Source organism: Moschus berezovskii, chromosome 1, assembly GCF_049115385.1.
Source record: "Moschus berezovskii isolate FMDL1 chromosome 1, NW_MosBer_1.0, whole genome shotgun sequence".
Lineage (NCBI taxonomy): Eukaryota > Metazoa > Chordata > Mammalia > Artiodactyla > Moschidae > Moschus > Moschus berezovskii.
The window spans coordinates 127922459-128210816 of NC_142460.1; positions in this window are offsets into that span (position 1 = coordinate 127922459).

Below are 288358 nucleotides of genomic sequence, written 5' to 3' on the forward strand. Positions count from 1 at the left end.
TCAGCTCTAATAAGCTGGATGAACCTAGAGCCTATTATACAGACTGAAGTATGTCAGAAAGAGAAAGACAAATATCATATATTAATGAATATATATGGAATCTAGAAAGACAGTACTGACAATACTACTTGCAGGGTACCAAAGGAGACACAAACATAAAGAACAGAATTTTGGACACAGTGAGGGAAGAAGAGGGTGGGATGATTTGGGAGAATAGCATTGAAACATATACATTACCATATGTACAAGTGATAGCCAGTGGGAGTTTGATTTATAATGCAGGGAACCCAAAGCTGGTGCCCTGTTACAACCTACAGAATAGGATGGGAAGGGATGAGGAAGGGGAAAGAGGGAGGAGACATATGTATACCTATGGCTGATTCATGTTGATGTATGGCAGAAAACATCACAATATTGTTAAGTAATTATCCTCTAATTAAAAAGAAAAAAAAATGTCTGCAAACAACAAATGCTGAAAAGGGTATAGAGAAAAGAGAACCCTCCTATACTGTTTATGGGAATGTGAATTGGTTCAGACACTATGGAGAACAGTATGGAGGTTCCTTAGAAAACTAAAAATAGAGCTACCATGTTATCCAGCAGTCCCACTCTTAGGCATATATCTGGAAGCCTGGCGTGCTGTGATTCATGGGGTCGCGGAGAGTCGGACACGACTGAGTGACTGAACTGAACTGAAAGAAGACTCTAATTTGAAAACATCCAGGCACTTCAATGTTAACAGTAGCACTATATGCAATAGCCAAGACGTGGAAGCAATCTAAATGATCATCAATAGATAAAGAATGAAGATTACATGGTACATATATACTATGGAATATTTATCAGCCACAAAAAGAATGAAATAATGACATTTACAGAAACATGGATAGACTTAGGGATTATCATAGTAAGCAAAGGTTAATAGGTAAACAGCAAAGGTAAATAGGTAAAGGTAAGCAGTCAGATAAAGGTAAATATCATATGGTATCACTTATACAAATGAAATTATTTACCAAAAAATAAATAGTCTTACAAGCATAGAGAATAAACTTCTAGTTACAAAGGGGAGAGGTCAGGGGGAAGGCTAAATTAGGAATTTGGAATTAATAGATACATACCCCTATATATAAGATGGATAAACAACAAGAACCTACTGTGTAACTCAGGAACTTATATTCCAAATATTATAATAACCTAGACTAGAAAGCAATCTGAAAAAGAATAAATATATATGCATAACAATCATTATGCTGTATAACTGAAACTAACATAATGTAAATCGACTATAATTAAAAAAAAAACACAGTGGTCTTTCAATGAAAGGAAAAAAATATATATGCAAAAAGAAACCAAAGAAAGTAGAAAATTAAAATAAAAAAGGAACTAAAAGTAATGAAATATAAAATAAAATATTAAAAGATAAAGCTGCTTATATTCCATTGATTGCTTTTATTTTATCTAGATTATTTCATATATTTGATTTTATGTTATCATCTCAAAATAGATAGATATGAAAACAAAGAATCCAAGAAAGCAGTGTTCAAAATTAGAAATGGGAAAGAAGACTCGGCAACAATACATAATACATTCCAAGAGACTAACATCACATTATTTGTTTTTGTTTAATTACATTTATTTATTTTTAATGGAAGGATAATTGTTTTACAGTATTGTGATGGTTTCTGCCACATATCAACATGAATCAACCATAGGTATAATGACAGTTTTCTCAGGACTGAATTTTAGGGCTTATAATCATGCTAACCTTTCTCTGTTGACTTCACTATAGGGGATTAATGGGGCACAGAGGAGACCCAGAGTCAAGGAAGGAGCCCTGCATTTTAGACTTTTAGGGGTTTTCACTGAATTCCACAAGCTTAGAAATCATTTAACCAACTGAAAACTGGATAACTGTATAAGGTCTTAAATTTAATTTTGAGAATGAGCACTTTACCTTTCTAATACCTTGTGATATGACAAGTACACTGCCTTTAAAAAAGTTGCTACTAATACCTTAATATGTCAAAATGTATGAGTTTTCTGAAATGTTTTCACAAGTACTATCTCCCTTCATCTTGAAACAGACCTCTGTGCCAGGCAACAGACTTAGAACCCTGATTCCTATTTTGTACAAGAAGAAAACAGAGACCCACTAGAAACTTAAATCTGGAGACTTTTTCCACATCCCACACTTTACCTCACTTTCTTTTTCTCCCTTACATCAATCATCATTATAAATAACTCTACACCATTTCAGGTTTCCCTGGTGAATTAGATGGTAAAAATCTGCCTGCAATGCGAGATACCTGTGTTCAACCCCTGGAGAAGGGAATGGCTACCAACTCCAGCATTCTTGCCTGGAGAATCCCATGGACATAGGAGTCCATGGGGTCACAAAGAGTTGGATACAACTGAGCGACTAACATTTTCACCCTGAAATATATGACTCCTATTGGCAACCATCCAGGCCACTTATACCATGACCGATAATTATGCTGTATGTATCTGACCATTTGTGTTCTGTATAGGTTATTTTGTTCTGTAAATGCAAGTTGCTTCCAAAATCACATTTTCATAACAGTGATAAATTTAATGTTTCTTCCATCCTTCTAATGAAACCACAACCTCTATTTTAACTTCATCTTTGTTTCACATTCTTCACTGTATACAGATACCTAGTATCTCTTGTTACTGATTTATCACTTGAATTATTTCTTGCAAGCCAATTTATCACTTTTTTAGGCCATAATCTCTGTTTATCCACACTGTTCTCAGTTCTTCATTACAATGAAAACATATAAGAGAGGATAAAATAGAGACAGAGAGAGAAGAAAGAACAAAAGAAAGAAGGAAATGATACCCTAGATTAAAGCTTTTTCTCAGTCTTGCAGGTAGAAATAATTGCTCTATCCTATGATTTTAAAACATTTTTTAAAATATCTTTGCAATAGGACACATACTTCATAATTTTCATCTTCAGAGTTCTCTAAATATTTTATTAAAAACATAGTCACAACCCCAACCCAGGAAAGTCACAAAGTTTACAAGCTTTTGAACCATTATCCATATGTAATGAAGGTGGGTTTTTCTAGAATCCTGGCAGGGAGGAAATCGTGAGCTAATTCAGATTCATATCAACTCACACCAAACACTGGTGAAAGGAAAGATCCCCCTCTGGGTATGGGGACATCCCCCTCTATCATGTCCTCACGGAATGACATGGAGGTGTTTAAAAATGCCCTGAAGTCTGAAAATGAAAGACAATCCACAGTAAACAGCTTGAATAGAATGAGCATACCTCTGAGATCACTTCTGTGGGATAATCCGTGGATAACCAACGGCAGCTGAAGATGTGTTGCACCCACAGAAGTACATAAACACAGACTTCAGTTTCACATACAAGTTTCTGATTAAGCACTGCTTAGGTGGGACTGTAAACTGAAGAATATGTGAAGAGTGCAGGAAAAAAGCTTAGAAGATATAAAATAACAGGTAATTTAAGGGAATATAAAAATATTCTAACTGCATAGAAAAAAAAGATATTTAATGAGAAATAATTTCTACTTGATAGGCAAAATGATGGATCATGAAGGACCCTGAATTCTATGAAATAACACATCAGTGGGAAAGCTGACAAAATTGGAGTCATCCTTTATGAAGATTACATGAAAATCAGTGTATATCATAGATTGGGGGGGATAAGATGGATAAGAAGGATAATTATGAAGTTATTGTAACAAAGCTGCCAAAAGCAGCTAAGAAAGTTATGACCAACCTTGATAGCATATTAAAAAGCATAGACATTACTTTGCCAACAAAGGTCCGTCTAGTCAAGGCAATGGTTTTTCCCGTGGTCATGTATGGATGTGAGAGTTGGACTGTGAAGAAAGCTGATTGCCGAAGAATTGATGCTTTTGAACTGTGGTGTTGGAGAAGACTCTTGAGAGTCCCTTGTACCGCAAGGAGATCCAACCAGTCCATTCTAAGGGAGATCGATCCTGGGTGTTCATTGGAAGGACTGATGCTGAAGCTGAAACTCCAATACTTTGGCCACCTCATGCGATGAGTTGACTCACTGGAAAAGACTCTGATTCTGGGAAAGGTTGGGGGCAGGAGGAGAAAGGGATGACCGAGAATGAGATGGCTGAATGGCATCACCGACTCTGTGGACATGAATTTGAGTGAACTCCGGGAGTTGGTGATGGACAGGGAGACCTGGCTGTTGTGATTCATGGGGTCGCGGAGAGTCGGACATGACTGAGCGACTGAACTGAACTGAACTGAACCAGAAGACTGGGGGCTTCCCTGGTGACTAGGATGGTAAAGAATATGCCTGCAATACAGGAGACCTGAGTTGGATTTCTGGGTTGGGAAGATCCCCTGGAGAAGGGAATGGCAACCCACTTCAGTATTCTTGCCTGGAGAATCCCCATGGACAGAGGAGCCTGACGGACTATAGTCCATGGGGTTGCAAAGAATCAGACATGACTGAGTCACTAAGCACAGCACCAGAAGACTGCAAAGACAAAGAGAATGTAAGAAATTTCCAGATGTGGATCCCTGTGGTTCTGCGGCAACTCCGTTCAATTACAATCAAACTTCTGGTATTGCAGGAGAAATTCCAGAAGACTGAGGAGTCTACCTTTGGATACAAAGATGCTTGTAACTGAATATCCTTATTGAGAAATCTATCACTATAGGAAAGCTGTCCCTATTAGTGATATGCTCTCTAAATTTTTAAGCTTAGTAAAAGTCATGTGTTTATAGCTATAACCACTTATTTAAGAATATTTTCATTAACAATAAATATTTAGAAAACAGTTAACAAGTGCTACACATTCCCCTATGCTCTGCTGACATAGCAGCAGTGAACAAAACAAAATTTGTGCCCTCATGCAGCTTATCATCTATAAGAGGAAAAACTATATATACACACATACATATGTAAAATATATTAGGAACATATATATCACATTGAATATCTGGTAAATGTTTATTATACATTATAATACATACAATGTAAATAATAAATATTTATTCAAAAAAGACAAAATGTCCTTAATATATAAATAAAATATCAAATGATGATAAGAACAATATAAAAAATAAATCAGGGAAAGAGAATAGTAAGGGTTGGAGGAAAGCTGTAATTTAAACAGACTGACCAGGGAAGGCTTCTGAAACATGACCTTTGAGTGAGGTCTTAAAGGAGAGGGATAAATGAACCATGTGGATACAGGGCTCAAAAGAGTTACAACAGAGGGAACAGCCAGTACAAAGAGCCTGAGACAGAAGTGGGTCTAGCATGTTCAAGAAAGTGCAGAGGGGAGAATAAAGCCGAAGGAAGGAAGGCAGGAAAAATATTAGTTGGAGTCATGGTTACAGACGTCTTGGGTCCAAACTATATATAGGACACTGTAGGTCATTGTTAAGGATTCGGGTTCAGCTTTAACTCTGATAAAGAATCTCATGCAGGGTTTTGAGCAGAAGAGTAACAGGATCTGACAAGTTTTAAAAGAGTGAGTCCATCTGCTACAGATATTGGACTGTTGGGAGTGGGGTACAGAGCAGGATGATCAGTTGGGAGGCTACCACACAGACAGGATAAAAAATAGAAGGCCACAGTTTAGACCAAGGTAGTAGTAGAGGACAGGCTCAGTCTGGTCAAGTTCTGTAACTATGTTGAATAATAGAAAAAAGACAAATAACTTTGCTCCAGTTATTCACGAACAAAACTCTTACAGTAATTCAAGTATAAAGATGAATATTTGGGCCTTAAAGATAATTTAAATTTTAAAAGTCATTTAAGCCAAATTGTTCAGACACTCCATCTTTCCCAGGTCCTGGTCAATAGTCCATAGTTTCCAAATTTTTTGAGCTGCTCCTAAAGCAAACACTAAGACTGACTAACCTGGACAGACTGATATGTACATACCAATCAGTTAAACATCACCTTTACCCAGGAATATGCCAGCATTCATGTGCATATTCAAAGACTTTCCAGCTAGTTCATCCTGGACCCTTAGAATTCTCTTTAACTCGTTTTTCATATTTAGTACAGGTTCATTTAATTTAATCATGTAAAGAAGATGACAACCTATCTGACATCTAGAGGAATAGTGTCTGCTCTAAAGTATTTTAAAATGCAAAACCAAATTTTAAATTTAAAATGAAGCTTGACGATGTCATTGATATGAACTGCACATCATGATTAATGAATTGTGAGAAAGCATAACTAAACAGACTAGCTCTGGAACACTTCCTAGGTTAACTAAGGAAAAGTTTGAGAAAATTGATATGCATGGGCTAAAATTAAAGTATAATATCAATATGTATATATTCTTATGTAAAGTAAGAATCTAACAATATGTACAATAAAAAACAGTCAATGATTTATTGACTTCAATTGTATACTTTACTCAAATGAACAAGACACACACACTAGTGATAGCAGCAAGGATTTCCAATAAAGTCACTATTTGTAATATTATTAAATTGATATTAATAGAAGTTTATACACTATATTAAATTGCTATAAATGTGTTATTATTATTATTAATCACTGTTTTTCAATAAATTAAAAAGCAGTTGTTCGGTTGCAGTTCCAGTTGGAATAAGCAACTCCACCATGCCTTTTCTTCTCAATGCTATTATAAAATATGGGGAGGCTGCATGGAGTTATTATTTGAGGACTCTGAATATTATATAGTAGCAGGCAGGCTGGTGAAGAAGACAGCAATTTGAAATATCAAGGAGCCTGTGGTGAGCTTACCATTTTCCTTTTTCTCCAGTGTTCCAGCCTAAAGTCAGATAGTTCCAAACCTGGGTGTGGGCATGAGGGTACAGACAGAGAACTCTAGCAGAGTTTCCCTAGTCCTGGTAGGAAGGAATTCCATAGCTGGGGCAGTAACACCTCCAAGAGGACCCCATCAGTTCAGTTCAGTCGCTCAGTCGTGTCTGACTCTTTGCGACCCCATGAATCACAGCACGCCAGGCCTCCCTGTCTATCACCAACTCCCGGAGTTCACTCAAACTCATGTCCATCGAGTTGGCGATGCCATCCAGCCATCTCATTCTCTGTCATCCCCTTCTCCTCCTGCACCAATCCCTCCCAGCATCATAGTCTTTTCCAGTGAGTCAACTCTTAGCATGAGGCGACCAAAGTATTGGAGTTTCAGCTTTAGCATCAGTCCTTCCAATGAACACCCAGGACTGACCTCCTTTAGAATGGACTGGTTGGATCTCCTTGCAGTCCAAGGGACTCTCAAGAGTCTTCTCCAACACCACATATTAGGACCCCATAGAAACCAAAAATTATTAGAGAATAGAATCTTCCTCTCCAATCAGTGCAGCAGTGGTCCCAAGCATGGACTGAATTACCTTTGCAAATCTCCTCTTACAATTCTGTCTCGGCCCCAGGTATTGGCACAACCATGGAAGTATATACCAGACTAGGGTTAACTAAAATCTTAGCAAAATTAGCTAAAAGGGAAGCCACAGGAATCAGAAAGTACCCAGGGAATCACAGAGGGCTCAGAAAAGCAGGCCCATAAAGCTATTTATAAAACTCCTGGGCTCCTTTCCCAGAGCTGTGCATGCATAAATCTGATCCTAGTCAGCAAACTAAGACTTTGAGAACTGAACTCAGAAAGCCTCTGGGCCACTACTCACTGAGTGAATAACACTACATGGGCTGTAACTGAACTGACGTTGAAACCACAGCCAAACTGAAGCTGACTGAGCTATTATTTTTTACCCCACAACTATACAGTCAACACTGCTGCATACTCTGCTAAAATGAAAATGCTTTCTTACTGATGAATACCATAATCTAACAGTGTAGTTATTCTATGACAACATATTCTATAACATTTATCTTTAATAATATAAATCTGATATTGTTCGATATGCTTTACTCTGTGAATACAGTAATTAACGTTGTTCTCTTAATTGTGAAAATGTTCACTTTTGCTTATTTTTTAAATAAAGGTTCATATTTATTAAAGAAATGCTAGAAAATGGATATATGGCAAATAAAAATAAAAAATGGTCAAGATTTCTCATCCATTTGATTCCAGTCTTTTTCTGTACAAAATTTTGCTTAGTTTGTTTGTAATTTTAAAAATTGCTTTTACATCAAAGGTAATTTATAGGTATTTTCTGGCTGATGTTATTTTTAATTCAGACATAATACATGCAGAGGATTGCTTATATATTGTTGTCATTTTAGTGATTCAGGAAAAGAGTTTTGGAAATATTTTTCACATTTGTTCATCTTTCTCTGTTTCCTCGTTTCTCTCCACAGATATATCAAAGTGTAATTGATATGCAATGAGTTGCACAAAAAGTCTAAAACTTGCTAAGTTTTGACCTATGCATACACCCTACAAACCATTACCACAATTAGGATAGTGAACATATACATCAGCCCCTAAATTTGCCCCTTTGTAAAACTAACCCCCTGTCCCTCAGACTCTGCCCTAGGTATTTAGTCATGTGCTTTTGTACACTGAAGATTAGTTTTCACTTTCTGGAGTACAGGTATATTTCAAGATAAATTTAAAATATATATAATTTACTGTGACGTATATTCTCAAATTTGCAAATTATGACAGACATCATCAAATTACTATAGAACTCATCTTCAGCAGCAGGTACAAGAAAGTTTGTTTTTGTACATCCTTTCCAAAACTGGATTTTATTGAACTTGTTGATCTTTTCTGTTGATCTTGCTATTTTTTTCACTTATTTTCATTGAATTAAGAGTGAAGATAAATTTTGTTTCATATTTATTGGTAACGGAAATCTCCTGTTTATATCAATTGCTTAGCTTTGTATTGGGTTACACATTTTTTGATTAATAAGAGAAATTTTTATTTTCAAAAATTAAGCTTTTTCTCTTATAATTTAATTGCATTTTAAAAACCATTTTTTATAACAGAATAAAAATATTAATATATAATAAAGCCATCATGGGCTTCCCTGATGGGATGGCTCAGCAGGTAAAGAAATTGCCTGCAAGCAGGTGACACAGGAGTCGTGGGGTCCAATCCCTGGTGTGGGAAGTTCCCCTGGAGAAAGAAATGGTGACCCACTCCAATATTCTTGCCTGAAAAATTCCATGGACAGAGGAGCCTGGTGGATTATAGTCCATGGGGTCACAAAGAGGCAGATGCAACTGCGAGACTGAGCAGAGCACAAAGGTATCATATCAATTTAGTGCAAACAAAAGATCAAATTGTTTTATGAGTAGTCTGACAGTATTGATTGGCATTCTGTAAACAAATGAACACAAAAAATTCATTCCATAAATTCATGTGTGTGTGTGCTAATTTGCCTCAGTCTTGTCTGACTCTTTGCGACCCTGCGGACAGCAGCCCGCCAGGCTTCTCTGTCCAAGAGATCCTCCAGACAAGAACACCATAGTTGGTTGTCATGCCCTCATCCAGAGGATCTTCTTGACTGAGGGATTGAACCCATGTCTCTTATGTCTCCTGTATTGGCAGGCAAGTTCTTTATCAATAGAGCAATAAAGTCAACATGCACTAAGAAATGCAAAAAGAGAAATTACAAGTATACCAGAAAAACATTGGTGAATGTGCTTGTAATCATAAAGAAGAAAGCTTACCTAAGATAATTCAAAATACAAATCATACATAAAGTATGTTTACATAAATACTGAACATTTCTCTTTATAAAAATTCTTATTGTTTTCAGTGGTCAAAACTTCATTGTTTATAAATTTGACTAGACCCAATTATACAAAAATTTATACCCACAAGCACACAATTTTCCATAAATTTTATATTCTCTTTATTCTGTTTATATATTTAAATGCTGTCTTAACAATGATGCAATAATTTTTGTGATTAAATTAATGCTTGCAAAATGAAGATATCACTCTAAGAATAAATTATACACTCAGAAACAAATTATAATTTTAACCAGAATAATTCTTACAAAGCTTTTTTACTGCTTTATTAGAACACTCTAACAAAGGTGATGATATTTGGCAAATTAAGAAGTGAGAAGGGTCAGCTCATATTTAAAGTGGAGGTAATGGATGAGCAGAGGCAGCAGAGATCAAATTGCCAACATCTGCTGGGCCACAGAAAAAGCAAGGGAATTGCAAAAAATCTACTTCTGCTTCATTGACTACGACAAAGCCTCTGAGTGTATAGATCACAACAAGCTGTGAAATATTCTTGAAGAGGCGGGAATACCAAACCACCTTACCTGCCTCCTGAGATACCTGTGTGCAGGTCAAGAAACAACAGTTAAAAATGGACATGGAACAAAGGACTGGTTCAAAATTGGGAAAGAAGTACTTCAAGGCTGTACATTGTCACTCTCCTTATCTAACTTATATGCAGAGTACATCATATGAAATGCTGAACTGGATGACTTAAAAGCTGGAATCAAGATTGCTGGAAAAAATATCAACAACCTCAGATATAAAGATGATACCATTCTAACAGCAGCAAGTGAAGAGGAACTAAAGAGCCTCATGATGAAGTTGAAAGAGGAGCATGAAAAAGGTGGCTCAAAATTCAACATTCAAAACACTAACATCATGGCATCTGGTCCCATCACTTCATGTCAAATAGAATGGGAAAAAGTGGAAACAGTGTCAGATATCATTTTCTTGGGCTCCAAAATCTCTGTGGATGGTGACTACAGTCACAAAATTAAAAGATGCTTGCTCCTTGGAAGAAAAGCTATGACAAACCTAGACAGTGTATTAAAAAACAGAGACATCACTTTGCTGGAAAAGGTCCATATAGTCAAAGTTATAGTTTTGCCAGTAGTCATGTGTGGATCTGAGAGTTGTACCACAGAGAAGGCTGAGTGCAGAAGAATTGATGCTTTTGAAGTGCGAAAGAGAAGAACTGCAGTAGAGAAGACTCTTGAGAATCCCTTGGACAGCAAGGGGTAACAAAGGAAATCAACCCTGATTATTCATTGGAAAGACTGCTGCTGAAGCTGAAGCTCCAATACTTTGGCTACCTGATGGGAAGAGTCGACTCATTGGAAATGTCCCTGATGTTGGGAAAGACTAAAGGCAGGAGAAGCAGGGAGCAACAGAGGATGAGATGGTTGGATGGCATCACTGACTCAATGTACATGAGTTTGAGCAAACTCTGGGAGATAGTCAAGGACAGGGAAATTTAGTGTGTTGCAGTCCATAGAGTTGCAAATAGCTGGACACGACTGAGCTACTGCAACAATGGATGAGCAAATATATGCAATCTGTTTTAAATTTCCCAACAGTAAGTTTACAATGTGGGACTTTTTATCTCAATTATATTTTCATAAGCAAATTAGAATATTACATTAAAATTTCATTTGTCATTTTCAAAAAAGTGTACCTAGCAGTACTAAATTAATTTTAAAAAAAAAGTCAGTGTCTGAAACACCTGGCTGAGAAAAACTTATGAATATTTCAGTATTTTCTATTAATCACATATCTATTTTCATTATGTATTTCCTAAAAATAGTATTTCAAATGAACACAACTTGATACATTTGGCATGAAAAGTCTAGCTAATCAAACTCTGTAAATTCACTTTCATTACTTTTTTAAAAATGCCAACAATTCCTTTAGTGTGTAGTTAACACTTTTCACTTTCATGCATTGGAGAAGGAAATGGCAACCCACTCCAGTGTTCTTGCCTGGAGAGTCCCAGGGATGGGGGAACCTGGTGGGCTTCCGTCTATGGGGTCATACAGTCGGACATGACTGAAGTGACTTAGCAGCAGCAGCAACAGGTGTTAAAATGTCTGAATTACTGTAACAATTAACATTATAACCTTTGGTCCTAATTTAATTAATATTGAAGCCAACATAGTCAGGAAATATCTTCAATAATTATTTTGGGCCAGTAAATGTAGAAAGACTAAGAGGTGATGTTCTTAAAATCGCTTGAGAGAGACAGGAGAAACTTCATGACAAAAGTGTGAGAGGCATCACATGTTCTAGGGAGTTTGATTCTTCATAGTGTTTCAGGTTATGAGTGGAAGAAGGGAGAGTGCATGTAGGTGGTGTGGGAACTAAGGACCGAACTGATGGCCTTGGATACAAAGCATTTTTCAATACTAAGATCAGTATTTCTCAATTAAAAAAAAAAAATCATGTTCCCCGTTTTTAAGGGCTGAATAGTATTCCAACATATGTATATGACACATTTTCTTTATCCATTCATCTCTTGATGGACAGTTAGGTCATCTCTACATCTTTGCTATTGTAAACAGTGCTGTATTTAACCTGGAAGTGCTAATATCATATTGAGATTATGATTTCAATTCTTTTGGATAAATATCCAAAACAATGGGATTACTAGATCATACAGTAAGTCTACTTTTAATATTTTGAGGAACCTTAGTTCAGTTCAGTTCAGTCATTCAGTCGTGTCTGACTTTTTGTGACCCCATGCATTTGTGACAGCATGCCAGGCCTCCCTGTCCATCACCAACTCCCGGAGTTCACTCAAACTCATGTCCACAGAGTCAGTGATGCCATCCAGCCATCTCATTCTCTGTCGTCACCTTCTCTTCCCACCCACAATCCCTCCCAGCATCAGAGTCTTTTCCAGTGAGTCAAATCTTCACATGAGGTGGCCAAAGTATTGGAGTTTCAGCTTTAGCATCAGTCCTTCCAATGAACACCCAGGACTGATCTCCTTTAGAACGGACTGGTTGGATCTCCTTGCAGTCCAAGGGACTCTCAAGAGTCTTCTCCAGCACCACAGTTCAAAGCCATCAATTCTTCAACGATCAGCTTTCTTCACAGTCCAACTCTCACATCAATACATGACCACGGGAAAAACCATAGCCTTGGCTAGGCGGACCTTTTAGGTTTATTTGGTAATGTACCATCTTAAGTGCATGAAAATTTATCTGTGACCCTATCCTTCTCAACACTTACTTCACAGTGCTAAAACTCAGCAATGACATGAAAAGGGAGTCTAAGGGGAAGGATGGAGAGGGCTTCACCAGTTGATTGTAGGAAAGGCCTTAGATTCAGATGTAAGTTATCATTTCCCCAGTCTTCCATCTACTTAAAGAATGCCAATCTCTACAGCTATTCCTTGAGACTCTACGATTTTCTTTATTGTCTTTTTGTCTTTATGGATGACTCTGACGTATGAAACCATCTGACCTCCAAGTGATAGACTGAGGTGATGAGAAGTTCAGTACCTTGTCTGAACATGTTACTTTTTTCACAGCTTAGGAATTTACTGGGAAAATGTTTGGTTTATGGACTAGAGTTTGGTTTATGTTAGCATTTCCATTATAAACCCTTTGAGAGGCATTTAAAATGGCTATCAACTTTCTTAAAGTTTGAAGCAAGCAAAGGCTCTGTATAGTTTTTGGTTTGTATGTTGGAAAAAAAGTCTTCTCCTTTCATATCATCTTAATTAGGTTGATCAATATTTCTTTTAAATTGCTTATTCACACAGGGAAAATACTATGCTTTGAGGTGTTCAGTTCAGTTCAGTTCAGTCGCTCAGTCGTGTCCGACTCTCCGCGACCCCATGAATCACAGCACGCCAGGCCTCCCTGTCCATCACCAACTCCCGGAGTTCACTCAAACTCATGTCCGTCGAGTCGCTGATGCCATCCAGCCATCTCATTCTCCGTCGTCCCCTTCTCCTCCCGTCCCCAACCTTTCCCAGCATCAGAGTCTTTTCCAGTGAGTCAACTCGTCGCATGAGGTGGCCAAAGTATTGCAGTTTGAGGTATACATGGAAATAAAATATATCAGGGAAATATTACAAATGTGTATGTTAAGTGTGAATGACGTCCCATTTTTAATTTCCCATAAACTCATACTAAAGTCATTTAAGGTATACTCCACTGACAGGTTTGCTTAAAATAAAGATGGATGTATATACAGGAAAGTATTTTTCTAGCTAAGTTATTTACCCTAATTTCAGTGATTCTATATAATATGATATATTTATTGGTAGAAATATACCTTAAAAAGAAACTTGGAGATCTGTCTTAACCCCTGTTGACCTTGGTACGAGAGTGTACAAAATAGGATAAGAATGCTACTTCATCAAAGAGCAATGCTATTATTTGATTTTACACAAGTTTTTTTGTTTTTGTTATACAAACAAAAAATGTATAAAAGTGATAACTGAAAAGCAGTGAACTGGATCTAGGTAAAATGTTCCGATATTGGAAATCTGGAAATTGTAGGAATATACTGAATTTAGTGTATGTACATAATCTGATACAATGTTTTTCTCTTTCTCAATCACTAACAGATAATATATTATTAACAGGTATTTTAAAGAGATTTAATATGGAGGAAATAAATCTCTTCTTTTTAGTAATGCATGTCTATATTTTAGCTTGTGTAATTTCTTCAGGAAGATATTTCTTCTATTGTGGGTATGTGTGTTCTCAGTCATGTCCAACTAATAGGAACTTTCAAATGTCCTGGGAAAATAAGATCATCAAATTTTGAGAACAGTTTGTATTCATCTTTTTAATTGATACTTATTGTGAAACACCAAAAGGATTTCATAGCTGCCATGACAACCATGGGTTTTTTAATTCAGTTTCTGGTTTTAAGCAACTTAAAGCTTTCAATTTGGTTTAGAAAAAAACCACTTTATTATGGTCCAGTCAGATATATTAGCATGGTCATAGAGCTCTCAGTTCAGTTAAGTTCAGTTGCTCAGTCGTGTCTGACTCTTTGTGACCCCATGAATCACAGCACGCCAGGCCTCCCTGTCCATCACCAACTCCCGGATTTCACTCAAACTCATGTCCATTGAGTCAGTGATGCCATCAAGCCATCTAATTCTCTGTCGTCCCCGTCTCCTCCCGCCCCCAATTATTCCCAGCATCAGAATCTTTTCCAGTGAGTCAACTCGTCACATGAGGTGGCCAAGTATTGCAGTTTCAGCTTTAGCATCAGTCCTTCCAATGAACACCCAGGATTGATCTCCTTTAGAATGGACTGGTTGGATCTCCTTGCAGTCCAAGGGACTCTCAAGAGTCTTCTCCAACACCACAGTTCAAAAGCATCAATTCTTCGGTGATCAGCTTTCTTCACAGTCCAACTCTCACATCCATACATGACCATGAGAAAAACCATAGCCTTGACTAGACGGACCTTGGTTGGCAAAGTAATGTCTCTGCTTTTTAATATGCTATCTAGGTTGGTCATAACTTTCCTTCCTAGGAGTAAGTGTCTTTTAATTTCATGGCTGCAATCAGCATCCACAGTGATTTTGGAGCCCCCCCAAATTAAAGTCTGACACTGTTTCCACTGTTTCCTCATCTATTTCCCATGAAGTGATGGGACCAGATGCCATGATCTTCGTTTTCTGAATGTTGAGCTTCAAGCCAACCTTTTCACTCTTCTCTTTCACTTTCATCAAGAGGCTTTTGAGTTCCTCTTCACTTTCTGCCATAAGGGTGGTGTCATCTGCATATCTGAGGTTATTGATATTTTTCCCGGCAATCTTGATTCCAGCTTGTGCTTCTTCCAGCCCAGCGTTCCTCATGATGTACTCTGCATATAAGTTAAATAAGCAGGGTGACAATATACAATCTTGACCTACTCCTTTTCCTATTTGGAACCAGTCTGTTGTTCCATGTCCAGTTCTAACTGTTGCTTCCTGACTTGCATACAGGTTTCTCAAGAGGCAGGTCAGGTGGTCTGGTATTCCCATCTCTTTCAGAATGTTCCACAGTTTATTGTGATCCACACAGTCAAGACTTTGGCATAGTCAATGAAGCTGAAATTGATGTTTTTATGGAACTCTCTTGCTTCCTCCATGATCCAGAAGATGTTGGCAATTTGATCTCTGGTGCCTCTGCCTTTTCTAAAACCTGCTTGAACATCTGGAAGTTCATGGTTCACACATTGCTGAAGGCTGGTTTGGAGAATTTTGAGTATGACTTTAATAGCGTGTGAGATGAGTGCAATTGTGCGGTAGTTTGAGCATTCTTTCGCATTGCCTTTCTTTGGGATTGGAATGAAGACTGACCTTTTCCAACCTGTGGCCACTATTGAGTTTTCCAAATTTGCTGGCATATTGAGTGCAGCACTTTTACAGCATCATCTTTCAGAATTTGAAATAGCTCAATTGGAATTCTATTGCCTCCACTAGCTTTGTTCGTAGTGATGCTTTTAAGGCCCACTTGACTTCACATTCCAAGATGTCTGGCTCCAGGTTAGTGATCACACCATCATGATTATCTTGGTCGTGAAGATCTTTTTTGTACAGTTCTTCTATGTATTCTTGCCACCTCTTCTTAATATCTTCTACTTCTGTTAGGTCCATACCATTTCTGTCCTTTATCAAGCCCATCGTTTCATGAAATGTTCCCTTGATATCTCTAATTTTCTTGAAGAGATCTCTTGTTTTTCCTATTCTGTTGTTTTCCTCTATTTCTTTGCATTGATCGCTGAGGAAGGCTTTCTTATCTCTCCTTTCTATTCTTTGGAACTCTACATTCAGATGCCTATATCTTTCCTTTTCTCCTTTGCTTTTTGCCTCTCTTTTTTCACGCTATTTGTAAGGCCTCCTCAGACAGCCATTTTGCTTTTTTGAATTTCTTTACCATGGGGATGGTCTTGGTCCCTGTCTCCTGTACAATGTCACAAACCTCCTTCCAGAGTTCATCAGGCACTCTGTCTATCAAATCTAGTCCCTTAAATCTATTTCTCACTTCCAATGTATAATCATAAGGGATTTGATTTAGGTCATATCTGAATGGTCTAGTGGTTTTCCCTACTTTCTTCAATTTCAGTCTGAATTTGGCAATAAGAAGTTCATGATCTGAGCCCCAGTCTGCTCCCGGTCTTGTTTTTGCTGACTGTATACAGCTTCTCCATCTTTGGCTGCAAAGAATATAATCAATCTGATTTCGGTGTTGACCATCTGGTGATGTCCATGTGTAGAGTCTTCTCTTGTGTTGTTGGAAGAGGGTGTTTGCTATGACCAGTGCGTTCTCTTGGCAAAACTCTTTTAGTCTTTGCCCTGCTTCATTCCGTGCTCCAAGGCCAAATTTGCCTGTTATTTCAGGTGTTTCTTGACTTCCTACTTTTGCATTTGAGTCCCCTATAATGAAAAGGACATCTTTTTTGGGTGTTAGTTCTAAAATGTCTTGTAGGTTTTCATAAAAGCATTCAACTTCGGCTTCTTCAGCATTACTGCCTGGAGCATAGGCTTGGATTACTATACTATTGAATTAAAAGACAAGCTAGAATTTTGTGAAATATGAAATAGAGTTCCACACAATGTTACTATATTTAAAAATAAGGTAAATCTGAATAAAATATGAAATATATTTACAGAATATATTAGCATCTAGTCTATATTCTCTGATGTCTTATTCAAGTTTCCTTGTAAATTCATAATTTTCTTTTAAGGCATTTAAACAATTCCTAATAAAAAAAGGCTTAAAGCACAAAAAAGGACATGCATTGTAAACCATATTTATGTGAGATAAATATTTTAGAAACTGAACTGTAAGAATTTTCACATTGCATTGCAGAGATGAGTAACCTGTGGTATCTGCAGTTACTTTGAGTGGCTTTATGGTGTATTTCCAAATTATAGCACATAAAAAGGTTGAGGCACAAATTCAAGGACTGCTCAAGTCTCTTATCCTCATAAAGAGAGAGAAACAACAGTTTCTTGGTTTGTACTTAAGCTGGGGGCAGTATGATGAGAAAGGAAAAAGAGAAACAACAAAAACGTTGAGAACAACAACAAAGCTTCACTGATCTTTGAGCCCAAGGTCATTGCCCCAAGACTTCTTTCCGGGTATTGCTCTGATTCTCAAACATTTCTAAATCTCTCCCAGCTCTGTCTCTTGGAACACTGTTAAGATGAGAGTGATAAGGAACGTTCCTTCCCATTTCCAGTTCCCCTGCTTTTCTCAAGATAAGCCTTAGTTACAGCTACAAAAAATCAGGCATGATTCTTAGTAAGCTGTTTGTTGCTTAGTCATGTCTGATTCTTTGCGACACCAGGACTGTAGTCTTTCAAGCTCCTCTGTCCATGGAATTCTCCAGGCAAGAATATTGGAGTGAGTTGCCATGCCCTTCTCCAGGGGATCTTCCCAAACCAAGGATAAAACCCTGGTCTCCTTCACTGCAGGCAGATTCTTAACTGTCTGAGCCAACAGGGCAGCCCTTCTTTGTAAGTTGCATGGATCTGTATTCAGTGGTGAGAGGGTGGAGACAAGCACTGAATCACCTTTATTTCAAGCAATATATGTGAAAACCACTGTCTGACCAAGTTGTTTCCAGAACTGACAGTTTGCCTTCCTCAAGGGATGGATGTGAAAATGAAAAAGCATTCTTCTTAGATAGTCACCAAAATTTAAATACATTTGTGGGATTTGTGGTCCTAAAATTCAAAACAGTTGGGTAGTAACAATGTAAGAGTTGGACCAAATCTTGAATATGTAGCATTGATTAGTTAGGATGATGAAGAATGGAAAATATCTAGGTACATCTTATTGTATTTAAGAATCACAGCTATTCATAAATAAAACAAAATACTATGCTTTATCTTTGGAATAGTTTTTAGCATGATTGCTTTTTGTTTGTTCTGATGCTTCTTCCACAGAAGTAAGTATCATTTCTCTTCTGACCAGAGGAAGATGCTCTGTGTTCTACAGGATTCATTTTACCCAAAGGTGCATCTTCTATCCTTACTCTCAGTTAGTATGTGCCAACCTCATATCTGACATCAGCTAAGGGTCTCCCCTGCACTGGATTTTCCATTTATCTCCCACTTTGACTTCCTTATGCCAGTGAAAGGAAAAATAGACATTTGTGCATAGGTACTCTAGTCTTGTATACAAACATAGGACAAGGTCTTCAGAGAATCCAATGTCCACAATAAAAAAGCAAATTAATGATATATGACCATATTTCTTATGTCAAGACTAGTCTTATTAAGATAATCACTAGCCTAGATTATTTTTTGATCATTTTTGTTATCATTTTTATCTCTGAGTTGAATAGTTCTAAGGGCTAAATCAGTGTTTCAGGTGATAAAAAGATCATCTAATCATAATCATATATTAAAAACACTCGTTCCCCTTGCTTTAGGATTTTTTCTTTATTTATAAAATAATAAGATATATCAAGGTCCGTCTAGTCAAGGCTATGGTTTTTCCCGTGGTCATGTATGGATGTAAGAGTTGGACTCTGAAGAAAGCTGATCACCGAAGAATTGATGCTTTTGAACTGTGGTGCTGGAGAAGACTCTTGAGAGTCCCTTGGACTGCAAGGAGATCCAACCAGTCCATTCTAAAGGAGATCAATCCTGGGTGTTCATTGGAAGGACTGATGCTAAAGCTGAAACTGCAATACTTTGGCCACCTCATGTGACGAGTTGACTCACTGGAAAAGAGTCTGATGCTAGGAGGGATTGGGGGCGGGAGGAGACGGGGACGACAGAGAATGAGATGGCTGGATGGCATCATCGACTCGATGGACATGAGTTTGAGTGAACTCCGGGAGTTGGTGATGGACAGGGAGGCCTGGCGTGCTATGATTCATGGGGTCGCAAAGAGTCGGACACGACTGAGCAACTGAACTGAACTGAACTGATCCATCCTACATGTAATTACTTCCAAAGAAAATAAGCCTGTCAGCAAATTAGCCACCTTATCTTCATATTCTGCATTTTAACATTCACTGAACCACCTCACATAACGAGGGTGGAGAGAGTCGGACTGTGACTTGCATGTGTGAATGTGTTTGTATATGTTCTGTGTCAGTCTTGCCACATTGAAATAAAAATGGCTTTCTCTTTCTATCTCTAATTTTTACCTCTGGCTAATAAGGGAAAATTAAAAACAAATAAAATAACAAGGAAGAGGAAAGTCATGAAGGTGTTAATTATCCTCAAGGAAGAAATTATGACTTTAGGTTCTACTACCCATAATCAAGAAGTAGCCAAGGAATCATGTACAGTTACTAATCAACTTAGCAACTTGGTTTTTAAAAACAAAAGGTAAACCTTTTTGTCAAAGATTTCCCCTCGCAAATCTCTCCCAAAGACTTGCACTGTTCCTTCAGTACTTATAGTTTCCCTGGTGTAAGTAATAGCCAGAGAGGAAGAGAATATTCTGACTTCCATTTCCTTGGTAGATGTTACTGACAGCACGGGGCGCCCCAGCTACCTGGTAGGAGGCAAAGCCTCGAGCCCATCTGAAGGAAATAAGAATTCATTAAGCTTTATGTAACCTACTTCCCATTCCACCAACATTTTCAGCTACTTCCTATTCCACCTCTCTTCTTCCACAGCCTGATATAAACAATTGTTGTTTGCCATTCCGTCGCTAAGCCATGTTGGACTCTCTGCGACCCCATGGACTGCAACACACCAGGCTTCCCTGTCCTTCACTAATTCCTAGAGTTTGTTCAGATTCACATCACTGAGTCAGTGATGCTATCTAGCCATCTCATCCTCTGCCACTCTCTTCTTCTTTTGCCTTCTATCTTTCTCAGCATCAGTGTCTTTTCCAGTAAGTTGGCTCTTTGCATCAGGTGGCTGAAATAATTTGGAGCTATAGCTTCAGCATCAGTCTTCCCAATGAATATTCAGGGTTGATTTCCCATAGGACTGACAGCTTTGATCTCCTTGAAGTCCAAGGGGTAAAAAACAGAGGCTGGAAATTATTAAACGAGATAGCTACCTCCTATCAATTCAGCAACTACTGGTCCTGAAGGATCTCATCAGGTCATACAGCAGGCCCTTTCTATGAGGAGAGCTGCTACACTGGCCACATAGAATTTTCAGTCTCTTTTGAACCATGATGCTCTTGATAGCATCTCAGTGGAAAGACTAGCCAACCAGCCCTCATACCTTAATGACAACTTGGACACAGATTTAATAATGCTGATGTAGAAAAAAAAAATGGGACAGATGAAGAAATTCAGTAATATGTAATTCTTCAAATGCTCATATTTTAAAAGCAATTCCTTTTTTTGCTTGAATGTTTGGAAACAGAATACATTTGATGACCATTTTGATATGAACAATTTAATATAGTAGGAAAGAAATAACCTTGTTAACACATTATTTTTAGATTGTTCTTCCTGTTCCTTAATCACCAAGGGCTTTGGTTTATAATTTATTCATAAGTTTCCATGATTGGATGTTACCTTTATAATAAGACAAAATAAAGATACATGTTTGGATTGTGGTCTATGTTAGTCTCTGAGTATTACTTTTGTGTACCAAATTGTCAGTTTAAAAATGTTTCACAATATTATATGTAATTAGTACAATGAGAGCTAGCTGATAGCAATGTAATAAAAAACTGGGTATCCGAGGCCTTTTGGATATAATAGTGATCTTAAATGTGACTGTGTTTCAAATACTACTTTTCCATGGACCTTAAAGTTTATGGGGAAAAAATGAGCAAACTTGAGATAAAGCAACCGTGGATCCAGGTGAGTCCTGAGATAATGTGCCTGTCCTTCTTATAACAGGTGATGGATACTGTGGTATGTGTAAGGAAGTGAAGTACTGACTCTTAGCTACACGAAGTTTACAAAGGACTGGGCCTCATTCCCAGGGTCTCTAACTCTCTGCCTCATCTTTGGTCCAGATCCTAACACCTGCTCTAGGCTCAAAACATACCTCATCCCTCATTCTCATTTCAGGGTGAGGTCAGTTTAGCTATAGGATGAGGCTAAAGGAGATCAATCCTGGGTGTTCACTGGAAGGACTGATGCTAAAGCTGAAACTCCAATACTTTGGCCACTTCATGTGAAGAGTTGACTCACTGGAAAAGACTCTGATGTTGGGAAGGATTGGGGGCGGGAGGAGAAGGGGACGGCAGAGAATGAGATGGCTGGATGGCATCGCCAACTCGATGGACATGAGTTTGAGTGAACTCCGGGAGTTGGTGATGGACAGGGAGGCCTGGTGTGCTGTGATTCATGGGGTCGCAAAGAGTTGGACACGACTGAGCAACTGAACTGAACTGAGGGTGAATGACTGTAAGCCAAGTCTAAACCAACCCTGAATCAAAATCACACATCAAAGTGGCATATCTAAAAGTTTCTAGCATCAGAATAGGCGCTTAGGTCAGAAAAAGCCCTATCAAAATGTCATCTGCAAATCTAACTCTTCATAGTGAAGTGAAGTGGCTCAGTCGTGTCTCTTTGCGACTCGTGGACTGTAGCTTACAAGGCTCCTCTTGCCCATGGAATTTTCCAGGCAAGAGTACTGGAGAGGGCTGCCCCTCTCCAGGGCATCTTCCTGACCCAAGGATCGAACTCGGGTCTCCAGCATTGCGGGCAGACACTTTACCGTCTGAGCCACCAGGGAAGCCACAAAAGACCAAGACTTCCTAAGATGACTGAGAATTAGTGCCACTGAATAGTACCCAAGAACAGAGGATGCATGGATATTACTGCATATAATATCCAGTATGAGCAAGGGGATAAAAGAATAAACAACACACAAGCAAATTAAGGAAGCTAAAAATTGCTTCAATCGTTGTTTTTTTTTTCCTAAGAAAGATTCACCCCAAATGTGTTCAAATAGTCCTTTCTCCCAAAACTTCTGTTGAAGCTTTCACAATGAGTTGCATTAGCTTCTTGACAGAATGGTAAGTGTTTTTTCTATCTTAAGATATGGCTTCCCCCAAGTGGAAATTAAAATACATTTCAAGCATAGAAATAAAGTGCTTAGTGAGGATGAAATGTAATACAATTTTCTGTTAAAGACCAAATCTCATTTTAAGAAAATCTTAACAGTCATAGGGATAATTTATTTTTATCAATAATAAAATATTTTGCAAGTGGTTCAGTTTGAAATAAGGATAACCAAGGACATTATTTTCCTGTCAGAAACAATGTTCCTGTATTAGAACAGCTAATAGTTATTTTTCATTTATAATTTCTATATCTCAAGAATGAAGAATATTCTGACTCTGACTTAGAGGTTTGTTTTTTTTTTAACCTCTCCTAGCATGCCTTATTACATAAGGAGTAGCTGGGTTCTTTGTATGAGTAACATTTCGAAGACTTTACTAACATATTTAATATCAACATGGATTCCTGCCAATATGTGTATATGGCACTATACGTAAGGTACTTTCTCTGCCCTTTTAAAATAATGATACAGTTTTCTGTCCCTCCGCTCCGCTTGAAAATTCCTTGCCAGATTCCAGCACGAATAGGCTCTGCAATCTCCTCCTTTCAAGGTCATCTTACATCCTCCTTATTTCTTGTCACTGGTAGGAAAGAATTCAATCCCCCAAATAGGACAGTTATGATAACTGTCACCATTATATTTTTGGATGCTGTATTTTTACTTTATATTCCCTATTTTTTCTCAATCTCCAACTTCTTTTTTAGTAGTTATTCATATTTCATATTGATCTAAGTTGATCCTGTACTGACAGCTTATATTTAAGATTGTAGATAAAGAAATGATGCACTCATATTCAGTAATGAAGTGTTGGATATATTTGGCCCTGTTCCCTAATCTTGCTATCCCTTTAGTTCTGATATTTTATGATTCATCACAGCTGGATCAGCAGTGGTGGTTCAGTTCAGTTCAGTTCAGTTCAGTCGCTCAGTCGTGTCCGACTCTCCACGACCCCGTGAATCACAGCATGCCAGGCCTCCCTGCCCATCACCAATTCCCGGAGTTCACCCAAACTCATGTCCACAGAGTCGGTGATGCCATCAAGCCATCTCATTCTCAGCAGTGGTGGGTAGCTGATCTCTAATAAAACTTCTAAATTTTAATACAGTTTCACTGATGGAGCACATGGATGGTAAAGCTGTGAAAGCCCATATACAGACCAATTTTGTTTAAGGAAATTCTGCCAACTCAAGATCAGATGCTTTAGCTGGGCATTCATAATTGTAGGGGGGAAAAACAAAGAGATAAATATTGGTATTTGTTTTTCAAATCCTTGAGACAAACAACACTTCTGCAAGGAAATTATTATACTGCTACTTTGTTCAGGCCTGGAGTATAAAAAAAAATAAAAATAAAGAATATTATCACCAATTGTAATCTGCTTCCTAAAGCTAGTTACAGACTCTACATCATTTTAAGAGTCTTTTGCTTTTCATTTGTTTTCATTTCTGTTTTTCATTGCAGGACTTTTTATTCAAACAAGCAAAGCTGTGGAAGAGGATAAAATTATTCTTGACAAAAACAGGTGCTAAAATATTAAATAGAGAATGTGTATCTCTGTAGACACTGAGAGAAGAGACATGAGAAAATACTTTCTTTTCTCTGTGATTCCTGAACTTAAACATAAATGAAGAGAAAACACTTTTTACAAAGTGGTGTCAAGTATGGTAAACAGTGATGTTTAATAAAACCATGGCATAGCGAATGAGATGATATAAGTAAAGAACCTCCTGTCAATGAAAGAGCCACAGAAGATGCAGGTTCAATCCCTGGGTCAGGAAGATCCCCTGTAGGAGGAAATGGGAACCCACTCCAGTATTTTTGCCTGGAAAATCCCACAGAGAGAAGAGCCTGGTGGACTACAATCCGAAGGGCAAAAAAAACTGAACACACGTGAAAAAAAAAAGTCTTTTAAATGTCTGATTGAGTTAAAGAGACACACAAAACACAAAAAAACTTCAGGCAGTTACGATTCTGAATTATGTGTCTTAAACTGATGAGTTTGAGAAAACAACCTAAAGGAACATTAACTCAATATCATACCTAGCTCAATATCCCTCCATAAAAACATATGCACATAACACCATGTATGGATATCAAATTACGGCATGCTTTTTAATATGCTATCTAGGTTGGTCATAACTTTTCTTCCAAGGAGTAAGCGTCTTTTAATTTCATGGCTGCAATCAGCATCCACAGTGATTTTGGAGCCCAAAAAATAAAGTCTGACACTGTTTACACTGTTTCCCCATCTATATTTCCCATAAAGTGATGGAACCAGATGCCATGATCTTAGTTTTCTGAATGTTGAGCTTCAAGCCAACTTTGTCACTCTCCTCTTTCACTTTTATCAAGAGGCTTTTTAGTTCCTCTTCACTTTCTGCCATAAGGGTGGTGTCATCTGCATATCTGAGGTTATTGATATTTCTCCTGGCAATCTTGATTCTAGCTTGTGCTTCTTCCAGCCCAGCGTTCCTTATGATGTACTTATATGCGGAGTACAAGGTCTCATCAAATATAACCTCAGGATAAATGATTTTAGAAGTGTAAATTAGTGTGATTTTGAAACATAATTAGGAGTCATAACTACTTTGGGCCTCTACTTATTCTTCCTATTCATAAATGATACAATAATGCATTAAAAATATCTTGTTAGGATGAAATAGTAATTATGAGGCCACCTGCTATATATTAAGTAAATACAATGTGAGAAACACTCATGAGATTTATTTTTTTTACCTGCTAGTAAGTTGTTATGCTCATTTGTACAGCAAGGGGAAAAAAGGGATTAGAAAGTATAATGGGATACTTCAGACTCTGGATGTGAGCAAGAGAGCTGGGACTCAAAGTGATAACCAACGACTGCAAATCCTGTACTCTTTTCACCATAATTTCTCAAGAAATACCATAAGTCAAATGCTTTGTTCATTGAAAATAAAGTATATCTTTGATCTAAAATATAATCAGGTATAAAAATACAATTTAGTTAACAGTTTTTTAAAGAAGGAAAAAGATAACTATAACCATAAATGTATACCTGCTTTTTAAAGATAAATACTGATGCTTTAATTATGAGAATTAAAAAAAAAACTTATTTGATCATTGAGAAAGTAAGTAGTTTTAGTTGCCCATTAAACCTTGCTTCTTGAGGAGCAGGACTTGGTCTTATTTATCACCTAATTCTTATCATTTTTCTTTGACCCTTTTACTATAGAGACTTAAGAAATAAACACATAAGTGACAGGAAATAGTTGTATATTTCCTAGCACTGACACTGAAACAATACTATGTGTGTGTGCTGTACTTAGTCATTCAGTCATGTCTGACTCTTTGCAAACCCATGGACTGTAGCCTGCCAGGTTCCTCTGTCCATGGGGATTCTCCAGGCAAGAATACTGGAGTGCGTTGCAATGCCCTCCTCCAGTGGATCTTCCTAATCCAGGAATCAAACACAGGGTCTCCTGCATAGCAGGCAGTTTCTTTTACTGTCTGAGCCACCAGGGAAGCCCAAGAAAATTGGAGTGGGTAGCCTATCCCTTCTCCAGGGAATCTTACTGACTCAGGACTGACAATGAAACAATACTACGTTTATGGTTCAAATAATGCATGGTATGATTTATATCTAATATTTCTGCATCCCTTGTAACCGTGGTGAAATGGGCTAAATCACTCTGGCATCCCATTTATCTTCATATACTATTTACATAATACATACTGTAAATGCAAATTCATCAGCCTTAATTCCAGTGTGTTACCTGAACAACTTTTGCATTTCTGAGACGTCAGTTGTTTCTATAGAAATGCATATAATGTGAATTAGATAAAAGTGATTTGAACAGTTTCACTATAACCTGACTTAATAGAGTTGGCACCATTACAGATGGAATGTATATACAACATTGATCACAAAGGGAATTTATATTATTAGTACAGGGAAAAAGAAATCAATGTTAATTAGCAGAAAAGCCATATATGAAATACTATATGAAATCAGGAAAATATATAGAGGTTATAAGACCTTGTACAGAAACTAAATAACTATGCAGGAACTGCAGAGATTGTCCATTACTGCAACTTGGTGAGATAAGAATGCAGTAGGGGTTTTGGTAAGCACACTTCAGATTTCAGATAATGTGATGCTGTCACATATTGCCCTGGCAATAGGATCCTTACCCCACATAGTACAGATGTTATTGTTATTGTTGTCGTTTAGTCGCTTAGTTGTGTCCGACTCTTTGCAACCCCATGACCTGTAGCCCACTAGGCTCCCCCGTCCACGGGATTTCCCAGGCAAGAATACTGGAGTAGGGTGCCATTTCCTCCTTTAGGGAATGTTCCTGACTCCAGGATGGAACCCAAGTCTCATGCCTCTCTTGCATTACCTGACATGTTCCTTACCACTGAGCCACCTGGGAAAACTCATATACAGGTGACCGATTAAAGCCCCCATATTCAAGCCCCAATGTAGATGAACCTTGAATAACTCAAAGGTTAGGGGTGCCAATGCCCACACAGTCGAAAATCCAAGTGTCTCTTTACAGTGGTCCTCCCTGTCCCAAGGTTCAGCATTCACAGGTTCAAGCAACCTCAGATAGTATAGTACTGCAGTATTATTTATTGAAAAAAATATTCATGTATAAGTGGACCTGTACAGTTCAAACCCATGTTGTCCAAGGGTTAACTAATACTTTTACAAGGAAAACCACTTACAAATGAAATAAATAGTATTTAGAGATGAAACCATATGCTGTCTAGCCCTACCATGGGAAGATCTAGAGATAAGTCTGAAATGGGCTATGCTGCAGGAAATGAGTGCGGATATGAGAGTATTAGTTTGCATTATTTACGATAGATAAGAGGGTTAGGCTTAGCTATCTGCCAGAGTCTCTTGGTATGAAACTGTTGTTTCTCTTACTCACAGTGGTCAAGGTCAGTGTAGATAATTAATCATGTACACCTTATGCCCATTGTATATAGCAAATTTTACCAACTGACACCAGTGCTTAGAATGAAATGTAGATTAGTAAGTCATAGAAATATAACATCCTTATGATCTGTGCCAATTGGGATGTAATCAGTATCAGACACTTAACTAAAATTACTCTCCTGCTTCTAATTATCACCCAGGAGAGTTGTGTGCACCAGAGAGAACTGGGTGTGGGAGGAACAGGAAGCAGTCAATATTGAGGATTTTCACAAAACTAGGATATTTTGATCATGATTTTACTCTACACACACACACACACATATATAATCTTCATTTCATGCTTAGAATCACCATGCAACTTGATATATTTGGAGACAAGATATTTCTCCTAATTTAGAAATTTGCATTGTACAATTAGTATTATACATTTTAAAATGTAATATACTCTTCTGATTTGAAATGTTGAACTCATATTCATTAAGTATCATACAGTGACTAAAATGCACTATAAATCAGACATTTCAGGATATGGACAGTGCTGCAAGAATTGTTACACATCTTTCAAATGCCAAGGGAAATAAGCATGGGTTGGAAACTAATATGTCACTGAAGTCATTGCTTTACTTTTATTTTGGGAAGTTACTTTTACTTTTTTATCAATGCACAATGTCATCATTGTCTTACTTATCTCACTGTCCACTTTAATTTAAAAGAAAAATAGATGTTATGATGCTTCACATTTTGAAAACTTGTGTGGGAGTAGGATATTTTTCCTGTCAACATTCTTAGCCATCATGTGGTACATTTTCCCTTTCCCCCTTGAGCAGATGTACAGAAGTTTGGAAAGGAAGAATGAGAGGCATGTTTAGCTGGGTTCCAGAGTTAGCTGTGTTTTGACATTTACTTTTATAAAGTAGGTAACAAGCTCCTGACAAAGAAGGTGTGTGTGTGTGTGTGTGTGTGTGTAAGTATGTGTGTAGCAAATAAATTGAGAATACTGCTTGCCAAAATACTTAAATAGACCCACAAATATGTAAAGATTCAAGTTGGAGAAGCAACACATTGAATCTTAGATACTGTGTCTTTGGTTTAGTCATTCAGTCATGGTCGACTCTTTTGCAACCCCATGAACTGTAGCCCATCATGGTCCTTTGTAGATGGAATTTTCCAGGCAAGAATACTGGAGTGGGTTGTCATTTGCTTCTCCAGAGGATCTTCCCAACCCTGGTCTCCTGCATTGTAGGCAGATTCTTTATCGGCTGAGCCACTGGGGAAGCCCATTGTGTCTTTAGTAGTTCCTATTCCCAATATGCAATAAGAAAGGAAACCACAAGTACAGTCCTAAAATCACATGGCAGTACTCAGTTACAAAGTGTTCATCCTGGGGATTCAGAATGCTTACAATAGGCTTTTATATTACTATACAGGTTAAAACCAAAAATACATAAGTAAATCTTCACAGAAAATTCTGAAGCACCTCAGAACAGATCCAAAGATGAAGAGAGATTACAAGATGCAGCTAGGCTTTCATTTTCTTGTTTCATAACAGCCTGTGCTTTTAGTTTAATAAGTGGGGATCAGCATGAAAAGTCAATCTACAGGATCCAGACCCTCCTTCCCCAGTAATATTAATAATACCCAGATCCAAAATATGACAGAGATATTTCCAGTCAACACAGGCTTATGGAGACAGAGAGACTCTTCTATCAGTAAAAAACTAGGTTCTTAAAAGTAGCAAGCACACTATACAGTGCAGCAGTATGTATACTTATTTTTTGTGACTGTAAGACACTTGATTAAATTTTGAATTTTATTGTTTAGTCACATCTATGTGTAGTAAAAACTCAAATCATTGGGAAATTTTGAGATGTCTATAACGTTATTATGACTCAGCTAATTTTTGAGTATATCATTAAATTTATGTTCATATTATGGAGAGAATAAAATCCCTAGTCAGTAGAGAATACTAATTTATTCCAGTAATGTAGTTAAATAGCCAATCTATCCTACCAAAAATGCTAAGTGGTGTGTTTTTACAAATCCCTTAGGGACTGGAAAGCTATAAACACACTCAGTAAAAAATGCCTCTTTTTTATACATAATTTTCAATACAGTGGTAACTGTACTCAATAAGCTCTGCCCCTACCCATCCATCTCCAAGAGTTAAGCTCTTTCCTAGGTTGCTTTAAAACTCAAAAACTGAAAAGATAGCAGAAATTTATAATCCAAGCTTCCATAAGATACCTTTTCACTCTTTTCAATCATATTTCTTCAGACTCTAAGTGACCCATTGTAACCTTACCACTAAAATGAACAAGCCTTATTCCTGCCTTTCCCCATTTATTAACACTTTTTTGAAGTTTTCTATTGTCATAATCCTGACAGCCTGCAGGGGTTCACAATAGTTCTTTTTCTGACTTGGAGAACAATGTTGACTTCCCTGAACCCACTTTTATCTTTAAGCTGTAGACTGAAAATTCTGTGAACTCTCCTATGATTTTTAAAGCCCTTAGAGTCATCACATGTCCTGAGAAAAAGTCTGAGAGACTTTTGTAGCTTAATATAAAGTTTACAAAACATATCTATATAATAGGCTTTACGGAGCTGGTGAAAAAGTGATGCTATTCTCTCAATATTTCATGACCTTTAGTTATGTAAACTTAGTTGTTTTGTTTCTTGGTACATGACATGTCAGACTGTTATGGGATATACATGTATATGTACATGTGTTCATGTGCAAAGTGTATAAAGGTATATGTATACATATTCATGTATATAATGTGTAGTATGTCAATGATTTAGATCATTTTTATATCAATTTGACATACGTTTATTATTATCCCTATGTTTCAGGTAAGGAAACAACTTCATAGTTGTTAATATTTTGTTCAAGGTCACAAAAGTAGTAAATGGCAAGAGATTGAAACTGACTTGGATTGACTCCAAATGTGATACTTTTTCTAAAGTAATATTTTTATATTTCCTACAAAATCCCATAAGAATTTACTTGAATACTCCCAACTCAATGTTGATTTTTAACACATTTGATCATATCATTTTCTAATACTAGGGCTCCATTCCAAGAACTATTACCTCATTTTTTCAAAGATTGCCTTATAAGGTCAATTTACTCCACTTCACTTCAATGTTTTATATAGCTGCTGGTTAAAATGGACTTAATGTAACTGTCTGCCAGTTTTAACAGGTGTGACTATGTTGACTGGGTTCCAGTTGATTGATTACTCTTCTCATTATAGATCATACTTTCCTGTTTCTCTGTAGGCCTAGTAATCTTTGACTGGAAACCAGGAACTGTGAATTCCACATTCTTAGGTGTTAGATATTCTCCTGTTCTTATAAATATTATTTTTTTCTAATTTATTTATTTTTTATTGAAGGAAAATTGCTTTATAGAATTTTGTTTTCTGTCAAATATCAACATGAATCAGTGGTAGGTACACATATATCCCGTCCATTTTGAACCTCCCTCCCATCTCCCTCCCCATCCTACCCCTCTAGGTTGATACAGAGCCCCTGTTTGAGTTTCCTGAGCCATACAGCAAAATATCGTTGGCTATCTATTTTACATATGGTAAAGTAAGTTTCCATGTTACTCTTTCCATACAATCTCACCCTCTCCTCCCCTCTCCCCATGTCCATAAGTCTATTCTCTATGTCTGTTTCTCCATTGCTGCCCTGCAAATAAATAAATTACCAAATTCCTCAGTACCATTTTTCTAGATTCTGTGTATATGTGTTAGAATACAATATTTATATTTCTCTTTCTGACTTACTTCACTCTAATAGGTTCTAGGTTCATCCACCTCATTAGAACTGACTCAAATATGTTCCTTTATATGACTGAGTTATATTCTATTGTGTATATGTACCAAAATTTCTTTATCCATTAATCTATCAATGGACAACTAGGTTGCTTCCATGTTCTAGCTATTGTAAACAGTGCTACAATGAACATTGGGATACATGTGTATTTTTCAATTTTGGTTTCCTCAAGGTATATGCCTAGGAATGGGATTGCTGGGTCATACAGTGGTTTTATTCCTAGTTTTTTAAGGAATCTCCATATCATCTTCCACAGTGGCTGTGTCAATTTACATTCCCACCAACAGTGCAAGAATGTACCATTTTCTCTACACTCTCTCCAGCATTTATTGTTTGTAGACTTTTTGATGATGGAGACTCGATGGACATGAGTTTGAGTGAACTCTGGGAGTTGGTGATGGACAGGGAGGCCTGGCGTGCTGTGATTCATGGGGTTGCAAAGAATCAGACATGACTGAGCGACTGAACTGAACTGATTCTGACTGGTATAAAGTGATATCTCATTGTGGTTTTGATATGCATTTCTCTAATAATGAGTGATGTTGAGCATCTTTTCATGTGTTTGTTAGCTATTTGCATGTCCTCTTTGGAGAAATGTCTGTTAAGGTCTTTTTCCCACATTTTGATTGGGTTGTTTGTTTTTCTGGTATTGAGTTTTATGAGCTGCTTGAATATTTTAGAAATTAATCCTTTGTCAATTGTTTCATTTGCTATTATTTTCTCCCATTCTGAGGGTTGGCTTTAGCCTTGCTTATAATTTCCTTTGCTGTGCAAAAGCTTTTAAGTTTAATTAGGTCCCACTTGTTTACTTTTGTTTTTATTTCCATTACTTTAGGAGGTGGGTCATAGAGGATCTTGCTTTGATTTATGACGTTGAGTGTTCTGCCTATGTTTTCCCCTAAGAGTTTTAAAGTTTCTGATCTTACATTTAGGTATTTAATCCACTTTGGGTTTATCTTTGTGTATGATGTTAGGAAGTCTCCTAATTTCATTCTTTTACATGTTTCAGTTTCAGTTTAGTAGCTCAGTTCTGTCAGACTCTTTGCGACTCCATGAACCACAGCATGTCAGGCCTCCCTGTCCACCACCCACTCTTAGAGTATACCCAAAATCATGTCCATTGATTCAGTGATGCGATAAAACCATCTCATCCTCTGTAGTCCCCTTCTCCTCCTGCCTTCAATCTTTCCCAGTATCAGGGTCTTTTCAAATGAGTCAGCTCTTCCTATCAGGTGGCTAAAGTATTGGAGTTTCAGCTTCAACATCAACTTTTCAATGAACACCAAGGACTGATCTCCTCTAGGATGGAATGGTTGGATCTCCTTGCAGTACAAGGGTCTCTCAAGAGTCTTCTCCAACACCACAGTTCAGAAACATCAGTTCTTCAATGCTCAGCTTTCTTTATAGTCCAACTCTCATATCCATACATGACTACTGGAAAAACCATAGCCTTCACTATCCAGACCTTTGTTGGCAAGGTAATGTCTCTGCTTTTTAATATGCTATCTAGGTTGTCCTTTCAAGGAGTAAGTGTCTTTTAATTTCATAGCTGCAATCACCATCTGCAGTAATTTTGGAACCCAAAAAAATAAAGTCTGACACTGTTTCCACTGTTTCCCCATCTATTTGCCATGAAGTGATGGGACTGGATACCATAATCTGTATTTTCTGAATATTGAGCTTTAAGCCAACTTGGTCACTCTCATCTTTCACTTTCATCAAGAGGCTCTTTAATTCTTCTTTGCTTTCTGCCATAAGGGTGGTGTCATCTGCATATCTGAGGTTATTGATATTTCTCCCAGAAATCTTGATTCCAGCTTGTGCTTCTTCCAGCCCAGCATTCCTCATGATGTACTCTACATATAAGTTAAATAAGCAGGGTGACAATGTACAGCCTTGACGTACTCCTTTTCCTATTTGGAACCAGTTTGTTCTTCCATGTCCAGTTCTAACTGTTGCTTCCTGACCTGCATACAGGTTTCTCAAGAGGCAGGTGAGGTGTTCTGGTATTCCCATGTCTTTCAGAAAATTCCACAGTTTATTGTGATCCACACAGTCAAAGGCTTTGGCATAGTCAATGAAGCTGAAATAGATGTTTTTCTGGAACTCTCTTGCTTTTTCCATGATCCAGTGGATGTTGGCAATTTGATCTCTGGTTCCTCTGCCTTTTCTAAAACCAGCTTAAAAATCGGGAAGTTCATGGTTCACGTATTGCTGAAGCCTGGCTTGGAGGATTTTGAGCGTTGCTTTACTAGCATGTGAGATGAGTGCAATTGTGCGGTAGTTTGATCATTCTTTGGCATTGCATTTCTTAGGGATTGGAATGAAAACAGATCTTTCCCAGTCCCATGGCTACTGCTGAGTTTTACAAATTTGCTTGCATATTGAATGCAGCACTTTCACAGCATCATCTTTAAGGATTTGAAATAGCTCAACTGGAATTCAATCACCTCCACTACTTATGTTCGTAGAGATGCTTTCTAAGGCCCACTTGACCTTGCATTTCAGGATGTCTGGCTCTAGGTGAGTGATCACACCATCGTGATAATCTGGATCGTGAATATCTTTTATGTATAGCTCTTCTGTGTATTCTTGACAACTCTTCTAAATACCTCCTGCTTCTGTTAGGTCCATATCAATTCTGTCCTTTATTGAGCTCATCTTTGCATGAAATGTTTCCTTGGTATCTCTAATTTTCTTAAACAGATCTCTAGTCTTTCCCATTCTATTATTTTCCTTTATTTCTTTGCACTGATCACTGAGGAAGGCTTTCTTATCTGTCCTTGCCATTCTTCAGAACTCTGCATTCAAATGGGTGTATCTTTCCTTTTCTCCTTTGCTTTTGGCTTCTCTTTTTTTCACAGCTATTTGTAAGGCCTCCTCAGACAACTATTTTGCTTTTTTGCATTTTTTTTTTCTTGGGGATGGTCTTGATCCCTGTCTCCTGTACCATGTCACGAACCTCCATCCATAGTTCATCAGGCACCCTATCAGATCTAGTCCCTTAAATCTATTTCTCATTTCCACTGTATACATAAGGGATTTGATCTAGGTCATACCTGAATGGTCTAGTGGATTTCTCCACTTTCTTTAAGTCTGAATTTGGCAATAAGGAGTTCATGATCTGAGTCACAGTCAGATCCTGGTCTTGTTTTTGCTAACTATATAAGTTTCTCCATCTTTGGCTGCAAATAATATAATCAATCTGAATTCGGTGTTGACCATCTGGTGATGTCCATATGCAGAGTCTTCTCTTGTGTTGTTGGAAGAGGGTGTTTTCTATGACCATTGCATTCTCTTGGCAAAACTCTATTAGCCTTTGCCCTCCTTCATTCTGTACTCCAAAGCCAAATTTTCCTGTTACTCCAGTTGTTTCTTGACTTCCTCAATTTTCCCAGCACCATTTATTGCAGAGACTGTCCTTGCCCCATTGTATATTCTTGCCTCCTTTGTCAAAAAATAGGTACCCATAGGTGCATGGGTTTATTTCTGGACTTTCTATCTTGTTCCACTGGTCTATATTTCAGTTTTTGTGCCAGTACTGTACTGTCTTGATGACTCTAGCTTAGTAGTATAATCTGAAGTCAGGAAGGTTGATTTCTCCAGCTCCATTCTTCTTTCTCAAGACTTCTTTGGCTTTTCAGGGTTTTGTGTTTCCATATGAATTGTGAAACTTTTTGTTCTAGTTCTGTGAAAAATGCCATTGGTAATTTGATAGGGATCACATTGAATCTGTATATTTTGCTTCTTAGTATAGTCATTTTCACAATATTGATTATTCCTACCCAGAAACATGGAATATCTGTTTATGTCATCTTTGATTTAGTTCATTAGTATTTTATAAGTTTCTGTGTACAGTTCTTTTGTCTCCTTAGGTAGGAAATTCTTTTTGTTGCAAAGGTGAATGGGATCATTTTCTTAATTTCTCTCTCTGATTTTTCATTTTTAGTATATAGATATGCAAGTGACTTCTGTGTATTGATTTCGTACCCTGCAACTTTGCTAAATTCACTGTTAGCTCTAGTAATTTTCTGGTAGTATCTTTAGTAATTATATGTTACTATTAGTATCATGTCATCAATGATATGCAAACAGTGAGAGTTTTACTTCTTCTTTTCTGATCTGGATTCCTTTTATTTCTTTCTCTTCTCTGATTGCTATAGCTAGGATTTCCAGAACTATGATTAATAATAGTGGTGAAAATGGACAGCATTGTCTTGTTCCTGATCTTAGGGGGAATGCTTTCAGTTTTTCACCACTGAGAATAGTGTTTGGTGTAAGTTTTTCATATACGGCTTTTAGTGGGTTCCTTCTATGCCCATTTTTTTAAGAGCTTTAGTAATAAATGGGTGCTGAGTTTTGTCAAAGGCTTTTTTTTGCATCTATTCAGATTATCATATGGTTTTATCTTTTAATTTGATAATATGGCGTATCACATTGATTGATTTTTGTATATTGAAGAATCCTTACATACCTGGAATAAACCCAACTTGATCATGGTGTATGAGTTTTTTGATATGTTGTTGAATTGTTTGCTAACTTTTTTTTTTTTTTAGGATTTTTGCATCTATGTTCATCAGTGATATTGGCCTGTAGTTTTCTTTTTTGGTGTTGTCTTTCTCTGGTTTTGGTACCAGGGTGATGGTGGCCTTGTAGAATGGGTTTGGTAGTGCTCCTTCCTCTGAAATTTCTTGAAAGAGATTTAGAAGGATAGACATTAACTCTTCTCTAAATGTTTGATAGAATCCTCTTGTGAAGCCATCTGGTCCTGGGCTTTTGTTTCTTAGGAGATTTTGATCACAGCTTCAATTTCAGTGCTTGTAACTAGGTTGTTCATAATGTATATTTCTTCCTGGTTAAGTCTTGGCAGATTGAACTTTTCTAAGAATCTATCCATTTCTTTCAGGTTATCCATTTTTTGCCATATAGTTGTTCATAATAGTCTCATAACCCTTTGTATTTCTTCACTTTCTGTTGTTACCTCTCCTTTTTAATATCTAATTTTGTTGATTTGATTCTTCTCTCTTTTTCACTTGATGAGTCTGGCTAAAGATTTGTCAGTTTTGTTTATCTTCTCAAATAACTAGATTTTAGTTTTATTAATCTTTACTATTGCTTCTTTCATTCCTTTTCCATTTTATTTCTGCTTGGATCTCCTTCTACTAATTTTGGTGTTTTGTTTTGTTTTTCTTTTTCCAAGTTGTTTTAGGTGTAAAGTTAGGTTGTCTATTCGATGTTTTTCTTTTTTCTTGAAGTAGGATTGTATTGCTATAAACTTCCCTCTTAGAAGTGCTCTTGCTTCATCCCATAGGTTTTGAGTTCTTGTGTTTTCACTGTCATTTGTTTCTAGAAATTTTTTGATCTCCCTTTTGATTTCTTAACCGGTTGATTTACTTGATTTAGTAACCGGTTGGTTATTAAAAATTTATTGTTTAATCTCCATATGTTTATGTTTCTTACAGTTAGGAAAGCCAGGCAGCCATGGAAGCAAGGCAATATGACTGAGTCATTTATAGGGGGTGGAGCCATCACCATCTTATAAATATTCTGAAGCTATGTTCTGGGATGTAGTTAAGTTTCTTTGAGACAATTTTATCCTCTCTAGTATTGTTTTTATATGTTGGGTGGACTTCAGGAAGTAACTAGTCTGCTGCTGCTGCTAAGTCACTTCAGTCGTGTCCGACTCTGTGTGACCCCATAGACGGAAGCCCACCAGGCTCCCCCGTCCCTGGGATTCTCCAGGCAAGAACACTGGAGTGGGTTGCCATTTCCTTCTCCAATGCATGAAAGTGAAAAGTGAAAGTGAAGTCGCTTAGTCGTGTCCGACCCATAGCGACCCCACGGACTGCAGCCTACCAGGCTCCTCCATCCATGGGATTTTCTTGGCAAGAGTACTGGAATGGCTTGCCATTGCCTTCTCCGAGTAACTAGTCTAGAGTTAATTAATCCCAGTTCCAAGTAACTTTTCTCTCCAATTACTTCAAATGGTTCTTTGTTTGTCTTTGGGCACTAGCTAGACTGGAAAATTGCATCATTGCTGAGGTATTAGTTGGACTTTTTGAAAGGTAGTTTCTGAATATCCAAGAATAATTAGCTGTAGACTAGGTGAACAACAGAGTGTCAAACCATTCTTTCCTTAGCTGAACAGGAATTCAACTTTTCCCATTTAATATTTATTCAGTGATTAAACCTATATTTTAAATTAGCTTAACTTTCTGCTAGGCACTTTTGCTTCCTTTTCCTCCTTAAACTTCAGTTCCCTCACCTGTAATATAAGAAAAATAATAACCCTGGATTACTGTGGATTACTGTGAAGAAAAACAATGAAATGATGCCTATGAAGTTTCTTTTCTTTTCTTTTTTATTTCTTTCATGCAGCACTCAAGAGATTTTTACTACTGTTACTGACTACAGTTGAAATTCCTCTGTCTGACAGTAAGGTTTTTTGGATTTCTCTAGTGGGTCAGTGGTAAAGAATCTGCCTGCCAAAGCAGGAGACACAGATTTTATTCCTGGGCTGGGAAGATCCCTTGGAGTAGGAAATGATAACCCAATCCAGTATTCTTGCCTGCAAAATCCCATGGACAGAGAAGACTGGCAGGCTTTAGTCCACTGAGTCACAGAGTCAGACATGACTTAGCACCTAAACAACAACAACAGAATCTGATTTTATACCCTATTCCACATCTACCCTATTAGTTTTGACCTCATTAAAAAAAAAAAATACCCTAGTCTCATTCTCTTCACTATCTTTGCATAGTCCTGTGACCTCTGAGCCTCTGCTTTATTTCTCCCATTATTCCTGGACCTTGAACATTCTCTTTCAACAACTTCTGTCCATTCAGATCCTTCTATCTCCTATAATCTAGCTCAAGCCATTCTCTCCAAACCCCTTCTGATTTTCCTAACTTGACTGATTTAAATTCTTACAATACATAGAGTCCATATGACATGATTTAGCAATTAATTTGGCATAATTTTTCCCTGTTGATTTTTCTCCATGAGATACTTGTCTTCAAATAGATTTATTCCTTAATGGGTTTTTAATTTTTTTGTTTTGTTTTGCAAATATTTATTGTAGTATAGTTGATTTAAAATGTTCTGTTTGTTTCTGCTGTAAGCAAAGTGGATCAGTTATACATACACGTATATTCACTCTTTTTTAGATCCTATTTCAGTATAGGTCATTACAGAGTATTGAGTAGAGTTCCTTGTGCTACAAAATTGCTTCCTAGTAGTAATATATTTTATACATAGCAGTGTGTGTACGTTCACCCCAATCTTCCAATTTATCCCTCTCTCTCTTCACCCTTGGTAAATGTAAGTTTGCTTTCTACATCTGTGATTCTGTTTCTGTTTTGCATAATAGAAAAGTTCATTTGCACTATTTTTCTCATAACTTCTCTGCCTCTCACAGTTAACTGATGAATAATACTAATTTATTCACTAAGATTCTTTAGAGAGAATGTTTATTATTATTTTGAGCTTCCTCCATTTCTCTAAATAAGCATAGGAAATGCTACATTTAAGTAATAGCTCTTTTTATTTGCCAACCATACATTTCATATCATGTATTTTATTGCCAATAGGCATAAAAGCATTTTACATCGATTTAAACTGCACATGTGCAATTCTATGGGACTTTTGCACTTAACACAGTCATTTTTCATTATTCACAGATTTTGTATTTATAAATTAGCCTACTCACAAATATTTACCTGTATCCCCAAAACCAATACTCATGACACTTTCCCAATCATTTTTGGACATACATAAAACTGGTAAAAATATGCTTCACCAACACACATTTCCAACTGAGGCCAAACAAGGAGACACCCTTTTTTCTTGGTTCAGCTCTTAGTACTGAAAACAACTGTCCTTTGCCAGTCTATTTACAGCCATGTTTTTGTATTTTTATACTCTCTGTTGGTGATTTCCCTGTTTAAACTGACCCAGGAGTATAGTGTTTAAGCCTTGCCTAGTATTCCTGAACACAAGAAGGCTATGCTGTACCCTATAAAGCAAATACATGTGTGAGATATTCATGTTCATTCAGACATGAGTTAAAAGCTGTCAGCCCTGAGCTCAGTATTAATGAATCAATAATGCATATTAAATAAGATATCTGTAAACAGAAATACATATCAAAGAAGGTAATATACTGATGAGTTGATGAAAAGATAGTGATCAGAGGATTGCTGGGCTCTGACCCTGTTTTTGGGTTTCCCAGGTGGCGCTAGTGGTAAAGAATCTGCCTGCAATAAAGAAGGCATAAGAGACCTGGATTGGAAGATCCCCTGGAGGATAGAATGGCAACCCACTCCAGTATTCTTACCTGGGAAATCATGTACAGAGGAGCCTGATGGGCTACAGTCCACGGGGTCGCAGAGTCACACATGACTGAAGTGACTTAGTATGCATGCATGCAACCCTGCCTTTCTCCCAGATTGATGGTTCAGTATTCACTGCATTCAGCATTTGCAGAGATAGTACAAGACATTACTACTGTAAATAATGAGAACTGGCTGTAGTGTAATATTACATTATTAATGGATATATCACAAGAATTTTAAATGTTCTCAGTAAAATAGAAGAACTTGATATACAAATGAATATGTAAATTACTTTAAGTGTGCATTGATAATTTAGAAAAAAAAAATTGAAATGCTAAATGCTTCACTTTCTTCAATAATAGATAAGTTCTTGCCCTTACTCTCTAAATCTAGGACTTTAAAAGCATCACATGGCTTATTACATCTGACAGATGACTTATAATTTGAACTGAACTAAGTTAAAAAGGATTATGCTTGTTCTGACAATAATCTTCAATGATATTTCACCACTGTCTATTACATAAGGGGTTAATATTTTCTGAAAGTAACACAAAAAGCTCAAATAAGTTATTTTTTAGGATAAAGAAGTCAGATTATACCTATTTTTCAAATAGAGGTAAACCAATTCCTTTGATATGGATTTGTTTATTTTATATTATTTCAAATGATCCAGATGAAGAGAGGCTAAAATAAATTTTTTCCAATAGTTTTAAATCCTTACTTATTTTCTTTTAAATAGTAGAATAAAGTTACAAAAAAGGCTCATATTTGAAATTCTAAATATGGAAATCATTAAAATAAATCATTCAGAAAATTAATTTATTTGTAGTGATATATTCAACCTATTTATGAATGTATATGTAATGTTAAATATTTAGGTAATATATGTAAACTATAAAATTTTGTATACACTATCTGACAAATTCAATCAATTAAAAATATTCACTAAGAGCCAGTTTAGGAGCTAGGAAGTAAAATTATATTAGTTATAGCCTAAGTCTCCAAGAGGCTTACAGTTGATTATAAAGAGAAAAAGAATCATAAGGAAACAGTTATAGTAGACTGTGATATTTATCATCAGTACTGATTCCTTAATTATAATAAAAGCACCATACTCATGGCTTTCCCTAAATAAACCAAAGCTGCTTTCCCAGCAGATTAATTTTGGATAAATACAATTTGTCCAAAGTTTTAACATTATCAAAGTGTGTATTAATTTGCTTTTTTTTTTTTTCATTTTCTTCTAGCTCAAAGTCTGGAGAAGACAATGGCAACCTACTCCAGTACTCTTGCCTGGAGAATCCCAGGGACAGAGGATCCTGGTAGGCTGCCGTCTATGGGGTCACACAGAGTCGGACACAACTGAAGCAACTTAGCAGCAGCAGCAGCTAGCTCAAAGTCTGTTTATGTCTTTTAGTACACCAAAGTTTGCTAAATATTTCTTCTTGACTGGAAGGGTTCATTGAGGAAAACAAAGTCCCTTTAAACAAAAGAAAACCAAAGAAAAATGAAAAAAAAAAAAGCATAGCTAAGAAAAAAGAATGTGTCACCAGAAATACAGAAAAAATCCTCATTTTAGCATGAATAAGATACTTCTTAAGGACGTCCCTGTAGCTCAGGTGTTAAAGAATCTGCCTGCAATGCAGAAGACCCAGGTTTGATTGCTGGGTCAGGAAGATCCTCTGGAGAAGAGAAAGGCAATCCACTCTAGTATTCTTGCCTGGAGAATCCCATGGACAGAGGAGTCTGGTGGGCTATAGTCCATAAGGTTGCAGAGTCGGTCACGTCTGAGTGACTAACACTACTACTAAGATACTTTTTATCACAGAATTTTTTGAAATTATAAAATGTCAGATGTAGAAGCATGGATGAAGCATATGTCTGTAGTTGGGCAGGCTATCAGTGGTGGTGTTGGTCCAAATTTCATGTAACATGTGTAAGCATGTGAGTGTAACTGCTTGTACATATTGACATGAACTCCCAACCAAGATTCTGGAAAGCAAATAAGGTATTAGTCATTTTTAACTAAAATAAGGAAAGAAAGCATAATTGTGGTACACAGAAGTCTAAACCATCTATGAATTTCTTTGACTATTTTGCTGAAAAGTTGGTACTTACACATGTTAGCATATGTCATCCATTAAGCAGGTAAATACAGTAATTGTTATATGTTTAGAGTATTTAATATTGGTAAGACTGGAGATTCTCTGAGAGTTTGATTAAAAAAAAAACTAGTGCTGCTCTTTCTGGAAACTGACACTTAAACCTACCTCTAGCATGTGCATGGGTTCATAATTACAATAAGGGACATTGCATACATGTGAGGTTCCATGGATCCCATATTTTAAAATTCTTTTTCTAAAAGACTATGTTGATGGAAGGTGCCCACCCCTTTTGGTAATAGGGAAGGCTCTCACTGAGGCAATGAGAACACTAGGTCCTCCTAGAACTATACTACAGGGAAATCTATTTTGGCTCTAAGGAGAAAGAAACAGCAGGACAGGCAGAATGAAGAAACCATGCCTTGAATATGCTGATTATGCTTCTAAGGGAGTTCACCTCTCAAGTCATTCAGTTAATTGTGTGTTAACTCAGAGAGATATTTTAGTGACTTCTACTGAGTATAATTAACAGTAAGAGAGAGATTCTAAATCAGGCTCTGAGAGAAAGAAAAAATAAACAAAAACACCTGGAAGGAAAAATGAAAAGATAACATTTTTAAATAAAGAGAACTCTGGAAAGAAGGCTGATTTGATCAGAAAAAGAATTTATCCAGTCAAGTGAAGTTAATGAAACCAAAACCATTTTTAAAAGTATGTCAAAATACTAGTATGCATATTCTTTCTGAGACTTGGGGGAGAAGATACTCGATCCTTTGTAAAAGGATTTGGAAAGATTTGCAGAGCCGGTTTTGGCTCCAGACACATAATTGCAAAGAATATATTTAGCCTCCCAGAGTTAATGAACCATTAATGGAAAAAAAGTAACAAAGAAGTCAACTGACCTTCCAGATCCTGTCAGAATCCTGTCATGGAAGTGACAGTGGAAGAGTGACAGAGAGGCAGAGACTAAATGACAATGGCTAGAAAGACTGATTTTAATGAAATGTATCTTTGAGAAACTGATTTGGAACAGATGTGCTTAGTTATTAAATAACATTTTTAATTCTATTTGATTATTTGCTTTCCTCCTGTTGTCAATGTCCTGGTGTCCAGACATTTGTAAATTTGGCTAGGAGGAGAGAAAGGGTAATGTACATATATATGGATATATGTATGGGGGTGGGGAATCTTTCTCACTTGCCACTCCCTCCATCATCCTTGTATACCTCCCTTCAAAATCCTCACCCCGAGTGCTTCTTCTAGGGTATGATATGTCAGTACTGTCTCACTTGCCAAAGCTGTCACTTGATAAGTAGTCTAAGCACATCCCTATTTTGGTGTTGAGCATTTCTAAATACAGATATCCTCTAAGTTTTGCAAATATACACACAATAATTATATCATCATTTCATTATTTCATTTTTATTTAAATTATCTTATGCCTATGTTTCATTATCTTTAGTATATTCTATAAAATTATACAATAACGTATATACTATTGTTATAAGTACAAATAACAATGACTGGCTGAAGGTTATATTAAAGTGAACCTCAATTATAGGGACCTTTAAAATTTTTTTCACTCAAAACCGTTAGACACTCAGTACAATGGACTGAGTGAATGTTTTCTCCTCAAATTTGTATATTGAAGCCCAAATGACCAAAGGAATGGTATTTGGATGTGAAGTCTCTGAGAGGAAGTTGGGTCATAAGGGTGGATCCCTCATATGGGATTGAAAGTGAAAGTTAGTCACACAGTGTGTCCAGCTCTTTGTAATTCCATGGACTGCAGCCTGTTCCACTCCCCTGTCCATGGAATTCTCCAAGCAAGAGTACTGGAGTGGGTTGACATTTCCCACTAATCCACATGGGATTAGTACCCTTAAAAGAAGGTTCAGGAAAGACAATTTGTCTATGTGTCATATGAAGATATATTAAGGCCTTCACCTGCAAACAAGGAAGAGAGCTTTGCCATAACCTGTCCATGTTGGTACCCTACAGGTTCAGAGGTCTAAAGACTTCCAGCCACCAAAAGAGATCACTGTTGTCTATAAGACACCCAGTCTATGTTATTCTGTTATAGTCGCTCAAATGAAGACACTGAGAGGTCAAGGAGTAAAAACATACTGGAGAGTCACTGAAATAGCCTCCCCATAGATCAATGTAGTTCTAGTATTTCATTATTGCTGCTGCTAAGTCACTTCAGTCGTGTCTGACTCTGTGTGACCCCCTAATAGATTTCATTATTAGTCCTACAATTTATTATTTAAGAAGGTTTTTAAGATCTTCCTTCAGATACTGTTAACTCTTACTTTAAACAATTCTAAGGTTTTTAAGATCTTCCTTCAGATACTGTTAACTCTTACTTTAAACAATTCTAAGTTTTGGATTTTTTTACAATTTTTTAAAACCGTTGTCTTATTTAGTGTCAATTTTAGAGCCCAGCCTAAATATTGTATTTAGTAATCACCAAACATCATTTAGAATGATGGTAAATTAGAATAATTAGTATGATTAAAATCATTTAGACTACAATGGGAAAGACTAGATCTCTTCAAGAAAATTAGAGATACCAAGGGAACATTTCATGCAAAGATGGGCTCAATAAAGGACAGAAATGGCATGGACCTAACAGAAGCAGAAGATATTAAGAAGAGGTGGCAAGAATACACAGAAGAACTATACAAAAAAGATCTTCACAACCCAGATAATTATGATGGTGTGATCACTCACCTGGAGCCAGACATCCTGGAGTGAGAAGTCAAATGGTTCTAAGGAAACATCACTATGAACAAAGCTAGTGGAGGTGATGAAATTCCAGGTGAGCTATTTCAAAACCTAAAAGATGATGCTGTGAAAGTGCTGCATTCAGTACGCCAGCAAAATCGTAAAACTCAGCAGTGGCCACAGGACTGGAAACGATCAGTTTTCAGTCCAATCCCAAAGAAAGGCAATGCTAAAGAATGCTCAAACTACCGCACAATTGCACTCATCTCACATGCTAGTAAAGTCATGCTCAAAATTCTCCAAGCCGGGCTTCAGAAATATGTGAACGATGAACTTTTAGATGTTCAAGTTGGTTCTAGAAATGACAGAGGAACCAGAGATCAAATTACCAACATCCACTGGATCATCAAAAATGCAAAAGAGTTCCAGAAAAACATCTATTTCTGCTTTATTGATTATGCCAAAGCCTTTGGCTGTGTGAATCACAATAAACTGTGGAAAATTCTGAGAGATGGGAATACCAGAACACTTCACCTGCCTCTTGAGAAACCTGTATGCAGGTCAGGAAGCAATAGTTAGAACTGGGCATGGAATAACAGACTGGTTCCAAATAGGAAAAGGAGTATGTCAAGGCTGTATATTGTCACCCTACTTATTTAACTTTTATGCAGAGTACATCATGAGAAAATCTGGGCTGGAAGAAGCACAAGCTGGAATCAAGATTGCTGAGAGAAATATCAATAACCTCAGATATGCAGATGACACCACCCCTTTGGCAGAAAGCAAAGAAGAACTAAAGAGCCTCTTGATGAAAGTGAAAGAGGAGAGTGAAAAAACTGGCTTAAAGCTCAAAATTCAAAAAACTTAAGATCATGGCATCCAGTCCCATCACTTCATGGCAATGGAAAACAGTGGAAACAGTGACAGACTCTATTTTTAGGGTTTCCAAAATCACTGCAAATGATGACTGCAGCCATGAAATAAAAAGATGCTTACTCCTTGGAAGGTAAGTTATGACCAACCTAGACAGCATAATAAAAAGGAGAGACATTACTTTGCCAACAAAGGTCCAGCTAGTCAAGACTATGGTTTTTCCTGTAGTCATGTATGGATGGGAGAGTTGGACTATAAGGAAAGCTGAGCACTGAAGAATTGATGCTTTTGAGCTGTGGTGTTGGAGAAGACTCTTGAGAGTCCCTTGGACTGCAGGGAGATACAACCAGTCAGTCCTAAAGGAGATCAGTCCTGAATGTTTATTGGAAAGACTGATGTTGAAGCTGAAACTCCAATACTTTGGACACCTGATGGGAAGACCCTGGGAATGACCCTGATGTTGGAAAAGATTGAAAGCATGAGGAGAAGGGGATGATAGAGGATGAGATGGTTGGATGGCTTTATCGACTCAATGGACACGAATTTGAGTAAACTCCAGAAGTTAGTGATGTACAAGAAGGCCTGGTGTGCTCAGTCCATGGGGTCGCAGAGTAAGACATGACTGAATGACTGAACTGTACTGAACTGAAACATCATTTGCTAAATTATTATTACAATAACTTATCTCATTCTTTGTATGCTATAAGAAATGAATAGTACAACTTCTCACTCAAGGTTTGAACCTTTCTTCAGCAATTAAACCCACTCAAGGCCACTGATAACTGATGTGTTGGGGGAAACTAACAAAATCAGGAATCTCAAAGATGGTGTTAGTTTTATGTGAGCCACCAGGAAAGAGACAGAGATCAGCTACAGATACTAATCATCTCCTCTCTGATATTTGCAAACCCACAACAGTCCTAGCCCCCAAAATACGGTCACTATAAAAGTTTATTCCAAACCTCAGAGGGCACTTATTTCTTTCCACATCTTGGACATTTCACCTCTTTGATCACTTGTCAGAATTTCAACTACTTATCTCTGAACTCTCTTCTTCTCCTATGCCACATGTACTTTCCTTTCTCTTCTAATATTTTCTCTCCCTACTCTACCACTAACTTCCTTCAGAATATTTTATTTGGGTTAATGAGGCCAGAAAAACTCCCCCACATTTTTTTTTCTTTGTGGAAGCAGACTTGAATATTCTCCAGGACCTCACACCCCATATTATTATTATCATTACTATTTTATTATTATTATTATTGGCACTCACTACTCCAGTCTCAAGTTCCCAGTGTCTCAGCACACGAAGAGGAGGAGAAACAAACCAGACCTATCAGAATTCTTCTCACAGTATCATTCTTCCTTTATAATCTTGTAAAAAACTCCCTCAGTTTCTACTCCTACTATCCAGCTATATTAGCCTCTACTCAGTGTTAACAGCCAGGTAACAAATTTTGCTATATTTCTTGGAACCTTTACTCTTGACTCCAAGGTCTTCAGTTCAATCCAAATTATGTCCATTATTATCAGTGATTCATCACTGATAATGTCCCCTATTTGAACTTCCAAGTTTAAAGACACACCATATAAAAGATTAGGAGACTTCCTTTGTCATTCAATGGTGACGATTCCTGCACTTCCAATGCAGGGGACCTGGGTTTATCCCTAGTCAGTGAACTAGATCCCACACACCTCAACTAAGACTTTGGATGCCACAACTAAAGATTTCACAGACCTCAACTAGAAAAATAATCCCACATGCTGAAACTAAGACCCAGCATAGCCAAATAAAGAAATGAAGAAATATTAGCCCTTCCCTTGTTGCTCAGCTGGTAAAGAATCTGCCTATAATGCAGGAGACCTGGGTTCAATTCCTGGGTTGGAAAGATTCCCTGGAGAAGGGAAAGGCTACCCACTCCACTATTCTGGCCTGGAGAATTCCATGGACTGTATAGTCTATGGAGTTGTAAGGATTTGGGCACAACTCAGTGACTTTCACTTTCTTTTATTAAAAATATATATATATAAAAAAGGAGACACCTCAAAAGTCCCATACATTGAAAGGAAAAGAATAACTTGCCTACTAGTTTTCTCTGTTTTTTCTTACTCTTTCTAGTAATTTAATTCTTTTAATTATTTATTTGATTTTTCTCTTAATATGTATTTTATCCCTGTTTGTATCAGGAATGGGATTCCCTGATGGCTTAGATGGTAAAGAATTTGCTTGCAATGCAAGAGACCCAGGTTCAATCCCTGGATTTGGAAGATCCCCTGAGGGAGGAAATGGCAACCCACTCCAGTATTCTTGGTGGTGATTTAGTCACTAAGTCATGTCCAACTCTTGCGACCCCATGAACTGTAGCCCACCAGGCTCCTCTGTCCATGGAATCCCCATGCCTGGGAAATCCATGAAAAGAGGAACCTAGTGGGCCACAGTTTATGGTGTCCCGAAGAGTCAGACATGATTGAGTGATTAACACTTAGAAGGAATAATAAACCAAACTAGACCTAATGTTCCAAATTGTTTTTTTCCTTTCCTCCCTTACTCCCTCCATTCCACCCTTCCCTCCTGTCCTTCTTTCCATCTGTTTTCTCTAAATTACAGCAAACGAGAATTTTAGGCAGTTAATAATATTGTTTACTGACATAGGATAAAAGAAATAAAGCATCTGTAAATGAAAATGGAAATTGAAGAGTGAATAAAAACTGCAATAAAACAAAAGCTCCTCCACATATATAAATTGGGGTCAGAGTTTGGTTCTGAACCTTCAGCGGTGAAAGCAAATGAAGTAGGACAATCTCAGTGACACCATGAGGTAATTAATTTACTCAGATTTACTCAGAAGAAATTCCTCTTTTGCTGGTACTAAAGTCTGGGAATATTTTTCTTGTGGGTCCTCATTATGTTTAGTCCAGTGTTCTCAACAACATCCTGAAATAAAACTAGGATTTGAAATTGAACATGGCTCAATCTTAGAACATTGTTGGTGAAAGCTCAGGGTAAAAAAAAAACAAAAACAGTTGAAAGCAATTCAGCCAGTATCCAATATAAAATCATAAAATACAAAAATCTATTTCAGTCAAGTTTGTTTCAGGATAAATGTCAAACTGGTTAGAGCATCAGTTTTACTTTCAGTATATGTATAAAACTCAGGCAACTTATGAGAAATACGTTTTGTTTGTTTCCCACTGAGAGATCAGATAGATGAGGCCCAGGATAAACAGTTTTTACCCTGTGGACAGAAACTTCATAAAAGCAGGATGATGGAGGAGGCTGAGCCCTGACCAGATAAGAGATAAAGGACCACATATTCCTCTTTGCAAAGTTAAGGAGACCTCCTCATATACGGATATGGAGAAAGAGTCACTGGAAGTCAAAAACGGAGAGGGTGTCACCTCATAGTAAGTAACTTCAACTACCCTTAGTCTTCTTCACTAGAATCCACCTTGGATAAGGGATGCACACACACACACGGGAGGACCCTGAGATAAAACCAAATGTGAACTCAGATCCAGGCAAAGCAAGGTGACTGGCCAAAGGAAATCCAGAAAGAGTGCCTATAAAAGTGATTCAAACTACCATGAAGGTGCTACTCTCTCTCTGAGCCTGCTCACAAGTCTATCCACATGTACTGTACTTTTTCCTCTTAATAAATATCTTAGTTGTTTCAGTACTTGCCACCTACACCTGGAAACTCATTTCTAAATGGCTGACCCACCAGGGACTTGCCACTGGACATTAGTCCCCAGTGGTTAGGATTCAGTGCTCTCTCTGCCACTGCCCAACCTTAGCTTCTGGCCAGGAACCAAAATCCTGCTTCAAGCCTCTGCAGGCCAAGGCTACCCGACATCACCAACAACACTCAAAGCAATTATCCTTGAATACCAATATGAATAATACTTATCTGAAGTAACAAATAAGCTGCTTATTCTTTAGGATAACTTCTACAAAGTTATTTCTCACATGCAGTTTTTAAATAAAAGTTTGCCTGTAGAGAGTATAAAGTTGCAATTTCTATAAGAATCCAGATAACCTACATTCTGATTTACTGACTAATAATAATATTAAAGGAAAAGAATAAAATTGTTCTCTTAATTTTTTTAATACAATGAAATATGTAATCAAAATAAATGCCTGAGAATAAGGTTCTATAGGCAGGAAAATTTTTACCTCAGAAAATATTTTGAATCTATCCCTAAACAAAAGTAGATGGGTGATTCTAAAAAAATTTATTAATTAAAAAATAGATGAAGGGTGCAATAGAAGTGCCTACATTCAACAGCTGCTTTTATAAAATGTTTAGCCTGGAAATTTTATAGAAAAACTGTTACTAACCACCTACAAAAAGGGAAGTCCAGGTAGCACAGTGGTAAAGAATTCTTCTGCCAGTGCAGGAGACTCAAGAGATGCGAATTCAATCCCTTGGTAGAGAAGATACCCTGGGGGAGGAAACAGTAACCCACTCCAGTATTCTTGCCTGGGAAATCCCATGGACAGAGGAGCCTGGCAGGTCCATAGAGTCACAAAGAGATGGACATACTGAACATTGTCTACACATACAAAATCACCTACCAAAAGATAGATAGAAAGAAATATAGATAGATAAATGTCTGATATATATATATATATATATCAGTTCAGTTCGGTAGCTCAGTCATGCCTGACTCTTCGCGACCCCATGGACTTCAGCACACCAGGCTTCCCTGACCATCACCAACTCCCATAGCTTGCTCAAACTCATGTCCATCGAGTCAGTGATGCCATCAAAACATCTCACCCTCTGTCGTCTCCTATTCCTGCCTTCAATCTTTCCCAGCATCAGGGACTTTTCTAATGAGTCAGTTCTTCCCATCAGGTGGCCAAAGTATTGGAGTTTCAGCTTCAGCATCAATCCTTCCAATGAATATTCAGGACTGATTTCCTTTAGGACTGACTGGTTGAATCTCCTTGTAGTCCAAGGGACTCTCAAGAGTCTTCTCCAACACCACAGTTCAAAAGCATCAGTTCTTCAGTGCTCAGCTTTCTTTATGATCCAACTCTCATATCCATACATGACTACTGACCAAAGCTTTGACTAGATGAACCTTTGTCGGCAAAGTAATGTCTTTGCTTTTTAATATGCTATCTAGGTTGGTCTTAGCTTTTCTTCCAAGGAACAAGCATCTTTTAATTCCATGGCTGTAGTCACCATCTGCAATAATTTTGGAGCCCCCCAAAATAAGATCTGTCACTGTTTCCATTGTTTCCCCATCTATTTGCATGAAGTGATGGGACTGAATGCCATGATCTTAGTTTTCCTAATGTTGAGTTTTAAGCCAACTTTTTGTTCTCTTTCACTTTCATCAAGAGGCTCTTTATTTCTTCCTCACTTTCTGTCATAAGGGTGGTGTCATCTGCATATCTGAGTTATTGAAATTTCTCCCATCAATCTTGATTCCAGCTTGTGCTTCTTCCAGTCCAGCAGTTCTCATGATGTACTCTGTATATAAGTTAAATAAGCATGGTGACAATATACAGCCTGATGTACTCCTTTTGCTACTTGGAACCGGTCTGTTCCATGTCCAGTTCTAACTCTTGCTTCTTGACTTGCATACAGGTTTTTTTAGGAGGCACGTCAGGTGGTCTGGAATTCCCATTTCTTTAAGAATTTTCCACAGTCTGTTGTGATCCACACAGTCAAAGGCTTTGGCATAGTCAATAAAGCAGAAATAGATGTTTTTCTGGAACTCACTTTTTCTATTATTCAATGGATGTTGGCAATTTGAACTACAGCTCCTCTGACTTTTGTAAATGCGGTTTGAACATCTGGAATTTCACAGTTTACACACTGCTGAAGCCTGGCTTGGAGAATTTGCACATTACTTTGCCAGCATGTGAGATGAGCACAATTGCGCAGTAGTTCAAATCTTCTTTGGCATTGACTTACTTTGGGATTGAAATGAAAACTGACATTTTCCAGTCCTCTGATCACTGCTGAGTTTTGCAACTTTGATGGAATATCGAGTGCAGCAGTTTTGCAACATATTCTTTTAGGATTTGAAATAACTCAGCTGGAATTCCATCACCTCCACAAGCTTTGCCCGTTGTGATCCATTGCTTTGACTAGATATATGTTTATATATACATATATATATACACACATATACAGTCATACATTATATACAATTCTCAAGCACTATAGCATTCTAATAAAAATTGCAAAAAGGAAATAATACCTCATTCATTCCTCATCTTTGAAATGCCAAAGGCCTACTTGTACTGTTGTCTATAACAAATGCTGAAGCATTTCAGTTATAATCATCTTGGATTTAAAGATGTCAGTTATTACATACCAAACTACATTAACATTTCAACAATGCTTTAACTGTGTTTTTGTTACTTTCTTTTCTTTTTCTTCTAAGCCATCTTTTGTACTTATTGCAGGATTCATCTTATCTTAATGGTCATCTGAACAAATGCTGAATAGGTTTAAATAGCACATGCACCCAGTTGACTCCACCACCACTATAACCATCAAAACAGGTATTTTAAAGAGGAATTCATATCTGATATCCATCGCCACATCCAGATATCCCCAAGCTTAGTGAGCAACCATAAGCATATATTATGCTCCTAGGAATTCAAAGAATGCATAGTGGGGTTGGATTGTCACTGCTACACCTGGGACCTCAGGTGAAAAAGGAGTGGGTGAGGGGAAGGATGACTAAAAGCCGAGGGCAAGACTAAGTTGAAGGCTTCCTCTCTCACTGTCTGGCATTGGGCTATGGTGACCCAGCCCATCACCTACACTTGGCTGAATCCCAGCAACGTTTCTTCTGATGGTATGACTTTCTTCCCAGTGGTTCAGGGTTCCAAGAGTGAGTGTTCCAGCAAAGGCAAGGCAGCCAGGCCATCCCTGAGACCTAACCTTGGGATTTCACTCGATGTCACTTCTTATAAACTACCACAAAACATAATAAAACAGTTTAGTGCCAGGAAAAAAATCATGACATAGGAAGATGGAAAATTTGGTACAATAGTCACAGTCGTTTCCATTAAATTTCAAGTAAGTAAAATGTACCTTCTAAATAGGCCATTTCACATACAGAACTGCTAACTCAAACCTTGAAATTATCATTCAAAATGTTTCCTGAATATATGTTTTTAAAATTTTAGTTTCTAAAGTATTTTGATTTATAGGCAAGTATCTTTTAATTATACAGGCAAATATATATAATAAAAATAAAACATTGTGCACAACATCTTTGTTGTTGTTTAATTGCTAAGTTGTGTCTGACTCTTTTGTGACCCCATGTATTGTAGCCTGCCAGGCTCCTCTGTATGTGGGATTTCCCAGGGAAGAATACATTTCCTTCTCCAAGGAATCTTTCCCATGCAGGTATCAAACATGCACATCCTGCATTGGCAGGCAGGTTCTTTACAACTGAGCCACCTGGGAAACCCTAACAAGCATCCAGTCTTTAAAATTTCTAATGTATTCTTATTTTTGCTTTCAGTTCAGTTCAGTCGCTCAATTGTGTCCGACTCTTTGCGACCCCATGAATCACAGCACGCCAGGCCTCTCTGTCCATCACCAACTCCCGGCGTTCACTCAAACTCATGTCCATCGAGTCGGTGATGCCATCCAGCCATCTCATTCTCTGTCGTCCCCTTCTCCTCCTGCCCCTAATCCCTCCCAGCATCACAGTCTTTTCCAGTAAGTCAACTCTTCACATTGAGGTGGCCAAAGTATTGGAGTTTCAGCTTTAGAATTTTTGCTTTAGAGATATTGAAAAAATATCTCTACTTTTTCAACTGAAACAGAACTGATAGAGTTGAGGCTCCCTAAGAAAAGTTCTTAATCCCATTTGCCTTCTTACCTCCCCAGAATTAACACCTACAGTTGATTTGGAGTCTATTGCTACATATTATTAATTCTATTATTACACATATATACAGCCATAAAAACATATTTTAAGGTTTTGTTATGTTTTGAACTTCACATACACAGAGACAGATTGAGCACTTGCACTGTTCAGATACTGTTCAAGACATTCCACATTTTAATTTAGATAAAATAACAATGGTCCTATGAATAGAAAATATCACACACTCACTCCACACTCCATTTCAGATGAGAAAAGTAAATGAGGCAAAGAGACATTTGCAAAGAACTGTGAAGGTCTGAATTTCCACCCTACTTACAAACAAACAAGTAAGCCTGCAAAAGATTCATGGGTACTTGTAGAAGACAGGAGACTCTTGGCTTAGATGAAAGACCACGTATTGCTCATAGTAAATGCAGTGTCCAGAGTATCGGCATGGATTATATTGACTCCCAAATGCACTTCCCACAGGGCTTCACAAGGAGGGTCAGACAATGTCTGCACAGGCTGCAGACTGCATTGTATAAAAGGCACAATGAGCCGAGGGAAACTGGCATCATGTCCTATTAGCATACCTGCCCTTCGCTCCAGAGGAAGACACTATCTTCATCTTCAAGGCTGTTCACTATACAAACAGCCTTGAAACGATAGTTTTAAGTGAAGTGCTTCACTTCCAAGAGACCCTGGAGAGTTGTTTCATGGCAAGATAAAGTAGTTTGCTCAGGGCACATAATTGTAAGCATTGTAACAAGTTTGAAACAGAAGTGACTCATGCCAGAACCCAAACCTCTACACTGGTAATTAAGAATTTTGTTTTCCAAATACTGCCCAACATTGGTAGGTCTTTTTTTCTAACATGATAGAATTGAAACAGCAACCTGATTATTGATATTAGTGATGAATCTGAGTATATGTTTCTTGGCCCCTTCACGGATCACTGCCTTGTTGTGGCAAAGGGGCACATAACTCAATGAAGCTATGAACCATGCCATGTAGGGCCACCCAAGACAGATGGGTCTTAGAGGAGAGTTCTGAAAAAATGTGATCCACTAGAGGAGGGAATGCCAAATCTCAGTGTACTTGCCATGAGAAGCCCATGAACTGTGTAAAAGGACAAAGAGATATGACACCGAAAGATGAGTGCCCCAGGTTGGAAGGTAAGTTTAATATACTACTAGGGAAGAGTTCATGGGGTTCTCAAGGCAAGTATACTGAAGTGGTTTGCCATTCCCTTCTTCAGGGGACCACATTCTGTCAGACCTCTCCACCATGACCTGCCCATCTAAGGAGAACTACTAATAGCCCCAGAAAGAAAGTAGTGGCTGGGCCAAAGTAGAAACGATGCTCAGTTGTGAATGTGTCTGGTGATGAAAGTAAAATTTGATGCTGCAAAGAACAGTATTGCATAAGAATGTGGAATGTTAGGTCCATGAATCAAGGTAAATTGGACATGGTCAAGCAAGAGATAGCAAGAATAAACATCAACACCTTAGGAATCAGTGAACTAACATGGACAGGAATGGGCCCATTTAATTCAGATGACCATTATATCTACTACTGTGGGCAAGAAATGGAGTAGCCCTTATAATCAACAAAGGAACCTGAACTATAGTTCTTGGGTGCAACCTCAAAAGTGACAGAATGATCTTGATTCATTTCCAAGGAAAGCCATTTAAAATCATGATTATACAAAAGAAAAGTAATTGGAAAGTTAGATAATTAGTTACAATGTTGAGCTTTCTGATTATTCTATGCACATGGCAATCCTTTAAAAAATGAACAAAAATGAAGCTAACAACTTAGAAACCACACTCCAATATCAAAATAAGTGTAAGAGTTCTAGTGTGATATGAACTGTAAATATCATGAGTTTGTTGATACTCATGACATTTAATCATTTCAACAAAAGAAGTTGAAAATATAACAGCAATTATACACGTAAAAAATTAAAAATGTAGCTATCACCAACACTCAGCTTTTTCCCCTCATATTTATCAGCTGGAGAGACAACATGGTGCAGGCTAACCTTTTCATTTTGACTTGTTTTGACTTGATTCTTAATCTATCATTTCAGGAATGTATGCCACCCTACTTTTTTCTTATAAGCTAACCATTTATACTGAATATATTTGCTTCTAAAAGAGTGGGTACCAGCTAATTATTGAATGATTGGCTATCTGTGATGTAATTTCATTCCCATATTTTTTCTCTATAGAATATCACACTAATACATGCACATGGACTGAAACATGCAAAACTTTCCCAGGATAAAAAGAGGAATAATAGTATAAGAATCTCATTAAGCAGTCGGAAGTTTTATTTCAAAAGGTCCCCAAAGCACAAGATCTAGAGCAAAAATAAGGATTCAAATAAATCAAAATGAAGGATTTCTGTCCAACCACAATGTTAAAAAATAGATTAAAAACAAGAGAAAATATTTGTAACATCTAAAACTGATTATACTGATATTGAAAAGGTACTAGTACACACACATACAACACACATAAATCAATTCCACAAATAGATAAGATAATTACATGAAATTCAGTGGATAATAGGTGTAAGAGAGATACAGGAATTTCAAAGAAGACCTAACTAGAAATAAAGAGATGTTCAATTTTATGTGTCATCAGAACAAAACAAATTAAATGATAAAATACTTTGTGTCCATAAAATTATTGTTTAGTCACTGAGTCATGTCTGATTCTTTTGTGACCCCATGAACTTTAGCCTGTCTGATTCCTCTGTCCGTGGGATTTCCCAGGCAAGATTACTGGAGTGGGTTGCCATTTCCTTCTCCAGGGGATCTTCCTGACCCAGGGATCAAACCCAGGTCTCCTGCATTGGCAGGCAGATTCTTTACCATTGAGCGACCAGGAAAGTCCATAAAGTAGAAAAGTAGTATCAGTTAGTATTGGCAACAATATGGAATACTGTTGGGTACATAAGAATTTCTGTACAATAACTGGGGTCTGAACTGGTACAGCTATTCTGCAAGGAAATCTGGAAAATTATACTGAAATGACACACATATATGTGCATCCTAGGACTTAGAGGTGTGTTTTCTGGGTGTGCAACCCAAAAAGTTCTTACTAGGATTAGTATGGAAACTGCACTGTGAGGATTTATTCTTGCAGGCCATCCAGGATGTGTTGCCTGAGATGTTTTTAACTAAGGTTCCTGCATGTCCATGGCACTGACATGGTCAGGGCACAAAACATGTGGCTTAACAGTGTTGCTTTGTAACCACGAGGACATCTGGAGCAATTTGTACCAAGTTGCCAGTACTGTTACTGATGACAGTGAGACAGAATGATTTGAACATGGTCTCAGTGAAGCACTCCCCTGGAGAGCTCTGTGGGTGAGTTTGGTTAGATGATTTCCCTATTCCTTTCTAACCAGCTGGATTTACATTATCATGGTTTACACTTGTTGTTTTAAGGAAGATCTCATGAGCACTATATTCTGTGTGTTCATGTGCATTACAAAATATGTCCACATCAAGAACTTTCATAGAATTTGTGTCACTGCAGTCTCACACTGAATGCTGATGCTTAGATTTCCCCTTCTTATATGTGATGTGATTTTTTTTTTTTTTTTTGGCTTAGTAGTCTCACAGAAACCTTTAATATCCAGAAAGAGTAACAAGATATGAATCTGTGCTGAATACACTGTGATCAACCATTTTTCAAGACTATGAAGCAAATTTTATTTTATAACCTTTAATACACTTCCAAATCTTTTCTTCAGGGACTCAGTTATATGTATTCCAATCTCCTTTTTCTTTCATATTTATTATTTCCCCCATTTCATTTTGTTTGATTTTTCTCATGCTTATTCTATATGTGTCCCTGTTCTCAACATTGCCCATTCTTCTTCACTCAGATTCAAAAGTGACTCTGTTATTCTGTTTTTCCATTTTTTCTGACTTATTCCTGAGCACTTTTCATGTCTTTCTAGGCCTTATCACCTCTTGTTTTAGTTCTTATTAATCGAAAATAAGGTCCTTGCTGATACAATCTAGCTAAGTGAGATTATATGGATTTAGGGTAAGTCTAATACAAAATGGCTAACATCCTTGTAAGATGAGCAGAAAAAATCCCAGAGTGAGACATACAGAGAGAACACCATATCATGACAGAGGCAGAAACTGGAGTGATGTATACACAAGTAAAGGAACACCAGGGATTGCCAACAACAGCAGAAGCTAAGAGAACACCTTGGGACAAATCGTCCTCTATAGTCTTCAGACAGATTTTGCATGTCTAGCTGCAATCACTGTGATATTATTAATTACTATGGTTTTAACTTATCCATTTTGGTAATTCTAATGACAGTCCTAGGAAATTAATACAGAGGGCAACATGATGACTTTGTTTAGAGAACTACCATCTTGGTGTCACATGTAATCAATTTTATGGAAATTTTATGGAAATTTCTCAAGAATAAAAAATTAATATAGAATAAAAATATCTAAATCATGTTATAAAAATGGTTAAAAAGAAATCTATATTATTTATGTATATTAGACTGAAGATAGTAACCAACATGTCTATAGAGATAGACACTTGTCTTTCACTCATTATCTATTTCACTGTACTCTGCCTAAAATATTTAAAGCAAATTTAGCTGCATAATTCCTTTATTATAAAGAATATTAAATGTTTTCTTAAACAGACAACACATTATTATAGAATCCTGTTCTAACTAAAGGGGGAATTTTAAGGAATCTTACAGGGTTTCACATAGAATCCAAGAACAAGAAATCAAACTGGGACTTCCATATGAAGAGGCTAGTGGAGCAGAGAAACAGTAACCACAAATATGCAGCATATTATTTTCCCTTTGTTCCCTCTCTTTTTCCCTGAGGTTGAATGGTCTGTCATTTCTGTTTACCCTCCTTATTTTTACAGATTAGAATTCTCTGCTGATTCAGCCATTCACATGTTATCTTTTAATGGTCACCCCAAAATTGCCATCTCAGCTCCTGAGTCTACTTGCCCTTCCAGGTCCTGTTCCCAGAACTTGGAACTCACTGTCTACACTCTAAATCAAAAATTTTAGTAGAGAGAAACTGGTAGGTCTGATTTGACTTAGACACTGATCTCTGATCCTACAAACTATGGCCAAAGTATTGAATTTATGTGAAACACAGGGCTAAAAACTCCAGGGTTATGGGAAAAGCAAGGTCTTTAAGAAAGAGTTATAAAAACAAGAATGAGATAGTATTTCTAATATAAATTCCTAAAGCTTTACAGATTTCATATTGTTTATTGCTTTTTAAAGGCTTATTAAGATATGCTACTTTATTTCTAAAATTTAGTTTTAAATTTAAGTATGAAAATTTAGGAAATGCTCCATAACTGTTGGAACTGATAACTATAGTTGCCCAACATATGAAGAAAAATAAATGAGATTTGAAATTAGAAAACCTGGAGACCAAGACCACAGGCACTCAGTCACAAGATTATGGCAAGGTTTGCAACCATTCTCAACCTAACATTTGTTATATTTAAAATGCAAGCAAAAATAAGAATATATACTTTAAGTGGTTAAAGTGAAGACAAAAGAAAAGTTCATGAATAACAAAGGGTCTCAAGAGTTAAAGCACTATAAACCCTGAATGTAATGTTAAATTGGGCCTCCCAGGTGGCTCAGTGGTAAAGAATCCATCTCAAGCAGGAGACATGGGTTCGGTCCCTGGGTCAGGAAGATGTCCTGGAGAAGGGACTGGCAACCTACTCTAGCATTCTTGTCTGGAAAATCCCATGGACAGAGGAGCCTGGTGGCCTATAGTCCATGGGATTGCAAAAGAGTCAGACATGACTTAATGACTACACAACAACAATAATGTTATATTACTTTGTTGTCAGCCTTATAACAGCTTATGTGTAGCTCTACACTGGAATATTATAAGTGCCTGCATGTCAGTGGTCCATTGACTAATGTCCATTTGTATCATAATTTTATTTCTACTACTGTTATATACTGAACTAGTTCAGTTTCTTTTAGCTGCAGGTAACAAAAACTGACTGTGGCTTAAATAAGCATGGAAATAAGCTGGATTAAATTATAGAATCCAAGTCCAAACCAAGTATCAGAGTGAGCAGGATCTAGGGTAGCACAGGGACCTTGGCATACCCAAGAAATGTCCACTAGAGAGTATGTGGCATAAACACAATCACATCTCTTCTGAAGGTCCCTCAGTACAAATAGTTCCAAACTACTTCAAGAGAAAATGGGGATACTCAGGTTGGCTAAAATGTCTAACTCTGAGTATGTCAGCATCTTATAGTGAAAATATAGTTCCTGAGGACCTACTTATTATTAGTGGTAGGTTCAAGATGACAAAGTCAACATGACACACGACATCATCTCAAGAGAGATCTGCTATAGTTGAGAAGCAAGGATTTTTATCATTCAGTTACATAAATGGCATTTTTCCTATGAGTATTCATCTTTGTTCTATCTTGATGTGATATCTTAGAAAATTTGTTTGCACTAATGTGTTTATCCGTTTCTTTCTCCCTTAATTCTACATCTCTCTCATCTTTATATTTCAGCATACCTACAGCTATCCCAACTCAAGTTCAAGCAACAAACTAGGCACTAAGAAATGTCTGTGAAACCCAAATCCAAATATCTGGGATAGGTGTGAGAGACTCTGACTTTACTCTCCCTAGGGTCATGTCTGCTCAGCCATGGTTGGGAGGCAAGTTAAAATGTCAGATACCTACTTTAAAAAAAACAAAACAAAACATGGCCGCTGAAATGGTTTAAAAAGGGGTGGGCATATTGAGAAATGTAGGAGGTTAATTTTCCTTAAAGAAAAACAATGAGCTGGACAGGCACATAGAAGTTACAGTTGATAAGCCTTAACCTCTCCAGTGAATTCCAGTGTAGCTTTTACAGACAGCTCTTGTATATTCCGGGAGCACTTTAAATTCGGTCTGTCCAGAAACTGAACTCATCACACCTTCAGTTAGACCTATGGTCTTTCATGTTTCCATTGGAAATTTACATCATTTTTCTTTTAGCTATTCACAACTTAAAATATTACAGTCTATTCTGATTGGTCTCTACCATCCAAATTACCATTTTCAATCAGTAAACAGGGAAGTCATTTTTACATCTATAGTGCCTTTCAATTGCCTTTGCGCCTTTATTTACTGAATTCCATCACTCTGTTTCAGACTCTTCGAATCAGGGTCTCCCACATTGCATGCGGATTCTTTGCCATCTGAACTACCAGGAAACTACTTATACCTAAGCAGTATAATATAATATATGCAAAAAAACACACACACACAAAACACTTCTTTGTCCCTAGAATCTGTTCTTTAAATTCATCCTACAAATTAATGCCAGAAAAAGTTATTCCCTAAAGATCATTATCTAGCTTCAATGCTTGCAAACTGCTCAGTTCCAAATTCCAAAGTCAATATTTAAAATAATACCTGGAATGTGTCCCTACTTGATTTCTTTGTCTGAGCCTCTATGTGGGAAAAATGTGAGCATTTAAAGCATTCTCTGTTCTGATGATTTGTTAATGCATACAGGACTTCTTCTATGTAAACTGAACCTCTCTTTTTATTTCCACCATAGTTTTGCTCATCTCATTGTTTCACCAAGACATTTCACTGTCTAGACTGGCCAGAATTTTATGCATCAACTTAGAGAGCTAAAAAAACAAAACAAAACAAAACAAAAACTCTTAAGATTTCTTTCCTTGTATCCTAATCACCATGGAATATGGAAAGAGTCTCTTCTTAATATAAGTAATCACTGCAAATTTTTTGTACTTCTCCTCCATTAAATATTGCATTCTGACAGAGGTATGTTTTTAATGATTTTCATCATGCTTTCCTGTCTTGTCCATCAAGGAAGAGAGAGAAAAGAGAGAAAAGGAATGAAAGAGATGAAGGAAGAAAGGAGTGAGAGAAGGAAGAAAGGAGGGAGGGAGCAGTTAAGCTCCTTAAAGAAACTCCTTGAAGATCGTGTCTTAGTCATTTATATCTCCTCCTTCAAGACCATCCAGATACACAGAGAGTATAGGTAAAAGCAAGGGTTCTTGTAGTATCAAGCTGGAGTACTCTCCTGGAAGCCCACAGGTTATCTGCACCTGCTTTGACCCTCTCTTATAAGGAATCCATACATAAAATGTGCAATAGCAAAACCAAGTCCTCTCATTGCTTGGACTCCATATGGAATCCTTTGCTCATGCTGGGTTGACATATGTACCAATACATTTGACTTCCTTCCTCCAAAACCTGACTCTAAAGATCATTCTGCTAATAGATTCAGTCAGAACACAAAAATGTGAAGACTAAAGCTGCATCAATGCCAACAATCCCTCTCCTCACAAACAATCATAGAGCCAGGGCTTCACTCAAAAGCAAAATGATAACATATTAATACCTAAGGATCAAGTCAATAATCATGATCCAATTTGGCCCCTTCAGTCTAATGAGTTATATTAGCAACTTCAAGCAGAGTAACAATGGAATATTCAACAAATAGATGGAGGTCGGCTAAGGTTCAAAACTGCTTCCTACGCCTACACCAGAGGACAGATTTCCCTTCCACTTCTGGCAGTAGCTTAATAAATATGAATAGTTAAAAATTAGTTTGGAATTTAGATTTATAATTTTTTTTCTAATGATTATCATCCCATATATCACCTATTGTGTATGAATATCATAAGAAGTTTTTCAAGAATCAATTTTCTTCCCATAGTTTTTATCTTCAAGATCCTGAATGACTTATTCCTGGTTTCCTTAGAAACTGAACTTGCTATCAGAAATGCAAGAACAGGGAGCTCAGCTCGGTGTTCTGTGATGACCTAGAGGGATAGATTGGGGGGTAAGGGTGGGAGGCAGGTTCAAGAGGAAGAGAATATATGTATACATATAGCTGATTCACTCTGTTGTATGGCAGAAACTAACACAACATTGTAAAGCAATCATACACCCAACTATATATATATATATATATATATATGTATATATATATATATATATAATACAATGACATACAAGGAAAATCAAAGGTTTTAAGAAAATTAAAAATTTAAAAAAATGGTAGTAGTGGGAAACGCAAAGGACTCATGAAATTTATTCTTTTACAGATAACTAAAAAATAATGCAAAAAAAATTAAGCCAGTGGTTCACTAAGCTCTCTTTAAATGCCCTAATTTCCCAAGATACAAGTGACAGCTTTCAACTTGTTCTATTTCTGCCTCTAAGTATGGTATAAATTATATGAAAATACAAGATTGCACTTTTTTTTCTAGTTATAGATGAGAAAATAGCACTTGCTTAGATAAATCCTCAGAGGCTTTCTTGGACCATTTCTTTATGAGAGAGGACAATTATTATACTTTTGGCACCTATTGTCTCATGATGAGGGAATATATGTACAGTAATAATGAAACCACGTAAAGAGTAAAATAGAGATATTGCTTCAATATAGTCAATACTTACTTTCAAATATTAAGGGCTTGAAAAAAACTACACAGTAACATCTTTCAGAACCCGCCTTGTACAAGCACTATATTCTGTTTGATTACATGAAATAAACTATACTAGAATGGTGGTTAAAAAGATTTAGAAATATCCTCTTCAGATATCTAAAAGGTAAATCCTATTTTTTGAATACTATTCCATTACTTTATAGTTTAACTAAAGTAACAATTTGTGTACACTATTCATGGTGAAAAAGTCTGCCAAAGCAATATCACCCTCAGCAAATGCTTTATTTCTCACACTCGAGCGGCCAAAACTTGGCTCTGAGAAAACTTATAAAGTCACTTTGTTATATTTTAATCCTAGTTACACTGGTCTGCCAAGAGAATTAATGTGTTTCTGAGGAAATAAAGCCTCCCTGAAAGCCTTGAAATTAAGTTTTTGTCCAAATGTTTATAAGCTAAATTCATAAGAGATAGTTAAATGCATTCAAGACAGCTGGTCAGAAAGAAAATGCAGGCTGCCTGCATATAAGACTGACTAAGTTGTTTTGATCCAAACCTTTATTTTTGGCAAACAACCACCTACATATTAAGAATAAAATAACAATCATCCAGTGAGGAAGTAAATAGCTTCTTATGTCTGTCTCGGGAGGAAGTAGGCATGTGGAAGAAACATGAAAAGAAATTGTACTGTGGAACAGAGTAGACAACCACAGAGCAAAGGTCTTCACAGAATTTGGAGATAGCCTTCTCCACTGCAATGAATCTAGAAGATCATAATTCCCTGCTCTGTATTCATACAGAGCATTTATTCTAGGAACACAAACTTTTATAAGAGCATTTTGTGGCAGAAATTTTATAGATGGCATTAGAAGAGGGAGTTAGGAGAGTTATAGCTCCAGAAAATGTACAGACTTCTGAAATAACAAGGAAAAGAAACAAGTGTAACAATCTGTCACAACAAAAATAACACTTTCTTAGCCTCTCTGGGTTCCAAGACATTATAAGGAAGCATAAAAAAATTAAATAACAGTATTACTATGATAATCTCATTAACACTCACTTTCACTCCAAAAAGGAATTGTGAGATACTTTAGAATGCTTACTTATTCAATACATTTATTAACCTCCTACTACATCCGCTGGATGATGGAAAAAGCAAGAGAGTTCCAGAAAAACTGCTTTATTGACTATGCCAAAGCCTTTGACTGTGTGGATCACAATAAACTGTGGAAAATTCTGAAAGAGATGGGAATTCCAGACCACCTGACCTGCCTCTTGAGAAACCTATAAGCAGGTCAGGAAGTAACAGTTAGAACTGGACATGGAACAACAGACTGGTTCCAAATAGGAAAAGGAGTACATCAAGGCTGTATATTGTCACCGTGCTTACTTAACTTCTATGCAGAGTACATCATGAGAAACGCTGGGCTGGAGGAAGCACAAGCTGGAATCAAGATTGCCGGGAGAAATATCAATAACCTCAGATATGCAGATGACACCACCCTTATGGAAGAAAGTGAAGAGAAACTAAAAAGCCTCTTGATGAAGGTGAAAGAGGAGAGTGAAAAAGTTGGCTTAAGGCTCAACATTCAGAAAACTAAGATCATGGCATCTGGTCCCATCACTTAATGGGGAATAGATGGAGAAAGAGTGGAAACAGTGGCTGACTTTTTTTTTCTGGGCTCCAAAATCACTGCAGATGGTGATTGCAGCCAGGAAATTAAAAGACACTCCTTGGAAGGAAAGTTGTGACCAACCTAGACAGCATATTGAAAAGCAGAAACATTACTTTGCCAACAAAGGCTATGGTTTTTCCAGTGGTCATGTATGGATGTGAGAGTTGGACTGTGAAGAAAGCTGATCGCCAAAGAATTGATGCTTTTGAACTGTGGTGATGGAGAAGACTCTTGAGAGTCCCGTGGACTGAAAAGAGATCCAACCAGTCCATTCTAAAGGAGATCAGTCCTGGGTGTTCATTGGAAGGACTGAGGCTGAAGCTGAAACTGCAACACTTTGGCCACCTCATGCGAAGAGTTGACTCACTGGAAAAGACTGATGTTGGGAGGGATTGGGGGCAGGAGGAGACAGGGACGACAGAGAATGAGATGGCTGGATGGCATCACCGACTCGATAGACATGAGGTGAGTGAACTCCAGGAGTTGGTGATGGACAGGGAGGCCTGGCATGCTGTGATTCATGGGGTCGCAAAGAGATGGACACGACTGAACGACTGAACTCAACTGAACATGACAGGTACAGCAGATATAGAAATGAATAAGAGATAATTAAAACTCTCTGTCATCAGTCCTCTTAAAATCTAGGAAAAAAGATCAAATTACACAAATACAAGTGAGCAATTAACTATTTAATTTACAACTGCAACACCCACTGTGAAGCAGGACAGGAGGCTGTCAAAGTATATTAGAGTGGGTTCTGAGTGTTAGACTCCCCACTAATTCATCTTGAATCATCTCTATTCTGGGTACTTCTTCCTTATTATCATACTCTCTCAAACCAAAAGTAGTTACCTACTGAGGACTTTTCATCTCATTTAATCCATATGACACTCTCAACAAGTTAGATGCTATCATTGCTATAGCAACACAAGGACAACAGGCCTCAGAAGAGTTAAGCCTAATTGAGTCATCATAGAACATGAGTTGATGCTGTCCATCTACTGCCCTGGGACCTAGTCTGAGAAAAATGACTGTGACATAAGCGGCATCCTTTGTTGTTTATTGCAGTGCTGACACTATTTGAAATGTTTAGGTCTTAGGTCTAAAGCAGAGTTTTTTGTACACAAACACTGTGTTAGAGATGGGGGAAAATAAGCTATTTTTAAGCTTTTCTAAGGACCAGGTATAGGATCAAGCTTCAGATATGGTAGTATGTTCCAAAGAGACTAATACCCATTGAGAAACAAATGGGAAGAAACTTATTTCTAACCCCCACCCCACCATCCCCACCAGAATGCCAGTTTTGTTACCAGAGTTAGCAGATTATATGTAGCTAACAAGAAAGATAGAAAATTACTCTGGGGGGTTTTGTTTGACTTCTCCATAGTTTCCTAAGAATCTAGACAGATTAAGTCAGTTTTTCAGTGAATTGGACATAAAGCAGTGAACTGATTTCATGATGTGGACTCACACATAAACTAATGTTTTAGTTGGCATTGCAATACCTCAAGTAAAAGAAACTCTTTCAGTTTTGGGGAGTCATTCACTAAGTAGGAGATTCCTATTTGCTCGAGTGATGGCAATGCTGGTGTCTAAACTGGGATATCCAGCTGACCACAACTTTTTACCTGTTCAGGTATGTCATGCATTACAAGCTGAGGAAAAAATTGATTCTCCAACCTGGCTGCACATAATCATCATGGGAGAGGATTTAGCAAGTGCAGACGACTTGTTCTCCCTTTCAGATATTATGAATTACTTGACACAAATGAGGCCCAGATATTCATTTTGTTATTTGAAATCACTTCTCAAGGTGATTCTAATGACAGCCTGGGTTGAAAATCAATGAGCTCTATTGGCAAAATAAAAACAGGATTACCTCACCAAACTCGACTCTCACCTGGGAAGAGAAGAGGAGAACATTCTAGTTCTGCAAGGGGGTTGTGGCAGAGTTGATGGTGGTGCCACTGATAGATCTACTACATAACTGCTTGTGTGTTTGGAGAGAGACAACTTAGAATCACGTGCCTACATGGCTATAGGGAAATTAGATGCCTAGTCCATCCTCAGTGAATAAGCAGGAGTAGAAATGCATTTCTAAAAAAAAAAAAACCGGAAAATTTGAAGTTAATAAGTCTGGTAGTGAGTTTCAGAAAAAAACCACAAAGGCCAATCTATTAAATGTGAATATAAAATTTAAGAAGGCCAGTGGAACAAGAGATTAGTGTGAAGGAAGGATGTGAAAAGCTATCTAATTAAATTGGTACTTTTACATTCTGTTCTGTTCTTTTAGTGCTCCTCAAATTAACTGTCATTTACTAAGTCACAGAGATCATTATTTGAATGGCTTCATTTTTTTTTTTTCAAGTGTGGAAATGGATATATTTCTTAACAACTCCAGAAATGGGTCTTTCTCTCAAAGCTTGACTGTGAATGCCTGTGCTAGTAAATTATCACTGAAGAGGTTAAACAAAAGAATTAAAATTCTTCCCAGTTTACCTCAAATCTAAGGTCTCAATCGTGTAACAGTGAGCTAAAATGCTGGCACAGACTTTGTCTTTGCTTTTTAGCTCAGTTTTTCATTGATTTTGTCCTGAGATTTTGTGTTGTGCAGTGTTTATTTATCTCTGGCTAGGATATTTAACCCAACACAATGCAGATTTTTCACAACTACAATGATTCCATTTCTTTGGACTAATCTATGCTCAGTCCTGGGTGTTCATTGGAAGGACTGATGCTGAAGCTGAAACTCCAATACTTTGGCCACCTCATGCGAAGAGTTGACTCACTGGAAAAAACCCTGATGCTGGGAGGGATTGGGGGCAGGAGGAGAAGGGGACAACAAAGAATGAGATGGCTGGATGGCATCACCAACTCAATGGACATGAGTTTGGGTAAACTCTTGGAGTTGGTAATGGACAGGGAGGCCTGGCAGGCTGTGATTCATGGGGTCGCAAAGAGTTGGACACGACTGAGCGACTGAACTGAACTGAACTGAACAGACCAATATTTGTCATAAATATAGATACTAAATTCCTCAACCCAATATTAGCAGTTTGAATCTAACAATGTGTAAAAATAATTAACAACATTACCATGTTTATCCTGAGTATGAACAGCTGGTTTAACACCAACAGGCTAAAGAAGAAAAGACACATGATCAAATCAATAGATGCAGGAAAAATACAACCAAAATTCACTTATTTATGTTAAAAATTCTCTGTAAACAAGGGATAAATGGAAATTTCCTCAACTTGATAAAGAAAGTCTACAAAAAACCTATAGCTAACGTTATACTTATGGTGAGAAACTCATAGCCTTACCACTTAGATTAATAGAAGGCAAGATATCACCTCTCATCACAACTTTTCAGCATTATTTGGGTAGTTCTAACTAGAACAATAAGAAATAGAAATAAAAGGTATACAGGTTGGGAAGGAAGAAATAAAACTGTCTTTGTTCACAGGTAACATAATTATTAATATACAAAATCAATAAAATACCTAAAAAGCCCTTCTAGAACTAGTACGTCATTATAATAAAGTTGTAGAAGTAAATACACAAAGCTCAATTGCTATGCTATATTTTTAAGAGAAAAAAAATCTAAATCTAATCTTAAATAAATGTTTTCAGAGATAGAAAAGATAAAAGCATTTGTTTTAATTTTATGCCAAAAATTGACAATAATTTTTATAAAAGTGTAAAATTATAAGCAAATCTCACTTATAAGAATAAATGCAAAATTCTAAAATACTAATAATAAACTAAATTTAAGCATGTACACTAACAATGTTTATGTTGTAGCTCAGTTGGCTTTATCTTGGAATTGTAACAGTGATTTAACATTAGAAAATCAATTAATATGATTAATCATGTTAAGTAATTATGAGAGAATAACCTCATAATCAGGCTTCTCAGCTGGCTCATTGTAAGGGACCCTGCATTGCAGGACACGCGGGTTCAACCCTTAGGTTGGGAAGATTCCCTTAAGAGGGAAATGGGAACCCACTCCAGTATTCTTGCCTGGGAAATCCCATGAATGGAGGAGTCTGGCTTGCTGCAGTACATAGACTAGCAAAGAGTCAGACAGGAATTAGTGACTAGCAGCAGAAACCTCATAATTAGTTCAAGATACTAAGTGTTGAAAAATCAGTGTCCATTTATATTTTTTCCAATATTTTGAGCAAAATAAAAATTGAGGAGAATTTCTTTAAATAAAATGAACATCTCCTAAAATTTGATACATGCCATACTTATCGGTGAAATTTTAAAATTTATTTTAAAATCAGAAATATACAAAGATATTCCTTATCATTTCTTTCTGTCAACAATATACTAGAAACTTGACAAATGAGAGTGGATTTTTTTTTAAAAAGTCTGATGTTCAATAAATGATGCTAGGGTAACTGGTCACCAAAAGAAAAATAAATAAGTAAATAAAATAGGATTATTATCACCACAGACTCAAAAACTAAGTTTAGGTTGATAAGAGTAAACATAAAAAATAAAGGAAATTAGTATATAAATAGTATTTCTTCAAAGTCATGCATAAAACACCATAGAATATCTTAATGAGCTTGAAGTAAAAATGTATTTGTTAAACAAGTCACAGAAAACGTGAGTCATAAAGGAAAATCAATAAACTTAGCTACCTTGCCATTAAATATTTCTGTGTATATAAATGTTAGACAAATTAAAGATGTCATGACAAGTCACATACTACTAGTGAGAAGAATATAAATTAAAACCCCAATGAGATCACTTTTAATACTCTACACCTGGAAACCATTTAAACTGTACAATTCCTAAAATTTTTGAGAATAATAATGTCAACCCTCATACACTGCTCATAGTACTATACACATTGTTAAAATCACTTAAGAGATGATGGAGACATTATCTAGTAAAGCAGAAGCTACTCATCATCTATGATTTACAAATTTCACTTCTAGTTGAACTTCATAGCAAAATTTTTGTAGTGAAGTGGGGGTATACCTCATAGTAGCAGGGACATTTTTTAGAAAATCGGAAATAATTTAAAGGTCCATCAGAATTATATTTATAGTCAAATGACTGAATACTATATATACAATAGTTAAAATTAACTAAAGTTATATATATCTCAATACAAAAATCTCATTGATATTTTAAACATATAAAATAAAGCATGTATAAATATACTTATCAAATTCTAAATATTGCAAAGCCATGTTATTAGTGACACACACATATAAAAGTTAAAGTAGGAAAGTCATCATAATAAACATGAACACTAAATTCATTTGGAAAGAGAAGAACTGAGGATATATTTATAAACACTTTTTAGTGAAGAAAGAAAATTTTTTAATTGTCTTCATTTTGCCTACCTCCAAGGATGTGTACAAACTGTTATTAAAAATATATTTATGGGCTTTCTTGGTGGCTCAGTGGTAAACAATCCATCTGCTAATGCAAGGGGTGGGTTTGATCCCTAGTCCAGGAGGATCCCACATACCATGGAGCAACTAAGCCCATGTGCCACAACTACTGAGCCCACGTGCCACAACTACTGAGCCCACACACTCTAGAGTCCATGCCCCATGACAAGAGAAGCCATCACAAATAAATTAACTAATATATACTTAAAAATCCCCCTGCACCCACCATCATGTTCTGCATGGCTTTGCTAGTATATAGGATTACTTCAAGTCCCTAGGTAAATTGAACAAGGTAACAAATTCATTGATCTTCCTGTTGTATAGAAGTAGTATTTTTCTCTCTTTGCTTTTTAATCTGAGTTGTGTGTCTGCATTGTCCAAAAGGTTATGTTGGAAGTATTGCTATTCTACTTTTAGAGCTTCGTTGTTAAGAAACTGGCAGCTTCAGCTTCCTGTCCCTAGGAGCCCTGAGCAGTCTTATAAGACATCCGACTATGCCTAAGCTGCTATGCCAGAGAGAACACATATAGGCACTCTGCTGGACAGTTCCAGTTGGGCTAAGCCTTCCAATTGTTTCTGCCAAGAAACTAGACTTGTCAGTGAAGCCATCTGGGACCCTTCAGACCGGCCATTCACTGGCTAACTACACCAAGTGACCTCATTAAACTCCATGAAGAGGAAAAGAATCGCCTAATGTCTACTGAATTCCTGAGTCCCAAAATTATGCTAAAATAAAATAGTTGTTTTAGGCAATAAAATTTGGCAGTAGATAACTGGAAAAATCCTTTGAAAAATGATTGTAAACTCTAAGTATTAACTCACCATGCTTAAGGCATAGAAAAACAGTTATTCCAGTATCCTGTAAATAATCATTCCATGCCCAAAAGCCACAAAATACAAAAGCAAGGTACTATTTTGAATTCTTTTAACAGAAATTACTTGCTAAAAAATATTATTATTCCCTCCATTATATTTTGCCTATATTCTATTCACACATCATTGACAACCATGCTAATTTCTCCTGTGTCTGCCATATGGGTCCCATGAAACCTTTCAGTTATTTGTATTTCTCTGCTTTACCTCACATATTTCTATTATTTACCATAGGCTGAACTAACTTCATGAATCATTAAAGCATTCTGAAAACAAAAGGAGCAATCTTGAGGTTGATACGCCATTCTAAGGAAATAGCCGATTCAAAGCCCCTAAACTGAAACAAGTTCAGGGTGAAGAAGAAATGAAACAAAATGCAAAACACCCATGGGTTTGTGGTAAAAGAAGGCAGAGGTGTAGGACAAAGTGGCATGCTCAGCATGTTAAGATGCTTGCATTATATTAGCAGCAATGCAGAATCTTTGGAGAGTTTCAAGCAGTAGCTGCTATTGACTTTAGTTTTATAACAATCCCTCAGTGAGGAGGGCAAATTTGAGGAGTACTTTTCTACTTTCCCGCTGCCAACTCATCTCTCAAGTTGAATCTAGTTCTCATTTTGCCCAATCTCATCTTTGTTGGACTCTATGATTAGCTTACCTTGTCTGTAAGTCTCTAATCATCTTCCTTATCCTTGCAAAGCTCTGTGCTCACACTGCTATTTTAGTATATTATGCTTGATTATAAATAAGGTTGAAATAGCTACACTCTGATGTTCATTTGATACCACTCTGAAATACTGCTTCAGTATTCATTTTGTGTTATGTTCTAATTCTTCCTGCTAGGGATGAATGATTTCCCAAATCCCCAAATCTAACTGTGTACAAGTTGATCGTTAACTTTTCTCCATATAATCTACATTTAGTTCCTAAAAACTATCATTAGTCCTTGTCAAGGATGAACATGTCTTACCAGAGTTTTTCATCATTATCCTGAACTTACAGCAATTGGTGGGGATCAACCAGGTGCCAGGTGTCCTAAACTTCATATTATTCTTTTTTTATTATTAATTTATTTATTTTAATTGGAGGCTAATTACTTTACATTATTGTATTGGTTTTTCCATACATTGACATGAATCTGCCCCGGGTGTACTAACCTTCATGTTAGAGACAAAGTTTACAGGAGGTCGTTTTATTTAAGGCTTTAATGAGATTTTTATCTCCAAGGAATAAAGCCAAATTTAAAGGTTCTATAATTTTTGAGATTAGTCACCAGTTTCAAATAAGAATTGATTTTTAAATCATTTAAAGTTGATTTAAAAATCAAAATTTGACAACTAAAATCTAAGTTGTAAATTCATGATGAGTAAGATATACTTTGAAGTCTAAAAAAATGCTTTGTAATAAACAAATGGAACAAATTAAACTTTGAAGCTTTTGCACAGCAAAAAAAAAAAAAAAAAAAACTATTAACAAAATGAAAAAAACCTACAGAATGGGAGAAAATATTTGCAAATGATATGACTGACAATGTGTTAATATACAAAATATATAAACAGCTTATACAATTCAATATCATAAACAAACAACCCAATCAATTGGACAGAATATCTGAAAAGACATTTTTCCAAAGAAGGTACATGGGTGACTAACAGACACATGAAAAGATGATTAACATCACTAATTCTTAGATAAATACAAATACAAACAACAATGAAATATCACCTTATACCTGTCACAATGGTTATCATCAGAAATTTACAAATCACAAATGTTGTCAAGGATGTAGAGAAAAGAGAATCCTTGTATACTGTTGGTGACAATGTAAATTGGTACCTCCACTATGGAAAACAGTATAGAGGTTCCTCAAAAAATATAAATAGAACTTTCAAAAATTCTACTTTTAGGTATATCTGGAAAAAATTAAGACACCAATTCAAAAAGATACAGGCAACCCAATGTTCCTAGCAGCACAAGTTACAATTCCTAAAATATGGGAGAGATGAATGGATAAAGATGTGGTATGTATTTACAGTGAAATATTACTCAGCCATAAAGACAAAAATCTGCCATTTGTAGCAATATGGATGGACACAGTGAATATTACACTGAGTGAAATGTCGGACACATGAAAACAAATATTGTATGATATCATTTATATGTAGGATCTAAAAAAATAATACAAACAAATGTATATGCAATAGAGAAACAGAGTCAAAGATGCAGAAAACAAATTAGTGGTTACCAAATGGAAGAGGGGCAAGTTAGGGGTATGAGATTAAGAGATACAATGTACTATGTATAAAATAGATAAGCAATAAGGATGTATTATGTAGCATAGAGAATTATAGATATTATCTTGTGATAACTTTTAATGGATATAATCTGCAAAAATACTGAATCAATATGCTATATACTTGATACTAGCAGAATATTTTAAATTAAGTATATGTCAATTACAAAATAGTTATGTGCATATATGCATACATAAAGCAACAAACATTAATTTTCTTTTAAATTATCTTTCCTTTTATGTAATTGAATAACGCTGGAATACACACACACACACACACACAACAAGGAAAATGTATTGAATCAATAAAGACATCTGTCTCCATTGACAAAATGACTGAAGGTGGTATGATTTCTGGAAATTGCAATGTGTAAACAGGATATATCAATCTGCAGGGGCCTAAGTAAAGAAAGCACTGGGAAATGTTACAAGTAGTTCTGCATCTATACAAAGTGATATAATGTGACCTTATTTTATGAGATTATCAATGGAAATTTGCCTCTAGAAGCTGGGAACAGCTCTCAGCTGATGGCTGCCAAGATGAGGACCTTAGGCCTGCAAACACAGCAATTATATTTTGCTGACAACTTGAATGGGTGGGAAACAGATTCATATAGTCTCCAGAAAAGAAAGCAATTCTACAGACACTAAAATTGTAGTCTGCTAAGACCCATTCCAGACTCCTGACCTAGGCACTGTACACTGGGAAACAATATTACATCACATGAAATAATTTTAAGGAGTTTATTTTCTACCTAGTAAATAATTATTTGAGAAAGAAAAACAAAACTGTTATTAAAAAACTCTCTTATTTTAGTACTTAATTCAACTCACAGTCAGTATCTATAATGTAATGTATTATGTTCCAGAGGAGAAGCTAAATCTCTGCCCTAAGGCAGTTTACTGTTCAATGCAAATTTCAGCTACTAAAATGGAATATTTGTGGTTTTCCTAGGGAATAATCAGTCGTGCAGTTTGTTTCAAGTAGAGGTTACGGGGAAGATGTAAGAGATAAAATTTGATTGTTAATGACCAAGATAAGTGTATATTTATCTAGGTAAGAAATACAGATGCTGTTGGTTTTTGAAAAACAGTTCTATTATGCTCAAATCTTACTTGGAAGATTAATCAGGAAGTTAATAAAAAAGATATACTGCCCAAATAAAAAGAAATTATAAGCATAAATCCCAGGAGTTTATTGAAATAGTTTAGGGCATTCTAGCAATAGGAGTGGAAAATGGATCCAATGACAAAATAGCACAGAAGTTAGACAAAATTAGTACTTGGTAACAAATCTGATGAGAGTGAAGGGAATAGATAACTACAACATAATTTTCTGTTTATGGATATGAATTACTTACATATTAGTGACACTTCCAACAGAATATTGGAACTCACAAGTAGAAGCTGTTTTTAAAAAAATGGTAACTTGTGCTCTGGGCCCATCATCAAATACCTCAATGAGAATGAAAAAAAATTTACTCAAACATTTGTATGTTTTCTTTTTTTCTAAAATGTGCACTTAGAAGGTTTTTCAGTTCAGTTCAGTCTCTCAGTCGTGTCCGACTCTTTGCGACCCCATGAATCACAGCACGCCAGGCCTCCCTGTCCATCACCAACTCCCGGAGTTCACTCAAACTCATGTCCATCGAGTCGGTGATGCCATCCAGCCATCTCATTCTCTATCGTCCCCTTCTCCTCCCGCCCCCAATCCCTCCCAGCATCAGAGTCTTTTCCAATGAGTCAGCTCGTCGCATGAGGTGGCCAAAGTATTGGAGTTTCAGTTTTAGCATCAGTCCTTCCAATGAACACCCAGGATTGCTCTCCTCTAGAATGGACTGGTTGGATCTCCTTGCAGTCCAAGGGACTCTCAAGAGTCTTTTCCAACACCACAGTTCAAAAGCATCAATTCTTCAGCGCTCAGCTTTCTTCATAGTCCAGCTCTCACATCCACACATGACCACTGGAAAAACCATAGCCTTGACTAGACAGACCCTGGTAGGCAAAGTAATGTCCCTGCTTTTTAATATGCTATCTAGGTTGGTCATAACTTTCCTTCCAAGGAGTAAGCGTCTTTTAATTTCATGGCTGCAATCAGCATCTGCAGTGATTTTGGAGCCCAAAAAAATAAATTTTGACACTGCTTCCACTGTTTCCCCATCTATTTCCCATGAAGTGATGGGACCAGATGCCATGATCTGGTTTTTATATATGACATTTTTATAACATTTATGTTATAGTATAGGTATTTGACAACATGGCCTTCGTTAGCTTGAATTCACCTTGTAAATAACTAGCCTAGTAATTTCTTAAGCATGACTGAGATACTAAAGGAGATTGCCAGTTGAATCTGCAGATACTTTAACAAACATTAATACTTAACTTTTTTTAACAGTGAATATGTTTACACTGTCATTACTTTGCCAACCAAGGTCCGTCTAGTCAAGGCAATGGTTTTTCCCGTGGTCATGTATGGATGTGAGAGTTGGACTGTGAAGAAAGCTGATCGCAGAAGAATCGATGCTTTTGAACTGTGGTGTTGGAGAAGACTCTTGAGAGTCCCTTATACTGCAAGGAGATCTAACCAGTCCATTCTAAAGGAGATCAATCCTGGGTGTTCATTGGAGGGACTGATGCTAAAGCTGAAACTGCAATACTTTGGCCACCTCATGCGATGAGTTGACTCACTGGAAAAGACTCTGATGCTGGGAAAGGTTGGGGGCGGAAGGAGAAGGGGACGACAGAGAATGAGATGGCTGGATGGCATCACCGACTCTGTGGACATGAGTTTGAGTGAACTCTGGGAGTTGGTGATGGATAGGGAGGCCTGGCGTGCTGTGATTCATGGGGTCACGGAGAGTCGGACACGACTGAGCAACTGAACTGAACTGAACTGAGATATTTTTAGCAATCTGAGAGCTACAAAGAATAAACCTACAAATATTGGTATGCAGCAAAACATTCAGTTACCTCAGTGCATCTAAATGCACAACTGTCTGGTTGACCATGCGTCAATTCAAGTCTGCCCTAGACATACCACGCATGCACATTGGCCAGGTTGGTGAATTTGTTCATTGATAGTCCAAACATAGAGCTGTACCATTTTGTGGTATTATTACTGTCAACTTGCATATACTAATAAGACTGGGCATTGCTTTATCTGGTCACATGAAAATATTCTCTAGCTTTTTAGAATTATTTTTATAACTTTTTATAAGATATTTGAAATATGGAATATCATAAAACTGAAAATATTTCAAGTTAAATTTATTTTTTCCCTACTATTGTCATTTCTTTCTAATGCTAGAGTCAAAAATGGAATTTAAACTACTAATATGAAAGAAATAGAAAGGCAATATTTTCTTTAGCTAATCTGTTTTCAGTTTTGAAAGCACTGTCTCATGACAAAAAGAAGCATAAACAGCAGGTAATCTCTCAGCCATTCTAAATTATCCCTAAATTAGAACACTTATGATTGTTTTAATATATTATTTTATATTTGTTTGACCCCTGGGATGGACATTTACTTGAGTGCAACAGAGATAACATCATACTCAGCTAAAGTACCCTCCTCAACAGGGGAAAGAAATCAATGCCTTTCCTTTTATTAATCATTAAATTCTAGTTTAATTCTTCTGATGCTATTTGTTTATGTGAATATCTGCAAAGCAAAACCTCAACATTGAAATTCTAATACTCACTATTCGTTAAGAGTTAGAGTCACAATAGATTATAAAATATCCCTCATATCTCTAGGTAATGACTCTGACTCAAGTTCTATCTAATGGTATTTAAATAATTAAATGGATGTAAAACCTTTAAAATTTGAAAATGCAACTATGTGAAGATATTGCCTACATTTATAGCTTGGTGCTAACTGAGAATAAAGCAGGTTGCCTTTGTAAGAACTTATTAATTCATTCTTCAGTATATCTCAGATCTATATCAAGGTTGAGAATATACAAAACACAGCTAGGGAAACACTGTGTAAAAATTAAAATTGTCTTATTCTATAGACATATTTTCAGTTATAACTTACTGCAAACAAAAGTCTTTATGATTCATAAAATAATTCAGTATAATTGAAATATAAATAATACAGTTTGATTAATTTCCTATTAAGATAATATTTGTGAACTTTCAGCTTGAGAACATAGTTTATTCATTGCCTTCTAATCTTGTGCCTATATTAAGCTAATATGTAATATCAAGATCATCATTTTGCAGAAAGTATATAAGAGAAATCAGTATGACATGAAGCTCAATGATATTCTAAGATCATTTTCATTGTTTTTCAGTCCATTATAATTAGGCCTTTTGTTTACTGATGGAAAGGGCACTTTGCTAAGTTATATGAAGGATTCAAATAAAAGGTGTGGTACAGGACATGAGCTCACAATGTGAGCAATATTAGGTAACAGTGAAAGAGGCAAGCAGTTGATGTAATTTAGTAACTCAATTCAGCAAAAGCATCAAAAGCTTTAAAAATCTGTATTTTGGACTCTGTGGGAGAGGGCAAGGTGGGATGATTTGGGAGAATGGCATTGAAACATGTATATTATCATATGTGACACGAATCACCAGTCTAGGTTTGGTACATGATACAGGGTGCTCAGGGCTGGTGCACTGGGATGACCCAGAGGGATGATATGGGGAGGGAGGTAGGAGGGGGCTTCAAGATGGGGAACACATGTACACCATGTGGGCAGATTCATGTCAATGTATGGCAAAACCAATACAATATTGTAAAGTAATTAGCCTCCAATTAAATTTTTTAAAAAAATTTGTATAACATTAAACCTAGTCATTCTACTAACAAAAACTGATATTAGAAACTTAAATGTACACTAGAGTAAAATTTTAGCAAAGAAGATTTTCATTGAAATGTTTCTTTAGTGAATAATTTTTAAAAATTAAACATATAACTGGAGTGTATATTAGATATGCATATTATATTCAAAAATGAAACACATATAAAATTTAGAAATATATCACATGGGACTATTCAAAACTATTAAGTTGGAAATAGCAGGTTGTTTACATTTAGATACAGATAGATTGATAGAAATATACAGACAGTGGCATAGTGGTAAAGAACCCACCTTCAATGCAGAAAACCAAAGTTCAATCACTGGGTTGGGAAGATCTCCCTGGAGAAGGAAATGGCAACCTACTTCAGTGTTCTTGCCTGGGAAATCCCAAGGACAGAGGAGACTAGCAGGCTACAGTCCATGGGGTTGCAAAGAGTCAGACACCAGTGAACATGAGCACACACACACACACCTGACAGACAGTGAAGGACTTCCCTGGTTGCCCAGTGGCTAGGAATCTGTCTTCCAAGTCAGGGGATGTGGATTGATCCCTAGTCCAGGAAGATTCCACATGCCACAGGGTGACTAAAGCTGTGTATCACAATTACTGAGCCCACCCTCTAGAGCTTGTGCTCCATAACAAAAGAAGTCATGGCAAGGAGAAGCCCACAAACCACAACTAGAGAGTAGTTCCCACTAGCGGCAACTAGAGAAAGACTGTGTGTAGCAGTGAAGACCCAATGCAGCCAAAATAAAATTGAAAACAAAATACTGATAATGAATATCTCTGGGTAGTGATAATAATATAATTTTTTTTCTTCTTGCTTGCTTTCTTTCATATCTGTGTCATCAAATTCTTTTTTTTTCCCACCAAGAGCATGCATTTATCTTTCAATAAGGAAAGAGTTCTCAAAAAAGGATTGAGTCAGCTTACATAAAATATCAAAAAACTAAAACAGGCTAAATTTTTCTATTAATTTTACCAAAATATTAATATTTTCTACATTATTCTAATCAAAAATAATAATATCACTTTAGTTGTTCATAAAGACATGGACTTTGAGGAGTGATTCATGCTTGGTTATGTAAAAAAACGGAAAATGCATTCTAAGTGGATGAGATTCTTCTATCAAATGACAGAGTTGAGGAGGACACAGATTTGTTTAAGAGATACTGAGCCGTATAGTGGAGCATGACGAACATTCAATCAGACAGGTATATTGAAGCCATTTATGAAGGGACTTAAATGCCTGACCAGAGATGTTAGGTTTCATCAGATAGGAAACAGTACCTGTCTACCTCAGCCACCTAAATTGGTATCCTTTTCCTCTTTGACTCCTTGCTCGCAGCTGCATTTACCCACTTCTGTTCTCTGTCTAATCCCCATCCTGCCTCAAGGCTTTATGCACCTGCTAATGCCTGTCTGGAATCCCCTTCTCCTTGATCGTCACACAACTGGCTCATTTAGTCACTGAGATCATCACAGCTTGCAGTTCACCTTCAGGAATAAGCCTGACCTGACTATCCACCATGACTAGTCATACACTACATATTGTTGTATTTTAATCCACTAAGAAGCATTTACTATTAACTATTTTTAATTATTTGAAGAAAGGTATGGCAACCCACTTCAGTATTCTTGCCCAGAGAATCCCATGGACAGAGAAGCCTGGAACATAGGGTCGCAAAGAGTCAGACATAACTGAAGCGACTTAGAATGCGCACAATTTTTAATTATTACCTCTCTCTTTTGAATATAGTCTCTTGTAGGCACACAATTCATCATCTTATTCACCACTAAATCCCCAGCACCTAGAGAAATGTCTGTGAAATATTGTGTATAAAGAAATGAATAAACAAATACTGATCTGATATTGACAGAACTGAGAGATAGCACGATATGGAGGTCAAAAAGTTTTTTTTTTTCCCTAAGAGAAGAACTCATAAAGGCAACAGCATCTAAACTGTTCTTATAAGTTTAGCTTATCTATCACAGGAAGATAATTAATATTATTCTCACTTACAGTGTATATCATTTCCTAGACTCTCTGAAATATATTGCAATATGACTAGTAATATTACATAGTAATATGACTGTTACTAGTTTGACACTTAATTATATCTTTCTTTACTTACATTGAAAATAAACAATCAAATGCTGCTTATTTCCTGAAACCTCATACACACACACACACAACCACAAACAGAAGCAAGGAGCAATTGCTCTTAAATATTCAGGGACAAAATGATACTAAACTGGTGAAGGTTAGTTATATATCTTATTTTTGCTTAGTTGCTAAACCACATCTGAGTCTTTTGCAACCCCATGAACTGAATGAAGCCCAGCAGGCTCCTCTGTCCATAGGATTTCCGAGGCAAAAAGACAGGAATAGGTTGCCATTTCCCTCTCCAGGGGATCTTCTCAGTCCAGAGATCAAACCCATGTCTCCTGCATTGACAAGTAGGTTCCTTACCACTAAGCAATCAGGGAAGTCCCAGTCATATATGACTAACACATAAAATGAAACCTGAAAAAAAAAGTATATTTTAGGATCAGCTCACATAAAACATTTACAAGAAAAATTGAAAGATTAATTTTCATACATATTCAGAAGATAATTGTACCAATAATGAGTGGATTTAAAATCTCACATGACAGAATCTTAAAGAAAAACTCAAGAACCTACTTTGGATGATCAATGTCAGACAATGTCAAAGTGCTTTCATTTTGAGTGTAAAGCATGAGCTTTGGGCTCATGTTAGATATTTTTTGATACTCAAGCTATAAACCACCAATGTCATGCTTTTGCTATGCTGTATTTATTCACTGTGTGGCAAAAGCAGAAGTCAGAACACTGAAGAATTATACTTTTATAGAAGATTTCTATCAAGCCTTCAGTTTCTTCCTATTGTAGTATCTTAGTGTTTTAGATTTTGATTAGAATCCTTTCAATTCTAAAGGGACTTTCTCAAAGACATTGTTTTGACAAATTATTATTATGTGTAGATATAAAAAATAATGCACCTCTGGATATATATAGAACTTTGTGCAAATGTTTATTAGGACCATATGTATACTTTGTATATATATATAGTTATCTGAGATGACCAAGTGCTTTTAGAACAAAATCATTAATCTAATTATACTATTTAGATTTAAATGCACTAAAAAATATCCTAAACAACCTCTTTGACTGTTAATCATATGTTCTAATTTTCCAGATATTGCACATATATGTACCTATGTATTATACATGGATACAAAAATTAGAAGTTTCAAAATGGTAAATAAAAACTCAATTTTAAAAAGTATATTTTCTATGAATTTGCCTATTTTAGGTACCTCATTCATCAAAACAAAAAGTATGACAGAGTCCACCATGGCTGGGAGGAGAAGGAAAGAGTTTACTGCTTAGTGGTGCTGAGTTTCTACTTGGGACTATTAAAACTTTTGGAAATGAATAGGGTGATAGTTACACAACATTGTGAATATATTTAATAGTGCTGAATTGCACATTTTAATGGTGAAATGGTAAGTCTTATATTATGCATATTTTTCCACAATAACCTTTTTTCAATAAAAGAAAAAAGTATATTTTATGCTGAGCAAATTCTAGAAGGGTAGAAAGGCATACTTGAAAGCAAAAGAGACTTCAGGTATCTTCTAGTTTCTTATTTAACAGGCTCCTTATGTAACAGATTCACAGTCCTAAGTTGATCTTCAGAAATGCAAACAGGAACAAAATTCCATCTGAATTCAATTATACTCCAACCCACTTTATCGTCAACATATTTAAATGATCAACCAACTGCATATCCCAGCCATATCAGAAACTGAAAAGATTAAAGGGTGAACAAATAATCAAGTCTCCAAATTAGCTCTTCATTTGGAGTTCTCCCCTCTGACTAAGGCACCATCCTCTCTCTAACCAGGCATACCTTCCCTCAGCCAATCACAGATAGGTCCTATTTCTTGAATTCTCCCCAACACTCCTGATTTTGCCACTTCTTAAAACCTGACCCTGCTTAAAATCATATGGCCTCATTTGTTCCTTACCTTCTGATACTGTGAGGCCAACTCAAATCCGGCCCTCTTGGTTTATCTTTTTTTTTTTCTTTGTTTTTTTTTCTTTGTTTTTTTTTCTTTTTATTTATTTTTTTTGGAGACTAATTATTTTACAATATTATATTGGTTGGTTTTGCCATACATTGACATGATCTTATTTGCCACTACAAGAAAACACACTGTACTCTCCTATCCCATTTCAAAGTTTATCACTTTCTTCATTTACCTATGAACATCTTACACATTCTCTGAACATAGCTCCAACACTCCAAATCCTATAGTCTTTTCACATTTTCATGCAAAAATTATTTATTAAATGCTATAGGTTCCAGGCGGAGAAGGCAATGGCAAGCCACTCCAGTACTCTTGCCTAGAAAATCCCATGGATGGAGGAGCCTGGTAGGCTGCAGTCCGTGGGGTCGCTAAGGGTCGGACACTACTGAGCGACTTCACTTTCACTTTTCACTTTCACACATTGGAGAAGGAAATGCCAACCCACTCCAGTGTTCTTGCCTGGAGAATCCCAGGGATGGGGGAGCCTGGTGGGCTTCCGTCTATGGGGTCACACAGAGTCGGACATGACTGAAGTGACTTAGCAGCAGCAGCATAGGTTCCAGGAGATTCAATTGTAAGTCAGAGCTGACACCAACCAATTCTGTTCTTATGTAGCTTATAGACATGTAAGACAGGCTAATCTAAGTCAAACAACAGTAAAGCTCTTGAATGCTATTTCTTTCCCAACAAAACAACAGTGTCAGAAGCTAAGTTTTAAGGCAAAATCAATCGTGAGGATAAACCTGTGATTCTTCATCTTATCAAGAGGGTAGAAATTGGTTTGCATATGTATAGATTGAAGAGGCCCACATACTCATCTCTCACCACAGTGAACCAGAGAGAAAAAAAAAAGAATATCAACAGGTCACGAGGCAAAACAATTTTATTGGAAGCTTTTCTGATCTTATCACTGGGAAGGTGACTTCTATGCACTGAATGGTTGATTCCTCCAAAAGTTCATGTTGAGACTCTAATTCCCAATATGGAGGTATTTGGAGGTGGAGGCTTTGGGGAATAGTTAGATTAGGTCATTGAAGGTTGGGCCCTAATGATAGAATTCATGTCCTTATAAAAAGAATGAATGAGATTTGGGAGTTCTCTTTATAGTATATAAAAAGAAGCCATTTTCAAACCAGGAAGATTCTTACCAGACACTGAATGTGCCGAGCACTTTGATGTAGGACTTCACAGCCTCCATAACTGTGAGGGATAAATATTTATTGTTTTAAGCCATTCAATCTATGTTATCTTGTTATAGCAGCCTTAATAGACTAAGATGGTAACCAAAGAGACCTTAAGAAACAAAATAACTGGAAGAAATGCCTAGTTTATTCATGACCTAGCATATATATATATATATTTCCTTGGAAGGAAAGTTATGATCAACCTAAATAGCATATTAAAAAGCAGAGAGATTATTTTGCCAACCAAGGTCCGTCTAGTCAAGGCTATGGTTTTCCAGCGGTCATGTATGGATGTGAGAGTTGGACTGTGAAGAAACCTGACTGCCGAAGAATTGATGCTTTTGAACTGTGGTGTTGGAGAAGACTCTTGAGAGTCCCTTGGACTGCAAGGAGATCCAACCAGTCCATTCTAAAGGAGATCAGTCCTGGGTGTTCATTGGAAGGACTGATGCTGAAGCTGAAACTCCAATAGTTTGGTCACCTCATGAGAAGAGTTGACTCCCTGGAAAAGACTCTGATGCTGGGAGGGATTGGGGGCAGGAGGAGAAGGGGATGACAGAGGATGAGATGGCTGGATGGCATCACCGACTCGATGGACATGAGTCTGAGTGAACTCCGGGAGCTGGTGATAGACAGGGAGGCCTGGTGTGTTGTGATTCATGGGGTTACAAAGAGTCAGACATGACTGAGCCACTGAACTGAACTGATATATATATATATATATATATATATATATACATTTGTCCGATAAAACTGAGAAATTTAAACAGTCAAATTGTAGTTACAGTAGCAGCAGTTCAAATACCATGCCTTAACTGTCAAAAGATTTTGCAATTACCTGAATATGTGCACAGAAAGGAGGGCATGCAATTATATTTCATCATTGATGTGAACTAGTTAAAATGTGGTCCCATCCTAAAAAATAGAGATCTTTTAATTTTGTTGCCCAGAATGAAAAGTACGTGCCACATGGCATGGTCAAATTAATTAATTAATAGTTAACAAACAAACTTGAGTTAAAGATTTCCACTTATAAGGTAAACAATTTATGGGGATGCAATGTGCAGCATGGTAATTATAGTTAATAATACTGTACTACATATCTGAAAGTTGCTAAAAAATAGATCATAAAATAAAGTCCTCATCACAAGAAAAATAATTTTTGTAACTATGTAGGGTGATGAGTGTTAATTATTCTTACTGCAGTGAGTATTTCACAATATATACAAATTATCTAAACATTATGTTGTATGTTTGAATCTAAAGTTAATTTACATGCCAATTCTAAATCAATAAAAAATAAAGAATGCTATATGGTATGAAACTTGAAGAGCTTTGAGACACTGAAATCAGGATAAAATTTAGAGCAACTGTTCAAATCTAGTATTTATTTTTTCTAATAAATTTAGATTCATGCATTTGTTATATAAGCTTTTTTTAAAATTGATTAATAATAAGTATTTCACTTATCAACAGTTGGGTAAAATATCTTTTTTCCCTTTTGTAAGTAAAGCAGAAAGACTGTAATTATTAGGTAATGAGAAAGAAAACTGAGATTCTACTCTCTAGTAAAGAAGGCCAAAGGAAGAAAGAAGTGAAATTTCCAGACCAAAGTTAAAAAAAAAAAAGACAAAAAAGTTAACGGTAACTGAAGTGTCTAAATTTGTGGAAATTAAAAAAAAAAAAAGCATCAAATGCTGTTTGTTATCTCTGGCAGCTTGTCTGAAAAATGTTACTGTAAATTCTAAAAAGGAAAAGGATTGCAAGTGGGGTAGGGGATGGAGTCAGACCCCCACACTCATCCTACATATGCTTCTCTATACGGCCTTCCAACTGAATTTCTCAAATGCACTTCTGCCTCCAAGGTTTCAATGATACTCTGCTGATAATAGCAGTAGCTGAAGAATGGAGAGTGTAAGAAAAGAAGATGCCATTTTCCTTGCTTCCGATTCCTAAAATGGCAGCAGGGAGAAACGGTGGGCCAATGGAGATGCCTGTGAGCCCCTAACATAGCAGAAATGTCCAAGACAATGACAGCAGTAGGCCCCAGGATTTGTTCACAGAGGTCATAAGGTCCCAGAATCAAAAGAAGCAAATACAGCTCTGTCAGTTCAATTGTGGGCTCCTGCCCTGTGTCCCCGGAGAAGGCAATGGCACCCCATTCCAGTACTCTTGCCTGGAAAATCCCATGGACAGAGGAGCCTGGTGGGCTGCCATCTAAGGGGTCTCACAGAGTCGGACACGACTGCAGTGACTTAGCGGCGGCGGCAGCAGCCCTGTGTCCCCAAACCAGCAGGGGCAGAAAGCTCTGGGAGCCTCAGTGGCAAGTATATTATGACTCTGAATAACACTGCTGCTGCTAAGTTGCTTCAGTCGTGTCTGACTCTTGGCGACCCCATGGACTGCAGCCCACCAGGCTCCTCCGTCCATGGGATTTTCCAGGCAAGAGTACTGGAGTAGGTACTGGAGTGGGTACTCTTGCCAGAAAATCCCATAGACAGAGGAGCCTGGTAGGTTGCAGTCCATGGGGTTGCCAAGAGTCAGACACAACTGAGCAACTTCACTATCCTCCCCCTATTACACTCCGCTTTACTAATCCTTTCTTTTTATTAAATGTCTGCATTTATCAATCTGATTAACTTTCCAAAGTCCCTCAATTCAATGTGTCTGCTTCAGCTGGTAAGAATGGCTTTAACAATTATTGGTCAGTTGACTAAGACTAAACAGTGATTTACATTAAATGAGATCTAGATGCCAGAACTTCCTGATCATAATACAGACAAAAGAGCAAAAGGCATAAAGAGATACAAATATTAGAGTACATATTTGAAGTATGTGCAATCTATCCACCAAATCTCAATTATCTCCCAATTTTGATAATTGCATTAATGAGGAAAAGTTTCTACATTCTTAGAAAATTTCATAGTTGTACCCTGCAGATCAGAGATGAAAGTGGGAGATGCTGACATTGCAACAGGATTTTCTGGTCTGGCAGAGGCCATATGGCAGCACCTCAGCCACTGAGGCAGGGTGGGCAGAGTTACTATAATAAGCAGCAGATCCAGAGCAGTGGTCAGAATATTTTGAACTACAGACATCTTTGACATCCTTCGAAACAGTTTTTCAATATGTAATCACAGCGAAACATGAGGGCTTGTGAGCAGAGGTCTGATTTCATTGCCACAATGGAGCCTCGTCCTCTCACCAAGTTTCCATTCCAGAGCTAGATCACAGACCCAGAACCCTTTGAATGAAAGAGAAACCAGGTCCACTTAAAGAAGGACCCCCACAATACCATGCCAAGAATGATATATAAACATTCCTTGAAGTTTCTCTGATGGAACCCCTTTGGCCATTCATAAGTGAAAAGTCAAAGTGAAAGTCATTCAGTCCTGTCAGACTCTTTGTGACCCCATGGACTATACAGTCTGTGGAATTCTCCAGGCCAGAATACTGGAGTGGGTAGCCTTTCCCTTCTCCAGGGGATCTTCCCAAGCCAGGGATCGAACACAGGTCTCCTGCATTGCAGGCAGATTCTTTACCAGCTGAGCCACCAGGGAAATAAATGAAGCTAGATGACAAAATGAAAAAAAGAAAAAGCACACACCATTCAGAGATTGTCAAACTGACACTGAGTTGATTTAATTAGGCTCCCAAAATACTATTGGGATAATTGGCTAAATTGAGACTTGTGGGAATTACATGATAAATTGTGTTATTGCCTGTGTCTATTTCTCAATGGATTTGCCAACCCAGCTTTGGGTAATGTCCCCAGTTCCTGAAAGCAAAGTTAAAATAAGCACGTAGTGGAACTTATCCATTCTAGATTAGAGAGGGAATGTAGACTCTACAGAATAGAACAGATTGTCAGTCATATGGAGAAACTAACACAGGCTAAATTACTGGGACCTGTGAGAGAAGATGTAAACTCATTTTGCTGGTTAAAAATCAAGAAGTGTACCTCAGAGTGTAGCTGTAAGGAGAGCATGAGAGGTGTTCCCACAGGCAGCCTACTTCATTATTGGCTTTCAACATCAAAATATAACATACACTCCATAGACAAAGCTCCAAATAACTACCTTAAAAATGTTTGACAAAAGTGATAAATCTATTTTGCCAAAAGCCCCTCTTGGGCAATATTTTATTTCCATTACCAGCTTGTTTTTTCCTCTGTTTTTCCTCAAGGTACATTTAATTTCCTTGAATAAACTCATTGTGGTCACTGTGAAGACAATCCTGCACTATTAACAAATGAAAACAGTATAAAAGGACATATGTCTTGTTAGCCGTGTTTCCTCAAAAGACTTCAGGGCTGAAGATGGAGCCTAGAGTATTATTGTGTTAAATGAAAACCAGTCAGAGGAAATAAAACAATTTAAAAATGTCAACCATCCCTGTTGGTTTTAATTACTCAGGAATTCAGTTGTATAAAGTTGTGGCACATGGTTTTTGCATTTTGTAGGGCTAATGTAATAAGTATCAGTAAACTATCAAATAAAATACAGCATTCCAACTTTTCCAGTGATATTATGGTATTATCTCCAGTGATATTATAGGTGAGCAAAATTTGCTGCCCCAAAACAAGTCTCTTTGGCATGAGGATTACTTTACTCTGATGATCTTTAAGAAACAGAAGACTCCGGAAGTCTTTTTTTTTTTTTTAAACCTCCCCCTTAGCTGCCTAAAGATTTAGATAAAGAATCTGCTTTGGGAATAGAGCTATCACCAGAGATAATTGCACAAATACCTGTGAGATGTAGGGGGTGGGGAACTCTGTGTCTCATTGCCTCTGCTGCTGCTAAGTTTCTTCGGAAGTGTCCGACTCTGTGCGACCCCATAGATGACAGCCCACCAGGCTCCTCTGTCCCTGGGATTCTCCAGGCAAGAACACTGGAGTGGGTTGCCATTTCCTTCTCCACATTGTCTCTGAAGGCCCCACAAACATTTATTTACCAAACATTTGCTTTTCTATCTCCACATTACTTGCCTTCCTCCCCTTTGAAGTCCCAAACCCCTATCCTCAACATCCTCTTTTGTCTTTAGCTGAATAAGGTCTTTAACGTGAGTGCTTCACCCATCTTGGTGACCTACTTAGTTTAACTGAATCTTTCCCATGTATACATGTAACACATTAAACTTGTGTTTGATTTTCTCCTGCTAATCTGTTCATGTCAGTTTAATTCTTAGACCAGCTAGAAGAAGCTAGTAGAGAAAAATTTCTTCCTCTCCAATGATACCAATAAATACTATAAATGACAAATTATTACATCTAGAGTATGGCACTTAGTTATAATATGCTGTCTGAATTACACCAGATTTTTTTTAATTTATTTATTGTTTTAATACTAAATACATCTTATATATCATAAGGTTTTTATAGTAAAACATTGACTGCATAATATTAAAAATTGAAATAAGTTTCTGTTGGATTTATGCAGAATTTTCAAAGAATAAAATGTTGAAATGAAAATTCATAAAGAAAATTATAAATTCAACCAACTAGGAAAACCATGAACTCCTTAACTAATGATGATAAAACATTTCAGAAAGTTTAAAATATATAATATAAAGTGTGTGCATATAACTACTTCATTTTGGCTGATTTTTCTCGATAAAAATCTAAACTAAAATACATTAGTGCAGAAAATATTTAGACTTGAAAATAATAAAACTTTTAATAAACTATTATAAGCATGCAGTATTTAGATTCTAAGTTTCCAGCATATTATAAACGTCCTTATTAGAAAGGTTGTTACCCTATCTAATCCTAGTAAGTCTATGAGGTAAGTACCATTTTTTGTATTTTTCAACTACTAAACTTAAGCCTGAGAAAAATACAATAGCTTAAATAACTTGCTAGAGACAGAATTTTCCACTGAACAATTATTCAGAAAACCAGTGCTGTTTATATGAAGCTATTGCTTCTTTTTTGAATCTTCACATTCCAAAACACACATATATACACACACACAAGGTTAGCACAAGAAATTGTGTGTATTTCTATATACATTTTTAAATCTCCTTGAAATGTGTCTCATACAGTGAATTATATTATTAACTATTCATATGCCAATAATATTTATTGATATGTGGATAATCATGGCTATTTTTGTAGGGATATTTTTCTAGCAGAGCTATTAATTAAAATTTGTACACTAGTAAATTTAAATATCTCACATAATGCTTCAGTTCAGTTCAGTTCAGTTCAGTCACTCAGTCGTGTCCGACTCTTTGCAACTGCATGAATCACAGCACGCCAGGCCTCCCTGTCCATCACCAACTCCCAGAGTTCACTCAAACTCATGTCCATCGAGTCGGTGATGCAATCCAGCCATCTCATTCTCTGTCGTCCCCATCTCCTCCCACCACCAATCCCTCCTAGTATCAGACTCTTTTCAAGTGAGTCAACTCGTCGTATTACATATTACAAATTACTCCTTTGTTAACCAGAGCTGTAAATATTCAATTAAAAATACTGTGTTGCCAACTTTTATTTTAATGTCCTCAAATACATTAATATATTCTGAAATATATTAGTGTATAAGAGTGAATTCTATGATATTTTGTACATTACACTCCCTTTCTTAAATAAAATCTCATTTTAAAACTTATGACTCATATCATATATAATGTTAGCAATACAAAGATAAATCAAATGACTTTTATCAGTTTATCCCACACTCAAAGATAAAAGAAATCTTTTATTCTATATGTAAATATTTATGAGGCATCCAGAAATACTTTCTTCACATTCACTATACTTTTGATAACATTGTTTTACATTTTCTACACAAGATAAATACGGAATCACCACATATTACATAATATATTGGCTTAAATATATTAGTTTTTAGGTTTTTAAAGTTTGATTAGCCACTATAAAATGGAGCAAGACCTTTTAATAAATCCATGCAATTAAGCTATTCCTCTATTGGTCCCACTTTGCCACCACAATTTCTTGTTTCCTTTCCATAACACATTTTCTGTGTTAACCATTACTGGGAAAACACACAAGCCTACAAAAAAATTTCTGGTTGGTGACATGTAAATCAAATTGGAAACATTTATGTGATGTAAATGAACTGAAAATCAACTGAAGGAACAAGAGACATTTAACAAAAGATATTCTCTGGAATTTCAAGCATACACATGAAATTGTCTAAAATGTTCAGGATCTGCCAAATTCATGTAAGAGATGACACTTGAACTGTCAGGTGTTGCCTTATCCTGAATTATTTCCTGACTGAGTAATTTAAGAATCTCTGTGTTTGCTCTTCATTCCCTTCTTCTGCATCTTCCACGGTATAGAAATAAACAGAATTGGCCCACATAAGTAGCCAACTCACCACAAGGAGAGTTGGCTTGCATGTAGAGTATTTCTATTATGAGAACAAATGTTCTGATCAGGAAATAGATCAACTGGAAATCTTTCCTTGAAACACTGCCAGGATGAATTTAAAAAGAAACATGCCCAGCTCTGTGCCCTCCAGTCATTGTCCTGTGTGCAATAGATTCTAAAATCTCTTATAAGAAATGCTTTATAATTTTAAAATGCATTTAAATTCACAGAAGCTATGAACTCTATACATCACACACAGTGTTATTACTTTACTAGAGACATACATAAGAAATTCCGTTCGGTTCGTTCCGTTCCGTCGCTCAGTCGTGTCCGACTCTGCGACCCCGTGGACTGTAGCCTACCAGGCTTCTCTGTCCATAGGATTCTCCAGGCAAGAATACTGGAGTGGGTTACCGTTTCCTTCTCCACATAAGAAATACCTTTTTAATATGTTAAATAAATATTGTTACCTCTTAGTAATAGGCCTATCAGATCTGAGCTGCTGCTCTGTGTGTAAGCTGCGATTTATTGCTTTGATTGCTTTCCCAAAGATGATTGTCACATAAATGATAATAACATGTGCCTTTAGTTAAAAGCAGTACACAAAAGTACTCATTATACTGCATGAATACCTGCCATTATCCTCTCTTAGACTATTATTAGAGAATAGTCCCTAGTCACCAGAATAAGTTTCTACTCTTCACCACGGTGGCAGCTTCAAACTGCACATTCTCAGTAGGTGTCACAATACAAGAAGCTTCTCATCACTGTGGCAGGATAATGTTTACTGCTTCACGGCAGGTAATGAAAGAAGGGTGTTTGGTCAAGACCTGCCCTTGCAGCTTGTCAGCTGTTCTATTTGAATATAGGGTGCTTTGGATCAGGCTCTGAGTGTCACTAGGGCCTGGAGGACATAACTAACAAAAAAAATCAATGGCCAGTTGTTTTTGAAATGTCAGGGAGAACTAAAGAAATATCTGAAATGTCAAAATGCACTTGAAATAGGATATAATGAACCAAAGGCACTGAAGTAATTTAGGGGTTCATACACAAAAGCCCTGGAGCAGGGCGGTGGAAGTCCTTCAATAATTTGTTGGTCTGTATTCTATAAACTACTGCAATTGATTTGGTTCTAAAAAAGTGTTTAAGGACACGGAAAGGCATTGAAGAGGAGGAGCAGCAGTAATTTACAGTGGAATAATCAGTAGTATGGAATAAGACAATTAAAAAAAGTGATTAAACCTGAAATCATAAAACTTCTAGAAGAAAACATAGTCAATAAGACCCTTGACACTGATCTTGGCAATTAGCTTTTTTTTTTTTTTTTTTTGGTTGTTTATTTGTTTTTTTGGATTTGACACCGAAAGCAAAGACAACAAAAGCAAAAATAAGCAATAGGGCTACCCCAAATTAAAAAGCTCCACACAACACACAAAATAATCCACAAAATGAACAGGAAACTTGCTGAATAAGATAAAATACTTGTAAATATAAGGTCTGATAATGGGTTGCTGCTGCTGCTACTGCTGCTAAGTTGCTTCAGTCGTGTCCGACTCTGTGTGACCCCATAGATGGCAGCCTACCAGGCTCCCCCGTCCCTGGGATTCTCCAGGCAAGAACACTGGAGAGGGTTGTCATTGCCTTCTCCAATGCATGAAAGTGAGTAGTGAAAGTGAAGTCGCTTAGTTATATGCAACTCTTAGAGACCCCATGGACTGCAGCCTACCAGGCTCCTCCATCCATGGGACATTCCAGGCAAGAGGACTGGAGTGGGGTGCCATTGCCTATGTAAGGAAATCATACAACTTAATAGCCAACCTCCCCACCAAACAATTTCATTAAAAACTTGGCAGAGGTTCTGAATAGAAGTTTTTCTGAAGAAGATGTACAGATGACCAAAAGGTTCATGGAAAGATGATCTGATGATCAACATTAATCACCAGAGAAATGTAAATCAAAATAATAATGATTTTAATTAGGTCCCATTTGTTTATTTTTGCTTTTATTTCCAATATTTTGGGAGGTGGGTCTTGGAGGATCCTGCTATGTTTTATTTCAGAGAGTGTTTTGCCTATGTTCTCCTCTAGGAGTTTTATAGTTTCTGGTCTTACATTTAGCTCTCTTATCCATTTTGAGTTTATTTTTGTGTATGGTGTTAGGGAGTGTTCTAGTTCCATTCTTTTACAAGTGGCTGACCAGTTTTCCCAGCACCACTTGTTAAAGAGACTGTCTTTTCTCCATTTTATATTCTTGCCTCCTTTATCAAAGGTGTCCATAGGTGCGTGGATTTATATCTGGGCTTTCTATTTTGTTCCGTTGATCTATATAAGCAAGGTGAAAAGAGAGCCTTCAGAATGGGAGAAAATAATAGCAAATGAAACAACTGACAAATAATTAATCCCAAAAATATACAAGCAGTTCCTTCAGCTCAATTCCAGAAAAATAAACGACCCAATCAAAAAATGGGCCAAAGAACTAAACAGACATTTCTCCAAAGAAGACATACAGATGGCTAACAAACACATGAAAAAATGCTCAACATCCCTCATAATCAGAGAAATGCAAATCAAAACCACAATGAGATACCATTTCACACCAGTCAGAATGGCTGCTATCCAAAAGTCTACATGCAATAAATGCTGGAGAGGGTGTGGAGAGAAGGGAACCCTCTTACACTGTTGGTGGGAATGCAAACTAGTACATCCACTATGGAGAACAGTGAGGAGATTCTTCAAAAAACTGGAAATAGAACTGCCATATGATCAAGCAATCGCACTCCTGGGCATACACACCGAGGAAACCAGAATTGAAAGAAACACATGCACTGCAATGTTCATTGCAGCACTGTTTATAATAGCCAGGACATGGAAGCAACCTAGATGTCCATCTGCAGATGAATGGATAAGAAAGCTTTGGTACATATACACAATGGAGTATTACTCAGCAATTAAAAAGAATACATTTGAATCAGTTCTAATGAGGTGGATGAAACTGGAGCCTATTATACAGATTGAAGTAAGCCAGAAAGAAAAACACCAATACAATATACTAATGCATATATACAGAATTTATAAAGATGGTAACCTTAACTCTGTATGCTGCTGCTGCTGCTGCTAAATCACTTCAGCCGTGTCCGACTCTGTGTGACCCCATAGATGGAAGCCCACCAGGCTCCCCCTTCCCCGGGATTCTCCAGGCAAGAACACTGGAGTGGGTTGCCATTTCCTTCTCCAATGTGTGAAAGTGAAAAGTGAAAGTGAAGTCGCTCAGTAGTGTCCGACCTTTAGCGACCCCATGGACTGCAGCCTACCAGGCTCCTGTATATGAGACAACAAAAGAGACACAGGTGTATAGAACAGTCTTTGGGACTCTGTGGGAGAGGGTGAGGGTGGGATGATTTGGGAGAATGGCACTGAAGCATGTATATTATCATATGTGAAACGAATCACCAGTCCAGGTTCGACGCATGATACAGGATGCTCGGGGCTGATGCACGGGGATGACCCGGAGGGAAGATATGGGGAGGAGGGAGGTGGGAGGGGGGTTTAAGAAGGGGAACACGTTTACACCTGGGGCGGATTCATGTCAATGTATGGCAAAACCAACCAATATATTAATGTAAAGTAATTAGCCTCCAATAAAAAAATTTAAAAAAATGAAACATCATCTCACACCTATTATCCAAAAGACAAAAAAATAACAAGTGCTGGCAAGAATGTGAAGGAAAAGGAACCCTGGTACACCCTTGATGGGAATGTAAATTTATGCAGATACTATGGAAAACAGCATGGAGGTTCCTTAAAAAATTAAAAATAGACCTACTGTATGATCCAGCAGTTTCACTTCTGGGTATTTATTTGAAGAAAAGGAAAACACTAACTCCCAAAGATGTATGTACACCCATGTTCACTGTAGCATTATTTATAATAACCATGATATGGAAACAACCAAAGTTCCCATCAACAAATGAATGGGTAAAGTGGTGTGTGTGTATACTCACACAATGGAACATTATTCAGCCATAAAAACTAATGAAAATTTGCCATTAGCAGCAACACAGCTGGAACTTGAAAGCACTGTGCAAAATGAAATAAGTCACACAGAGAAAGTCAAATACTGTATGACACAACCTATATGTGGAATCTAAAACATAAAAAAAAGCAAGCTCATTGATAGAGAAATTGATGATTGCCAGAGATGGGGGTTAGGGAGAGGAAAAATAGGTGAAAGGAGGCCAAAGATACAAACTTTCAGTTATAAAATAAATAAGCCTTGGGGATAAAATATACAGCATAGCAACTAGAGTTAAGCATACTGAGTTGCATATTTGAAAACTGCTAAGAGAATAAGTCCAAATTTTAAAAGATCTAATTACCAAAACAAAAGTTCCATAACTTTGTAGTGGTAAATCATAACTAGACTTATTGTTGGTGATCATTTTGCAATACATAAAAGCATCGAATCATTATGTTACATTATGTTATAACATATATGTTATATAACTAATATAATGTGCCATTTTTTAAAAAAAGAAAAAATGTAGCCATGAATTCAACTCTTCTATCCAAGTCTCTTTGAAATGCAAGGTATAGAATTCCTTTCAACTGAGCCTAACTGAAAAGGAGATTCTAGGGCCTGATTGAAGATATCACAGAATTCAAAGGATAGTCAGGTTTCCTGGGGCCTGGAAAAGGAATGTTGCAAGACCAACCAAGGATTACGTTTGACAAGAAGGAGGTCCTGGTTCCCCCTTTGATTTTCTCAGTAAATCTGCTCCACTCTCCTAACCATTCAAGAGTCTCTCTGCCTGGTCAGCTGGCATGCATCTCAGCACTGTCATTCCAGCACAAAATCTACAGGTCTTCTCAGGAACACACTAACTATTAAATGGTCACAGTATTTGAGTATAATTATTTTAATGGTAGATAATCTGATGAGTTTAGTGTAGTCTCCAAATGAGTCTCTCTTTAGTCAGCTGAGGCAGGAGGGTGGACTCCTTCCATTGTCCCCAAGAATCAGCTTTGAGAAAGGAAACAGAAAGCATCTGCTTTGCAGGGTCCTACAGCTACAGCATCTGTACATCATCCCAGGTGTTCCATCTCAGTGCCAGGCATCACCTGACTGTCAGACACTCACTCCTATAGCATCTTGTGTCAGGCACATGTCCCCGTTCAAGACAATTTTCCACAGATAAGATTCTTATACAATTTGCTTCTATTTTCATTCTTGGGAATTAAATGCATTGAAAGCCAAACCCAGATATGTATTTCCTGGCATGACCTGTATCAGAGCATCCGGTTAATCAAAATTTAATAACAGCCTCAGCTGACTAGAGATGACCGGGTCTTTGAATTTGAAGCCTGTCTTCCCACACACATAGGTCCTCCCCAGACTTCCCTAAGAAGAGATTCCCAACAACACAAGAAATCCTGCTCATGCAAGATACTCAACTGCAATTAACAATTTCTTTTATTTCTTTTTTTACAATGGAAATACTGTGCTTAGTCGCTCAGTAGTGTCCGACTTTTTGCGATCCCATGGACTGCAGCCTGCCAGGCTCCTCTACCCATAGGATTCTCCAGGCAAGAATACTGGAGTGGGTTGTCATGCTCTCCTCCAGGGGAGCTTCCCAACCCAGGGATTGATGCCAGCTCTCCCTCATTGCAGGCAGTTTCTTTACCATCTGAACCACCAGGAAAGCCCAGCAAAAGCACTAATTTAATCTAAAACACAATACACTTGGGATACCAGCTTCAGATGACATTTTGTATTAAATCCCAGTGGTTCCACAGTGCCAGGAACAAGGAGAAAGGGCTTCATATAGCAATTTCCAAAACATAATAATATATTTATATCAACAATATCATTAGTTTCACTTTTCATCATCTGGCTCCAGCCAGACACTGCAAACAGGAGTATATTTGTGTTTCCAACTTTCTTAGAGTTATAAGGGATAACCAATAAATAAAAATAAATATAATCAACCTGACCTTTCTCTAAATTCTCAATTCTCCTCCCTAAGTAGTTGTATGTTCTAGATTCTGAAAGTTTGTGTGAACTCTTTTTCTGTCATGAATTCATGAACTGATAGCTCTCTTCCTAGGTGAAGGATTCTAAATGCCTTCTTCCCAGCCACCACATTTTAACCTGTCTTGCAAATTTTCTATACCCCATTGTTTAATAATCACACTTAGCTCAAAAATTTTCCTTTCAATAATACAGAATTTTTGGACTACAGAAACAAAAATTCCACTAAACTTTGATGAAATGAAAAGTAAGATTTTTGTGTGAAAGTAGGTACTGAAAATAGTCCAAAGTATGGAATTGCCAGGACACTGCAAATTGAACTTAAAGAAAAGGAACTTGATTGGGAAGTGAGGAACTCGCACCCTCCAAAAGGGAGAGTCCACATAGTGCCTGTCTCCTCAGCCTGAGTTTATGTGCATTTGCTCCATTCTCTCCTCACTCTTGAACCAGTTTACTTAGCTTTTTCACCTTGCAAATGGTGGATATCACTGTCCCATGGTCTTTTAATGAAATCCTTTCTGCTGACTCTAATATCTGTGTCCTTAGCCTTAAGAACTAAAGACACGATGTGACTGTGGGACAAAACTGCTAGAAAACAAGTTTACTCAGAACAGTCCCCAAATGGGCTCATCTTATGTCAGTTCTCCACTTTGATCAATCTGGTATGATAAATCTTTAATCATTTTGGTTTTTAAAAGGGCTTAGAAACTTAAAGAATGGTGATATAGAAGATATTTATCCAGAGAGTTCCTGAAAGTCACCACCAAAGACCAGAAGATGAGAGAACCCACATGTCAGAATAGGCTTTGATTTAATCATTTTGTTCACTCATCTATAAAATATTTCATTTGAATGAAAAATTCCACAGCTAGAAAAAGGCATTAGAAACACTCAATCTAGTCTCACCCTGATCCACTCAAAAGTGTCTTTAAATAATGGAATTTTGAGATACTTTGTGGCAGGACATGGTTATTTATGTTTCCTCTGACAGGCTATCATTCACAAATCTAATTTCTTCATACATATATTTTATATGTTTACAACATATCATCTAAGTAAATACTTGATTACATCCCTTCTCAGTTAACTTCCTGTATAGTATTATAATCCAAGCTAGATACACCAAGGGCATTATATTTATTTGGTTTCCAACTTTGTTGCAGATGATAGAGGTCTGGCCCTTATACTGGGACACTTTATTAATTTATAAAGTGGGCCTCTCCATCTACTGGCTAGCTGTTTAAAAAAGAAAAAGAAAATTTCCTTCTACTCTAAGTTCTTGGTAAAATGCATTTAGCTAAGTTGAATTGGAAGATTCATACATTAAATTCTACTGATATATGTGATGGTTAATTTTATGTGTCAAGCTAATTGCATCATAGGGTGCCTAGATATTTGTAAACATAATTCTGGATGGTGTGTCTGTGATGGTATTTCTGAATAATATTAGCATTTGGATTGATTAACTCAGTAAAGCAGATGGCCTTCCCCAAGTGGGTGGATACCATTCAATACACTGGGGCTTGAATTTAAAAAAGCATGAGAAGACGGAGTTCTGGACCCATCAGGTTCTGCCTGAATGACTGAGCTGGGACATTCGCTGCCTGTCTCTTGTCCTCAGACTAGGATTTACATCATTAGTAACACTCGTCATGAGGCCTTTAGGCTCAGATTAAATTACAATACTGTTTTCCCAGGTCTCCAACTTGCAGATGGCATATCATGAGACTTCTTATCCTCTATAATTACTTGAGCTTACTTTAAAGTACACACACACATACACAATCTCCTATTGGATTCTATTTCTCTGGAAAACTCTTAATACAGTATCATTAAACACAAAATACAGCAGTAGTATGGAGAAATTAAAGCCAGAGTTTATTGCCAAGACTCTATGAGAAAGACAGTCTGGTCTTTCACCCTGGGGATGTGGAAGGCTTCAAGTGTGAGAAAAGGTAGAGAATGGGCTAAAGAATAGGCCTTTCAGACATAGGTGATAATATAACTGAATATAAGTTGCATGTCTAGAGGACCCCAAATAGTCCAGTGGGTCAAAATTAAATAATATATGAAAAGGCTAGAGGGGTGTATGATGGGAGTATACACTGAAGAAGAAGATAAAGTATCAGTCAATAAAGTTTTTAAAACTGCAATTGCAAAGAGTGTAAAAATAATTGCCATTCACTAGCTAACTAGTTTTTAGTATTATTTGCTATGGTGACTGGTATCTAAAGCTTCATTTAACCCTCTAATATGAGAGTACAAGTACTATTATCCCTGCTTTGCCGATGAAGAGACTGAGGATCTCATAAGTAAATGGTAAATCTGGGATATTAACTCAGGCCAATCTAGTTTTAAAACATAGCAAATTTCTATAATTATATATGAGTAATTTGAATCAGTCTAGTTGAAAAATAACATTCTTACTTCATTTGCATTTTATTTTATATTTTACTACCCACTTACCCCAAGAGAGCTTCTCAAATAGCCTGAGAAGAAAACAATTCATGATTTAATTTTTGTGAACCCTTGAAACAATGAACAACAAAATGTCTTCAACATGAAGCCACATTACAAAAAAACTCGACTAAAATTTTAGAACTTTGGGGATAGGAAAAGTGATCATTATGATTTTTAGTGTATAAACTCCAGCAGTAGTTTGCAAAGGAATGAAACATAGCCTTCATTTACTGCACCCAACACTGAGACACCTGAGTGTGACATGGACAGGAAAGGTAGGTGAAGGAAAGAGGACATGCCCACAAAGCCTGTGAACATGGATTTCTGCAATGGGTACACTGACACCTGGAGCACACACACCACCATTGCCTTCACCCAAGGAAGTGACAGGAGGATAAGCCATTCACTTTCACCACAGCAAAGAGAGATGGGAGCTGATGAAATAGCGCAATGAATGAAAATATTCTGAGTTCAGGAAAAGACACTGTGTTACAGAAATTTTTTAAATGCACATGGCTTCTACTATGGCACCCCACTTTTTATAATTCAAGAAAAATAATCAAATTAGATTATGAAACCATCTCATGCAGCATGAGATTGGAAGTATCCATCAGAATGGAATAAGTTGTCCAAAGTCTTCTCAGTAAAAGTTCTCTTCTACTACTAGCTCAGGAAGAAAAGTCAAAGACTATGAGATATGTAATTAAATGAAGGAAAGAGCATCATTAAAAAGCAGAAATAGTTTATATTGGGAATCATTTTTCTATTTATCTGACATCACAATTAAATTTAGATTGTCATAATATAAGCATAGATTCATTTGGCTTGATTATCTTCCATTATAATCTAGGAATCATAGCAATATATACATTTTCACTGTATTTTTAATATTAACATTCAATATTTAGCTTCTATGTCATATACAATTAATTCAATATGATACTTAAATTATAATAACTATCTTTCCATATCCCTCCTTTGTTTTAGTGGACATATGTTGTCTTTTGTTTTTTCATTTTTTTTTTCAGCCCAGCATCTCTATTCTTTGAGAACCTTTCCCCCCTACTTTTCTCTAATCCCAGAAGTGACCCTTCCCATTACCTTGGATGCAAGTTCTATCCAACAGTGACCTACTTAGCACATTTTTCACCTCAGTGAATTTTTTGCTCCACATGGAGAATCAGTATAGCATTTTTGTTGGAATGATATTGTTGTGCTCTAATCCTGGCTCTGGCACTTATTAAATATGTGACTTTAAACTTTCTGTGTCTCAACTCCCTCATGTGCAAAAAAAGATAATAATAGTACATCCCTCTCAGAGTTTTTACAAAATTAATTGAGTTAATATTTTAAACATTTAGAAGAGTGCTTGGAATACAGTATATGATATCTAAATATTTGTTAAATAAATGTGCTTGTTTAAAATCATGAGTAGCTGAAACTCCAATACTTTGGCCACCTCATGCGATGAGCTGACTCACTGGAAAAGACTCTGATGCTGGGAAGGATTGGGGGCAGGACGAGAAGAGGACGACAGAGAATGAGATGGCTGGATGGCATCACCGATTTGATGGACATGAGTTTGAGTGAACTCCGGGATTTGATGATGGACAGGGAGGTCTGGCGTGCTGTGATTCATGGGGGTCACAAAGAGTCAGACACGACTGAGCAATTGAACTGAACTGAACTGAAAAGACTCCTGACACATCTTACCTCATGTAAGATTTTAATAAATTTTTAAGGGAACTTCAGCAAGTTTACACTTAAAGAATTGTCTCAACTTGTAACTGTCAAAATAGAAACATCTGGCTTCTAGCTGTTCAAATAAGTCCACCCCCTACCTACTAATATATATTCAGTATTTCATTTGGCTGAATATTATGCCACTTCAATTTTTGAGAGCTAAATTTTATTTCTTCTTAAATATTTATTGAGCAGGAATTAATTTCTTTGCACTAATTAGTTTGCTACCACGTCTTTTTGTCACCATAACTCCATTTACAATATGTTACATTAAAGAAGTACTAACTATCTAATGCCACTAGCAGTTTTACCACAACAGATATGCCAAGAAAATGAGTGATTTGATAAGGCTACATAAAGGTTATCTAAAAGAACTTGAAATAATCAGTGCTAGTAATATAAGTTTGTACTTGGGAAAGTGATCTTAGAATGATCTTAAAGAGATTTCTTTTAAAATCTAGCTTTTGTGTATGCCCTATTATAAAAAGAAGCAAGACATATTTAAAGTGCAAAAGATTTTAAGTCACAAAAATATAGGTTCAATTCCTGGCTTATAAGGTTCCAGTTGGTTTTGGAAATGTACTTAACTTCTCTAACATGTATATTTTTCATTCCTAAAACTAGAGAATATAATGTCCACTTTTCAAATCTGTAATATGGACCACATATTACATCAAATCATACAGTATCATGCTAGATATAGCAACAAAAACTAACAAACACGTGAGCAAAATATATAAAGATTCTCAAAACAACTGCATCAGTCAATTACCAGTTGGACAAACATTACACTATAGACATTCTCAAGAAGGATTCATTTAAGGCAAGGAATTGGTTACTCAAAAAACTATGGAAAGGGGAAGAGAATCAAAGATTAGTGAAAGTTTTCAGGAGAAAAGAAAGTTTCAAGAATTTCAATAAAGCACCTCTGATAACTCAGTTAATGCACCAAAACACACTGTTAACATATTTGACCCCATTCTGTTAATAGAAAAATGATTCTGCTTCAAGACTATACCTCCAATCACTATAATTACCACAGTATAAAGATTCTGTTAGAATAATAGCTTTAATTGCATCTGTTAAATCTACGTAATTACATCTGTTAATTAAATTGGAATAAAATGCATTTCTATCTACAATATGAAGTTTGACCCCTTAGATGAAATGAAATGTCACAGTGCAAGTACACAACCTACAGGCCTCTAACCAGATTAACTATGTTCCTCTTGATGAGGCTCAAAATAAAATTTTACTTCTCTACTATTAACTAAAATCTGTTACATGATATTAATCATGTCAAACACCAAGATAATCTATTTCCTCACCGTGTATGTGTTAATAACTCAGTCATGTTTGACTCTTTGCAACCCCATGGACTGTACCCTGCCAGGCTCCTTTATCCATGAAGTTCTCTAGGAAAGAATACTGGAGTGGGTAGAAATTCCCATTTCCAAGGCATCTTCTTGAGGGATTGAAGCCAGGTCTCCCGCACTGAAGACAGATTCTTTACTGTCTGAGCCAAAAGGGAAGCCATTTCCTCGCTGCTTCATCCTAACTAGTAATACAAGAATTTAGAATGATTTTGTCTAAGATTCTAATTTTGAATATATGAATTCACAAGTGTTCATGATTTTTTCTTCCAATCAATTATTTTCCTATATTGAGACCTGCATTCTATTTTTTCCCTTCGTTAGATCTCAGTTTAGAAAACTGAATATTTATATATTCTCTGAATTCTTGTATATCTGCAAATATATATGTGATGCTGGGAGGGATTGGGGGCAGGAGAAAGGGATGACAGAGAATGAGATGCCTGGATGGCATCACTGACTCAACGGACATGAGTTTGAGTGAACTCTGGGACTTGGTGATGGACAGGGAGGCCTGGGATGCTGTGATTCATTGGGTCGCAAAGAGTCAGACACGACTGAGCGTCTAAAATGAACTGAACTGAACTGATTCATATATATGTACAGAACGAAAGCCAAAGAATGTGAGACTACTGCACAATTGCACTCATCTCACATGTTAGTAAAGTAATGCTTAAAATTCTCCAAGCCAGGCTTCAGCAATATGTGGACCATGAACTTCCAGATGTTTGAGCTGGTTTTAGAAAAGGCAAAGGACCGGAGATCAAATTACCAACATCTGCTGGATCATGGAAAAAGCAAGAGAGCTCCAGAAAAACATCTATTTCTGCCTTAACAACTATGCCAAAACCTTGACTATGTGGATCAAAATAAACTATGGAAGATTCTGAAAGAGATGGGAATACCAGACCACCTGACCTGCCTCTTGAGAAACCTGTATGCAGATCAGGAAGCAACAGTTAGAATTGGACATGGAACAACAGACTGGTTCCAAATAGGAAAATGAGTACATCAAGGCTGTATACAGTCATCCTAATTTAACTTAGACGCAGAGTACATCATGGGAAACGCTAGGCTGGAGGAAGCACAAGCTGGAATGAAGATTGCCGGGAGAAATATCAATAACCTCAGATATGCAGATGACACCACCCTTATGGCAGAAAGTGAAGAAAAACTAAAGAGCCGCTTGATAAAAGTGAAAGAGGAGAGTTAAAAGGTTGGCTTGGAGCTCAACATTCAGAAAACTAAGATCATGGCATCCGGTCCCATCATTTCATGGGAAATAGATGGGGAAACAGTGGAAACAGTGTCTAACTTTATTTTTCTGGGCTCCAAAATCACTGCAAATGGTGACTGAAGCCATGAAATTAAAAGACACTTATTCTTTGGAAGGAAAATTATGACCAACCTAGGCAGCATATTAAAAAGCAGAGACATTACTTTGCCAACAAAGGTCCATCCAGTCAAGGCTGTGGTTTTTCCAGTGGTCATGTATGGATGTGAGAGTTGGACTATAAAGAAAGCTAAGTGCAGAAGAATTGATGCTTTTGAACTGTGTTGTTGGAGAAGAATATTGGGAATTCCTTGGACTGCAAGAAGATCCAACCAGTCCATCCTAAAGGAGATCAGTCCTAAGTGTTCATTGGAAGGACTGATGTTGAAGCTGAAACTCCATTACTTTGGCCACCTGATACGAAGAGCTGACTCATTGGAAAACACCCTGATGCTGGGAAAGATTGAGGGCAGGAGAAGAAAGGGACGACAGAGGATGAGATGGATGGATGGCATCTCGACTCAATGGACATGGGTTTGGGTGGACTCCGGGAACTGGTGATGGACATGGCATGCTGCGATTCATGGGGTCACAAAGAGTCAGAGACGACTGAGCGACTGAACTGAACTGAACTGAACAGTGAAATGTTTTCTTGGCTGTTATTTGTTATATTTTCAATAATCCAAATGTGATAGAGATGTAAGCTCCAAGACTAGCTTTAATCATTTCTTCCCCTTTTCTTTTTTTTTTCAAAAGAAAACATGGGAAAATTTTTTTGTGTGTGTGTGGTTTTACACTGCCAAGGTTGGTATGATTTTTTATTTTTTTAATTTTTTTGATTTATTTTTTTATTGGAGGCTAATTAGTTTACAATATTATATTGGTTGGTTTTGCCATCATTGACATGAATCCGCCCCGGGTGTACATGAGTGCCCCCTCCTGAACCCCCCTCGCACCTCCCTCCTCCCTTTATCCTCCCTCTGGGTCATCCTCGCACACCAGCCCCGAGCATCCTGTAACATGCATCGACCCTGAACTGGTGATTTGTTTCACATATGACAACATACATGTTTCAATGCCATTCTCCCAAATCATCCCACCCTCACCCTCTCCCACAGAGTCCCAAAGACTGTTCTATACATCTGTGTCTCTTTTGCTGTCTCGTATACAGGGTTATCATTTGCATCGACGGCCATACCATCCTGAACGCGCCCGATCTCGTCTTCTCCCTTTTAAATTGTATTATTTTAGTGTGGAACTAGTATGATTTTTGTTATTTATATAATTTAATGTTACTTCAGGATATGACTTTTTATTGCTTTTCTAATCAAGCTTGCCTAAGCTTCAGTGTACATTTTCACCTGCTTTCCCCAGTCTGCTAAATTTTTATTTTATTATATTTTAACTATTGTCTCAAACTCAATTCTTCCAATTTCTCCTTCTATAGCAAGTTATTTCCAAATTAACCATTCTGGATCTTCAAATTCTCTCATCTTTTTCCTCACATTTCTGTCACTGTATTTTACCTCTGTGCTTTGAGATAATTACCCTAGTTCTTCTCAAGGCCACATATTCAAAATTTCAAGAGAAAATATACTCTTCATTTTATCTCCTGGGTTTCCTAATTTGAAAATCAAATTTTACATTCCAGAAAGCAATTTGTATATTATGTTCACATCTCTTTCTGTGGCTTTATTAAGTTTTCTTATGTTATTAGTTGCTTTTAGCAACATCATTTCATTAAATTATATCTGCTAAGATTATTCTGATAATATGTGAAATTCTCATTCTCTTTCACTCTCTTTCCCTCAACCCCACATTTTCTAGGACCCACACATGAGTGCTGTACTTCCTCTAATGATAATCTGCCATTTTGTTTATTTTAGGGGTATAAGACCAACAATTGTGCTGGTCTACATGGGGATAACACTGTTCAGTTCAGTTGAGTTGCTCAGTCATGTCTGACTCGTTGAGACCCCACAGACTGCAACACTCAAGGCTTCATTGTCCACCACCAACTCCGGGAGCCTACTCAAATTCATGTCCATTGAGTCGGTGATGCCATCCAACCATCTCATTTTCTGTCATCCCCTTCTCCTCCTGCCTTCAAACTTTCCTAGCATCAGGGTCTTTTCAAAAGAGTCAGTTCTGGAAGGAACAAGAAGGTGGAGGAATAGGACGGCGAGACCACTCTCTCCCCCACAAATTCATCAAAAGAACATTTGAACGTGGAGTAAGTCCACAAAACAACTTCTGAATGCTGGCAGAGGACATCAGGCACCCAGAAAAGCAGCCCATTGTCTTCAAAAGGAGGTAGGAAAAAACATAAAAGATAAAAAGAGAGACAAAAGAAGTAAGGACGGAGCTCTTCCCTGGGAATTCAGTTCAGTTCAGTCGCTCAGTCGTGTCCGACTCTCCGTGACCCCATGAATCACAGCACGCCAGGCCTCCCTGTCCATCACCAACTCCCTGAGTACACTCAAACTCATGTCCACAGAGTCGGTGATGCCATCCAGCCATCTCATTCTCCGTCGTCCCCTTCTCCTCCCGCCCCCAACCTTTCGAAGCATCAGAGTCTTTTCCAGTGAGTCAACTCGTCGCATGAGGTGGCCAAAGTATTGCAGTTTCAGCTTTAGCATCAGTCCCTCCAATGAACACCCAGGACTGATCTCCTTTAGAATGGACTGGTTGGATCTCTTTGCAGTATAAGGGACTCTCAAGAGTCTTCTCCAACACCACAGTTCAAAAGCATCAATTCTTCGGCGATCAGCTTTCTTCACAGTACAACTCTCACATCCATACATGACCACGGGAAAAACCATTGCCTTGACTAGACAGACCTTGGTTGGCAAAGTAATGTCTCTGCTTTTTAATATACTATCAAGGTTGGTTATAACTTTCCTTCCAAGGAGTAAGCGTCTTTTAATTTCATGGCTGCAATCAGCATCTGCAGTGATTTTGGAGCCCAAAAAAATAAAGTCTGACACTGTTTCAACTGTTTTTCCATCTATTTCCCATGAAGTGATGCGACCAGATGCCATGATCTTTGTTTTCTGAATGTTGAGCTTCAAGCCAACTTTTCACTCTCCTCTTTCACTTTCATCAAGAGGCTTTTGAGTTCCTCTTCACTTTCTGCCATAAGGGTGGTGTCATCTGCATATCTGAGATTATTGATATTTCTCCCAGCAATCTTGATTCCAGCTTGTGCTTCTTCCAGGACAGCGTTCCTCATGATGTACTCTGCATATAAGTTAAATAAGCAAGGTGACAATATACAACCTTGACGTACCCCTTTTCCTATTTGGATCTGTTGTTCCATGTCCAGTTCTAACTGTTGCTTCCTGACCTGCATACAGTCTGTTGTTCCATGTCCAGTTCTAACTGTTGCTTCCTGACCTGCATACAGGTTTCTCAAGAGGCAGGTCAGGTGGTCTGGGATTCCCATCTCTTTCAGAATATTCCACAGTTTATTGTGATCCACACAGTCAAAGGCTTTGGCATAGTCAGTGAAGCAGAAATAGATGTTTTTCTGGAACTCTCTTGCTTTCTCCATGATCCAGCGGATGTTGGCAATTTGATCTCTGGTGCCTCTGCCTTTTCTAAAACCTGCTTGAACATCTGGGAGTTCACGGTTTACATACTGCTGAAGCCTGGCTTGGAGAATTTTGAGCATGACTTTACTAGCGTGTGAGATGAGTGCAATTGTGCGGTAGCTGTTCTGGGAAGGGAGGCTTTAAAAAGAGAGAAGTTTCCAAACACCAGGAAACACTCTTACTGGCGAATCTGTGGCGAGCCTTGGAACCTCAGAGGGCCACATAACCCTCTTTTTTTTTTAAGATCTTTTTAAAACCCACAGATTACATGCCAAATGATAACTCCCAGTGGAGAAGCAGCGCAGACGCTTGCATACACCATTAACAAGCGGAGGCTGGGCAGGGAGGAGCCGGCTGAACTGCTTAGAGAGAGGACTGGGCTTGAATGCCGTGAGAACAATCTGAGAGAACTGGAGATAGCAAAGCAGACTGGGATAGCTTCCCCACAAAAAGGTGGAAAGCTCTAACCAAAGACTCCGCCAGCCCCGCTCACAGAACAAAGGGCTGAGCAGAGCGAGCAGGCTGCGGTCGGCCCATCCCCCATCCCCCACTGAGACAGGCAGGAAGGGCAGCCAGAGCCAGAGGGGGCAACCGTGGCCCCAGAAAGGCATCCAATACCAAACTGCAGGCAGGCTTCATTGCTAATCAAGACTTCTTGGGCTCGGGCCAGTCGATATCCGCCTGAGAAGGTGTGCCGGTTGTACACCCAGAAAACCGAGTGGCAGGGACTGGGGAGGCAATAAGTCAGAGCGACCACGCTCACCAAACACCTGGTCACCTGAGCTGCTCGGACCTGGGAAGGCACAAAACGCAGGCTCAACCAAGTCTGCGCCTTTGTGGAGTATCCGAGAACCTGAACTTGAGCCGCTCAGACCTGGGAAGTGCATACAACCCAGTGCCGGCCTCGGACAGTTCCTGGCAGAGTAACCTAGAGCCTGTGCAGTGTAGACTGGGACAGCACACGCGCTGTGAGCGGGGGCAAACCCAGTGTGGCCGAGACGCTGCGAGCACTCCCCACAGACACCAGAGATATTTGTCTGCAGCGTTCCTCCCTTCCTAGAACAGGACTGAACAACTGAGCCTTTAAGAGGTGTCCAACTGCACCCTAGTGTCAGGGTGGGAATTAGACACTGAAGAGCCCAGCAAACAGAAGCTAAAACAGAGGGAACCACCTTGGAAATGACAGATAGAGACGTCTAGAGGCTACTCCAAGAATAAGACAAAAAACCAGAGGCAAAAGGCTTAAGCCCAAATCCTGAGAACACCAGAGAACTCCTGACTCTAGGGAACATTAATCGATAGGAGCTCATCAAATGTCTCCACACCTACACTAAAACCAAGCACCACCCAAGGGTCAACAAGTTCCAGAGCAAGACATACCATGCAAATTCTCCAGCAATACAGGAAAATAGCCTTGAGCTTCAATATACAGACTGCCCAAAGTCACTCCAAACCCACTGACATCTCATAACTCATTACTGGACACTTCATTGTACTCCAGAGAGAAGAAATCCAGCTCCACCCACCAGAACACTGACACAAGCTTCCATAACCAGGGAACTTTAACAAGTCACCCGTCCAACCCCACACACAGCGAGGAAACTACATAATAAAGAGAATTCCACAAACTGCCTGAAGAGGGAAAGGCCACCCCAAGCAAAGCAATATAAGTAAGATGAAGAGGCAGAGAAATACCCAGCAAGTAAAGGAACAGGATAAATGCCCACCAACACAAACAAAAGAGGAAGATATAGGGAATCTACCTGATAAAGAATTTCGAGTTTTGGTAGTGAAAATGATTCAAAATCTTGAAAGCAAAATGGAGTTGCAGATAAATAATCTGGAGAAAAGGATTGAGAAGATGGAAGAAAGGTTTAATAAGGACTTAGAGGAAATAAAAAAGAGTCAATATACAATGAATAATGCAATAGGTGAGATCAGAAACACTCTGGAGGGAACAAACAGTAGAATAACAGAGGCAGAAGACAGGATAAGTGAGCTAGAAGATAGAATTGTAGAAATAAATGAAACAGAGAGGAAAAAAGAAAAATGAATTAAAAGAAATGAGGATAATATTAGAAACCTCTGGGACAATGTTAAACACTCCAACATTTGAATCATAGGAGTCCCAGAAGAAGAAGACAAAAAGAAAGACCATGAGAGAATACTTGATGAGATAATAGTTGAAAACTTCCATAAAATGGGGAAAGAAATAATCACCCAAGTCCAAGAAACACAGAGAGTTCCCAACAGGATAAACCCAAGGCGAAATACTTCAAGACACATATTAATCAAATTAACAAAGATCAAACACAAAGAACAAATATTAAAAGCAGCAAAGGAAAAGCAGCAAATAACACACAAGGGGATTCCCATAAGGATAATAGCTGATCTTTCAACAGAAACTCTTCAGGCCAGGAGGGAATGGCAAGACATACTTAAAGTGATGAAAGAAAACAACCTACAGCCCAGATTACTGTACCCAGCAAGGATCTCATTCAAATATGAAAGAGAAATCAAAAGCTTTACAGACAAGCAAAAGCTGAGAGAATTCAGCATCACCAAACCAGCTCTCCAACAAATACTAAAGGATTTTCTCTAGACAGGAAACACAGAAAGGGTATATAAACTTGAACCCAAAACAATAAAGAAAATGTCAACGGGATCATACTTATCAATAATCACCTTAAACGTAAATGGGTTGAATGCCCCAACCAAAAGACAAAGGCTGGCTGAATGGATACAAAAACAAGACCCCCATAAATGTTGTCTACAAGAGACCCATCTCAAAACAAGAGACACGTAGCAATACTCATATCAGATAAAATAGATTTTAAAACAAAGGCTGTGAAAAGAGACAAAGAAGGAAACTACATAATGATCAAAGGATCAATCCAAGAAGAAGATATAACAATTATAAATATTTATGCACCCAACATAGGAGCACCGCAATATGTAAGACAATTACTAACAAGTATGAAAGGGGAAATTAACAATAACACAATAATAGTGGGAGACTTTAATACCCCACTTACATCTATGGATAGATCAACTAAACAGAAAATTAACAAGGAAACACAAACTTTAAATGATACAATAGACCAGTTAGACCTAATAGATCTCTATAGGACATTCCACCCCAAAACAACGAATTTCACCTTTTTCTCAAGCGCACACGGAACATTTTCCAGGATAGATCACATCCTGGGCCATAAATCTAGCCTTGGTAAATTCAAAAAAATTGAAATCATTCCAAGCCTCATTTCTGACCACAATGCAGTAAGATTAGATCTCAATTACGGGAGAAAAACTATTAAAAATGCCAACATATGGAGGCTGAACAACACGCTGCTGAATAATGAACAAATCATAGAAGAAATCAAAAGAGAAATCAAAATATGCATAGAAATGAAAGAAAATAAAAACACAACAACCCAAAACCTCTGGGACACTGTAAAAGCAGTGCTAAGGGGGAAGTTCATAGCAATACAGGCACACCTCAAGAAACAAGAAAAAATTCAACTAAATAACCTAACTCTACATCTAAAGAAACTAGAAAAGGAAGAAATGAACAACCCCAGGGTCAGTAGAAGGAAAGAAATCGTAAAAATTAGGGCAGAGATAAATGCAAAAGAAACAAAAGAGACCATAGCAAATATCAACAAAGCCAAAAGCTGGTTCTTTGAGAAGGTAAATAAAATTGACAAACCACTAGCCAGACTCATGAAGAAACAAAGGGAGAAGAACCAAATCAGTAAAATTAGAAATGAAAATGGAAGAGATCACAACCGACAACACAGAAATACAAAGGATTATTAGAGAATACTATCAGCAATTATATAGCAATAAAATGAATAACCTGGAAGAAATGGACAAATTCTGAAAAAATTACAACTTTCCAAAACTGAACCAGGAAGAAATAGAATATCTGAACAGACCAATCACAAGCACGGAATTAGAGGCTGTAATCAGAAATCTTCCAGCAAACGAAAGCCCAGGTCCAGACGGCTTCACAGCTGAATTCTACCAAAAATTTAGAGAAGAGCTAACACCTATTCTACTCAAACTGTTCCAGAAAATTGCTGAGGAAGGGAAACTTCCAAACTCATTCTATGAGGCCAGCATCACCCTAATCCCAAAACCTGGTAAAGATCCCACAAACAAAGAAAACTACAGTACAATATCACTCATGAACATAGATGCAAAAATCCTTAACAAAATTCTAGCAATCAGAATCCAACAACACATTAAGAAGATCATACATCATGACCAAGTGGGCTTTATCCCAGGAATGCGAGGATTTTTCAATATCCGCAATTCAATCAAGGTAATACACCACATTCAGTTCAGTTCAGTTCAGTAGCTCAGTTGTGTCCGACTCTCCACGACCCCATGAATCACAGCACGCCAGGCCTCCCTGTCCATCACCAACACCTGTAGTTCACTCAAACTCATGTCCACAGAGTTGGTGATGCCATCCAGCCATCTCATTCTAGGTCGTCCCCTTCTCCTCCCACCCCCAACCTTTCCCAGCGTCAGAGTCTTTTCCAGTGAGCCAACTCGTTGCATGAGGTAGCCAGAGTATTGGAGTTTCAGCTTCAGCATCATTCCCTCCAATGAACACCCAGGATCAATCTCCCTTAGAATGGACTGGTTGGATACCCTTGCAGTACAAGGGACTCTCAAGAGTCTTTCCCAACACCACAGTTCAAAAGCATCAATTCTTTGGTGATCAGCTTTCTTCACAGTCCAACTCTCACATCCATACATGACCACGGTAAAAACCATCACCTTGACTAGACGGAACTTGGTTGGCAAAGTAATGTCTCTGCTTTTTAATATATTATCAAGGTTGGTCATAACTTTCCTTCCAAGGAGTAAGCGTATTTTAATTTCATGGCTGCAATCAGCATCTGCAGTGATTTTGGAGCCCAGAAAAATAAAGTGTGACACGGTTTCCACTGTTTCCCCATATGTTTCCCATGAAGTGGTGGGACCAGATGCCATGATCTTTGTTTTCTGAATGTTGAGCTTCAAGCCAACCTTTTCACTCTCCTCTTTCACTTTCATCAAGAGGCTTTTGAGTTCCTCTTCACTTTCTGCCATCAGGGTGGTGTCATCTGCATATCTGAGATTATTGATATTTCTCCCAGAAATCTTGATTCCAGCTTCTGCTTCTTCCAGCCCAGCATTCCTCATGATGTACTCTGCATATAAGTTAAATAAGCAAGGTGACAATATACAGCCTTGACGCACTCCTTTTCCTATTTGGAAACAGTCTGTTGTTCCATGTATAGTTCTCACTGTTGCTTCCTGACTTGCATACAGGTTTCTCAAGAGGCAGGTCAGGTGGTCTGGTATTCCCATCTGTTTCAGAATTTTCCACAGTTTACTGTGATCCACACAGTCAAAGGCTTTGGCATAGTCAATGAAGCAGAAATAGATGCTATTCTGGAACTCTCTTGCTTTCTCCATGATCCAGCGGATGTTGGCAATTTGATCTCTGGTGCCTCTGCCTTTTCTAAAACCTGCTTGAACATCTAGGAGTTCACAGTTCACATATTGCTGAAGCCTGGCTTGGAGAATTTTGAGCGTGACTTTACTAGTGTGTGAGATGAGTGCAATTGTGCGGTAGTTTGAGCATTCTTTGGCATTGCCTTTCTTTGGGATTGGAATGAAGACTGACATTTTCCAGTCCTGTGGCCTCTGCTGAATTTTCCACATTTGCTGGCATATTGAGTGCAGCACTTTCACAGCATCATCTTTCAAGATTTGAAATAGCTCAACTGGAATTCCATCACCACCACTAGCTTTGTTCGTAGTGATGCTTTCTAAGGCCCACTTGACTTCACATTCTAAGATGTCTGGCTCTAGGTCAGTGATCATGTTATTGTGACTATCTTGGTCGTGAAGATCTTTTTCGTACAGTTCTTCTGTGCATTCCTGCCACCTCTTCTTAATATCTTCTGCTTCTGTTAGGTCCATACCATTTCTGTCCTTTATCGAGCCCATCTTTGCATGAAATGTTCCCTCGGAATCTCTAATTTTCTTGAAGAGATCTCTTGTTTTTCCTATTCTGTTTTTTTCCTCCATTTCTTTGCATTGATCGTTGAGGAAGGCTTTCTTGTCTCTCCTTGCTATTCTTTGGAACTCTGCATTCAGATGCTTATATCTTTCCTTTTCTCCTTTGCTTTTCTCCTCTCTTCTTTTCACAGCTATTTGTAAGGCCTCCTCAGACACCCATTTTGCTTTTTTGCATTTCTTTTCCATGGGGATGGTCTTGGTCCCTGTCTCCTGTACAATGTCACGAACCTCCGTCCAGAGTTCATCAGGCACTCTATCTATCAGATCTAGTCCCTTAAATCTATTCCTCACTTCCACTGTATAATCATAAGGGATTTGATTTAGGTCATATCTGAATGGTCTAGTGGTTTTCCCTACTTTCTTCAATTTAAGTCTGAATTTGGCAATAAGGAGTTCATGATCTGAGCCACAGTCAGCTCCTGGTCTTGTTTTTGCTAACTCTATAGAGCTTCTCCATCTTTGGCTGCAAAGAATCTAATCAATTTGATTTTGGTGTTGACCATCTGGTGATGTCCCTGTGTAGAGTCTTCTCTTGTGTTGTTGGAAGAGGGTGTTTGCTATGACCAGTGCGTTCTCTTGACAAAACTCTATTAGCCTTTGCCCTGCTTCATTCCGTGCTCCAAGGCCAAATTTGCCTGTTACTCCAGGTGTTTCTTGACTTCCTACTTTTTGCATTCCAGTCCCCTATAATGAAAAGGACATCTTTTTTGGGTGCTCCTTCTAAAAGGTCTTGTAGGTCTTCATACAACCATTCAACTTTGGCTTCTTCAGCGTTACTGGTTGGGGCATAGGCCTGGATTACTGTAATATTGAATGGTTTGCCTTGGAAATGAACAGAAATCATTCTGTCGTTTTTAAGATTGCATCCAAGTACTGCATTTCGGACTCTTTTGTTGACCATGATGGCTACTCCATTTCTTCTAAGGGATTCCTGCCCACAGTAGTATATATAATGGTCATCTGAATTAAATTCACCCATTCCAGTCCATTTTAATTCACTGAATACACCACATTAACAAACTGAAAAATAAAAATCATATGATTATCTCAATAGATGCACAGAAAGCCTTCGACAAAATTCAATATCCATTTATGATAAAAACCCTCCAGAAAGTGGGAATAGAAGCTACATATCTCAACATGATAAAAGCTATATATGACAAACCCACAGCAAACATTATCCTCAATGGTGAAAAACTGAAAGCATTTCCCCTAAAGTCAGGAACAAGACAAGGGTGCCCACTCTCACCACTACTATTCAACATAGTTCTGGAAGTTTTGGCCACAGCAATCAGAGCAGAAAAAGACATAAAAGGAATACAAATTGGAAAAGAAGAAGTAAAGCTTTCACTGTTCACTGATGACATGATCCTCTACACAGAAAACCCTAAAGACTCTACCAGAAAACTACTAGAGCTAATCAATGATTACAGTAAAGTTGCAGGATATAAGATCAACACACAGAAATCCCTTGCATTCCTATACACTAACAATGAGAAAATAGAAAGAGAAATTAAGGAAACTATTCCATTCACTGTTGCAACGTAAAGAATTAAATACTTAGGAATATGTCTACCTAAGGAAACAAAAGACTTGTACATAGAAAACTATAAAACACTAGTGAAAGTAATCAAAGAGGACACTCATAGATGGAGAAATATACCACGTTCATGGATTGGAAGAATAAATAGTGTAAAAATGAGTATACTACCCAACGTAATTTATACATTCAATGCAATCCCTATGAAGCTACCAACGATATTTTTCACAGAACTAGAACAAATAATCTCACAATTTTTATGGAAATACAAAAAAACCTCGAATAGCCAAAACAATCTTGAGGAAGAAGAATGGAACTGGGGGAATTAACCTGCCGGACTTCAGGCTCTACTACAAAGCCACAGTCATGAAGACAGTATGGTACTGGCATAAAGACAGAAATATAGATCAATGAAACAAAATAGAAAGCCCAGAGATAAATCCACACACCTACGGACACCTTATCTTTGACAAAGGAGGCAAGAATATAAAATGGAGAAAAGACAGTCTCTTTAACAGGTGGTGCTGGGAAAACTGGTCAGCCACTTGTAAAAGAATGAAACTAGAACCCTTCCTAACACCATACACCAAAATAAACTCAAAATGGATTAGAGAGCTAAATGTAAGACCAGATTCTATAAAACTCCTAGAGGAGAACATAGGCAAAACACTCTCCGACATAAATCACAGCAGGATCCTCCAAGACCCACATCCCAGAATACTGGAAATAAAAGCAAAAATAAACAAATGGGACCTAATTAAAATCAAAAGCTTCTGCACAGCAAAGGAAACTATAAGCAAGGTGACAAGACAGCCTTCAGAATGGGAGAAAATAATAGCAAATGAAGCAACTGATAAAGGATTAATCTCCAAAATATACAAGCAGCTCCTGCATCTCCATACCAGAAAAATAAATGACCCAATCAAAACATGGGCCAAAGAACTAAACAGACATTTCTCCAAAGAAGACATACAGATGGCCAACAAACACATGAAAAAATGCTCAACATCCCTCATAATCAGAGAAATGCAAATCAAATCCACAATGAGATACCATTTCACACCAGTCAGAATGGCTGCTATCCAAAAGTCTACATGCAATAAATGCTGGAGAGGGTGTGGAGAGAAAGGAACCCTCTTACACTGTTGGTGGGAATGCAAACTAGTACATCCACTATGGAGAACAGTGTGGAGATTCCTCAAAAAACTGGAAATAGAACTGCCATATGATCCAGCAATCGCACTCCTGGGTATACACACTGAGGAAATCAGAATTGAAAGAGACACATGTACTCCAATGTTCATTGCAGCACTGTTTATAATAGCGAGGACATGGAAGCAACCTAGATGTCCATCTGCAGACGAATGGATAAGAAAGCTTTGGTACATATATACAATGGAGTGTTACTCAGCCATTTAAAAGAATGCATTTGAATCAGTTCTAATGAGATGGATGAAACTGGAGCCTATTATACAGAGTGAAGTAAGCCATAAAGAAAAACACCAATACAGTATACTAACACATATATATGGAATTTAGAAAGATGCAAATAATAGCCCTTTATACGAGACAGCAAAAGAGACACAGATGTGTAGAACAGTCTTTGGGACTCTGTGGGAGAAGGTGAGGGTGGGATGATTTGTGAGAATGGCATTGAAACCTGTATATTGTCATATGTGAAATGAATCACCAGTTCAGCGTCGATGCATGTTACAGGATGCTCGGGGCTGGTGTGCGGGATTGACGCAGAGGGAGGATAAAGGGAGGAGGGAGGTGGGAGGGGGGTTCAGGAGGGGGAACTCATGTACACCTGGGGTGGATTCATGTCATTGTATGACAAAACCAACCAATATAATATTGTAAAATAATTAGACTCCAATAAAAAAAAAAAAAGATTTCTTCGCATCAGGTGGCCAAAGTATTGGAGTTTCAGTTTCAGCATCAGTCCTTCCAATGAATAGTCAGGATTAATATCCATTAAGATGGACAATTGTATCTCCTTAAAGTCCAAGGGACTCTGAAGAGTTTTCTCCAACACTACAGTTCAAAAGCATCAATTCTTCAGTGCTTAACTTTCTTTATAGTCCAACTCTCACATCCCTACATGACTACTGGAAAAACCATAGATTTGACTAGATGGACATTTGTGGTCAAAGAAATGTCTATGCTTTTCAACATGCTGTCTAGGTTGGTCATAACTTTTTTTCCAAGGAGCAAGCTTCTTTTAATTTCATGGCTGGAGTCAGCACCTACAGTGATTTTGGAGCCCAAGAAAAAAAATTCTCTCACTGTTTCCATTGTTTCCCCATCCATTTGCCATGAAGTGATGGGACCAAATGATGTGATCTTAGTTTTCTGAATGTTGAGTTTCAAGCCAACTTTCTCACGCTCCTCTTTCACTTTCATCAAGAGGCTCTTTAGTTCTTCACTTTCTGCCATAAGGGTGGTGTCATCTGCATATCTCAGGTTATGATATTTCTTAGTATCATGAGTATTTGGCTTCCCTGGTGGTTCAAACAGTAAAGAATCCACCTGCAATACAGGAGACCCAAGTTAAATCCATGGGTCAGGAAGATGTCCTGGAGAAGAGAACGGTTACCCACTCTGGACATTCATGGCATTGTACAGAAGGCAGTGATCAATACCATCCCCAAGAAAAAGAATGGCAAAAAGGCAAAATTGTTGTCTGAGGAGGCCTTACAAATAGCCAAGAATAGAAGAGAAGCTAAAGGCAAAGGAGAAAAGGAAAGATATACCCATTTGAATGTAGAGTTCCAAAGAATAGCAAGTAGAATAAGAAAGCCTTCCTCAGTGATCAGTGCAAAGACATAGAGGCAAACAATAGAATGGGAAAGACTAGAGAACTCTTCAAGAAAATTAGAGATACCAAGGGAACATTTCATGCAAAGATAGGCACAGTAAAGGACAGAAATGGTACGGAACTAATAGAAGCAGAAGATATTAAGAGGTGACAAGAATACACAGAAAAACTATACAAAAAATATCTTCATGACCCAGATAATCACAATGGTGTGATCACTCACCTTGAGCCAGACATCCTGAAATGTGAAGTCAAGTGGGCCTTAGGAAGGATCACTAAGAACAAAGCTAGTGGAAGTGATGGAATTCCAGCTGAGCTTTTTCAAGTCCTAAAAGATGATATTGTTGAAGTGCTGCACTCAATATGCCAGAAAATTTGGAAACTTCAGCAATGGCTGCAGGACTAGAAAAGGTTAGTTTTCATTCCAATCCCAAAGAAAGGCAATGCAAAGGAAATTCAAACTACCACACACTTGCACTCATCACACACACTAGCAAAGAAATGCTCAGAATTCTGCAAACCAGGCTTCAACAGTTTGTGAACCATGAACTTCCAGATGTTAAAACTGGATTTAGAAAAGGCAGAGGAACCAGAGATCAAATTACTAACATCCGCTGGATCACAGAAAAAGTAAGAGAGTTCCATAAAAATATCTATTACTTCTTTATTGACTATGAAGATCAAAACAAATTGTGGAAAATTCTTCAAGAGTTGGGAATACCAGACCACCTGACATGCCTCCTGAGAAATCTCTATGCAGGTCAAGAAGCAATAGTTAGACCCAGTCATGTAACAACGGACTGGTTCCTAACTGGGCACTGAGTATGCCAAGGCTGTATATTGTCACCCTGCTTGCTGCTGCTGCTGCTGCTAAGTCGCTTCAGTCGTGTCTGACTCTGTGCGACCACATAGATGGCAGCCCACCCTGGGATTCTCCAGGCAAGAACACTGGAGTGGGTTGCCATTTCCTTCTCCAACGTGTGAAAGTGAAAAGTGAAAGTGAAGTCGCTCAGTCGTGTCTGACTAGTAGCGACCCCATGGACTGCAGCCTACCAGGCTCCTCTGTCCATGGGATTTTCTAGGCAAGAGTACTGGAGTGGCTTGCCATTGCCTTCTCCAGTCACCCTGCTTATTTAACTTATATGCAGAGTACATCATGTGAAATGCCAGGCTGGATGAAACACAAGCTGGAATCAAGATTGCTGGGAGAAATATTAATAACCTCAAATATTCAGATGACACCACGCTTATGGCAGAAAGCAAAGAGGAACTGTAGAGCCTCTTGATGAAGGTGAAAGAGGAGAGTGAAAAAGCTGGCTTAAAACTCAATATTCAAAAAACTAAGATCAAGGCATCTGGTCCCATCACATCAAACAGATAGGGAAACAATGAAAACAGTGAGAGACTTTATTTTCTTGGTCTCCAAAATCACTGCAGACGGTGATATTAAAAGACTCTTGCTCCTCAAGAAAAGCTATGACAAACCTAGACAACATATTAAAAAGCAGAGACTTTACATTGCCAACAAAGTTTCATATAACCAAAGCTATTGTTTTTTCAGTAGTCACGTGCAGACAGGTATGAGAATTGGACCATAAAGAAGGCTGAACACTGAAGAACTGATGCTTTCCCACAGTGGTGTTGGAGAAAACTCTTGAGAGTCCCTTGGACTGCAAGATCAAACCAATCAATTGTAAGGTAAATCAGTCCTGATTATTCATTGGAAGGACTGATTCTGAAGCTGAAGCTCCGATACTTTAGCCACCAATGTGAAGCTCCAACTCACTGGACTCTGAAGCTAGGAAAGACTGAAGGCAGGAGAAGAAGGCTATGACAGAGGATGAGATGACTGGATGGCATCATGGACTCGACAGACTTGAGTTTGAGCAAGTTCCAGACATTGGTAACGAACAGGGAAGCCTGGCATGCTGCACTCCATGGGGTCACAAAGAACTGGACACAACTGAGGGACTGAACTGAACTCCAGTATGCTTCCCTGGGGAATTCTATGGATAGAGGAGCCTGGTGGACTATTCTTCATGGCAGGCTCTCCTGTTAGGTGTGTAGCAGCCTGTCAGGCATCTTTTTAGGCTTCAATCAACTTACAACCAAGAAAAGATCAGGTTGTACCTTGGCACGTGATATCAATATCGAGAGATCCTTATCAGAACTGTTCATGATTCAGGGTTGCTTTATCTCATTATCCTCTTTTTCATAGGACAAGTTCTCTTCATGAATCCCTGATAAAATCTGCTGATAGCCACCAGAATAGTGGCTTATATGAGGGGCGGACTGATCTGAAGGAGACATGAGGTAAATTTCTGGCTTGAGGGAAACATTCTATATCTTGATTACAGGGTATATATGCATTTTTTCAACTCACAGAATTTAACAGCTATTATCTGTGGGTACCATCATATGTAAATTATACATCAAAAGAAAGTAAATAGTTCTTCAAAAGTACTAGAAGAAAATAGCAAATACACTATTATATGTTTAGTAAGATATATACCTAGCTATCTTATGCATCTGTGTGTATGCATAGAGATGTCTTGAATGTTTTAGATTTTTATGGGCACTTTCACTTTTAAAAATTTATTTTTGGTAATTGTATGTGTTTGTTTTTGATTGAGAGAGACTACTGAGAAAGATAGAGCTAAAAGTATGGACTGATAATGTTAAAATCTACTTCTTTTCCAGTGTGGGGTGAACTGACAACTTTGCTGCATGGTTGCTGGTCTCTAGTCAATGAGTCATATATTTCAGGGACACCCTTCCCCTGGCTTTCACAGCTTTCTATTATTTTTATCCTCTGAAATTTTCTTCTTTTTTCTGGTATGCTAACATCTTCTCTGTCAATCAGAAAGAAGGTGGCTTTTCAGATACTCTCTTAAGAACTGCTTTTGAATCGTGCTGCCTCACATTTTTCCTGGCATTTTACAGAATTCATTAACAACTTGGCTGTCTTCTTATGTCAATCCAATTCATATTTATAGACACAGCTTGTAGTCCTTTGGTATATTAAATTGTATTTTAAACAAGAAAAATGTACAAAGGAAACAATTTCTGATTAAATGCTCTAAAAACCATTGAGCCAAGATGACTACTTATTCTAAACCTATTGACCTAACCATGTCCTGTTAGGATGTTAGACAAAACAAGAACAAGAATACTTATAATTTATTAGCTTATTTTGTTTTGGGTTTGCATTTATCTTGAATTTGTAAAGAATTATGTATTATTGTGATAAATGTGAATAAACAGTGCATTTGTGAAAGACAAGCTTCTATTTATAGTCACTAATCCTCTCAAGTGGAGAAGGCAATGGCAAGTCACTCCAGTACTATTGCCTAGAAAATCCCATGGATGGAGGAGCCTGGTAGGCTGAAGTCTGTGGGGTCGCTAAGGGTCGGACACGACTGAGCGACTTCACTTTCACTTTTCACTTTCACACATTGGAGAAGGAAATGGCAACCCACTCCAGTGTTCTTGCCTGGAGAATCCCAGGGATGGAGGAGCCTGGTGGGATTCCGTCTATGGGGTCACACAGAGTCGGACATGACTGAAGTGACTTAGCAGCAGCAGCAATCCTCTCAAGGGGCTTCCCCAGTGGCTCAGTGGTAAAGAATCCACCTGCAAGGCAGGAGCTGCAAGAGATGTGGGTTTGATCCCAGGGTTAGGAAGATTCCCTGGAGAAGGAAATGGCAACACACTCCAGTATTCTTGCCTGGATAATCCCCTGGATAGAGGAGCCTGGGGGGTTACAGTCCATGGGATTGCAGAGAGTCAGACACACCTGAAGCAGCTTAGCACACATGTACACAACCCTTTCTCAAAATGGTAAACAGCCAAAAGACTTTCAGAGATTCATATTTTCTGGAAGAATTACTTGAGGTTTTTTTCTAGATTGGAAATTATTCTTTAAAGAGTTAATAAAGTAATCCTATTTTTATGTCAATATTTCCATATCACAATCTCACTTTAACTACAAATTTTAATTGGAAACTTTTAGATGAAAAGAGCTGAGGAAGTGATTGGCAAACGATGCCTATAAGTTTTCAAATATTAACTCAAATATTTATACACAATCGGCTCCCACCCACTAGAATAAAAGGAGAAAGCCTCACACACTACAAAATATCTCTCTAACTTCCATTAGTAAAATATTATTATCCTGTGCAAATACTGTGTACCATTACTGCCCAGAGGTTAAGATTATTAAAGCATTGCTATAGAAAAGCTGATGTTATGTTTATGACAGAGAGTATACAGATGTCAAGTGTAGTGGTGTTGGGTCTAAAAAGATTTTGAAAATTGTGTTTTTAACTTCTCTATTAGCATTAAAATGCTACAAAGAGAAAAAGGAAACTGACAGCTACATTATGGATTTATGCAAATTACTTACGACAAACTAAACAAAATAGCAGACACCTTTGTACAAGGGGAAAATGTTCCAAAGCAGCTGCACTAGAATTCTTTCATGACTGTCAAAAACCATACCCTGTGAACTCATCCTCAAATTAATTTAGAATAATTTCCTCCAAATATAGAAGTCTTCATCCAGACTATCAATTTATAGTAGCCTTCTAAATGCCAAGAAATCTTTAATATACTGCCCATCTGATTATAGCACACAATTAACTGAAAAGAAATTCCTTCCACAATTGTAAGGATTTTTAGTATTAACAATTAACAATGTTCAAGTTTCATTCACTTCAATCACTATTTGGCTATCTCACATTCTGTGTATTAAAAGAAAAGTTAATATCTGTATCTATCTACCTCTAACTTATTGCCTTCCACTTTAGAATGTCGTCATGATAGGATACAGAATAAATTAGACCTCACTGATTTCCATTATAATCATAGCTATTGTGTAGTGTTCATTGTCTGTCATTTGCTTTATTTTCTCTATCAGGTAAATAATGACAATATTTCCAATTGTTTTTTAATAAGTTCTGAAGAAAGGGCAACCTGCACTTTATTGGGCTTATTCTCAAACTCTTAAATCAACCTTTAAAAGTTAATATAAACAAATTTAACTGTTACATTCCAGATGAAAACACTTTGACACAGAATTTTTATGATTATTATTATATTATAACTGAAGGTTTCAATTTTCTATCAAATATAGTTAAATTAATAAAATTTCCATTTAAAAATTCAACTTCTAAATCTTAAAAAAATCAAATCTTAGAAAATTAAGTACACAGTTTTAAAAGGTCCTATTAATGTCCCTTAGTATATAAGATTATCTGTTTATATAAATAAGCTCATAGAAACTTCTCACTATAAGTTTTGTAGAAAAAGTTATCATTTGCTTTAATATAGAATAAAGTGGTACCATGCCAATTATACTTCAGTAGTGAGAAATTCTGAGTAATGAATTAAGCTAGACACATGCAAACTAATTTGAATAAAAGTCCTACAGCATTTACTTCATCATTATTAACTGCAACTGGTGTTTCACTGTATATTCAATTATGGCTTTATTTGTAATAGTTGTTGGCAAACAATGTGATTTAAATAAATATTCACAAAATACAACATACAAATCACTAAGAAATATACTTTCAAATGTTCTACACCAATAGTATCAAAGATGTTAAATAAAGACAGAATCTTAATTCATTTTGTCTCAACAAAATAATAAATTATTGTAAATATCCATTTCCTGAAGTCAAACATTACAGTTAGTGAGTATGTACATTGTTAAAGATCTGGAAGACAGTATGGGCTGCCATATAAAATGCATCAAAACCCCTGGACGGGAGGGAGGTTTGGGGGAGAATGGATACATGTATATATATGGCTGGGTTACTTTGCTGTTCACCTGAAACTATCATAGCATTGATAATTGTCTATACCCCAACACAAAATAAAAAGTTTATTAAAAAAACAATAAAGAAAAATAAAACATCATATGTAAAACAGATGGCAAGTGGGAATTTGTTGTGTGACACAGGGAGCTTAACACAGTGCTCTATGACAACTTAGTGGGGTGGGATGGAAAGGGAGATGGGTGGGGGTTCAGGAGGGAGAGGACTTATGTATACCTGTGATTGATATGGGGCAAAGGCTAGCACAATACTGTAAAGGAATTATCCTCCAATAAAAAAGAAAAAATAATAATAAATTTAAATATATATATATATAAAGTGAAAGTCTCTCAGTCGTGCCTGACTCTTTGTGACCTTATGGACCGTATAGTCCATGGAATTCTCCAGGCCAGAATACTGGAGTGGGTAGCCTTTCCCTTCTTTGGGGGATCTTCCCAACCCAGGGATTGAACCCAGGTCTCCTGCATTGCAGGCAGACTCTTTACCAGCTGAGCCACAAGGAAAACCCAAGAATACTGGAGTGGGTGGCCTATCCCTTCTCCAGTGGATCTCCCCAGTCCAGGAATTGAACCAGGGTCTCCTGCACTGCAGGCGGATTCTTTACCAAATGAGCTAAGAAAACCCTTTACAAAGTACTTATGCAGCAATCTCATTCCTGGGGATTTATTCCAAGAAAATAAATATAATTTTTTTTTACATTTTTGTTTACTACAGTAAAAATATGAAACTGCATTAAAAATCCACCAACAGATTTATTAAATAAATAATGCCTAAATCTGGAAACAGTATGTGTATTAAATATTATAAGAGAATGATATTTATTATTATTGAAAGATGTTCATATATTAAAAATTACATAGAAACAATAGATAATAGAATAAAACTGAGAAGAAAGAGTTAACTGACCAAGCTTAACTGTTATTCTTTGAAATAATTACTTACAAAGTTGTCTCTTGGCTAGCATCTGGAAACTTGGATATTAAGAAGGTTCCCAACACCATTAACTGAGAAGAGTGTTTCTGCATAGATCAGCTAAGCTGCTTTTCTTCTGGAAATCTGGAATTTTATTATATTCCAGGCAGAGAGTGCCTACTATATCATCACCCAATAAAACCCTGGGCACTGAGTCTGTTATGAACTTACCTGGTTGGTGACATTTCACATGTACTATCACACTCATTTTTGATGGAATTAAGCATGTCCTGTGTGACCCCTGAAGTTTGCAGCTAGTTTCCCTACATTTGCCTATGTGCCTCTTCCCTTTGCTGATTTTGTTTTTTATTCTTTCATCAAAATAAATCATTATGACTATATGCTGAGACTGCAAACTCCTCCAAGTGAGAAATCAAACCTGGGGGTGGTTGGTGACCCTCATCACTGTCTTGCCTGGAGAATCCCATGGACAGAGAAGCCTGGGTCAAAAGAGTCAGACATGACTTAGCGACTATACCAATAAGAAAAGAAAGTGAAGTCGTTCAGTCCTGTCCGACTCTGCGACCACATGGACTGTAGCCTACCAGGTTCCTAAATCCATAGGATTTTTCAGGCAAAAGTACTGGAGTCAGTTGCCATTTCCTTCTCCAGGGGATCGTCCCGATCCAGGGATCAAACCCAGGTCTCCCACATTGCAGGCAGATGCTTTCCTGTCTGAGCTACAGCTGACTTACTTGGTAATAATAGGTACTTATAAATGAATTTATATGGGCATCCCCGGTAACTCAGATGGTAAAGAATCTGCCTGCAGTGCAGGAGACCTGGGTTCAATTCCTGGATTGGGAAGATCCCCTGGAGAAGGGAAAGGCTACCCACTTCAGTATTCTGGCCTGGAGAATTCCATGGACAGAGGAGCCTGGCAGACTATAGTCCATGAGGTCGCAAGGAGTTGGATACGACTGAGTGCCTTTCATTTTCACTGTCATAAATGAATAAGAAAAAATAAACCAGCATGTTAAGAATATAAGCAGTAAACTATATGTGTTTATATATATATTTCTTTCTTAATATTAGTTATCAGTAGTGCTATCTTGTCTACAATAAGTTCTGTAATTAATGAAATATAAATACCACAGTTACATAAATGATTATATTCCTTCTGTTCCTAAAATTAAGAAACCTAAACAAATGCAATATTTATAAAAGTTATAATCAGAAGTGGTGAGACAGATTATTACCACTAAATGACAGAAAGAATGTATACAATATTGATTTCCTCACTGCTTTCAAAATATTTTTACTTGCTAGGATATGTAAAAGTGTCCTACTGTTAGTTTGTTTCTCAGCACCTTCAGAAACCAAACATATTAAATTTTGCAAAAGCCAATCTATTTTTCTGTTTGACATTTAAAAAAAATTAGTATGTGATTGGATTTGAACATTATAAGTTTAGTTTCCTCCTGAACTAATTTTCTCAACAAGAGTAATTTCAATTGAGGTCTGAAGTTTATTGATTTACTTACTTGTTATTTACTCATCTTAATGTACTTATAAGAGATAATTTTTGAAAATCTTTAGGGAAAAATTAACAAATGGGTACAAAAGTGAACAAATGTATAAAGGCTGGTTAATTTGTTTCTAAAAGAAACTGCATGAACACAAAATCTTAAATAGTGCTTTAAATCTATTTACAACCAACTCTTAGTCTTATGAATATTAATTGCTAATTAATGTCACCTAACAATGAAATAGAATTTTTTCCACTTGAAGTGCATACACTTCTGTCGTAGAATCTAAAGTTTTGTTCTCTGGCCAAGAATTCATAAACTTTTAAGGCATTTAAATATTTCACCTTTTATTTTATGTAAGTATTTTATGTTTATGGATCAGAAATACAGAATCTGGGACTTCCCTGTAGAGCTCAGTGGTAAAAAATCTGCCTGTCAATGCAGGAAATACAGGTTCAATTCCTAATCCAAGAAGATCCCACATGCCCTAAAGAAACTAAGCCCATGAGCCACTACTGAAGCCCACATGCCCATGACACTAAACTTTGCGATCAGAGAATCCACTGCAATGAGAGAAGCCTGCACACCACAGGCAGAGAGTAGCCCCCACTCACTGCAACTAGAGAAAAGCTCATTCATCATCAAAGACCCAGTACAGCCAAAAATAAATAAATAAAATGATTTTTAAAAAAGAAATAGAGAACTTTGAAAATAGGTTTAAATTTATTATAATTTTGCATTTGGTACAAGAAAAGAGAATAATGTTCATGTTCAGAGACATGAAAACAGCATGAATCTCAAAACTTTAAGAACTCAAGTATGAAACGTTCCCATTAGTTTAGATCTCTTTTATTGTAAAATGGTACGTGATACTTCATATGTCATAAAGCAGAAAGAGAAAATAGAAAACTCTAGTTAAACATATTTTGCCATTTCTAAAAAATGTTAAATAAAATCTGCTCATATATTTTCTTCCAATCTAAAGGTTCACATTCTCTTTCAAATATATTTGTATCAACCTTGAATAAACCATGTTAGTTACTCAGTCATGTTTGACTCTTATGTGATCCCATGGACTATATAAACCACCAGTGGCTCAGATTGTAAAGAATCGGCCTGCCATGCTGGGGACCCAAGTTCAATCGCTGGGTTGGGAAGATCTCCTGTAGAAAGGAGTGGCTACCCACTCCAGTTTTCTAACCTGGGAAATCTCATGGACAGAGGTGCCTGGTGAGCTAGGCAACAGCCCCAGGTCATAGGGTAGCAAAGAGCTGGACAAGACTGAGTGACTAACACTTTTGCTTTCACTTTCACTGGCAATAAATAATATTGCATTTCAAAGTGTAAGTTCCTCCCTGTTAAAGGACAGTTCTGATCTGGTGTATAGCAAGATTTTCATTGTTATTGTTATTTATTAGCAATTTTTGGTTTTGATGGGGCACATTGTGGAAAAACTGTGGAGAATGCTTTTGTTCTATGTTTTAAGGTGTCATTGAAGATTCCTACCCCTTCTTACTTAATGGAAATATTCTAGGCCACTGTATTGTTTAAGGCCTCTGATGAAATCAAATGCTTTTAAGTGTTTGTTTATTAAGTTTGGCTGCCACTGTGGGGACAATTTAGATTGCTTGAAGAATGTGCCCAAATAATGAGACTGATTGATAGCTGAGTGAGATTAAAAATCCCATAAAAGTAAAATTGAAATACATTTTTTATACCTTTAGGCTTTTTCTTCCTTTTTTTTTTTTTTTACATTTTGAACTGTTATATATTGAATTATCATCTAGTCTTTAATTAGTTGGATTCTCATTTTATATGAGTAAACCACAGAATAAAGAACAAAAGTCAAATTTCTAAGAAATATTTATGCCTTCATATCCTTGTTTTAATGGTGAAGTATTGAGCTTATTCTAATACTAACGTACCAAATAGTTTTTTTTTCTTTAAAAAAATGCTCATCATATATAAATTTCAAAAAAAGAATTTCATGACTTTTAGGTGATTTACTCATTTTTGCATACAAAGTCACTTCAGTCATCTCTGACTCCTTGCAACCCCATGGACTTGTAGCCCACCAGGCTCCTCCATCCATGGGATTCTCCAGACAAGAATACTAGAATGGGTTGCCATGCCCTCCTCCAGGGGATCTTCCTGACCCAGGGCTTGAATCCACATCTTTTAAGTCTTCTGCATTGGCAGGTGGGTTCTTTATCAGTAGCGCCACCCTGGAAGCCCCTTACGCATGTCTAACATCCTTTATTTTCCCCTTGGTAACTGAGGATTTCACAATTAGGCCTTTCAGAGTTGTTATACATGATTTAGTCTGATGGTAAAGAAGGATTTAGAGGATCCCACTCACTTCTACAGAAATTCACTCCCTCAAAAATCAAGGAATGAATCAATGTAGGGCAAAGAACAAATTTCCAGACTTCATATTAAAGCCACGATAACATGGGATAATGAAGGATAACTAGAGAATTGGATGGAAGGATAACTGGACTAACTTCTAGCCAAACTAATATTCTTTTATCAAGTCTTGTATTCTGAAAACATGTTTAAAGATACCAGAGGAATAAATAAACAGCTACTTGAGAATAATATTTATGTATCAAGTTTCCTGGACCAATATAATGAATCCGCTTTTCATCTCTCTTTTCATCACTTCTCCATCAGTAATATCTGGTCTGCCAAAGGGATACATGTTCTGAACTGGCTAAAATTTTCTTTGGATAACTGTGTGTCTATGAAGAGCAGATTCCCCAGCACTGTCAAGATTGTCTTCAGAATCTATGCCAAGCTTTGGGAGGGACTGATATAGGCATAGCCATGTCAAAAAACTCAAGATAATTTTTTAGGTACTGCATTTTTTTGATCTTGAGAAACACTAAGTGATCGATTCTCCCCAGTCCACAAATTTGCAAAATTATTCTAAGTCAATTTAAAAGAAAATTGTTAGACCTGCTGATTAACACATGTTGCTTTTGAAACAAATATAAAATCTTAAGGACAGAAAAACTTTTATGGAGATTTATAAGGAAAATCTAGATTACAAATCAGGGTTGTCAGTCCTTGAATAAAACTAAATTGTCTACATGAAACTGCAACTTGTTTCTAAGCTGAATTTCGGAGAGACTGTGCTTCCGAGATACATGCCAAGAACTCTATTTGACTTTTCAAGGTAGATTATGGCATCAAAGTTTGTTGTCTTCCAAAAATGAAATATATATATATACATACATATATACATGTATATGTATCAGTTCAATTCAGTTCAGTCACTGAGTCATGTCCGACTCTGTGACCCCATGGATTGTGGCACGCCAGGCTTCTCTGTCCATTACCAATGCCTGGAGCTTGCTCAAACTCATGTCCATCAAGTCGATGATGCTATACAACCATCTCATCCTCTATCATCCAGTTCTCCTCCTGTTTTCAATCTTTCCCGGCATGAGGATCTTTTCCAAGGAGTCAGTTCTTTGCATTAGGTGGCCAAAGTATTGGAGTTTCAGTTTCAGCACCAGTCTTTCAAATGAATATTCAGGACTGATTTCCTTTAGGATGGACTGGTTGGACTCTTTGCAGTCTAAGGGACTCTCAAGAGTCTTCTCCAACACCACTGTTCAAAAGCATCAATTATTTGGTTCTCAGCTTCCTTTATAGTCCAACTCTCACATCCATATATGACTACTGGTAAAAGATAGATTGAACTAGGCAGACCTTTTCTGTCAAAGTAATGTCTCTGCTTTTTAATATGCTGTCTAGTTTGGTCATAGCTTTTCTTCCAAGAAGCAAGTGTCTTTTAATTTCATGACTGCAGTCACCATCTGCAGAGATTTTGGAGTCCCCAAAAATAAGTCTCTCTGTTTCCATTGTTTCCCCATCTATTTGCCATGAAATGATGGAACCAGATGCCATGATCTTAGTTTTTTGAATGTTCAGGTTTAAACCAGCTTTTTCACTCTCCTCTTTCACTTGCATCAAGAGGCTCTTTAGTTCTTCTTCACCTTCTGCCATAAGGGTGGTGTCATCTGTATATCTGAGGTTATTGACATTTCTTCCAGCAATCTTGATTCCAGCTTGTGTTTCATCCAGCCCAGCATTTCATATGATGTACTCTGCATATAAGTTAAATAAGCAGGGTGACAATATAGAGCCTTGACATACTCCTTTTCCAATTTGGAACTAGTCTGCTGTTCTATGTCTGGTTCTGACTGTTGCTTCTTAACCTGCATACAGATTTCTCAGGAGGCAGGTCAGGTGGTCTGGTATACCCATCTCTTGAAGAATTTTCCACAGTTTGTTGTGATCTACACAGTCAAAGGCTTTGGTGTAATCAATAAAGCCGTAGTAGACGTTTTTCTGGTATCCTCTTGCTTTTTTGTTGATCCAACAGATGTCAATTTGGCCTCTGGTTCCTCTGCCTTTTCTAAATCCAGTTTAAATAACTGGAAGTTCATGGTTCACATACTGTTGAAGCCTTGGCTTGGAGAATTTTGAGCATTACTTTGCTAGCGTGTGAAGTGAGTGCAATTGTGTGGTAGTTTGAATTTCCTTGCATTGCCTTTCTTTGGGATTGGAATGAAAACTGACTTTTCCAGTCCTGTGGCCACTGCTCAGTTTTCCAAATTTGCTGGCATATTGAGTGCAGCACTTTAATAACATCATCTTTTAGGATTTGAAATAGCTCAACTGGAATTCCATCCCCTCCACTAGCTTTGTAGTGATTCTTCCTAAGGCCCAATTGACTTTGCCTTCCAGAATGTCGGGCTCTAGGTGAGTGAGCACACCATTGTGGATATATGGGTCATGAAGATCCTTTTTGTATAGTTCTATATATTCTTGCCACCTCTTATTAATATTTTCTGTTTCTGTTAGTTCCATACCATATCTGTCCTTTATTGTGCACATCTTTGCATCAAGTAGTCTCTTCGTATCTCTAATTTTCCTTTAAGGGTTGGGGGCGGGAGGAGAAGGGGACGACGGAGAATGAGATGGCTGGATGGCATCACCAACTCTGTGGACATGGGTTTGAGTGTACTCTGGGAGTTGGTGATGGACAGGGAGGCCTGGCGTGCTGTGATTCATGGGGTTGCGGAGAGTCGGACACAACTGAGCAACTGAACTGAACTGAACTGATATATACACACACACATGAAAAAATATTCCTAAACAAGTGACTAGAAGAGTCTTGTATAAGTATTCACATAATCAGAAAAAAAAAAAACAAAAAACTGTGGCTATCCACTTGCATTGACAGCATAGGTATAGGTGTTTTTGACTGAACTGACAAGATATTCTTTGGTCTTGACATATTAATTTAAATAATAATAATAGCAGTTATCATTAGAAAATATAAAAATCCAGAATATAAAGCTAGATGAGATCTAGCAACTCAAAATTACCCTTCATTTATAACCAGAAACCTGGAAATCTTCCTTGACTTTTCCCTTTCTTTCCTCTCCCTAAATAATCTATCTTCTATATCTATCCTGAATTTATGCAACTTTTCCCCACCCTTAATAGTATTACTTTGCTCTAGACTATCATAATCTCGTACCTCTTTTAGAGCTCACACAAATAATTTCTTGCCCTGATTATGTATTTGTCATGACGTTTCACTTCCCTCACCACTGGACTAACATTATCAAAAACATTACCAAACTTCTCCATCCCCTTATGATGTATAAAGCCTCAAAGAATGTTATTTCCACAGTAACAGTGAGAAAAGTTGGATAAACCGCAAGGTTATAACTTTGTTGTGTCCATCAGGCAACTGAGATCATAAAACAACTAGGTAATCTGAATTTTAAGGGGAAAGAACCGTCTAAGGAGAAATGGGACAACAAGGAGAGTTAACATACGAGAGAAGAAACTGAACAATTTGCTAATGATCAAACGTGCATTAGCTTGTCAGTCTAAAATAGCCTGGAGACCAAGACACAAGGGGAATTTTACACACTTGTAAGATTTTTTCCTTGGATTTCCATTGGGTGCTCAGGTAGAAGATTAGGGGCAGCAGAAAAAAGACCAGAGATCCCACATTATTGATGCACGCATGTAGGAAATAATTAGCCCACATCAAGGGCATGACTGGTGGCAAGAGATAAACCTCTAAGGGAGGTACACCAGATCTACTGCTCTTTTCCTTCCCTGACTACACTAATTTTTCCAATCATGTTAGACTTCTTTCAATTATTTGCATGGCCTATGTTATATCTTATTGTAAGGCTTCTGAAGATGCCATTCCCTCTACCTCATAAATTTCTACCTACTCTTTCTCCTGGATAATTTGCTTGCTGATTCATTAAATATTCACTTAATTTTGACATACTTTTCTTCAGTAAGTTTTCATTACCTGATTCCATTATTCCTATAAGAAAATGTAAATCCATGCCTTGGACACTTCATCTCTCATACTCCTTTCTACACTTTGCATGTTTAGATTTACTGATTTTTTCTTCCAGAGTCTAAGCTTCTTGAGAACAGGGAGCAACTCCACCTTATGCAAATTTTTATTCATAGCACCTAACACAGAAAAACTGTTCAATACAGACTATTGATTGACTAAAAAGTCAATACAATTTTTGTGGAAAAATTGCTTGCAGATACTTCAATCTGACATACTTTGTGTTCTTGCTGACTCATATATCTAGCCCTGATTATTTTCTTTTCTTCATTACTTCTGGGTTTTTGCGGATTAATAAATATTCTGCCAAATAAGAGCACTCTGTAACAGAAATGTGTTATTTTTTAAAATAAATAGCACCGTAATAACTCCTCTGCAGAATTTAATTGCCCACCTAAATATCATGCAAATATAAGGCCTCATTATCAACATCAGTATCCTTGCTTCCTATTAAGACATTTTATTCACAATGGTATTAATAGCTTACATTGGAGGATACTAGCTAACAGTCAAGTGTTCAGTTTTGATGATATCTGTGACCAAAAAAAAGAAAAATTTCAGAAGAAATGCAAGGTATTACATTTGGAAGAGAAATTAACTATCAACATGAGGAACTGAAACAGCCAAGTTTCATTTACCAACAGTTTTATCATAGTTAGTGTACTATATCCATAAAATGAAATAGATTCTTTCCGTGAGGGATTCCTCAAAAAGCCCAAATATAGTCCATACTCACTGCTTTTTGAAGACATAATGGAATCTTGGAATTGGGGTCTGGAAAGAACAGGTGTATGTATTTTTATACTTTTATTGTGAAATGTAACCCATTTTAAGAGAAAAGTTATATATGTTATATATAAACTTCCTGTATTCAAATATCAAATTACTTATTTCTATAAGAAAATAATTTAGTGAAAAAATTGTGTCCTTTTCTACTACTGAAAGTTAAATCAATAAAACACAAACATTTTCCTCCGTTTCTAGTTTAAAGATCACTGTTAATCTCTACTATATTTCTCTTTCTGTTGCTACTGTACAACTTGACAAAAACAGAATATATCTACAATTCTAAGTATCTTTTGCTTCCCTCGTGGCTCAGATAGTAAAGAATCTGCCTGTAATGTGGGAGACCCAGGTTCAATCCCTAGGTCGAAAAGATTCTCTAGAGAAGGAAATGGCTACCCACTCCAGTATTCTTGCCAGAGAATCCCATGGACAGAGCAGCCTGTGGGGCTATAGTCCATTGGGTCACAGAGTTGGACATGACTGAGCAAGTAACACTTTAACTTTCACTTCAACTGCCTTTTGCAGTAACCCTTTGATCATTCTCAGGTTATGTCCTTATACTAGCTACTATATTTAGAGGCTCTGTGAAATGCAGTAACAAAATAATCGTTTAGAGCTCAGTTTTAAGTTAAAATAATCTTTATTATTACTCAGAAAGCTTTTCACTTCTCGCTTTCTTAGTTTTTTGGGAGAAATTCTACTAATAACAAAAATTAAAGTCTATCAATAGCTAAAGCAAAAGCTTGTCTTACAATAGTAGATCGATCTTCCAATTCACTGAAATCTACACTTGCTAATTACAAGTTACTTTTAATATCATTGATTGCTTGAATTTTTCAGTATTTCATTTGTAACTAAGTTGACATAAACATTGCTACAGCCAAGATTGTTAATAGTAAAAGTGTAGCTGGTTGATATAAAATTGGTCTTTTAAACATGTCTCTATAGCTTTCTCACTAGTCCTTGAATTCTGTTTTACAATGGGAGCACACATGCTTTTTAGTTTATTACTATTTCATTTCACATTTATATTACAGCCTTGAGCTTGAAAGAATTCTTGCACTGCTGTTTATGGAGATTCAACTTACACTTTAAGTGTTGGACAATATTATTTTCTTCAAAAGAATGTTTAGTTTCCTATCCCTCAAATTAATTATAGCTAGAGGACAATTTTCAAGACATAAGACCTTATAGTTTTGGGGTTTTTTTTTTTAAACTAACCACTTGGGTTTGTTTGTTTGTTTTCTACAAGAACCACATACTAGTCATAAAAAATTTACTTACATTTCTGCAACTTATGTAACTTGAGAAACTTAGCATTCTGAAATAATCTATTCCTCAATTTATCTTAAGGTATTTGATAATACATGTAGTTTAATGTCTTGATGGCATTTTCTTTTTAAAAATAAAAAAGATAAAGAGTAATTAAATTATATTATTAGCATTGGTTGAATTAAATAAAATACTAATCTAAAATAAAACAATGACAAAATTAGATCAGTTTTATAAAAATGTATTCAATTTTTACATAATAACAACAATATAGTATTCTTATGACAATGATTTGCTTTTTAATTTGGCTTTGTGGTATCCTTTACTGTTCTGTGGACTTGAATATGGGCTCGTCTTTGACAGTTACAAGGAAAATGTTTCAACATTGTTGTTTTTCAAAGATGTTTTACAAAATGTTCTTAGTTAAAACAAAAGAACAACCAAAAATGTAGTAGAAATGACAGCCTGATATTCTATGCACATCACTTCTTTATATCTTCAATAACAGAATGAATCGGTCTGTTTATTAATGTAGAGCATTTCTTTCCAAACTTCAAGGTCAGGTATATTTTTATAAAGAAAAATTATGTCTTATGCTGGATCACTTTAAATTAGAAGCAATAAAATCTTTAAGAAAAAATGTGTTGATTGTTGAAAAAGTGATCAACTAAAAAGAAAATGTCAATGTAGACAAAATGTTAAGGTTAAATAGGGTAAAAGAAAAGCTCCAAAAGCACCTCCAATAGTTGCCCATGAAAATCTTCATGATTGTGATTTGTGATACTGAAGTACATTACACTTCCCATAATGATACTTATATGCTTTAGGAGCCAATGCACTTAAAAGCAAAATGAAGTATTTAAGAGAGAGATTCTTTTCTTTACTAGCAGGTATAAATAATAATGAAATATTTAGGAGTTTATGAAATTCTTCTTTAAATAGAATCCATGATTATCCTTTTCTACCTTTTCTACCCTTTTCTACCTCTTTAGTACTTCTCATACCTAAATTCCTGGTACTTTAAAATAACTGTGTATTTAAAAGTAATATGAGAGTCCTCCAGAGCAAATATCTATTCCTGAATCCAGAGACCTATCTTTCTTAGACAAATGTGATTCACATAATTTATTCCATCTGTTTCATCATTTTATTAAAAATCTCTTTAAAAGTTTTCATGGCACAACTTGAGAAGTACTATTATAACCTTCTCAAGACTATTTTCCCCTGTCATCACCCCTTCATTATGTTCAAGCGGGATTGGTTCCTTTGGTTGTACTGACTTTCCCCATCAAATATAGTAAGATTCAACCTGGTAAATCTATTCAGAGATTGGCCAGTTCAATGTAGATTTCTCAACTTGTCTGTATTATCTGTGACTCATTTATGAGAAACGGATTGTTAACTTTCTCCATTCCATGGACCAGAGAATACATGCGTCTTTAAAGGCAGTATAGGATTATAAAACCTCCTTGGTATATTTTACACTGTTTTCACTTTAATACATTTGCTAACCTTCTTTACAATATAAATTACATGGTACTTTTACAAGGGTTATGAATGACCTCAGGAAAACAGATAACAGAATTCTGGCACATTAAAGACTCCTCCAAATGTCAATTTTTCAGAGTGAAATTATTATTATATCATTTTTGAAAAAGAAATAACATACAAAGTGTGCAAATTTTGTGAAAAACTGCAAAATGGGGTAAAGCAAAGAAATAAAGTATTTGTATTGTAAATGTTAAACATTTTAATATTGCTCAGTCAGTTCAGTTCAGTTTAGTCGCTCAGTTGTGTCCGACTCTTTGCGACCCCATGAATCACAGCACGCCAGGCCTCCCTGTCCATCACCAACTCAATATAAACATAATAAATAGTCTTATTTTCTGAGTAGTCTTTCAATAGCACTATTGAAATTAGTACTTTAAATTCTTTGCCAAGGAGAGTACATTTGTAATTTTTTAAAGTTTTTTCAATTTTTATTTAATTTATTAAGTATCTACTCTATATGAGGAATTATATAATATAGTATTACATAAAACACATAAATAAGGAAATAAATATAACTATTATCTGGTATATTGAACAGCATTTCTAAATTATTTTTTAAAGCTTTTCTTTAGATTGAAAATTCCATATTTTATTTCTTTAAAAAGTCCTAATTCAGAGATAATTTTAATTGTACTCTAAAAAACAGGAGCCAGTCATTTTTCTCTTTATATGACTATAATTCTTCAGTGTTCAGAAAATGCAGTATCTAAAAGTACCTAGACTTCTTAGATCCTTTATATATAACTGAAAATAGACATATAAAGAAAATGAAATGATATAAAAACACTGAAGTGAATTTCTCAAATTTTAAATAATTTTAATATAAGGTAGGTTAAAAGTTATAGCAAACTCTACTTTTGAAAATAAATTTAAATAAACTTCAAATTCTGAATTTAGATAATTTGCCACATTGATTTAAATGAAGTGTTGTGGTGAGAGATTTATCTTTATTACAATAACAATAATAATAATTTAAGAGATAGCAAAGATAAATAGTACAATTGATCTTTATTACAATAATATTATAATATTACAATTATGATAGGACAATGATTTCAAATCCAAACATGATGTAGTTCCAAGACTAAAGCGGATGGTATCATTAAAACTTGCTTGCAACCAGTACGAATATATACTCATACTCCAAACAATTTTTTTCAAATAAATTGGATAAAATAGTCTTTGTTTTTTTCAATAATTTATAAGTAGCATATGTGGCAAATTACTCAGAGGTGACTATCCATTAACCACTGTTATCCATATTCCTTGATTTTACAGAGAACAAAATCAAGCTCCAAAAAATGTAAAGATTACTTTGAGACATTCATACTTCTTTTTCCTGCTATTTTAGAATTACCTGCTGCTTGGGTACCCAGTAATACTCAGTTTTAGGCAATAAGACTAAAGCAGAAGTCTGACGAGAGATTTCTAGAGATGTTTCTCTTTCCTGCTAAATGGTAGCAACAGCTCTGATAGTGACTTTTCTCCTTATGCCTAGAGATGGAACAGGCATCTTGAGGTAAGAAACAAAATGCCAGCTTATGATAATGATATAATAAGAAGCCAGAGAAATGAATTCATAAGCTATTTCAATGCCAGCAACCAACCAACCTCCTTGAAGTTTTCCTACGATAAACAATAAATGGGCTATCCACGCTGGCTTAGCGCTAAAGATTCCGCTTACAATGCTGGAGATGCGGGTTTGAATCCCTGGGAAGAAATGGCAACCCACTCCAGTATTCTTGCTGGAAAATCGCATAGACAGGGGAGCCTGGTGGACTACAGTCCATAGAGTCACAAAGAGTGGAACACAACTGAGCACGTATACATAAATAAGAAGTAGATAAACGGCAAATTTGTGAGACATATCTTAAATAGTGGTTCCTGATACTTGTAAGTAGATTCAAATAAATATAATTTTTAGAATATATGGAAATGTAGTGTGTGTTAGTTGCTCAGTCGTGTCCAACTCTTTGTGACACCAAGGACTGTAGATCACTAGGCTCCTCTGTGCATGGAATTTTCCAGGCAAGAATACTGGAGAGGGTTGGGATTTTCCAGACCTAGGGATGGAACCCAGGTCTCCTGTGCTGGGGGGAATTCTTTTTGTCTGAACCACCAGGGAATCCCCAGTGATATTATGCAAAAACAAATAAGACTATAACCACAGAAGATAAAATCAGTGAGAATCTAATATCAATTAGCTGGACAGAAAGCAGACACTTCGAGAGTGTTTTTATATGAATGAATAAGAAAATAAATGGTCCAAAATCTTGTTCTTCATGAAATTATTGTTGTCTTTGGCAAGATTAAATCTATGATATGCTTTAACTTGGAACAGATAGTCTTCAAACAAAGTGCAGAGTCCCTTATATCATTAAATTTTCTGTGATAATGACAATCCTGCATCTATAAATAAATCCACCCACTCACTCCTCCACCCCCCCCAAAAAAAAAGATGCTGAAAAGAACTGAGAAGTAAATATAAAAGATAAACCCACTCAATGCTGTTAACCTTTATCTCATCATGTGGTATTCTTCGCTTTAACTGTTATGAACTATAAGACCCCACAACTCACCTCCAATCCCAACCTCATTCCCTCTCCATCAGTGTCTGTTATTCAAATCAATTCTCTTTTATAAGTTATTACCTATCAAAGTTACATTACTATTGCTTTTTCTCTTAGTCGCTCTCTCTTTTTTTGGTTTACTGGTTTATCTCTCCTCCTCACTAATGAAATAAAATCTACATCAAGGTATAGTTGAGATCCTTATGAAAACTGAAAGACTTAGAAAGGTTCCCAAAATATTGGAAGCAATAAATAATGATGAATTAAGAAATGATGAAATAAATGATAATGATAAATAAGCATAGTCCTCACACTATCCAAGCGTCTAGTATAGAACAAGGATAAATGAATATGAAATAATTTTAAGCAAACACTCATATGTTCTTGCTGTCAGAATACTGAAGACTCATTTGCAGTTCAGTGCAGGTTTTCTACAGAATAATTAGAGTTTGTATTATAAATGTACAGCTAATTTATTAGGACAATCACAATATATTTTTATTATTCATATTATGCAAATATTGGGTTGGCAAAAAATTTCATTTGGGTTTTTCCATAAGATCTAAGGAAAAAACTTTAACAACCTCTTTGGCAAATCCAATATATAAGAATAAAAACTAATGAAATTGTTGCTCACTGTTCATAGAATAAAGTCTTATTTTGAATTACTAAAAATACTACAGTAATGAAAATAATACAGAGTATCTTTAACTTCTCGCAACTCTCGACTATCTTCAGGCTTGTGCCATCAATTGCCAGTTTTCAACTAGAGATGAAACAACATTCTAAGACAATGAATGGAAAAGAGACCTCATATAATAGGTTTTAAAATTAAAGAGTTTTTAAGTTTCATTTTCTAATAATTTTACCATGTACAAAATTACAAATGTGTGATATATATTCAAACAAAAGAGGATACACAATGAAAAATATCTTTCTCTCACTTCAGAATATTTTCCTACTAGAGAGAGGCAACAGTCATCCGATTTAGTATTTACATTACTGATTTGAAAGAATTATTTTGCAAATTAGTCTTTTATCACAATCAATACAAATTATATTTAATTATTCCTTTTTATTTATCGAATGTTTTTGCTATACAGAAGGATTTGCATTTTATGTAATAAAATGTATTACCTTATACCTCTTGACTTCAAGGCATTCTATGTTAAATAATGCGGTGAACTTGACAAGTTTATAGTTTTCAGTTCTCTTTTCTCACTCCATGCTTAAGACCTTACTCCTTTGAACAGAAATGGCAGAATAAAGATTAATGTTTAAGCTTTCCAACAACCCTCCACAAGAAAAACTGAGCTCTTCAGCATTAAAATGGAATAACCAAAGTGAAACTAGAGATCAGTCAGTCAGTTCAGTCACTCAGTTACATCCCCCTCTTTGCAACCCCATGGATTGCAACACACCAGGCTTCCCTGTCAATCACCAACTCCCGGAGCCTACACAAACTCGTGTCCATCGCTTCAGTGATGCCATCCAACCATCTCAATCTCTATGATCCCCTTCTCCCCCCCTACCTTAAATCTCTCCCAGCATCAGGGTCTTTTCCAATGAGTCAGTTCTTCGCATCAGGTGTCTAGAAACTAGAGATAGAGCTATGCAACTACAATAAATTGGAGAGAAAGTGAAAGGAGATAGAGATACTGCCTTCCCCAAAGTGGTCTTAAGGAGACACAGATGTTACAGACTTCACAAAATTTAACTTAAAATAGATCACAGACATAAACGTAAAATGCAAAACTATAAAATTCCTAGAAGACAACACAGGAGACAATCTAAGTGACTAAGTATGGGGATGCCGTTTTAGATACAACATCAAACATATGCCCTGTGACAGAAAAAAACTGACAAGCTTAACTTAATTAAAACTAAGAACTTCTACAAAAGACAATATTGAGAGAATTAGAAGAAAAAATCACAGACTGGAAGAAAATATTTACAAAAAATATACCTGATAAAAGACTGTTATCTAAAGCATATTATAAAACTCCTAAAACTCAACAATAAGAAATCAAACAACCCAATTAAATAATAGGCCTAAGACTTTAACAGATACCTTGACTAAGAAGATACACAGATAGCAAATAAGCATGCAAGCAGATGTTGCACACCACAATTCATCAGGGAAATGTATATTAAAACAAAAACAATGTAATAGGTATGCAGTGTAGAAATATACCAGTAAGTATAATACATATGGCCAAAATTCAGAGTACTGACAACACAAAATGTTGACAGAGGTGTGGAGCAATAAGAATTCTCATTCATGGCTGTTGGGAATGTAAAATGGTACAGCCACTTGGAAGATAGTTTGGCAGTTTCCTATAAAAACTAAATAAAATCTTGTTATATGATCTAGCAATCATGTTCCTCGCTATTTACCCAAAGGAACTGAAAACTTATGTCCACATAAAAAGCTGCGCATGGAAGTTTGTAGCCACTTTATGTTAAAATTTGGAAGCAAACAAGAGGTCAATGGACTGGAACAATGGACTGGTTCAATGTTGGGAAAGGAGTATGTCAAGGCTGTATATTCTCACCCTGCTTCCTTAACTTCTATGAAAAGTAAATCAGGTGAAATGCTAGGCTAGATGAAGCTCAAGCTGGAATCAAGATTGCCAGGAGAAATATCAATAACCTCAGATACGCAGCTGACACCATCCTTACAGCATAAAGCAAAGAGGAACTGAGGAGCCTCTTGATGAAAGTGAAAGAGGAGAGTGAAAAAGCTAGCTTAAAACTCAACATTTAAAAAACAAAGATCATGGCATCCAGTCCCATCACTTCATGGAAAATAAATGGTGAATGAATGGAAACAGTGGCAGATTTTATTTTCTTGGGCTCCAAAATCACTGTGAATGGTGAATGCGGCCATGAAGTTAAAAGTCGCTTGCTCCTTGAAAGAAAAACTATGACAAACCTAGACAGTGTATTCAAAAGCAGAGATATCAATCATTTTGCCAACAAAGATCCATAGAGTCAAAGCTATGGTTTTTCCAGTAGTCATGTACGGCAATGACAGTTGCACCATAAAGACTGAACACTGAAGAATCGATGCTTTTGAACTGTGGTGTTGTAGAAGACTCCTGAGGGTCCCTTGAACAAAAAGGAGATCAAACCAGTCAATCCTGAAGGAAATCAACCCTGTATATTCCTTGGAAGGACTGATGCTGAAGCTGAAGCTCCAATACTTTGGCCACCTGATGCGAACAGCTGACTCATTGGAGAAGACCCTGATGCTGGGAAAGATTTAAGGTAGTAAGAGAAAGGGGACAACAGAGAATGAGATGGTCAGATGGCATCGCCAATTCAATGGACATGAGTTTGGGCATATTCTGGGAGACAATGAAGGACGGGAATCCTGGCATGCTGCAGTCCATGGGGTCACAAAGTGTTGGACACGACTTAGCTATTGAACAGCAACAAAGAGGTCTCTCAGTAGGTGATGGCTAAACTGTAGTACATTCAGACAATGCAATGATTTCAGTGCTAAAAAGTAATGCACTATCAAGCCATGCAAAAATGTAGAGGAACCTTAAATGCATATTGCTAAGTGAAATAACCCAATTTGAAAATGCTACTTACTGTATTATTCCAGCTATACGGCATTCTGGAAAAGGCAAAAATATGGAGACAAAAGACCAGTGGTTGCCAGGGGTTGGAGTGACGGAGTATGGATAAATAGCAGAAGGATTTTAAGGTAATAAAAATATTTTGTATAATATTACAAAGATAAATATGTGTCATTATACATTTGTCAAAACCCATAAAATATATAGCATCCATAATGAATCCTAAAGTAAACTATGGACTTTGAGTGATTATGATGTGTCAGTGCAGATTTATTCTTAGTAAAAAATAAAAATGTACCATGCTGGTGAGAAATGTTGATATTATTAGAGGTAATACTAGGGCAAAGTATATTGAAAATATCTGTGCTTTCCCTTCAATTCTGTTTTGAACGTAAAACTGCTCTAAGAAAACTAAGCCTTACAAAAAAGAAAAAAGATAACCGGAAGAGGAAGGCAAAAGGGGAACTCAGAGAGATTGGGGCATGAGAAACTTGCAATCTATTCCTGCTGACTTTGAAGCTGAGGGGTCCAAGTGTAAGGGTTAAAAGCCAAGAAAAACAGAGACCCCTGGTGAAAGCCAGCAAAGAAATAGAGACTTCTGTCCTATGACTACAAACAACTTAACTTTCTAATGAACTAAATGGGTTTAGCAGTGGATCCTTTTTTACAGTCACCAGAAAAAATCCCAGCCTAGCTAACAATGAAGCTTCATGAGACCCCAAACAGAAAATTCAGTCACATCATTCCAAATTTGTGACTTAAAAAACTGAGAAAATAAGTAGGTATTTATATCATCACCACATTTGTGGTAATTTGTTATTTAGTAATATAAAACTAACATGCATTTCTTGCACACTAGTATAAAAATCACTTATACAATATATACACATACAATGTACACGTAAATGATCCTTCCAATGTAATGATTTAACAGCTCCTTGATGTCTTTTCTTTCAATTTATCTTGATCTCCACTTCAACTTTGCCACTCACGTTCATGGCCATACCCTATGCATTGTCATTATGAATACATTTTTGTTTTGTTTTGTTTTAAATCTGCATATAAGTGGACCTGTACAGTTCAAATCTGTGCTGTTCCATGGTCAACTGTGCTCCCCTTAAATTCCTTGAGGAAGAAGTATTACAATCACTCTTTAAAATATATCTTCAACTCATTTTCTCCTCTTTTGCTTCTCTATACTCACTTAAATAAGAACCATGGGCTAAATGTGGTGGTTTGCACCCAAGCATCTGATCACTGCTGGAGATAAATACCACAGCAATGATGTTTTTAGATCCTGATTGCTTGCCTCAAATGGTCCCTCAACGCTACCAATAATTCCATTGGATTTCTTACTCCAGCCACTTTCACTCTCAAACTCTTCTATTCTAGACCAATAGCCTTCTTTTTCTAATTTTTTAAATTCTAAAGATGCTTTCAAAAAATACAGTGTCCTACTCAAATATTTTTAAGATTGTATCTAAAACTTTTCATCACAATTTTAAACATGTTTATATCTTATTCATAGGGAAGTAAAATATTAAATAATCTGTAAAGTAAATGAAGAATGTCATTAGTTGAAATAAATATCTTGTGTTTTTTTATAATACATGCTACATATCTCATTGAATAAAGCACAGAAGTACTGAAAATATCATAAGAAATTTCACCTGTGGATTTTATCAAATGCATCCCCTCTCCCAAAATTTGGTAGTCTCACAAAACATTCCTAGTAAGTATAAATACTCAGTGCAGCTAAACTATCCTAGGTTGTTGTTCTAAATTCAGAAGATACCACCATAGGGCGAAACATCCTCATTTCTAATAATGTTAAACTTCATACCTATTCTCTCCAATCAGTCAATAATTTATTTCCTAGTATTGCTCAACTTCATCATCTAGGTAAACAGCAATTCCATTTATCTAGTTTTTCAAACCAAAATCCTCAGAGTCGTTCCTTTTTTTCAAACTCTACATTAAATTTAACAACATGTCCTCTGAGTCTATCCGTAAAATACATCCAGAATTGACTCTGTGTCCTTCCCTTTGCTCCTGCAAATCTTATTCAAGACATTATCTCTTGTCCAGACTTTTGCAGACCTTCATCATGTTATCTATTCCTCTGTCCTGGTCTACGTCCATCTACTCTTAATACAGTACCGGAGTGAGGACACTAAAATGTCAGTCAAATCATTTCACTTCTTTGTTCAAGCTTTTTAAATAAATTATTAGGCTCATATGCTCTATCACCTCCCTTTACACCTCTATTCCCATTCTCAGCTTATTTCCTCATCTTCCTTATTCTGCTGTAACTCCAATATCGCGTTAAGTGCTTCTAAAATATGCCAAGCACAATTCTGCCTTGGACTTGGGGCTTTGCATTTGTCCTTTTTTTACACTTGGGACTCCCCTCCTCCAAGATATGTACAACGTTTCAAACTTCATCTACTATAGATTTTGTTTAAATGACACTGTGTAACACAATTGTATTAAAGATGACAACTGTACAGGAAAAATATACCCCTGCATGTTCTCCTTCACTTATATGCTCACAATATTTCATCAAATGAGTTGAAGTTTCCCCACATCTAGAAGTTCTCTGTGACATGAGCTGGCTGTAGTATGATTTAACGCAATTCTGGTACAGTTGCACAAGACTGCCCCTCCCTTACTTCAGATACCAATTGCAAGTCCCAGGTTGTCACCTATACTTGTGCCCAATTAGCTATAAATCAAGATTCCCTTTAGTTTGATAATTTGGCAGAATGGCTCATGGAATTCAGGGAAAAACAGATATCTGTTTGTTACAAAAGTATGTGGTTAAGGATACAGATGACCATTCAAAGAGAAAAGATGCAGAGCACGAAGCATGGGAGAAGGGACACAGAGGTTTCGTGTTCTCACCAGATAGCCCACACTCAGTACTTCCATGTGTTCAGCAATGCAGAAGCTCTCCAAATCCTACACTTTGGGGATTTCTATGGAGGCTTCATCACACAGGCATACTTGATTATGAACTCCACTTCTAGCCTCTCTCCCTTCCTGGAGGATGGAGAGTAGGGCTGAAAGTTCCAAGCTTCTAGTCATGACTTGGTCTTTCTGGTCTTTTAGGAGCTATTTAGGGTTTCCCTGGTAGCTCAGCTGGTAAAGAATCTGATTGCAATGCAGGAGACCCTGGTTCAATTCCTGGGTCAGGAAGACCCTCTTCGAGAAGGGATAGGCTACCCACTCCAGTATTCTGGCCTGAAGAATTCCAAGGGGTCGCAAAAAGTGGGAAAAGACTGAGAGACTTTCACAGGAGCTATTTAGAAACTGTTCCATTAGAAAAAAAGATGCTCCTGTGACCCCAGAAATCTCATAGAATTTAGTAAGTATGTGTCAGGAACTGGAGTCAAAGACTAAATATGAAAACAAAAGTGGCTCCTAGTTCCTAGTGCTCTTATCTCTTAGGAAAATATGAAATATGAGAGTTTTAGGAGCTCTGCACCAAGAACTGAGGAGAGAGACCAATGTGTTTGTAAATGTATGTATTTCACAGTAACATATTTTTAACACTTGGTAAAACCAGTCTCCCTATCCTTCTCTTCTTATATAATTGCATATGTTTATTTATGCATATGAGCTTTAGAATACTATTGCTACTTTCACAGGTATCACAATGAGTCTCAAGATTAATTGATGTTAAAAATACAGTGCCCTCCAGTAAAATAATAAAGCTTTACTCCTATATGTTCGTTATTTTATTATCCTTCCCAGTAAAATTTTATCTTTATAATCTCATAGATTTGGTTGATGCCTTGTTCAGTTTATTTCGAGGTATTTCACTTTTGTAGTTCTGTCGTAAACTGGCTTATTTTTCTTACTGTATAATTTTTATTGTATACTATTGTATGGTCTGGCTAATAATAGCTAGGAAGATTTTTGTTTGCTTTGTTTTAGTTCTATAGCCATTACCTTATAGATTTTTCTTATTGTAGTCACAAATTTTTGAGTTTAAGGTAAAGAATTATGTAATCTGTTACAGTATTTGCAGCATGCTATTTCATATAAAATTTTAAATTTTGTTTCTTATTTCCTAACTTTATTGACTAGTACTTCAGGAAGAATGTTAAATAAAAAAAAGCAGTAGGATTCTTCCATCTAATTACTGATTATAGCGCGAATTCCTCCTGTGTTTCAAAACTAGCTTGATAGTGACTGTGGTTGAGTACATAGCTTCATTATGTTAAGTTTAATATATCATTCCTGTTTGATTAAGAGACCTATTATTACTATTAGACATGAATATAAAATTGTATATAATGACTTTTCAACATCTATGGAAGGAACACACATTTTTTTCTACATGAGCTTTTCATATGTTGAATTATATAAAGCTCCTAATATGAATCCATCTATACATTTAACCAACTTAGTTTAATGGAACTATGTATTGCTTGGCTGAATTTTATATCTAAGTGTAAACTTAACAGATAATTTTGGACTCAGTTATATTTACTTGTTAATTTTTCTAATTTTAATTGTTTTATATATTTTTATTAAATATTTTATTTAATCATCTATATTTTTGTTTTTTGTCCTTTTCTCTTGCATGGAAGAATATTTCTAATCTGTTCTTAGTACATATAATGATTAATTCTATAATTTCCAACAACTTATATAGCATTTGCTAAGCTCAACAAATACTGTAATGTTAACTTCCATGTGAACTATTCCCCATGTAAATATTTATTGAAAGCCCCTGATGAAGATGACTCTTAATAAGGTGCATTTCCTGGTTTTAGGCAGCCTCCCCCACCTAACTCAGGGCTTATTCAGTGGACTCAAGAGCAGAAGGTCTACATTCTCCAAGACATGGAGGCCATGCTTGGGCTCAAAAGCATGAATTAACCAGACCAATTATGACTTGGTCTGCAACCATTGCTGTCAGACTACTTTGCCAGATAATTTAACATACTTTGGGTAACCATATTTTAGGCAGTAGCTAGACATTTTGGCGACATATGGGTTACATATGCAGCTGCGCAGCACTGGAGCGACCGTGAGAGATACCCCAAGTCCAAGGACAGAGAAGCCCCAAAAGACGTTAAGCACTTGAGTGGGGGCTGCACGGTGCTGGAGTGGCTGTGAGGAGATACCCCACACCCAAAAGCAAAGGAGAAGACCCAGCAAGACGGTATGGGGGGCGAATTTGCATTTAGAATCAAACCCCATTCCCACCAGAGACGTTCAGAGAGTTCAATCTTACATTGTGTGCACCAGGACCCAGAAACCTCACAGAGACTGAGACAGAATTGTGTTTCAGTGTCTCCTGTGGAGTACGGGTCAACAGTGGACTGCTGCAGGGGCAGGAGCTCTGGGTGCAACACACTTGGGTATGGCATAAACCCTCTTGGAGGAAGTAACCATTAACCCCACCATAGAGCTGCCAGAACTTACACAAGACTCTTGTTGGGCACAAACAGAACCTTCTATGCACCAGGACCCAGAAGAAAGGAGCAGTGACCCCATAAGAGACTGACAAGGGAGTGTCCAAGAGTCTCAGGCGGAGATGTGGGTCGTCAACAGTTTAGGAATCAGTGAACTAAAATGGCTGGAAAGGATGAATTTAACTCAGATGACGATTATATCTACTACTGTGGGCAAGTAGATATAATATAAGCATCTGAATGCAGAATTCCAAAGAATAGCAAGGAGAGATAAGAAAGCCTTCCTCAGCGATCAATGCAAAGAAATAGTAGAGAACAACAGAATAAGAAAGACAAGAGATCTCTTCAAGAAAATTAGAGATACCAAGGGAACATTTCATGCAAAGATGGGCTCAATAAAAAACAGAAACGGTATGGACCTAACAGAAGCAGAAGATATTAAGAAGAGGTGGCAAGAATACACAGAACTGTACAGAAAAGATCTTCACGACCAAGATAATCACTATGGTGTGATCACTGATCTAGAGCCAGACATCTTGGAATGTGAAATCAAGTGGGCCTTAGAAAGCATCACAACGAACAAAGCTAGTGGAGGTGATGAAATTCCAGTGGAGCTATTTCAAATCCTGAAAGATGATGCTGTGAAAGTGCTGCACTCAATATGCCAGCAAATGTGGAAAACTCAGCAGTGGCCACGGGACTGGAAAAGATCAGTCTTCATTCCAATCCCAGAGAAAAGCAATGCCAAAGAATGCTCAAACTACCGCACAATTGCACTCATCTCACACACTAGTAAAGTCATGCTCAAAATTCTCCAATCCAGGCTTCAACAATACATGAACGGGAACTCTCAGTTGTTCAAGCTGGTTTTAGAAAAGGCAGAGGAACCAGAGATCAAATTGCCAACATCCATTGGATCATCGAAAAAGCAAAAGGATACCAGAAAACCATCTGTTTCTGCTTTATTGACTATGCCAAAGCCTTTGACTCTGTGGATCACAACAAACTGTAGAAAATTCTGAAAGAGATGGGAATACCAGACCACCTGACCTGCCTCTTGAGAAATCTATATGCAGGTGAAGAAGCAACAGTTAGAACTGGACATGGAACAACAGACTGGTTCCAAATAGGGAAAGGAATACATCAAGGCTATATTGTCACCCTGCTTATTTAACTTATATGCAGAATACATCATAAGAAGTGCTGGCTGGATGAAGCACAAGCTGGAATCAAGATTGCCAGGAGAAATATCAATAATCTCAGATATGCAGATGACACCACCTTTATGGCAGAAAGTAAAGAAGAACTAAAGAGCCTCTTGATGAAGGTGAAAGAGGAGCGTGAAAAGTTGGCTTAAAACTCAACATTCAGAAAACTAAAGTCATGGCATCCAATCCCATCACATCATGGCAAATAGATGGGGAAACAGTGGAAACAGTGACAGGCTTTATTTTTGGGGGGCTCCAAAATCACTGCAGATGGTGGCTGCAGCCATGAAATTAAAAGACGCTTGCTCCTTGGAAGAAAAGATATAACCAACCTCTACAGCATATTAAAAAGCAGAGACATTACTTCACCAACAATGGTCCATTTAGTCAAAGCTATGGTTTTCCAGTAGTCATGTATGAATGTGAGAGCTGGACTATAAAGAAAGCGGAGCACCAAAGATTTGATGCTTTTGAACTGTGGTGTTGGAGAAGACTCTTGAGAGTCCCTTGGACTGCAAGGAGATCCAACCAGTCCATCCTAAAGGAGATCAGTCCTGAATATTCATTGGAAGGATTAATGTTGAAGCTGAAACTCCAATACTTTGGCCACCTGATGTGAAGAACTGACTCAATTAAAAAGACACTGATGCTGGGAAAGATTGAAATCAGGAGGTAAAGGGGATGAGAGAGGATGAGATGACTGGATGGCATCACTGACACGATGGACATGGATTTGTGTAAACTCTGGGAGTTGGAGATTGATAGGGAGGCCTGGTTTGCTGCAGTCCATTGGATCTCAAAGGGGACCGTACTGAACTGATGGGTTATATGTCATCCCTCCCAATGCATATATATATATATTTTATTTCTTCATTGGAATATAGACTTAGCCAGGATTTGGATTTGGTGCTCTTACTCATTATGCACCTATACACAATATCCTCTCAACTCACTAGTGCTATGTTATCATGCAGAGTACTGCTTCTTTCTTTGACAGTCCATTTACACAGAGATACAACAGTTTATAAGCTGATGAAAATCAGTTACAAAGACAACTACTGATACCATACGACATATAATCCGAGAATACAACTTATACATGGTACTACTTTTTCACAAAAATGGAAGCCCTAAACTCATGAATCAAGAGTTTTCTCCATCTCATTATGCAAATCTGATGATTCATTCAATTAAAAAAAGGTTTTCCCTATGCAGACCTAGTGATTGCAGTATATGAGAGTGAAAAATTCTCCAAGAAAGTGCAAAACTACGTGCATATGATACACAACTGATTAATATTTTCTCTCCTTTTTTTTCTAATAGTGCTAGTAGTAGTTAACTCTGCAATGTAATTAATATATTGCTGAAAAGTACTTTTAGTGGGACAAACTTTAACTAGAATATAAATGGACATTACTCAGAGTTTCTAAACTTAGAGATATTCACAGAAAACATTCATAATTTGAATTGGTTCCCATTAGAAATGATTTCAGCAAATTTGGATTATATAAAGAAAAGTTGCAGTATGTTATATAGAAGTTTTTCTGTTTTTTTTAAAGTAAAAATGTAGGGCAAGTATACACACACACACACACACATATGTGCATGTTTTTAGAACATATGGGGCAAGGCAAAAGGTGTAAATGCAATAGAAACATTGTTATGTGTTCACTCAGTATCCAGACAACCGTCCAAATAGTTGAGCATCCATCCCTTTGTATGATTGATGACAGGCAGGAATTCAAGAAAGCAAATGGTTTCTCTATGCCCTCCAGGTTTCCAAGATATAGAAACACGATCTAGAATCTTACCTTGAGGATACAATGCACAGCCTGATATTAATCATGATGACAACTAAAAAGTCCACAGTATAGCAACGAGAAAGCTTTATTCCTGTAATGAAAGTAAGGGGTAACAAGTGTCCTGTAGTAGACGCAGCAACAATAGCATCATAACATCATAACAATAACATCGTAGTTGCTTCTTGGCTACAAAGACTGTTCTGGCTCACGTTCATTATCTGCACTGGGTACCCCTGCACTACCACAGATTGGTTAAGTTACCTACTTCTTTCCAACCAATTTCATTACTTGTGACCAAGATGTTGAGTTAAAAATAGTATTAAAGATTTGTGGGTGTTACATTCATTATGGCCCACAGCTGAGAGACACACAGAGAGAGTTAAGAGATAAAAATAGAGGTACAGATACAGATAGAAAGGGAGGGAGAACACGAGAGATAAAGGAAAAAGAAGGGGTGAACAAAAACTATTCAATACATGCTTCTACCTCTAAACCCAAAGAAAAAAAAATCCTACAATGCTAAAAACCCATTGGTTGAGAAGTATTAATAGTAGCATTTCCTTTGTACAGTTTTAAGATCAAGGAAGACCAATACAGGAAAGACAACAACATTTATGCATTTCTAAAACACAATTGAAAAATAATCAGTTATCAAAAAAACTAAAGGTGTTAAACCATTCTGTTAAACACAATTATTTCCTTCAGTTCAGTTCAGTTCAGTCGCTCAGTCATGTCTGACTCTCCGCGACCCCATGAACCACAGCACGCCAGGCCTCCCTGTCCATCACCAACTCCCGGAGTTCACTCAAATTCATGTCCACAGAGTCGGTGATGCCATCCAGCCATCTCATTCTCTGTCGTCCCCTTCTCCTCCCACCCCCAACCCTCCCCAGCATCAGAGTCTTTTCCAGTGAGTCAACTTGTCGCATGAGGTGGCCAAAGTATTGGAGTTTCAGCTTTAGCATCAGTCCTTCCAATGAACACACAGGATCGATCTCCCTTAGAATGGACTGGTTGGATCTCCTTGCGGTACAATGGACTCTCAAGAGTCTTCTCCAAAACCACAGTTCAAAAGCATCAATTCTTCGGCAATCATCTTTCTTCACAGTCCAACTCTCACATCCATACATGACCACGGGAAAAACAATAGCCTTGACTAGACGGACCTTGGTTGGCAAAGTAATGTCTCTGCTTTTTAATATATTATCAAGGTTGATCATAACTTTCCTTCCAAGGAGTAAGCGTCTTTTAATTTCATGGCTGCAATCAGCATCTGCAGTGATTTTGGAGCCCAAAAAATAAAGTCTGACACTGTTTCCACTGTTTTTCCATCTATTTCCCATGAAGTGATGGGACCAGATGCCATGATCTTTGTTTTCTGAATGTTGAGCTTCAAGCCAACCTTTTCACTATCCTCTTTCACTTTCATCAAGAGGCTTTTGAGTTCCTCTTCACTTTCTGCCATAAGGGTAGTGTCATCTGCATATCTGAGGTTATTGAGATTTCTCCCAGCAATCTTGATTCCAGCTTGTGCTTCTTCCAGCCCAGCGTTCCTCATGATGTACTCTGCATATAAGTTAAACAAGCAAGGTGACAATATACAGCCTTGACGCACTCCCTTTCCTATTTGGAAGCAGTCTGTTGTTCCATGTACAGTTCTGACTGTTGCTTCCTGACCTGCATACAGGTTTCTCAAGAGGCAGGTCAGGTGGTCTGGGATTCCCATCTCTTTCAGAATGTTCCACAGTTTATTGTGATCCACACAGTCAAAGGCTTTGGCATAGTCAATGAAGCAGAAATAGATGTTTTTCTGGAACTCTCTTGCTTTCTCCATGATCCAGCGGATGTTGGCAATTTGATCTCTGGTGCCTCTGCCTTTTCTAAAACCTGCTTGAACATCTGGGAGTTCACGGTTCACATATTGCTGAAGCCTGGCTTGGAGAATTTTGAGCATGACTTTACTAGTGTGTGAGATGAGTGCAATTGTGCGGTAGTTTGAGCATTCTTTGGCATTCCCTTTCTTTGGGATTGGAATGAAGACTGACCTTTTCCAGTCCTGTGGCCACTGCTGAGTTTTCCACATTTGCTGGCATATTGAGTGCAGCACTTTCACAGCATCATCTTTCAAGATTTGAAATAGCTCAACTGGAATTCCATCACCACCACTAGCTTTGTTCGTAGTGATGCTTACTAAGGCCCACTTGACTTCACATTCTAAGATGTCTGGCTCTAGGTCAGTGATCACGTTATCGTGACTACCTTGGTCATGAAGATCTTTTTTGTACAGTTCTTCTGTGTATTCTTGCCACCTCTTCTTAATATCTTCTGCTTCTGTTAGGTCCATACCATTCCTGTCCTTTATCGAGCCCATCTTTGCATGAAATGTTCCCTTGGAATCTCTAATTTTCTTGAAGAGATCTCTTGTTTTTCCTATTCTATTGTTTTCCTCTATTTCTTTGCATTGATCACTGAGGAAGTCTTTCTTATCTCTCCTTGCTATTCTTTGGAACTCTGCATTCAGATGCTTATATCTTTCCTTTTCTCCTTTGCTTTTCACTTCTCTTCTTTTCACAGCTGTCAAAAAGGAGAGACACCATTAAAGATTACAAGGACATCAGAGAAACGAAATATCTAAAATAAACATATACTTTTACTGACCACATTCTTGGGTTTATAACCAATAAAACTGTAATACTTAGAAATCATATGTTCCCTAAATAACTCCTGGATCAAAATTAAAATAAAAATGAAATTTACAACCATACGCAAATAATTAAAAGCAGATTCATACCAAAATCTATGTTATGTAACATAAGCTACAAGGAACATCTATAGGCATAAATGATGCAATTATTGAAAGTGAAAAAAGATGAAAAGAAGAGAGAAAGGGAAGGAGGAAGGGAGGAATAATTAGATTCATTTACTGTAATGAAATAGGGTAAGAAAAAATTACACCCCAAAAATAAAAATTTTAAATCAAGTGAGAATTTTTTTAAAAGAAAAAGAAAAAATAACAAAAAGGGGAAAATGTTACTAAAACCTAAGGTTGAAAGTGTGTTAGTGTTGGTTGCTCGGTCATGTCCAACTCTCTGCGACCCCATGGACTGTAGCCTGGTAGGCTCCCCCATCCAAGGAATCCTCCAGGCAAGATTACTGGAGTGGGTTGCCATTCCCTTTTCCAGGGAATCTTCTCAACCCAGTAATTGAACCCAGGTCTTGTGCATTGCAGGTAGATTCTTTGCCATCTGAGCCACCGCTGAGGTTTTTTTTTTTTTTTTAATTAATAAAATGGATACTTTCTGAAAAGAGTGATTAATGGTAAAAGAATAAAAGTTGTACATTAAAATAATATTATGAGAAAATTCGATGTAAAACTCAGAGAAAATAATGTTGAAATACTAAAAGAAATGGCTCATTTTCTAACAAAATATTTTGTATGGAAATGATGGTTTTTCAAGGTGTGAAAGCAAAAACCCAAACAGATACATGAACATACATGCTGCTGCAGAATACATTCCTGGGGAGTAGACCTTGTGCAAGCATGTGGTGGTGGAAGAAGCATAGAGTGGCCTAAGCCCTGCCTCATCTATAATGGAATCAATCCCGAGGACAATGGAGACACTTCTGTGGACCCCATGGCTCATAAGAACATAGTATGTAATCACTGCTGGGGATGATGAGAAATCAGAGGAATTCTGAGTAGGAAAGCATCAAGACAACAGGCGTGCTTAATCTTTTCAAGGTGATGACAACAGCAATGCAGGGTGGAGAGGAAAAGGCTCCAACTACAAAGGGGAACACTGTTGCTGGGGAGGGCAAATGTGAAAATAATGATGGGGAGTCAGGGACACAAAGGACTCATGCTTTGCAGGTAGAATTCATAGCAGTGGATTACATATGGGAAGGTGTTATTAAGGGATGTGAAGATTTCTAGAATTGGCTCCAGGTTTAGGTCATGTGCTGCTGGGGGGCAGCAAAATAAGGAGAATAGAAAGAAAAGAATAGAGTTACAGCAGATTGAGGGAAGGGCCTACGAAATGAACAAAGGGACAAAGCCCACTTGTCTTGTGCTCTGTTGCTGGAAATTAAAGGAGGCCTTTCTGAGCTGTTACCAACTGTAGTATTTTCACAGTGACGTGTCTCGCAGTACAGGAATACAAAGACAAACTGAAGATGTGGAACTTCAGTTCAGTTGCTCAGCGGTGTCTGACTCTTTGTGACTCCATGGACTGCAGCACATCAGGCTTTCCTGTCCATCACCAACTCCTGGAGCTTATTCAAATTCATGTCCATTGAGTTGGTGATGCCATCCAGCCATCTCATCCTCTGTTGACCCCTTCTTCTCCCACCTTCAATCTTTCCCAGCATCAGGGTCTTTTCAAATGAGTCAGTTCTTCCCATCAGGTGGCCAAAGCATTGGAATTTCAGCTTCAGCATCAGACCTTCCAATGAATATTCAGGACTGATTTCCTTTAGGATTGACTGGTTGGATCTCTTTGCAGTCCAAGGGACTCTCAAGAGTCTTCATGAATACCACAGTTCAAAAGCATCAATTCTTTGGCACTCAGCTTTCTTTATAGTCCAACTCTCACCTCCATACATGACTACAGGAAAAACCATAGCTTTGACTGGAGAAGGGAATGACAAACCACTTCAGTATTCTTGCCTTGAGAACCCCATGAACAGCATGAAAAGTGAAACTTACCTACACAAAATATTCCAAAGCAAGATAGTTTTAAAATGCCAGCTTTTGATGGAAAAAGTAACAGCTTATATTTATTAGAATTAAGTTTATCTGAAAGCTACAGAAAACTAAAAATGAGGAATAACTTAAACAATGTAGAAATGTATTTCAGTTCAGTTCAGTTCAGTTCAGTCACTCAGTCGTGTCCGACTCTTTGCGACCCCATGAATCACAGCACGCCAGGCCTCCCTATCCATCACCAACTCCCGGAGTTCACTCAAAATCATGTCCATGGAGTCGGTGATGCCATCCAGCCATCTCATTCTCGGTCGTCCCCTTCTCTTCCCACCCCCAATCCCTCCCAGCATCAGGGTCTTTTCCAGTGAGTCAACTCTTCGCATGAGGTGGCCAAAGTATTGGAGTTTCAGCTTTAGCATCAGTCCTTCCAATGAACACCCAGGATTGATCTGCTATAGAATGGACTGGTTGGATCTCCTTGCAGTCCAAGGGACTCTCAAGAGTCTTCTCCAGCACCACAGTTCAAAAGCATCAATTCTTCAGTGATCAGCTTTCTTCACAGTCCAACTCTCACATCCATACATGACCACGGGAAAAACCATAGCCTTGACTAGATGGACCTTTGTTGGCAAAGTAATGTCTCTGCTTTTTAATATGCTCTCTAGGTTGGTCATAACTTTCCTTCCAAGGAGTAAGCATCTTTTAATTTCCTGGCTACAGTCAGCATCTGCAGTGATTTTGGAGCCCAAAAAAATAAAGTCTGACACTGTTTCCACTGTTTCCCCATCTATTTCCCATGAAGTGATGGGACCAGATGCCATGATCTTCGTTTTCTGAATGTCCAGCTTCAAGCCAACATTTTCACTCTCGTCTTTCACTTTCATCAAGAGGCTTTTGAGTTCCTTTTCACTTTCTGCCATAAGGGTGGTGTCATCTGCATATCTGAGGTTATTGATATTTCTCCTGGCAATCTTGATTCCAGCTTGTGCTTCTTCCAGCCCAGTGTTCCTCATGGTGTACTCTGCATAGAAGTTAAATAAGCAGAGTGACAATATACAACCTTCACGTACTCCTTTTCTATTTGGAACCAGTCTGTTGTTCCATGTCCAGTTCTAACTGTTGCTTCCTGACCTGCATACAGGTTCCTTAAGAGGCAGGTCAGGTGCTCTGGTATTCCCATCTCTTTCAGAATGTTCCACAGTTTATTGTGATCCACACAGTCAAAGGCTTTGGAAATGTATTTACTTCCTGTATAACCAGAACAGTCTTCTGGTTTAGCAATTCCACAATCACCCAGGAACACAGATTCTTCTGTCTTGTACCATTATTGATGACTTTCACTTCATGGTCCAAACTAACTATTCCATAGCTAGACAACAGGAAGACACATCTCTATAAGTATACCTTTCAGAAGTTACCTAAACCAGTTTCCCTTAAACCTCGTTATATGTCATGGATGGACACTTGATTCTGCTTCCCTAAAAGGGATAATATTGTTTATATTTGGGGCAGTCATGTGCCTATTTAAAACTGGAGGGTTCTGTATGGTAGAAGAAATGAATATTGGATTTTGGGGTACAATCAGTTAATTGAAATAAAAAAGTTTTGCATTCTAATATGTGCATAAATAATGCTATGCTTTTTTAGCACAATAGAAACTTCTCTTTAATGCTCTCTTTGCATGGAAGTGTTTAGATCTAGATTTCTTGAGTTGACAGACCCACCTTATTCCTGTAACATCTATTGTTGGTTTTTAACCTTCATGGCTCAGAAGCCCATGCTTTTGGGTTTCCTTGGCATCTTTTAGTTTTTATCTATTAATAATAGATTCATCAAAGTCTTTTATTGCCTGTTGTGCTATATTGCAAATCTGAACAAAGAAATTGAATGACATTCACACGAGTTCTTAGAGCATAAGCAGAAAATCTGTAATCAAAGATGTGCCAATGAAATAAAAGAGGACTTTGAAGAACAAGAGCATAAAGTCAATAAAGAGAAAAGAATAAATCAAGTAAGGAGAAAAGAAAAAAAAAAAGAATCTTCTCTGAAAGGAAGAAAAAAACAAGAAATAACATATTGGAGAAGTCAAAAAACATAAGAATGAGCCCATAAATCCAAGTGATATAATTAGAGTTTTAATGGTATCAAGGCTTTTCTAATCATAACAGTACTAATAGTAGTATATACTATAAAACATAAGTCTAGAAATATTGCTAGAAATAAGGCTATATCTAAAAATATGGTGGTTAAATATTCTGTCAATCACTTAGATTAACTGATTTGTTTTATTGCCCTAGACAATTTAGTCAAAACAATTCAAGCAGATAGATCACTTACAAAAATTTGAATACTTTCAAATGATACCTTCCTTCAACTGGAGATGAAATAAGAAGGAAAGATACTAAGAGTAGCTCTGCTATTCTTGGTTCTCTTAAACTGTTTTGCTTTTAAATACATTTTTCCCCTAAGTGCATGAAATTTAAAACAAACATTACCCAATGCATCCTGGCTTCTTATAGAACTGAGTGAAGGAATGATGAATTATCACCTATGTTTATTTCAAGGCAATAGTGATATAAGTTTAATTAGATTTTCCTCATGTAAGAATGAGTGAAATATAACACATGAAATAGTTATGTCCAGAAAAACATACCATATCTGAATTTTTTTCCAACATATAAAATTTACAATTCAGGAAGAAGTTCCTTGCACAGACAAAATAATTGCAATTCCTTCCTTTGAAAAGAAAATTATAAGTAAGACTAGAAACAACATTTAATTAAAATCAGAGATTTTCTGCAATAAAATTTCCAGGAAGAAAACATGTAATTCAGACACTCATTTTTAAAAACAGCTGCAGAAACCGCTTTCAACAGTGAAGTTTCTTGGCTGGAGATGTGTGTGTGTGTGTGTGTGTGTGTGTGTGTGCTGGAGAGTGTGTGTGTGTGTGTGTGTGTGTGTGTGTATATATGCATTCATGTGTGCATGCTGTCACTTCAGTCACGTCCAACTCTTTGTGAACATATGGACTGTAGCCTGCCAGGCTCCTCTGTCCACGGAATTCTCTAGGCAAGAATACTGGAGTGGGTTGCCATGCCTTCCTCCAGGAGATCTTCCCAACCCAGGGATCAAACCCACATTTCCTAAGGCTCCTGCATTGCAGGTGAATTCTTCACTGCTGAGCCACCAAGGAAGCCCCTATTTATTTCTATGTGTATATATATATATATGTGTATATATATATGTATATACATACATACACACACAGAGAGAGAATTCAAAATGAAATAAGAAGGAGACAAGGGGAAGGACAGGAAAAGAATTATTAGGATCAATAGACCCTGTTTTCTATTTTGTATAGCACAGAGTACCTAAACTCAATATCTCCACACTTGGCTGATATATTTGTTACTCATGAGAATTGTTTTGACTTTTGTGAAGTCTTGCATTTTGTACATTGACACTGTGAAAAACGTTTACAGAAATGCAGATGCCAATAGTTCCAACACTAAGAGCTAAACAGTTCCTAAAGTAGTATTTTATAAATAACACATTTCATAGCTATAAAAAAATAGAAAGTCAGAAAAAGATGTACATGCTAATGATGAAAAAGGACAAAGAAACAGAATATAATGCAAACTATACATTTTAAAAGCTGAGATTAAGATGAAGCTAAAGAACAAAACTAGGTCATTTGTAGTGTTATGGATGAGCCTAGAATCTATCATATAGAGTGAAGGAAGTCAGAAGGAGAAATAAATATTGTATATTGTGCATATAAATGGAATTAAAAAAATGGTATTAATGAACTTATTTGCAGGGCAGGAATAGAGATGCAGATTTAGAGAATTAATTTGTGGACAAAGAGAGGGAAGGGGGCAAGATGAATTGAGAGTACCACTGACTTATATACACTACTATGTGTAAAACAGAAAGCTAGTGGGAAGTTGCTGTATAGATAGGGACCTTAACTGAGTTCTCTGGGATAACCTAGAAGGGGGAGATGTGGGTGTGGGAGAGAGGCAATATATGTATACATACAGCTGATTCACTTCATTGTACAGCAGAAACTAACATATTATACTCTAATTAAAAATAATTTTTAAAAGATGAAGAAAGTTTATTTTATATTGAAATAGGCCATAAGAAATAAATCATTTCAATAGCTTTAAGCTTAAGTGTCAGTTTTCTTTTTTTTTTTCAATAGATATATATATAAGTATTTACTTGGGAGGGCCTCAGGCATTACTATCTCCATTTTCTGGATCTTTAAAAAGTTCCCTTTTTTTTTTTGAGTAAGTCCTAAGCTTTGATTAATGGTAATAAAATTAAATTATTCTAAACAAAACATGTCTATAAGTGATGGATAATAAAATCTTACATTTTGGGGTTAATAAAGAATCATGGCTCAATACTTTAAACAAATAAGACATAATGGGCTTGTATTCACATTGTAATTAGTTACTAGAAAAGATAATTTACTAATATGTTCTCATGTCACAAAATTACTCCCTGAATTTGATGATGTTTGTGGTATAATGGAGATTACTCAAGAACCTTTACATTCACGGATTTAACATTTACATTTATAATTTCAGCAATTCCCAAGGGATGCAGTGATTCATCAGTTCAGTTCAGTTCAGTCGCTCAGTCATGTCCAACTCTTTGCGACCCCATGAATCATAGCCTGTAGCAATTTAAATTCTTGCTGAAGTATCCATTTGTGTGTGTGTGTTAATTGTGAGCAAACATTGCTCTAAAACTAGAAATGTCCTGAGTTAAAATCATAATAGAGGATCAAAATAATTTTTCCAGAATCAACTCAATTTTATCTTTTTGTTTAACCTTAATTGTTTTAACCTTAAAGGGCCAATCTGGCAATGATGTTTGTGATGTTACTTCATTTAACCAATAGATCTATGTAGTTGTTATCATCTGCACTAACGTTTATTTATCCTTTTTTGATTCATGACTTAAAAGGATAAATAAACGTTAGTGCAGATGATAACAGCTACATAGATCTATTGGTTAAATGAAGTAAACCATTTCACACGGTAGGTATTGCGAGGGGGCATCAGAGGGCAGACACACTGAAATCATAATCACAGAAAACTTCTGGACAACAGCCCTGTCTAATTCAATGAAACTAAGCCATGCCGTGTGGGCCCACCCAAGACAGAAGGGTCATGGGAGAGAGGTCTGACAGAATGTGGTCCACTGGAGAAGGGAATGGCAAACCACTTCAGTATACTTGCCTTGAGATCCCTATGAACAGTATCAAAAGGCAAAATGATAGGATACTGAACGAGGAATTCCGGGAGTTGGTGATGGACAGGGAGGCCTGGTGTGCTGTGATTCATGGGGTCGCAAAGAGTCGGACACGACTGAGCGACTGAACTGAAACCATTTCACACATGTGACAAGCAAATTGCATATTGAACATTGCTAATATTGCAGTTTTAAGTAATGTCTGGTTCAACAAATTCCATAGATATATAAAGATTATGTATCCTTTAAAAGTTAGGGCAAAAAAAATTTTACTTGCATATTTTACTTAAATTACACATGTAAAAAAATAAAACATTCCATTAAACTAGAAAAACAGCTGCTGAGGCCAAACATGATATTTCACGTACTCCAGAGACTAAGCAGCCTCCCAATTTAATAAGATGCAATGACCCTGGAATCAGATTGTATGGGTTTGAATTCTGGCTCCTCCACTTACCCTTGTGACTTCAGGTAAGGTATTTACCCTTTCTGTGTTTGCAGCTTCTAGACTGTAACAGTAAGGACCTCCTAAGTTTGTAATGTGAGAATTAAGTCAGATAACACCTAGCAGAGTACTTACACATTCTAAGGGCTCAGTAAATTTTAACTTTGCTGATGCTGACTCTTAGGCTGGAGGTCTAATTTGAGAGAGTGGGTTAATTAGGTTCTTAAGAGAGTTATTTAATTTCCCAGACTATATCTCAGCACAGTATGAGGTTTTTTATTTTCTCGGTTACAATAAAACCTCATTCATTCAACTGATAGGCATTTATTTTCCCCTTCTTATGAAAGTGAAAATGAAAGTCACTCAGTCATGTCCAACTATTTGTGACCCCATGGACTATATAATCCAAGGAATTCTCCAGGCCAGAATACTGGAGTTGGTAGCCTTTCCCTTCTCCAGGGATCTTCCCAACCCAGGGATCAAACCCAGGTCTTCCTTATTGCAGGCAGATTCTTCACCAGCTGAGCCACAAGTAAAGCCCAAGTATACTGGAGTGGGTAGCCTTTCTCTTCTCCAGTGGATCTTCCTGACCCAGGAATCAAACAGGGGTGTCTTGCATTGCAGGCAGATTCTTTACCAACTGAGCTATGAGGGAAGCCCTATAAATGAGGTCAATAAGAAAAATATGTTTTTGAACACTTATAGCCAGAAAAATAGGAAAGAAACAGAGATAGACAGAAGAGAGTAAAATAGAAACAGTGATAGATAATAGGACATTCAGTTCAGTTCAGTTCAGTTCAGTCCAGTCGCTCAGTCGCATATGACCAATCTTGATAGTATATTAAAAAGCAGAGACACTACTTTGCCAACAAAGGTCCGTCTAGTCAAGGCTATGGTTTTTCCCGTGGTCATGTATGGATGTGAGAGTTGGACTGTGAAGAAAGCTGATCGCTGAAGAATTGATGCTTTTGAACTGTGGTGTTGGAGAAGACTCTTGAGAGTCCTTTGGACTGCAAGGAGATCCAACCAGTCCATTCTAAAGGAGATCAATCCTGGGTGTTCATTGGAAGGACTGATGCTAAAGCTGAAACTCCAATACTTTGGCCACCTCATGGGACGAGTTGACTCACTGGAAAAGACTCTGATGCTGGGAAAGGTTGGGGGCGGGAGGAGAAGGGGACGACCGAGAATGAGATGACTGGATGGCATCACCTACTCTGTGGACAGGAGTTTGAGTGAACTCCGGGAGTTGGTGATGGACAGGGAGGCCTGGCGTGCTGTAAGTAGGTCAGTTCAGTCAGTTCAGTTCAGTTCAGTCGCTCAGTCGTGTCCGACTCTCCGCGACCCCATGAACCACAGCACGCCAGGCCTCCCTGTCCATCACCAACTCCCGGAGTTCACTCAAACTCCTGTCCACAGAGTAGGTGATGCCATCCAGCCATCTCATTCTCTGCCGTCCCCGTCTCCTCCTACCCCCAATGTAAGTAGGTAGGTAGATAAAATGGATGGATGGATGGATGAGGGGAGAGAGAGAGGCAATTCACTGATGATACAGTTTATGTTGACATTTCAGTTAAAAGGTGACTGCAAATTTTATGAGGAAATGGCTCTGAGAATTTTTTTAAAAAAGGCCAATTTAATAAAAATAATAATGATATATTTAAAATTTGTCCCCAAACTAAAATGCTTAATGTGGAAACCTGTCATGTATACCCAAGAGAACAGAACATACAGTTTACAAACCTATTTCTGTTTCCAGTTTGGACAGTATTAACATATGGTATTAATTGCCTAATTATATTGGCTCTGTACTTTGAAATTTAAATAGATAAGATTTAATATATTATTCTTTCAACTATAGAAAATGAAATTCAATGTGGGAAATCTCTCTCCATGTCCCTCTCTCCTTTCCTCATTTCCTTCCTTTATACATTAATTTCTTCTTTGTGCAACCTCCCTTTAGTAGTAGTCCATGAGCACCTGCAAAACAATTTGAAGTCATAGTCACTCAAAAAGTGACACTTCTTTATTCATAAGACTTGACTCTTTGAGAAGATTACAAATAGTACTATTCTTAACTTTAAAAATAGACTTGAGCACAAGGAACTTTACTCAATACTCTGCAATGACCTATATGGGAATAGAATCTGAAAAAAGAGTGGCTATATGTATAACTGATTCACTAACAACATTGTTAGTTAGACTTCCCTACTGGCTCAGGTGATAGAGAATCCACCTGCAATGCAGGAGATCCGGGTTTGATCTCTGGGTTGGAAAGATCTCCTGGAGAAGGTAATGGCTACCCACTCCAATATTCTTCCCTGGAAATTTCCATGGACAGAGGAGCCTGGTGGGCTACAGTCCATGGGCTGCAAAGAGTTGGATACAACTGAGTGACTAACTCTTTCACTTTCAACAACATTGTAAATCAACTATACTCCAATAAATTTAAAACAGAAAAAAATAGAATTGAAGATAAATATCCCATAGGAATCAAAGTACTAAAAATGAATATAAAAATTAGCCTTGAATAACTTAATAGCAAATTTGTGTACAAAACAAAAACAAAAAATTAACTTCTTCAGAATCTGAAAGATGGTGTCATAAAACATTTGAGCAAGTATTTACCTTCCTAACTCTTTTCTCCAGTTATAATTTCTTTGTAAATTGGGGATAACCTAATAATAAAATCTGTTGCTTCAAAGTTTGTTCTTAGAACACTCTATTTGCAGTTCTATAATAGCAGTTACTATTTTAATATGTTTTATAACTTATCAGTGTGCCCTTTGAACTCCCCCATAATCAGGCTGTCCAGTCCTTAAAATATATTGACTGTATCTTATTCATGTTTGTGACTCCCATGCTTAGTCTTCCATTTCCTACATATGTGTTCAACACACTGGATGATTATTAGGGCATATGAGTAGACTTCACCAGTATTTGATTATCCAAATACCAAAAATCACAAACAATTATAGGATCTTCTAGAGAAATAGTCAAAAGAAATGGTTTGACTGAAAATATTTCACATTGGAACTACTTTATACAACATGGCCATACTATGTGATCAACTTACTTTCAAATAATGAAGATTATACAGAACATTCAACTTGGGTTTATAGTTTCAATGCATATGAATATTTCAGTCACACAGAATATGTTCTTTGCTGGGACATCCACCATATCAGGAGAAACAATTATTTTGCATCCATTTCATATATTTATTTGATAACTTGTTTCTTGAGTGCTAACTAGTTTGTGAAATACATATACAGTCCAAGTATGAAAGTCACTCAGTCGTGTCTGACTCTTTATGACCCCATGGATTATACAGTCCACAGAATTCTCCAGGCCAGAATACTGGAGTAGGTAGCCTTTCCCTTCTCCAGGGGATCTTCCCAACCCAGGGATCAAACCCAGGTCTCCTGCATTGCAGGCAGATTCTTTACCAGCTGAGCAACAAGTGAAGACCAAGCATACTGGAGTGGATACCCTATCCCTTCTCCAGTGGATTTTCCTGACCCAGGAATTGAACTGGGATCTCCTGCATTACAGGTGGATTCTTTACCAACTGAGCTATCAGAGAAGTCCAAAACTCTTCCCAAATGGACTTGATAGTCAACAACATGAAACAGGAAATGAACACCTTCAAAGAAGAAGTTACATATTCACACAGGATGTAATGAGGACACAATAGAAAGAATCATCAGTTTTACCTGGATGTGAAAAAAATGTATTAGAAAAAGTAGCAGTTAAATAATTGTGGCAACTTTTGAAGTACATACTCCAGACTATGTCGAATGTACACAGCATATACATCATCAGAATGAGTAAGTTTCAAATACAAATGACCACAGTGAAAGTCAGTTTTGCCGGCCAAGAAGTCTAAGCATCATGAGAATCTGAAGGCAAAACAAAAACCTGCTACCAAAATCCTGGGCCTATACACCAAACTCTGCTTCATTTTGCTCTCCAAGTACCTATGAGCACACCTCCTATTTCCTAAATAACTCTAAGAATATCACTATATATAAAATCGTAAAATCATAGAAATTTATATAATAGTAGAAACCGAGGTATGTAGTGATGAATTTTCTAGAATAGTTTATTGTCAAACATCAATCAGTGGTATGCTGGGGTCACATTATTGTTAAAATGTCAGGAATTTTGTGAGCTTTTGCTAAGTTAAATGAATAAGCAAAGGTATACATATATAAAATTTTCTAATAATTTCACTACATTTTGCTATCATCTATGCTCTTCAGCTTATTTCTGCTATTGTAAGTATAGGGTGGAAATACTATGTAACACTGGCCACTGTGGAAGTCTAAACACTATTCAGTTCAGTTCAGTTCAGTTGCTCAGTCGTGTCTGATTCTCCGCGACCCCATGAATCACAGCACTCCAGGCCTCCCTGTCCATCACTAAACACTATGGAAACTATCAAATACTGCAAGTCAGGTCAGGACTCAATTTACTATTTTCCTTATGGTCTAGACTTCAGAAAGTGATGAAGAAAATGCAGATTAAAATTAAAAGTATGCATGCTTATAGTCACATTGTGAAGAGCACAAACAGTTAAGGAATAAAATAGACTTGCAGTACTCTAAAACTATCAACTGATTCAGCAGAGACATTGCTTAAGTCATTGAAGAACTAATGGAGTTCCTACACAAGTTTTATTATTTCACTTTTGACTTAATTGTCAATTTAAATAAAAATATCAACCAATATTTATGTTAAAATTATACTCATTTCTCATTTACAACCATACTTTAGCTATATAGACAAGAGAACAGCAAAAATCATGTAAAGCATTATGAAAGCATCAATTGTTTATATAGAATTTACAACAAAGAAAATTTGTTAAATTTATTATTTGCAAACTATGAGTTACATATCCTTATATGTCTAAAATTTATAAATATACAAACATATATACATAAATTCTGTCTATATTCTCAATTTTATCAAAATTATTGAAAGAATATTGAAAATTATTCAAAGAATTTAAGCCTGAAAATGCATATACACAGGTTTTGTCCAGAGTTAGTTGAAGTGAATGGAATTGATGATAACTAAATTAGTTCTATAAACCTTACCCAAGTTTCCAGTTTCAATCTCTAGCCTGCCCCTCTTTTATTTGTTACCTTTGTACTTCTTTTTCTGTCCCAATTATAATAATTGTTATTGGTCTGTATAATTTTCAGTTTAATGTTTGTCTTTTCACACACACACAGAAGCCATCTGGAGTTGGTCTGTGTCTGTCTTGTTCCCTGCCAAATACACAGTGTCTAATCACAGCACCTGAATTTGGCCATGGTGGGAGTATTTACATCATGATTCATTGAAAATTGTCATTAAATACTTGCCTTATAAATGTGTAAGTGAATGAATAGAAGAATGAATACCCCATCAATTACCTTATGTTATTGTTACTTGAGCCCTGGACACTGATTAAAGCATTCAGAAAAAGTCTGAATTTGTCAGTGATGTGCAGTAGAAGAATAAATAAGTCACTCTTTTAGCTGAAGTCTTCCATAGCATTTAAAAACTCAGAACTTCCAGGCAAGGTTTGCTCCCTCTTTCCTCTCCTCACCCCTCCATTAAGCTTTACTTAATTGAGTAAATGCTAAAAGAATAGAGAGAGAGGCATTTGGAATGCAGGAATTTATGTCACCAGTACTTTAAAAGGAGGGCATGGCAACCTACTCTAGTCTTCTTACAGGAGAATCTTACGAACAAGGAGCCTGGTAGTCTAAGGTCACAGAGTCGGAAAATGACTGAAATGACTTTAAAAGACCCCCCAAAAAACAAAAAAAAATAAGTGCTTCTCTCCATTTTTCTTTTCCTAAACTCTCATTTCTGCATGTATAAACCAATAGCTTTGTTATGAGGAGAAAAAAAAGGGGGGTGGGCTTTTATGGTTCTTTCAAGTTTTAGAACAATTAGTGTGTTTATTGGAGCTATCTCCCTTGGTCTCAAAGGGGTTCTGGCTTAGACAGCAGTTCAGAAACCAGTAAGATTTTCTTTTCTTTTCATGAGCCCAAGCTCATGTCCATTTAGTCAGTGATGCTATCTAACCATCTCATCCACTGCCACCATCTTCTCCTTTAAAGAGGTTTTTAAATAGATGTACAGAGATCCAGTAAAGAGATTTTTAAATAGATGAATAAAAACCAATTATGTCAAGTTACAATTGTATTATTTTGGTATCAGATTTTGAATGGGGCCTCTGGGCATTTAATCATGAGACATTTTCATGTTTATGTAAACTGCTCATTACTTGAAAAACAAAAGCAAGCACATGGCTTTTTTAAAGTAAAGTTTTTCAGTGAAAATTGCTAAGCACAATAATAGATACCCAAGGGAAAGTGATTATGTCATGAAGCAGACTTCTAGAAATCAAGGTGTAAGTATTACCGTGCATGAATGTCCCTGATCAGTCACGTCCGACTTTTTGTGACCCCATGGACCGTAACCCTCCAGGCTCCGCTATCCATGGAATTTTCCAGTCAATAATACTGGAGTGAGTTGCCATTTCATACAGGAAGAAGATTCCTGACCCAGGGATCAAATTCGTATCTCTAGCATTAGCAGGAAGATTGTTGACCACAGTGCCACCTGGGAAGCCCAAGTATCAATGTACTGGAGTTCTTAAAGAACTGTAAAGTGAAAGTCACTTAATTTACCAAATTCTTTTCTACTTCTTAGACCTTAAGTTTCTTCTTTCCCAGACCTAACACTGTAGAACCACAACATTCCAATTTCTAAATTGACAGGGCTGAAGATAAGTGAAAATAAGTGAATTCAAAGCCTCCTGTGTTAGAGTCATCATAGAAGATTCCTGAACAGTGAAAAATCATCTAGAAATATATATATAACTAAAATAAGTGAGGACAGGGAGAATTTATCACTGAGCAGTTTTGAGAGGAAAGGTAGGGTTTCTTTCTGCAGAGTCTCCAGGCATCCATGTAAGTGTAATGTCATCACTCCATTAAAAACAAGCAAAAAATTAAAAAACTTAACTTTGTAATTACATGTCTGTAAATTCCAAAAGCATTTTTTTTCTTTCCAAAAGTTTCCCATGACAATGTTAACTCCCTGTGGAATGACCATTGCTTCAACACTTTGTCCCTCAACATTAAATGTGCCCTCCAAAGCTTTGTTAAACTCAGCTTCCCAAGGAACGACAACTAAATGAGCATTGTTGCACCTACTTATGATTCGTTGCTTAAAGCATTCTCAGTTAACAAATTAGAATTGAGAAATTTTAGTCTCTAGACATTAGATGAGAAACAAGTAGACAAAGGAAGTATGAACTCATTGAGTGCCAGAATATCATCTACTAGGAACTTCTACCTACCCAATGATTTGACCTACAGCCATCAACCCAGTGGGACACCATTTATCATTGGATGTAACCATTTATCATTTATCATTGGATGCTCTGTGTGTAAAATATTCCACTTCATAAATGCATAAAAAAGGACATGTTGCTAGGATTAAAATACACATACACTATGGGTGGGGCTCAAGCCTAAGAAGTTTTAGGTGGGAAGGTCCCATGAATAAAGTCTCCTTGAGTTAGTTTGCTGCTGCTGCTGCTAAGTCGCTTCAGTCATGTCCGACTCTATGCGACCCCATAGACGGCAGCCCACCAGGCTCCCCCGTCCCTGGAAACTCACAGCTAAAAAAATTTCCTTTAGCTTTTTCAACCTTGGATTTGTAGCTCCATGTTTTGAAACAGCTATTGAATTGAAGGCTATTGGAATTAATGAGGTTATAAGCAGTCAACACATGGCCTTTGTGAAATAAAAAGATGTTTATACTGCAAAACCAATGGACTGTAGCTGAACTAGCCAGACCACCCAATTCATCTCATTAAGAAGCACATTTTGGAATGCTGTCAGGATGTATACTTGGAAAAAAAAAAAAGATGTGTCCCTCCCTTCAGCTACTAATATGACCAGCCATACTGTCTTTTCATGGTCCTCAACATTTTAAAGTGGATAGTTTACGTTTTTTAAAGTAAATCAATAATCTGTTTCTGTTTTTGCTGAATTAGCCTTATATTATAATGCATATACAAATTTGAAACATAAAGGTAAGTACAGTGTTGTTCAATGAGCTGAGATAAATGGAGTAGTTGATCTTTTCACTGTTTTGTGGGGATACATAGGTGTTTAGGGATAGATGTCAATTCTAGGAAAAGCTGATGTGGCTAAAATGAAAAATAGCATTAGTGAAATAGAGAAACAAATGTGGTCAATAGCCCACTATGGCAGTATTATTCACACATCTTTTGACTACTTAGTTCAGTTAAATTCATGATCCATAAAGCATAGAGCAATAAAATCCATCCCTTTTTCTACTGTTGAATAAAAGCATTGCTAATCATGCTTGAAAAGCCATGGTCTCTGTAAAGACACTGCAATTCCAATTAGAAAACTAAAATAACTACAGATATTTTGACAAGCAGTTGATGAAATGGCATTGTGAATCTTCTAAAATTCTTCAAATTAACTAACAAAAAAGGTCATGTTTATTCATGCTCCTACTCTGATCAAATGCCAAAGGAAAATGTACACAAAAATCAATTCACTTACAAAAGTTCTCTTATTCCTATTTTGTTTTCTATGAATATGATGACCCATAGATGGGACAGGAGAAAATACTAATTTTGGATTAGTGCTAGGATGTGTCTTATTTTTCTCTACAAGTTCACATAAAAATAAATGAACTTGAAAATAAACTGATAATAAATACTAAAAAAGCACTTTAATGCATCATAGTAAGTTATATTTAGAGCTTTATTTTTCCTAATTCATCTCCTTCCACACATAATTAAATTCCTGTGTGGATCACAAAAACAAATTTGTAAACACATAATTATTTATCACAAATTTGGGGGTCGTCATCTTTTAATTAAACTTTCTCAGATAGCTTTATCTTATCTTAAAAACCTATCACTGGAGTGTGACTAAAGAATATGAACGTAAGAAAATGGTAGGGGGCATTCCTAAGTACATTTAACACTTACGATAAAATTTTGAATATTCATTTAGGGGAAAATTGGTTTGGGGGTTTTAAATGAAAATGTGAGGAGAAAAAAATTATTAAATTCTTCCCAGCTTAATGTAACTCCTCCAAAAATTCAAATGTAATATTTAAATGATTATTAATATTATTCACATTTTTCTACAACTGATATTTGCTGTGGCTACTTATTTCTTTTCAATGGAATTTCAAGTGTAAGTCACCACTAGAAATAAGTCAAGGACTGAAGGGCAGAGGCCAAGTGTATGTAGGTGGTCACAGATTTTCCCTCAAGTATCTCAAGCCACAGTTCACAAAGGTGAAGGTAGTTCTTTCTGAAGGTAGTTCCTCCTCCTTTATGGGGAGGTGTTGAGCAAAGAGAAACATTTCTAACTCCAAGCTTACCTTGAGGGTAATAATAATGCAATTTGACATCACTGAGCACCAACTATTTGATAGATGCTATTTGAAATGTTTATTGACTCAATGATTCCTCACAGCAACCCTACGCTCAGTGTTAATATATTTATTTTAGAAATGAGAAAACAGAATAGATCATTTACCTCAGAACTTGTGAACTGTTTAGTAAAGTGAAAGAGTCAGGATGGAGTAAGAGGGTCCCTGTTTTTGTCTATGCAAGTCAGTTAATAGAAGTTGCGTGTCTGAGTTTGTCTGGTAGGCTGATACCTTGGGCCACAATTTCAATTTTCATGAGGAGTGAGTGTCATCTTGGGAAAGGATTTGACCTAAAATAGTGGGGACCCAGGTGGACCAGCCTGAGTTGGGAGCACAGCCTTGGTTCTAGGGGGTAAGGAAGAAACAATTCTGATCACCTCGAGAAATCTGTCATTCAAATTTACTTCCTGATCCAGCCTGAATGAACATTGAAACCTGTGGATGGAGGATATAGTTACAGTAAAAACTGAGAGTTGTCTCACTAGAAACTCCACAAGGCCCTGGGACACTGCAGTAGAGAAGAGTGTAACTAAAAGATGTACTACAGAAATCATCTAAGGCAGGAAATTCACTCACTTAACTTTGGTAACAGTGCTTCTCCAAGAACCTTCAGTTCAGTTCAGTTCAGTCACTCAGTCGTGTCCGACTCTTTGTGACCCCATGAATCACAGCATGCCTTAGGTCTCTGAATTTCCCAAAGTCTAAATTACATGTGCATTTCTTATGCCTATTGTATCCTAAAAAGTGTTGAATACATCACTGCTAAACTTACCCATTCAATCCCCTTTTCATTACTATCATCCAAAAGAAACATGGGAGCAAATTATGTAAAAATAAAATATACAAAAAACTATGAGACTGTTCCTTATACACTTACAAAACCACTGAGCAACCTATTCCTGAGTGTTTACCCCAGATAAGTGAAAAAGTATGTTCACACAAAAATATGTGTATGAATGCTTACAGTAGCTCCACTACTAAACACCACAAACTGGAACAACCCACATGTCCTTCATGGGCAAATGAGAGTGTACAAATTGTTGTAGGCAGTCAATGAAATATTACTCAGAAATAAAAACAAAAGAATGAATTACTGGTAAACACACAATTTCAATGACTCTCAAAGGCATTATGCTGAGTAAAAGAAAGCAGTCTCAAAGGTTACATATTATATATGCTATTTAACTGACATCCTCAAATACCACTATTATGGAGAAGTCAGTGGTTGTCACGGAGAAGGCAATGGCAAGCCACTCCAGTACTATTGCCTAGAAAATCCCATGGATGGAGGAGCCTGGTGGGCTGCAGTCCACGGGGTCGCTAAGGGTCGGACACGACTGGGCGACTTCACTTTCACTTTTCACTTTTCACTTTCACACATTGGAGAAGGAAATGGCAACCCACTCCAGTGTTCTTGCCTGGAGAATCCCAGGGACGGGGGAACCTGGTGGGCTTCCGTCTGTGGGGTCACACAGAGTCGGACACGACTGAAGTGACTCAGCAGCAGCAGCAGCAGCAGCAGTGGTTGTCAAGGGTTATGAGGAGGAGGAAGCAAGTATAAGAGAATTTCTTGCAATGACCAAGTTTTTCTACATCCTGATTATGGTTGTGTTACTCAAATATCACACACCAAAAGAAATACTGTAAATTTTACTAAATGATACCTTTAAAAATGATAAATAAGCAAAAATACCAATCAACGACCTCAGAATATAGGCTGTGGTATCAATAAAATTATTTAGTTTTAGATAAGAATTAAAAAAAAAAAACTATAAGAGAATTCAGTTCAGTTCAGTCACTCAGTCGTGTCCAACTCTTTGCGACCCCATGAATCACAGCACGCCAGGCCTCCCTGTCCATCACCAACTCCCGGAGTTCACTCAAACTCATCTCCATCGAGTCGGTGATGCCATCCAGCCATCTCATTCTCTGTTGTCCCCTTCTCCTCCTGCCCCCAATCCTTCCCAGCATCACAGTCTTTTCCAGCGAGTCAAATCTTCACACGAGGTGAGCAAAGTATTAGAGTTTCAACTTTAGCATCAGTCCTTCCAATGAACACCCAGGATTGATCTCCTTTAGAATGGACTGGTTGGATCTCCTTAAAGTCCAAGGGACTCTCAAGAGCCCTCCAACACCACAGTTCAAAAGCATCAATTCTTCGACGATCAGCTTTCTTCACAGTCCAACTCTCACATCCATACATGACCACTGGAGAAACCATAGCCTTGACCAGACGGACCTTGGTTGGCAAAGTAATGTCTCTGCTTTTTAATATGCTATCTAGGTTGGTCATAACTTTCCTTCCAAGGAGTAAGCGTCTTTTAATTTCATGGCTGCAATCAGCATCCGCAGTGATTTTGGAGCCCAAAAATATAAAGTCTGACACAGTTTCCACTGTGAAATAATTACAAACTGCACATCTCAATATCAGTTATCAGCTGTGAGTCAACCTAATATTAAGAACAGAATAGGAAATAGATGTAATTGCTAAGGCTCTCTTAAGAGCAAACACCTTCTGTTTTAGTTCCAAAAATAATGTATTCAGCTTCTCTTGCACTCTTAAGTCCTGAATGGCACCACAGACACCAATCAAAAAAAGTGAGGTTATTCACTTCAACACACCTAGTTTAGTGGAGATTTCACTAAATAAGTCACCTCAGTTGGGTTACTGGGACAACATGTAGTTCAGTAGATTCTATACCTAGAATAACATTTTGCACTATTTGGCTGAATATCCTATTATGAGGCATATAGAATTCATCTGATATTTTCACCCTTCTCTGGCATGGTATTTATCTATTTGCCTCTGCACCATAAAACTCTAAACAGCTTCAAAGCCAAAGACTGTACTCAATGTAAATCTTCATGCTTGGCCCTGCTCTGTGCATTTCACATAGAAGGTATTCACATAGAAGTAACTACACAGGACTTCCCTTGATGGTCCAGTGGTTAAGAATCTGCCTGACAATGCAGGGGACACAGCTTGATCTCTGGTCTGGGAATATCCCATTTGCTATGGAGCAAGTGACCCTGTGTGCCATAACTACTGAACCCACATGCTCTGGAGCCCATGCTTTGCAACAGGAGAAGCTAATGAGAAGCCCATGCACCACAACTAGAGAGTAGCCCCTACTCGGCACAACTAGAGAAAGCCCACACACAGCAATGAAGACCCAGTGCAACCAAAAATAAATAAAAGTAATCAAAAAAGAGAAATAACTACAGCATTTAAAGAGGGCTGGGAAGACAGCTTTATTTTAGGATTTCTTTCTTCCACTGAAAGCACGCATTCTTCTTCTTATTCCTTTAACTCACCTTTCCTACATTCTAGAAGTCACATTATAAAAGCCATAAATTGTAAAAAAAAAAAACAAAAAACAAGATTGATCTGTTGACAACCATTGAAAAATCACTTCGATGAATTTTATAACTTCCCAAAATTATTTTAGAAATTTTCATGTAATTATATCTGGACAAGTACAGAGTAGGATGTGTTTCCTGTTAAAAGAATTTCAGAGAGGACCTCTAAGTCTTGTGTTTGTGTGTTTTCTTAATTTTATCACCACTCTAACACTTAGAAGTTAAAATTCTTTTTCTCTTTTTAGAGATACTCAAGTAGGTCTCAAATTTGAATAAGATCATCTACACACCCATTTATTTACTCTTGAAAATTTAAAGAACACATCAAAAATATTTCTTAATCTGAAACATAGCTGAATTTATTTGTTTGCCTGGGAAGGCAGCACACTTTCAGCTGGTGTCTCCATGTAGGACTTGAAAGGAGCAGAAGAAAGACAAAGAAGCAGAAATACAAAAATTCTAGTGAGATTCTGAGTTCAAGTATCCTATTAGTTCTCAAGGCTGAGTGTAAACTCTTCTTTGCAACCGGTCATTGCACTGGTTCACTTTTTAAAAGTGCAGGGATCATTCCCTAAGATGCCCAGGGTGGGCATAAAGCTCTGTTGGGTTTGAGCCTTCTATTCTGTGACAGAGATCATGGTTTGCTTGCCTAGTCTTTCTTGTTCCTCATCTTCTTCTTCCTCCTCAATATCCCTGGTAGAAAATTTTGTGTCATTCTTTAATTCACACAAAGAAGGTTTTCTACTGACAGCTTATAGTGCAGTCATGTACTCTCAAATCTCTTTGTAGTTGAATCCTAAATGATCTGATTGGATTGACAAACAAAATCGTTTTCTCCTATAATACCTTTGTTCCCAAGGGGACACCATTTTAAAAGTGCCTTCCTCGGTCATGTAGCATTAGCTATGGTCTTCTCACTTGCTTTATCAAGTCTGCAGAAAAGACAGTGAATCAGGAGGCAGCTGGAACCTACAATTATTGCTCTCTTGGGCAGAGGAGTAGGACTGTCATCTGTGCTGGAGGCACTTTCAGAACAGGCCAGAAAGGTGAAGAAAAACTAACATGGTCCAAAATCCTTCACAATTCAGTTACTAACCAAGTCCTGTTTTATATTAAGGTTCATGGTAGTGGCTTTTATGTAGCTCTCTTTGTTTCAGTTGAGAAAGTAATTTGACCACAAATTTCTATTTAATTTTCTATGGGGACTAAAAGTACACACAAATGAGATTTTTAACTGAAACAGGACTCCTGAGCTAGTGAATCATCATTTAAATAAGGGAATACTTCCCCCCACCTATCATCTTGACCCCCTAAGTATTTAAGATGGTGTCATTCAGGCTAGGAAAGCTTGGCTTCCTGCGGTTCCATTCATTTGTGTCCCTCCTTTGGGCATTATCATGAAGAAATCCACTGGCCAACCCCATGTATCTCTGGCATTAACACCTCAGCGGAGTGTAAATGGAAGGTAATAACTTATTCATGAATAAAAGTGGATTGATGAGTCACGCAAGAGGATGATAGATGGGCTAACAGGCCAACAGGCAGTACTTTTGAATGGCTCTGAACTGGAGTGGATGAAAAATACTCTTCTGTCCTTCGCCTTACCTTTCTTCAGAGTTTTAAATCATCACTCTTTATTATTAGCAAAATAAAAGTGAGTTCACCACAGAATAGGCAGTAATTTGGTAATACAAAGTATTATCCAGATCATAAAAGGTGTGGAAACAGACGTCATACAGACCCTGCCATTCCTCTAGTCTCTCTGGGTCTTAAGGATCTTTGCCATGAAAACAGTTGATTAACGCATGACAGTCATTCACCGTGGATGTGGTGTTCTTGCTCTGCCACTCACTGCTGGAGCTTCTGGCTCTGCTATACTTTAGAGAGAACTTCCAGTTTTCCATCACAAGTTCTTGCTATCTGAGTTTGCAAACAAAGCCTCTGCTTTCAGGGGTGTTTCTCACCACTGCTGGTACTAAACGACTAACTCCTAAAGTTCACAAGGGCCTATTTGTTGCAAATACTTTTGTTTTATTTTTTCTTGCCAAAAAGCAAGGATGAGGTGATGAACATCTCTTATTAGTCACTTCATTATTGTTTAAGGTTCATTTCACACAGCTCTATCCTCTTAAGTCATATTCACCATGCTTTTTATTTTCTGTATTCTGAGGTTTTAACATCTTTGGGGCTTGCTGACCCAGAAGAAACTGTCCCTCCAGGGTTTAAAATTTACTAATTTTTAGACAGTGAACTACTGACTTGTGAGCGTACCTTTTTTTATTTAAACTAGTCAACCTAGGGTCCCATAACCTAAATGCCTTCCTTTATTAGGGTCTCTTACTCCAAGCCATTATCTACCTGCTCTAATCATCCCAGAGTCAGTAAACAGACAAGCAGCTCCTAAGTCCAAGGGTCTGCTGAAATTATTCCAACTAGTCATTCCTAAAACTGCTCATCCTGCCTTGCTGTTTCCTTCTAAGGAAACTACAATAAGGCTCCTGTCCACAGTTCCTCTCACTCCCTCTGCCTCCTGACTCATTTTGAAGTCTGCATGTATGGTTCCCTTACACTGTGGTTCCAGTTTCTAGGGAATTATCCAAGTATAATAACCTTCTTCTTTTATAATAGTCATTTCCACGTCTGAGTATCTTACCATACCAAAAAAAGCAAGAAACCTTAAAAGACTGATTTAAATCTTACATTTTTTTTCCTTTAAAAATTTTTTCTATGCAAATCTAATTGCTGAAAAATAGTTCTACAATTTTGAGTTGGTTTCTTCCACACAACAATGCAAATCATCCATAAATATGTATGTATGTACATATAAATATCTCCTCCCTCTTCAGCCTCCCTCCCATCCCCCATTCCACTCCTCTAGGTCATCAGAGAGAACCAGGTTGGGGTTCCTGTGTTATTTAGCAACTTCCTACTATCTATTTTACACATGATATTGTATATATGTCAATGCTACTTTCTCAGTTGGTCCCACCCTCACTTCAAAAGATGATGGTCAGTCAAAACTTATCCTAAGCATAATTATCATTAAGTCAACCATTTAGATGAACTAATTTAAGGTGGCACTAGTGGTAAAGAAACTGCCTGCCAATGCATGAGACTTAAGATACATGGGTTAGATCCCTAAGTTGGGAAGATCCCCTGCAGGAGGGCATGGCAACCCACTCCAGTATTCTTGCCTGGAGAATCCAATGGACAGAGGAGACAGGGGGCCTACAGTCCATAGGGTTGCACAGAGTCAGACACAACTGAAGTGACTTAGCATGCATGCACAATTTAACTTCGCAACACCCGTACTTTAGTATGATTCTTTGGCTTTTGTGAAAAAGCCACCATATTCATAATTGTATCCCTGTTTTAAATGCAGCCTGCTCTTTTGTTAACTTTTATTACTTCACCACTGATGCTTCAGTTTCCTAATCTATAAAATCTAACCACTCATTCTATCATTCAGCACATATAAAGTGAAATGCATATTATTGAGCATCAGTTCAGTTCAGTTCAGTCACTCAGTCGTGTCCGAAATATGTCAGTAATGTATTACAGTTACAAAGATAAATTTATGTATATTCTCCGGAGATCTCAAAGAGCTGAAGAGGGAGGAAACTTACTTCTGAGTAACCACTCAAGTTTTATAGAGAAGGGAATTTGAATAAAGCTATCCCTTAAATATTGGAGAAGAGCAGACTGATATTCAAAAGGGCTATAAAGATATCAAAGCTTGAACCATCATGGGATTTACTTAAAATAGTGAAGATTCGAGAGTGTCTGCAATAGCTGTCCCTGGATGCTATACAGGTAGCTGCTGCTGCTGCTGCTAAGTCACTTCAGTCGTGTCCGACTCTGTGTGACCCCATAGATGGAAGCCCACCAGGCTCCCCCTTCCCTGGGATTCTCCAGGCAAGAACACTGGAGTGGGTTGCTATTTCCTTCTCCAATATGTGAAAGTGAAAAGTGAAAGTGAAGTCGCTCAGTCGTGTCAGACCCTTAGCGACCCCACGGACTGCAGCCTACCAGGCTGCTCCATCCATGGGATTTTCTAAGCAAGAGTACTGGAGTGGCTTGCCATTGCCTTCTCCGCTATACAGGTAAGGTGTGATCAAATAATAAAGAATCTTAAATGACAAACTAAGGAATTCAGACTTTATCCTGGGGCTAAAAAAAACCCAGAAGAGTGTTAGCAATTTGAAGGACTATTAGGAGAAATAGGGCAAAAGTAGTGATATAGGTTAGCAGGCTATCACTAGTGTCCAAATGAGAAACAATGAGTGTTTATATCAGACAGGGACAGAAAAAGTATAATTTCAAATGATAATTAGAAGATTGAATCTAAAAAAGAAGCAGGATAATTTAATATGGGAAGAAAAGGGAAGTCTAGAAGGTTTCCAATCACTTTTACATGGATAACTAGCAATATCATTAGTGACCGAGAACAAAGAAAATGTTAATACACAGCCCTGCAATTCCATTATTTTCATGCTGAACACATTGTACTAACTAAAAGACAAAAGAAATTTCAAGTATGTTGAAATTTGTGATACAGACGAGAAAACTGTTAGAAGGAATTATAAAAAAGAATTAATTTTAGAAAACAAATTATGTATTGCATCTTCAATTTTACATAAAAATCATTATAATTGCACCTCAAAAATCATTTGTAACAAAAGATAAAACATATTCATTAAGTACTTTGAAATACTTTTAGATTAGACCTATTTTTAAAGTCAAACTTTTAGATTAGCCCATGTTACATTTTTACTTATTAAAGTTTCAATAAAAATTATTGACTCACACTTAGTCCACATTATTTCACTAATACCTCCCACTGTTCAACTACACTTTTAGAAACTAAGATTCAGAGGCAGGTTTGATTGTCTCATATCAACAGTTAAAATAATTTTGAGTCACTAAAAGGTACTATCATAAAGATTTCTAACCCACTGACTTTAATATATCTGAATGCCTTTATTGTGACAAAATTTTAAGTAAATGGAAACATATAAATGAAAAGATTTCACAAATATCTGCAAAATAAAATAAACAAAATCCAGTGCTTAAAATTTGTTATGAGTAATGATTTACCCCAAGAAACTCTAAAAAAATCAAAGCTGTAACCTCAATATCACAGATAATATCATAATTATTATAGTACATCATTAAATATTAGAAACAGACAATTTGTTTTAATATTATTTTAAAGATTTTATAGATAAACAGTCCCAATTGCTTGTACTATAGTCAGAGAATATTTTTACAGAGAATGATCTTATGAGAAAAATAAATTATTCAGGAAACAAAATCCCAATGAGGAAAATGACCTAAAATGTGAATGTAAGTGCCTGTTTGGCAAAAGCCACTGGGTCAATGTCAGAGAACAATTACACACAGCACACCTCCAAGTTCTGCGTGCCTAGAAAAAATGTCAAATATAACTCAATATTATTAAGATTTATTTATTTTTATCTTTTTATTAAGATTTAATATCAAGAAAAACATAGATATATTGTATCTAATATGAGGTATAAATTTTGGATAAATCTACCCATTAACATCTTTTGGAAAGAAAAATGGACACACAAGTTTATCAAAATGTGAGTATACTGCTATCAAATATCAGTCCCAGTTTAAATAATGTCTGGAATGTGGGTAATTTTTGTTTCTCTGTTGAGTTTTATAACTTTTAATTTGGTATTAGAGTATAGCCAATTAACAACGTTGTGATAGGTTCAGGTGGACAGCAAAAGAACTCAGCCATACATATAGATGTATCTATTGTTGAATACATGTTGATTTTCTTGATCATTTGTTTAGTTATGCAATGGCTTATGATTTCAGTTTATGATGATAGGGATTATAAAAAATGATTATCAATAAAATAGAATCCTATGTTAAAGAAATGTTTCTTATTACATAGGACTGATAAAACGTTAATAAAAAATTTATGAAAGAAAAACTTTTCAGGAAACTTCTAATACAACATTTCCATGTAAGACTTGCCCACATTCACATATTTGCAAAGTAAAAAATAAATGATTGCAAAATATTATGCATAAGATGATTTCTATATTAAATATATATGGATTAGTGTATAGGTATCCAAATATAAGGTATAGTAACTTAAAAACTAAAAAAGTTCTTAAAATAATGCCTGACATGTACATTTTTATGGGATTTTAAACATTGTGACTCCTGTCAATTCTATGATAATCAAAAGTCAAGAATAATTTGGTGAAGTTTAAGATTTCCTACAGTTCTTACTTGTTTGCATGTTTGCTTTTTGAAAATATCCATCAAAGCACGTAAAATTAGTCTGATTAATTTTTCCTCTGTGAAATTATGCTAAAAATTTGATATGTTTATTTTTGCTTGTATTCAATCATAGATTTAATATCTCTGTTTTTACTATTTCTAGTTATTTTTCTGTATTATAAATCATCAACACTATTGTAAGGTCAAAACTATGCAAGAACTTATACTCACAGAAACATTGTTCTTCCTCTATTTCTTTTCCCAATCCCATTTTCTCCTACAACTAATTCATTAGTTTCTGGTTTGTTCTTTCCATATTTCATTATTAATTTTTGCAAATATAAACAGACAAATATATTTTATTCTCCCTTTTTACACAAATGTTAGTATACTCTATATAATCTTTGTACATATATTTTTTTCATGTACAATGCACCAGTGAGAACTAGAGTTCCTACTCATCCTTTTTAATAGCTGCATAGTGCTCCATTAGTTGGATGTGGTATACTTCACTTAATCTCCTATTAATAAACAGAAATATGGAATCAAAAATTAAGCTGCCTCAAATCCAAACTTCTTTACATTTCAATTTAGAAAAGCTTCAAAAAGTGTATTCCAAGTAGGATTTTTTTCTAATGAGTTATTTTTAATGCATATTTAATGCTATTTTAAATGAAAATGATTTTTTAAACTTGAAAAAAATACAATTTAAAAATTAATAATAAAGTTGGAGAGACTGTACTACCCAGTTGTAAAACTTACAAAGTCACATCAATGAAGACAGTGTGGTATTGATAAGACTATAAAAATAAATTAATTGAAGAGTATAGAGGGTCCAGAAATTGACCCACAAAATAGATGAACATTTAATTTTTGGAGAAGTTATAAAAGCCATTCAAAGCAACAAAAGTTGGAGGAAAAATTGGGCATTTATGTGTAAAAATGAACCTTACACTTCACATACAAAAATCATACATAAATCATATGCAAAAACTAGTGCAAATGAAAAATTTTAAAGTTTTAGAAGAAAATGTAAAAGAAAATACTTATATCTTGGCATTAGGCATAATATTCTGAGAAATGACACTAAAATCATGTTTAAAATATAAAATGATAAATGAGACTTTATCAAAATTTTAAAAAATACTTTGCCATGCAAATAACTTCTAAGAGAATGAAAAGACAAGGTAAAATCTAGGAAAAAAGTTGCATATTACATATCCAACAAAGTATCTGCCCCCATTGTATACAAAGAACTCTCAAAAATCAACAGCAAGAAAAGAAATAAACAAGCCATTTAAAATGAGCAAAAAGACTTAAGTAGATATTTCACCAAAGATATACTGGTATCCATAATAAGTACATGAAGAGATGTTGAACACCATTCAATACTAGGTAAATAGCATATATTTGTGTTGGAGGAATATTTGTATTAGAGGAATAGCATGTATTCCTCTGGAAGTCAAGAAACACCTGGAGTAACAGGCAAATTTGAACTTGGAGCACGGAATGAAGCAGGGCAAAGGCTAATAGAGTTTTGTCAAGAGAATGCATAGTCATAGCAAACATCCTCTAAGAAAAACACAAGAGAAGACTCTACACATGGACATCACCAGATGGTCAATACCGAAATCAGATTGATTATATTATTTGTAGCCAAAGATGGAGAAGCTGTATACAGTTAGCAAAAACAATACCAGGAGCTGACTGTGGCTCAGATCATGAACTCTTTATTGCCAAATTCACACTTAAATTGAAGAAAGTAGGGAAAACCACTAGACCATTCAGGTATGGCCTAAATCAAATCCCTTATGAATATACAGTGGAAGTGAGAAATAGATTTAAGGGACTAGATCTGATAGATTGAATGCCTGATGAACTCTGGACGGAGGTTCGTGACATTGTACAGGAGACAGGGACCAAGACCATCCCCATGGAAAAGAAATGCAAAAAAGCAAAATGGCTGTCTGAGGAGGCCTTACAAATAGCTGTGAAAGAAGAGAAGTGAAAAGCAAAGGAGAAAAGGAAAGATATAAGCATCTGAATGCAGAGTTCCAAAGAATAGCAAGGAGAGATACGAAAGCCCTCCTCAGTGATCAATGCAAAGAAATAGAGGAAAACAACAGAATAAAACAAGAGACCTCTTCAAGAAAATTAGAGATTCCAAGGGAACATTTCATGCAAAGATGGGCTCAATAAAGGACAGAAATGGTATGGACCTAACAGAAACAGAAAATATTAAGAAGAGGTGGCAAGAATACACAGAAGAACTGTACAAAAAAGATCTTCACGACCAAGATAGTCACGATAATGTGATCACTGACCTAGAGCCAGACATCTTGGAATATGAAGTCAAGTGGGCCTTAGAAAGCATCACTACTAACAAAGCTAGGGGAGGTGATGAAATTCCAGTTGAGCTATTTCAAATCTTGAAAGATGATGCTGTGAAAGTGTTGCACTCAATATGCCAGCAAATTTGGAAAACTCAGCAGTGGCCACAGGACTGGAAAAGGTCAGTCTTCATTCCAGTCCCAAAGAAAGGCAATGCCAAAGAATGCTCAAACTACTGCACAATTGCAGTCATCTCACATGCTAGTAAAGTCATGCTCAAAATTCTCCAAGCCAGACTTCAGCAATATGTGAAACATGAACTCCCAGATGTTCAAGCAGGTTTTAGAAAAGGCAGAGGCACCAGAGCTCAAATTGCCAACATCCGCTGGATCATGGAGAAAGCAAGAGAGTTTCAGAAAAACATCTATTTCTGCTTCATTGACTATGCCAAAGCCTTTGACTGTGTCAATCACAATAAACGGTGGAAAATTATGAAAGAGATGGGAATCCCAGACCACCTGACCTGCCTCTTGAGAAACCTGTATGCAGGTCAGGAAGCAACAGTCAGAACCATACATGGAACAACAGACTGGTTCCAAATAGGAAAAGGAGTGTGTCAAGGCTGTATATTGTCACCTTGCTTATTTAACTTCTGTGCAGAGTACATCATGAGGAACGCTGGGCTGGAAGAAGCATAAGCTGGAATCAAGATTGCTGGGAGAAATATCAATAACCTCAGATATGCAGAAGACACCACCCTTATGGCAGAAAGTGAAGAGGAACTCAAGAGCCTCTTGATGAAAGTGAAAGAGGAGAGTGAAAAGGTTGGCTTGAAGCTCAACATTCAGAAAACAAAGATCACGGCATCTGGTCCCATCTCTTCATGGGAAATGGAAAAACAGTGGAAACAGTGTTAGACTTTATTTTTTTGGACTCCAAATTTACTGCAGATGATGATTGCAGCCATGAAATTAAAAGACACTTACTCCTTGAAAGGAAAGTTATGACCAACCTAGACAGAATATTAAAAAGCAGAGACATTACTTTGCCAACCAAGGTCCGTCTAGTCAAGGCTATGGTTTTTCCCATGGTCATGTATGGATGTGAGATTTGGACTGTTAAGAAGGCTGATCGCCGAAGAATTGATGCTTTTGAACTGTGGTGTTGGAGAAGACTCTTGAGAGTCCCTTGGACTGCAAGGAGATTCAACCAGTCCATTCTAAAGGAGATCAATCCTGGGTGTTCATTGGAAGGACTGATGCTAAACCTGAAACTGCAATACTTTGGCCACCTCATGCGATGAGTTGACTCACTGGAAAAGACTCTGATGCTGGGAAAAGTTGGGGGCGGGAGTCGAAGGGGACGACAGAGAATGAGATGGCTGGATGTCATCACCGACTCTGTGTACATGAGTTTGAGTGAACTCCGGGAGTTGTTGATGGACAGGGAGGCCTGGTGTGCTGTGATTCATGGGGTTGCAGAGAGTCGGACATAACTGAGTGACTGAACTGAACTGAAGATAAAAAAATACTGACAATGCTAAGTGTTAGCAAGAACATGGAGCTACTAGACTCTAATGTCTTGCTTTTAGAAATGTTAAATTATTTGGCCACCTTGGAAAATGTTTCACAGTTTCTGAAAAAGTGAAACATACACATACCAGGAACACAGCAATCCTACTTTTGGGTATTTACTTTAGAGAAATGAAAGTGTATGAAATCAAGACCTATACATGAATGCTTACAGAAGCTCTGTTAGTAAGTACCAGACACTGGAAAAGACTCTGATGCTGGGAAGGATTGGGGGCTGGAGGAGAAGGGGACGACTGAGAATGAGATGGCTGGATGGCATCACTGACTCTATGGACATGAGTTTGAGTGAACTCCAGGAGTCGGTGATGGACAGGGAGGCCTGGTGTGCTGTGATTCATGGGGTCGCAAAGAGTCGGACACGACTGAGCGACTGAACTGAACTGAACTGAGACACTGGAACAACCCAGATGTCCTTCAATGAGTGAATGGATAAAAACTCCACACAGTGTGATACAAATGCAATAATAAACATGATCTATTGATAAATGCAACAATTTGGATTAACCCCATACACATTACGCTGAGTAAAATAAGTGAGACTTGAACATTTACATCTGTTATGATTACATTTCTATAACACTCTTTGAAAGATAAAACTATAATGATGAAATGCAGGTTAGTGATTGTCAGAGATTAAAAGTAGGAGGAGGGAGTGATAACAAAGGGGTAGCACAAGAAGACTTCTTGGGATGATGTAACAATTCTGTCCCTAATTACGGTGGTAGTTATAGGAATCTATTCATATGTTAAATTCATATTTAAAGAGTCACTTTTACTGAATGCTAATATAAAAATTAAAAACTGAACAAAATGTTAAAGGAAACATGGTCCCAGTAATTTATGTAAACAAAAATTAAAAGCTCTCTGTGCTGCCCTATTCTTCAAGTGGGAAAGGTCTGAAGGGGAACAGTAGAAGAATGCTAAGTACCTTTTTATGCTTATATATTTTGGGTATATATTGTTTTTCATAAAATAATCAATACTTGATTCCTTCAAACTGAGCACTTGCAATTTTATTTTGGTTCCTCTTCCACAATTCTCATCTTTACACCATGAGTTAAAATAATAACATAGAAAAATAGTCCCAGAAGGAAAGGTATTTTTATATACAAACAGGAAAAGATACACCCTGCTTACTATCTGTATGACATAATAAGTGATAGCACTGGATTTTAGTTCACAGGAGCTTTTGGAATTATCGTGTTGAAGCAGGTACTTTATATGCAAATGTTTTCAAAGATCAATCTTCTGTCTCACAGATTATAAACTGTCATATTTCACTTGGTTTGAATCTGGCATATGTTAAAGTATTCCCTGTCGTACTTTTATCATCAGAAACAGTAAATTATTCAAAGCTCAGAGGAATGGAACTAACAGCATGTTTATGGAGTTTCATCAAAACAGTTAGGAAGAATACAAATTAGTTAATTCATCAGTTTCATTTGTCTGTGTAATTGACTCGGCTTTTGAAACTGCAATCATAAGATTTTGAAAAGACTAAATACATTGGTTCAGGAAAGGCATGATACAAGACTGGCTTATTTTATTTTACTAAAAATGGTGATGTTGACAGATTGGACAACATAATTTTGTCCCTAAGACTTTGGTCTCAACAAAAAGCTAAGCTACTTTGTTTTGTGTTTTAGTTACTACCTATTAGTATTTTTTAAAAAATAGTATTTATTCTCTATGTTCTTTATTCTTTATCTCCTAACAAATGAAAGGATAGTTCGATTGCAAAATAATGTCCTCGATTTAGTCAGTAGCTATTTTATAGAACTCCAGTCAATGTATCACATTTTCTTCTTTGAAGTTTTATTTTTCTTCACTGAAGTTTTATTTAACAGTTCAGAGATTGAGTTTTTCTTTTATATTTGTTGTATATGGAGACAGGAAAAATTTTTAAATAATGAAGTATAATAGTACCAGTGACAGGTTGCTTTTTAAAAATTTATATATATATATATATATTCTACAACAGAAAAATAAAATTTTCTTTGAGACAAATCACATTCCCCAGTAAAAAACTGGCTGTCCCTTTGCTTCATTTTCAATACTACTGAATATTCTAAGAGAGGGAGTCTTAAATTTTGCCTAGTCCAACTCAAAGGTAAGCTCTCCACAGGACTACAGTTTTATCTGTTTTGTTCAACAGTGCACAAATGAAATTAGCCACTTCATTTTACAAAATCAGGAAAGCCTAATCCCAATAAAGGGAGAGAATGGAACTAGGTTGTAGTAGATTGGGTTTCTAAGACTGATCACAACACTTCCCCTACCCCATATGCTCATTTACAAAGCGATCTTGCTAGTCCCCCCTCAAGGGCTAAGGATCTACTTTGGACCTGGACTGACCTTATGATTTGTTTTGACCAATAGAATGCAGCCAAAATGATGCTGTTCAACTTCTGAGCCGAGACTGAAAAGATCTGCAATTTTGCCTCTGCTACTTAGAAGACTTGTTCACAGGGCCTTCCTAGGTAAAGATCCACAGGCAGGCTATGTGGAGAGAGCCATATGGAATGTAAGAGACAGGCTCAGCCTCCAGACCATCCTTATTAAGGTGTGAGATGAGTGAAGCCATACCAGATACTTAGGGCCAGGCTCCATCTTACTATAACTATTAATACCTGGGAATTGATGGCACATGGGGCAGGATAGAATTAATCCAAATTTTACCTGATGCTAGCAAAGACTATGGTTGATGCTTTAAGCCTTAAATTTTGAAACAATTTCTTAGGTAGTAATAAAAAGCTAAAATGTAGGTCACATATCTAGTTTTGGTGGAACTCTCATAGAAACCAAGTTGTTTCCCCCCTCATCAAATCCAAAGTCTACTATTCTCACATTTACTCTATTTCTGCTTCATTGACTATGCCAAAGCCTTTGACTGTGTCGATCACAATAAACTGTGGAACATTCTGAAAGAGATGGGAATACCAGACCACCTGACCTGCCTCTTGAGAAACCTGTATGCAGGTCAGGAAGCAACAGTTAGAACTGGACATGGAACAACAGACTGGTTCCAAATAGGAAAAGGTGTACGTCAAGGTTGTATATTGTCACCTTGCTTATTTAACTTATATGCAGAGTACATCATGAGGAACGCTGGGCTGGAAGAAGCACAAGCTGGAATCAAGATTGCTGGGAGAAATATGAATAACCTCAGATATGTAGATGACACTACCCTGATGGCAGAAAGTGAAGAGGAACTCAAAAGCCTCTTGATGAAAGTGAAAGAGAAGAGTGAAAAGGTTGGCTTGAAGCTCAACATTCAGAAAACAAAGATCATGGCATCTGGTCCCATCACTTCATGGGAAATAGATGGAAAAACAGTGGAAACAGTGTCAGACTTAATTTTGGGGGGCTCCAAAATCACTGCAGATGCTGATTGCAGCCATGAAATTAAAAGACGCTTGCTCCTTGGAAGGAAAGTTATGACCAACCTTGATAGTATATTAAAAAGCAGAGACATTATTTTGCCAACCAAGGTCCGTCTAGTCAAGGCAATGGTTTTTCCCGTGGTCATGTATGGATGTGAGAGTTGGACTGTGAAGAAGGCTGATTGCCGAAGAATCGATGCTTTGGAGAAGACTCTTGAGAGTCCCTTATACTGCAAGGAGATCCAACCAGTCCATTCTAAAGGAGATCAATCCTGGATGTTCATTGGAGGGACTGATGCTAAAGCTGAAACTGCAATACTTTGGCCACCTCATGCGACGAGTTGACTCACTGGAGAAGACTCATGCTGGGAAAGGTTGGGGGCGGGAGGAGAAGGGGACGACGGAGAATGAGATGGCTGGATGGCATCACCGACTCTGTGGACATGAGTTTGAGTGTACTCCGGGAGTTGGTGATGGACAGGGAGGCCTGTTGTGCTGTGATTCATGGGGTCGTGGAGAGTCGGACACGACTGAGCGACTGATCTGATCTGATCTGATAAAATTTAAATCTCTCTTCTTAATTTTGAAATAATAGGACATAATAAATGCAATTTCTAGAGACAGTCTCAATTTTATGTGACTTATTAAGAAGAAACAAAAATGATACTCTCAGAACATTTAACAACATGTAATACATGAATAATTAGCACCTGAACACATAATAAAGACAATCCTTAAACTAGAATCAAAATGTGGGCAACAAGGAATTTCAAGGTATTTTTTTTTAAGATAAATACATTTATATTTTCCTATAATATGATGAAAATAGGAAAAGTGCCTGAAGCATTGCCTCTGGATAAAGAAAGAGGGCTGCCAATTCCCATAAATTTAAAATAAGTGGAAATTCAAATAAGTATGCAGAACAAATTTTCTGCAGCTCAACATATTTTCTGTAGCAGAAATGCAATCTTTTGTTTTTGAAAGTTTTTGAAATTCAGTCTCTTCAAACGGCTTATAAGTGAATATATTATTAGTGTTTTGAAGTTATAAAATTTGAATAGCAGATTATAAAATCTGAATGTAAATTATTAAGGAATGAAATTAAAGACAAAATAATTTATATATTCAGTTGTAAATATGACCCCATATTTTCAGATACAATAGAATACAAAATAAATTTATGAGTATTTATTAATAGAATGTTATGTTCAGTTTGGTTAAAAACTATAAGGTAAAGGAAGGAAGAGAGGAAGGGGAGGGAGGGAGAACAGAGAGAAAGAGGGAGGGAGTAAAGAGAAGGAGAAAAGAGTATGTGCTATATGATTACACTGAAGATATTATAAAAGAAGTAGAAAGATAACATAATTAGGAACCAATGTGAGAATACCAATTCCCATAACTACAGTTATATATGCACAATCTGTAAAAACAGCTTTTTTTTAAACTCCTCGCTCTCCACTTCTCATAGGCTCTCTAATTCTACCCCACACATTCAAGTTAAGACTCCTCCTGTAATGCCCACTAGTGAATGCAAATGAATTCTCTCAGTTCTTACATTACATGAGCTCTTTGACATGTGTGAAGCTGTTTTGGCACACTGTCTCAATTTCCTCTTCATTACTCTTTTTAGTCTGAATTAGGGTTCACCTTACCTTTTATGGGTAGAGGATTTTTAGACCTGAAACTTGTTATCTAGCAAGAGCTGTGAAGCTAGAGACAGAATAGCAAAAAGTAGCCAAGCTCCATGAGTTTGTTTCATAAATATGAGAAGTTCTTAAAAGGAAAAGCTGTTATTAGGGGGCTTTACATCAATCCATCTTAATCTTGTTTTGAACTTCAACTGTTCTAGGTAGGTCCCAGTGAGGGAACTACAGAAAGGCAAATTTGGATTCACTGAGAATGTTCATGGTCTCCTGAGGTCTCTGCTCTATCTACCCCCTTTACAGGTCTTAAGTTGTCTCTGATTTGTCAGATACATGTGTCTTGGTTAACAGTTTTTTATTTCAAAGGTCAAGACAGAGATATTTACTGATGGACTTATGACAAGAAATGGGAGTCCTGAGACAAAAGTTTCCCTCAAGAGTATGTGCCTGATCTGCTTTGCTTTCCATTCTTGATCATCTTTCTGAGTGATTTTATCCATTTCCATTCTAAAAAACAAATCCACATCCTCCTGATAGTTTATGGTGAACAATGTTGGATTCATGATCTCCGAAGATGATTTAGCTTTGGGACCAGGGACCAGGCTTGATCACTCAAGAGCTTTTGTGTAGCAGAGTTTTATTAAAGTATAAAAAGGGACAGAGAAAGTTTCTGACATAAACATCAGTAAGGGGATGGAGAGCGCTCCACTTGCTTTTCTTAGCAAGGGAGTTATATACTTTTCAATGGCTTATTAACAATAAATCAAAAGAATGTCTCAAGGTTGTAAAGGCCTTCCAGACCCACTTCCACAATATACTGTTTAGGATAACAGGATTAGAACTAACAATATAAAGATCTTACCAGACCCACTCCCATAATATACATTTTAAGATGACTGAATTAGTCAGAAGGTTCTCAAGAAAGAGAGACATGTCCTCAAGCAGAATACACTGCTGCTATATAATCATTGGTACAGAGATTAAGGACAAATATAGCCTTGAGCAAGATGAGCTGTTCTGTTGTGCAATCATCAGCTTTGGGCTTAAAGAAAAAAATATTTGTCCTTTTCTCCTCCTTGAGAAGTCCAGACCCTTCTCTCCTCCTTGGGAGCCAAGGACTTCTTGTCAACCTACCTAGGAACTGACTCTCTCATTCCCCTGTTTTTAGGAGAATTATGTTGACAAGGAAAAGGGGCATTGTTTCCATTCCATAACTACTTCCTGCTGTTGAGAGGCATCATCCCTAAATTGTTGAGGGAACATATTTTCCTAACCTCCATATTAAGGGTTTCCAATCCAGGGTCCCCAAGTAATAGCTGGAGGAGGCTGTGGCACTTGTAGGAGCCTGGACAACCGTTTGTAACTTACAAGCTTTCAGATAGTTAGAAACAAATTTAGTTACACAGCTATAGATGTAAGGTAAAATAGTCATTAAACCAAGTTAAAACATAATCAAAATTAAAAGTCACATTATGTCCATAGTGAAGGTACAGTATGTTATACCAGTTCATCTTAGGATTGTTAGATGTCATCAGTTCAAGAAGAGGTGTCACACATGATTGTTGTTGGTAAAGGTATTCGCAGAGTTGAAGAAAGTATTTTCCTTAGGCGGAGAAACCACCGTGGGCAGTCTTCAGTTGATAAGGAGGTTGAAAAGGTGAAAGCTGAGTCACATAGTTAATGCTAAGGCTTCCTGATCTATGACAACATCTGTGCACAAAAACGGTCTGTCATTGAAATAATCCCATTTTGGGGAACAGTTAGAGCCCTCATTAAAGGTATGGGTAAAACTTTAAGCCAACTGTCTTGTGTGTCCTGAGTTAGTTTACACAAATGCCTCTTAAAAATGTCATTAGCCTTTTCCACTTTCCTGAGAATTGGGATCTCTAGGAACAATGTAAGTGATATTATATTCCTAGAACTTTCTAGCCCCTTGAGTTTCAGTAGCTTTAAAGATGGAGCATTGTTGCTCTGAACTTTGGAGTTTAAGATCCCACTTACATCAGGAGATGTCAGTGCAGTAAGATTTGGCCCATTCCTTAACCTTGGGCTTTAGTGGATACTGCTTTTGATGTGAAAATAGGTGAGGGTCTTTGAGCTTGATAGCAACAGGAACAACATATTCTGCATGACACACAGTTTTCCATCAGCCCACACACTAGGATTTATATTTTGTTCAATAAAGAGTGGGTTCCATATTCGTGAAAACAGAGGCCTGAACCTTGTCAGTATATCCCTCCCCAGAAGGTGTGAGGGAGACTCTAGCATGGTTAGAAACTCCTGAGAAAACGGTTCAGAGTCCCACTTGCAGCTTAAAGAATGACTGAAATAATAGCATTTGGCTCATCCAGACAGCCTCATTACGGTAGTGAATCAGGAGGAAAAGGGGTCAGGGGTTTCAGTAACCACAGAGAAAGCTGTCCCAGTGTCCAAAAGAAAATTAGCTGATTGGCCCCCACTGTTGTTAATACCCGGGTTTCCTCAGGTGTTGTTAAGACGGGGGCTTGCGTGGAGACCTCTAGGCACCATCAGTGCTGATTGTCCTGAGAATCTGACCCCTGGGGCCTACACCTTAGAGGGCAGTCTCTATTCCAGTGTGTTCCTCTGCAGACCAGTCATGTAGCCGGGGGCAGCTTGGATACCTGAGGGCAATTCCCCTTTGAGATGCCCCTCCTCCCACAGTAATAACAAGTCCATCCCTTCACCTGGGTCATTCTGGGCACTTTTTTCTCAGGCTATTTCAGAATGGATCTAAGAGCCATGCAGGGACTTCAGTCTTTTGCCTGGTTTTTTTGCCTCTAATTTTCCTCCTCATATTCTCTACCATACTATACCATCTGAGCGAGTTGCAATAGTCTTTCTAAAGACTCACTTCAGTTCAGTCCCTCAGTCGTGTCCTACTCTTTGTGACCTCATGAATCACAGTACACCAGGCCTCCCTGTCCATCACCAACTCCCGAAGTTCACTCAAACTCATGTCCATTGAGTCGGTGATGCCATCCAGCCATCTCATTCTCTGTCATCCCCTTCTACTCCCACCCCCAATCCCTCCCAGAATCAGAGTCTTTTCCAGTGAATCAACTCGTCGCATGAGGTAGCCAAAGTATTGGAGTTTCAGCTTTAGCATCAGTCCTTCCAATGAACACCCCAGGATTGATCTCCTTTAGAATGGACTGGCTGGATCTCCTTGCAGTCCAAGGGACTCTCAAGAGTCTTCTCCAACACCACAGTTCAAAAGCATCAATTCTTCGGCGATCACCTTTCTTCACAGTCCAACTCTCACATCCATACATGACCACGGGAAAAACCATAGCCTTGATTAGGTGGACCTTTGTTGGCAAAGTAATGTCTCTGCTTTTTAATATACTATCTAGGTTGGTCATAACTTTCCTTCCAAGGAGTAAGTGTCTTTTAATTTCATGGCTGCAATCAACATCTGCAGTGATTTTGGAGCCCAAAAAAATAAAGTCTGACACTGTTTCCACTGTTTCCCCATCTATTTCCCATAAAATGATGGGACCAAATGCCATGATCTTCGTTTTCTGAATGTTGAGCTTCAAGCTAACTTTTTCACTCTCCTCTTTCACTTTCATCAAGAGGATTTTAGTTCCTCTTCACTTTCTGCCATAGGGTGGTGTCATCTGCATATCTGAGGTTACTGATATTTCTCCCGGCAAACTTGATTCCAGCTTGTGCATCTTCCAGTCCAACATTCCTCATGATGTACTCTGCATACAAGTTAAATAAGCAGGGTGACAATATACAACCTTGACACACTCCTTTTCCTATTTGGAACCAGTCTGTTGTTCCATGACCAGTTCTAACTGTTGCTTCCTGACCTGAATTCAGGTTTCTCAAGAGGCAGGTCAGGTGGTCTGGGATTCCCATCTCTTTCAGAATTTTCCACAGTTTATTGTGATTCACACAGTCAAAGGCTTTGGCATAGTCAATAAAGCAGAAATAGATGTTTTTCTGGAACTCTCTTGCTTTCTCCATGATCCAGAGGATGTTGGCAATTTGATCTCTGGTGCCTCTGCCTTTTCTAAAACCTGCTTGAACAGCTGGAAGTTCATGGTTCACATATTGCTGAAGCCTGGCTTGGAGAATTTTGAGAATGACTTTACTAGCGTGGGAGATGACTGCAATTGTGCAGCATTTAAGCATTCTTTGGCATTGCCTTTCTTTGGGATTGGGATGAAGACTGACCTTTTCCAGGCCTGTGGCCACTGCTGAGTTTTCCAATATTGCTGGCATATTGAGTGCAGCATTTTGACAGCATCATCTTTCAGGATTTGAAATAGCTCAACTGGAATTCCATCACCTCCACTAGCTTTGTTTGTAGTGATGCTTTCTAAGGCCCACTTGACTTCACATTCCAAGATGCCTGGCTCTAGGTGAGTGATCATGCCATCGTGATTATCTTGGTCGTGAAGATCTTTTTTGTACAGTTCTTCTGTGTATTCTTGCCACCTCCTCTTAATATCTTCTGCTTCTTTTAGGTCCATACCATTTCTGTCCTTTATCGAGCCCATCTTTGTATGAAATTTTCCCTTGGTCTCTCTAATTTTCTTGAAGAGAACTCTAGTCTTTCCCATTCTGTTGTTTTCCTCTATTTCTTTGTATTGATCGCTGAGGAAGGCTTTCTTATCTCTCCTTGCTATCCTTTTAACTCTGCATTCAGATGTTTATATCTTTCCTTTTCTCCTTTGCTTTTCACTTCTCTTCTTTTCACAGCTATTTGTAATACATCAGACAGTTAGTTGCTTTTTCTGGGTCTGGCAACCTCAAGGCAGGTGCTTATTAAGGCTTGTTTTAGTGGAGCTTCTGCCTTCTTTTGAGGAGTCCCCACATCAGTGGGATTGAATCATCCCGAATGCTTTCCTATAAGTGTTGAGCAATTGAACCAAAGTTAGATATCCAGATTCTACAATACCCAATTAGCCCCAGGAAAGTTTGCAATTATTTTCGAGTCAAGGGGGAGGGCAACTAGAAAATTCCTTTATCAGAGTATAGCCTACTGGATCCATGTGTAATCTGAACTCCCACGGAAGTGACATTTGTCTTGATCATCTGTGCATTAGCACAGGAGACTTTATATCCCCTCTCTGCCAAAAAGTTTAGATTTGTAAGTTGTTGGGCATTTTTCTCATCTGGAAAGCAGATTAGTAGGTCATCTATATATTGTAATATTTTCCCATTAGGTCCCAGGTCCAGATCTAGGAGATCCTGGCTAAGAGCCTGCCCAAACAGTTGGGGGCTATTTCTGAACTCCTGAGGCAACACTGTCCAAGTTATCTGTTGTTGTTTTTCTCCTGGAGCCTCCCACTCTACGGTAAAAAGACATTAGGATTTTTTAGTCAGTGGTATGCAAAAGAATGCATCCTTAAGATCCAGGACTGTAAGCTACTTGGCACTGGGCAGGATTTCTCCCAAGATTACATAGGGATTGGGTACTGTGGGATGGAGGAGGACTATAGCTTCATTTTTGATCCAGAGATCTTGAAACATTCACCAGGTTCTGTCCTTTTTCTTTACAGAGAGGATCAGGTTGTCCCATGGCAAATTGGTGGGGACCAACTGCCCACAGCAAGGAACTTATTTATTAGAGGCTGTGGTCCTTCCCAAGTTTCTCTTCTGAGGGGATACTGTTTCCAGTTTGGAAACCGAATTGGATCTCTGAGGACAATGACAACTGGTTCAGCTCGATGGGTTCGTCTAGGAGTCCCCTGGTCCTTCACCTGGGGGCTAACTTTGTCCTCCCATAGTTTTTGGTCCCTCCCTATAGAAGAAAGTGTAATGTATTCCTCAGTGGTAACCAGAAGCTGTAGAGCTCTAGGGACTGAAAAGCTTCCCATCACAAGTGTGGTCCCCAGTTGAGTGAATATATCTCTTCCCAATAAGAAAGTAGGACACTCAGGGACCACCAGAAACTGGTGGGGAACTATTTATCTGTCCCAGAAACAAAGAAGTGCTCTGATGAATCTTTTTATAATTGTTTTTCCTGTAGCACCCAAAATGGTACAGGTTTTGGAGGAGAAGTATCTGGAGTAGGAGGTCAGGACAGAGTAGGTAGCCCCTGTGTCAACCAAGAAATTCTCAGACCTACCCGCCACATCCAGTTGCACCCTTGGCTTCAGCCCTGTGATGGTTATCTACGACAGGAGAGAAAGATGGAGTGGGCCGCTTCTGTCCTGTTGAACCATTGTGAGGGAAGGTTTGGCACTTGACCTTGAGGGAAAAGTGCCACCCAAAGTCCCAATTTATGGCATTTGTAGCAAGCCATTTTAGGAGACTTATCATGGTTTGGACACTCTTTAGCCCAATGTCTCAGGTCTTGTCCTTCAAGGACTGGGGGTTTGCCATAGGACTTCCCTGGAGGGTGGCCAGCATCTGGGCAGGCCTTGTCTCTCCTTTTCTCCCTTTCTTGGGCCTTGCCCTTCCTCTCTTGTTCTCTGTTTATAAAAGGTATTGGTGGCTGTCTGGACCATCTCATCTAAAGAGGCAGAAGGGTCCTGCAGCTGTAGCTCTTGTAACATTATCCTGATGTCTGATGAACACTGGGATAGGAATTTGTCCTTTCAAATCACCTTTCCCTCACAAAAGTCTAAGTCCAGATTGGTAAACTCTTGGAGGGCCTCTTATAGACTTTCAAGAGAGGCAATGTGATTCTCATTGGACTTCCGAGTTATTGCTGAGACCAAGTACGTCCCACAAGTAACAGGCTTCCTTCTATTTCCATGGGTGGACTTTCTTAGGGGTAAATCTTTCTGAAGCTTATCCTGCTCAGTACTGTTGCAACCTGAGAGCTGGGCATCCCCAGGTCAGGGTGAAGATCCCCATGCAGGTTGAGGTGTGACAACCTCCTGGAGGCTGAACCCCTGGGCAGGTTGAGGCATGTTAGCCTCCTGAGAACTTGGTCCCTGGAAAGGTCAAGGCATGTTGACCTCCTGGAACCCCTGGACTTGTGGATCCCCAAGCAAGTTGAGACATGACAACCTCCCAGAGTTCAGATCCCTAGGCAGGTCGAAGCAGGTTGACCTCCTAGGATACTGGACTGGTGGACCCCTGAGCAGGATGAGGCATGACAATCTCCCAAGGACTGGATCACTAGGCAGGTCAAGGCAGGTCGACCTCCTAGGACCCCCAAGCTGGAGCTAGGCATCCCCAAGGTCTCCAGTATACCAGTGCTGGGTAGGATTAAGGGGTTTTAATCTTAACTCATTGCTGGTTTGTCCACTGCAGATGGGAATAGATACCATGATGTAAAGCAGTCCAAGCCTGTGCCCTGAGACTGGGAATCTGGTGAAACAGCCATATGCCTTATCTTCTTATTGCTCTGAGGGAATGTAAGTTACTGATTTCTCCAACTAGTCCTCCATAAGAGCAGTTTAGAGTGTTTCCAATGGTAAATATTTCATTGTCATAGACTTATTTTAGGTAATAACAGAAGTAATGATAAAAGAGTGGGTTATCTTGTTCTGTTAAGAGTATTAAGAGTATTTTAATAATAAGTGGGGTGGAGCGATGTTGTCTACAAGGGGGCAGTGTCCTGGTTGTAGGAGTTAGTGTCTTAGAAACAAATTGATAAGAGGCAACAGACCAGATGTTCCATAAAAGTGGAGTGGAGATTTGATCCAGGGGATACGTTTGTAGCTTTAGGAGAAGGGTGGTAAGGGTTTGGGCCTAAATGGCCTACAGGGCTAACTCCCAAAGTGGCAAACATTGTCCCTGGAAGACCAATTGCCCTTGAAAGGATGCCACCAACAGATGGACTTCTAGCAGGTATTGTGTGCCTGTCACCCATCCTAGTGGGTTGCCTAAGAGATGCTGTTATTGCACATGTTTTAGGAAACATGGAAGATGAAGATCTGAGTATCCAGAGGGATTGGATATTATACAGTATTTTCCTTCCAAGGGCCAGCTATTTTCTGGTTGTCCCTCCAGAAGATTGTAGAGGCAACATTGTGGGCCCGGATGGGTCTCACAATAAGAACATGAAACAAGATGGAAGGGGGCAGAGCACAACTTTTGAAAGAATGATATCACCTGAGGGCATAACATAAACCAATTAAAATCAAATGGGTCCAAGATGGGTCAAATTCAACTAAACCTTGATCCTCAATCTGCAAGTTAAATGACACACCCAGAGGTGCCATGACAATTCCAAGGCACTATCAAAAGATCAAGGAGTGGGTGGTTCCCCAGTTGTTGGAATGATCCTCCCACTCATTAGCATACAAAACCATCCAGCTCATAAAAACTAACCACATCACATTTCGTGGCCACCACATACACCCTCTGTGATGGTACACACTCTGTGGACTGTGCTTCTCTCTAAATCTGAACACATCTACCTCTTACTCATCACTATGTCTCTCACTGAATATTTAGCAATGAGACATCAAGACCTGACCTTCATTAGGTGCTGAAACCAAACACCATGGGTTTTGGCTGAGCTCAAGTCCCAGTCGGACATGACTGAGTGACTAAGCATAGCACAGAGCCCCTGCCACGTGGGTTTGAGTCCCAATCAGGTAAACAGTTTCAAACATAACTTTCAGAGATGGAAAGATGATGCCTGCTCAATACTTTGTAATCATTGGCATAGATGGAGAGAAGAACTGAAGGACGGGAGGAAAAAGCAGTGAGAAAAATGTACAGAGGAGCTTCTTTCATAATTTGCCAGAAAAATATGTTAAATGCATAACCTATTCCCACAATTTTCATTGGCCTGATCCTTGGTACAAAGGAGATTAATGTCAGATGAACCCTCACCTGCTTGGGCAGCAGCTACTAAGGCAAAGCAGATAGTGGAGCCTTTGGGACACCCTGGGGAGTAGTCCCTGCCAGAGCCCCTCAATTGCACCCACTGCTGCTTGCCTGTTCACAGGGGGTTCAAGGAAACAAGAAATGAGAGATTGTAAAGAAATTAAAATTATGTTAGCCATGTGTCTTTCAGTCATAAGGGTGAGGACCTCCTACCTTAACTGGAGGTCTTCTGGAATCTGAGACTGAGTTGTATGAGATTTCTGCCGAGTTTGTTTTTGCTGTCCCAGTTTCCAGCATGCTAGGCTTCTGGTCACTTCCACGGAGCTGGGTTTCCTTCGCATTCAGCTTCCAACATGTGAGCTTTCACTAAGTTGGGCTTCTGCTGTTCTTGGTCTCCACCTTGCTAGGGCCAAACTGAGGTTGTTTCAGCCAAGTTAAATTCAAGACTTGCCACCAGATATGTCTGGGGAGTCTGTAATTTCCTTGGTTCTATCTCGCTGCAGCAAAGATTTGAAATGGCAGACTGGCGTTACAGCTTGGTTACAGCTCAGTTTTATTTGGCAAGCAAAGGAAAATACATCCTCAAGGTGTGAGGGTGGACCAACCCAAAAGAAGAGAGAGGCTCAATCTTGGATCCTCTTCTTATGTTTTTTCTCCTCCACCTGAGCCTGCCCTGTGTAAATTAGGCTAGCCAGGAGGGCTGTTTGTTTCACCTGAGGTTCTCACTCCAGTCCTCAGATTTTCTTTTGTTCCATTTTTGCAGACTTTTTCCTTTCTTTGTCTTTTAGCCACTGCCATTTTGGACTCCTTTTTCCTATTCTAACTACCTAACAGTACTATAAAATTGATTATATTAGTTGGATACCTAGGCTTACTTCATTGGACTTATTAACAAACTGGACTTCGAAAAATTCACTCTGTGGTGGTGGTTTAGTCACTAAGTCATGTCTGACTCTTTGTGACCACATGGACTCTAGCCCACCAGGTTCCTCTGTCCATGGGATTTTCCAGGCAAAAATATTGGACTGGATTGCCATTTTCTTCTCCATGGTATCTTCCGAACCCAGGAATAGAACCCAGGTCTCCTGCATTGCAGGCAGATTCTTAACTGAATGGAATCCATTCATACTTACTATATAGGGCTTCACACTCTCTGTGGTTTCAGGTGTCCACCGAGCGTCTTAGAACACATCCCTAGTAGATAAGGGGGAACACTGAATCATCTCTGGACTCCTCTCTTCCTTTACTTGCTGTATCCAGTCAGTCCAAAATATTGTCTATTACACCTAAAAGATACTTTCATCCTTTTCTCTCTTCCTACTACTAATCTTAAGGTCCTTCTTACTTGGACTACTAAAACAGATCTCTAACTTTGTACTGTGCCTTTTATTTCTTCTTTTCTCTCTTCATTTTCCACCATTCCACAATGGTAGCATTTTGAATACACAAATGTGACCCTGGTACATTACTGATTAAATCCTTCACGAATGCCCCTTCAAGTTCAAGATAAATGCCAAACTCCATTGCAGGACTTCAAGGCCCTCAGTTCAGTTCAGTTCAGTCGCTCAGTCATGCCCTAGTCAACCTTATTAGGCCCGTCTCATGCTTCCCTTATTCCTAAAATTAAGATTCAACTATACCACAGCAGCTGAATCTCCCTAATATGTCTTCTCTGCTCTTTAACATACACTACTTCTCTCCAGAAATACAAATGTAAAATACCACATTCCTCACGAACCTACACACATTACTCGTTTCTATAAAGTGTTTGCTGAATTTCACTACCTCAATTCCCATATCAACCCACAATGGATGAGTTGCTATTTTCCTCCATTGTGACTTTATCATATACATAACCCCCAAATTTGTTTCAATATCTAGCTTCCCCATTAGACTCTAAACACCTTCTAAACAGCATGAACCATGTTCACTTCTGATCTTCAGTACCTGGCAAGTGCCTTTTGACACAATAATTACTTTAAAGCTGAATGAACATCAACAACAACAAAAAATGCACAAAGTAGTCATTAGGAGATCTTTAAGACGTTTCTAAGTCTAATTTTGTCTGTAAGAATGGAAGATGATATATAAACCCCTGAAAGGTTGATTCTATAAACTATAAAATCAGAGAAGAGAAAAGACAATGCACAAAACAAAAAGATGGGCCATCAAGAATATGGTGCTACAAAATTTTTCCAGTAGAGGTTGGAAGACTTATGAAAGAATAAGTATTAAGTTTATTCTTAATTAAGTTCATTCTTAGTTAAGTTTATTCTTAAGTATTAAGTTTATTCTTAGTGGATATCTTAAATGTGAAGAGGTAAGAGGAGAACAGAGTGAGCTCATTTCCTGTGAGAACAAAAAGTGAAATGGTTAGAGTCAAACAGAGCATAATGTTTGTTAGAGACATTACAGAGGTGTTTTGTCTGGACCAATGGTTGAATATATTTGAGAGTTGTGAGACATGAAATTATAGGAGACAAGTGTGGCTATTAGAAGATTTTAAATCATTCTTCAGAAGGTACCAATTATAATCATCAGGATATTTAAAAATAATTTGCTACAAAATTGGAGTAATTAAAAGAAATAACCAGATCTTGAATTCTTAATTATAAACATACATTTTAAAGCAGCTTGTCAAGGCTGAAATAGTTTATTACAATTAAATAGTGATTTCACTTATTAACATTTCATCCTAACACACAAAAAGTTTCATCCCTTGTAGTTTGTTCTAACAACTACACTCACTCAGTGGCTCTAATGGAAACTTAATTTCTTTTTACCATTCCTTTTGTTTCACACCTTTTTACTCTGGTTTTTCTCTCTGTATTTCCTAAAATATCCTACTTTGCAAATCTTTATTCATCCATCAAGATGAAGTGCAAATGTCACCTCCAGAAAGTTCTTTAAGACCACACAGGACAGAATGAAGAGCTCTTCAGGGCTCAAAAGTAACTTTTCATTCCTATCCTACAACTCATGATGCAGTATCATTACTGCTATCATAGAGCTTTCTTCAAACTTCCTGAAGCACCAAAGTGGGTCTTCATCTTGAACTTGATAACTTTGCAGAGTTTCTAGTAAATGGAAAAAACTCACTAAAGAATGAACTAACTAATAAGTATTGATAAGAGAATTATATATTGAGAGTTTTGTTAATTCCCAACAATAAAAAATTAATGTTTTTATTTTTGTTTTCATACACAGTATTCTGCTTCAAAAGAATATCCATCAAGAAAAGAGAAATGTATTGCCTTTCAAGTGAGCCAAGCTATAAAAAATACTTATTATGGGCTTGACAGAAATAAAAATAATATTTTCACATAGTGCTGGTAGGAGTATAAACTTATATAAACAGCCTGGTAATATTTATCAAAAACCTTTTAAAAAGTTGATTTCTTTTAACTAGTAATACTATTTCTAGAAACATTTCTTATGAAAAACTTCAAAATGATTAAGAAAATTTATGTCTAAATGATAAAATGTTATGTAACCATTTATTTTGTGTTTTCAGATATGATGTAAAAAATAGTAATTCAAAAGTTATCTTTTTGAAACATTTTGGAAGTTAATGAACGTTGACTTATATTCAAATCCTATTTTTTCCCATATTAGTTAAGTGACTTTGACCAAGTTATTTACATTCTCAAACATAATTTTCACATCTATAAACTGAGCATAAGAACAGTAGTCATTTCATGTGAGAAACGAATGAGACTTAAAAATGTAAAAGACTCAGAACAATGACTAGCAGAGGATAAGTGATCAAAAATTAGTCTACCATACCAATGACAATGATGATATGTGTAAGTGACTCATAAAAAATAAAACAGGACTTGTTTTTGCAGGAATTAGTAAGACATCAAAATGTCCTGGTAAACTACAGTCCAAAGGGTCATAAAGAGTTGGACATGACTGTGCAACTAAGCACGCACACGATGTGGTAATTCAGGTTTCATGCAGCTCAAGTGCTAGAATGACATTTTATAGTGAACTGAAGAATAAGACACATGGAGAACAACTTCAATATTTTCTTTATGAGAATTTTGTTGAAAAATACAGAATCTTATATTTAGTTATTATTCTGGGCATAGTCGATCTAGATGGTTTTCATTAATAGGAGTCCCTTTTCAGATATTTTAAAATACTTTATTTTTGACAAGATAATTCTTCCACCTTGCTAACTAATCATCTCAGAGCCTACACAATTATTTACATTGTACCAGTAATGGGGACTTTCTTTTTTAAAGCTTAGGCAATCATTGTGACAATAACAAGTCAGGATTTTAGGATTGTTTGAGCTGCCAGTTCCTTTTGTTCTTCCTTAAAAGAGATGTCACTCAAATCCACACATATCTGATTGGTACTTCCCATAGAACAAAGAGGAAAATTTGCACTTGTCATCAAGTCACTTGTAATGATGTTAGAAAAGATTGAAACATTTGTAAATTTCTTTAGAGGTGCACTATGCAAATGTGCTGAGTGGGAATTTTTTTTAAAAAGAGTTCTTTAAAACTATCTTTTTGAGAATCATTTTAAGGCCTCAATTAACTGTAGGTGAAGTGTTAAAAATCATGTGATAACTGAAAATAATTTTAAAGTGATTGCTGCATATCAATCATTTTATGCCAAAATATTTATTTGGAAAATACCTATTCTGTAAAAATTGTAATATAAATGAAATAAAAATTAAGCTAGTATATAATTATCATTGAGAAAGGGGTGAAAAAATACAGGAAAATAAAGTGTGATTTATTTAAAATCACACAAGTACAAAGAGAAACTTAAGCAATAATGAGTCATTTTCATTGTTGACTAGATTTCCCTCTTTTGTCCTACATCTGTGAGTGTGTGAAATTCCTATGGAAAATATATATGTGTCTCTGCATGTATATAATCCTTGCAAGAACACAATTCTTGTGGTAACTTTAACAACTTTGCATGTTTAACAACTTTGCATGTTATAATCAAGATGATAATAGCAAAACTGGGCTTTGGGTATTTAAACTTTAAGAAATTTGTATTTAAACTTCAGAAATTCCTCAAATTTATATAAACCTGGAAGTCTTCATGTAAGTCACTTAGTATAACTGAATGATTCACTGTTTCAGGGCTGCTGCTGCTGCTGCTAAGTCACTTCAGTCGTGTCCGACTCTGTGTGACCCCATAGATGGAAGCCCACCAGGCTCCCCCGTCCCTGGGATTCTCCAGGCAAGAACACTGGAGTGGGTTGCCATTTCCTTCTCCAATGTGTGAAAGTGAAAAGTGAAAGTGAAGTCGCTCAGTCGTGTCCAACCCTTAGCGACCCCATGGACTGCAGCCTACCAGGCTGCTCCATCCATGGGATTTTCTAGGCAAGAGTACTGGAGTGGCTTGCCATTGCCTTCTCCGGTTTCAGGGCTAGTATTTGCAAAATGATAGTGCGGTGCTCGGCTCTATGACATTTTCTAGCTCTGAACCCTCTGAAGGCACCAAAGACCCCACTGAAACAAAAGTGGGTTCTCATCAATACACATGGTACTGTTTATATAGAACTTGGAGGAAATCATCCAAAAGGATGAAATTATTTGCATCAGGGTAAAGATATGATGCAAGTTGTTAGTATTTATTATGCAAAGTTGAAGAGGACTTCTGAAGTCTGAGAATATGGAGAAGGAGGAGAGAGGGGGATAGCTGTATTTAGTTATTATTAACTATATTTAGTTAATATAGTTCACTGAGGAAAGTGAGGCCACTTTATAGTAGCCAGCTGGAGAGCACTGTGATCAATGGAAAAAAAGAAGAATATAAATAATGGATGAATGAATATAGTGAGTTGAATCAGAATCCAAAGATGACAAAAACCAGGATGCTAAGGAAAGGTAATTTTGAGTAAAAGCAAACAAACAAAACCTTAGAGCTAGAATAACAACAAAAAGATCTTATGACTTCTGTAATAATCAATAAAATATAAAACAATAACTCAGTCTGGGATTGGAATGTAATCAAGAATTAAATAAGTACTTTGGTAAAATACATTATTACAAATAATAATAGCTATCATTTATTAAGAACTTAGTGTATTCTAGCACTAAGATTCATATTTTCTGAACCTTGTAACTTGAGCATGGGAATTTTCCCAGGCATAGTTAGGCTGATTAAAGTGACTAAAGGATTATTAAAAGGGGGAACAATCTGAATCATTGCAAATAACTAAACAAACGTAGCAAGAAACTCTGTTCTGTAATACCTTTGAGGACAAAGGGTAAAATCTTGAGCTCTACTTCATCCTCAATAGGAAATCTTCTGCCAAATTAGGCAATTAATTCAACTAACAGTATTTTGCACAGAATCAAATACATTTCTTCTCAGATCGACTGTGTCAACAATCAAAAACTGAACAGCTAAAGATCTGAGAATAAGATCCTAAGATACAAGGGCAATCATCCGCCCCAATTTGGATGAAAATAAAAGCTCTGAATAAGAGATTCTTTTGCAAGGTTTAATTTAAAAAAAAAAAGCAAAAGAAAAGAAAGTAACATGAAATATTTTTAGAAACTATAAAACATATAGGAAAGTGTAGCATTAAATAAAGAATCTACTGTATTTAATACACATAAAGTAAATAACCAAATGTGATTTTAGGAAATAAATCTTGGAAGCCTCAGCTTTTTGCTCTTAGCAAAATACTTAGATACCATGAAACAAAAATTTAAACATAAGATGAAAATATAGCACATTAAGGTCAAAGAGATAAGGCAGGTAGATATAGAAGTAATAGAAACATTCTAAGAGAAATATTTTTTAATAAAATGTAAATATGAATGTATTTACACAAGGATAAAGTGTTCATGCACTTGCAAGTGTAACTCCCTTAGGAAAAATTACATTAACATATATGAATATAAAAGACTCTGATGCTGGGAAAGATTGGGGGCGGGAGGAGAAGGGGACGACGGAGAATGAGATGGCTGGATGGCATCACCGACTCGATGGACATGAGTTTGAGTGAACTCCGGGAGTTGGTGATGGACAGGGAGGCCTGGCGTGCTGTGATTCATGGGGTCGCGGAGAGTCGGACACGACTGAGGGACTGAACTGAACTGAACATATATGTGTATACACACACATACATATACACATAAGACTGTTTACATAGATGTTGAAAAGACATTTGATAAACTCAACAACCATTTTTATTTTGAATCAAGTTATAAAATAGGAACAGAAAAAACTTCCATAAACATCCAAATTCAGTATGTTTCATAGAAAAGTTAATAACATCATTCTTACTAAAATTAGAAAAAAGACAAGAGAGGCCACACACACTATCATTATTTAACACTGTCCTAGAGATATTAGCCATTGTACACAGAGAATGAAATATGATGTCTAAAATTGCAAAGGTGTTAAAGATGTCACTATTTATTGAGGAAATACCTCAAAACCCTTGAAAATCAGGTGTAAAAATTACTGAGAACAAGATAATTCATTGAGATTATGGAATACAAATTTAATATGAAGAAATCAACAACTTTTATATTTAGAAGGAAGAGAGAACTTGTAGTACTTTCAATAGCAATAACTACAAATAATAACAAAATACCTTAGATAAAGTCACCAAGAAATACATAGAACCTTATTAGACATTTTAGAAATACTATGAACACCTACAACTGAACAAATCTTTTTCAATTCTTCCTAAATTGACCTATACATGAAATTCTATCCTATGATTATACCAAGAGAATGTTTTTTAATAGAAAAGCTATAATTTCTTATAGAAAATTTGACAGAACAATTATTTGAACACCCAGAAAGAGGAGAAAGAGGGAGAGGAAAGAGAGAAGGAAAAGACTAATGAAGGGAATCAGACCTTCCAGCAAAAAAAAATATATATATATAATATATAGGGATGGCCTTGGGTTCCTGACACCATTGTGAAACAGCATGGGTTTTGGGATCTCCTCACCCTAAATCAACCTGAAAAAAATGTATCTATGAGAGATGAATATAGGATCCAAGTTACTAAAACAATAAAATAAAGACTAGAAATGGGCAAGAATTGATCAAGTCACTAATAAAGTAAAACTCATCAAGGATAAAGGATAAAGTAAAAACCCATGAAGTACAGATAGATACTACCGTTAGCCCAAAGAACTACAATACCACAACTCACTAAATAATAAGGAATTCCTTTTAGTTCTATATACCCTCTTCCGCAAGCTGCCTGTAAAAAGTAATCTGACAGGATCACCAAGAATATGAGTTCTCTTTCAATTTTGTTATCACTTATAATTTTTAATGTTTAAAAAACACCTCATTTTGTAATAATATAGCTACCACAATGCAAATAAAGACAATATTTAACCTTTTCTCTTCAGCAATATCTATTCTATGAAGCATGAAGAATCATGACACAGGCCTCTGATCTCAAAGAGCCTAAATTCTAATAGAAGCAATAAAATTTGACATTAAACATTTAGAAGACAGTATGAGATAGTATCTAAGAGCAGAGTTGTGCAGTTTAAGCTCATAATGCAACCCCACTGTGAACAACCAGAAGACAAAAGACTTTTTTTTTTAAGTGACCAATGTCATTCACATTATCAGTTACAACAATAATCAGCAACTCAAACCCTGGGCTAGCTGTATCTCCTCTCTTGGAGATAATAGATCTGTGGTTCTAGCATATTTTTACTGCCCATTTATTTTACTGATATTTTATACAATATACATAATTCCTGACAGTATTTAAGAAGGTTGCCATAGCAGAAGAGGTCTTTGGAAACGTCTTAGAATATTAGCTCTAAGAGTCATCAGGTCAGCAAAACCACAATGAGACAATATGATACCTAGCCATTAGGATGGATGTTATTAAGTTAGTAAGCAGGAAATACATAAATAAACAAATGTTAGCAAGAATGTGGAGACACTAGAAACTTTGTGCATCAATGGCGGGATTATAAAATTCTGCTGTCATTGTGAAAGATACTGTGGTGATTCTACAAAAAAATCAACAGAATCACCTTATGATCCAGCAATTCTACTTCTGGATATATGCCAAAAAGAAATTAAAGCATGGACTTGAACAAATACCTGTATAACAGTGTTCACCGCAGGATTATTCATTCATAAAAGTAAAAATGTGGAAGCAACTAAAGTGTCCATAGATAGATGAATGGATAAACAAGATGTGATATATACATACAATGGGATACTATTCAGCTTTAAAAAGTAAGAAAATTCTGACCCATGCTGCAACATGGATGACCTTGAAGACATTAAGCTAAGTGAAATACTATTTCACTTATATGAAATGCCTAGAATTTGGTAAACACAGAAAGTAGATGTTAGTTTCCAGGGCTGGGGCAAAGGAGGAACAGGGAGTGGTTTAATGAGTATAGAGTTTCAGTTTTGCAAGATGAAAAGAGCTCTGGAGATTGCTTGTATAAACAATGTGAATGTGCTTAATATCACAGAACTTAAATGCTTAAAATGATAAATTTTATGTATTCATGAAAAGTGAAAGTGAAAGGCAATCAGTCGTGTCTGACTTTTGTGACCCCATGGGCTGTATAGGCCAGAATATTGGAGTGGGTTGCCTTTTCCTTCTCCAGGGGATCTTCCCAACCCACGGATCAAACCCAGGTCTCCCGCATTGCAGGCGGATTATTTACCAGCTGAGCCACAAGGGAAGCCCAGCAATACTGGAGTGGGTAGCCCATCCCTTCTCCAGCAGATCTTCCCGGGTGTAACAATCTTCCCAGCAATCTAACCAGAGTCTCCTGCATTGCAGGCGGATTCTTTACCAACTGAACTATGAGGGAAGCCCTTATGTATGCATACTTTATTATAATAAAAATACTGTCAACAGGCTAAAAGCTTTACTAACTATATCAAGTGATAACTTTTCTAAATAGTCTATGGAGAAATAAGGCCACAGCTGACCCCCATGCTATAGTCCTTTGGGTAGGTCCTGTTGTTTTTCTGTCTCCCTTAAATCCGCATCATAAATCACTATTCCCTAGCTCCAGCACTCCTCATTAGGTCACTCTGAATTTGGGATAAGAGAGTCTTGTTGTCTCCAGCCCTCTGAGGGGGATGGCTGTGTTCTCTCATCTTACTCCTTTTACCCATTTCCCAAAGGCTTCATGATTCTTAGTAATCCAATCCTTGGTGAATGGATGGCCCTAGAAATTACTGGTATCCTTATTTTGTGTCATATCTGAAGTTGCAACACATTTTTACTCTCTGGATTAGATTCCTATGATCTCAACATTTGTCCGAAGCTTGACTGGACTTTTCATGCACCTATTTAATACCTGTGACTTTTTAAAAATTGAGGTACAGTTGATTTACAATATTACAACAGGTTCAGTTGTACAGTGCAGTGATTCAATTTTTTATAGATTAAGCTCCATTTATGGTTATTATAAAATATTGGCTATATTCCCTGTGCCATACAATATATCCTGGTAGCATGTTTATTTTATATACAATAGTTTGTACCTGTTAATTCCCTGCCCCTATCTTGCCCCTGCCCTCACCTCTAACTTTTCGCTTTGCAGGAACTCATGGTCCTTGATGACTTCACTGTGACTCCAGCTCCTTTTGCTTCTAATTTACTTTATGGTCTGTGTTGGAATATACCCTGGAGGCCAGTAAGCCTTGTAGCTGCCCAGCCTCGAGATGGAAGAAATAACCCAGAGACAGTGACAGAGACATCAATGGTTATGGGACAGGGGTCTTACATAAAGGGCACTGGAGGATACCCCACTATGTGCTGCAGGCAGGACATGGCACCAGTCTTTGCTACTCAGGGGAGGAGGGTACCATTTACAGGAGAAACTGAGGTCAGGAAGGCTTGTCAGTGACCAGAGACTGACTAAGTCCTATAATTAAGAATGCTGAATATTTATGTGAGTGAAAAGGACCCAGTTGAGTAGGGGAGGTACAGAGAACAAGAGAACAGTCATTCTGAGTGACCTGACCACACAGGTCTATCCAAGGAAGACCTGCATTTTAACAGCCTTTCAAGAACCTGAAATCAAGAGCATCTAGTATTTGAGAAGGTGGGAACCAAAGAACGGAAAATTTACTATATGGCAAAACAAAAATGGAAAAAGAGTTTATATCAAATTTTAATGTGAAATAACATTGTCTTTGTGAGATCTGATGAGATTCCTTTTTGTATTATAGCAACCACTACAATTTTTACCCAGAGATTCAATTTATAAGTTTCTACTATGGAAAAGAATTGATTAAATTAGGGCAAATAGCTCTCCCAACTTCCTACACCATAAAGCCAAGCCTGTCATTTATTCTTGATGCTAAGATTAATCTAAGCATTTTTTTTTAAGTTTATTCAAATGAAAGTGCCAGAAATTGAGAACATAAAGGCTCATAAATGAGCCCTGATGCTAAGTCCATCCTTATGCATTGCTGAGGATGGCCACCTGGAGGTGGCAGAACAGAGAGTCTGCAGGTTAAGGACGGTCGACTGTCTGACAGCAGGTGGCCTTCCTTCCACTTTTGTGTGGAGGAAGGATGCTGAGACTCAACAGGGAGGGGAAGACAGAAAAGCAGACAGGCCTGAAACAAAGACCACACAGAAACAATTAACCGGATGGGCAGCTGTGTCACAGCCAGAAACTAGAAAGTGCACAGGAAACTGAAACTATGAAACAATACAAAATCATTACTTTAAAAAAATTCATCAAGATTAAATTGGGACCTCAGCTATCAACAAAGCACAGGAAATAAGGGAAGGTCCTAGGGCTGACAGAGAAAACTGAGGGGATTGTATCTATGAGGAAAGTTACCTTGAGGCACTTTCCTAAGTTTCTCCCTTAACCTAAAACAAGCTTTCTATTATCCCTCATGTCATTAGAGTCCTGATCAGATGACATTTCTGGAACAGTAACAGGTCCAAATGATAATGCTCATTTACCAGTCACCTGAAAACATAGTTTAATAGTCTTTTTCTTCTTTCATTTTCTAATGCTAAATAAAATAAAATGAAGTGAAATAAACTCTGGGAGGCAATTTTTCCTGATGGGAAATAAATGAGAGATATGATTGAGATTTTGTAAAACTAAATGTAACAAGAAGCTAATATTGTGTTTAGTAGTATGACTCTGAAATCACACTGTCTGGGTCCAAATCCTAGCTCCATCCTTCATTAGAAACTGTGTGGCCTTTTACAATTGGCTCATCTTCTCTGGTCTTCAGTTTCCTTGTTTATAAAATAATAATAGTGTCTATAAGATTCTTATGAGGATAAATTGAGCAAATATATGGGAAACACTTAAAGCAGTACCAGGTTGATAAAAAAATGAATAGGCAAGTGTTTGGTATTACAAGAAGTTTTGAAAAGAAAAACAATCACAATGGAATATTACTCAGCCATTAAAAAGAATGCATTTGAATCAGTTCTAATGAGGTGGATGAAACTGGAGCTGATTATACAGAGTGAAGTAAGTCAAAAAGAGAAACACCAATACAGTATACTAACGCATATAAATGGAATTTAGAAAGATGGTAACGATAACCCTATATGCAAGACAGCAAAAGAGACACCGATGTACAAAACAGTCTTTTGGACTCTGTGGGAGAAGTCGAGGTTGGGATGATTTGAGAGAATAGCACTGAAATATGCATATTATCGTATGTGAAACAGATCACTAGTCCTGGTTCGATGCATGAGACAGGGTGCTCAGGGCTGGTGCACTTGGATGACCCTGAGGGATGGGATGGGGAGGGAGGTGGGAGGGGGATTCAGGATGGGGAACACATGTACACCCATGGCTGATTCATGTCAATGTATGCCAAAAACCACTACAATATTGTAAAGTAATTAGCCTCCAATTAAAATAAACAAGTTTAAAAAAATTTACTCTCTGATAAAAAAAAGAAAAACAATTATAACCTCAAAAGAAGGAAAGAAGAAAGGGGAGAAGAGATGATTACAGTCTTGAGTCTTCCAGCTGTTATTTACATATCATAATATTGAGTAAACATTAAACTAAATAAAGTATAATTAAAACAGGAAAATGGAAGAGGAATAGGTAGTTATATAGGTGAGTTAAACCTTCATTGTAACAGAAAATAGTTACTAACTAAATATCAAACATGTGGAGGTAATACTAAAAGAAACAGCTAAAATAACTGAAAGTCTGGAGAGTGAAACTTAATGTTAAAGCATTACTTGATATTTTAATGTATCCCTTTGATAAACTTTATATATATGTGTGTGTGTGTGTGTATACACATATACACAAGTTTTAATGGTACTTGAGAAAAACAAGTGTTTAAACATGTGGAATCACACTAAAATTTGGTTTGCTATATTATAGTGTATAATTTGTATAAATTTTTAGTCTAAAAACAGAGACATCTGATTCAAAGTATCATAAGATATCATGCCCTAAATTGTTTTTAAAAGCAGCTAACTAGAAAACAAAGTAGATGTTAAGTAAGCATTTTGGCTTGGGTACCAAAGTCACATCGTGGTCATTTTCCGCTGGCATGTGGCCTTGCTACCGCTGCTTCTGAGAGGTTCTGCCACAGTGAAAACTGGTGACAAGATTGGAAATGTTGTCTATTTCTTGTAAGTTACAGCATATGGAAAACAGTCCCTTCTCCTAAACACTAGAGAGAAAGGGTCACTTCTTAGCCACATTACTTTTCAACAGTTGCCATACCTTCATATTTAAATTTTGGGGATTAAATTTAAATAAAAACTTCATCTTCAGACAATTAAGTCATTTTCAATGACTTGCTAAAAAATGTGAGAGAGAACTAGCTATATGACCTTGAGCAAGTTAGAATTCTCTGAAGTTAGTTCACTTGTAAGATGAAAGGAGGTTAAATTAGATTCCTGAGGACCCTTCTGTGCTTTAATTCTAGGATTTCTCAATTTCTACTCAGTAGGAATTTCAATATTCTTGTCTGGGAAATCCCATGGACAGAGGAGCCTGGTGGGGTACAGTCTGCTGCTGCTGCTGCTAAGTCTCTTCAGTCATGTCCGACTCTGTGCAACCCCATAGACGGCAGCCCACCAGGCTCCCCCGTCCCTGGGATTCTCCAGGAAAGAACACCAGAGTGGGTTGCCATTTCTTTCTCCAGTGCATGAAAGTGAAAAGTGAAAGTGAAGTCGCTGAGTCGTTTCCGACTCTTCACGACACCATGGACTGCGGCCTACCAGGCTCCTCCATCCATGGGATTTTCCAGGCAAGAGTACTGGACTGGGTTGCCATTGCCTTCTCCAGGGCTACAGTCTATGGGGTCGCAAAGAGTCGGACACGACTGAAGGACTAAACAACAAGGACAACCCAAAAGGACCATCTTGTCTTTCCAGTAATATCATACCCTTCTCCATCAGGCATCATAGATGTTGATGGTGCTAATGTACCCAGACAAAATATAGTCTAATAAATTCATTCCCTTTTAATTTGATGAGAATGTAAGTTTGTATCATACTCTAAAGTGAAATGCCACTGCATCTTTCTAAACAATGGAGTTACAGTACCCTAAGACACAATCAAACATTAGAAACAGTACTGCCTCTCAGTTGACTTTTAGCTCCACTTTTAAGAAAGAATGAGGAAAGTTTCTCATTTGTGATTCAAAAAGATAAAATTAAATAGGAGAAGACAAGTGAAAATAAAATTAATCCAAATATTAAAAAATTGAAAATAGCAACAGCTCTTTCACTACTTTTAAAACTCACTATTACTCATAATTATTTAACTGTAGGGTTTCCCTAGTGGCTCACTGGTAAAGAATCCCACTGTTCTTTTATTACTATTTTTTAAGGAACATGAAACAAGACCTTGTTAATAGAAAACTAGGATTTTAGAGAAAAATTAAAATCATTTATCCAACATAAGAAATAAAAAGTCAAATTTTCAAACAAATCACCTGAATCTCTTATTTTTAATTTTACAGTAAGTCTTAACATTATATCATCATTAAAAATTAAAATGAAATTTTATTCATGTAATTACTTGCTAAGCAAATAAATTAATTTCTTTTTTTTTCTAATTACTTTTCAACTGCTTCCAATAATTCTTTTCCCTATAATAATTGGTCACAAAATATCCAATTTTCTTACAAAGGATACAGGCAGTCAAAACTAATGACCCTAAAATAATTTCCCAAATTTGGATAGCCCAACCATGCAGCCATTTCTCATATTCCTACCTATCTACTACATATCAATTTTTGCATGTTTTATTGGATTTTCTGCTTCTACACAAGTGTTCTTAAAAGGAGGCAAGATGGAAGTGATTTTGAACTCAAGTTCCATGTGCTAAAATTTGAATACTGGCCTCAATAGCTTATTAGCTGAAATATTATTGTAAAAAAAAAAAAATAGAAGAACCAGTTGATTTAAAAGTTCAGTTCCCCATCTCCTGTTTGTCAAAGAACAATACCTCATTCATGTGGATGCATGAGAAGTCATGTTCCTACAAGATGACTCAATTGTACCCTGGGGCCACAGTGTACAGGTGCAGGAAAGGTGGAAAAGGCAAACTGAGCCAATCAGAGTCCTTTCCTAGAAACTGAAATTAGGACTGTGATATTAACTGTCTACCATTCCTTTACCTGCTATTTATAGAAGAAGCCTCTTATTGCTTATCAGTTCACACATACAACTCTTATTTTCTTGTATCCTCTAAAAGAATCCAATCACAAAAATACATTGAGAGAAGTGTGCATTTTACTGAATAACTGTTATACAGAAGATGGTAAAGAACGCTATTTCACACTACACACAGCAAATAAAAACTACTCCAGCAGTAATTCTGATCACCAAAGCCCTTCCCATCATGGTATGGTTTTGTTTTCCTCTGGTCCCTCTCTCCTGACTCATCTGCTGAATACCTGTCTCTTTTTAATATGTAAAACAATCCAGCTTTGCTCTAGTTTTACTTCCAGATAACAGATCCAAATTCATGTACAGGTACATTAAAACAACTGTATAAACAATGGCCTGGACATACTCTTTTAAGAAGATCACAGTGTCCCTGTTAATTACAAGCACATAACTTTTCAGTGTCTTCCTTCCCCTGCCTGATCAATATATGCAATGAATTTCATAAGGTAAATTTCAGAGGATAAAATACCCATGTATTTCCATCACTGGGTATAAATGAAAGGTTGCAGGGCTAAAAGGCATGCCTTGATGGTACTAAATGATGAAGGGTCCAAGACTTTTCTTGTCTTTGTCCAAACAACACACTATGGGTACATTGGGGGTAAGGAGAGGCAGGCTAGGGAACTCGGGCAGAGACAAGAAAAGAGACTCAGCCTTTCCCTTTTGTCATGACACCAAGCTGCTTTAATTAAGAGATGCTGGAAAAGGAATCTCACCCAATAGCTGGTCCATAAAATGAAGTGTCAGTCTGATCTCTGTGCTCTTTCCATAGACAAATGAATCTGAACTTGCCCTGTGTAAAGCTTCCTTTGCCCCTATTTCACATAAAAGTTTCTCTGTTTTCTCAACGTTTAGCCTTTGAAAAGTGAAAGTCGCTCAGTTGTGTCCAACTCTTTGCGACCCCATGGAATTCTCCAGGCCAGAATACTAGAGTGGGCAGCTTTTCCCTTCTCCAGGGGATCTTCCCAACCCAGGTCTTCCACATTACAGGCAGATTCTTTACCAGCTGAGTCACAAACATTCAACCTTTACTGCTCTGAAAATAAGAAAAAGATGCTACTTTTACCAAAGTTATATAATAACCAGAAAATGAAAGAAACGGGAGATATCAGAATACCAAATGGAAAGAAGTAAGCCTTTATAAAACTGTTTCAAATATCTAAGAGCAGTAACTCTAGGCTTCATTCATATTTCTTAACTCCTCTCTTAGGTGATGGTGCCATCACCTTGATTCTAAGGAGTGCCAACTGTTTACTTACCATCGCTTTTATGTTTTCATTGGAAATGCCAGCATAGTGGACTATTATTATTATTGCTATTATTATGAGAATAGTTTGATCATGCATGTCCCCTATAAGAGTCTAAGGGACTCCTCAAAGTTCATGGACCACATCTCAATAAATGCTAACTTAGACTTTCCCTTATCCTGCAAGACTACATATAAACATGTGAGACATAAGCTTGATGGTTTTGCAGGTAATGATCCATAACCTACATAGTCAAGATAATATAAAACTATTTTCCTATAAGAAAATACCAGTTCTAAAGTCACTGAATTTGCCTAAAAAAAAAATGTCATTTCTTTGTCTAAATTTTTCATCTTATAAAGTTGTACATAGTTCTATAAATGGTCTAATAATAAAAATAATCAGTTTAATCATTTAAGTACCATAGGTAAGAAAAACTACTTATAAAAACTTTCATCACAAATAATTTATTACATTTAAAAGAAAGCAAAGCATGTTGTCACCTTTCAGAATCTGGTCCTCACTGATTCAACAAAAGCCTGTATCGTACATAGCTATTTGGGAAGTTCTATTCATCCTTGCAGGCTTTCCTGGTGGCTCAACAGGAAAGAATCTGTGTGCCAATGCAGGAGATGTGGGTTTGATCCCTGTGTTGGGAAGATCCCCTGGAGAAGGAAATGGCAACCTGCTCCAGTATTCTTCCTGGGAAAGCCCATGGACAGAGGAGCCTGGGGGGCTACAGGAGTTGGAAATAACTTAGCAAATAAAGAGCAACATCATTTCACTTTTGTAACTAAAAACCATTGTTTTAATGATGCAACACTATGTATCTGTTGTTACTTACTTGGTAGGTGCCCTTTACTTAATTTTATGTGTATTACATTTATATGCATTATAATATATTCACATCAATTTATATGTTTCTTACAGATAATAGCCTAGAGTGAAATTTAGTTATTCAAGATCATTCTCAGCATACATTGAAACAATTTTCGATATAGGTGAGGTATCTTCAAAAGGCCCACAATTACTAATAAACCAATGCTACTTTATCAATAGTGAAATTATTCCTTCAGAATGCACAAAACAAAATTTTCTCCTTCTTGACTCCATCTAAATTTCCTTGAATGAATGAATAATAAATGTACCAGAATACAATAAGTTGAATAAAATTATCTCTTCAACTAAAAGCATAAAATGCTGATAAGAAAATTTTACCTGACTCTAGAAAATTGAATCTGCATGAAAAGCAAAAATCAAAATAGTATACTCTCCTCAATAAATGATGCTTACTCCTTGGAAGGAAATTAAAAGACGCTTAGTCCTTGGAAGGAAAGTTATGACCAACCTAGACAGCATATTGAAAAGCAGAGACATTACTTTGCCAACAAAGGTCCATCTAGCCATGGTTTTTCCAGTGGTCATGTATGGATGTGAGAGTTGGACTGTGAAGAAAGCTGATCACCGAAGAATTGATGCTTTTGAACTGTGGTATTGGAGAATACTCTTGAGAGTCCCTTGGACTGCAAGGAGATCCAACCAGTCCATCCTAAAGGAGATCAGTCCTGGGTGTTCATTGGAAGGACTGATGCTGAAGCTGAAACTCCAATACTTTGGCCACCTCATGCATCGAGTTGACTCACTGGAAAAGACTCTGATGCTGGGAGGGATTGGGGGCAGGAGGAGAAAGGGATGACAGAGAATGAGATGGCTGGATGGCATCACTGACTCGATGGTCACGAGTTTGAGTGAACTCCAGGAGTTGGTGATGGACAGGGAGGCCTGGCGTGCTGCAATTCATGAGGTCACAAAGAGTCGGACACGACTGAGCAACTGAACTGACCGAACTGATACTCTCCTCATTTTTAATATCACATGAGTTAATATGGCTTCATTAGTTTGTGGAATCAATATGGCTTCTCTAATAGTTTAATTAATTAATTATGTTATCTCCATAATAAATCTGAATACTTAGGAACACTGGGCTTAGAGCCAAAAATACCTGGCTCTTTCTAAATACCATAAATACCATAAAGTCATAAATACCTTCTACTTTCTGAAGATATAATACTGAAAATTCACTTAATCTAATTTAAATTTTCTTATTTATAGTATGTTGGCAATTTCATAGATTGAAGTTAGTTTCATGTGAAGATATGTTAAAAAATTAAAGCAAATATAAATTTATGCCTATAAGATGGGGATGACAGAGAATGAGATGGCTGGATGGCATCATCGACTCAATGGACATGAGTTTTAGTGAACTCTGGGAGTTGGTGATGGACAGGGAGGCCTGGCATGCTGTGGTTCATGGGGTCGCAAAGAGTCGGACACAACTAAGTGACTGAACTGAACTGAACTGAACTGAATTAAAAGTCACAATCATAGTATTATTTTAATTATAACATACTACTGAGCCATAAACTAGCTTCTACTTTGAAATCAATATATTTGACAAAGTATGTCTATGTGAAATGCAGGGCTGAATGAATCACAAGCTGGAATCAAGATTTCCGGGAGAAATATCAACAACCAAAGATGCAGATGGTACCACTCTAATAGCAGAAAGTGAAAAGGAACCAATGAGTCTCTCGATGAAAATGAAAGAGGAGAGTGAAAAAGCTAGCTTAAAATTCAACTTTCAAAAAACTAAGATCACAGCATCTGGTTCCATCACTTAATGGCAAATAGATGGGACAAAATGGAAACGGTGACAGGCTTTTATTTTGGGGGGCTCCAAAATCATTTCAGATGGTGACTGAAGCTATGAAATTAAAAGATGCTTGCTCCTTGGAAGAAAAGCTATGACAAGTCTAGATAGCATATTTAAAAGCAGAGCTGTCACTTTGCCAACAAAGTTCTTAAAGTCAAAGCTATGGCTTTCCCCTTAGTCAGTAAGATTTGGACCATAAAGAAGATAAAGAAGGCAGAGTCCCAAAGTATTTTGAACCATGGTGTTGGAGAAGACTCTTGAGAGTCCCTTGGACTGCATGGAAACCCAACCAGTCAATCCTAAAGGGAGTCAATCCTGAATCTTCATTGGAAGGACTGAACTGATGCTGTAATACTTTGGCCACCTGATGTGGAGAGCCAACTCATTGGAAAAGACCCAGATGCTAGGAAATATTGATGGCAAGAGGAAAAGGGGGCAACAGAGAATGAGATGGTTGGATAGCATCATGACTCAATGGTCATGAGTTTGAGCAAACTCCAGGAGATAGTGAAGGATAAGGAAGCCTTCTATGCTGCAGTTCATGGGGTTGCAAACAGTCAGACACAACTTAGTGTCTGAATAACAACAATGTCTATTTTTTGGGTAACTGACTAGAACAAGGGTGGGCAAACCAAAGACTTTGGGCCAAATCTTGCTTTCAGAAATAAAGTTTTATTGGAACACAGGTATACCCATGTTATGCATGCTGTCTACAGCCACTTTCCTGTTACAATGGCAGAGTTGAGTAGTTGCAACATATGATATAGCCCACAAAGTCTAAAATTTTAAGAACAATATTAACTTCCCAAATCAATTTCTTTTTTCTGAAAAAGTAAGTTGAAGTTATATCTTCCACTACCACTTTCACATTAATACCACAAAAACTTGGTCAAATGGAACCATGGAGAAAACCCAAGAGACTATAATCTTTAAGCAACTGGCAGATAATATAGCACAGGATTTCTCAAAATCTGTCCATCCCACCAGTACCAAAATTAACTGGAATATTTGTAAAAACATTATTTGGATGCTGTGCTTGAGAACATTTTTTAAGCAGAAGTCAAAGGGAGTCTACAATACCTAGAACCCAGATACTCAAAGTATGAACCAAGCGGTATACGTGTTACACATGTAGGTGGATCACAATAAACTGTGGAACATTCTGAAAGAGATGAGAATACCAGACCACCTGACCTGCCTCTTGAGAAACCTGTATGCAGGTTAGAAAGCAACAGTTAGAACTGGGCATGGAACAACAGACTGGTTCCAAATAGGAAAAAGATTACATCAAGGTTGTATATTGTCACCCTGCTTATTTAACTTATATGCAGAGTACATCATGAGGAACGCTGGGCTGGAAGAAGCACAAGCTGGAATCAAGATTGCTGGGAGAAATATCAATAACCTCAGATATGCAGATGACACCACCCTTATGGCAGAAAGAGAAGAGGAACTAAAAAGCCTCTTGATGAAACTGAAAGAGGAAAGTGAAAAGGTTGGCTTGAAGCTCAACATTCAGAAAAGAAAGATCATGGCATCTGGTCCCATCACTTCATGGGAAACAGATGGGAAAACAGTGGAAACAGTGTCAGACTTTATTTTTTGGGGCTCCAAAATTACTGTGGATGCTGATTGCAGCCATGAAATTAAAAGACACTTTCTCCTTGGAAGGAAAGTTATGACCAACCTAGTTCAGTTCAGTTCAGTCGCTCAGTCATGTCCAACTCTCCGCGACCCCATTAATCACAGCATGCCAGGCCTCCCTGTCCATCACCAACTCCCGGAGTTCACTCAGACTCAAGTCCATCAAGTCGGTGATGCCATCCAGCCATCTCATTCTCGGTCGTCCCCTTCTCCTCCCGCCCCCAACCTTTCCCAGCATCAGAGTCTTTTCCAGTGAGTCAACTCATCACATGAGGTGGCCAAAGTATTGCAGTTTCAGCTTTAGCATCAGTCCTTCCAATGAACACCCAGGATTGATCTCCCTTAGAATGGACTGGTTGGATCTCCTTGCGGTATAAGGGACTCTCAAGAGTCTTCTCCAACACCACAGTTCAAAAGCATCAATTCTTCGGTGATCAGCTTTCTTCACAGTCCAACTCTCACATCCATACATGACCACGGGAAAAACCATAGCCTTGACTAGACGGACCTTTGTTGGCAAAGTAATGTCTCTGCTTTTCAATACACTATCAAGGTTGGTCATAACTTTCCTTCCAAGGAGTAAGCGTCTTTTAATTTCATGGCTTCAATCAGCATCCGCAGTGATTTTGGAGCCCAAAAAAATAAAGTCTGACACTGTTTCCACTGTTTTTCCATCTATTTCCCATGAAGTGATGGGACCAGATGCCATGATCTTTGTTTTCTGAATGTTGAGCTTCAAGCCAACCTTTTCACTCTCCTCTTTCACTTTCATCAAGAGGCTTTTGAGTTCCTCTTCACTTTCTGCCATAAGGGTGGTGTCATCTGCATATCTGAGGTTATTGATATTTCTCCCAGCAATCTTGATTCCAGCTTGTGCTTCTTCCAGCCCAGCGTTCCTCATGATGTACTCTGCATATAAGTTAAATAAACAAGGTGACAATATACAGCCTTGACGCACTCCTTTTCCTATTTGGAACCAGTCGGTTGTTCCATGTACAGTTCTGACTGTTGCTTCCTGACCTGCATATAGGTTTCTCAAGAGGCAGGTCAGGTGGTCTGGTATTCCCATCTCTTTCAGAATGTTCCACAGTTTATTGTGATCCACACAGTCAAAGGCTTGGCATAGTCAATGAAGCAGAAATAGATGTTTTTCTGGAACTCTCTTGCTTTCTCCATGATCCAGTGGATGTTGGCAATTTGATAGCATATTAAAAAGCAGAGACATTACTTTGCCAACCAAGGTCCGTCTAATCAAGGCTATCGTTTTTCCAGTGGTTGTGTATGTGAAAGTTGGACTGTGAAGAAAGCTGATCATCAAAGAATTGATGCTTTTGAACTGTGGTGCTGGAGAAGACTCTTGAGAGTCCCTTGGACTGCAAGGAGATCCAACCAGTCCATTCTATAGCAGATCAGTCCTGGGTGTTCATTGGAAGGACTGATACTAAAGCTGAAACTCCAATGCTTTGGCCACCTCATGTGACGAGTTGACTCACTGGAAAAGACTCTGATGCTGGGAGGGATTGGGGGCAGGAGGAGAAGGGAACGACAGAGAATGAGATGGCTGAATGGCATCACCGACTCGATGGAGATGAGTTTGAGTGAACTCCGGGAGTTGGTGATGGACAGGGAGGCCTGGCGTGCTGTGATTCACGGGGTCACAGAGTCGTACACAACTGAGCCACTGAACTGAACTGAACTGACACATGTAGCATCTCAAGTTCCACACCAAGTCTACCAAGACAGAACTTGCATTTTTAAAAGACCCTGAGGATGCTATTAAATTGTGAAAGGCTTTGATTTAAAATATAGTTAGACTAAAGGTCTACCTGGAGCTGTTAGGCAAAAATAAAAGGGCATGAGAAACCTCATTGAAAAGATTTTCCACAGCATTTATAAAATTGGAGCTCACACAGCTGGGGAATTCTGTCTGACAAATTTTGACTTATTCTTTCTCTTAACTAAGATGACTCTTTTACAGAGAAATGTGTAGCATATGAAAAAAAACACCATTTCTGGAGTTTGCAATAGACCTATGCTCAAAGTTATGATTGCTACCCCTCAGGTTCTTGAAAGAGAATTCGGAAACTTATGTTGGGGAAAATCCTGTGCAGAAAAGAGCATCAATTATATATGCACAAAAGGTAATGGATTTTAAGGTACAAAAAGTGGCTTAAAACTAATATACCACAACAAAAGGGGAAAACACTTTACCTCAGACCCAGCTTAACTTGACAACTACTATTCTTTAGAATTGCATCTAGTTTCTTGTATTTCTAAAGAAACTATTATCGAAATGCTTTCATTTCTCAAGAAATTCTGAAACTTTCTGCTCTCTACCTTCCAGTAAAATTTGCAGAATTGCAACACAGTTTTATATACAACTTCAATGTATTTATTTTACCTGAAATCAGGACAAGCAGTAGTACAGTTTTGTTATGAGATTTTCTTTTAAAGACCCTATCTTGATCAGGAATAATCTGACTCAGACGTCTTCAAATCTTTTTCTGGAATTATCCATTTACCTTGCTTTTCACACCTTTATTAGCTCCCCACGCCAAACTATTAAGTAGTTAACATTTCATAGTTACATATATTCATACAATGAAACCAATTATAGCATCTCTATTACTGTCTGTGCAAATTATGTTTAGGATAAAAACACAGCATGGTAGGCTAAACTTGATATGAAATTAGTCACACAAATTAATTATACAAAAAGTTAGAGAATAATCTCAGTTTTGGTCCTAAATTACATTTTTTCCAGATTATTTTAGCTATTGATTTTCAATTTAATTATATTTAAACTAGATAGTAAATTAAAGCTAGGACCAATTTATACTTCCATTTCTGGCAATGTGGATTACTTTCTTGCCAGAAGTACTGAAAATGGAAATGATTTGAAGTCACATAGTTTTAATACTCTTTTGGCCTCTAATTAAAGACACTTAATTAATATTTCTAATTAAAGTCATTCATTAATATAATATAGTTAACTGGTTATTTCATTTTTCCTAACAAACTTTATTTAAGAACTTAGAATTAACTCAAGCAAACTAGATTATAACTTTGACCAGAAAGTTTTCAATGTCAAACTTCTACAGTCATGGAAACTATAGATACATAGTAGAGGAAAAATTTTTCCAACAAACAGCTTATGCATAATCCCAATAATAAAGAACTAAATAAGGCAGTGCTGCTCTTTCTCAAGTGTCTGTGTGGAGCTGTGGTGGGGAGACATGGAGGAGGTCTACCTATAACACTGCAGTGTCCCCTCCCAGTGCCCTATGCTGTTCTTAAAGAACCTCCAAGAATAAAATGAGCACACTGGAGCTGATGGTAACTAAGATCATCATCTACTGGATTCAATAAATCTCCCTATTCCCAGTAGCATACAATTCCTTGGCTACATAAAAGAGAAAATATATCTTCCTTCTGGAATGGAAAGCATGTCTATATTTAGATTTCATTATTGAATGAAAAGAAGTAATACGAATTTCACCTTCCCATTTAGGGAATAGATATGACATGAGTAAGTGTAAATTTAACCTACTTCCATGTTGATGGAGAATAACTAAAAGGTAGACGAGAATTATAGGTAAGAATAGGATAAAAATAAAACCTACCCTAATTATATATGACAGGTGTTCTTGCTAGATCTAGGTCTGACTGTCCTGATAAGGATGAGCAGAGTTGGGCTCTTGAACAGAGGCCTATTTATTAGGATGCATTGATCAAGATAGGAAATACAGGTGGTGGGTTGGTATGTAAGATTATAATGGAATTGTTAAGTTCTTAGTGTAATTGGCCACCTCTCTCACTCAAACTTGACTTCATTCACCTTGCCCAGTGAAAGTAACAGCCCCTTCAGAAATATAAATAGACATGAAGAGTGTTATCCTGGGATTTCAACATCCAAGAGCCAAGTCCTGACATAAAGAGAACAGAAAGAATAATTTGCTAACGAGATTTCCTCCCATAAAATAAAGTCACAAAAGTATCTTATTTGTAGCAGGAGAGAATACTATTTATGGCTTCCATGGTGGCTCAGACGTTAAAAGTCTGTATGCAATGCAGAAGACCTGGATTCGATCCCAGGGTAAGGAAGATCCCCTGGAGAAGGAAATGAAAACCCACTCTGTTACTCTTGCCTGGAAAATCCCATGGATGTAGGAACCTGGTGGGCTACAGTCCATGGGGTGGCAAAGAGTCAGACATGACTGAGCAATGAACACTTTCACTTTCAGAATAGTATTTATACATAAAGAAAGAGTTATTTGTGATTATGGGAGAGTTTGGGTAGACCTAGAACACAAGGGGTTGTTCTTTTATTCCTTAGATGTGTGCATTTTGGGGGTCAGTCAAGACAAACAGAAGAGGTCTATGTGAGGTGTTCAAGTGTTGGCCTTACAATCCAGGGTTATCTTGGTGAGTAAGGGCAAGAGTAGACACACTTCTGAGCTGCTCTTTGGAGATCAGCCAAAGAAAGAAAGTCATTATGATGGCACAAACAAGATAACTTCACAGCAGACAATGCTCCTTAGATAGCCTCATCCGGTCTGTGACTGGACTGCCAGGGGGCCATTGTAGTCTATGTCAAAGCAGAGATATGAGAAGCTGAAGACTAACCAGACAGGATCAGTTAGTTAGAACACAGCAGGAAACAGTAAGTACAGATGCTGACAGAGGACCAGATATTGTCCTCCCAAAGATATTAGGAATGACTCTATTGAACCCAGCTGCCACCAGGAAAAGGGAGGGAGAGATTCCTGACATGGACTTAAATCAAAGACACCACCACCTTGGAAAATCACTTGCATAAATAAGTGAAAAGATCAAGTTTTCCACATAAAAGAAAATGGAGGCTCTACATAGAAATTAATCCTAGATATAAGAAAAACCAGAAAGGTTTTATTTTTCTATAGCTGAGTTTAAGGTAGTAAAACTCTTTGGTTTATCAGTAACATGATTAGTCTTCTTCATTCCTCAGCTAGATAGAAAGTCTAGAGCTCCAGATCTGGGACCTCTTTGATGCAGAAAATAGTGACAGTAACATGATGAGATCTGGGTAAATCTATTTTGTTCACCCATTTGTTGATGCCCACGTACATTGTTTTTTGTCCAATGAGGCACCTGAGATTTGAACTGGGTCTCAGTCTGTGTCTTATGAATCAGAAAGATATATATATATATATATATATTTTTTTTTTTTTTTTTCCAAGTTCCACTCACTTGCATGGGCACAGGGATATAGGTCATCAAGGCCTTGCTTCTTGATCCCAGAAATGAGAATATTGCCAGACCAAGAAGCTACTGCCCTGGTCACAAGGGAAATCAGGGGAAGAGGCCTATGTGAGTTTTCTCTTCCTACTCTCTGCGTTCAAAATGTATTTTATTGTTCTTCACTTTTTATTAACAAACATCCTCCTACTCCTTTATTTTTCATATTTAATCGTAAGGATCTCTGAATTATACTAATTGCTATCATATCAATATTGACCCAACCCGCAATCCTCATTGTATTTATCTGGCATGAAGCAAGGATATTTTAAAGCACTGTAATAAGGAAGAAACACAAGAAAAAAGTTCATACCAGAGATAGAATATTCCAGTAACCAGAAAGTCAGCAACCTTTCAAGATAGGTTTTGTTAAGAGAAAGAAGAGAAATAGGTTTTCTAAATTTTTTCATCTCCCTCAACTAACATATGCAAAAAACTGTCTGGTGACAACATATCACAGAGATTAATTTGTATTATGTATTAAGAGTAAGAGAAGAAAGCTCACACTTATGAGCTTAAGGAGTTACATGAGAAGATGAGAAATATAAATGAATCGCAGAAATCAAAAGCCAAGAATCTTGACAACTCCTTTGTTTTAAGGTATAAGATAAGCTGCTGTAACAGAATCCTCAGAATAAAATAGGAGTAGGTTTCTCATTCATATAATAACAATTTAAATGTGAATCATTCAAATCTGCCAAGGTAGACCTGCTGTTCTGACCTCGTGACTTTCATTTCTGGACTCAAGATGACTTTCTCGTGTGTCATTACAGATCAGCACATGGGTGAGAAGAAAACAATAATGGAGACCAAATAGCTTCCTTTTAAAAGTACCTGAGTCAGAAGTTTCACAAGTCACTATCACTCACATTTCATAACCCAGAATGTAGTTACACAACTATACAAAGCTGCAAGGAAGGCTGAAAATGTCTTTGTTACTGTATGCCCAGTCAAAACTCTATTATTTTAGAAAAACGTATGGATTTTGGAGTACAGAGAGCAAAATGCCTAATGCTCTCTCTCCCTCTCTCATAAACACATAGAGCAAATCAAAATTTTAGTATTTGTGAATATTTTAATAGGGTGACCAACTTGTCCCAGTTTGTGAGAAACTTTTCCCCCACAAAACCCATCCAGGGAATGTCACCATCCTAGGAATCCCCTCAGTTTCAAGCAATCTGGGACATTTGGACATCCTATCAATATTACTCATGGGTTCTTAAAAAGAAATATATACTATTATAAACTACTCCTAGGGCAGTTCACTCTATAAATTTCATAACTCTTTAGTATTTATTTTAATGTGCTTAGATTCTAACAATTCTTAAACTTAGAAATAAAAATCACTGATGCAGTTTATTAAAAGACTGAAAAGAAGCAAGGAATATGCAGAATAGTCTCTAAGAGAATATATTAAACAGACTTCAGGAAATGTTACTAAGAAATTCATTAAATTTAAATGGTCCCTAAGCAAAGTTTTGTATTCTCCTATCAATTATTTACCTCAGTTGAAACCACAAAAGATAATAACAAATATGGACATTGGCGTGAAGATGCTCACCTCACATTACCACTTGGGTTAGTATAATCTTAGAAACCCACATCCACATTCTTAACTAGCATCTTAATTTTGAGGTATCCACTATGCAATTATCTCTGGTGAGAAAAATCAATGAAATTATTGGCATGGGAGAACTCACAGGAAAACAGACCTCTAGAAAACTATTCAGCTGAGAAATATCACTTGAGTTACCTAAGTAAATGCCTTCATAGAGCTGTAGCATTACAATATGCTTTTGAATTTATAAAGAGTTTATAAAATAAATACTTGCAATAAAAACAAAAAAGAGCTGCCATTCTTCTCAGCCTCCACTGGACTTCTTCCATCTGCTTATTAAATGGTTCCTTGGATTCCACATCCACCTTCATTTCAGCCCATACTATTTCCCTGGTTTTCTCATTTACTGTCATGGTTTTAACAACCATCTCCTCCACACATACTGATAACTTTCAAATCATTATTTCACATCTATACTTGTCCTAAGATCTAAGTTCATATACCGATTTATTCAACTGAAAGATGAAAATTTATGAACATCCTACACAGATCTCAAAACTCAATGTGTCCAAACTTCTCTTTCTCCTCTGTTGCCATTTTTGTTTGATGCTAGTTCATTTTCACCCATTTTTCTTCTATAATCTTAGTAAGTCTCTTTTTCTCACTCTGACTTCTGACTGTCTGGAAACTTTCCTCCATATCTACCACCACTGGCTGATTGTAGGCCTATTTCATCTACTAATTTGACCACTGTATTACCAAAATATACCAAAGAGTGGTCTAGGGGAGCTTTTAACTATGCAGATCCCTGGGTCTGCTCGCCAAATCTGAAAACAGTATATTGGGGTTGAGTTGCCTACCAAGGGTTGAGCTGAGCTACAGAGAGAGTTGAGCCGCCAGGTAGTTGCTTAAGACAAGGCAAAGTGAAAGTAACAGTCAAGCCTAGAATTGTTCACCGGGTAGTATAAGCAAAAGCTAAACAGGACCAAGTGCCCACAGACACTTTACCTGGTCCATACTTCTCTATGGAAGGGCACTGACAGAGACAAGTGGATCAGTATAGACATGGGGCTATTGCAGTTTTATGGACCCAGAGATCTGGGGGCAGAAGGAAAAGCTTAGGAGTGAAAGAGTCCCGAGTATTGAATCAGGGTGGAGGAAAGAGTCTTGAAGGAGTTCCTCTTTCCCTGATAAGGAGGTCCTGGCAGAAGCACCTGAGGAATTCCTCTGCTGAAGACCCTCACTAAAGAGACCTCCAAATAGAGGCATCCGGGCTGAGAATACAGCTTCGTGAAAGAGTACGAATGTCCAGGAGAGCTGAAAGAAAGAAAGAAAGTGAAGTTGCTCAGTTGTGTCTGACTCTTTGCAACCCCATGGACTGTACCTACCAGGCTCCTCTGTCCATGGAATTTTCCAGGCAAGAGCACTGGAGTGGGTTGCCATTTCCTTCTCCAGGAGAGCTTAGTCCTTGATATAATGCACTGGCTGCGCACGGTCTTGACTGGGGACAGCAACTTCCTCCAAGAGACTTTTCAGGTAAACTCCTTTGTAATTGCCCATACTTAGACCTGGAGAATCACACTAGCTTTCTGGCCACGAGTTAGGCATCTCACTGCCTCTTAGTTAGTTAGTTAGTTAGTTCAGTCGCTCAGTCGTGTCCGACTCTCCGCCACCCCATGAATCACAGCACTCCAGGCCTCCCTATCCATCACCAACTCCCTGAGTTCACTCAACTCATGTCCACAGAGTCGGTGATACCATCCAGCCATCTTATTCTCGGTCGTCCCCTTCTCCTCCCGCCCCCAACCTTTCCCAGCATCAGAGTCTTTTCCAGTGAGTCAACTCGTCACATGAGGTGGCTTAGCAGCAGATAATTTTGATGCAGGCAACTGTGGTCCGTATTTTGAGTAATACTGGTCTAGACTGTGGAATAGATTTTAAACTGATTTTCCTGATTCCAATTTCCACTTTTATCTAAACAATCCCTTACATATTGCCAGAGTGCAATTATTTTAAAAATTCAATTCCAAGCATGCCTCTTATTTAACATAAAGCTTTTCACAAGTAATCATTACCTGCATAAAAAAGTAAAGACTAAGGTGTTTGTTTGAGTTGTGGCCTATAGAATCCTCTCATCATCTCCCCCCTCCCTTTCCTTTAAACAACTAATAATACTAAAGTACTGGTTTTTGAGGGCAAGGTCTTCTATATAATTTTTCTTTATCTCAACTGGTAACCCCTAGTGTGAAAATGGATATGAAGAAAAGTTGATTAAATTCAACTGAATCCAATTTTTCTACATATCTTCTTTCTATTAAAAACACGGTTCATCACAAGCAAATGAAATTACTTAAAAACCTAATGTGATATATTCCTCTCCAAGTTCAGAGCAACCAAAATGCTTATGGATCCTAAAAAGTTTTAATATTTACCTTTTCTTATTAACTAATGAAACAGGCACAGCTAAGAGCAATTATCTTTTCATTTTGACTGTCAGAAAATCAGTAATTAAATTTTGTGCTGAAATCACTAAAACTTACCCATGTTTGAATTTTATTATATTAATGTTGTGCAATGTAAGGGGCCTCAAACTGATGAGAAAGCATCATTACCTAAGCAATATATAAAGTTAGATATACAAATATACACACAAACATAGCTCTCAAACTGATTCATCTTTTATAAAGCAAAATAATATTTCTGCACTTAGATTAAAGTTATCTACAACTACAAGTAGTTTTCAAATTTTATTTGTATGAGAATAATGTAGCAAGAGTGCAGCAACTGAATTATAACAGATACTATACATGCTTTACAACCATAGCAGACATAACGGTCTTTAACTTATCTTAATGGCATATGACTCTTGGTTTTAAACCCTACGTTAGAGTGCTTAAAGTTTTCCTGACTTAATAATTCAAAATGTATTTGAATATGAAATAGTAGGATATAAAAAACAATATTAAATCCTGAATTTACTAGAATATAGCATAATACATTAAATATGTATATACCTCTGTGCTATAATCAGAACATAAAATTAAAAAAAAATTCTCACTCTTTGCTAGCAGATATTTCTGTGCCTCACAGAACTCTGTGTGTGTGTGTATATATATATATGAGTGAGGGCATTTATAAGTAATATTTTTTTAAATATTTTTCTTCCTAATTTTATCAGGTTCACATCTCATTTATACAGTCTTATAAGTATGCCAGGACTTTCCATAATGAAGGTTTTATAAGGAAATTGCTCCACATGGTTATAACTTTATTTACAAACAATTTTACACATAGATGTTTTGTAAAGTTCAACAGAATGGAGAGCGCTGGAGTTTGTCGATGTCATGTACCTCACATCAAAGTCATCAGAAAGTCCAACAGGCTTTCTCGAAAATGGATTCAGAATCTGACCGTGGCTCACCACCTACCTCTCTGCCCCACCTACGCACCCTGCCCCACATCACCCACAACTACCCAATAGTCTGCTAACTGGTCCCTCTTTTCCTCACCTGATTCCCTTTTATTCTTAATTTCCAATACAGAAGTCAGAGTGAGCCTTTCAAAACAGGAGTTAGAACATGTCATTCCTCTGTTGAAAAATCCTTTAACACCTTCTTACATCTCAGAATAAAAGTTAACCTCTCCTTCCTAAAATTTTCCTTTTGTATTTTATTTGTATTTTTCTCCCTAGCCCTTATCATGTGTGTGTGTGTGTATCTACATACATGTAGATATACCTAGTACTATACATGACATGGTTCTTGAGAGTCCTTGTGGTGGCCTAGAAGGCTCAACTTAATGCATCTGTGATCATCCTGTCACTCCTTCTTCCCCAGCCTCCAGTCGAAATCTCTGGTTCTTGCTCACGTGCTCAAGCACAACCACCTCTCAGATTTATCTGAAACATGAATGTTGAGGTATCTTCCTTCCCGAGGTCTTTACACTTACTGTTTTTGCTACCCAGAATGCTCTTTCCACAATTATTAGCAAAGCTCACTCATATCTTTACAGTCTTTGTTCAAATATCTCTGCTGCTGCTGCTACTAAGTCACTTCAGTCGTGGCCAACTCTGTGCGACCCCATAGATGGCAGCCCACCAGGCTCCCCCGTCCCTGGGATTCTCCAGGCAAGAACACTGGAGTGAGTTATCTTTTCCTTCTCCAATGCATGAAAGTGAAGTCGCTTAGTCGTGTCTGACTCTTCGCGACCCCACGGACCGCAGCCCACCAGGCTCCTCCGTCCATGGGATTTTCCAGATGAGAGTACTGGAGTGGGTTGCCATTGCCTTCTCCATCAAACATCTCTACATTGAGACATTACCAGGCCACTCTAAGATTATGCAATCTCTCTTTCCTAAAATATTCCTTTTCTATTTTATTTTTTTTCTCCCTAACCCTTATCATATATGTGTGTGTGTATCTACATACATGTAGATTTACCTAGTAGTATACATGACATGGTTTCTCAAGAGTACCTTGGACAGCAAGGAGATCAAACCAGTCAATGCTAAGGGAAATCAACCCTGAATAGTCATCAGAAGGACAGATGCTAAAGTTGAAGCTCCAATATTTTGGCCACCTTACGTGAAGAGTTGACTCATCGGAAAAGATTGAAGGCAAAAGGAAAAGGGGGCTGCAGAGAATGACATGTTTAGATAGGATTATCAACTCAGTAACATGAATTTGAAAAAACTCTAGGAGACAGTGGAAGACAGAGGAATCTGGAATGCTGCAGTCCATGGGGTCACAAAGTGTCAGACATGACTTAGCAGTTGAACAAAAACAAACGATAGTATGTATAGTTATATACACAGTATAATTTAAATTTGTGCATTTATTGACATGACTCAGTGACTGAAAAACAACAAATTAACAGCATTTTTTACTAGAATGTAAGTTCTATAAAGTCAGGAATGTTTTACTATTTTGTTCGTTGTCATATTCTGGTACCTAGAGTAGAATCTGGCATATAGAAGTCCATGGATAGTTGTTGAATAAATAAATGAGTAAAACAATCCAAAGTATATCACAATATCACAGGGTTAGCAAAGAGCCTAAGGGGACTTGGGGAAAATAGACCTAAATTTTCTTTTTCCTTCCTTTATGTGGAAAAACTCTCCAGTAGATAATATAGAGAGACTATTATGCCACCACACAGTATATACATAGAATTTTTAACACAAATTCTACAAATAGCTTTCTAGGATGCCACTCAGAGATTGCTAGTAACAATTTGATCAAATCTGAACTCATTACAGGAGAGTCAAGATTAGTCTTATGTTAAGTATTAGGTTGATGCAAAAGTACTCGCGGTTTTTGCATTATTGGAATTTGCCTTTGACATTGGAATACATTCTTAAATAAATGGTTATATTATGCATCATTTTAATGCACATTTCTAACTTCATTTTTTTGCTAATGATTTATTCAGTTCAGTTCAGGTTGGTGTTTATTCTATATGTATTTTAGACTATGGAAATGATATTAGACAAAAGGCAAATTTGAGCAATTTCTTATTCAAGTTCAAAATGGGTTATAAAGCAGCAAAGACAGCTCACAACATCAACACTGTGTTTGACCCAGGAACTGCTAACAAACATACTATGTAGTGGTTGGTCAAAAGTTTTGCAAAGGAGAGCAGAGACTTGAAGATGAGGAGCACAGGGGTTGGCTATCAGAAGTTGACAACAACCCACTGAAAGCAATCATCAAAGCTGATCATCTTAAAATTACATGAGAATTTGCTAAAGAACTCAGTGTTTATCATTCTATGGCCATTTGAAAAAATTGGAAAAGTGTAAAAGCTCAGTAAGTGGGTGCCTCATGAGCTGACTGGAAAAAAAAAAGTGTTGTTTTGAAGTGCCATCTTCTCTTATTGTACATAGCAACAACAAGCCATTTCTTGATCAAATTGTGCCATGAGATGAAAAGTGGATTTTATACAACAACCAGCAATAACTAGCTCAGTAGTTGGACCGAGAAGAAGCTCCAAAGCACTTCCCAAAGCCAGACTAGCACCAAAAAAAGGTCATGGTCATTTTGGTGGTCTGCTACCAATCTGATTCACTACAGCTTTCTAAATCCCAGTGAAACTATTACATCTGAGAAGTATGTTCAGCAAATAGATGAGATGCACCAAAAACTGCAGTGCCTGCATCAGACATTGGTCAATAGAAAGGGCCCAGTTCTTCTCCAAGAGAATGCCTGATGTCAGTTTGCACAACCAATGCTTCAAAATTTGACCAAATAAGGCTACCAAGTTTTGCCTCATCAGCCATATTCACCTGACTTCTCACCAACTGACTACCACTTCTTCAAGCATTCTGACAACTTTTTGCAAGGAAAATGCTTCCACAACCACTAGGATACAAACAATGTTTTCCAACATTTTGTTGAATCCTGAAGCATGGATTTTTACACTATAGGAATAAACAAACTTATTTCTTATTAGCAAAAATTTATTAATTGTAATGGTTCCTATTTTGACTAATGAAGATATGTTTGAGCCTAGTTATAATGATTTAAAATTCATGATCTGAAACTGGAATTACATTTGCACCAACCTAATAGAAAAATGAAAATTAAGTTAATGAAATAAACAGTTGAATTTTTAGAGGTATAATTTTAACTCATATCTGAAACTTTGAATTTACTTAAAACTGTTATGTATTTTCACTTGTAAAACTTCATACAAGTCAGAAATTATCAATGACTTATATCAATATTTTTCAAACTATTCTTTTATTTTTAATGGAAGGATAATTGTTTTACAGTATTGCATTGGTTTCTACCAAACATCAGCATGAATCAGCCAAAGGTTTACCCATGTCCCCTCTCACTTAAACATCCCTCTCCACCTCCTTCCCCATCCCACCCTGCTAGGTTGTTATCAAGCCCTGGTTTGAATTCCCTGAGTCACACAGCCAAATTCTTGTTGGCTATCTATTTCACATATGGTAATGTATATTCCCCTATTACGCTTTCCATACCTCCCACCCTCTCCTTCTCCCTGCTAGCCATGTCCATAAGTCTGTTCTCAATGTCTGTCTCCATTGCTGCTCTGCAAATAGGTTCATCAGTACCATCTTTCTAGATTCCTTGTATAATCATGGCAGATTCCCTGTGATAAAGAGTCTGCCTGCAATATGGGAGACCTGGGTTCAATCCCTGGGTCAGGAATTGACCCAGGAATCAATCTCCTGGGTTCAAACCCTGGAGAAGGAAATGGCAACCCACTCCATTTTTCTTGTCTGGAAAATCCTATGGATGAAGGAGCCTAGCAGGCTACAGTCCATGGAGTCCCAAAGAGTCAGACACAACTGAGTCACTTCACTATATAATCACACAACATCACCCTCTCCCTGAAAGGATTCACAGTGGGAACAAATGGTTCTGGGCATCAACCTAGATGTTTCAATCAGATGCTTCAACAAGGGCAGCATCTGCTTTTTATGTTGACCAATGCTGGCTACAGGTGTGGCAGTTTTAACTGCATATTGTCAACTTGCTGGGCATAGTTCTCAGATATAATAATTTTGCCAGAATTCAGCCGTCTATTCTCCATCTATTCTGTCACCTGTTCTACAAGGTGGATTCTGTGTGAGAATATTCCAAATTAAAAAAATAAAACTCAAAAATATGTAAACAGTATTGATATTTTGATTTTAAGAAGAATTACAAATTTAGTGGAATGGTGTTTCAAATTGTTTTCTACTTTTTCTCCTACTAAGACCAAGAATAGTCTATGAACTTAGCCCATGAACTAATTAGGAGTAAGTCATGTCTCAGGAGCCACATTTGACTTTGCATTTCTAAAATCATTAACAGGAAATGTAACTTTTTTCCTTTAAAATGTCCTAGCAGCCTTATGCAGGCTACATTTGTAAATGATATATATATCCAATATAAGGATATCAACTAGTAATGACTTTTTACTATGTTTCTCATATGTTTCTGTTCCATTTTAGAAAAACAGTTCATTCAACCTCCTGTGTCTCTCCTGTATTCTCACAACACTTCCGACACCAGATGTGTGGGGTTTTTTCCCCCCAAAAATGAGAAATTCTCCATGACACCAGCTGGGTGTCTTACTGTTGAGCTCCATTCTGACACTACCTGGAGACAGTGTCAAATTCCACAGGTTAAGGGCTCAGCCCCACAACACTTCCCCCATTCAGACACCAATTGCAAGTAACAGGTCCCCAACTTATCCACAACTCTGTACAACTTGGCTATAAATTGGAGGTTCCAATGACCTCCTGCACCTTGGATTTAATTACTTGCTAGATTAGCCTACTGAATGTCCCTACATTCACCAGTTTATTAAAGGATATAATAAAGGATACAGATGGATAGACAGATGAAGAGATACAAATGTTGAGGTCTTGGAGGATCCTGAACACGTGCCACATGGAATTGGGGTGTATCACATTCCTTGTATGTGGATGAGGTTCCTGACCTAAAAGCTCCCTAAACCACATAGTCTGAGATTTTATGGAAGACCACATAGGAAAATCAAGTAACACCATTCCTACCTCCTCTCTTCTCTCTGGAGAATGGGCGGGGGTGGCGGTACAAGAGGACCTGAAAATTCCAAGCTTCTAATCATGGCTTAGTCTTTCTCGTGACCAGCTCCTACCCAGGAACCAGCCCAGAATTGTCTCAGAAAAACAAAGACACTCCTATCACTCAGAAAATCACAAGGACTTCGGAACCCCATCAGGAACCAGGGTCAAAGACCAAATACCAGAACAAAAGATGCCCCCAGTGCTTAGGAAATTAAAAGGGCTTTAGGAGCTCTGTGCCAAGGACTTGGGATAGAAACCATTACTTTTTTTCTATTATTTTACAGTTTTCAATAAACTATCATATTTCAGGGATTCCCTGGTGGCTCAGTGGTAAAGAATCAGTCTGCAATGTAGAAGACACATGCAAGTTCAATCAAGACCCAGGTTCAATCCCTGGGTCGGAAAAATCTCATGGAGAAGGGAGTGGCAACTCAATCCAGTATTCTTGCCTGGAAAACCCATGGACAGAGGTGCTTGTTAGGCTATAGTCCATGGGACCACAAAAGAATTGGACATGACTTAGCAACTAAACAAAAACAACAAATCACATCACAAGTAATTTTCCAAAAGAAAATGCTCTGGTTGACACTGAGTGATAAATAGTGTTTTTACACAGATTGTGATTAGTGTATTTTAATTTATGTTCTATAATTGAGACACTTATGTATGAATAAGCTGTCATAAACCTAACAAAATCCAAATAAAACAGGAACATGACACAAATACATAAACCATGTAAAGTATATTTGACTGAATTAGGAAAAATTTGAGATCTAAAATAGATTTTTAATTGAATCTAGAAGTAGACTTTTTAAGCATAATTTATTAAATACATAAATGATGCATTTGTTATTTGTTAATATAGTTAAGACAAGACAAAGAAAATGTTCAGTTCAGAATTAGAGAAGGAAAACTTTCTTTTAGCAAACAGAAACCAGTCATTTTTCCAAGTAGGATAGAACTAGTATGTGGACCAATGTAACCATAAACTGAAAACTAGTTTCTTAAATGCTCCAAGTCAGTTGAGGATATTAGTTGAATTCTATGAATTCTCTGAGGACAACTAGAAAATTATGGACACAGATTTAAACGCCTTTAAGCAAACTGACCAACATAAGACAGATTCTAACTGCTCAGATTCTCATGCTAAAAAAAATGTATCAGTTCATTTCTTGGCTGATTTCCCTATAGCACAAATTTAACTATATAAGTCTTCACAGGCTCAAAAGAAATACAAAGTAAAGCCCTGCCCTTGTTACTTCCCTGGGCTCCTGAAGCAGCAAGGAAAAGATTCCACAGGAGAATAGGGAGCCGGGAATGACATCTATGGCCTCTTGACTAGGCAAGGTCTGGATTGGAGAGCATTTTTTTAAATGCATTTTGTTGATAGTCTAGTGAATTTAGTCTAACACACTGTAAGAATGTGATGTAGTTTTGGGGAAATGGATCCACATGGAAAGTTCATGAAACTCTGGGCATTTTCCTGAGGATGTAAATATATACACAAATCCACTCACAAAACTTTAGGTTATTTAAAGATTTAAGATATGCAATCACAGATCATAAGTCATGTTCTCACAACACCCCCGTGTTACCATCCGGACAACAGATTCCATTCATTCATTATAGTAACATATATTTTACGCCTACATATTCTCCCATACAGTATTATTCTAAGAGGATGAGGACAGAGGAAAAAAAGCATATAAATATCTCACATTCAAAATTTTCACAATTTATTAAGGGAGACATGATTATACAATATTAAGGGTAAAATAACAGAAAAAAAAAATAAAATGCTTGCCTGCAGGAACAGCTCATATAGAAAACTGTGGGAACAGAGATGTAAGATCAGCTTTGCTTCAATCTACCTGTATTATGATTTTCCTGAAGGGGTCAGAGGAGACCTTACAGACAAAGTAGATTTTAGATTGAATCTTGAGGGATAAAAAAAAAAAAAATTTAGCCACAGAAATGACAAAGGGGCATTAACAGGAGGAGAACCCACAAGTGACAAGGTGTAAAAAGAATGGCAAGTAATTTCAGTGACTCATGTGAAATGATAACTTGCTGCAAATGAGGTAGAATAGACTGGAGTGAGGAGGGGCAGGGGCTAGGTCATGGAGAACTAATGGATCTTGGTGAAGAGTTTCCATGGTCTCCATGGCTAATGGCAAGGCCTTTAAAGGATTTAAATTGCTGAGTGAGACTTGCTCTACAGAAAAAACATCTTGGCAGAGGTGTAAAAAACAGCACTAGAAATGAGGGGTAGAGTTTGTGGAGAGAGAGTAGACCAATCCATTGACAGCAGTTATCAATCTGTAATAATACAGACAATAAAAATTCTTATAGGCTTGGGAAATGGTTAGAAAAAAAGAATCAGCAGGTCTTGGTAAAGACCATCAAAATTAAATACCTGCTCAAGGCCACATACTTAATTAGTAGCAAAGATGTATCTAGAATTAAGTTTCCTGACTTCCAGCCTATTTCTCTAATACTCTTTACCATTTCTTACTGTTTGATGAATTCAAATAAAGATTTCAAATTAGGGATTGAAAATTACCTATTAATGTTGATGACTTTCCCTCAAAACCTTCCACTTATCTTTTAAACAAGCAAATTTGGACTAAACACATTGCTATTGCTTTCCTTTTAACAAAAACTTTATTGTAATTAAACTCAATCATTATCCACCCCCTCTTACAAATAAATGAAGTCTGCTAACATCAAGATTAAATTGTGCCTTTGGTTACCAGCATGACCAGAATGCGTAAGTGTGCTACAATTTTGTCAACTAAAGTATTTTCAGGAAATAAACTTCCCTGTGAATATAATCTCTGTCGTCTATGCCCTTTTTTAAAAAGACATGTATTGTTCACACATTTCATCATAGGAAAACAGAATACCTATGATAAATCAGTTCAGTTCAGTCGCTCAGTCGTGTCCAACTCTGCGACCCCATGAACCGCAGCATGCCAGGCCTCCCTGTCCATCACAAACTCCCGGAGTCCACCCAAACCCGTGTCCATTGAGTCAATGATGCCATCTAACCATCTCATCCTCTGTAATCCCCTTCTCCTCCTGTCCTCAATCTTTCCCAGCTTCACGGTCTTTTCCAATGAGTCAACTCTTTGCATCAGGTGGCCAAAGTATTGGAGTTTCAGCTTCAACATCAGTCCTTCCAGTGAACACCCAGGCCTGATCTCCTTTACGATGGACTGGTTGGATCTCCTTGCAGTCCAAGGGACTCTCAAGAGTCTTCCCCAACACCACAGTTCAAAAGCATCAACTCTTTGGCGCTCAGCTTTTTTCATAGTCCAACTCTCACATCCATACCTGACCACGGGAAAAAACATAGCCTTGACTAGACGGACCTTTGTTGACAAATATTGCTTAATATGCTGTCTAGGTTGGTCATAACTTTCCTTCCAAGGAGTAAGCGTCTTTTAATTTCATGGCTGCAATCAACATCTGCAGTGATTTCGGAGCCCAGAAAAATAAAGTCAGCCACTGTTTCCACTGCTTCCCCATCTATCTGCCATGAAGTGATGGGACGGGATGCCATGATTTTAATTTTCTGAATGTTGAGCTTCAAGCCAACTTTTTCACTCTCCTCTTTCACTTTCATCAAGAGGCTCTTTAGTTCTTCACTTTCGACCATAAGGGTAGTGTCATCTGCATATCTGAGGTTATTGATATTTCTCGCAGCAGTTTTGATTTCAGCTTGTGCTTCCTCAAGCTAAGAGTTTCTCATGATGTACTCTGTATATAAGTTAAATAAGTAGGGTGACAATATACAGCCTTAACGTACTCCTTTTCCTATTTGGAACCAGTCTGTTGTTCCATGTCCAGTTCTAACTGTTGCTTCCTGACCTGCATACAGGTTTCTCAAGAGGCAGGTCAGGTCGTCTGGTATTCCCATCTCTTTCAGAATGTTCCACAGTTTATTGTGATCCACACAGTCAAAGGCTTTAGCCTAGTTAAGAAAGCAGAAATAGATGCTTTTCTGGAACTCTCTTGCTTTTTTGATGATCCAGCAGATGTTGGCAATTTGATCTCTGGTTCCTCTGTAGTTATCTACAGATACCATTGAGTTCTGTTATCATGTGCCCTCTTTGATATCAGAAAGATTTTGACTAGGAAAAGGGCATCTTATTGCTATGATTTGAAAGGTCAAAGAACTGGAATTATTGAAGTCCAGTCTTTATTCATTTTGTCTGTCTTGTTCTTGAGAACACAAAATTATATTCTGTTCTATTTGCTAAATCAGAATAATTGTTTTCACTTTGTGTGATAAATTAACATGTCGATTCTTGGTAATGGAAAACCTGTGAATCACTAAATTATTCTGTTGAATGAGGAATGGGGGTATTTTCCAATTTAGGTAGAAACACTTTTCAAAATGTATGTCAAAAAGGAATCTGAAGTCAATATAAAATCAGAACACTAAAAAGAAAGGAAAGCTGTACTCTTCAAATATTTTATATAATGTATTTTTCCTACTAAAATAATTACTATAGGTTAATTAAATGAAACATTTTCATCAGCTTCCACTCTCTGCAGAGCACTGTCGTTCCGTTCCGTGCAGTCGTGTCCGACTCTTTGCGACCCCATGGACTGTAGCCTACCAGGCTTCTCCGTCCATGGGATTCTCCAGGCAAGAATACTGGAGTGGGTTACCATTTCCTTCTCCAGGGAATCTTCCCGACCCAGGGATCGAACCCAGGTCTCCCGCATTGGAGGCAGACGCTTGAACCTCTGAGCCACCAGGGAAGCCAGACACTAAATAGTTAATCATCCTGGCACCAGTCTTCACAAAGATCACAGTTGTTTGGAAAATATAGTCAAGGAATCAGACAATTTCAGTACAGTTTGATAAAAGACACAATAGAAGTAATGTACAATATCACTTTTTGATGATTCAAATGATGATATAGAAATAAAATTGAAATAGACAAAGGTTCTAGGCAACAATGGTTGACAATTTCTATTCTCCCCTAAAACCAGAAGCAGGATTTAATTATACTGCCATGTTGTTTTCTAACTCGGGTCTTTTAGAACTCAATATTTGACTCAGGAATCCTCAGCTTTTGTCAAGAGAGTAAATCAATCTTTACCAAAGAATAAAGAGTACAGTGATTAAGGATGGTGAACCACACAGTTTTAGTTGAGCTGTGTGAATAATTGTCCTTGTTTACTGAAAAATAGCTGCAACCCTTTTGTAAAGTTAGCTTGATTTCAGCCTTAGCAGCCTTAGTCTTCTTCCTAACACTTTTGAATTGGAAGTTATTGAATAACTAACCTTCTTAAAAATATTCTTGGTGGAAATATGAAAGTACCTGAATTAACAATGGAGATATATCCTTTTTCATTAAATATCTGCCTCTCCAAAAGGCTTTATTAATAAATAAATAGAGACTGTGTGACCAACAACATGCTTACTTATTGCGCACTATAAATGTTATTATTCATCTCTTTAAGGATGAAAGGACAGGAAACTTATGGTGACATGGGAGGAAAGCAGAGCTCTCAAGGGAAGGGATATTAGATCCATCAGAGAACAACTGATCTGAGGACCAAGGAGAAGAACTCTGCCAGGTTTATCCAAAAAGGGTTTCATTTGATGCTCCTATATGTTAGATGAAACAGCATTTTTTTTTTTAGGAAGCTGGATTATAATTTTAAAAACCTAATTTCAGTCTTGTTCTCCGCCATTAACTAGCCAACTAGGTCTAGAGTATGTATGTCATTTGCGTTGATGTGGCTTCATTCTATCAATCAGTAAATGAGAGAATACCACCAGAGAACTTTCTAGGCCCTTCCACCTCTGAGTTTTAAATAATATGAACATTATGATGAGGAAAGAGCCATTGAAAATGAAGGCTTGACATTGGGAATAGATGCAGAGAGGAGCTTGGATTAATACAAATTTGGCCGATGACCTGCCCCTTATTCAAGGAAATTACTGCATTTTTTTTTAAAACAATTCTACCAAATCCTGTTGGGTTCTTTCTTCTTTATTGTTTTTTTTTTTCCACAATGATGCTCTTTTTTAAAATATCAGGTTAAAACAAATATTTAATTAAGCAAAATCATACTGGTCAACTCATTTCTATTCTAAAAACAGAAACTTCTCTTATTTACATTCAATTGGATTTTACACTCAAACCAGTAACTACAGATGTGTTGTTGTTTTCTATGTTAAATGTTCCTAAGGTTAAGCGATTATATCATTTCAAGTTAAGAACAGAGGAGAAAAACTGAATCATGCTTATTTTAAAAAGAACATTATGGAAGTTTTAAGATTGCCACTAACTCCCAGCACTGGTTTGTCTTCATTTTGAAAAAACTTCCTTTTACACTCAATTTCATGCATCTAGGAGTAAATTATTCAGGAAGTCGATAATGATTCATTACTTAACTACAGGAAAGTCTAAAGGAGTGGTTAGCAGCAGCTGTGTAGATTTGCTGCTCATTTATTCCAGATGCAGGGCATAACATACACCCAGCAATTTGGGAAATGCAACATTATCTGTGTTGATTGTAGATATTCCAGCAAGATACTATGTTTTTTAAGACTGCCTTAAAGTGAAGCAACTATGTGATGGTAAGGGGACAGTCCCAATCTAGGAGTAAAGTTTTCTTTAAAAGACATCAAAATTTGAGTAGAATAAGAGGCGTTTGGAAGAGTCTTCTTCGAGAACAGTGTTCAGGAAAGACAGGACCCAACCTCACATTTTTTCAAATGAAATGCACCACCTTCACCTCCACAAGCGGTAAATATGGAAGCAACCAGCTGTTGTGCATACCAAATTGACAGCCTGTGTTGATTTTGACTCAGAATTAGTTCTGCTGTTGAGCAAGGTGGTGAAGGCGGGGGAAATGTTTTCATGAAGGAGTGGGAGGATTTTCAAGTTGCCAAAGAATGGGTACTATGAGAGATGAAAACCTCGCTTAATATTTATCCTTCATCCACCTATAAGAGAACATGAATTCACATTTAAAATAATTCAACATAAGGTTGGGTTTGCAGTCTATGATAAATTTAAATTTAGGACTTAAAACACGGTTATTACAGTGTATATCAAAATTTGGACCAATGATTACTATAAGCAATTTACCACATTTCAACAAGGATAGATCTCTTTTTTTCCTTGAATATTTTAGAAATGGAGTTCGATAGGGTTCTTTATGTGCCAGTACTGACAGCTGTTATTTACTGACTATTAAGTTTCACAACTCTGTGAGATCGGTATTATATTTCATCTTTACAGATAAGGACACTGAGGCAGAGATCAAAGAAACTGACAAAGAGTGTATTTTGGTGGCAGAGTTGAGACTTGAACCCAGGCAGGTTGACTCCAGACTACACTCACACACACACACAGCCCCTTTTAATAAGGCTTTTGATTTCACTTGACAAGCATTCAATAAACACCTTTAGGTTGCAGTTATTACAACTAGTGTCACAGAGAAATAGAGATAAACATTACACAGCTTTCATTAATACTTTAAGACTGCTCTCAACAACATCAGAACACAATATCAGAAGGTCGATATATCACAATTGTGTCTTACTGTCACAAACTTTGTTGTTGGCCTACTCCCCATCAACTCAGCTCAACTGTGAGTTCATATTCAGCTGCCATGGACAGAAACATATTTACATTTGTGACATTTGGCTAAGACACGTAAGCCCAGATATTCCTGCTACAGGAATCAAATAATAATATTAAAGAAAATATGTCTTTCTGATACTAAGCCACGTCTCCTGCACTTATGATATTCTCATTCATGTTGATTTAATCCTTCTAAAGATTCATTCAGTTTACTGAGCACCATGACGTGGATAAAACTTTTCCAAGAAATAACCTAAGTTTGGGAAGAATCTACACGGAAGAAACTAAGTAGAGTTGTGGAGATTTTGCAGGATTTCCACCAGATTAAACATGAGCTCATAAATTAGTCTGTCACAGATCCAGATTTGAGTCTGCTGGACTGGACACCAAGGACTTGATCACTCACAAAGTAGCATCAGACTTATTAGCGTATTTCTTCCAGTTCCCCTTGTCCTGAAGTTCATTGGGGAACCTGAAGGACTCAGATGGATGTCCATGCAACCAGAGAGTAGCACTGCAGCTAGGGAAATCTGAGTGTCAAAAATCTGCCACTTTAAAAGATCTAAAGAGACATTTCTCCAAAGAAGACCTACAGATGTCCAAGAGGCACATGAAAACATGTTCAACATCACTAATGACCAGAGAAATGCATATCAAAACTATAATGAGGTACCACCTCACCCTAGTCAGCATGAACATCACTAAAAAGTCTGCAAATAATAAATCTGGAGAGGGTGTGAAGAAAAGAGAACCCTCCTACACAGCTGGTGGGGATGTAAATTGGTGCAGCCACTGAGGAGATCAGTATGGAGGTTCCTCAAGAAAAAAAAAAAAAAAAACTAAAAAGAGAGTTGCCATATGATCTAACAATCTCATTCTGGGACATATCTCCAGGAAAAAAAAAAAACTGATTTGAAAAGATATATGCACCCCTATCTTCAAAGCAGCACTATTTACAATAGACAGGACACAGAAGCAGCCTAAATGTCCATCGATAGATGAATGAAGAAAGAAAAGGTACATAGGTACTCTGGAATACTACTCAGTAGTTAGAAATGAAATAATGTCATTTGCAGCTATGTGGATGCACCAAGAGCTTATCATACTAAGTGAAGTAAGTCAGAAGAAGGAAGACGAATATCATATGATATCACATTTATGCGGAATCAAAAATATGACACAAATGAATTTATCTACAAAACAGAAACAGACTCTCAGACAGAAAACAGACTTCCGGTTGTCAAGGGGGATGGGAAGGGTTGAGGGCTGAGTTGGGAACTAGAAGATACAAACTATTTTATATATATAAAATAATGGATGTATATATATATATATATATATAACAAGGTTGGATAAATAACAAGGTTCCTCTGTATAGCATAGGGAACTATATTCAATATTCTGCAACAAAACATAATGGGAAAAAATATCTGTCAATTTTATAGCAATTAGTAACAAGCCTGATCTTTCTCTAGAGAGAAACTGAGGGCTGGGTAGGACTATGTAATATGCTCCTAAGAGGTAACATATCACTCTACAAAACTGTCTGCTACAGAAATAATCCAGCTTAGTGATGAGTGAAAGAACGGTCTGAGGATTTTGGCATACCTAACAAGACTTGTCGAAGCATAAGAAGCCCAGAACAGACTGCCTAATAATATTCAGGGAGCACTATAAAAGAAACCAGTTTTGTGTGTGACCCTAGGTATCTAAACGATACATGCAAAATTTTAAACAACAAAAAACAGACAGGATATATTAAATATGAGATATTAAACTAAAAACAGGATATATCATCTATACAAATGTATGGATGTATAGATGATTCACTTTGCTGTACAGCAGAAACTACACAACATTGTAAAGTAACTATACTCCAATAATTTTTTTTAAATCTCAGAAACTTTTAAATAACTTCTTGTGATTTGAAAATTACTGATATCTCTCATAATTTTTTTTTTTACTATTTTATGAAATCACAAATAGGGGATGCTCTTATTTGACCCTAAATTGGAGCTAATGTAATCCATGCAAACATCTTTGAAGAAGCCTCATTTCCTGCAGGTCATCTCATGGCAGAGGATATTTTGTGTTAGGCCATAGACAAACAGGGTTAGAAGCTCTGTGGTGGCCATTGTGCTCACACACTAAAAAAGCAGGCTAATGCTTCTTTTATTGCTGGCTCTGCCTACTTCTCCATGACCTGAAGAAAGTCAATTAACTTCTCTGTGCCTGTACAATGAGGATAACACTACTTGGTCACACACCTCTGAATGGTGTTATAAGGAGAAACAAGATAATGCTCCTAATGCATTTGCAGAGAGTTCAAAAGAAACGTAGAATTAGAGTACAATGCATTCTTAAATTTGAAAAATGTTCTAATCCAAATTCTTTGACATGGCTAAGCTAATAGACAAAGGCATTTTTAACACTTTGCTAAACATAATTTGCTTCTGAGCATCTGTTGTAAATGTACTCCCTGAGCAGATGGAGCTTCTCATGCCATATTCAGCTTTGCCAAATCAACAATATAGTACCACTTAGCCCCAGAAGCACACATGATTTGCATTAGTAGATGCAAAAGGGCTTTCTTATCAGCCCCATCAGTGTAGAAGAGAACTAAAAATAAAGCAATTGAATCATGATGCTTAAAACTGTTTTAGTCATTCCACCTCTCTTTATTTTTTTAAATTGTCATTGAAATATGGGCTTTCCAGGTGGTACTAAGTAGTAAAGAACCCACCTGCCAATGCAGGAGACAAAAGAGACACAGGTTCAATCCCTGGGTCAAGAGGATCCCCTGGAGGAGGGGATTTCCAAGAATACTCCAGCATTCTTGCCTGGAGAATCCCATGGACAGAGAAGCTTGGCGGGCTACAGTCCATAGCATCGCAGAGTCTGACATGACTGAAGCGACTGAGCACACACATACAGCAAAGTGATTCAGCTATACATTCATGTAAGGATCTACTGTGTACCAGGTATAAGACCACATACTGTGCTCACATATCAGACAAGAAATGGAAGCCCTGTTAGCACAAAACCCCTGAATTTCTTAGGGCAAGTAACTATTAGCAGCCTATGCTTTCGTATTTATTCTGCAGTGCCCTGTGCACTTGTGAGGAGTCAAATCCTCCTCTTGGTAATCCAGAGCCTATTTGGGACCTGATTAAGAATATGCAATAATGAAGTCTCAGAAAAATTTCTTTCCAAAGAAGAATACTAAGTAGCACAGAGAACAGATACCTGTGAAAAAAATGTCAAGAGGGTGTCTAGGACAGACCAGATAGTGTATTCTCTAATGTCCCTGAACAAAAATTTCCATCGTTCTTGCAATCTGAGGAAGTGATATAGACCAACGATACTCAAAAAATATTAAAAATAATGGCCATGGTCCATAGACAGGCATCATCAATATCACCAGTGACTGTGTTACCAGAAATGCAAATTCTGGAGCTGCAGCCCAGATCTACTAAATCTAGAAATATTGGGCCATAGAAATTTGTATGAACAAGCTCTCCAGGTGACTCCTAACTTTCCCTAAGTTGATAAACCTTGATTGAAACTATCTTCCTCAATTCCAATCAGACAACAATTATTATAAACTGTTCATCTGAATTTAAAGAGTGTAAATTCACATCAATGTAATATGTCATATAAGACAAATACAAATGCCAAATGGTGAATGGATTGGATTTAGTAATTTATAAGCAGCCTGTTCCAATTCTATGTCACCAGAAGTTAGCACATAATCTCTTGATACAAAGCACTCAAAATAGGAGATGAAGCAGAATGCATTTTCTTGGGTGGTGTTTCAGCTGTACTGTTCCATTTAGAAAGAGCTAGAGAAATCAAGTTGGATCTCAAGGAGACACATTAACTAGGTGATTATAATGCTGAACACAGAAATCCTGACCTCAATGTGTTTGCTGTACTTTCTGTCCAGCACAGTAGGATGTGATGTGTTTTTCACTAATATCTTTCCCCTAAGGAAAAGGAGTGGGAGGGAAGAGATGGGGGAAAGGCCTTAAAGCTCATTGCTTTAATTCTTTCTAAACAATGAAGATTCTGATTCTTATTGAATCAATAACACTGATTCAATATGCACACTACTGATACAGTATCAGTAGTGAGTGTCTCAGACGATGGCCTTGAGTTCAGCACTTAGGTTTCAATGCAGTTCCTAACTGGGCAATTTTGTGCAAGTTACTTCACTTCTCTAAGCCTCAACTCCCTCATTTATAGGATGGTGACAATAATAATATTTAACTTACAGAATTGTTATGAAAAATACATTAATATTTGTAAGAATTTAGAACCATGCTTGGCATATAAAAGAACAATATAAGTATACAAATGAAAACAGTCTGAGTATTCTAGATTATGCAATATACATATATATAAATATATAACTGAATCACTTTGCTATACATCAGAAACTAACACAACATTGTAAATGAACTATACTTCAGTAAATATGAACACACACAAGTGTATTTTATTTTACACAGTTAGTCTGTGTCAGCAGTGTGCACAATGAATTTTGTAAATAAAATCATTCCCCTATGACTTCCATTGTGACAACAAAAGAAATATCCCCACCAAAGAGAAAGTCTTCATAACATCATAGAACCATACAATAGTGTATTACATTACAGGATGGGAATTAACAGGATGGAAATGGAGTCAAGAGGCCAAGTCTATGTGGTAAGCTATGTGACTGTTGGTAAGACTTAAATTATCTGAGTTTCTATTTTCAATACGAAAGTAAAAGGTGAGGGTGGGATGATTTGGGAGAATGGCATTGAAACATGTATGTTGTCATATGTGAAACAAATCACCAGTTCAGGGTCGATGCATGTTACAGGATGCTCGGGGCTGGTTTGCGGGGATGACCCAGAGGGAGGATAAAGGGAGGAGGGAGGTGGGAGGGGGGTTCAGGAGGGGGAACTCAAGTACACCCGGGGCGGATTCATGTCAATGTATGGCAAAACCAACCAATATAATATTGTAAAATAATCAGGCTCCAATTAAAAAAATAAACAAGGTTAAAGGTGAATGATTCCTGAAATTTTTTATCTCCTAATCTTTATTTACTTGCAAACCTTTTATCAAAATTATGTATTTTAAAAATAACTCAATAATCACATGTTGGTAATAACAATAAGTCAACTGAACCAGAGAATCTGCAAAATTCTATCCTATAATTTCAGAATACTTTGTAGCTACCATAGATACACTGGAGAAAAAATATCTGCCCTTACAGAGGAACGGTCAGTGAACGGTCAGTGTTTTTATCTCGTATACTGAAAAAGAAAACAACATCTCTAAAAAAATCTACCTTAGATGCCGCCCTTTCTCCCTAGAATTTTTTCTCATGTTTGGAAGTATCATGCAAATACTAGATACTAGATACTAATGCACCTACTGCTGCTCTCAGTTCTAATCAATGCATTTACAATAAGGATGCTCTTCCCTTTTAACAAGCTAAAATAACATAGCTGAGTGGAGATTTTCACTCGTGGCAAGGCAAAGCATCCCACAAGGAAGATTAAAGATGCAGGAAACATGGACAAATTGTCATCATCAACTATTTTAAATCACCTATTTCCAGGCAAATGCCGAGTTCTTTGGATGTGCTAGAGAACAAGATGATTTTTTTCCTCAGTGAGCTTTCAGTGATCTGGGCAAACAGACAAGTAAGGACACTTAAAAAAAAAAAAAAAGACCTTGCTGTGTGTATCCTCTCTGGGAAGATTTAGGCTAGATAGAAGACAAGGTAAATTGCATGGGCTCCTGACTACCTGTCTGTGTAAAGAGCATCACACAACATGAGGTGAGGCCAAGGAATTAGAGGAGGAGGAGGAAGTAAGAGACAATATGGGCTCCAAGCATTACAAAAGATTAGAAAGATTTAACCCTTTTGTGAAAGAAAACCTTTGTCTTATACTGAAACAAAACACGTTAAAAATCAAGCTGATGTGGAGAGAGAAACATGGAAACATATACATTACTACATGTAAAATAGAGTGCCAATGGGAATTTGCTGTATGACTCAGGGAACTCAAAACAGGGCTCTGTAACAACCTAGAGAGGTGGGAAGGGGAGGGAGGTGGAAGGGAGGTTCGAGAGGGAGGAGACATATGTATGTCTGTCGCTGACTCATGATGATGTTTGGCAGAAACCAACACAATATTATAAAGCAATCATCCTTCACTTAAAAATAAATAAATTTAATTATACAAAAAGCTAGTTGAACATCCTCATTTTAAAAATAAGCCCCAGGGAGAGGCCATGGCTTCTTCATGGCTGCACAAGGAGTTATTGAGAGAACCTGAGTTAGGACTCCCATCCCTAGGCACACCTCACCCCTCCATATTCTCTCACTCTCTTTTTGAAAGCAAGAAGGACAGAGCATCCAAAAGATAAAATCACAACCTACCTATTTTCATCAACATAAATAAACAACCTATTATTGTATTATTATTTTATTTATTATTTTATTATCCTGCATTTCATAATGGACAGAAAAAGGTGAAAAAGCTGCAAAAATTATTTGAATTATAATAGACAGGGACACTGCTTTTGGAAAGAGTGATTTATCATCTATGTCTGAGCCATCAATTACCTGACAAATGTAGCCAAAGCTTTTAGTTTATCAATAAGCTGATTTATCTACAGGGTAAATTCATAGGCTTAAACACTTATTGGCATTTCCAAAAGTAAGATAATGGGAAGCTATTTAAAATATAAACAACCCCAGTTGAAGAAATATATAGTATAACAATGAAAGTCTGAATTAAAAGCCCAAAACTCATAATTTATTTTTGTGCATTGTTCTTCATAGATGATTCTTGAGTTTGCTTTCTAACAGTATAAAAATGCTGCAGCTATATAATGACTTGTGAATCACTGGGAAAATTATAATTTTTTCATCATGGTGTACAAAAAATATCTAGTATCCAGTTCAGTTTCCAGTACCAATAGTATCATTTTTAAAAATTTCATTTACATACTCAAACCATAAGCACAAATATAAAATACCAATTCTAAATTATCTATACAAATGGAGATCAAAATCATAGGTAATTCAAAGTAATTTAAATTCAATGTTTGTATTATTTTAATCACATTTATATATGGCCAGAGTAAATGTTCTTGGAATTGACTCAAGTAATGTTTTCTACTGAGAAACTCGACTGAGGTTTTTCATGTTGATCCATGCTTAATTCATCAATATAACATATGCCTGTGGGAAGCAGTAAACACATCACTAGACAATTGATGTCAATTCTGTGCTAAGTAGAAACGGACTGACCAAAAGAAAATCTCCCTGGAAAAGAAGCAATGATTGTATGTGATGTGTTATAACTGGTGAATTATATATGAAGCTGGAATCTATGAGTTGAGTAATTAAAAAAAAATCTGTTATTCTGTTACAAATATTTTCTAATTTTCCTTGTTAAGACTTCTTAGATACATCCATCATTTAAATAAAAGTGGGCATTTAATTTGCAAATTCATAGGGTTTTTAAAGAACCTTTGATATTAATATCTCAAATAATGCTCTCAACCTAATTGACTCATTTAGCATGTTTTCCAACCAAACTGCACTGAAAATATATTAAGTAAATCATCAGTGTAAAAAATTCTGTTAAAGGCTGTTTGACAGGTGGCACCAGTAATTATCTGGTTGGCTTCTTGCTTTGTGATGTTTTCTCCTTTGATTTCCAATATCTGAGGGTTTTATTAATCATTGATCATTATTTACTGCCAAGGGGAACATGACTTCAGTTTGTCATCATAACCTGCAGAGTTCTCCTGGGTTGCCTAAACTTGAGTGTGCAAATTACTGTTGCATTGGCAGCATCTATAAAGCTTCTATACCTTTGTTTTCTTGTTTGTATCTAGTGCCTACAATGTGCTAGGTGTCAGGCTGGTGAGAACAAGAGAAATAAGTTTGTGCCTGCTCGCTTTCCAATTCCCTGTTACCTGTGTCAGACTGTGAATGCTTTCCGATCCTAAACTTATAAATATGTTTATCCACTCTTACCAAAGAGTTACTTTTCTCTTGATTCTCTGGAGCAACTTGGAAGCTTCTAATAATGGGTAACCTTTGATCAGTGTTATTCACTTAGCTTAACTAAACGGAAACCAAAACATACAATCTGACTTCTTTGGTGCATGGAGATAAACCACATGATATGGGAGCCTTTTAGTAGTCTAATGGCATAAAAGACCACAAAACAATCACTGTTTCTGGAGATAATAAAATATTTTATATCACCAAAATGTTTATTTACTTTTTTAGTTACCTTTTCATAAACTCTTACATGGATGTGCAGATATTCTTCTTTCTCAGGTTTCTTATGGGCTTCTCAGGCAGTGCTAGTGGTAAAGAAAGTCACCTGCCAATACAGGAGACATAAGAGATACAGGTTCAATCCCTGGGTCAGGAAGATCCCTTGGAGGAGGGCATGGCAGCCCACTCTAGTATTCGTGCCTGGAGAATCCCATGGAGAAACGAGTCTGGCAGGGTACAGTCCATAGGATCACAAAGAGTTGGACATGACTGAAGCAACTTAGCACACACATACAGCAACTAAAGTAACAGCATGCACACATGTAGGAAAAACAAGAGATCTTTTCAAGAAAATTAAAGATATCAAGGGAATATTTCATGCAAAGATGGGCTCGATAAAGGACAGAAATGGTATGGAACTAACAGAAGCAGAAGATATTAAGAAGAGGTGGCAAGAATACACAGAAGAACTGTACAAAAAAGATCTTCACAACGAAGATAATCATGATGGTATGATCACTCACCTGGAGCCAGACATCTTGGAATGTGAAGTCAAATGGGCCTTAGAGAGCATCACTACGAACAAAGCTAGTAGAGGTGATGGAATTCCAGTTGAGCTATTTCAAATCCTGAAAGATGATGCTGTGAAAGTGCACTCAATATGACAGCAAATTTGGAAAGTGCTGCACTCAATATGCCAGCAAATTTGGGAAACTCAGCAGTGGCCACAGGACTGGAAAAGGTCAGTCTTCATTCCAGTCCCAAAGAAAGGCAATGCTAAAGAATGTTCAAATTACTGCACAGTTGCACTCATCTCACACGCTAGTAAGTCATGCTCAAAATTCTCCAAGCCAGGCTTCAGCAATATGTGAACCGTGAACTTCCAGATGTTCAAGAAGGTTTAAAAAAGGCAGAGGAACCAGAGATCAAATTGCCAAAATCCACTGGATCATGGAGAAAGCAAGAGAGTTCCAGGAAAACATCTATTTCTGCTTCATTGACCATGCCAAAGCCTTTGACTGTGTGGATCACAATAAACTGTGGAAAATTCTGAAAGAGATGGGAATCCCAGACCACCTGACCTGCCTCTTGAGAAACCTGTATGCAGATCAGGAAGCAACAGTCAGAACTGTACATGGAACAACAGACTGGTTCCAAATAGGAAAAGGAGTGTGTCAAGGTTGTATATTGTCACCCTGCTTATATAACTTATATGCAGAGTACATCACGAGGAACACTGGGCTGGAAGAAGCACAAGCTGGAATCAAGACTGCCGGGAATAATATCAATAACCTCAGATATACAGATGACACCACCCTTATGGCAGAAAGTAAAGAGGAACTCAAAAGCCTCTTGATGAAAGTGAAAGAGGAGTGAAAAGGTTGGCTTGAAGCTCGACATTCAGAAAACAAAGATCATGGCATCTGGTCCCATCACTCATGGGAAATAGATGGAGAAACAGTGGAAACAGAGTCAGACTTTATTTTTTCGAGCTCCAAAATGACTTCAGATGCTGATTGCAGCCATGAAATTAAAAGACACTTACTCCTTGGAGGGAAAGTTATGACCAACCTAGATAGCATATTAAAAAGCAGAGACATTACTTTGCCAATGAAGGTCGGTCTAGTCAAGGCTATGGTTTTTCCCGTGGTCATGTATGGATGTGAGAGTTGGACTGTGAAAAAAGCTGATCACCGAAGAATTGATGCTTTTGAACTGTGGTGTTGGAGAAGACTCTTGAGAGTCCCTTGGACTGCAATGAGATCCAACCAGTCCATTCTAAAGGAAATCAATCCTGGGTGTTCATTGGAAGGACTGATGCTAAAACTGAAACTCCAATACTTTGGCCACCTCATGCGAAGGGTTGACTCACTGGAAAAGAGTCTGATGCTGGGATGGATTGGGGGTGGGACGAGACGGGGACGACAGAGAATGAGATGGCTGGAAGGCATCACCGACTCGATGGACTGAGTTTGAGTGAACTCTGGGAGTTGGTGATGGACAGGGAGGCCAGGCGTGCTGTGATTAATGGGGTCACAAAGAGTCGGACACGACTGAGCGACTGAACTGAACTGAGTGAACTGATGCTCCTAAGATAATGACAGATAAAATATTAATTCAAGAATGTCGTAAAAGAGTACTGACCACATCCTGATGTAAAGTGGAAGTGAGAAATAGATTCAAGGGATTAGAACTGATAGACAGAGTGCCGGAAGAACTATGGACAGAGGTTGGTCATATTGTACAGAAGGTGATGATCAAAATCATTCCCAAGAAAAAGAAGTGCAAAAATGCAAAATGGTTGTCTGAGGAGGCCTTACAAATAGCTGAGGAATGAAGAGAAGCAAAAGGCAAAGGAGAAAAGGAAAGATATATCCATCTGAATGCAGAGTTCCAAAGAATATCAGGGAGAGATAAGAAAGTCTTCCTCAGTGATCAGGGCAAAGAAATAGGGGAAAGCAATAGAATGGGAAAGACTAGAGATCTCTTCAAGAAAATTGAGATACCAAGGGAACATTTCATGCAAAGATGGGCACAATAAAGGACAGAAATGGTATGAACCTAACAGAAGCAGAAGATATTAAGAAGAGTAAGAATATACAGAAGAACTCAACAAAAAAGATCTAAATGACCCAGATATCATGATAGTGTGATCACTCACCTACAGCCAGATATCCTGAGTGTGAAGTCAAGTGGGCCTTAGGAAGCATCACTACGAACAAAGCTAGTGGACGTGATGGAATTCCAGTTGAGCTATTTCAAATCCTAAAAGATGATGCTGTGAAAGTGATGCACTCAATATGCCAGCAAATTTGGAAAACTCAGCATTGGCCACAGGACTGGAAAAGATCAGTTTTCATTCCAATCCCAAAGAAAGGCAGTGCCAAAGAATGTTCAAACTACTGTACAATTGCACTCATCTCACACACTAGCTACACAATGCTCAAAATTCTCCAAGCAAGGCTTCAACAGTACATGAACCATGAACTTCCAGATGTTCAAGCTGGATTTAGATAAGGCAAAGGAACCAGAGATCAAATTGCCAACATCCAATGGATCATAGAAAAGCAAGAAAATTCCAGAAAAACATCTCCCTTACTGACTGTGCTAAGCCTTTGACCATGTGGATCACAACAAACTGGAAAATTCTTCAAGAGATGGGAATACTAGACCACCTTACATGCCTCCTGAGAAACTTGTATGTACATCAAGAAGCAACAGTTAGAAATGGACATGGAACTACATACTGGTTCCATATTGGGAAAGGAGTACATCAAGGCTATATATTGTCACCCTGTTTAGTTAACTTGTTTGCGGTGTACATCATGTGAAATGCCGGGCTGGATGAAGCACAAGCTAGAATCAAGTTTGTCTGGAGAAATATCAATAACTTCAAATATGCACATGACACCACCCTTATGGCTGAAAGTGAAGAGGAACTACAAGAGCCTCTTGATGAAATTGAAAGAGGAGAGTGAAACATATTGCTTAAAACTCAGCATTCAAAAAATGAAGACCATGGCATTTGGTCCCATCACTTCATGGCAAATAGATGGGGAAACAATAGAAATAGTGACAGACTTTATTTTCTTGGACTCCAAAATCACTGCAGATGGTGACTGTAACCATGAAATTAAAAGACGCTTGCTCCTTGGAAGAAAAGCTATGACCAACCTAGACAGTGTATTAAAAAGTACTTTGCCAACAAATGTCCACATAGTCATAGCTATGGTTTTTCCAGTAGTCGTGTATGGATATGAGAGTTGGACCATAAAGAAGGCTGAGTATGGAAAGATTGATATTTTTGAACTGTGGTGTTGGTGAAGATTCTTGAGAGTCTCTTGGACTGCAAGCAGATGAAACCAGTTAATCCTAAAGGAAATGAATCCTAAATATTTTTTGGAAGTACTGATGATGAAGTTCCAATACTTTGGCCATCTGAGGTGAATAGATGACTCATTCGAAAAGAGCCTGATGCTGGGAATGACTGAAGGCAGCAGAAGGGGCCAACAGATGAGATGGTTGCTTGGCATTACTGACTCAGTGGACATGAGTTTGAGGAAACTCTGGGAGATGGTGAAGGACAGGGAAGCTTAGCTTGATGCAGTCCATGGGGGTTGCAAGTAGTCAGACATGAATGAGCAAAAAACCACAGCAAAGCGAGCAGGCAGAAACTTATTTTTCTTGTTCTCACCAGCCTGGCACCTAGCACATTGCAGGCACTAGATACAAACAAGAAAACAAAGGTATTGAAGCTTTATAGATGCTGCCAATTTGCACACTCAAGTTTAGGCAACCCAAGAGAACTCTGCAGGTTATGATGGCAAACTGAAGTCATGTTCCCCTTGGCAGTAAATAATGATCAAAGACTAATAGAACCCTCAAATATTGGAAATCAAAGAAGAAAATGTCACAAAGAAGAAGCCAACCAGATAATTACTGGTGCCACCCGTCAAACAGCCTTTAACAGAATTTTTTAAACTGATGATTTACTTAATATGTTTTCAGTGCAGTTTGGTTGGAAAACATGCTAAATGAGTCAATTAGATAGAAGCACAAAGAGCTTTCTTAGGACTAAAACAATAGCGTAAACTCTAGACATTAATCACAGATGACTACAAAGAAAAAGTCAAAGGAAAAGGGAATAGAAAGCAGTGACAGAGTGAAAACATTCTGAGAAAGAATGTCTTCTTATTCACCATGAAGATTATTTTCTGATAAATAGCTTGCCTTTCCCTCTCACTTCTTTTTATCTAAAGGTCCGCTCTACTATAACAAAACTAACTGTGGGTGTCATTTAATAATCTTTTAAACTCCCTCTAATATGCACAGATTAATTAGCATATATACAAGATAACAATAAATTCTGAGGTATGTAGCCATGTCATTTTTATATGAAAAAACAGAACTGATTTACAGAATCATTACTCTTTTTTACTTTTGTGCTAAGAAACTTCCGGATGCCAGATCATTTTGATTTGCATTCCAGATTGTCAGTCTCAAATTCTGAACCGTACATACAAACAATGTGAATATAGATTACATATACCATTTCCTATGATAATCATCATGGGAAGCAAAATGTCGGTAATAAAAAAGCTACCCAAATTCTTGGCATTTTTTTCTCTTGAGGAAAATGCAAACAAGCATATGAATCACCTTAATTTCTGCTTGTAAATAGTAACTCAAGTGCTTTCTTCAGAAATAGAAATAGAGTGATGTCATTCACCATAATTGCACTCAAAATAGCAATAATCTTGAAATTTTTGATGGGGAGGAAAATGATGAATGTTTTATACCTCACTTGGGAAAAATGTTATTGCCTCTGACCTTCAAAATGCATTTAGTCTACTTCATGAATAACCTGTATTTACTGAAAGCATTATTCACTTAAGGCAAAGGAGAGAGTAATTAGATGCCCTCTTTTAAAATTTTAACTAAAAGCCTACCTTTCAAACAGGTTGACCCTATTGTAGGAATCCACCACATTTAAAGCTTCAGTAATAATATGAGCAACTGTTTGTCCATAATAAGAGACAGTCACATTTCCACCAATTAATCATTTGCTTTCAATGAAGTACAAACCTATATCATAGTATCTACCACAAAAGCTAAGTTCTAAACTAGGAAATAAGTAATTCAGCTCTCCCTTGGCATTTTTCTTAGACTATCCTTATATATATATATACACACAATTACATATTCTGAGTTGTTTTTCATATTCTTCTTAAAAAAACAACAAAAATGAAATATAGGTATTTATGGTTTTCATGACATATGGAGGTTTTTAAACATGTATATACATATATATAATTTTTAATATTTCCATGGAGCAATGTTATCACTATAATATTAATAATGTAAATATATTTATCTTTCTATATCTTCAAAACATACCTCCAAAAAAGAGAGATTCGAGCTGTATCTATTAATACATGTGCACATCATCTCGACTAAATTCTTTCACTTGACCTGTCAGAACACTTTGTACTTTAAAAAGATCCCAGAGAGACCAAAGAGCCTTAAAAAATTGGAACAACAATCTAAAACTTTAAATGTTTCTAAAAATGAAGTAATTTTATGTCTTCAAGCCACGAATATTCTTCACTATAATCATCCATCCAAAATCTCACCACTTCTCATTACCTCCATCAATGTCACCTATACAATCTACCCACATCCCTTGCTTTTGCAGCAGCCTCCAAACCCTATTAGGAGAAGGGGATGACAGAGAATGAGATGGCTGGATGGCATCACCAACTCAATGGACATGAATTTGAGAGAACTCCGGGAGTTGGTGATGGACAGGGAGGCCTGGCGTGCTGTGGTTCATGGGGTCGCAAAGAGTCGGACACGACTGAGCGACTGAACTGAACTGAACTGAACTCCTTCACTGAGACTTTCTATTTCTCACAAGCATTCTTTTCACTTAACTTCCAAAACCTAAAAATGTCTAAACATATTGCCATCGAATCTGGACCCTGACTACTCAGTCATCTTTTTCCCACTCCCTTTTTGCCCTATCAAATCTAGTCACACTTCACCAACATACACACGCAGACACACACTCAGTGATGAAGTGCTATCCAGTCTTTCTTAATTCATTCAAATCTCTGCCAAAGACCTTTTTGACTACTGTATCTCAACAGTATCCTGCTCTACCCACTGTCCAACTCTTTTTTCTCACTTTTCTTCTCTAATTTGACTACACACTTACTGTCATCCAATGTATTATTGCTCTCCTGATGAGGTGAGGGACTGTGTCTCTTTTGTTCACTGCTAAATATCCAGCACTTAGAACAGTGCCTATGGATTGAAGATTAAAATGTGAGACCAGATTCTCTAAAACTCCTAGAGGAAAACATAGGTAGAACACTCTGACATAAATTTCAGCAATTTCTTTTTTGTCTCCCAGAATAAATAAAACAAATAAAAACAATAAAAACAAAAACAAACAAATGGAACCTAATAAAACTCAAAACCTTTTTCAGAGTAATGGAAACCATAAACGAAGTGAAAAGGCAACCAAAAGATTGGGAGAAAGTATTTGAAAATGATATGAATGACAAGGAATTAATTTCCAAAAATTCATAAACAGTGCATGAGGATTAATATCATCAAAACAAACAATCCAATCAAAAAATGAACAGAAGATCTAAAGAGACATTTCTTCAAAGAAGACATACAGATGGCCAAGAGGCATATGAAGAGATGTTCCACATAGCTAATTGTTAGAGAAATGCAAATAAAAACTACAATGAGATACCACCTCATACCAGTCAAAATAACTATCATCAAAAGTTCACAAACAATAAATGCTGGACAGGGTGTGGAGAGAAGGGAACCCTTCTACAGTGTTGGTGGGAATGTAAGTTGGTATAATCAGTATGGAGAACAGTATGGAGGTCCCTTAAAGAACTAAAAATAGAGCTACCATATGACACTGCAATCCCATTTCTGGGCATATATCTGGAGAAAAACGTGGTCTGAAATGATATGCGTACTCCAATGTTCATTGCAGAACTGTTTACAATAGCCAAGACATGGAAGCAACCTAAATGTCCATCAACAGAGGAATGGATAAGGATGATGTGCTACATATACACAATGGAATATTACTCATCCATTAAAAATAATGAAATAATGCCACTTGCAGCCAGCCACATGGATGGACACAGATACTGTCATACTGAGTGAAGTGATTCTGACTGAGAAATATCCTGTGATATTCCTCATATTCAGAATCTAAAAAGAAATGATACAAATGAACTTCTTCACAAAGCAGAAACAGACTGAGACTTAGAGAACAAACTTATCCTTACCAGGAGGAAAGGCAGGGGAGAAGGGACAGTCATGGAGTTTGAGATCAACATATATACACTGCTGTAATTTAAAATAGATAACAAATAAGAACCTATTGTATAGCTCAGGGGACTCTTTTCTAAGTTATGTGGCAGCTTGGTTAGGAGGGGAATTTGGGAGAGAATGCATCCACATATATGTATGGCTGAAGCGCTCTGCTGAGCACCTGAAACTATTACAACATTGTTAATTGGCTATATTCCAAAATAAAATAAAGTTAAAAAATAAACAGGGTCTAGTACATTATAAGTACTCAGTAAATATTTATTAAAAAGTTGCTCCTTTGGGGATTCAAATTCAGCAACCATAGTCTATGTTGCAGGTTTCTCTACTTCTCTGATTGTATTGTGTCAGGGGACGGTACTTTGTGCATGTTTTGTGTGTGTGTCTATTTAGTGTGAAAGCAATAGAATTTCTCTGTAAAAGAACAACAAAAAGGAGAAAAATGGTAACTACAACCACCATGAGTTATTAATTCTATTACTCAGAAATAAACATTACTAAAAATCTAGTGAATATCTTTCTAATCTTTTTGTGTTCCTATGAAAATTCTACCACTAATTTTAAGTGTATTTTATAGTTAAGTCCTCATGTTGATTGCATTTGCAGTGACTCAAATTCATTTTTTAAATATGCATACTGAGGAAAATGTTTTGCAAGTCCCTACAGCCTGAAGAAATATCAATAATCTCAGATATGCAGATGACACCACCCTTATGGCAGAAAGTGAAAGAGGCACTAAAGAGCCACTGATGAAGGCAAAATAGGAGAGTGGAAAAGCTGGCTTAAAACTCAACTTTCAAAACACTAAGATCATGGCATCTGGTCCCATCACTTCATGGCAAATAGATGGGGAAACAATAGAAACAGTGACAGACTTTATTTTGGGGGGCTCCAAAATCACTGCAGATGGTGACTGCAGCCATGAACTTAAAAGATGCTTGCTGCTTGGAAGGAAAGCAATGGCAAACCTAGACAGTGTATTAAAAAGCAAAGACATCACTTTGCCGACAAAGGTCCGTCTAGTCAAAGATATGGTTTTCCATTGTCATGTATGGATGTGAGAATTGGATAATAAAAAATGAAGAACTGATGCCTTTGAATTGTGGTGCTGGTGAAGACTCTTGAGAGTCCCTTGGACAGCAAGGAGATCAAACCAGTCAATCCTAAAGGAAATCAACCCTGAATACTCACTGGAAGGACTGATGCTGAAACTGAAGCTCTATTACTCTGGCCATATGATGTGAAGAGCCAGCTCATTTGAAAAGTCCCTGATGCTAGAAAAGACTGAAGGCAGGAAGAGAAGATGGCAAAGGTGATGAGATGGTTAGATGGCATCACCAACTCAATGGACATGACTGAGCAAACTCAATAAAACAGTGAAGGACAGGGAAACCTGGTGTGCTGCAGGCCAGGAATTCGCAAATAGTAGGCCACAACTGAGTGACTGAACAACAAGTCCAGATCCAAGAAAGTATTTCAAAGTAGTTTTAATGTGCTTCAGTGGCCCCCAAAACTTTTGTCAAAATTTTATACGTACACTAATTCCCCAAGAAAAATTTCCCTCTCTTTTGTTTAAACTTGGGCTACATTGTTCAGAAATATTTGCTAAAATAAAAATGCTTTAAAGATTTTCTCTTCCTAAATCTCTAAAAGTGCAATAAAAACAAACAAAAAACCCAATTAGGACTATATGTTAATTTGACTTACTGTTTTAACTGAAAGGTGTTGTGTTATGAAATTGCAATTTCTCTTTGAAAAAAATTTGCCTGTCAAAAGGTAAAAAAAAATTTTGTACTACCCCAATCCACTGTGACAGTTTCTATGTTCTCAGGATTCAACAAAATGAAATATAAAGGCATAATGAATAAAAATGAAACATAAAAACAGAAGACAGAGAGAAGAGAGGATGATAAAATGTAATAGTTTTTTCATAAGGCATAAAAAATCTTAAAATGAATATGACACAATAATGAAGAGCATATACACTTAAAGTAGGAATTTATGATATCAGTTTTGCTCATTCTGTTATCAAAATACTCAAGGATTTTAAAAATAACTTATTTTTAGTCCAAAGTCTTCTCACATTCTTTTCAATTCTCCTGATGCTGAATGTAGCCAAGTGTGTAGCCACTTAAGCTGCACACATTCACAGTCTTTGGGGAAAACACACTTTTCTGTTATATCTACCTCAGCCCCTTCTAGCAGTACTTGCTGTAGGCTATAGTGCCAAGGCGATTTCTTCAGAGATTTAAAGGATGCACAGAAGCAGTTGAACATGAAAGTGACAAAAGAATAAAGAAGAAAGGGGGAGAGGATGACAAAGAACTATTTTTGTCTTGAAAGGTCACCATGAAATACGTATTTAAAGGCACAACAGCAGTAGCAATCAGCCATAGAACTCCACAGGAAAAGGCTTTCACCACAGGGTCTGGATTGCCACTCCTTCACTGGGAACTTCACATTAACACCACTTCTTAGGAGGCATCTGTGGGAAGTGGTTCATATTTTCTTTATTAAGTCATCCCTCCTGCGAATCTTCTCTAGCTAGTTTGATATCCTGAAAGTGTTAGTTATTCAGTCATGTCTGACTCTGCAACCCCATGGACTGTAGCACTCAAGGTTCCTCTGTCCATGGGATTTGTCAGGCAAGAATATTGGAGTGGATAGCCACTTCCTTCTATAGGGGATGTTTCCTACCCAAGTATCAAAGCTGGGTCTCCTACATTGCTTGAAGATTCTCTACCACGTGAACCACCAGGAAAGCCTCAATTTGTCTTATTTAAATATATGTGAGTTTAATTCTGAACATCATGTTCAATTTGATACAAATGTGAGAGACTCAATTCCTAGATAGATTGATAAGAAGCCTGGGGTTCCCGAGGATTTAGGTATGACCTAAATCAAATACCTAACGAAAATACAGTGGAAGTGAAAAATAGATTTAAGGGACTAGATCTGATAGACAGAGTGCCTGAAGAACTACGGACAGAGGTTCGTGATATTGTATAAGAGACAGGAATCAACACATCCCCAAGAAAAAGAAATGCAAAAAAGCAAAATGGCTGTGTGAGGAGGCCTTACAGATAGCTGTGAAAAGAAGAGAAGCCAAAAGCAAAGGAGAAAAGGAAGGATATAAGCATCTGAATGCAGAGTTCCAAAGAATAGCAAGGAGAGATAACAAAGCCTTCCTCAGTGATCAGTGCAAAGAAATAGAGGAAAACAATAGAATGGGAAAGACTAGAGATCTCATCAAGAAAATTAGAGATATCAAGGGAACATTTCATGCAAAGATGAGCTCAATAAAGGACAGAAATGGTATGGACCTAACAGAAGCAGAAGATATTAAGAAGAGATGGCAAGAATATACAGAAGTATACAAAAAAGATCTTCATGACACAGATAATCACAGTGGTGTGATCACTCACCTCGAGCCAGACATCCCAGAATGTGAAGTCAAGTGGACCTTAAGAAGCATCACTACGAACAAAGCTAGTGGACATGATGGAATTCCAGTTGAGCTATTTCAAATCTTAAAAGATGGTGGTGTGAAAGTGCTGAACTCAATATGACAGCAAATTTGGAAAACAGCAGTGGCCACAGGATTGGAAAAAGTCAGTTTTCATTCCAATCCCAAAGAAATGCCATGCCTAAGAATGCTCAAACTACCACACAATTGCACTCATCTCACACGCTAGCAAAGTAATGCTCAAAATTCTCCAAGCCAGGACTCAGCAATACACGAATCATGAACTTCCAGATGTTCAAGCTGGATTTAGAAAAGGCAGAGGAACCAGAGATCAAATTGCTAACATCTGTTGGATCATCGGAAAAACAAGAGAGTTCCAGCAAAACATCTATTTCTGCTTTATTGACTATGCCAAAGCCTTTGACTGTGTGGATCACAATAAACTGTAGAAAATTCTGAAAGAGATGGAAATACCAGACCACCTGACCTGCATCTTGAGAAATCTGTATGCAGGTCAGGAAGCAACAGTTAGAATTGGACATGAAACAACAGACTGGTTCCAAATAGGAAAAGGAGTATGTCAAGGCTGTATATAGTCACTGTGCTTATTTAATTTATATGCCGAGTACATCATGAGAAACACTTGGCTGGATGAAACACAAGCTGGAATGAAGACTGCCGGGAGAAATATCAATAAGCTCAGATATACAGATGACACCACCATTATGGCAGAAAGTATAGAAGAACTAAAGAGCCTCTTGTTGAAAGTTAAAGAGGAGAGGGAAGAAGTTGGCTTAAAGCTCAACATTTAGAAAACAAAGATCATGGCAAACAGATGGGGAAACAGAGGAAACAGTGGCACACTTCATTTTGGGGGCTCCAAAATCACTGCAGATAGTGACTGCAGCCATGAACTTAAAAGATGCTTGCTCCTTGGAAGAAAAGTTATGACCAACCTAGACAGCATATTAAAAATCAAAGACATTACTTTGCCAACAAATGTCCGTCTAGTCAAGGGTATGATTTTTCCAGTAATCATGTATGGATGTGAGAGTTGGACTATAAAAAAAGCTGAGCACTAAAGAATTGATGCTTTTGAACTGTGATATTGGAGAAGACTTGAGAGTCCCTTGGACTGCAAGTAGAGCCAACCAGTTCATCCTAAAGGAAATCAGTCTCGAATGTTCATTGGAAGGACTGATGTTGAAGCTGAAACTCTAATACTTTGGCCATGTGATGCGACGAGCTGACTCATTTGAAAGGATACTGATGCTGGGAAAGATTGAAAGAGAGAGGAGAAGGGGACAACAGAGGATGTGATGGTTGGAAGACATCAACCGACTCAATGGACATGAGTTTGAGTAAACTCTGGGAGTTGGTGATGGACAGGGAGGTCTGGCGTACTGCAGTCCATTGGGTCGCAAAGAGTCAGACACGACTGAGCAACTGAACTGAACTGAAGCCTTTTCTCCTTCATTACCCCTCCAGACGTTTTCTGACTAAGCTTGAGTATTGATGTTTTAAAACAAAATTTGGAGTTAGTCTATTCAGTGAAAATATTAAATTCAAGTAGCATTTTAAATGTGATTCCATTAAAATGTTAGATTCACTAGTTGACAGAAAAATTTATTATCAGGATAATAATGTTTCTTTTTTAAATGTCACATGCCTTTTCATTTCTTTAAGTCTTATATTAATGTTTAAAAAATTTTCCTAGATATTGCTTATTTTATACTGTTTATTTTTAATTTTTAAGAAATCTTTTTAAGCATTTTGTGGATGTTTTCTAACTGGTTGATGAGGCTTCCCCCGTGGCTTAGTGGTAAGGAATCCACCTGCCAATGAGTGGGTGAGAGTGCAATCCCTGGGTTGGGAAGATCCATGGGAGGAGGACAAGGCAACCCATTCCAGTATTCTTTCCTGGGAAATTCCATCGACAGAGGAGCCTGGCAGACTGCAGTATACGGGGCCACAAAAGAGCCAGACACAGTTAAATAACTAAACAATGACAACAATAAAAGCCATATATCATAAGTGCACACTAACATTATACTTACTGTTAAAAAAAAAAAAAACTGAAAACTATTCCTTTAAGATCAAGAAAAAAGACAACGAAGCTGACTTTTGCCATTTCTATACAACACAGTACTATAAGTCCTATGAATTTAAGCAAGAAAAATGAAATAAAAAGTAATCAAATTAGAAGTGAAGAAGTAATACTTTTCCTATTTGCAGATGACATGATATTATATGTGGACAACCCAAAAAATCCCATAGAAGGAATGTTAGAAGTAGTAAATTCAGCAAAGCTACAAAAAGAAAATTAAGAAAACAATCCTATTTACAATAGCATCAAAAAGAATAAAATACTTAGGAATAAATTTATCCAATGAAGAAAAAGATTTGAACACTGACATCACTAAAATATTGCTAAAAGAAATTAAAGATGATGCAAAAATAGTTTACACTTGCATAATATGGGTTTCAACTGCACAGATCCACTTACATGTAAATTTTTTTCAATAAGTATGCAGTACAGTACTACATGGATGGTTGAATCTGCAGATGCAGAACCACAAATATAAAGGGCTGACTATAAAGTTATACACAGATATTCACCTGTGCTGGATGTCAAGTGCTCCTAACCCCCATGTTGTTCCAACATGTGTGCTCAGTCATTCAGTCATGTCTGACTCTTTGCGACCCCATGGACTCTGGCCTGCCAGTCTCTATCCATAGGATTTCCTAGGCAAGAATACTGGAGTAGGTTGTCATTTCCTTTCTCCAGGGATCTTCCCAACCCAGAGACTAAACCCACCATTTCTGTGTCTCCTGCATTGGCAGGTGGATGCTTTACCACTTAGCTACCTGGAAAGCCCATGCTGTTCAAGGGTCAACTCTAAATAGAATTGAAACTCCTGTGAAAATCTCAATAACAAATTTTCAGAAATGAAAAAGTCCTAAAATGCATGAGAAACTACAAGAGACTCCAAAAAGAAAAGCTAAAGGCTTTATACTTCCTGACTTCAAAACATAACTCAAAGCTAAAGTAATCAAAATAGTATGTCACTGGCATAAAGATAGACATATAGATCAAAGGAACAGAATATAGAGCACAGAAATAAATCAAACACTTAAGGTCAAAGATGTACAAAAAGTGTGCCAAGACTACACCAGTCTCTTCAAAGGACAGTCTCTTCAAACAAGAGGTGCTGGGAAATCTGGATCAACACATGTGAAAGAGTGAAATTGAACTCTTATCTTACATCATTCACAAAAATCACTGAAAACTGATTAAAGACCTGAGCATAATATCCAAAAAATATAAAACTAATTGAGAAAAACAAAGTGTCTGATAAAATTGGCACTGATAGTGATGTCTTGATACAATATCAAAAGTATAAGCAACAAAAGCAAAGATAAATAAATGGTACTATAACAAATTTGAGAGCATCTGTACAGCAAAGAAAACAATCAACAAAGTGAAATGGCAGTCTACAGAATGGGAGAAATTATTTACAAATCATATATCTGATAGGTTGTTGCTAGTCAAGTGGTGTCTGACTCTTATGACTCTCAAGGACTGCAGCCCTCCAGGCTCCTCTGTTCGTGGGTATTCCCAGGCAAGAATACTGAAATGGGCTGTCATTTCCTTCTCCAGGGGATCTTCCTAATCCAGGGATCAAACTCCCATATCCTGCATTGGCAGGCAGATTCTTTACCACTGAGCTACTGGGGAAGCCCATCTGATAGGTAGTAACACAAAAAATATGTAAGAAATCCCTACAATTAAATAGAAGAAATCAAATAAACCATTATAAAAATGGCCAACAAGTATATAAAAAGATGCTCAACATCACTAATATCAGAAAAATATAAATCAAACCCACAATAAGATATGACCTCACAGCTATAAGGATGACCATTATGAAAATAAGAGAAAATAGTAAGTGCTGGTGAAGATGGATAAAAATTGGAAACTCTGCTCATTGTTGGTGGAAATATAAAATGATGTTGCCTGCATGGAAAACCACATGAAATTTACTAAAACAAAGAAAAATAGAACTACCATATAATTCAGAAATCCCACTCTGGGTCTTTAATCAAAAGAACTGAAATCAGGATCTCAAAGGGATATTTGCTATCCAATGTTCATGACAATTCAAACTACCACACAACTGCACTCATTTCACATGGTAGCAAAGTTATGCTCAAAATCCTTCAAGCTAGGCTTCAGCAGTACATGAACCAAGAACTTTCAGATATACAGCTGATTTAGAAAATGCAGAGGAACCAGAGGTCAAATTTCCAACATCTACTGGATCATAGAAAAAGCAAGGGAACTTCAAAAAACATCTCCTTCTGTTTCACTGACTGTGGTATGAAAGTCTTTGACTGTGTGGATCACAACAAACTGTGGAAAATTCTTAAAGAGATGGGGACACCAGACCACTTTACCTGCCTCCTGAGAAAACTGTATGTGGGCCAAGAAGCAAGTTAGAATGAGACATGGAACAAGTGACTGGTTCAAAATTGGGAAAGGAGGATGACAAAGCTATATATTGTCACCCTGCTTATATAACTTATACGCAGAGTACATCATGTGAAATGCTGGGCTGGAGGAATCACAAGTTGGAACAAAGATTCCTGTCAGAAATACCAACAACCTCAGATATGCAAATATACCACTCCAATGGCAGAAAATGAAGAGGAAATAAAGAACCTCTTGATGAGAGTGAAAGAAGAGAGTAAAAAGCTGGCTTAAAACTCAATATTCAAAAAACTAAGATCATGACATCCAGTCCCATCACTTCATTGCAAACAGAAGAGGAAAAAGTAGAAGCAGTGATAGATTTTATTTTCTTTGGCTCCAAAATCATTGCAGATATTGACCTCAGTCAGAAAATTAGAAGATGCTTGGTCCTTGGAAGGAAAGCTATGACAAATATAGACAGTGTATTAAAAAGCAGAGACCTCACTTTGCCAAAAAGGTCCAGATAGTCAAAGCTTTGGTTTTTCCAGTAGTCATATATGGATGTGAGTTGGACCATAAAGAAGGCTGAACACTGAAAAACTGATGCTTTGAAATGTGGTGTTGCAGAAGACACTTGAGAGTCCCCTGGACTACAAGGAGATCAAACCAGTCAATCCTAAAGAAAGTCAACCTGAATATTCATTGGAAGGACTGATGCTGAACCTGAAGCTCCACTACATTGGCCACCTAATGTAAACAGTCTACTCATTGGAAAAGATTCTGATGCTGAGAAAGATTGAAGGCAAAAGGAGAAGAGCACAGCAGAGAATGAGATGGTTAGATCATATCATCAACTCAATGGGCATAAATTTGAGCAAACTCTGGGAGAGAGTGTAGGAGAGAGAAGTTGGTGTGTTGCAGTCCACAGAGTTGCTAAGAGTCAGACATGACTTACTGACTGAACAAAAATAACAGTTCGTGACAATAGACAAAGAGTGGAAGAAATAGCACTTGATGGATAAAGAAAATGTGTTCTCTAAATAAAATAGAGTCACTTGACTGCCAGGTGGTTAACACAGTAGAAATAGACTCATAGTCTCCGAGAATGAATTTATGATTACCTAGAGGGAGAAAGGTTTGGGGAAGGAATAGTTAGGGAGCAGTGTAACATGTACACCCTGATATATTTAAAATGGATAATCAATAAATAATCTAATTCATAGACACAGAAAGTGGATTAGTGATTGTCAGGGACTCAGGAACAAGGAGAAATGAGGAAATGCTATTCAAGTTGGAAAATTTCTAGACATAACAGTACAATGATGTGCATATAGTTAACAATACTGTACTATACACTTAAAATTTATGAGAATAGGTTTTATATGATGTTTACAACAAAAAATAAAAAGAATGCTATGTAGTTATTTACACATAATAACACAAATATCCTAGGTATATGAGAAGATAAATAAAAAATGTACATGTGATTCCAATTATTTAAAAGTCAAAAATGAGTAAAAATAATTTATGTAATAAAGTCAAAATAACAGTTATCTTTGGGAAATAGTGACAAAGAAGGATGCATATACTAGTAATGTTCTTTATCTTGATCTGAATGGATCACATGCGTAACCAAGTTGCACACTTAACATTTTTTCACTTCTCATTACATGTGGTATACTTATGTAAATTTAATAAAGTAATTTTAAGAATATAATATGCCTAAACTGAATGGAAGTGAGTCAACAGATCTGTAAGCTGTTTCATTTACAGACTTTTAGTAAGGAGCTTCATGCAGAGATATTAACTACTTTCTAGGCTTACCACATAACTTTCTTATTTTATGGTATGGCTATTTTGATACAATGTCTTCTCAGTGAAAGTAAATTTTTATCATGGAAATGCTTTTGAACTGTGGTGTTGGAGAAGACTCTTGAGAGTCCCTTGGACTGCAAGGAGATCCAACCAGTCCATTCTAAAGGAGATCAATCCTGGGTGTTCACTGGAAGGACTGATGCTAAAGCTGAAACTGCAGTACTTTGGCCACCTCATGCGACGAGTTGACTCACTGGAAAAGAGTCTGATGCTAGGAAAGGTTGGGGGTGGGAGGAGAAGGGGATGACAGAGAATGAGATGGCTGGATGGCATCACCAACTCTGTGGACATGAGTTTGAGTGAACTCCGGGAGTTGGTGATGGACAGGGAGGCCTGGTGTGCTGTGATTCGTGGGGTCTGAGAGAGTCAGACACGACTGAGCGACTGAACTGAACTGAACTGAGGCTTACCACATAAGTTTCTTATTTTATGGTATGGATATTTTGATACAATGTCTTCTCAGTGAAAGTAAATTTTTATCATGGAAATGCCAAATATTTAACAAAATTTTCAGTGTTTATCAGGAAGTTTGACATGTGTGTGTACTCAGTCATGTCCAACACTGTGTGACCCCTTGGACTGTAGTCTGCCAGGCCCCTCTGTCCATGGGATTTTCCAAGCAAGAATACTGAAGTAGGTTCCCATTTCCTACTCCAGGGGAATCTTCCCTATCCAAGAATCAAACCCATGTCTCTTGTGTCTCCTGCATTGGCAGGTGGGTTCTTTACCACTGTGCCACTTTCAGTTCTTTACCAGTGAAGCCCTGGCATCACATATATACATATTTGACAATGTGCTAGTTATGAGAAACTATCTGTATCTCTAGTGACAATCCCTGTTGTGCACACTCTTTTAGATAAATCATGTTTAGCCTGCCAGCTTCTGACCCTCGCTGACTCCGCAAATTAATTCACCAAGGCCATTTGTAGGGAATAACAGAAAAGTGGCTGAAATGTACTTAACTGTAAATGACCATCTCAAAGCAATCTTAAATGACATTTTCATCCTTCTGAATACAAATCTGAGGTAAGTCCACTCATATAACAGTAATGGGCACTGATTTGCCCAGATTTATAATGAGCAGAGCAAGATGACCAACAGTAAGTCCTCATAATACTAGTTTAGTATTTGAAAAACCATGTCAATGTATGGCAAAACTAACCAATATAATATTGTAAAATAATTAGCCTCCAATAAAAAAAAAGAATATAAAATTTTAAAAAATTTAAAAAAAAAGAAAAATCTTTCAGATCTTCCTAGGAAAAGAAACACAATCTGTTATCTAAACAGCCAAAGTCTGCAGGTTATCCACCTTGACAAGGAACTCAATAACTGTCCTGGCCACGGTCAGTCCAAAGATGAGACTACACAAAGGCTAATGGTCTGGAAACTCAAATAAAATTTAAAACAATCCTGCTTCCCAAATGAGCTAAAAGTAAAAAACCAGAAACACAGTAGACAAATTACCCTTGTAGGTTAGACATGGTGTGGGGTGCCTAGATGCATTAAAAAGGAAGATGAAGATGATTTAACTGTCCCAAAAGACCTAAACAGAAAACAGCTCTTTTTGTATGGACACAGGGAATTAGAATATCTATCTGTTGGTAGGTCTGTGAGTTCTCTAGAAGTGAGACATGTTTAGGAGGCGTTCCACCTCCCCTATTAGAAAACCTAAGGTTACAGCACAAGTTATAAAATTGAAGTTTTAAGGAACGTAGTTATAACTTTTAAAATTACCTAGTAGACAGTGGTATTTTAATTTCAATATATGTAAGTTTTAAATTATTTTCAAAATAAAATGTTCCTGCTACATTATATGAGAATTTTCAAATGAGCACCATAATTTGTTTCAGTGAATAACTCTTAATACAGAGCTTCTCGCTGTGCTTGCACCTTTGCTCCAGTCAGCTTTACACCTAATTTTTTTCATCAAAGCAATAATGAAGGTGGTTTCCTGCATTTTTGGAGATAATACTATGAAGGACAGTGGTTCTTAACACTGACTGTACATTTGTCTCATTCAGAAGTTTAAAAAGAAAAAAATGTCAAGGTCCTGGCCTGACCCAAAGAGTTCTGAATTCATTTTCTGGGGTGAAAACTGGCCATTCATAGTCATAAAGCTTCCTTAGGTGATTCTAGCATTGCAGATAGGATGCTACCAACAAGTTTAGTGGTTCAGGAATCAGGTTGGAGAGTTAGATCGGTCTAGCTAAGATCAGGACTCTGCCAACCAAAGCTCAAAGGCCAAAGCTAGCCAGTTGCTCATTTCTGTTAGTACAGTTTATTAAACACAGTCATACACATCCTTTTAGTACTTTCTGTGCCTGCTTTCTCCCTGTGAAGGCAGAGCTGACTAGTTGTAACAGAGACTATATGATCGCCAAAGCCTAAAATATTCACTATGGGTGCTTTACAGAAAAAAAAAAAAACGGTTTAAATTCCAGATCTTGTTTCAGTGATCCTAAAATTGCTGCTAACTGGAAAACATTTAATATGTAGTACCTGCATGGTTGGGGCGGGGTGGGGTGGGAGGCGATGACAGGAGATTGGAAGCCCTAATTTGAAGAATTTGCATTCTATGGTGTAAACATTTAATTTCAAGCCTACAAAAAGAGATTCCATACACAGAGTTGGGAAAATATTCACACAATTCACTCTCACACATCATTTCATTATTTTTTGAGATGCATCCAAGTTGTTACAAGCATCGAAAATGCACTATCACTTTTTATAGCGAGTGGTACCCCACTGTATGAATATACCACAATTTGTTCAATCATGTCTCCTCTTAAAGATGTTTGGATTTTTTTTCAGTGTTTAGCTAAGATGTTATAAACATGTTTTTGCAATATTTATGGGCACAAATGTGTTAAATACACTTGCATAAATATTTAGGAACAGAATTGCTGGGTCAGATGCATATTCAACTACATAAGAAAATACTAAACTCTCACAATGCAAAGAAACTTGTATGCCAAAAAAGGAACTGTTCATATTTTACAGCCCATCAAAAATATATAATATTATAAAGCAAACCATAAATAAAATGACATACAGAATTTTATGGTATAGAATTTAAAATTGCACACAATAAAATCATGATTTTTTTTTAGATCAGAGGGAAGTAATAAACAATACATGGATTATGCAAATAAAACCAAGAGCAAAAGAAATTCTATCATCAAATGTCTAGTGAGAGAATACCTCAAACGTCTTTCTCCAGATTTTTTATAGGATTACAGTTTTTAAAAATCACACATTCAAATATATACTAAGTTATTCAGATATAGTAATATAATATTACTACAATCATATGCTATGTATCTGATAATGTTTACAGATCTTATTTTTAGGAAATCAAAATAACTTTGCTTAAATTATATGAACATTTTTGATGCATAATCCAATCAGCATAGGGGTTAAAAAGGACCTTAATGCTTAGAAATCACCCTTATCAGCCTTGTTCATTTTACACTGTGCACAATTCAAAAACAATTCAAGTATTTTTCCCTTTGTCCTTCACGTAACTTAGTCTCACAATATTTCTAGCACATAAGTGTAATAAAGAAGTCAGAAAACTATTAGAAGAGTCATTTTAGTTTACATCTAAACTCATGATCAAAAAATCATAAGACCTCTCAGCCAAAAGATTACATTTTGTAACTGAAGACTGAAAAATATGATTGAAAATTATATCCCAACAAAGTGTTTAATTTCACTTTGAACCAGCTGATAACAAGATGGTTTTTCAATACCAACGTTTTGTAATTATTAAGCTCTATACCAAAATGGTACATTTTCAAACTTTAGCTCTTAAGAAGTTATAGAAACAATGAGAAAATATACAAGTTTGTTGGAGAGAGGCTGAGTACCATGTTATTAAAAAGATTTATTCTTGGAGTGTTCAAAAGAAATGGCACTACTGGAATTTTATTTTCTTTCTCCTCAAGAAGGCAGGAGTTCAGAGAAACAGAAAAACTCTTTACAAAGTAAAATGATAAAGAAAAAGGGGAAAGGATGTGGAAAAGGCAGAATCAATTGAAATAAAGCTAAAATAAATTCATAGTCACCAATATTAAAAAGAGATAATACTGCCCCAATATCTCTTAGGCCATAAAATGGGTCTAAAACATGCTTCCAAAACAAATAGTTTTAAGTGGGAGCTGAAAGAGACTATATGCAAAGATATATAACTCTCAATATGATGTTTTGTTCTATTTTGATCTTTGGATGCAGTATTTAGAAATGCGACTGAATGTAAAATATAGGAAACAAAGGTACAATGTTTAAGAAAGAAGTCTGTGAAATTTTCAAATTGTGCAGTCAAATGAGAAAAGCTACATATAATAACACAACATGGTAAGAAATGCAAAATAAAATCAGGAGTGAGAACTCATGAGGTTGTATTTGTAGGAGTAAACCCTAACTGGATCCACATAGATCTGGAAAGCTCAGTGACTTAAGTAATCATATCACTTTTCAAAAGCAATTTTGAGGGACCTTGCTCTATGCAGGTTTTCAGAAATTCAGGCTCTTTCCTTTCTGTCCTGGTATCACACTGCAGGTCTACATATTTCATCAACATCTGACTTTTGCAGTTCTCTGTCCCATGGGGCTTGTTTTAAAGTGTGATTCTTGTGGGTTTTGTTTTTCATTAAATATTTAGACATTCCCTGGCAAATACAGTTACCTGAAAAACTAAGTAGTCTCTTGATTTATTTGGCTCCAATCAGCTGTCTGAATTGGTACACACTCATGCTCAGTCATGTCTGACTCTTAGTGACCTATGGATCATAGCCCACCAGGCTCCTCTGTCTATGGGATTGTCTAGGCAGGAATACCAGAGTGGGTTGCCATGCCCTCCTCTAGGGGATCTTCCTGGGGATTGAAGTTGAGTCTCCCTCATTACAGACAGATTCTTTACCATCTGAGCCACCAATAAAACCCTCTGAACTGGCAGTCATACTCAAATTTCCTTATATCCTCCTCAAATCTGCTTGTATTCCTTTGATTACTTGCCACACCCACATACCCATCCCCCTCAATTTAACAGTGGTTATTTTGGGCTCCCAAATCGCTGCAGATGGTGACTGCAGTCATGAAATTAAAAGATGTTTACTCCTTGGAAGGAAAGTTATGACCAAACTAGACAGCATATTAAAAAGCAGAGACATTACCTTGCTAACAAAGGTCCATCTAGTCAAGGCTATGGTTTTTGCAGTAGTCATGTATGAATGTGAGAGTTGGACTATAAAGAAAGCTGAGCACCAAAAAATTGATGCTTTTGAACTGTGGTGTTGGAGAAGACTCTTGAGAGTCCCTTGGACAGCAAAGAGATCCAACCAGTCCATCCTAAAGGAAATCAGTCCTGAATGTTCATTGGAAGCTGAAACTCCAATACTTTGGCCACTCGATGCGACGAACTGACTCATTTGAAAAGACCCTGATGCTGGGAAAGATTGAAGGCAGGAGGAGAAGGGGACAACAGAGGATGAGATGACTGGATGGCATCACCAATTCAATGGACATGAGTTTGAGTAAACTCCGGGAGTTGGTGATGGACAGGGAGGCCTGGCATGCTGCAGTCCATGGGGTTGCAAAGAGTCGGACACAACTGAGCGACTGAACTGAACTGAACTGATCTTGCAAGTATCTGAAATAATAATCTAGGGGGTGAATATAGCACCATTAATCTCATATTTGCTGCAGCCTTAGTCAATGTTCAGCTGCATAATCTCTATGCATTTTATTCATAGCTCAAAGCTTTTTAGAAATCTAACCCCTCATTGTCTTTGGTCTTGAAACTTTTATAACACTGAAAGACCCTTAATTTCTCAGTTCTATTTCCTTTCACCTCTGGTTGCTAATTGGTAAATCTTAAAAATTCAGAGCTCTCTTAATTCTTGTAATATTGTGTCAATGGCAAGAAATAGCAATCAACACACATTTTTCTTTTTTCTTTTTCTTTTTTTTTTTACCTACTGACTTAAAGAGGTATGTGGTCCACTTTCCATGTTATTGTAGGAACTGCTTTTACCAAATACCTTGCCATTATACAACATAGACATTTTACAAACCTCTGATAACAGTTCTTATGCAACTCACCAGACTATACTTAAATATGCCACATATTTAAGATTTGGTTAAAGCATCCTCTCACTTTTGGTACACAACTTCTGCAAGCTGCAGAACAACAAAATCCCTCATTTTAACAGGACAGTGGTTTATTTGTCACACTGTAATCCAACATGAGTCACTAAGGGGCTGCTGGAAGGGAGGAAGAGAAGCAGTTCTGCTCTGTGCAATAATTTAGGGACTCAGCCTCCTTCCATCTTATAGGTCTATTAACCTTTAGGGAAGGGGTCAAGAAGCTTTTTATGTAAAGGGCCAGTGATTAATACTTTGGGCTTTGCGGGTCATATGGTCACAGTTAAGCCACTCAACACAGCCACTGTAGCCAGAAATCAGCATTAATCAATGGGCATATGTCTATTCCAATAAAATATTATTGACACAAGAAGGTATCCAGCTGGACTTGGCCCACTGGTTGTAGTTTGCCAACCACTGCTCCAGGACTTCAAATACTCATTGAGTTTTCTGTCTACCAGAAAAGGGAATAAACACTGAATGGAATATTTCATGAGGGACCAGGCCTACAGGTGGCATGTATTACTTCTGCCTACATTCTATTGGTCATAATTTAGTATGATTGTCACCTAACTACAGGCAAAGCAGGACAACATCACACATTTTGTGCTCCAGAAACAATAAGGAAATCATTAGCAAAGAGCTAACATGGTTCTTCTAGGCAGATATAAAAGGAAAATATTAATGTCCAATAGTATATTTGGAATAATTGGCATTTTTAACAGCTTAATAAATGACAAAAGAGAGTTACAATAGATTGCTACTTGTAGAATTCCTGCCTGACTGGTCTTTCTGAGTGTGTTTTTGCTTTTTGCTACATAAGTCTTATTTCCATAACAAAAATAAGATGTAAAGTTGTTTTTAGAAACCATATTCAATGTTTTCATTTATGATCCTATTTCAATGACAGCATCCTTGTGATGTCAATATGACAATTTCTGTCATATAGGGAATACTGAAGCTCAAAGAAATTCTGTGATACACAAAATCACAGCTAGTAAAACAGTCAGGTAAGTAGATTTTCTCTAACTTCAAATTCATCCTCTTTGCATGAAGCCATGAACAGTTCCTATGAAAGGGAAACCTGTTCTTTGTCGTTTTAGCAACTGGGACTTCTTTTTTAATAGAGGAAATGATCACCTTTCCCTCAACATTGTTTCTTTAATAATCAGTAAAGGAAGTATACTTATTTGGAGAAGATGAAGACAGTGAGGTTAATATTTCTAAAAGAAGTGGTTCAGTTTAGTTTGTATAAAGAAAGGGCTTCCTAGGTGGCACAGTGGTAAAGAAACCTCCTGCCAATGCAGGAGACGCAAGAGATGTGGATTCAATTCCTATGTTGGGAAATCCCCTGAAGGAGGAAGTGACAACCTGCTCTAGTATTCTTGCCTGAAAAATTCCATCAACAGAGGAGCCTGGTGCACTACAGTCCAGAGGGTCACAAAGAGTCAGACATGACCGAGTGACCGACACATAATGTATAAAGAAATCCCTCACTTCTAAAAGGGATTCTTGAACTGCCATATGATCCAGCAATCACACTCCTTGGCATACACACCGAGGAAACCAGAATTGAAAGAGACACATGTACTCCAATGTTCATTGCAGCACTGTTTATAATAGCCAGGACATGGAAGCAACCTAGATGTCCATCTGCAGACGAATGGATAAGAAAGCTTTGGTACATATACACAATGGAGTATTACTCAGCCATTAAAACGAATGCATTTGAATCAGTTCTAATGAGGTGGATGAAACTGGAGCCCATTATACAGAGTGAAGTAAGCCAGAAAGAAAAACACCAATACAGTATACTAACTCATATATATGGAATTTAGAAAGATGGAAATGATAACCCTGTATACGAGACAGCAAAAGAGACACGGGTGTATAGAACAGTCTTTTGGACTCTGTGGGAGAGGGCAAGGGTGGCATGATTTGGGAGAATGGCATTGAAACATGTATATTATCATATGTGAAACAAATCACCAGTCCAGGTTCGACACATGATACAGGATGCTCAGGGCTGGTGCATGGGGATGACCCAGAGGGAGGATAAGGGGAGGAGAGAGGGGGGAGGGGGGTTCAGGAAGGGGAACTCATGTACACCCGGGGCGGATTCATGTCAATGTATGGCAAAACCAACCGATATAATATGGTAAAATAATTAGCCTCCAATAAAAAATAAAAAAAATAAAAGGGATTCTAAAATCCCTCACTTCTTATGTTTTTCTTTAATAAATGCTATTCATTTGAATCTTCTATGGGTAGAGACACTTCGGAAATCCATTGCTCCTTCACAGTCAATTATGTCTTTGGGATTCCCTTCTAGGGTGAAGCCTTACCTTATGAAATGCATGATATCTCTTATATGCAATTTGAAAACAATACAAATGAATACACATGCAAAACAGAAACAAACTCAGGTTTAGGGGCTTCACTGGTGGCTCACTGATAAAGAACCTGCCTGCCAGTGCAGGAGATGTGGGTTCGATCCTGGGTCAGAATAATCTCCTGGAGGAGGAAATGGCAAGCCACTCCATATTCTTGCCCGGAGAATCCCATGGACAGGGGAGCCTGACAGGTTACAGTCCATGGGGTTGCAAAGAGTTGGACATGACTTAGCAACTACACAGAACTACACACATACCCACTTTGGGCTTCCCAGGTAGCACTAGTGGTAAAGAACCCATCTTCCAATGTAGGTTAGATGTAAGAGACGTGGGTTCCATCCCTGGGTCAGGAAGATCCCCTGGAGGAGGCCACAGAGACCCACTCCAGTATTCTTGCCTGGAGAATCCCATGGACAGAGAAGCCGGGTAGGCTACAGTCCATGGGTTGCAAAGATTCGGACACGACTGAAGCAACTAAGCAAGCACATATCCCCTTTGGCAATATTCTTCTCAATGTCCTGAGTGCTGATGATAACCATTGTGCAAATTGTAAAAGGGTTCATTGTGCTCCCAGTGGTCCAGCATCTTAGGCAGCGAAATAACTGACTTCTCAGTCCACAGCCGTCCTCTTGGCTGGTCGCCATTGGGTAATATAATGGCCTCAGTGATTGGCTTCAAAATACCAACTCTTAATCTCTGGAACTTGTGAATGTTACCTTCAGTTGGAAAGTTTTACAGGTGTAGTTACATTAAGGATGGTGAGATGAAGAAATTATGCTGGATTACCTAGATGGGTTCTAATTGCCATAATCTTTGTCCTTGTAGAGACAGGCAAAGGGGGATTAGACAGACAGATGCAGAGAAAAGTGTGGAGACAAGACATACACAGAGCTGATGTAATGTGGCCACAAGGCAGGGAACCTGGCCGCCCTCAGAAGCTACAAGAGACAAAGAACATATCCTCTCCTAGAGCCCTCCTGGCAACTGCAGCCTTGCTGACACAATTTCCAATATTTTAGCCACCAAGTTCATGGCAATTTGTTACAGCTGCCACAGGAAACTAATTCAGGTGGTATATTAATAAATACAATTCTGGAACAATCTCTACTCTGTGAAGAACAGTGAAAGAGAAAGAAACATCCTTTCTTTTCAGATATATCATTTCATTCTTGCCACCTCTCCTCCTAGAGTTTATTTAATATTATGAATTAAACAACATTCTTTCTTCTATGCTGCTGCAGCTGCTAAGTCGCTTCAGTCATGTCTGACTCTGTGCAACCCCATAGACAGCAGCCCACCAGGCTCCCCCATCCCTGGACTACCACCTATTATTTGCTTACCCACTTTGTCCAAATCAATTCAATCATCTAAATGCAATTTTCCAAACATTATATTTATTCATTTCATCTACATTTCCCAATCTTTTATTTCTGTCCTTGTCATGTTATCTACTTTTCTCTGGTCCACCCACTGAGCAAGTATTTTCTTACCAATTCTAAGCTTTATTTCCCATATTCTTTATGCTTAAAAAAGACTGCATCATTGCTCGTGTCCAACAAAACACTCCAAATGTAGATCCTAAGGCTATAGTCCCAGAATTGCTCCACCTTAACTAGTAAAGAAAACTTCAGATCTAGGTAAACTGAGGTTCTCAAGTAAAAGCAGAAAGAAACTGTAAGTGTAAGAGACTGAAGTGATGAGGCCGCAAGTCAGGGAACATGGCACCCGTCATCAAATGCAGCATACTCAAGTCAGCACCATCAAATGCAGAAAGCTATTTGGGTTGAAAGAATCCATTTAAACCTTTCCTCTAAATGGCAACTTACTAAAAACTTAACCTTTAAGGTGAAATTTCATTGGCAGATCACAGAAAGCAGAATAAAGAGCCATGAGTAGATAGGAGGGAGAGAATTCAACCTCTGATCTGCCTCTCAGTTTTCCCTTTCTATCTGTCATTCTTTTACTTTGTATTCCCTTAAGTCTGCACAGTCCTTATCACAATGACTCCTTAGAAGGAACAAAGAGTGAAACTAGGCCACTTAAAAATAAAAAGTTATCAGAGGTAAAGAGAGAATAAAAAGTAAAGAAATTAGGGTCCAGTATTTATATTCTCCTATTGCTCTTCTTCTCTTCAGTATCAAATCCATTCCTCTTCCATTAAAAAAAAAAAAAAACCCTAAAGAATCAATGCTTATACCCTGAGAGACCTAAATCTCAATCTACATTTAGTTAGGCATCTACACATATATAATGCATATATATTATTAGAAAATGAGATTTTTTTACATCATGTAAGAATTAGCATAGATATATAATAATAATACGTTCTGAGCTGTTGTTAAAGATAATAATCAAAGTTAGGTCTAGTCTGATGAGAAGTATGAATGGCCTGGGATTTTACCCTGCTTGCAAAGCCACGAGTTAGTCTGCCACATTGTATGGACACTGGCAGAAGACATGGCACAGTAAGCAGCATGAGCTTCATGTTATAGCAGGTCCCCTTGCCCTCTGTGTCCCTTGGGCAACAGAGTGAACATCCGGAGTGAGTTGCATGCAGAGGGTTTGTTCATGACTGAGGAATACCAAGTCCAGAAACCCCCATGATGTTATACTAGGTAGCAAGCAGTTCTGCCTGACTTTTGCTCTCAAGGGAGACAGCATGTTTTCTACATTGATTGGCAAATAAACTGGTCCTCTGCTACAAAGGGGCACTCTTTCTACAAGTCTGTTTGCTGTAAAAACACCCTAGAAAACATAGTCTAGAACAAGGATGGTCAGCACCTCTGCTCAAAGATATGCGGAAATGTGAGAGACCAATGGAAAATTGCTACTCATCTGCTTCTTTGACATGATAATGAGAGAAACACATTAGAATGTGAGATTCATAGCTCAATTGTGAACTGATAAAAAGAAATATCAAGCAGATATGCTTGGCTTTTCCAACTGATTTTTATTTGCAGAGCTTCTGAGATGCTTGAGTTTATCTTCTATTATCTGCTGATGAAATTAAAAAATAAATATACCAAATTATACCCACTATGGAGAATAACATGGAGATTTCTTAAAAAACTAAAAATAGTATTGCCATATGATCTAGTAATCATACTCTTGGAGATATATCCAGAAAAGATGAAATCTCTAATCTGAAAAGACACATGCACCTCAATGTTCATAGAAGCACTATTTACAATAGCCAAGACATGGAAGCAAACTAAATGTCCACTGACAGATGAATGAATAAAGAAGATTTGGTATGCATGCACAATGGAATATTGCTCAGGCATAAAACGGAATAAAATAATGCCACTTGCAGCTACATGAATGGACCTACAAATTATCACACTAATTGTAGTGAGATAAAGAAAGACAAATATCATATATCACTAATATGTGGAATCTAAAAGAAGATATAAATGAACTTTTTTAAAAAAACATAAATATATTCACAGATATAGAAAATAAATTGATGGACCAAGTCATGTCTGACTCTTTTGCAGTCCCATAGACTATAGACCTCCAGGTTCCTCTTTCCACAGGATTTCCCAGGCAAGAATAATGGAGTGGGCTGCCATTTCCTTCTCCAGGGAATCTTGCCAACCCAGGAATTGAACCCATGTCTCCTACTTTACAGGTGGATTCTTTACCACTGAGCCACCAGCGAAGGGCAAAGCTAATGGTGATCAAAGTAGAAAAGGTGGGAAGGAGACAAATTAGGAGGTTGGGAATAACATATACACACTACTATCTATAAAGTAAACAACAAGGACCTATTGTAAAGCACAGAGAACTACATTTAATATCCTGTAATGCTGGGAGGGATCAGGGACAGGAGGAGAAGGGGACGACAGAGAATGAGATGGCTGGATGGCATCACCGACTCGGTGGACATGAGTTTGAATGAACTCCGGGAGTTGGTGATGGACAGAGAGGCCTGGCGTGCTGTGATTCATGGAGGCGCGGAGAGTCAGACAAGACGGAATCTTACCAGAAATAGTTTATCCTCTTTAAAGGATAATAATATAAGCAAGATTCTTTCAGTTCAGTTCAGTTCAGTTCAGTTGCTCAGTCGTGTCCGACTCTTAGCGACCCCATGAACCACAGCACGCCAGGCCTCCCTGTCCATCACCAACTCCCAGAGCTCACTCAAACTCATGTCCACAGAGTCGGTGATGCCATCCAGCCATCTCATTCTCAATAACCATAACTAAAAAGAATATAAGAAAGAACATACACACACATATATGTATATGTGTAACTGAACTGAACTGAACTGAATACCCATAACTAAAAAGAATATAAGAAAGAATACACACACACACATATATGTATATGTGTAACTGAATCATTTTGGTGTACATTTGAACCATTAACTATAGTAAATATATTATTATATTACTATTGGGTGTTAGTTCTAGAATCTCTTGTAGGTCTTCATAGAACCATTCAACTTCAGCTTCTTTGGCATTACCAGTCGAGGCATAGACTTGGATTACTGGAATATTGAATGTTTTGCCTTGGAAACAATCAGAGATCATTCTGTTGTTTTTGAGACTGCATCCAAGTACTGCATTTCAGACTCTTTTGTTGACTACGATGGCCACTCCATTTCTTCTAAGGGATTCTTGCCCACAGCAGTAGATATAACAGTTATCTGAGTTAAACTCACTCATTCCAGTCATTTTGGTGCACTGATTCATAAAATGCCAATATTCACACTTACCATCTCCTGTTTGACCATTTCCAATTTGCCTTGATTCATGGACCTAACATTACAGGCTCTTATGCAATATTGCTCTTTACAGCATCAGACTTTACTTCCATCAACAGTCAAATCCACAACTGGGTGTAGTTTTTGCTTTGGCTCCGTCTCTTCATTCTTTCTGAAGTTATTTCTCCTCTGATTTGCAGTAGCATATTGGGCACCCACTGACCTGGGGAGTTCATCTTTCAGTGTCCTATCTATAAGACCTTCTAGAACTAACACCCAAAAAAGATGCCCTTTCATTATAGGGGACTGGAATGCAAAAGTAGCAAGTCAAGAGATACCTGGAGTAACGGGCATTTTGGCCTTGGAGTACAAAAAGAAGCAGGTCAAAGGCTAACAGAGTTTTGCCAAGAAAACACACTGGTCATAGAAAACATGCTCTTCCAACAACACAAGAGAAGACTCTACACACGGACATCACCAGAAGGTCAATACCAAAAGCAGATTGATTATATTCTTTGCAACTAAAGATGGAGAAACTCTATACAGTCAGCAAAAACAAGACTGGGAGCTGACTGTGGCTCATATCATGAACTCCTTATTGCCAAATTCAGACTGAAACTGAAGAGAGTAGGGAAAACCACTAGACCATTCAGGTATGACCTAAATCAAATCCCTTATGATTATAGTGAAAGTGACAAACAGATTCACTAAACAGGGGTTAGACCTAATAGACAGAGTGCCTGAGGAACTATGGACAGAGGTTCATGACATTACACAGGAGGCAGCAATCAAGATCATCCCCAAGAAAAAGAAAGGCAAAAAAGCAAAATGGTTGTCTGAGGAGGCCTTAGAGATAGCTGTAAAAAGAAGACAAGAAGCTAAGGCAAAGGAGAAAAGGAAAGATATACAGAGTTCCAGAGACTAGCAAGGAGAGATAAGAAAGCAGAGTTCCAGAGACTAGCCCAGAGACTAGCAAGGAGAGATAAGAAAGCTTTTGTTAGTGATCAATGCAAACAAATAGAGAAAAACAATATAATGGGAAAAACTAGAGATCTCTTCATGAAAATTAGAGATACCAAGGCGATATATCATGCAAAGATGGGCACAATTAAGGACAGAAATGGAATGGACCTAACAGAAGCATAAAATATTAAAAAGATGTAACAAGAATAGGCAGAACTATACAAAAAAGATCTTCATGACCTAGATAACCATGATGGTGTGATCACTCACCTAGAGCCAGACATCCTGGAATGTAAAGTCATGTGGGCCTTAGGAGGCATCATTACAACCAAAGCTAGTGGAGGAGATGGAATTCCAGTTGAGCTATTTCAGATCCTAAAATATGATGGTGTAAACTCAGCAGTGGCTACAGGAATGGAAAAGGTCAGTTTTCATTCCAATCCCAAAGAAGGGAAATGCCAAAGAATGTTCAAACTACTGCACAATTGCACTCATCTCACACGCTAGTAAAGTCATGCTTAAATTCTCCAAACCAGGCTTCAACAGTACGTGAACCATGAATTTCCAGATGTTAAAGCTGGTTTTAGAAAAGGCAGAGGAACCAGAGATCAAATTACCAACATCCGATGGATCATCGAAAAAGCATGAGAGCTTCAAAAAAACATCTACTTGTGCTTTATTGACTATGCCAAAGCTTTTGACTATGTGGATAACAACAAACTGTGGAAAATATTTTTTGACTTTTGTTTTTCAAGTTACTCATGTTCCTTTTATTTTTTTTCCAATTCTGTCATTAATACTACATCTTGTTTTATTACAATTTTATTTTATTTTTTTTTTACTTTACAATATTGTATTGGTTTTGCCATATATTGACATGAATCTGCCCTGGATGTACATGTGTTCCCCATCTTGAAACCCCCTCCCATCTTCCTCCCCATCCCATCTCTCTGGTTCATCCCAGTGCACCAGCCCCGAGCGTCCTGTATCATGCATCAAACCTGGACTGGCAATTCATTTCACATATGATAATATACATGCTTCAGTGCCAGTCTCCCAAATCACCCCACCCTTGGCCTCTCCAGGGAATACCAGACCACCGAACCTGCCTCCTGAGAAATCTGTATGCTGGTCAGGAAGCAACATTTAGAACTGCACATGAAACAAAAGATTGGTTCCAAATAGGAAAAGGAGTACATCAAGGCTGTACATTGCTAACCTGCTTATTAAATTTATATGCAGAGTACATCACAAGAAATGCCAAGCTGGATGAAGCACAAGCTAGAATCAGTACTGCCAGGAGAAATATCAATAGCCTCAGAAATGCAAATGATACCACCCTTATGGCAGAAAATGAAGAACTAAAAAGCCTCTTGATGAAACTGAAAGAGGAGAGTGAAAAATTAACTTAAGACTCAACATTCAGAAAACTAGAATCATGGCATCTGATCCCCATCACTTCATAGCAAATAGTTGGGGAAATAGTGAGAGATTTTATTCTGGGGGGCTCCAAAATCACTGCAGATGGTGACTCCAGCCATGAAATTAAAAGGTGCTTGCTCCTCGGAAGAAAATCTATGACTAACCTAGACAGCATATTAAAAAGCAGAGACATTAACTTGCCAACAAAGGTCCATCTAGTCAAAGCTGTGGTTTTTTCCAGTAGTCATGTATGGATGTGAGAGTTGGACCATAATGAATGTTGAGCACCAAAGAATTGATGCTTTTGAACTGTGGTGTTGAAAAAGACTCTTGAGAGTCCCTTAGACTGCAAGGAGATCCAACCGGTCAACCCAAAAGGAAATCAGTCCTGAATATTCATCTAAAGGACTGATGCTGCAGCTGAACCTCCAATATTTTGGCCACCCGATGCAAAGAACCTACTCAATGAAAAGACACTGATGATGAGAAAGATTGAAAGCGGGAGGAGAAGGGGACAACAGAGAATGAGATGGTTGGATGGCATCACCGACTCAATGGACATGAGTTTGAGTAAGCTCTGGAGTTGGTGATGGACAGGGAACCCTGGCCTGCTGCAGTCCATGGGGTTGCAAAGAATCAGACATGATTGAACGACTGAACTGATATTAATATTATAATAAATCTATTATATTTAAATAAAAATTAAAAAGAATTTGTTAAAATAAATGTAACAATTAAAACAACAGTTTAAGATAGAAAATCTCCACATCTACTGCTAAGTCATTTCAGTTGTGTCCGACTCTGTGTGACCCCATAGACGGCAGCCCACCAGGCTCCCCTGTCCTTGGGATTCTCCAGGCAAGAACATTGGAGTGGGTTGCCATTTCCTTCTCCACATCAGTTCTATATTAATTCAGGCATATATGGTACACTTTTAACAGAAGGGTACCACACTGTGTGTGACTCATCCATTATCACATTGCCCTAGTAACTTACTATTTTGATGTACTGTATTAGAAAGATATAGGAATTCATGATTTAAACTCAAGACTTCGTGACTTACAGATTTTGCCAATAATACAGAAAATTAACATTAGAATAGTTAGTTCATCAGGTTTCTTCAAGCTGATGCTGGCGGAATGTAACTGTAGCATCAGCAATGCCACTACATTGAGGCAAGTTCTGACCCAGGTGGCTCCTATAGATCCCAAAGTATCATGTGAAAAAAATTGCAAGAGAAATTCAAGATAAAGTTCAATAGAGTCAACAAATATTAAAAGGATGATGTTCAGAAAACAGAGTAATAGTCTGAGCCTTAATTCAACATTTTTCTATTTATTTTTTTCAAATCTGGTGGGTCATGTGTTTCGTTGTTTAATTCTGAGTATCTTGAACTCTGCATGAAGCATGTGCATACCTAAATGCACACACAAAAAAAACATAAAAAGCAAGTGCCATTGTCTTATTGCTTTTACCAGTGTCTGTTTACGAAATTTAGTTTTTGAAGCTTGAAAATTAATATATGCTATTACCAATACAGGCAACCCCAATGCTGTTCTGACATCACAAATGGCTACAGACACCTCTGGACATTTTCTATGAAAACATCATCCTTTAACTTTTGATCTGATTCTTTAAAAGCAATAATAATACTCTTTTCAGAAGACAGAAAGGAAAGAGATGTCTCCATCTCTTTTCTATATTTTCTATATTTTTCTAATATTTCTATAAAACTATTTTCTATATTTTCTCCCAATAATATTTTCTAGACATGTAAGTATTGTTTCTCTTGTATAATATCTAGCCATTTCCAATGATTGCATAATAGTCTATCCAATGGCTCTATTGTGATATAGTTAATTCCCCATTTTAACCTATATATATCTGCTGTTGTTATTTATTAATGTTACTATAAAATTATGCAAAGGACATTCATTGTATATAGCTTTTGCATGATCAGAATTATTAAATTAAAGTAGTAAAATAAAATTCTAGTGAATCCTAAAGGAAATCAACTCTGAAGATTCATTGGAAGGACTGATGCTGAAGCTTCAACACTTTGGCCACCTGATATGAAGAGCTGACTCATTGGAAAAGACCGTGATGCAGAGAAAAAATGAAGGCAAAAGGGTACAGCAGAGGATGAGATAGCACCACTAACTCAATAAACATGAATTTGAGCAAACTAAGGGAGATGGGGAAGGACAGGAGAACCTGGTGTGCTATAGTCCAAGGAGTTGCAAAGAGATGGACATGACTGAGCAATTGAACAACAATTATTTCTCAAGATAGAATTTCAGAGCAGGAGTATAGCATCAAAGTTAAGAAAACATATTATGAAATTATCAAAAGTTATATAGCACATACATTCCTTATATATTTCTTCTTTTTCCTCTAGACACATCACCCACACTAACTTTCATGGTGACTATTTTCCATTAAGACAAAGATGGACACAGTTTCCATCACCAGTTAACAAGGGAAAAAGTCATTCAAATAATGAACACTTAAGGAATTTCTCCAATTTTCTAAGAAACAATTACTTTCCAGGATTGACTTTAAAGACCAGAGTGAACATAAAGCACTAATTTCCATAAAAACAGGCTAGAAGTTAGGTGTTATAAATCAAATTCTACAGATAAAGAAATTGTCTCAAAAGGATTAGGTAATATATCTAAGGTCTTGTAAGAGGCACAGCTAGAATTCAAACCCAAGTCTGTCTTGACATTTAACGACACTATTCTCTCCACTAAAATACGACATACCCAATAGCCCTTACATGGATGAACAAGATCATGTGTATGTGTTTGTGTGTGGTGGGGGTGGGGTGGGGGTGGGGCAGTGATCCTAACAATCCTCAAATCTCACCTCTACGTTGCTGTCTTTAGTGAATTATAATCATGGGACTGTTAAAGATTTTAGTGAAGAATAAATCACACTCAAAGTATCTCTTGCTCCATGGTTAGCACAGCATGGGTTTATTTCATTTAATCCACCCTTAGATCTCTATAGTTGAGTCCACTGTAAGTTTTCTGCAAATTTCCTGTGCAATTACATTTAAAAATATGTTTCTTCCAGTACTTCTTTTTAGTTATACTATACAAGGCATTCCCATTTTGCTCCTTACTTTTCATAAATTTTTGCCTAGTCAAAAGGGGTAGTAAACACATAGCAGTCTTGCATAAAGTATGAAAGCGTTAGTGGCTCAGTCATGTCTGACTCTTTGCAACATTATGGACTGTAGCCCACCAGGCCCCTCTGTCCATGGAACTCTCCAGGCAAGAACACTGGAGTGGATTGCCATTTCCTTCTCCAAGGGATCTTCTGGATCCAGGGATCAAACCTGGGTCTCCTGCATGGCAGGCAGGTTCTTTACCCTCTGAGTCACCAGGGAAGCCATTCTTATGTATATTGAGCTATATTTTCTTTAAAAATGTTTCTTAAAAGTATTCAAGTGAAGAAGCATTTTAAAATATTGGTTCAATGTTTATGACTTCTTAGCATCATAAACATTTCCTTAGAGAAAAATGCTCCAAATTTGGCTCCATATGACTAGTCTCAATGATGCCAATGGTTCCAGTATATTTGACAGAGATGACAGACACACAACTGTGTAACCTAGACCAGTTAACCTTTTAGAAAATTAATAGATTTGCTTCCAGGACCTCACTTTTGTTTTGACACCTTTCTTTTCATGATTTGTACCTGGTAAATCACAAGGCTTCCTCTTGTGCATTTGAATCCAGTAAGAAAACAATAAATACAATGTTCATTAAGTTTACCTGCTCTCTTATATAAAGCACTCTCTCTAAAATAAAACCACTGCAAAGTTCCTAGAAGAGAGATATTAAAATATAATTTTGCAAATGTTCAAAGAGAAACATGTTAATTCTATAAATTGAAGTTAAAAATCAATAAGTATTTTTTTGGAAAGAGAGATTTTAATAAAAGTACAGAAGAATCAAGTTGTGTGAACATTATGATGTTTCTTATTTTAGGAAATCAACTACTTTATTGCAGGTTTGCAAGCTCCTCAATAAACAAGTAATCATTAATATCAAAGCTTCATTTGAGGAAGCTACTTTTTTCAAATAATAGATCAGACACTACCCCAACATCTACTGATGGCAGGTGCCAATATAAACTAATAAATACAGCTTGTAATAATAGTTAAAATCTATGGAAGACTGATAACGTACATTCAGTTCAGTTCAGTTCAGTTCAGTCGCTCAGTCGTGTCCGACTCTCTGTGACCCCATGAATCACAGTACACCAGGCCTCCCTGTCCATCACCAACTCCCGGAGTTCACCCAACTCATGTCCATAGAGTCGGTGATGCCATCCAGCCATCTCATTCACTGTCGTCCCCTTCTCCTCCCGCCCCCAACCTTTCCCAGCATCAGAGTCTTTTCCAGTGAATCAACTCGTCGCATGAGTTGGCCAAAGTATTGCAGTTTCAGCTTTAGCATCAGTCCCTCCAATGAACACCCAGGATTGATCTACTTCACAATAATTCTAAGGAGTTGCTGTTATCATGATCATCATAACTATCTCCATATTATGGGGAGAAAACTGAGGTAAAGAGAGTTTTTTAATGTAATACTAGCTGCTGTAATAAATAAACAACAAAATGCATAATGGCTCCAATAAGACAGTTTATCATTCACAACAAATCTATTTCCACTATGGCTCTCCCCAAGTCAAGATTCAGAGAACATGGGTTCTATATAATCAAATTTGATGACTCATCTACAATTACACAGAGAGAAAAGAGAATAGATCAAAGAAAGAGGTTTTTATTGGCACTGCCTAGAAGAGGAACAGCATTGTGCTCACATTACACTGACTGGAATTTCATCACACTTCCATCCTGCAAAAGAGCCTGGGCAGTGTGGTCTTTTGTG